Source organism: Scomber japonicus, chromosome 20, assembly GCF_027409825.1.
Source record: "Scomber japonicus isolate fScoJap1 chromosome 20, fScoJap1.pri, whole genome shotgun sequence".
In the NCBI taxonomy this organism is placed as follows: Eukaryota; Metazoa; Chordata; class Actinopteri; order Scombriformes; family Scombridae; genus Scomber; species Scomber japonicus.
Window position 1 is genome coordinate 6,402,998 of NC_070597.1, and position 239,754 is coordinate 6,642,751.

A 239,754-nucleotide genomic window follows, 5' to 3' on the forward strand; every position below is an offset into this window, starting at 1 on the left:
ACATAATAAATAGCTTTAATATTGAGACTTGCATCAATGTTTGGGCACTTGGCAGGTCCAACTTGTACGGTCTGGTTGGTAAATAAAATCCCTCCTGAAAGACAAAACAAAGTGAGGTTAAAACATGTGATTGATTATGAAAACTTATAATATATAATATATCATATAACAAAACATCCTAAAAGTTTTCAGTGGGTTACAAGTCGTACTCTTTTGCCATTCTGGATAAAAACAAAGGTTTTAAAGCTTGCCTAACTGAAATGTATGTAAAAATATCAGCGACCTTTTTTTTAATAAGCATGAAGGCAAGTTTTACATCTTTCATTATATCAAGGCTGGTGGCATGTTCAGAATAACCTATTAGGGAGCCTCAGGGCAAAAGCTTGTTACTGGGCCAATATTATACCCCTCTTTTATTATAATTTGTGTCAGTTAGTTTGAGTCTCTTTGACAAGGAGGAAAAAGGTTTAGAATAAAAAAAGAGACTACAGACTAAAAATAACTGTAATCATTGGACCTCACCCATCTATCCACTCTTCATCTCTATAAACTTTATTAGCACAATATCAACTAAAACAAAGTCTTAAAACAACATTTAGACATTTTAAAAAATCCCTAACCAATTTGCAATCCTTTAAATAATGAAAATGTGGGCACTGTGCCTGGTTGATAATCCTTTTTTGAGTGAATCATTTCAGCTGATACCCTTCCAAAGGACAGTATGTGCAAATTTCATAAAATTATCTCTGTTCATTTGCTGTACTTACTCTCTCCTGTGTGGTGCGCTGTTTTCACGACACAGCAGCCCTTCATCACACGGGCAAATCTGGTTTATGCTGAACGCCAGGCCGCCGTCAGGCACGTAGCAGCTCTCGCCACGGATCAGCCGTCTCTTGCACACCTGCTCGCCGTGATGTCGGGCGCAGCACATAGATGCCCCACAATCCCTGTCGACTTTACACCTGGCACCTGGATATCATGAATAAAAACATGTCAGATCGTCTTTAAAGTCTGTGTAAAGTAAGAATAAATATGTGTTCTGAGTTTGACATACCACAGAAAAGTGTGTTGTTAACCACCTTGACAAATTTGAATGATTAAAAAAATCAGCCTCTTTCTCTGCTATCAAACGCTGTGGGTGTGGCTTCCGAGTATGCTGAAACCCCGCCCCCTACCAAGTGTCACCTGTCAGTCAAAGTCACCACCTCTACCAGAAACATGGACACTACGTCTGAGAGCTTTCTGCTGCTAACTCAGCTGCTAGCTCGGCTGCTAGCTCAGCGGCTAACTCAGCTGCTAGCTCGGTGGCTAACTCGGCGGCTAGCTCGGTGGTTAACTCAGCTAACTGGCTAACTGTAGACTGTAGTAGTAGTGTGCACTAAATCTATTTATACCTCTACAGCAGCAGGGGCGGGTTTATAATTATTTAATGTGTTTAGAAGAAAATGTCTGAATTCACTTTAATCTTCAAACTATTTGTCGTAATAGTCTAAAAATGTGCCTTTTACTCCAGCCTCATCCCTGCAGAGACACTCCTCTTACCTTCTTGCCCATTGGGGATGCTGCGGTGGCATTTCCCAAACATGCAGCTGAGTCCGCGGACACACTGGGCGTCTCTCCGGCAGTAGTGGCCCTCCCCTCGTAGGGGCACGCAAAGACCAAAGTGGCGATCGCAGGAGAAACCTCGCCCACAGGCCCTGTCATGGTCGCACACAGCCTGAAGAGAAGAGTGGGATACATTAAAACTTTAGAAAGACTTTGTTTAAATAATGGCCACAATTAAAGTTGTAACTGCAGTTTCTTGTGCTTGGGCAAAAATATCGAAGTCACATTTTAAGTATTAGTAGAAAGAAGTAACATTGATTTAGGCTAAGTAACAACTTTTTTAGGCACATTTTGTGATGAACCGTGTTTTACTTTCATCTACAGTGGAAGGAAAGTAACAAAAACAGGGAATTTGGAAACTAAAAAGACTAACTTTGAAAGATATTGACTCAATTTGATAATTTGGGCAGCAGAAGCTTCATATTAGCTTCAAATAACCTTTAAAATACAGTTTTGCACAGAGGAAGGGCTGCGGATTTAGTCCCCCATCACTTACATTGAAAGTGCATAATGAAGGGATCTTATAATGAACAGTATGAACAGTATGGACATTTGGGCATCTGTCTGTTGTTTTAGGACAGACAGGTATATTTACTTCACAAAAATAGCATTTAGTACACATTAAAGTCTATTTCTCTGTCTGTTTTTGAGGATTAGATAAAGGTTTTAACGTATTCAAGAGAAGGATTATTTTTGTGCAGTATCCAGTATCTTACCGTGGCTGCTTTGGCGACAGGAACACTTTCTCTCAGTGCCTTTGCTCCTTCTTTGGGAGGACTGTGAGGCATGTTGAGCATCCAGGCCCATATATGAGCATCGGTCCAGGAGAAGCAGATACAGAGGCAGACTATCCACAGATTCCCCAACATCTCCCCACCACAAGTAAATAAAGTAATAAAAATGAGTCGAGGTGACTCACACAGAAAGGAAAGATGAGTCAACTGTTAATGACTCCACACCTAAACAACAATTTGTGGGTTTTTTGTGGTCGATCAAGATGGAAAATCCAAAGTTAGAAAGTCCCGGTTAATATGTAGAAAGTCAGGACTACAGGGATCCATGCAGTGAGTGATATTGTTTGGCTTCTCTTCCAGTGTCACTTTTATAGGTCAACAGGGCTTGACTCCCCCCCTCCACCAGGCTGTTTGTCCAAACAACAGGGTAGGAGGAGACAATTAGTTGTTAATGGATTAACTAAATTGCCCAGGTTGCCCCCTGCAGCCAGAAAATAGTGGCAAAATGACCAGTCGTGGAGCAGGGAGAAAGGGAAAGAGGGGAGGGGAGGGGATGGATGGACGTGATGGGCTGACAACAGCTTCACACAATAGAGCCAAGACAAGCACCACCTCTGTTTGGTTATCTCTGCCAGACAAACAAACGAGCAGGACAAAAGCAGACAAATACATGTCATGTTTCACTGCTCACTGAGTGACAGGTAAAGCCACAGTGGGACCTGGCCCCTCAAAACACTCCTGGCCCCGACCTCGACCGCCTCCCCCCCTACCCTATCCCACTTCAGACCCCATGCTGAGAGCAATTTGCAGAAGGGCACCCTGCAGACGACCCCATGATCTCATTAAATGTAATTACCATCAGCGATTAGTTCTCAGGGTGAGAAGGGGAGTGATTGGAGGGGAGACAAGTTGCTCTTGGGAAGCAAACATTCATTTTTGCACATTTTTTTTCCAGGCATTTCTGGTGGTGTCGTTTTACTTGCTAAAATAGGAATAAAACCACAAATCACACCAGCTATAATCCACTATAATAAAAAACAGAAGATTATAAGGGTTATTAAATTTCACACTTCAGATTCTGTATCTTGAAATGCGATGATTCTTTAAAGTAAAGCGATTTTTGACTATTAATATCAGTTGATCTATTGTAGGAGACTTTTCTCCAACAGTAGATCTTAAACTAGGGCCAATTACATATAACTATCAGAACTTTTTAGGGCGATAAATACAGTCACTAGTCAAAGAGATAGCATTGCTCAAAGGCCTGTTTTGGCTATGGCTAACCTCTGGTATCGTACTGCTGCTACTATCACAAAAGACAATTGTTCAGTTTTTTGTTGTATCTTACCATAATGAAATAGTTTTGTGATATAACAAGATAAAGTGGTATGTTATTATTACAAGAGAAGTTTCTTGTTAAAACTGAATAATTTCCTGACAACGAGAAGGGTATAGTTTCATTATAAAATTAAACTATAATGTTATAATGTGAAAAAGATCATGTTACAACACGAAACAACAACAGAGCTCATTTTTCTGTCATGGTGGCAGCAATACTTTGCCATACAACCTAAGAAAATCCTTTCTGGCAAAACAGCAGGACTCACAGCAGTGTTTAGATTTCAGCTTTTGCCCGAGCTCCAATGGAGCCTGTGATATTTATTTTTGGTACTAATTCATGCAGATACAGTTTCATATACAGCATATCCACAGAAAAACATAAACTACAGATGGAGGTTGTCTGACATAAATCTACAGGATGGGCCAAAGCTAAAAACAGCAGTAAATTCTGATTTGTTTTTTATTGTTGTCAGGCATAGATCCAATCCAATCAATTTAAAAATGCTCTGTGATCATATTTATCTAGTTCTCTCCCACAGCAACCAAGTCCTGGCTTAAAATTCTTGGATATCATAAGAGAGTAAGAATATGTCCACAGTAAACAAAAAAAGGCAAAGAAATCTCCATACACACAACTGTTTTAACATCATTTCAGAAATAATCTCCATCCATACTAACATGCCTGAAAGAAGTACCACTCCATATAGGACTGGTAGTGTTGTAAATCACTGCATATGTAGGCAATAGTAGCATCATAAAATGCTGAATTTAACTGCATAACATAGACAAAAAAGGTTACAATGCTAAATTAATCGCTGGTATTCATCGTTGTTTGTTTTCTTCTGGTAAAGTGTCACGTGATAGCGCATGACGAACCGGGGAAGGACCCGTCGTAACTGATAAGACCCAATCAGGAAGCAAATGTAAGTGTCAGTGTCATTATTTTAGGAGTTTGACATGGCAAAGTTATGGTTGGATATTCGGCTTTGTAAAACCTACACTACATCTTTTTCAAATAGTGTCTTAACCATCCAGTCTACTTTAAATTAGGATGTTCACACTGGAGGAGTGAGAGATAATCCCGCCAACAAAGTCTGTACTTTACTTTGTTTAACCATAATTTCTGTGTTAATTTAAACCCAAACTGTCTGAGCAGCTTTCCCCAACATTAACATTCACTGTTTCATTAACATTCAGTATTTTCACTCAGACCGAGATTCCTGGATAATTGTTAGTCATTTACATCTTCTCGGTGGCAGACAGTACAGATTGGTTGCGTAGATATTGCAGCTATCTCAACTCCAGGTACTTAAGTCCTTATCAAAACAGGCTAACACAGACTAATGACGTAATTGGCGGTCAATTAGAAGACACAATAGAAGCAACTGGATCAATTAGCAATATGTAAATAAGTATTGTGTCGTGATTATGCAGCCAGCTGAGCAGTTTTACTGTTCTGATATATGTGTATTTGGATGCATCATACACATTTCTTACAGTAGAGATTTACTGTTATAAGTGACAGAATGGAACCATAGTAAAATACAGAAATAGCTTGTTTGAGTCATACAGATTTATAAGTAAGATTCATAATAGTGGAAAGTTTGGAGAAACATTTAGACAAAATTTGTGATGATGATACATAATTTATGACTTCTCTTCACTCCCTAATGAGGTCGTTTTGGATTCCCAGCAGTGAATTTTGCAACCTACAACTCTCTTTTCTTTTCACATTTCTCCAAACATGTTTTCTTGTTCAACATCTGTACTTACAGCAAGACAAGACACCCCCCCCCCCCCAAACCCCTTTCATTTACCCAATGGCAATGGCAGATAACTGTCTCCACACAGTCCTACACATGCTCTCCCAGTGTTAATGACTCTGCTAATGATGTTGTGATGAATGTGGTCGCTGTCACAATCAACATAACTGTGGGTCTTGCAATTAGGAACCAACAAAAACTATGGGCAGGGTGATGTTTGTCCATTGTAATGGACCTTGACCCCCCACAGGGTGCTATGAATGGTGGAGGGCACGAAGAGTCTGCCTTCCCATCACCAAAAAAACATGTTCAGTGCTGGAATGGATAGATGATTGGCAATGAATCCCAGTGAGACAATGTGTATTCAGGGAGTTGGAGAACAATGAGGTGAATGTAGGGTTAAAAATGTAGGTTCAGTATTACGCTGCTAGGGTGTTGTTTTCTTGATACAGAAGACACCAGGTTCTTAGGCTAATGAATAATTATAGACAGGGGAGGGTGAAGGGATTACAGGCAGGTAGTGTTATGTTAATAGGGCTATTTGTTCTTGTGTTATGTGCCAGTATGCTTTTCTGAAGAGGAGGGTACGCTGTTAATGCACGCTGAAAGTTTGGTGGTGACAGAGGTATATTAATGAGCTTTACAGATTATGGGGGGATTCAAAAATACTCAGCTGCATTCACTTATTAATGCTGATATCATAAACAAAACAAGAGTCTTATTAATAATAGATGATGTATAACCTAAGAGTCTACAGTCATGCTAGCGGCTTATATGCTGATGCGAAACAGGTGTAATCTTTACCATGATCATCAGGTACAGCTGAAGCCAATGGGAATGTAATTCATTTTGCAAGTGTTTAGTATACTTAGTCCAAAAATATTGGATAAATAGAAATGTTTGCCCAGAAGATGGGGAAAAGTCTGGAGATCATCATCATTACAATTCATTCAATCCACACCATGAATATCTGTTCCCAACTTTATGGAAATCCATCAAAAAGTATTCAGGATATTTTAGTCAGGACCATAGACTGTAAAAAAAAATATGGATGTAGTCACCATGATGATGATGATGATGTTTGAAGCCTCGAGTTTAGCTATTTGATTATCCCCATCTTGGATCTGACTGTCACCGTCTTGGATTTTTAGAAGCAGAAGCGACCATATTTGGATGAGAGGGTGCAGCTAGCTAGCTTAGCACAGTGCATTTATATTTAACTGTGATAATGCTAATTACTGTCCTAGCAAAAAACAGGCCTAAAACTGGTAAAAACAAAATGTACTTACAAGAAAACTGAGCCAACTCCTTGGTTTCTTTTAGTCCAACCAAATGCTGAACAAGACTTTTTTAGGCGACAGTTTAGGCGACATAACTTTCACTGTGAATCTGGAGAATGTTGGTGCCATGGTAGCTGCTTACTGAGGTAATAAATCAATTGAGAAATACAGTAATTTATCATAGACTTCAATACAATCAGATTTCTTTATGCAACCAATTCAGTCACCCCCTGCTGGCCATTAGAAAGAATGCAGGTTTCGGGCACTTGCACACTGCCTTTTTCTTTTCAGACCTGGAGCAACCTGCTTGGACTGGACTGCAACCAACCAACAACCTTTGCCTTCGACTTAAAACAATCTTCATACAATATATCTATAGTCTCATGTAGGTGTTTTAATTACGTTGCTGCAAGTAGGGATACAAATTTAAATTTAGGAGTTGCTCAGTGTTGTCATTTTGCTGGTGTGTGGCTGCAGCTCTGAAATGCACCTGGCAATGCGAATGTCAAGAGTGTGAGCACACAGTGTTCTAACGTTTCTTTCCTAAATTAAAGTCACATTTTTAGAAAAACGAGGTGCTACCAATACCTTAGAGCCATTTTTAGTGTGTTGGTGGGCAGACATTCCTCACCACAGACAGAGCTCATTTAAGTGTAATGAAGTGTGAAATCATGCCAGTAAATGCAAACGCTCCGACACACTGAATATGCGCACGTTAAGAAATCTGTGACTGTTCTTATATTTCACTTTTAAGTAGCGTTATGGTTGTCTTCCAGTCTGGCTTTATGCACCTTAGCTGACATCCACCAGTCCACAAGAAGACCTTGATCTTTTTTTTTAATACTGTGATATTAAATCTGGACTGTAGGAGTGGGAGGACAGATACTTTGAATATTAAGATTAACTCTTTAATCCAATGTTGTGTTCTTACATTGCCATAAATGTGTTTTTTGATCTGTTCTCTATCGATATTCATGGGTAGATGTGGATAGATTCAAATGCATCAGTCTGTCTGATTTTTGTTCTTCCTTATGTTGGCTTTCATTTGAGTATTTGAAAGTTAAGGATGTTTGTGTGGCATATTGAAGAGAGGATTTTGTTTCTCAGTTTTCACTCTGTGCTTTTCCTCCAGCCTGTTTTTCCCTTCAGCTTCCCTCCACACCTGCCCTGCATTAGTCTCGTTAGCCCTGCCCTGCTCCCTGTTTCTTCCTCAACCTATCAGCTACTTTCCTGTTCTCCTGTTCCACCTGCACCTAATTCTCCTGTCAGTTTAGTTTGTATTTAAGTCTTGGTTTCCAGTTTGGTGTTGTTGGATCCTTTGTTCTGCATCCTGTTTTGCGCTGATCTTCCAGTTGTGTTTTGTCCATATAAGCCTTAAATAAAGAAGTTATTCTCCAGCCTCAGCCAGTCCGCAGTTTCTTGCATTTGGGTCCACCTGCTCCACTCCACCTAACAAGTTTGTTTATAGACAAAATGCATTTAAAAACCCTTTTTCGCTCATGTTTTTGCATGCATTTGTAGAATATCGCAAAATTTGATTGGTCTGTCTTTGATTTATCTGAGATGTCATTCATGTTTAATCCTGGATCTGCTATAACTCCTTATTTGTGTCTTAAACCAGCCAGTTCCAGACTGACTATATATATATATATATATGCAAAAACTATGATGATGGAACAAAAATGCCAGGAAAATATGCATATCCTCTATACACCTAGCTCTATTGGCATATTATATTAGTATTAGTAACCTATTATTACCCATGGTGTAAAGTAGTAGTGGCAAATAAAACATTAGAATCTACAAAATCATGCAAAATAAAATCTTATGCTGTTTAATATCAGATCTGAACAAAATTTGAATCAATATATCCTCACAAAATAAGCTGACTGTAGTCTGACTGTATTGGATAAGCCAACCAGTGACATGCTAGCAAGAAACAAACAAACATTAACACTGGTGGGTGAGAATAGCTTTCCCGAGCTTCCTTCCATTTTCTCTGTACAGAGCTGTTTACTCCCACAGGTATTTTGTTTTCAGGATTGTACATTATTCTAGGGAAGCATGTTAGCTCAGTCGCTAACAGGGCAATAAATACACATTCATTGTCCCATTGACTCTTGTCTCCTGTCTGTAAACCCTTTCTCTTTTGTGGAGTAGAGTTTTGAGGAAATAAGAGGGTTAAAGGTTAAACTCTTGTTCATTTGCCATAACCACCATCTTCCCCCAATCTTAACCGTACATCATTAGCCATAAACTGACATTGTAGACAAAATACATGTGGAAAACTTTAGCACTGGACATAATTTGTGATTTTAAGACTCATCCAATATTGATTGTTTTCTGGCAATAAAGTGGCAATAATCTGAGTGAACCAGAATACACTGAGACACTATATAAATCCCAGATGCAACCCTATAAATTCCTACATTGTCACAAAATTACATGCTATATTTATCCGCCGTTTCTCAGACGTATGTCACAGAAATGATGTTACAGTTGAAGTACTCCTTTGTTATCACAGTCAATAGTTGAGCTCTTATAACCCATCAGTCTGGAATGAATGGAGTAATGTCTACTTAAGTCATTAAGTGTGGATTGTCTCAAAAGTATGGTATCTTTATTGTTGGAGAGACAGATGGTAACACAGATAAAGTTAATGACACATAGTTATGTTCATTGTCAGTTTATTTTGTAACTGAGTCATTGCTGCTTTAGAGATTTAAACGTTGAAAGCTTCACTGTTTTGCTGCATTTTAAGTCAGAAAACGTTGAAAACAACTAAAAAAAAAAAAAAAAGGGATAATTTACGACAAAGCTTTTGAATTTGATGCATTTTGGACTGGACAAGTACACCATGTCTCCAGCTCAAACATTCACAAGGAAACCAGTACATGTAATGGCTTGTCAATTTCCAGTAATGGTAATCTTAAGTTTCGCTGACTTCACATCCGCCCTTTATGATTTCACATGGTGGCAGTAAGCCTCTTGAGACACATTTTTGAAAAGAACTTCTAGTGCTAACTTAAATGACGATAAAACATGTTCATTGTTTTGGGTCCATACTCAAGATAAATGCACTAACCTCATCATTAAATATAGTGTAACTAAACCTGTCTTTTATTTTAGCCTCAGAGGTTTAAACTGCATTTCTGGTAAGATTTAAATGTTCTCCATAACCTGTTTCCAATTGGAACAAGACAGAAAAGTGTGACTCCCACTATAATGGGAAACAGCCCTGTGTCTTCTTTGTGCCAGGTAAAAAAAAAAAAAAAAAAAAAAAGAAGTGATGGCAAGAGGAGAATCTGGAGCAAGGGTCACTGATGGCCAATAGTCACAAGTCAGGCCATTCCCAATTGTTATCATTTGAAAATCACAGCAAATGTTATCCATGGAAATCGGCCTGTCAGGTACACAGGATCACAGCAAAAAAAACATAATTTGTCAGGTGTGGTGGATTAGAGGGATTTCTTACCCACCTTTTTTCCCCTAATCTATCTTTCTTGACTCTTCAATCATGGTTTCGGTGTGACTGTGAAATCTCCTTGTACTTTTAGTTTTATGTATCATGTGGCCTTTTGGCAGTGCAACCCCCTAGATAATTAGTAGTCTCTACGGTGACATTTGACCACATTTTTCCTGTCCCAATTAAACCCCAATGACATTGCTATAATTAGATCAGTGCATCACTTGCCTTCAATTGTTTTGCTAATACTTCTTCTATCCAAAAATGGGTGACAAATTAAAGGAAAACCAACATCAAATGTCTTAAACCCCAATTGGACTGGATTTTGTCCCCCTAAGGGAGGCATGGTGACTTTATCACTACCTGGACTGGTCAATGATTTCCCGTTTGGAAGGCGTATGTGTGTAATTTTTCGCTCCCAACCCTATAATTATTCCAGCCACAATTACAGTTTTTTGGCAAGCTTGCTGGTCCTCCCGTGATTTAAATCCCATCTGGAGCAACATCCTTGAAATTCTAAGTGGATCTCCAGAGTTTTTTTTCGTCCCAAGAGCTTCTTTTTTTTTTAAAGTGAAATTTCACTTCTGTGTGAAGATTAATGAAGTTTACATATAATAGATAGATAGATGGAAACACCAATTTAAAAGGTCAATTTTGGAACCAATGTGATGACAAAAAAATTAAAGCCATTAGGAGAGCCTATAAAAGCTACAGAGGCCTTTAGAGCAAACATTTCTTACTCCTGACCAGGTGTCCAAACCACCTCAGCTGGATCCTTTCAATGGGAAGGAACAGCATATGAGTTCATAACCCTGTCTCTAAGGTTAAACCCAGACATTCCCCAGAGGAAACTAATCTCAGTCGCTTGTATCCGCGATCTCATCTTTTCAGTCACTACCCAATGTGACCACAGGTGAGGGTAGGAGCATAAACTGACAATCTAACTCAAATAAAACAGTGGACAATATAGTTAGACAGCAGTATGAGGAGATGAATTTGGACACAGCTTTGGAGTACATCCAGTACTGAGTGAGTGCAGGATGAGTCATCAAATATTTAAAACCATTTTACAGGAAGAGAAAAGACAGGGATTTTGATGTGAAAATACTGTTGGTTTTTTCACTTATATTTGGCATATAACAAAAGATAAACAAACAGTTAACATAGGGACACATAATTCAAACTGTGTAAATGCATTCTTCATTTTATTGGGGCTTTAAAATTGATTGAGTCATTTCTGGTGCTTTATGTTAGTGGATAGAAGAGTTTGCAAAAAGTGGCACAAAATGATTGACTTTCTGTTGCATTGCTGAAAGAGTAGCTGCTCAATCAAGATGTGTTTGCTGCCCCTAGTGGTCAATACATGTCAATTAATTTGGAACAGACAAGCCGTACCCTTTTATATTTACAAGACACAGGTGGTCCAAATCAACAACTAATGAAATTTCAAGGATTTCCCCTAACTTTCTGAAAAGTTCACAGCTGCGTTTCAAAACATCAACACTGTGAGTCAGCAGAAAATTTTGCAATGCTGTTGGAAGTAGTGAATGTACAACACATACGTGGACACAAGCTCAAACCGGACTGTTGAATTGACATATTTAGCTTGTCTTTGAACACATTTTCAATCAAAAACTCCCACTGGTGTCAAAAGTTTGACTAGCACATCTGTGTTGTTATCATAATGCCAAAACTCATTCAGAGTTTTGGCCTGATAATGGCATCTCATGAGCATGCAAGGAGCCCAGACGCATGAGGAAAACAACACCCACACACACACAGATGAAGCTAAAAGAAATTACAGGCAGGAATTATGATATTTAAATGGGGAAAATACTCCCCAAATGGAAATTATGGTAGTATTTGCTAAAGGCTATTAAACTGTTGGGCATTGTTTGGGCCTCTTTTATGTCCCTTCTTGTATTATTGTAGTTTGGATATAATCTGGTACAGAATTAAGTCTGATGCTGGGATTTTCTGACCTTCTGTGGAAGCACATTTTATCCTCCACAGCAGCTATGTAAGAATTTGACAAAGCCTGTTCCTTCTTTATAAAGAACAGCACGATCCCTTTCTCTGTCTCCTACCTGTATATCAATGAATGGACAAAAACAAGAGAAAAACTTCGGGGGAGCTCAAAACATATTTCATTGTTGCTTTTTGTGAAGAACTGCATGTATCTTAATTCGATACAGATACTTCATCATCCCGTCCCACTGGGAGATCCGGTGGTTCTGGTGGTTATATTCTGTATTTTTCGTATTGTCAACAAATCCAATGAAAGGAAAATCAAAACCAACACTGATTTTATCCCACAAACAAATATTGTCTTACGTAGCCAAAGCCTGATATAGATTATTCCTCTGAGCCATGGAGCTCCATTGTTGTGAAAAAAAGAGATTAAAAACACATCCATGATTCACACCGTTCCACTGCGTGACACGTTGCTTCATTACCATGAACACAAGCACAGTAGTTTATTTTAAATCAATCCCACATACACCATCTTGCTTTCATAAATACCAACAAATCTACCAAATTAAAACGACCAAATATGTTGTTGACCATGCACCCCTGAATGACAAATAGAATTTTTCAAAATAAAGAAAATATGTTTTATAATGTGACAACACTGTGGTTAAGGTCTGGTTAACTTCAGGCACCAAAACCACTTGGTTAGGGTTAGGGACACATGTGGTGTGTGTTACAATTAGGCTAGCTTTGTCGTAATGGCAACAATAATAACCTCAGGGTTAAGTTGTTTAATTTTTTTTCTCGGAAATTGGAAATTTCAACTGGAATGCCCCCTGAAGTCAGATTTCCGACTCGGAAGGTCGGAAGAACCTCACAATGCCCAACCTCAAAATCCAAGATGGCTGCCCCACGTATCCACAGTGTGAAAGCTGTAGTAATATCCTGTTTATTAGCACTTCTGTCTTATGTGTGTCTCATTAAATCAGTCGTACACACACTCAGCATTGTCCAACTTCCATCTGTGGACTGTTTGTAGGCACTAAATACAGCGAAATGTGTTTTTATCAACTCTTATTGCTATCAGTGGCTAACGTGGCAAGAACTGGTTTTCAGACTTCTTGAACTGGAATACTTCAAACGCGGGTGTGACATTATTCCCAGCTCTGACATCCGACCGCTGAGGTAAATGAAATACAGCATATGGATAGGAGACTTTACATAGTTACATAGTTTTTATAAACTCCCACTTGCAGCTGGCTTTGGGAGATGAACTGTGGTCTCTCTTTTTTTTTAGACACCTTTATTAAGCAGTAGACAGACAGGAAACATGGGAGAGAGAGGGGGGTTGACATGCAGCAAAGGACCTCCGATCAGGATTCGAACCGGGGTCAGCTGCGTATATGGCATGCGCTCTAACTACTCAACCACCTGCGCGTCCCTGAACTGTGGTATCTTGTGGCAAACTCCAAAGTTGGGTTAAGCCATCCAGCCAACCCAATCCACATCCACCACCTCTGAATAAGGAAATCTCATCTCAACTGTGCCTCTGCTCTGGGTCATAATTAATACGGCCACTAGGTGGCATCTGTCACTAGAGCTGTACCATGTGTCGTTTTTGGACGACTGACATTATAATCTACTATGTTATTTTGTTCTTGGGAGGACAGTCTCATAAATACTCAACATATTAATCTATGACTGAAAGTAGTCCCAAACAAGTGCAGCATTTATTCCTATTTAGGTAACTTTTGCTAAGCAAGTCAGTGCCCATCTGTTTGAGGACATTACCTTAAATGTAATATGAAAAAATTAAATTAAATTAAATTGCTGGGATCAATTATGCATCAACAACACTCCAAAGTATAGCCATCTGAATTAGAGATGATAAAACAAAAAATTCAAGAAGGTACACTTCTATATATATCAGCAGGAGGAATTCTTCAGCACAGATGTGAATAGAAATAAACCCTGACAACACGAACAGCTACTAAAACAGTCCTGTGTCTGAAGAATGACAGCTGAATTTTCAGTGTATCATTTCCTTTTCAGCTATGGAAAGAAACAAAATGTGTGTAATAAACCTGCATTCATTTGTAAGAAAAGAAAAAAAAGAAAAAAGTTGCATCAATACATGTAATATTTCTTTAAACAAAACGCACAGGAGGGTTTTCTCTATTAACCATTAAACTATCGCAGTTGTTTTGGTTCAACATGCTTCCACATGGGGGAGACATGCTCCTCCCAACTCCAACCCCCTTTCTTTTTTCCTTGTTTTTTGTTTGGAAGGAAAGAAAAAATGTAGAAATACATAAATATTTCCTCTTTGGGGAAGTGTTTCAAAAACCAAGAGAGCTGAGAGAGAAACAGAGACAAACAGAAGGAGAGAGACAAAGAGAGGAGAGGAGAGGCAGACAGAGGAGGGGGGGAGTGAGGAGAAAGGAGTGAGTTATTTCAAGGAACAGAAATAATGAGATTGGAGCAAAGTGAGAGCAAAAGGAAGACAACTCCTCACTCAGCAACACTTGAACTGTTTGTCAACTCTTCTGCTGCCATGGATCCGTCTGCCCAGAAGTTATTCTGAGGGCCAAACAAGGACGGAAAGCAGAGGAGAGAGACAGAGTGACAGAGGAGGGGAGAAAAGCTGCAAACCTTGGCTGAGGTGAGGAGGAGAAAGGTGAGGTGTGCGTGTGTGTGTGTGTGTGTGTGAGTGTGTTTGTGTGTGTGGGAGAGCGACGAAAGGCAGGGGAGTGGAGGAGTGAGAGGAGCCCCGTTCTTCCAGCAAAGCAAGAGGGGAAGAAGAGTGATAAAGAGTTGGGGACGGAGGGAGAAGAGTCAGCTGGACATGGGGCTTTGTGCTGTTCTCCTCATCTGTCTCTCCCAGGCTGAACTGGGGAGAGTCTGGGCTCAAGAGCATGAAGGTAAGCCCCCCCTTTCTCTTTTTTTCCTTCTTCTTCTTCTTCTTCTTCTTCAATGCAAACAGCAAAATTCATGCATGTACTCCAATATTCACACTGGGGTTTTTTTTTTGCCTGCCTTTCTTCGAAATAGTGTTGCAGAGAACAGCTTCCAGAAATCCGAATTCTTGGAAGGTTAAAAAGAAATATTATCTGACCTGAATTCCTTGCCACTAACTCGAGCACCAGGCAGGCTTGAGAATTGTTTTTGGGCACTTATTTTTTGGTAGAACTGCATTTATGTGGGAGTGAATGTGAGTGAGTCTAACAGGTCCCTTGACATGTCTCTCTGTCAGTGACAGGAAGCACATGAATTGTGTCGATCTGGATTAATTTAAGATAAAAAAGAAAAAAGAAAAGAAAAATCTGATTCTGATTTGAGAAACAAAATGTCTGGTGTTCATTTGCTTGAAAAATACAGATCATATGTTGCTTTTTAGCAGATAAATATTTGAGGTTAATCAGCCTTTCAATTATGACTTGCGCTTTTACTCCATCAAGCATGTTTAAACAAGTAGAAATGGGAGCAGCAGATGTATCTAGAATACATTTAGAAAGTTTCTTGTTGTTCTGTCATGATTTATCTCATCTCAAACTGTCTAAATCATCCCAAAATATTGTGCATTTGGTTGTTCGGCGCATCCCCTGTAAAGTACGTATGCTGTGTACACCTCTGTCTTCCTGTGTGTGTGTGTGTGTGTGTGTGTGTGTGTGTGTGTGTGTGTGTGTGTGTCTGTATGTGTGTATTTTTGTTCTCCTTGGAGATATATTATTTTTAGCCAGCCCCCGTTCTTCCGCTGCCGCTCCTCCTCCTCCTCCTCCTCCTCCACCGACAATCAGTGGTGCTCCAGTTTCTCTGGCCTCTCCTGTGGTCCCAGTTCCTCTGATCAGGACCCTAGCTCTGCAAAGGACACCCCAACACACAGTGTAGAGACCAGAGAGGCAGAACCACCCCCCCATCCCAACAACATAAGACGACAAAGTCCAGCAGAATGTCGGTGCTCATCTAAACGGTTTCGACACCTGGGATTCAGTTCCCATTTTCAGTTCCCATTTTCAGTACCCAGCCTCATGTTTGTTGAGAAGCATCTCTATTTTGGGCCCTTTTCTCCACAGCCAGCCTGATGATGTCAATGGAGTTACACCAAAAAGTAGCAAAGCTCCTCACTAAATAGGTGTTGCTGGAATCTTGGTGATGTTTAGACAACCTGCATTCGGTCTTTAAAATACATCTTGTGTGATCAGACCACATTTAGAGGTGGTCTGGACAGCATATGGCCACATTCTTTTAGCAGTGTGTATGTGAATGTGTCCCAGGCCATACTGAAGGACCGCCTAGTCAAGTGACGTCCTCTGTGCGCATATGTACCCATTTATGTGCCAAAGGCGTCATGTTAAAGTGCAAAGCAACAAGAAGACAAGAAGAACAGGCAAATACATTCTCTGGTGATATTTTACCATTTCTGGCAGACTAGGGAAGTGCATTGCTGCCTCCTGTTGGTTAAAAAGAACGACGCATTTGGTCTTTGTGAGTGAAAATGATGTGTGTGTTTATTTGATTAGAGCGGAGAAGTGAGATCCAGTCACAAGTGGTCACTCGAGACACACGTGGACACATTTGAATACCAGGTGTGAGATGACTTAGATCTGTCCATTTGTGGTCGGATCACCCAAGACGCATATTCATACCACGTGTGAACAGCGTCAAAGTCTCGCAACTGACTGCAGACCATACTGCATCTGGCTGAGGAACGGTTGTATAAAATAGGTTGGACGAATTTCACTGTCAAAGTTCACCAAACTTAACGTCTCAAAAGTTCCTTGCACACTAATTTAGCCTCAGTGAGGGAATCTACCGATTGTGAGTCCATTAAAATGAATGGTGTTATAAATACTGGTGTTTGGTTGGTGGCTAGTACATGTGTCTGCTTGTATGTAGGTTATCAAAATGGGAAATCCAGTCTATATGTGGAAGTTTCTTTTCAATAATGTCTGTAAATAAACCAGTTGGGTTGGAAAGCAGTTTATTCCTCCTGTTGTGCTCCAGTCAATTTTGACAAAAGTTGCATGGTTACCAAGGAGACAACAATCAACAAAATTAAAATAAGTTACTTTCCTTCTCAGCAAACCACTGGTGATGCTTTGCTCTGTGATGCTAGAAACTCTGGTCCCCCTCCCAAAGCATGACCTCTGATATTCAGCAGGTCCCCATCCATATTTCCCTATGTGGAGCTAAGCTGGCATGACTATGTCTATGTTCATGTCAAGAAGTGTCAGAAGAGGAATGGTTTTAAATTGGTTTTAAATTGCTGTATATGACTTCATAAAATACACCGAACATTGAACAGTTTTAATTTGTTTTACTTTATGACATATGTGAAAAACCAGATCATGGTGACAATTTAAGCAGTTTTCCAATGCTAAACCGCAATAGAAGATATACAGAGTGACACTGACAGATGTTGGCTTCTGTCTGAATTTAGAGGCTGCACTGATCAATAGTCTAGGTGGGCCTTAAGCTACAGACAAATGGCCTAGATGAGCTAAAAATGACACAACACCAATATTTTCACAACTATTTCTAGGTTGCCACGGAGAGATAGCTTCAGAGTTTTATTATTTTAGCCAAAGGAAACAACAAGTCATCTCATAGTGTCTCTCAAACTTAAAATCAGAGTGCATGTTGACTCTGAAAGGATTCGGTTAAGTTAGGAGCTACTGAACACTCATTTCTCTACTATAGTCTCCTATTGTGAAAATGATGAATACTACAACACTGAAACGCTGACACCATCTAAATGTCATTGGCATTACAATGGGAAAATCTGCTCCAAATGTAAACAAACAACAAAAAAACTGCTCCATGACGGCTCACACAGATCACACATTTTCTAAACTTTGAGCTTCAGCCACAACACCACCATTTTTTCACTGTCTTCTCAGGTGCTTATCAGCCCAGCTGCCAGTGTTTGTGATTGTGTGTTATGGTTACTGCTGTTCCTCAGAGCGTGAGGTGCCAAATGGATTCCACCCACAGCCATAAGCTCCAAACTGGTTTTTTAACACAGATCTCTCTTTTTAAAAATCTGACCACAATAAAACCACTGTGCTAAAATGTGATGACACACAGAGCAGGTTGTGATTACTTCTCCACTTGATGCTTTTGCCAGAAGACTGCAGGTGCTTTGCCGTTCCCTGTCCTGACACTGACTCTATGTATAATTGGCAACAGCACCCAAAACAGGACTGCTACAGGATCAAGGCCTTGTTTGTATCTTGAGATTGGATCATCCCTCTCTCCTTTACTGTGTTTGGACAGTACATAATGGCTCACTCTCTTCTGCTTATCTGTCTCTGGAGCAAAGATGTTGGCCCTTTGCTCTCTTCTTTTCTTGAACTGAAGATAATTCTCTTATCCTTTCCCACCCAACCAAGTAAATGCCCCTGTGCCCTCAGTGAATCCTCACCTCTGCTTGAACTTCAAAGTGTTGTGCATTTACCCAGAAAGAAATTATTTTCAGGGGAAACTTATTTTTCATCCCTGGACTTCATCCAGCTGAACAGACTGAAAGACAATCTGCTTGTGTCTTAGCTTCTGTCTCGCCTTCAAAAGCTGCTTTTGAGTGATAAAAAAGGGGCCTAATGTGTTTCTTAGATGTCCAACAACCAAAAAAAATGATCAATACAACCACAGATAAGGATAAATAGATTGGAATTTTGCTCAAGAAGCAAAAACAAGTAATGAAAGAAAGCCACAGAGCTGCTGTTTGCATCTGGAAGAAGACAAAGAGAGAGCAAGAGATCAGGGAAATGGGAAATAGGCATGGGAGACAGTAATGGGATGAATGAACAGAATCTGTATATCCACAGCAGGCTGTATATGGCTCAAAATACTGTGTCCTAGTTCGATATGACTCCCAACACCCACTAGATTTGTGGTTGCTGCAATGCAGACACATGTGAGGAGGCAGATACAGTGGACACTGCTGCCACGCAGGTGCCATCGCCCGCCTTGAAATAGCTGATGCATGTTTGTTTTATCGCACAAAACAAAATAAGCCCGTGTTTCATGTCCACACTCCTGGCACTGCAAGATATGTGGGATTAAACAGCAAGAAATCTGACATTGTGCAGATGCATTGACATTATCCTGGCAGTTGACAGAAATACTCTATATTTAGGAGGACACATGCATTCTTTGCTAACAGAGTGGGATGCAGAGGGTATATTTACACTTAAGCCGACTTCTATTCACAGGCAAATGTGCCACGTCTGTCATTTTAGTCAACTGATTTATGGGCCCTGTTTCAAAGTCATGATAATGTTTATCTGCACCAGTTTGCATGTTCCCTGGTGCTACCGAGCTATGCTTAACTCAATTCTTTAACTCTTTTTAGACTCTCTTCACTGGATATTAATGCAGGCCGGGTTGCAGACAGTCGGTCAGGGTTAGAGATCAGAGAGCAGAGAAAACAAGTTCTGCATGAAGTTTGTAGATGAAAAAGGGACTTTGAAAGTGTAAAGATAGACAAAAAATGCATGCACGATCATATAAGGTGATAGAGCCTCATCTGCCAGTTGAGTGTTCCTCCACCTCCACCTCCTCCTCAAAGCTCTTCCTCATCTCTTCCCCCTGCTGTTTGACGCCTCCTCAGCTGTTTAGTGATGTTGAGTGCTGCCAGTCTCACCCAATTAGGAGCCTCTTGTTCTTAAGCTGTGGAAATAGCTTCAACTGCACCGTACAACAAGATTCCTCATTAGAGCAGTCTCCCTTGTGAGTGTGATAACCTCCCTCCATTTCATTCTCTTGTCCCATTGTGTCTTTTAAGTGTCTTTCTCATAGTATTTTACATCTCTGAAAATAGATATTTCACTTGATTTGAAATGTATCTATGTTTTGATGGCCTGAAGTTGAGCATTTAGCAGCTAAATATTGAAATATTTCCTTCCAGCACTTTAATTTAGACCCACATTAAAGCATAAATTAAGTCAGGAGCTAATGTTCCTCACCTACTCATCTAATAAATACATGATATGGCTAAGACGAGTATGTGGACACCCAGATATTACAATTATATGTGATTGCTGAACAAATTAATCCAAAACTATGGGCTGTAATCTGCTGCCTGCGCTCTTCTGGGAAGGCTTTCCTCCTGATTTTGCAACCTGGCTGCAGATATTTGCTCTCATTCGGCCTTTACAGCATTTGTAAGGTCAGCAATGATTTTTTAGTAATAAGGCCTGGCTCGCGAGATGATCCAATAAAAAGTTCAACATGAAGTATGTGGACCAAAAGTGACCTATAAAGCGTAAAAGGAGAAGAAAAGTACACACACAATCATATAAGATATGACTGCACTAATGGATAGTAGCGGATCTGCCACTGGAGTGTTCTTCCTCCTCCACCTCCACCTCCTCCTCAAAGCTCTTCCTCATCTCTTCCCCCTGCTGTTTGACGCCTCCTCAGCTGTTTAGTGATGTTGAGTCCTGCCAATCTGACCCAATTAGGAGCCTCTTGTTCTTAAGCTGTGGAAATAGCTTCAACTGCACCGTACAACAAGATTCCTCATTAGAGCAGTCTCCCTTGTGAGTGTGATAACCTCTACATTTCATTCTCTTGTCCCATTTTTTTTTCTTTTAAGTCTTTCTCTAAGTCTGTCTTTACTTCACTGATGAATGAATTCCATTTGTTTTATTTGAAGCTGTACTGATGAATAATTTTATATTAACGATGGATCAAACGATGATGTGTAATGTAAGAAGGGCTGTAGTTTCCCTCAGCTCTATGTTTTAGAGTCTTTCAGCTCATTGTTTTGGTTTGATGGCATCAACTTTTACTGTTACTACTGTCTTGCAACTCTCGTCAACCCTGTTTTTAACAGCAGCTGTTTAAAGCACAAAAAAAGCTCTGATAAATCAACTGTAGTGTCAGAAAACAGACAAAATTACCAACTAGCAGGTTAAAAAGGTGAAACATGTAGAAGATAAATAGCCAGATATTTCCTTCATGAACAACTCATTCCTTTGGAAATTAGAAATTCATTCACAAATGAGCCAGCACTCAATTTAGACCCTCAATGACTAACATTCCTCACTTACTTTATCTAATATATACAGTATATATTAAAGTCATATGTGATTGGTAGACCCCTTAATCCAAAACTATGATCATTAGTCTGATGCTGTAACAACCTTAGTTCATCTGGTAAAGCTTTTCTCCTGATTTTGGAACCTGACTGTAGAGATTTGCTCCCATTCTGCCTCTGGAGCGTGAGTCAGGTCAGCTGTGATTTTAGGCAATAAGACCTTGTTCATTGACCTAAATCTCAAAGGTGATGGATGGGGTTGAGGTCAAGGCTCTGTGCAGGCCAGTCAAGTTATTCCACACCAAACACCTGTAAAAACTATTTCTTCATGGATGTACATTTGTACATGTGAGCATTTGAAACAGGACAGGATCAAGTACACAAAAGTGCATCGGTGTCCCAATAGATTGTATATAAAGATGGACGTAGCAAGGTGTGACGTCACCCATTAGTTTGCATTGTAGCTGGTTTAAAGCCCAGAGTTTTTAGCTTGGGATCAACACCATGTTTTCTGTTTGGGGCCAGGATTTCCAAATAAGGAGTGGAGGATATTGCCTTTCAATGCATCCCACTACCTCAGGCTGATGCTAACGCCAGTTTCCTGGGAACACCGAGCACGGCATACTTGGGCTGACATTAGCAACTTTAGCTCAACTGTGCTAAGAGGGCTGGTATAATAATAAAGTAACATCAAACTTACTGATATATTATGAGAGTAGTCAAACTCTGTGTTTTGATGCCCACAAAGCAGACAGCAAAGGTACTGTCAGTCTTAAAATCTTATAAACAATAATTTAAAAAATAACCACCGGCACACTTCAAAGTACAGTACTTCCACATTGGCTTCAGCCTCAAGCCGTGGTAGTTGCTGCTTAAGGCCATTTTGACCACAATTAAAAAAGAAAGAGGCAAAGAGGGAGCCTATATTTAAATCTGGCTCTTGCATTTCCTTCTCTCAAGGTATTCATAACATGCTGTCACTTAATAGCCCCATTCAGTGAACTAACAGCTCACATAAAATCCAGGCAGCAAACTGGATATAATCCCTGAAATTCAGTCGATTCTGCTGAGTTAGCAACTCTGCTGACCGAAAATGTGTTCAGGACAGTGAGTCATCAGTGTTCCCGCAAAATAGAAAGACATTCCTCAAAGGAAAGTGAAAAAATATAAACATCCTTCTATAATCTGTTGAGCAGATGATATAAAAACGTGAATACACACTTATTAGACACAAAGACATTACTTCGCCAAAATGTAAACTGGCACCAAATTAAGGTTGTATCATACTTCACAATTAGCTAATAACCAGCCAAAGTCCAGCCACAACACAAATGCCACATTATTAGTTTAAATTAAAGTAATTACAAAAGAAATCATGGCACTATTTCTGCATGTCACGTGAAAAGGAAATACTCTCATGTGTCCTTTGTTCCTAAATTTTGTGAGTTGCATTTTTTTTTTTCTGTCATCGTGTGAGTTATTGCTCCAAAACCTCTAACCATTTCATTTTCTGTGGACATGTCTGCCGGTTAATGATCCAAATTATAGTAAGCAATAAAGAACAGATGTGACCGCAGGGTTTAAAGGCAGAACTATTTCAATTCCTTATAAAAACAACATTTTATTATATTATTTTAGAGCTCCTTTCACACGTTCTCAAATCAAGGACAGAATTCAATTACGTTTTGTGTTACATCAAAAAGGCTGTTATTTGGAGAGAGAAAAAAAGATTGTTTTGCTTTATTTATTAAGGAAACTGACAGTGTTTATCCAATTGATGTTCAATAACACGAGACAAGGATTATACAACTGGATGAAGAAAACATGGCACTAAAAAAAAAGTGTCCTTACAGAGTTCAAGAGACATCTGTTAGCTGATGCAGTCGATCCTCCACTTGTGGACGTCTACAGGGTCCACATATGTGTGTTGACTCTGTTCAGTGACCATAGTGCCTGTCTTGTTCTAGATGCACTGAGCGGGACTTCTCTGCGGACAGATGGGGATCCGTCCGGTTTGCACAGAACCAGGAGGGACCAGCAGACTCTGCACAAACACAGAGGAGCCCGAGACACACAGGCTGAGGGAGCAGGAGCAGGAGGAGGAGGAGGAGTTGATATCAGCACCCTGCCTGATAACATGACCCGAATAGTGGTGAGATCTGAACTGTTGACCCTCTGCTAATCCCCATCTCCTTTAGCTGCTACACCTGTCAAGCTTTCCGTTCTCACGTGGCACATCTGCAGCTTACAATGTTAACAATGGCAGATTTATCACTTGACTTTAAACAACTGTGAAAATATGGTTTGTTGATTTCAGACTAAATCGGGCTTCTCATTTCAAGCTGGCAACAATCAGTTTTGCCAGCTGAAATGCCAACTGTTGCTTGTAGATTTTATCAGCTGTAGTTGACGTTAACTCTGTGAGTTGGTTGAAAACTGTCTCCAGCTGAGTCTCTGCATAAGGGTCATAAATATGCTTGTGCTAAATCATGCTAAAAGATGAAGGCTAAAACAACAGCAGGTCTCAATTAGCATCCTCGGTTCATGAATGTAGAAAACTTGTAAATAAAGGAGCAGCATTGTTTTTGTATTGTGGGGTATTTAGTTAAATCTGCACAGTATTATAAAAGAACCACTTCTTTTTGGGTGCTTACTTTAGAAAATGCAAACATAAAAGGTAATTTAAGCTATCTGAGTATGTGTTTCGTAATGTTGGTAACATGTTTGGCTGAAGTTCCTGGAGTGTAAACTTCTCCAACTCCACTAGAGAGCAGCACAGAGCAGCTAACGTTACCCTAAACTCAGACACAGTACCCTCCAGAGGAATGGGGATGTCATCTTCCTGCGTATACCCAGCTAGCTATTTTGTTACACATAAAAAAAGTAACAAGCTTGGATAAGATTGACACAGCTGCACAGGTTCTTCTGAAGCCAAGTTACAGAAATAACAATTCTTAAATTGACTCAGATTTACTCATGATTAGTGAAGGCAAAGGAAAACTAAATCCACCGTTCCCAACAAGAAATCAGCTAACATGAACACAATGTCATGAATGACGTCAAGCTTCCAGGTTATTAAGTGTAACCCACCCCCAAAAAAAGCAGGGTGTTTTAACCTGATAGATATGTTATTGTAATAATACTGAGCTGAAAGGTCAGCTGGGGTCATAATCTTTACTCTGCCAACCTAGAGAAGCTCAAGGTTTAGATGAAGAGGGAACATCACAACTTTGAGAGGCACAAAGTGGAGGTCAGTGTTTATTAAGTTCCTGTCAGGTGGATTTGTCCTGTGGCATTTTCCATTCATTACCTTCTGTGTGTGGGTATGTGATGAAGTTTTATTTGTGTCTTGTGTCCCAGACTCTTCTTTCACTTGAACCAGCCTCAGTAAAATTCAACCCAAATAAATTGTGTTGTACTTTTTTTTCTCCCCCCTTCCTGCTACATTGCAAATTGAAAACAGACGACGTCCTCGTCCTGCCAACTTACAGTGTTTGTTTAAGCGTGGTTGTGCGTGAGTATGTGCTCCTCGTGCATGTGAGTGTGTGTGTGTGTGCTCGTGAATGACTCACTTGGACAAGATCACAAGTAGCCCTGGTGTACGCCTGCTGTCTGTTTGTTGGGGTGGTCTGATCCCAATTTGAGGACCCTCCACCTCTTGCCCACTGGGAATCTCTTCAATAAATCAATCAGCTGTGAGGGGAAAGTGTGCGATTGTTTCCCATCTCCTCACCTAGAAATCCCACACCGCCCCCCTCTAGAAAACACAGGCTGGTGTCAGGCAGTGGAGATGGGAGAAAAAAGTGGGTCACTTGCTGTATATGGAGCAGCCGGAGAGGCGCTGCATTTATCTGCTCCACTTTCTGAGCCCACTCTAAACCCCAGAACCATTGCTCTCTGTCACCTTGAACTATGGCATACATTAATAATGCCATCAAGACTGGAGATACATACAAAGACACAAGCCAAACAGTGTATAATGTGTAAACAGCTCCCCCAAGTGGGCTGTACAGATAGAAATAGGAAATGTGTCATGGTTCCCAACCTTTAAGACAAAGGAGGCCTTTTTATAGGCTGTATGTCTATGAACAACAACAAAAGGCTGATTATCCACTCAACTTATCTCATTCGAATCAAGATTAGAAAAAAAGTATAAAAAAAGCCTTTACATTGAGATTGGGAACCACTGTCCAATCTTTTGTCTTACAGGACTAACTCTTTCATAATGCTATTGTTTAATCCTATGTAGACCATTTATGCAAGAAAATCGTTGCCATTTACCGTAACATGCCATTTCAACACTGCTCAGGAAAAAAAAAAAATCAGGTCAGGTTACTGGAACTGGAACTGGAACTTGCAATAACTTAAGAATCGTGTTGTGAAATTATATAAATTATGAAATAATGGATTTCAAGATACTTAACCTACTCTCAACTACCTCACCATGAATAATTCTTTCTGAAAACTTCACTTTCCTAACGAGTGGCCTCCTTCTCTCAGGAGGACTCCCAGAGGTACTACAGATGGCAGAGTTTTGGTCCAGAAGACGGAGAGACTGAAAACTTGTGGGTAGATCTGAACGCCCTGCACAAGAGCCAAGTCCGAATCCACGGCATACTGTCCAATACCCACCGACAGGCAGCAGTGAGAAGCGCACACACACACTTAACCATCCAATTTAACTCCCTGCAGTGTCTGATTTCTTCTATTCATCTTCTTCTTCTTCTCAGAGGGTGGCACTTTCTTTTGATTTCCCTTTTTATGGACACTACTTGAGACAAATTATTGTAGCAACTGGTGGTGAGTTTTACCCTACATTACTTCAATGCAACACTCATTTACCCTGCTCTTCAAAAACAGATCAGACCATCATTGTGCTGAAGGCAAGCAGAAGGAGGCTCAGTCCTACCCTGGGGAAATATTCAGGCTTACCAGGCTATAATATATCTAATTAGCCTAACTGTAAATGCCTCATTTTTTTATGACTTTAATTGCTGTTCATGTCCTAAATAGGTTTTTTTTTTTGTCCACCCAGAAGCAAATAATCAAGAGTTATTTGTTGATTCTTCATTTCTGTGATTGTTCCTCAAATTTTTTATTCTATGGGATAAAAATGATATTCACATGGACAATTAGTACAAGAAGAGTCTTTTTAAATCAAGCAATCATGGGTGATGTTTAAGACTTGACTTTATACCTCCTGATAAACATCCACAACCAGAAAGTATGGAATAAATCATTTGTAAACACCTTTACCTACGTTTCTGCTCTCTTCCCCCAGGGTTCATCTTCATGGGAGACATTACTCATCGAATGCTGACTGCCACGCAGTACATTGCTCCCCTCATGGCCAACTTTGACCCCAGTTTTTCAAAAAACTCAACAGTGAGGTACTCGGACAATGGTAAGTGGAAGCACCACAGTGACCTTTTTTTAATCCTATTTGGCAGCTCCGAGTTGTCTTTGACCAGCGTCTGTGTTCTGCCCCACTCAGGTAATCTGTTTGTGGTACAGTGGGACAAAGTGAGGCTAAAGGACAGAGAGGATGAAGGAGCTTTTACTTTCCAGACAGCCCTCCACAAGAATGGAACTATTGTTTTCAACTACAGGGATGTAAGTTGATTGATTTCAGTTAAACTGCTTTCATCAACATCTGTATTTTCCATTTGCAAGAGGAAACAATCCTAAGGTTGCATGTCGTATTAAAAACAAACTGTTCTTCTTTTTCAGATTCCTGTGCCAGTGGTGAGAATTAATTCCACCGAGCATCCAGTGAAAGTGGGTCTGTCTGATGCTTTCATGGCATACCTCACTTCTGTGCAGGTCTCAGGTCTGTTCTCTTAAAAAAAACAAATTGTAGTTTTCTTTTCAGATGCTTCAGATGTTTTTTTTTTGCACATGCAGCAATACTTAAAATTTAAAGTGCATGACAGAAATCTGAACTTAACAAGCTTTTAAATTGTCTTGAAGATCCAAAGCGGCGCACTATCTACGAGTATCATCGTGTTGAGATTGACACCACAAAGATCGTTACCAGATCTGCTTTTGAGTTCACGCCTCTGCCTAGTAAGTATTTATACAAACCACAATTCAAGCCTCATAGTTTAACCCCTGTACTTTAACCCCAGGATATTTTTGTGAATCTTCGGATTTCTCCAGCTTGTCTTCAACACACAACCTGCGATCTCTGCCTGACATCCAACTTGACAACCGGCTGTGGTTGGTGCAACACGCTTCAACGGTAACATAAAATCCTCACAGTGTATGAAAGATCTTGTTTTGAAGCCATAGAGAGCCTGGCTCCTCTCATTTTGCTCCCACTGAGTTTCAGATGTTCCGATGGGATCGACCGACATAGACAAGAATGGCTTGACTACAACTGTCCCGAAGAGGTGAGACATGAGCTATTTATACATGAGCAAGCTATTTCTATTGTTTCTTGAGTAATTCATGCAAGTGTTCATTCAGGCAAAAGGCACATGTGAGGACTACAATCCAGTATTACCTGAGGGATCTATGAGCTCCTTCAACAACTCTTCACCAGGTCCAACACCTTCTTCAGCAGTGCTCGAGGAACAGCCTGTCACGAGAGGTGAGTTTCTCCACAGCAGCCTCCATGGGAGTAGCAGATAGTGACCAGGTGGTTTCATGTCTGGAAAAAATTGAATCACTATCAATGGACTGTAACTTTAATTGAAAACAAAGTGATCTGGATTTAATTTTACCCAAAGATTAACAATATAAACAGAATTAGTTGTCCACACTGTTGCAGCAATCTTTCAATTTTGTTAATTTATGGTGTTTTCAAACTTGCATTGTTCAGTCTGGTTGAATCAGACTCTAGTTTATTGTCCCTCTTGGTGCAATTTGTTTAGAGCAGATCTCAACACAACAATCGTACTCAAGTCAGGTGTTGTCTTCCGACCTCAATCTGACCCAATTACAAGGCGTACTCTGCAAGTTTAAGCTAAACAGCTCCCGTAGCTTTGCAGACTGGGATCAACCCTGCAGGAAGAGCGCCAGGGTTGGAAGCCAATTTGACATAGCGGCTGAACTATGTAATTATAACATCACATGATACTTTTGGGCCCAAAAACACTTTTTCCCATAGACCTACACTGTGAAAGAGACATTTATAAATCAGGAGATAAATATTTTTTGAGCATAACAAACATGTGAAATGACTTGTTTTACTATCAGAATGTGATCCGTCCGGTTTGATCACATTTCAGAAGTCCAGTCCAGCATGATTAGATTGTTTTACCCCTATTCACGTTAGCAGAAGGGCTAAACCGGAAGTAGCCAGATCAGCCAACATTTTTTTCTTAATGCGCCTCAGAGTAGCTTTCACAGGAATGAACGGAGCCCCAGGTCAGACGCTGTATCTAGTTCTCTTTATGTGTGGATGAGTGAAAACCAACAGTTGCTGGCAGCTAGCCAGACAGAGAATCAAGGTCTGACCTGGACTAGCACAATGAAGAAGTACATTGTAATTTTGATAATGAGCAGATTGGACAGACTGGCCAATGAGAGGAGAGAGTTCTACCATTGGTTGCAGAGACACTTAGATTTTTCTCCGTGTGAAAAGAAACCAAACAACGATAGAAACACAAGAAGTTTACCAACTCAACTGATTCAAAACTGAACTAAAGTTATAAAAAAAAACCTTAGAGTAGAGGATAATTCTGGCTTATTAAAATATTTTATTTTACTTTTCATTTTCTTAGCTTCTTTGATGAGTACAATTTTATTATAACAGGTACGATGGCCAAAAATATGTTCCAATTTGCAATAAACTGGAATCATATTTTAGACTGTGACATTGATTTTTCATTGGTTGTCTGACTGACTGTTGAGATTTATTTTTACCTTGTGCATACAAATAATTTGTCTTTGAGCATGTGTACATTACTTTCTTTTTTGCACCGTTATTATCTCAGCAAACTACACATGCCTCAGTCTGTAGCTCAAAAGGTTAATGTTTTTTAAATCCCTTTTATTTGGGTGCAGAATTGTTTTAACACTAACAACAATCTGTTTTACTTCCTTTCAGATTTACAGACGGGTCCTCCGAACCACACAGGGATAACAGAGAACACGGCCATCATCACAGGAGTCGTGGCCGCCCTCATTCTGCTTGTAGCTCTGACCTTACTGGCGGTTTACTACATCAACACACACCCGACAGTGGCTCCACCGTTCTACCTCATGCAGGTGAGAAAAAAAAACACCTCTGCCTCCACCAAAAACACCTCAAGCATTATGTAGAGTAAACACCTTATTTTGAAAAATAGCCCACATGCACACTTGATGTCGGTCTTTAACCTTTACATACTGTTCAGAGTCAAATTTGACCCCTTTTTACATTTGAGAGGCGTAAAAACACTGTATACACATTTCTTTTAGGTGGACTTTCCTAATATGACCCAGAATATACCAAAACCCTAACCCTAACCCATCATATTTTTTATTTTTGGGCAGCTAATACACATTTTGTGTATGCAAATGTCCAAATTTGACCTGCGTTTATTTACAAAATTAAAAAATCACCATTCAAGCATGTCGTATTCTTCATATTCTATGAGATGTTCTCCTGTTCTCCTCTTTCTTTCCATAGTTAAACACTCTATTTGCTGTCTGAAAGCTTCATTAAGGATTAATCAAACATTTATTAATGATAGATGGGGAATTTGTGAATATGAATTGATGTAGAGACTAATTATGAGTCAGAATATGTCCAGTGTGTGAGGGTTAATGAATGACTGTCTGTTGTTTTGTAGCGACGCACCAATAACTACTGGCCCTCTATGAAGTTCCGCAACCAGGGCTGCCACTCCAGTTACGCTGAGGTCGAACTCGGAGGTCACGAAAAGGAAGGATTTATTGAAGCTGAGCAGTGCTGCTAAAGGGGGGGCCTGGATGTGCAGGACACAGTCAGAGAAAGAAAGGGCACCATCTTGTGGACTGTAGCAGTACTACAACAGGGGGTGGGGGGGGGGTGAATATGGACGATCAGGCCGACCATCATCACAGGATGTCTCTACTCCAACCTCGGCGGCTGGACAGTGTTTACTGTACCTGCTCTTGTAGCTCTTGCTGGCTTTTTCTCTGTGTCTCTTGCTCTCGTTGCCATCACACAGGAGATTTTGCGATATCATCTAAAAGGGGTTGGAGGGTCTAAGAGGAAGCCGACTGTACAGAGAATGATGAGAGTAAAAAAGTGTAACTGTACAAAAACCTATCAATGCAAGGGGGAGTCAGGGAATGAATCGAACTAGCCTTCATACTGCAAACCAATGTACAGCTCAACTTGTTTTTGTTTTTATCCTGTCTATGGAGTTTGTTTTGTTTTGTTTCACTAAAAAAGTTCATGTGAGCAATGACTGGTTCATAAAATGTCATATCTATGTGGACTTCACTACAACAGATATCTAGCTATATAACTGATAGTGATTATAATGATCATCCTGAATTCCTCTGGAGAAATACTGTTTGGATGAGTTTTAGAGACATCAAGTTATGAGAGTTTTCTTTGAACTTTCTTCTGTTTCAATGTCTTCTAATAAAAGCTGGTGGTGAGTGTTGATATATTATTCTGGTGCTTACTGCTTGGTACTGATGATTTTAGCCTACACTGAGTCTGCCTACTGTAGTTTGTCCTCATATTAGATTAATGCTACCGTATCACTGACATGAACCCTCCTGTTGTCCTCGAGTCAAGGAAGGAAGGGAGGGAGGAAGAAGGAAAAGAGGGAGGGAGGGAGGGAGGAAGAAGGGAGGAAGGAAAGGTGGGAGGAAAGAGGGAAGGAAGGAGGGAAAGAAAGAGAAGGAGGGAGGAAGGAGGAAAGAAATAGAGAAGGAGGCAAGGAAGGAAAGGAGGGAGGGAGGAAGGAAAAAAGGAAGGAAAGAAAGAGAAGGAGGGAGGAAGGAAGAAAGGAAAGGAGAGAGGAAAGAAAGAGAGAAGGAGGGAGGAAGGAGGAAAGAAAGAGAGAAGGAGGCAAGGAAGGAAAGGAGGGAGGGAGGAAGGAAAGAAGGAAGGAAGGAAGGGAGGAAAGAAGGAAGGAAAGAAAGAGAAGGAGGGAGGAAGGAAGGAAGGAAAGGAGAGAGGAAAGAAAGAGAAGGAGGGAGGGAGGAGGAAAGAAAGAGAGAAGGAGGCAAGGAAGGAAAGGAGGGAGGGAGGAAGGAAGGGAGGAAAGAAGGAAGAGACATCAAAACAGACGGGGTCAATTTGACCTGGGAGGACGACAGGAGGGTCAATCATTTAAGGGGAGAGATGACTTTCACTATCAGGTGAGTAAATTTAGTGTAAAATTAGTTTTATCTTCATGCTGATATTCATATTTGATAATCATACAGGAAGGTGATGTAAAAATACTTTTGTTTACACACCAGCATCGACTTTGACATTCAGACCAAGCTCAAATCAATCAATCCAATCAAATCAACCCTATAGGCTTACGATTTTATTATCCTTATTTGTGTGGCATCTATAATAGTTATTATATTTTTTTCTACCTAGCAAAATCAAGCATATAGATCAATTCAGCATAGTATAACGATTGATCTGTTGATTATTTTTTCATTTTCAATGTTTGGTCCATAAGAAAGTTGTAAAAAATGTCAATCACTGTTCCCCAAAGCCTTTAAGGTGACATCCCTAAATGTTTTCTATTGTCCTGACCAGCAGTCCACAACCCAAAGATAGAAAGATAAAAAAGAACAAAGAAAACTCAAGAAACCAGAAAATATTCACATTTGAGAAGCATGACAATAAGAATATTTTGTCTTAAAAAAAAATGCTTGGCAATCAATTTTCTGTGCATCCACTGATTGGTACAGCTCGACACTGATCCTTCATGAGTGATTGATCCCAACTCATCTAATGTCTCCCAGCAACCAGCCAAGCAGAGGCTGCAATCACAGAAAATCTATTTAACTACTATAACAACTAGACGACCATTGTTCCATGTAAACGACCAATAATGCCAAAAGTCCAATAGTGTACGCTAATTTGATCATTTTGTGACATTTAGTACAGGGCAACGTGTACGTGCTTTGACCCACAAGTTGCGTCAATTGCTGCCTTCCAGTAATGTCGGAAATTAAAAACCTCTCACATTAGGTAAGACACAACAAATCAGAAAGTAGCCTAAATATCCAAAGCAGCTTTTAAACATCCCCACTGTCTAAAGAGCTTGATAACTTATTTTACATTAGTAATTTAGAAATGTTTTCGAGTCGTATTTGTGCCACTCCTCTTCAAAGTGGGACTTTATGGTGTGTCCGTGAATGCAGCACGGATTGCAGCCAGGACAGCAAACCATGTTTTCTGAAATGTTTTTCTCCCGGTTATGACTCTACGATTATTTTGTCAAAATACAATAATTGTAAGCCTTTGGTACAATACTTTAACATCTCCCATCTGGCACTGCTGATGCCCAGTGTTTGTTTCAGCTTGAGCAGAAATTGTTAATATAAACATAGCCTACAGGCATGTTCGCTGCTTGTTATTAATACAATTGTGACCTCATACAACAATAAATATTAATAATAGCTTTCCCAAATGAATAATAATGAGAAATAGAGGTAATTTGAGGTAAATAGAAGTAGAGCAAACACTCGGTTGCTCTTAATTGGTCATAATTAGCATGGGGAGTGTAAAATAGCCCAATTAACTTAGCAAAGAATGAACAAACAACTTAACAAATTAATGTATGACTCTGTACTTACAGCTCGATGGACGTATACTATCAGGCAAGACAGAGGTGGTAGTCCATATCCATATTGGCGACATTAATTGACTTTAATTAAGACTAAAAAATAACTTCTAAACGGCGTCTTCTTGCACCAAACAAAAGTGGAGCATACCATTCTGAAACGGGGTAGGAATAGTCCATAATATATAAGTTTCTAACGAGCATTATAATACTGCAATACATAGGCCTAAATAAAGGGAGGAAAACATCATGATATATTTGTAAGCTCTGAGGCTAATAAATGTAAAGAGAAAAAGAAAAAATTAAGTCGTAATGTTGATTGTACGTCACAATTGTATTAAACGACAATTATTATAGTACTATACCAAAAAGAGGGGGCACCCGGATTTGAACCGGGGACCTCTTGATCTGCAGTCAAATGCTCTACCACTGAGCTATACCCCCGATGCGTTAAGCAAGGGAAATGTAGTGTATTTAAAGACGTTTCTAGGACGTGTAACATAAGCTCTGAGTTGATATATATGTTTGTTTGTTTAATTTGCACCACAAAACGGTAATTTATTTAAACAATAACATTTGGTTGCTGACGGAAGAAAATAAGACAAGATGGCAGATCCGGTTATCATTTTGTCCAGCAGATGGCGCCAAATACACTAATTTTAACACATACTGATGCCTCATTTATGGTCATCAAACCTTTACAACACACTATTTGTTCTGTTTACATCAAGGTGTATTCATTTTTTAATCCATTCTCATGAAATAATGTGTTGAAACTGTTTTCACCTCCTTTTCTGTTTTACTTTCATTTTTCTTAACAGTGTTTTAATGAAAATTAGAGTTTTGTTGCCATATGTGTCGAAAGAGCCCATCCTAAATGTATCAGTGTACGTTTTATATTATGGTAAAGTTACTTTTGCTGTTTTTAAATCTGATATATTCAGTGTAACTTGCTACTCCTTATAAGGTTATTACTGATTCGCGTTAATGCATTTGACGCTGCATTCAAGTACTCAACAGAAAACACGGAAATTGTAAATTTCTCTGGGATGAGTAGCCTAAGACATCTCAAAACTCAAAAGTAGACGTCTTTGATGTAGATTATTTTTACAAGCTCTATATGAGTAATAAAAAATAGGCAGAACTTACATTTACCCCCGTATATCAATAAGAATGAGCGATTTTTGCTCAAATATTTATTCTGGATTATTTTAAGCATTCAAAGTTGCAGTATAGTGCTCTACATGAATGTAACGAAACATGTAATACAAATCTACTGGTTTATATAATCTGCATGCAATTTACACGTCTGTCTAGTAACTTAGTGTCCACACAAAACAAGTTAAACTTTATATATCCTACGTTTCATGAATGCACCGTCAGGGTTTCGTGCTGCAGCTTGACTCCTCCTCGCCTTTAGGTCGCCTCTGTATATTAATTGAAATGCCTGCAGGCGAAGAAGAGGTCGGCTGATGTCAGTGGTGCTGTGATTGTGGTTCTGAATTTACTATCTTTTTTTTTTTTTGGACTGGATCAGTGAGTTTTTGTTTTGTTTTTTGGGGTGTGAGGAGTCCCTGCGCCATCATGAACCCGCCCTGTGGAAGATGCAGCAAACCAGTTTACCCAACAGAAAAAATAAACTGCCTTGATAAGGTAAGGTGATAAAACTTTGAGCCCACTCACTCAACAGATATCACCATGTACTATTCCAAAATTACACAAATAATAGCCTCCAATATATACACTATATAATCATATTCCTATGGGAAAAGTTTCAAATTTGAATGTTATACCTATTTTTAGAAGGTATGAGCTTATAAATTGTCCATAGCATTCTTCTTTTTAAAGAAATAACTCTCATTTGAGATCTTTTTCTCTACTTTTAACTTGCAAATCAGCAAATAGGATTAAAATAAATAGTTTAGAAGTTGTCAAAATGCTTTAAAAAGAACAAAGATGCTCATTACAAGATGGGCAGACTCTGTTATCTGATGATACTTCAATATCAACAATGTGTTTTTTATTTTTCATAAAGGTGCATACTTTATCTGCACATTTTATGAAATAGTGCCATACACCATGATGATGCTTTGATGCTTTACCTCTATATGAAATGATCTGGGTCATTATGTGGCTAGAAGAATAAACCACATCCGGTGGATAAACATCAGCCACACACCTCAAAAAATAAGTACAAAAGTTAGTGTGTGTGTGTGTGTGTGTGTGTGTGTGTGTGTGTGTGTGTGTGTGTGTGTGTGTGTCTGTGTGTGTGTCCCTCATTATCAGCTTGTTAAGATCTACTCTGATAATGTGACTATAAACAGATAAAGTCAAAGCTCCGATTACAGCAACAGCTTGGGTTAATTTAATCAACTTAATGACCAAATCAAGGCAAAATAACCTTATAAATAGAGCTGGATTACTTGTGTCTTTAAAACATTCTGATTTTTATCTGAGTCTTTGAATGTATCACAAATATCACACATAGTAAACCACATAGGAAACTAATTTTTATGCACAATTAATAGAAAATTGTTCAAATATTACTCACTTTTAGACAATCATGTTATGAAATGTGCATTAATTTGCATTGCTATGGCCCCTCTTTTTATTTTTGGGACACTATGTTGACCCTAGATGGCAACCAAACATATTTTTGGACCTTTAACCCAATTGAATAATCATGTAAACAGATCACTGTCTAAGCTGTGTTACAGTGAATGCACCACATGTTTTTAGTATGTGTCTGAATGTACAATATTCATTCACATGATGGCGTGTCATTCACTCCTAACAGCCTCTTACTGGCATTTGTTCAAGTGCGGAGATGGGAAAAACTGACCACGAGCACAGCTGTACTCTCATGTAGAGCTAGTAAAGGACATTTTCCCACTATTGTAGTTGCACTGAAGTCATCATCATCTGCATGTCTGAACAAACAGGCCTGTCAGGATGTTTTTATTTTGATGGATAGAACTTCATTTTGTTGTAATTAAGAAGTCATACTGACATTTTTTTCTCCCCCCCCCCCCCCCTCTCTCTCTCTCTCTGTCTCTCTCTCTCTCTCTCTCTCTCCCTCTCTGTCTCTCTCTCTCTCTCTCTCTCTCTCTGTCTCTCTCTCTCTGTCTCTCTCTCTCTCGCTCTGTCTCTCTCTCTCTCTGTCTCTCTCTCTCTCTCTCTGTCTCTGTCTCTCTCCCCTGTCTCTCTCTCTCTCTGTCTCCCTCTCTGTCTCTGTCTCCCTCTCTCTCTCTCTCTCTCTCTCTCTCTCTCTCTCTCTCTCTCTCCCTCTCTCTGTCTCTGTCTCTCTCTGTCTCTCTCTCCCCTGTCTCTCTCTCTCTCTCTCTCTCTCTCTCTCTCTCTCTCTCTCTCAATGTCTCTGTCTCTCTCTCTCTCTTTCTCTTTAGTACTGGCACAAAGGTTGTTTCAGCTGTGAGGTATGCAAGATGGCCCTGAGCATGAACAACTACAAAGGCTTTGAGAAGAGACCTTACTGCAGTATGTGAGTGTCGCTGATCATCCCGATGATTCAATGACTACATACCTCAAATCTAATTCATATGAAAGCATTTTTTGAACTATTAAATAGCAGCGTCCGTGACATCCAGGCTGCCAACAAGGAAGGTTAAAACATTCTGGAGATCACATTTAAACATTTCTTTCGTATTCGTGATATTCTTGTCATTTAACTGCAAGAAGAAGCAAAAGTTTTCATTCTTTGGAAACGACAGGAAGTAGACATTCATTTCTGAAAGCAGTGGAGGCAAACAGATGGTCAGTGGGAGCTGCAATGTGTAAAAGTGATGGAAAAAGAAAGTGTGAACAGACTGACTGAAATCATGTGATCTGAGAGTTTGCTTTTTTTAATTGCATAAAAAAATAATATATAACAGGTTTAACTCATGATAATACCATGAATACTGGGTGCTAGATACTTAAAAATAGTAAATAATGAAATATGAAAGAATAGGAAAACACTCTAAATTTGCTTTTGTGTGTAAATTAAAGAAGTCAGACATATCCCAGTCCAAAAAGATCGTTATTTGTATTTTATTCTCATTTATTTGCAGATAAGTCATGTTTTAATGATCAAAACTGATTGCATCATCAGATAATTAATCAATACTTCAATTCCAGTTGGTTAATTATAAGACAGCCACACATCCCAAGATTGAAAAATAAACCTATATAATAAGTTTGTAGTGGAAGAAATACTCCTCATAATAATTAAATAAAGGGGAAAAATACAAAGATTTGAATTATTAGATTATCACATGACGATTTGAAACCACTACCCCAAAGAAGAATATATTCATACTCAAAAAATCTTTAAATATACCCACTACTTTGCATCTCTAGAGTTTTATTTCTCTAGTTGTAGGAATCATCTAAAATACTACTTATAAGGTTATTATGGTGCCTGCTGCCTTCAGGTGCTCTGCAGAAAACCATAATTCATAAAACTTAAGTGTTATATCCAAGTATAACTGAAATCTAAAACAAATCTGTGATAATCTTTGTTAAAATAAAAATATCAGATCAAATTTAAACTTTTTGATAAAATAAGGATAAAAAATAGAAACTAAAGAGCTCAACAAGAGTGATAATAAAAGAGTCCAGAAGGTTGTGATTTTAAATTGTCACGTGACTAAAAAAAAAAAAAAGGGATACTGGGGGTCAACAGGGTCATTATTACCAAAATATTTACAAATGAGCATAAAAAAATAAATAAAATTCAGCCGACTGATACTGGACTGTACGGGCTGATGCCAATACCGATATTAGGGAGTAAATGTCAATATTCAGACATTTTATTTTATTATTTGCAATGATCCTTTAAATATTAAACACTTGTAACAAAGGTATGTAATGGATGCAAAATATTTTACAGTTTAACACTAACTTTTTTTTCTTTATATACATTTTATTATTATTAATTTGTTTTATTTTACTGACAGAAATGATCAATGCGCTGAAATTAAATTAAATTAAAATTATTATAAATAATTACATAATAGGAAAAACACAAATAGAACAAAAAAATATATAAAATTAAACTTGAATTAAGAAAAAATATCAAATATACATAAAGTGCTTCCTTTATCTTATAAATATAAAATATAAAAAATATATTGGCACATTTCGAATAACGATATATCTGGGATGGGCCAATATTGGCTTATAATTATCGGTCGAACTCCATTTTTATTTCCTTTATTTTACAATAACGAAATACTTTTGATTGCAGTGTATCATGATTAATAATCTACATTCTTTTGACCTCAAATAAGATCAGATGTTGCTTTAAATGATAAACATCAGGCTTTAAGTTAAGTGTAAATCACTATTTTTTCTAATATTGTTCTTCTTTTGTGTTTTCTTGCAGGCATTACCCCAAAACCTCCTTCACCATAGTGACCGACACCCCCGAGAACCTGCGTCTCAAACAACAGACCATGCTCAATAGCCAGGTCAGACACTCCGGAGATCCGTCTCCTCTCTCTCTCTCTCTTTCTGTCTCTCTCTCTCTCTCTCTCTCTCTCTCTCTCTCTCTCTGACTCTCACTCTCTCTAACTCTCACTCTCTCTCTTTCTCTCTCTCTCTCTCTCTCTCTCTCTCTCATTCCTGCTCAGTCTCTCTGGTTTTTACTGAGGTACGGCTCCTAATCACATTACGTCATTACGTTTCTGTGTATGTTTCCGTCTGTCACCGTCTCCTTCGCTCACCTCTCTTATCTGTCTCAGCAGGACACGACGATGATTCAATCAAATGAGACTAAAGATTAACTTGTGTGTGAAGATTTGAGTCTTTTTAAAATGAACACAAGGGAAATCTTTTATTCTAAGTTTCTTGACCATAAATTGGAAATTGCAAACTATTTTTTAAGATTAACCTTCCTGTCGTCATCCCGGGTCAAATTGACCCCGTCTGTTTTGACTGTTCCTTCCTTCCTTCCTTCCTTCCTTCCTTCCTTCCTCTTTCTTTAATTTTGTTCTTCCCTTCCTTCCATACTTCTTTCCTCACTTCCTTCCATCTTTCCTTGGTTCCTTTCCTTCCTTCCTTCTTACTCTTTTCCTTCCTCCCTCCCTTTCTTCCTTCCTCCTTTCCTCCCTCCCTTCCTCGCTCCCTTCCTTCCCTCCCTCCTTCCCTTCTTTCCTTCCTTCCCTCCTTCTCTCCTTACTTCCTTCCTCCCTCCCCTCCCTTCCTCCTTTGCTCCCTCCCTTCCTCCTTGCTCTTTTTCTTACTCCCTCCCTCCTTCCTTACTTCTTTCCTTCCTTCCTTCCTCCCTTCCTTTCTCCCTACCTTCCTTCCTCCCTCCCTCCCTCCCTCCCTTCCTTCCGCCCTTCCTTCCTTGACCTGAGGACAACAGGAGGGTTAGAACTAGTTTCTTTTGCCTCTCTCTTTAGCGTGTGAGGTGCTGGTTCATCTCAGTCTCCCTGGTTACCTTCACTGTGTCACTATATTTAAGCTTCTTAAGCTTAATCACACTGTTCTAACCTGATCAAAGGGGTTAGTCCTCCAAGTCGAGCAAAATTAAATTAAATAGATTATCCTTTCAGTTTGTAATAATGTTTAAGGATCCCCTTGTCACTTAGCATTTGGAGGCTAAAATTACCTTCGCCTGTCATTTTAAGGCTGCGTTTATCGACTTAAAATCAAATGCTATTAAAGTCAAAAGATAATAATTTGTGCAGAAAATTCAAAGTTTTTATAAGCATAGCAATCTGTACCTGTTAAATATAGAGAAACTACCAACCTAGAAGTCTCATATGTGCTGCATGGACTGCAGATTAGTACCGGGGCAGATGGATAAACTGCCTAAACGCCCCCTAAAACCAAAAAAATGTCATGTTTACATTTCTGTTAGTTTACAGATGAAACAAACAAGAGTACAGCATCATGAATCAGTCAGCTTTAAAGGCGCTGGTAGCCATATTTTTTTAACTTTTGGAAAGGGTCAGGCTAGCTGTTTGCCTTCGCTTCCAGTCTTTATGCTATGCTAAGCTAAGCAGCAGCTGCTAGAGCTCCTTTTTTAACACACAGACATCAGAGTGGAATCAATTTTCTCATCTAAGTATGAGGAAGGATGCAATTAACCCTCCTTCTGTCCTCTGGTCTGGTTTGATTGTTATAAAGCATAAGGTATAAGTTATGTGTTAGCTATTTTTTAGCAACTTACTACAGGTTTTACACATATTTTTGGAAATTATGGTCAAGAAGCCTCATTTAAATGCAAGTATACCTAATTTTTGAGCTAAAAAGGCAGAAATTGAGAATTATTTTAGCTAAATTTTAGATTAGAAGAAAATTATGATTTTCTTATGGATTATCATTGACTGGTAGATGTCAAATTTAAGTCATGATACTGTTTTGAAACCATTTCAATATAATTTCACGTTTTCCTCCTGGGTCAAAATATTGAACTATTCTTTTTTTTTTTAAATAGTCCAAATTATGTTTCACGTTTGACAAAGAATGTTAAGTTTTTGGATGATTAATTGTTCATAAAAGAAGTAGAGATTAATAACTGATAAAACTGAAGATAAGAGCTCACATGTTGGCATTGATTACTCCTGTTATAACACTGATTGGTTTATCAGAGCAACCAGCCAAGAAAAATAGGCCTAGTCCTGCAGAGCTACCCCCTAGTTTCTAGATTTTGTTTTCCCACAAATTAAACACTTTTTTTTAGCTTAATAGGTTTTGGAAAGGTGTTTTTGTTACATATGATCAAAGCCAGGCTAAGCTAAGCTAACCCGCTGCTGGTTTTAGCTTTATATTTAGCGTACATTTACATACGCTTAATAAATGGTAACTGATCATCTAACTCTTGGCCAAGAAGCAAATCAGTGTCTAACATTTTTTTAAATAAATAAAGGATATAATCGAATGCAGCTTTCCAAACAAATTCCTGCCGTCTCAAACTGACTCATTTGACATTTGTTCTCACTGCGCCAAAATCGGAGAGGATTACATGTGGAAGTAATATGAAGAATATTACATCCAGCTTGTGAGAGAGCAAACAGCTGCTGGCTGTGTTCGTGTTTAATGGACAGATATGAGAGCAGTGCAGATCTTTGAGTCTAACTCTCTGCAAGAAAGAAAAAAAGAGTATTTCCAAACTGTTTTCAACTATTTTTCTGTGTTTATCTGCGAACATGCACAAAGAAAACACACTTCCTGTTCATCATTAGCAAAATATGTAGTTGGAACCACAAACGAATCCAGTGTTTGTCATGAAACACAATGTAAAAACGTTAAAATAAGTGATATTTTAATGACTTTAAGCAGCTTTTATTGACTCTACAGTAAAGGTCTGAAACAAGCACCTGATGTAACCACAAAAACTAAGCGAGACTGGTTCCATTTTTGGTTAAAACCATTTTAAACAATCATATAACATAACATTGTTATTGAATTACATGACTGTTATGATAACATCATGATCAAATTTACACCCAAAGGCTGTTTCCTCCTCTCTGTCTCTCTCTCTCTCTCTCTCTCTCTCTCTCTCTCTCTCTCTCTCTCTCTCTGTCTCTGTCTCTGTCTCTCTCTCTCTCTCTCTCTCTGTCCTTTCCTCTCATCTCATCCAACCAACCCAGTTCATTGTTTATAACCATAAAAGTCTCGGCAGTCGGGCTCCCTCACTGAGACGGCATATTCCTCATAGCAAGAATGTGACTCATTTGTGTGTATGTGTGTGTGTGTGTGTGTGTGTGTATGTGTGTGTGTGTGTGTGTGTGTGTGTATGTGTGTGTGTGTGTGTGTGTATGTGTGTGTGTGTGTGTGGCAATCTGTGATTTACTTTCAAATAAACATTTAGCTTGTTCAGTTTCAACAAAGTGTTTTCCCGAGGCCTAATCTTCCTAAACAAGGGAATCAGACAGATTTGAGTTAAGTCTAATATATATATATGTGTTAATGTACAGATTTAGTAAAAGTGTGCATGCAACCAGATGACATCTAACCTTATAGTTTTGATGATTTAAAAAGAAAAAAGGCAATCCTTAAGCATCTTTCTTAAATCCTTTTTTTTTTGTCTTATTTCAAACGAGCGGTAAAAGTTTAAAGAGAGTTTCCTTAAATCCTGGTGAAATGACAATTCTCAGGCGCTCTATAAGGAGGACTTTGAAAAGAGCAAGGGGAAAGGTTTCAGCGTGGTGGCCGACACTCCAGAGATGCAGAGAGTGAAGAAGACCCAGGACCAGATCAGTCACGTATGTCCGGCTCGCCTCCGAAAACCCGCCGACCGTCAAAAAAACCCAAAATCTAACACCGAACCTCCGTTTCTTCATTCATGTTTCAAATCATAACAGTCATATCATAAAAGATTCATTATATCATGTCTTTCCAACCTCTACCTGTGTATGTGTATATGTGTCTGCATGCACTTCCCATGTAACATTGTGAGTCTCATATCATTCCTAAGTGTTTTAGATCTGATGCTGCATTCAGGTTATGTCAAATTTAATGTTGCTGACTGACTAATGACAAAAAAAAGAGCTTTTAGGTGCAGAGATGGCCGACTTTCGGGTCCAGACTCACATAAGGAATCATGAGCTGCAAGCAAATAAGAAAAATTAAGATTATACTACTCCAAATTACGTTCATTTTTTGAGGTATTTCTTGAATCTGTAGTTTTCCTTGTGAAAAAAAGTATTGCATTTACCACAGATTAATTGAACTGCTCGCAATTTATGTAACATGTAGGTTTTTAATTGAATTGCAAGTAGGCCTTACGTCATATTAGTTTAGGTTAGGTTACTTTTATTGGTCTCCACCAGGGAGAAATTTGTCTTGGAGACAGGGAAAAAAGTTGCAGCACATAATTGACATACAATAAAAAAAACAACAACATGCAATACAAACGTACAGGTAAAAAGTAAAAAGACAGTGGTGGAACAAACACAGACTGACTTGGACGATCCTATATGCATACAGTAACGCCATAAATATACATCCACACACCCCCCCCCCCCCCCAACCCTCCACCAAAGCATTCACACAAGCATTCGCATCACATCACCATCTCCACATCACCATGGCAACCTACCAAAACATTCATTCCATCATAAATATAGATTCACACATCCCAGCACTCCATCACAGACACTCACTCGCATACATCCGCACACTATCTGGAGTCACAAATACACAATTTCATTTCCATACACAAAACCATCACATGCATTTATTTCTGGCTGTTAAGAAGCTTTTGATTGATACAGGAACAAAGGAATGTTTGTATCGAAGGAAGTCTATGTCTCTTCCCAGAATTCAGAAGAGTATATTCATATTGAGCAGCCTAAAGCAAAAAAGGCTGAGAGTCAATGTCAGAGTGGAAATTATAACTTAAAAATATAAGTAACGTACATTTTTTACCCGACTAACAACAACATGTCATTCAGCTGGTCTCATGATATGCCGTGAATGCAGCTTGTTACTCGTTTAATTAACCCATTTTCCTCAAAAGTGAAGAAAAAAAAACATGCATGAAATTAAGATATAACTAATCTAATGACACTTCCCTCCTGTTGTGTCTTTGTCGGCAATTTTAAAGGAATAGTTTGACATTTATGTGCCTCAAAAAGAGATCAGAAGATATTTACCGCTCTTGTATCTGTTTGTTGAAATATGAAGCTGCAGCCAGTTGTTGATTAGCTTAGCGTAGCGTAGCACAAAGACAGGCACCTTTAAAGCTAATGAAAGCTGTTTTTTACACTTCAATTTTTGTGCAGATTAAACAAATTAGATGTAAAGTGTTAATTAGTTAGCATAAGAGGTGCTATTAGGTAGAGTTTGGTGCACTTGGATGGAGCCAGGCTAGCTATTTTACGCTAAGCTAAGCTAAGTAGCGGCTTCATATTTAATGGACACATCTGATACGCTAGTGCAATCGATCTTCTCATCTAACTCAATAAAGTGAATTTCCCCCAAAAAATGTCAAACTATTCCTTTTTAAATATAATTGATGTTAGTTTTTTGACATTTGAATGAATTGTACATTTCAGGCTCTTTACAAGGAGGACTTTGAAAAGAGCAAGGGGAAAGGTTTCAGTGTGGTGGTCGACACTCCGGAGATGCAGAGAGTGAAGAAGACGCAAGACCAGATCAGTAACGTAAGTCTCATCCCTCTGACAAACACAACACAAAAAATACACTAAATACATCTTAAAGCGGACATATGCACATTTATAGGTCTATATTTTTAATCTGATGCTCTACTCGAATATCTTTGCATGAATTTTTCTTATACTGGCTCTTCATGCAGCCCCTCAGTTCAGCTTCTGTCTGAAATAGCTCCTGTCTCTTTAAGGCCGCCCTCCTGATGAGCCCACTCTGCTCTGATTGGCCAATTCTCAGAAGCTTTTCATTGCTTTTCATTATATTTTCTCGTTCTTAACTCGAAATGTCCACAGCTGTCATGTCTGAGCCAGGTGGGGAGTTCTGGTCCTCTGAAATCAGGCCAACGCAGAAGTAACTTAGAACTGCATTCTATAAAAAGGCCACCAGGGGGCGACCGTCTCTATACAAGTCAATGGAGAATTCACCAACTTCTCACTTGATTTCTAACCTCAGTAAACGTTTTCAAAATGTGTTTATGGTCTCAATCGCTAGTTTAAAGCCTTCTTCAATGCAGTATGATGTTCATTTGGGACATTTTGGCCTCCCTGATTTTATATTTGACGATAAAGCAGGGTATGCATTAGGGCATGGCTACATCCTGATTGACAGGTTGATGGTCCTCGAGATCCAGCCCTCATAACCATAGCAACCTCCCCGCTCTGCCCATGGCTCCGCCTCATGCCCATATAAGTAGAATCCGTGTTTTATTTTTCCCAGCATGCACCTGAAATTTTCAAGATGGTGCTATCTAGATCCAAAACTATTGGCTTCCGAGCAGCAGTCCACAAACCAATGGGTGACGTCACGGATGTTACGTCCATTTCTTTTATACAGTCTATGTGTCTGAGCTGAAATATGAGAGCGGACGACGCAAACAACACATGGAAGGCAACCATACATACAAAGGTCTTATAGTTTTTTAAAATGTATCATGATTGATTCATTTATAAATCTTGATTGTGTAACGTTTTAAAGAGTGTTATATAAATAAAGTTATCATATTACTATTATTAGTAGTATTAGGCTGAAATGGATGACCGTTTATGGGCATGCGTGACGAGCTGATGATAGCTGCAAGGTAGAAAGAAAACGAAAGTGAAATTGAAATGAAAGGATGCATTCAGCTTACATTTTTAAACTTTTAGCATGTTTAACGTAGATATCAGACACTGCATTGATTAGATGCAGTATAGTAACCGTATACAAATAATACAAAACCTAAAAAAAAAGCATATGTCTCCTTTAAAATGAGTCTTTCACTGCCTCCAACAGTAAAAACCCAGAGGACACAGCAATTCATCAGTTTAGTGATACTACATCCTCACTTCTTTCCTTTTACTTGCTAAATTTCCCACTAATTTCTGCTGATAAAAGACACTCCTCATTAATATAAACTGAAACATCTTGAAGTTGTAAAATACTCCAAAACTGATGGAGCTTTTTTTTTTTTTATCTGTGAATGACAAAAACAAGCAGCAGGTCTAATGATATGAAATGAGCCATTACCGTTTCCTAACACACAACAGGAAAAAACATCATGGAGCAATAACAAAGATCTCAGATTCGTGCAGAAAGAAAAAAAAAAAAAAATCTGCAGACTTTCACGGCACGCAAAGCTGTGAAACGAGCTAGCGGAGAGAGAACAAACTGCTGCAGGCGGCAGCGGCGGCGGCATCGAGGAGGGATGTCAAGAGTATGAGCCTGCAGAAGCACATTTCAGACATTTCTCTCCGTCCGCTGAGGAGCAGATGCCCTATATGGTCAAAGTCTCTCAGCTGTGGACACAAAGTGAACATCCGCTCTCTACTACACACACACACACACACACACTGGTACACACATGCATACCACACTAAAACACACACACACACACACACACACACACACACACACACACACACACACACACACATACACACATTGAAACTTTCCCTTTTTTCTCTCATGAGAGCACAGTAGCAGAAAGGAATGACGGGTGATAAGCTGCATGTCAAAAGGGCAAAATCTAGCTTATTTTTTTCCTTGCTATTTTCTTTCTTTATTTCTTCTTTCCCTCATTTTGGTTTCTTGGTTTTGCCTTTTTTTAGTCCCTCTCTGTCTCTCTCCTCCTCTCTTTTTCCCACCGAGTCCTCTTTTCTGTTTGCTCCTCCTGGGGTCTGTTGAGGACAACGGCACACAAGGGGGGCTGCTGCTGTTTCTCTTCTCTTAATCGACATCCTTTTTCCTCTTCTAGCCTCTAACAGTTGAGAGCTTTTGGTTAAATTTACAGTGCATGTGTCCTCCTCCTCCTTCTCTTCCTCCTCCTCCTCCTCCTCCTCCTCCCTGTATGTGTGCCCCCTCCCCTGCTGGGCTGACTATGCACAAGCAGCTCAAGCAGCTCAAGTATTATTTCAATGAAAAGCAGAGTACAAGAAGTGTAATGAGTGTAAGAGAATGGAAAGCAATGCAATTTGGTTTTAAGAATATTTGAACAGCAATTGTGTCAATATAATATATATAAGTGCCAAAACAGCATGTTCTGTTTTAAACCAGGAGGAGAAAAAGCTATTATGAGGAGTATAATTAGATAAATAAATAAATATGAATGAATGTGGCTATAGGAGAAAAACATGAGTACAAATTCACAATGGAAAAAGTTTCACACATGACAGTGAATGGCATAAAAAGCTGTAAACAAGCTCAGCCTGTGTAATTATTCTAATCATAAATACTCATGTAGTACTCAAGAAGTGAATGAAAAAACCTTTATTTTAGCTATTTATTGGATGATTATCAAATTGAAGGAGGCAGATACATTACATATTTGATTGTTAAAGAAATCTTACAACTTTTGGTCTCATGTATGTATTTTCTATTTAAAAAAATTTAAAGGAGCACTTTAGTGATTTAGCACAAGATCCAGGCAGAAACACTGTCATGAATTTCCTGTAATGTAACTTTATATAATTTTTAACCCCCCTTTTAGACCCCTCCTGCCTCCTAAATGCCCTCGTTCAAACCCCACACCACAGGCTTTCTGTTGTGTAAAATCAGCGGAGTGCTCCTTTAAAACATGTACAAGGACTTCAGCTGTCAGAGCTTTGGTCTCTAACTTGTTTTTTGTACCTGAGATATATATCAGTCCTCATCAGCTCTCAGCACCTCCTAAAATGGTGAGGAGAGAGAGAGAGAAAACCTGTTTAGGGAGTCAAATTTGGGGAAGTAGCGCCCTCATGTGGTTTTCTTTAAAATATGTGTGTGCAGATTAAGTACCATGAAGAGTTTGAGAAGAGCAAGGTTCGAAGTGATGCACCTCCTCCTGAAAATAGAAGTAAGTCACATCCTTATCGCCACACATATCTCACACAGACACATTCCTCGAAAATTACAGTATTTATCCTAATAGATATATATTTATGTGCATGTTTTTGTTTGCAGACTATGAAGATCAACCACCCAACGCTGTACAATACAATCAGCCAGCCGGTCAAATTCGCCCTCCTGTTGCAGCACCGCCCAGTGGAGGGGTAAGACTGATAAACTATATATTTAAAAAACTATATGGACAGTCATGTGAGATTGTTAAATGCCTAATTTTTAAAAAAACAACAACAAACATAAGCATTAATCTGCAGCTATAACAGCCTCAACTCTTCTGAGAAAGCTTCCCATTAAAATTAAAATTAAAAGAGCGTTAATTAGAGAGGTGGACGCTGATTTTGGGTTTTTAAACACCAAACTTAAAGGTTCATTTCTTTATGTTTCTTGGTTTTAGGCAGAGGTGTACTGCTCTTAAACTGGTAACACAAATTATTGGCCATATTTGGTTGTGTTTAGTGTTGTTAGGCTTCCTGATTGATAGATAGACTGTAGATGTGTAATTTTCATTTTGGCCTCAATTTATTTATTTTTTTGTCATTTTTTTTGTACATTTACAGACAAGTAGTATAGCTTTACCTTTTTGTAATACCAAAACTGTGAGTGTACTTGTGTATATATGTGTGTGTGTTTATTCATTTGTGTTTATTCTAGGGCTGCAACTTACCATTATTTTTATTATTGATACATTTTTTTAATTGATTGAATAGTCGTTTTGTCTATAAAATGTCAAAAAATAATGGGAAAATGTCCTTTATATATTCTTACAGCTCAAGCTGACAGTCTAAAACCCAAAGATATTCAGTTTACCTGCACAGACTTCATAGAAAACAACATTATATTTAAATATATACACACATCAGCTCTGCCACATTATCAGTTTTTGTTGACATTGTCATAAAGGTGATATTTTGACTACTGGGTGTTGTTGGTGCACCCTCATGTGTGTTAGTGGGGTGGACAAAATATTATGAACATGTTTTAACCACTTATCGCACGCTGTTCCGTCAACGGGACGGGACGGATGTTAGGAGGTAGCCACAAGTTCTTCTGAATGTTTTAAACACCAACCCTTAAACATATATATTCATGCCGTACATTGTTGGAAATCTTAGATTCTCCCGATTCATTCAAGACCACTCACGACTTATATGGTTGCTCACAGCCGTAATAGTATTAGCGATTAGCTCGGCTAGCCCCTGAGCTAAGTAAGAAAAGCTATAATGCCTACATACCTTCAAAGTCTTCCCTTTATCCACAACGTTCATCTTATGACTCAGCACTTTCTGTACAGCTCGCCAAATATCCATTCTTGTAAAATATGAAATCCGTTTCCATAAAACCGAAATACTTTCCTCAATATGTCAACATGTATTTAGTCCAACACGTAACGTAATAACACAAATAACAAACCACATATGGTCCGTTTACGTCATTTCCTGACCTGCACGTCCATCTCAGAGTACACGTGACTAGATGTTTACGACCGTGAGCCTCTTCTGCTTCTGACGACACCACACACAAGCCAATCGGTGTTTAGGATTAGGCAGTACATGTCTCCAAAGCCAATGAGGACATGTGACCGACAACAATGACGACATGGCTTTGATTGACTGCTGTTCCAGCCTATGGAAATATTCGGTGAAATGAAGTTGATAACCTTTTAGCCAATAGTCAGAGGTTTCCAACGGTGTATGACACTAAGCTATTAAGTTTGACTGTCCATAAACAAACTCCAAGCGTAACCGGCGTGCGCCCTGTGCGTAAAAGAGTTGAACCATATATCATTACGCACACGGCATTTTGGTACACGGTTGGTTCTTCTTCAACTTAACATATAACTTATACCAAAATAAACAGATAGATAGATAGATATGTCCAAACAAAAAAATATGGTTATATGTAATAATAATAATAATAATAATAATAATAATAATAATAATATGGCGTCAGCTTTCATTAGAGACCAAGATTTTGATTGTAGGCAAAGGGGATGTGAAGTTGTAGGTGTTTGATTGCGGTTATACAGCTTTGGTAACCAAGTGTCCATTTGGAGTCTCCAAAAAGGACCTGAGGAAAACGCATGGACATACCTGTTGAAAAATAATTCTGAAAAATTCATCTTTTGGTCTTTTGACTCCAAATTTGGACTGCATGAAGCCAAGACCTGTGGCTGTGGCCTCATTGTGTCTATATCCCGCTGAGAGGTCCCTGAATGTCTGTACACATGTCATTGTAAAGGCAAACCTATGGGCGAGTAAACAACCCCATCATTGTAACCTCTGCCACTCTTTGTCAGTAAGTCACAGAATCACACAGACACATTTTACAAGAATCCTGAGAGTGTTTCCTTTCCAATGATACCAGACACATCTCTGAGTCTCAAACTATGTGGGATCTGTGCTGCTCACAACTTGGGCATGTCGTTTAGGCTAACAGCATAAAAAACAGGGGCGTGTGTTAAGTGGTTAATGTTTAAATTAAATGTACACCGCCACCACTCACTCTGACCTCAGTAATAAACATTGCACAGGTGTTCCTTATAAAGAGCTCTGTGAGTGTATATGTTTCATGAGTGTGTTTATGCATCCAGTAGAGAAATTCAATGTAAATGAATCTGTGAATTACAACATGCTTTTTATATTACGTGCCACTGAATTTGTGTTTCCTGTGTGTGTGTGTGTGTGTGTCTCCACTCACTCAGAGGCGTTTCCAGGCCCTGTACAGCTACACAGCGGCAGAGGGAGATGAAGTCTCTCTGCAGGAGGGCGATCTGATCTTGGATGTGGAGCCGATAGACGAGGGATGGGTGTTCGGATGCAACCAGCGCACGGGGCAGCGGGGGATGCTTCCTGCCAACTACGTCCGACCTGTGTGAAAGCAAACAGCTGTCACCAACTACAATAAAGCTTCTTCTATAATTTAACCTTCTGCAAACTAAAAACAAAAGCTATTTAACCTTCCTGTCGTCCTCCCGGGTCAAATTGACCCTGTCTGTTTTGACTGTTCCTTCTTTCCTTCCTTCCATCTGTCCTTCCTCCCTCCCTCCTCTCTTTCTTTCCTTCCTCTCTCTTTCCTCCCTTCCTTCTTCCCTTTGTTCCTCCCTCCTGTCCTTCCTTCCTTCCTCCCTTCCTTCCCTCCTTCTTCCGTCCTCCCTTCCTTCCTCCTTTCCCCCTCATTTCCTTCTACCTCCCTTCCTTCACTCGAGGACAACAGGAGGGTTTAAAAAAAAAAAAAAAAAAAACATCCCTGCCTGGTTCTGCTTGTCAGAAGCTACTAAAATAAGTAAATTAGAAAGTGATAGAAGTCTTAAGTGGGAAGAATAATACTGAAGGTACTGAAACGTATATATGTGTCATAGAAACTCATAAGAGAGCAAGACGGAGGAAATGCATTCAAAAAGCCAGCAAAGGTAACAAATAAAGCTACATTATATTTAATTACACATAAATCTACTTAACACACTTTAATTTGTCTTTCTCAGGTAATGCTTTCTGTTGGCAGCCCTGAGTTTAGTATCCAGTCACTGTTTAATGTCTGCAACCGAAGAACTCTGCTTGTAAAGCCCATAAAACTATTATATTATAGTAAGAAAAGAGACAAATCATTTAACTCATTTGATTAAATAAAAGTTTGATATTTAACTGCACATAATTGTTTTGGGGTTTTTTTATTCACCAAATATGATTGATTGGCTCCTACTGCACTCATGCTTAGTGGAAATAATAAAAACACCACAGTGCTGAATACAACAATATCTTTATTCAAAAAAACAGATTGCACATCATCAAAATCACTACATGGAGTAAAAGTGTAACTGATCACAAAATAGTTGTTTAAAATAAGACCGAAAAAAACTTTATTTACAAATCATGTTTTAAGTTAAAATTAAGCTTTAGCACCATGTTTTTTTTAAATCCTTATAAAGACATTAACATATTCCCAACACAAAAAAAGGGGGGGGGGGGGCGTGGGGGTTGGGGTTGTAATAAATGAGTGGCTCAGAATCACTTTTTAAAAACACATGAGTCCTCTTTAAGCTGTGGGAACGCTCGTCAAAGCGGAGAAAAAGGCCACTCTCTTGTCAACTTTGTGCCGCAGTTTAGACGGCAGCCAGTCCAGCTGTTTCCCCAACAGCTCCGGGTTTCCTCCTATGAAGTCCTCGCATAGTCTGGAGAGAAAAGAAAAAACATTCAGCCCCAAAAACTACTTCTATTTCTGAAGTTTCTAAAGTGAATAAGCACATTTTAAAAAAATCGGTCAAAGCAGCTGTTGCCAAGTACTTGCTCATACATGAATGTTCGATGTCTTTAAATTCAATTCAATTAAACTCAAGAGTACAGTCTAGTCCTGCTCTATGTGAAAAGTGACTTGAGAACTTTTGTTGTGATTTGGTGCTTTAAGAAAAAAAAAAAAAAAGGCTACACTCTATTTATAAAGCATTTTTCCAAAGCCAAAAACGTAACTGAGGCTCAACACAAATTAAAATCACTTGGTTGTTGAAACATCAGAAAACTGAAGAATCTTAGAGCATAAACTGATGTTTTCATATGTCTTGGATAAACTCTCCTAAACCCCAAAATATCTCAAGTTACTGTTATGGAAAAGCAGCAAATTCTCACATTTTAAAACTTTTTTTGAAACTTTTTTTTTTTTTGGCGTTTGTGCTTGAACAATAATTTAAAAAGACTAATTCATAGTTGCAGATTAATTGATTGATGAATCATTGCAGCTCTAAATGTAACCTTGATTATCTTACTATTGCTAATGGGAGATCACATTCACACTAACATTATAGGATGAGGAGAATTTAACTGAGCTCAAAAAAAAGTTATCAAAACAAAAATGTACCAAACTTCATCAGCTGGTCAGAAACTGGACTCTTTTATCATCAAGTCTTCTGTCACTGAACTAAATCCAACTTCAACATTTTCATCTCAACTTAAATTCTGACTATTTCACATAAACACGCTGCAGCTTTTGACCCCGTCCAAACATAACAACAAAGTAAAGCTCATTAGCATAACAGCACGTCCTCTGTTGTCACACTGGCCCAATGGGGAGCTGTGCGGCTCAGAGCCAGAGGAGAGTATAAATAGTAGCGAGTGTTTAAAGAGTCTCTGTGGACTTTGTGAAAGTTGCTTAATCATGTGAAATGCACAAAACACGTAAATCATACTGCCGGTGTAGATAAAGCACATAGTGGGAAACTAGAAATCCATGTGAACAACAAGTAACACAACAGACGGTACAATAGCAACTCTGTTCCTCACTAAAGCTAAAACGTCACAAAACAGGAATTCAGAGCTGACAGTTTGATATTATTCATCGTACCTGAAGAGGGAGTACGGCTGAGTCTGAAACATGAACACGTCTTTGCAGTGATCCTGCGATGGAGCTCTCATAACAGCCACCTGATGAGAAAGAGGATTGAGAAGAGGATAGACTGTAATCACAAAGATAAATGAAGAAATTTGGGTGTTTTTTTCTACATTTAAAAGTTTTATCCTTTTAAAATGATAGGAAAAGTTATTTTTAGGCCTTGTCGTGGGTTGAAAATAGCAAAAAGTGATGACCTCATGATGGCGCCAGATGTTCTGTTGGACCCAAGTGGATTAGAGTTAGGGTTATTTTGATAGATAGACATACTGTAGATGTGTAATTTTGATTTTAGCTTCAATTTATCATATTTACATTTACAGACAAGTAGTATAGCTGTACCTTTTTTGTAATACCAAAACTGAGTGTACTTGTGTGTATTTATGTGTGTGTGTTTATTCATTTGTGTTTGTTCTAGGGCTGCAACTTATTTTCATTATTGATACATTTACGTGTCATTTTAATTGATTGAATAGTCATTTTGTCTATAAAATGTCTTAAAATAATGGGAAAATGTCCTTTATATATTCTTACAGCTCAAGCTGACAGTCTAAAACCCAAATATATTCAGTCTACCAGCACAGACTTCATAGAAAACAATATCATCATATTTAAGGAGTTGGTACCAGCAAAATTTGGAAAGAGGATAGACTGTAATCAGAAAGATGATTGATGAAATTTGGGTGTCTTTTTCTACATTTAAAGTTTTATCCTTTTAAAAATGATCGGAAAAGTTATTTTTAGGGCTTGTTGTGGTTTGAAAATAGCAAAAAATGAGTGAAAATAACCTTAACTCTAATCCACTTGGGTCCAACAGAACATCTGGCGCCATCATGAGGTCAAAATGTGTCCAATACTTCAGTTTGTGATCAAATACTTTCAATTTAATGACAATCTCGTCAGTCTCAGTTGTTGTTGTACAGTCCAGCCTCACAAAGCTGCAAGGCATCTATGAGCTCTTGTTTATGTCCAGCAGTAATAAGGTCTCTTATTTGTTGTGTTCTTGTGTAAAATCGTCACATTGCAGCACTAGTGCACGTCACACTTTGAGTCCTTAAACCACTTAAGCTTTCTTAATGCAACCGTTTCACTGAATCACTGGTCTATAATTAGCTCACTTGACATTTACGTAGCTTTAATTAGCATTAGCAGAAGGAATGAGGGGATTATCCTGCACATTTTACTCACTGAAAAAGGCAATGCAGCGGAGCTATAAATAAAATCTACTTTATTTTGAAATATTAAGCAACAGCAGAAAATCTGATAAAAATGACTTTGCAAAACAAGTTCTCTCATCACGTACCGAGTCCATGCGGATGCAGAAGCTGCTGCTTCCCCCAAATACAACAACATCATTGTCACTTCCCAGACAGGCGGAGTGACACACCCTGCGGGAGGTAAACAGATTTACAAGAACAGTACAAAGCAAGCTGTGATTGTAGCTTCATACACAATAGAGACAGACATTAAAAAGACAAATACATCTGATTGACAAGAGCCGTGACACTGTATAATCATCTAATTATACTTCAAAAGTCAAATGAACTACCTGGGCTTGTCCTTGTGTGGGTGTATCATCTTGGTCCACTCTTTCTTGAGCGTGTTAAACTGCCAAGCGTCATCTAGAAGAAAAGAGGTTTGTGATAAAATACAGATGAACACACTTTGGGAAATCTCACAACTGAGCAATGATGATATTTATTTTTAGACATGCATTCAAGATATATTTTAAAATTGTGTGCACTGTTCATAAAAGGCATATGATTAAATCTAGAAATAAAGCACTTAGACTTACTCAGAGTGTTCCCGTCTGTGCCCAGACCTCCATATATGAAGAGTGAGTGATCAGATATGGACGTCATGGTGTGCATGGAGCGTCCCAGAGGTGTACAGGAAGCGGGGGTCTCGCTGGTGGAGAGATCAATGCAGTTAGTAATTAAAAAGAAATGAAACACAGCTGCTGGATATGATGTGTGTGTGTGTGAGACAGAGTAAAGAAAGTTTTACAATTTAGTCCAGGTCCAAGTTTCCAGGTCTAAGCAGAACAAGTCTAGCTCAGCATTTTCCTGAAAAACAAAATCAGTCGTCCAATAAGCAAATAAGTAGAGTAGACTGCTACCACTTTATAAAAAGGCACTAAATTGTCAAAAGTATTGGCGTATTATTATTCTGGAGAAGCTTTCTATGATATCACTTCTTCATGGGAATATTTGTAAGGTCAGCCACTGATGTTGAACGATACAGCCGTGCTGACAATCTGTGCTAAAGTTCATCTCAGAGGTGTTGGATGTGACTGTGACGTTCTTCCTCACCAAATTCAAAGAAAAGCATGTCTTTAGAAACCTGGCTTTGTGCATGGGAGGAGGGAGGGGGCTTTGTCGCGTCACAACAGGAACAGAATATTAAAACAGGAAAAGGCTTTCCCAAAACTATTGCTTCAAATATGGAAGCACACTATTGTCTAAAACGTGACTGTATGCAACGGTAAGATTTCCCTTAATTGAAAACTATGCAGGTCAAAACATGACAAACAGGCGGAGTGTCCACCTATTTCTGAACATGTGCAGAGGTTAGCTCACCCCGCCACCGGAGATGTAACCTTTGTTCCCCAGGAGGGTGCTGGCGTGGCAGCCTCTGGGAGGAGGAGCAGGACCCTGGTCAAAAACAACAAAAAAACACTCATGCAGTCATCATATGAAGAGTCTCAGGTCATATTTTACCTGCACCTGCATTAAGGCTCCAGGGCTGACAAAGTCAATGTATCGGTCGATCCACCAGTTTGGTTCCACATGAAAATATTTCAATTACAGGATGGATTGCCATGAAAGTTTGTACTGACATTCATGATCTCCAGAGGATGAATGCTACTCTCTTTGGTTATAACTTGACTTTTCTAGTAGCACCACCTCCACATATAAAATTGTGTTTTTTCAATATTTTAAAAACCAAAACACCTGCAAACCGACGACTTCTGTTAGCCTCAGCTGTGCTTAGTTTAGTTCTTAGCTAATATGACCTGTTTCATATTAGCATGTTAGCATTTGCTGCATTCCATTTAAGTTGGAGATGGGAATGACGTGACACTCAAGCTTGAATCATTCCAGGTCAAGAAGTCAGAAAACCCCATTCTAGCCAGGTTGTGTATTGAAAGCGGCACATTTTGCTGTTTTCTACTAGCATACGCCCTCAGATAGAAGTTGGACGGTGCTGTGTGTAGGACTGATTTAATGAGGCACAAATAACAGAAGTGGTAAGTAGACAGAAGTGCAAATAAAAACAGGATATTACAACAACTTTCACACTGTTGATGCATGGGACAGCCATCTTAGATTTTGAGGTTGGGGCCTTCCAAGTCAAAAAAACCTGACTTCAGGGGGCATTCCCATTGAAATTTCCAACTGGGATATCAGAAACCCCGACATCCGAGTACAAATGGAACACACCAATTGTCACACTGAGCATTGACATTAGCATTTAGCTTAAAGCTCTGCTGCAAATAGCACCTAGAATAGTAAAGCCTCATCATGTTGCTCTACTCACCTGAGTCTCTGGAGTGCTCCACGTAGATGTATGAATGTCATAAACGTGGACTTCGTTGTTCCAACCCCAGAACCTAAATAACGTGTTTCCAATTGTGGCCTGAATGGAAAGATTAAAGTATCAAAACAAGATGTTATTATAGCTTACAGACTAAAACCAATGAGTGACATTGTTTGGTTGATTTTGCTCAAAAAGATACTCATAAGACGATAAAAGGAAACAGGTTTCTTAGATATTTGTCACATTTATGAGGTTATTCTGCTTCCTAAAATACGCTGCTGTGCTGCATTACGATCATTATTTACCCAGGACATCTCTTCGACGACGAAATTTGACGACCCTGTGTTTCGTACCTCCCCCATGGTCTTACATCCATATCCACCGAAGTAGATTAATCTGTGGAAAAAGGAACAAAATACTCTCACCGTCAATTTACACATGAAACTATACACAACTTTAATATAAAGCACTAAGAAAAATCAGTGAAGAGGAGAAGATCTATGGCTGCAACTAAGGATTTTTTTCCATTATCAACTCATCTGTTGATCTACTTTCTTGATATGTTGATTAGTCTTTTGGTCTATAAAGTGTCAGAAAGTGGTGGAAAAATGTCAATCACTGTTTCCCAAAGCCTGATACGTAACCTAAAATGTCAAGATATTAATTTTATTATCATAGAAAAACTAAAGAAACCAGAAATTATTCACATTAAGAAGCCAGAACCGCAGAGTTTTAGCACTTTTTCCTTTAAATAATAACTCAATCACCAGAATAGTTCCACATTGTTTTTCTATTGCAGCTCTAATCTCTTAAAAAAAAAAAGTCTGAAATTCCATGACAATTTTTGGGGTTTTAAAGGGCTGCCATTCATCCTGCAGAGCTGTGAATGTGTAATTAAGATACAAAATTGGCAAAAAAAAAAAAAGCTTTAAAAGTCTAGTGGAACAACACTTTGCAGAAATATAATATTCATAAGTATGTTTTAATTAGTGTGAACACAAAAATCACTGTGTTTTTTGCCCTAGAATTCGCCCTTTATATCTACAAAGGGAGCGGGTCCTCTTCCACGGAGACCGCCATGTTTCTACGGCAGCCCAGAACAGACAAACCAAACACTGACTCTACAGAGGGTCTTATGCATTTTTCACAAGATTCACAGGCACCGTAGTTTCTCCTACATACTTGGACAGAGAGGCGAAGTGTATTCAGTTGGATGCAATTTGCAACTTCACCACTAGAGGCCACTATATCTTACACACTGATCCTTTAAAATTACTCAGGTGGAGCTCGTTTCCAGTTGTTGACATGCTCTTCTTCATGGGCCGTTTGTGTTTCGTCATGTGATCTTCCACAGAAAGGACTGACCTGTTTCTGTGAACCCAGCAGGAGTGTTTGTCTCGTGGTGACGGGGTGCTTCCGTTGGTGTCAGTCAGTTTCTTCCACGAGCAGTTTGGCTCTTTGAGGTCGACGGTAAACATCTGCAGAGAGCAAAGACAAATAAGATTATAGAGGAAAAGAAGCTTCATTTTTAAAATCATACAATAAGCATTAGAAAAACCAGAAAATCCTTTTTTCTAGACTTTCCTTTATAAAATCATATTGAGACCTCGAGAAGAAAAGGATGCATTGGTTTGATCCTGTCTCTTATTCATCTCTGAATTACGACCAGATAATCAAGACATAGGTCATATTTAGTGTTCTGTTTGTTCATAATCTGTTGCTTTTTTTGGTCAACACCTTGAGGGTTGAATAATTTACAAAAAACAAACACTGCCTTCACTTTCAAAACATGTTTACTAGGATTCATCTTCGTTCCCTTTGTGCCTTGCAGGTTAATTGTTCAATATGTGGAAGTTGAATAAAAATTAAAAAAAAAAAAAAACACGGTCAGATTGTGATGTATAGACTCGCTCTTGATATTTGGGGGGAAGTATTATATTCACACCAGTAAATTCTCAAACACCAGTGTATTCAAATCCACGTTTAATCTATCAGCTAATTTGCTGTAGCTCTAAACCAATGAACACAATTCACAGCAATCTATTCAATAGTCAGGAGGTATTTCAGGAAGTGTTTAAGTTGTGACTCTTATTCATGTAGCTTCAAATAACATTATCTTTCTTAAAACTGCCTTTTTTCCTCATTTTGGTTCACCTCTTAGAAATTGAATTGTCATTTCCAGCTAACGTCTTTAATTTGATTATAAATTCAGGATCACAGCTTCAGTTAAAAATCCTTCTATCTCAAAAGAATAATAATGATAAATTCAGCTTTGTCACTCTAATGTAATGATAACAAACTCGAGGATTTTTTTTACTCACTTGGTTGGTCCAACCGAGGGGGCCACATCCTGCAAAGATGAAGAGTGTACCGTTCAGATGAGAGCCGCAGAAGCCTGATAAGTCTGGTGGGATGTCACCGGTGATCTCCCTCCGCTCCCTGACGCACAGAGACACACACACACACACACACACAATGTAAAAGAGAGGACAAAGCAAACTGAATGCTTCTAAATGTTAAATATTTTCTCAATACTCTCAACTGAAGTGAACAAGAAACTACAAAATGTTCCCCTTCCTTTAACTGTAGTCGTATTTCTTTATCAAGTTCTTTTTAATCACTGTCTTTTATTTTAAAGAGTTAACTTTATCAAACATGCTCTAGGCGTACATGTCCGTGGCCTACATGTCAAGGTAACACAGTGTTCATCTCAGCTGATAAAAAACAGCCTGTTTTCTATATCTCACCATGTCCCGCTGTCTAAATCACAGAGCCATATCTCATCGCTGGGCAGGATGACATCAACTCCAGCGACTACCTGTTGCCGAGGAAACAAAAGAGGAGATAAAGGGTTTTTGTAAGTCATGTATGAAAAACAAAAGTGTATTTCTGACTTTATCTTGCAAGTGAAACTCAGAATGCCACCATTGTTTGGCTACAGAGTGACATAATTTCACTTTAAACACTGCTACAGTGAGTATGAAACATAAACAGAGGCGGACTTTATACCATTAGACAACTTAAACAACTACAGCTATAGATTTATTATGATGTTTAGATGTGATAATACTAAATTATGTTACTACTCTAACTCATTATACACCTAAATAACATACAAAACGACCATCAAAAGCATTTAAATACTGTATATGTGTAACTGTATACTGGAGATTCAGATTTTACTTGCAAGATATAACCAATAAAATATTATAAATTAAAACAATCCAGCTTTATATAAGAATTAAGCCCCATGTTGAACCAATGCTAAGTGAATTTAAGTGCTGATACGTCTGTCACTCTTCACTATTAAGTAAAAATTGAAATGCAGGACTTTTTACAGTAATTTTATTGTGTGATATTAAAAGTTTTACCTCAGAAAAAGTTTTAAGTGCTTCTTCTACATCTGCTAATACCAACATTACCAGTTAAAAGGGTGAAAATAAAGTAAGATGGGCCTAAAATCACTAAATCATGCCCCCCAAAAAAGAAAAATAAAGTCAAAATTCCCAGATTTTGTGATTGTAAACTGTATACATTTGAATTGTGGACAAAACAAGACATTTGAAGATGTTATTTTGGACTTTGGACCAAACTAGTGATCAATTAAAATCAAGAAGATAGTTTAAAATCATGAAAATCATCATAAATTACTCCTAAGAATAGTCTGATGTAGTGAAAACTGTAGATGGATTTTGTTACCATAGCAACAATTAAGATGCAACAAGATCCAACAGTCAATTTTCTGCAGTTAAGAGAAACAGACAAAGTAGACCCTGCAACTTTCATTTTTATCAATATTAGTTGCTTGGTACTTGGAAAGTGGTGAAAAAATGTTCTTGCCATCATTTTCCAGAGCCTGAGGTGAAATCCTCAAATATCTTTCTTTGTTCTCAACACAAAAGATATTCAGTTTCTGTCACAGAGAACTTAACCAAACCAGAAAATATTCACACTTGAGAAGCTGAACTTGTTCCTTTCTTCTTTTCAGGGTCAAATTTAGGTGATTTCGGGGCCTCAGGCAAACTCCCATTGTGCTTAGTATCACCCTTTACTCTAATTGAAAATGTGTATTAGTAGCATTTAACAATCCACAACCCAAATATAATCAATTTGAATCATAGTAGACTAAAAAAAGAAAAAAATATTCATAGTTGAGAAGCTGGAATCAGATAATTTGGACATTTAATTGAATAATTGGCAGCTAATCGATGAATTTGGCTGTAAAAGGAGGATTTAAAAAAAAAAAAAAAAAAAAAAAAAGCTTGTTTATCTGTTGACGTGGATACACCTGCTCAGGTAAACTCACACCGTCATTTTTTCTTACCTGGAAACCTCCCCAGACATGCAGCGTGTTGTTATCTATGAAGGCAGTGTGGCTGCTCCTCTCCAGCCGGCTCACCGGTGCGTCTCTGTCCGCAGCAGCATCCATCCCTTAAAAAAAAAAAAAAAAAAGAAGCCCAACCAAACTCTCTCTTCCTCTCTCTTCCCCCCCTTGTGTGGCAACCAACTCACATAGGCTATAAAAACAAACTCCAATGTTTAGCAGAGAGGATTGCTCACACAGGAATGCTGCGGACTCAGGAGAAACAGAGACCTGCTGATCTGCTTCTGCGGCTGCTGCTGAGAGGAGAAAAGCCGAATGGATTGGAGCATTTGCGAAACGTGTTTTTCAGGCTTGCTGTCCTTACTTTACTCCTCCCATCAGCATGATCCCTTGTTGTTATGCAAGTTTAGTCCAGCAGCAAACCACGGAGGCGGAAAAAAACACACTTATAGCTCTTTAAACGCTCTTTTTAATTCAAGTATAAATGCATATATTCAGCAATTGAACCATTATGATGATATGACATATTTATTAATTATTTTTGACAGTTTTTACATATTATTTTTTTTTAGTTTACATCTAATAAAGTGATGCACAACAAGGCCAATATGCTCAAAATTAACATAAATATACATTTTTGGCTCATTAAAACACAATTGAACCTGATTGCATCATTTTAATCAGGTGAGTCAGGTGCATTAAATGAAATGCTGACGTCATTAGGTGATTAGTTGCACCTGTGCTTCATTTAAAGTGTCCATCAGGAGCGAAGCAATGACAGACAGCAGACTTTAGGCTCATTTGAGAGAGAGAAAAATGGACAGTAGCAGCAGGAAATGAGAAAAAAGCTGCAATCAAGTAGGGCGGTTTCCAGCAGAAATATTTACATCCTGTTAGATCTGATGCTGATTTAAAAAAAAAAATGTTATCAGTTCAAACTACTCAAGCTTGTAGTTTAGTATAGATCTCAGGTCTTCAGCATGTAACAGACCCCATAAACTGGCATAAATTAGAGCACGGACCCCCATATAATAGGATTTTTGCTTTGACATGTTTTATTAAAGGAAGTGTATGAATCCCATGACCAATAATAGCCATAAATTGTGTGATTGTGTTACTTATAGATGCAATTATAGGGAAATTAACATTCTACAATAAAGTGTTAAGTTCTCTATTCATTAATCAAACTGTATCATGACACTTTTTGTACTTTTGGAGCAATTCAAGTCCAAAGTGATGCCTTCTTTCCAGCTGTTTGCAGAGCTTCCTCGGTGTCATGTGACCAGAAAAAACTTCCAGACATCTCACTCTGCAGGTTTCAAACCCTCAAGCACATATTATACCTTCTCTCTCTGTCAAAATGTGAATATAGTAGTTGTTGTCACACTCTCATTGGCTGTAATACAAGCTGCAGGTATGAAACTTACACAGTTCCTCTTCCTTCAAACATATTTTACATGTAATATGATGATTAGTTTTAGTTTTAGGCAAATCATTTTTTCCCCTCTCCAACAAAATATGAATGTGTGCTCTGTGTGTTGCTTTATGTTTATCATGAATCATCATTCAGTGTGAATCCAGCGACCTGTTAACCCTCCTGTTGTCCTCAGGTCAAGGAAGGAAGGAAGGAAGGGAGGGAGGAAGGAAGAAAGGAGGGAAGGAATGAGGAAGAAAATGAGTAAGGAGAGAAGGAAGGAAGGAAGGAGGGAGGAAGGAAATGAGTAAGGAGGGAGGGAGAGAAGGAAGGCAGGAAGGAAGGAAGGAAGTGAGGAAAGAAGGAAGGGATGAAGGAAAGGTGGAAGGAGGGAGGGAGGGAGGAAAAGAGGAAGGAAGTAAGGAGAGAAGGAAGGAAGGAAGGAAGGAAGGAGGAGGAGGGAGCAAAGAAAGAGGGAAGATGGGGAAGAACGAAGAAAAAATTAAAGAAAGAGGGAGGAAGGAAGGAAGGAACAGAGATGGAGTCAATTTGACCCGGGAGGATAACAGGAGGGTTAATATCATAACATTGTCAAGAGCTGCAAACCCTTATTTTTCTATTCAAAGTCTAAATATCAAAGTCTGATCTTGCTTTCAGTTTGTTGTGTCACATGTCAGATCAGTGCACAGCAAAGCTTCCTTATAAACATTTCAGCTGTCACTTTACTTTTACTGCCTAAATGTTTGCACAGGACTGTGTCTACAAAGAGCATCTCAGTCTATATAGTCATATCACCTTGGCCCACATTTGTCCTCCTGGGTCAAAATTGACTTTTTATAAAGCATAAGGTATAAATTATCACCTAATTCTGTGTTAGACCTTTTTAGCCAACTCCATTCCAACTTATTACCACAGGTTTTACACTTTTCAATAGGCTTCATTTAAAGAAACTACACCTCATGTTTGAGTTGAGAACAGGAGGGATATTTGTTGTGATCATGCTGCAACTGATGGTGATCTCTCTCTGTTGTAAATGGCCAACTTATTGCACAATTTGCATGTACTGTAAGTCTTCTCTTTCACACAGTTCTGACAGTAATAATAATAATTTTCTTTACATAGCACTTTTCAGAAAAGCTTTATAAAGTGCTTCAGGGTGGAAATCGCCTTCTAATAGTCAATAGTCCTGTTATTATTCTTCCATTTATCTTGAATATGTTTTCCTTAATGTATAATTTTTTAATGCTAACTGTAAATGTGCTAAATGAGGTGGTGGGACCTGAGGCAAAAACTACTGTATTATACATTAAATTAAGATTACATGGCAGCTTGCTGTTAGTATTTTGTTGCAAAAAGGCATGAACATTCACAGTATTCAAGTGTATTTTACAAAAAAATGGTACATTACTGTATTAAAATTTCACATCAGGCCTGAAATTAAAGTTTATTTTCATTAGTAGTTATTAAAAGTAAGGTACTGACTGACTGACTGATTAAAACCGTCCTCTGCTCTTATGTCTCTTTAAGTTTCTCAGGAGCTGATTAGTGTCAGATTACTGTGTGTGACTTTCACTGTTTGTCCTCCTTACTCATGGCTGCTTGGCTTGAAGTGCAAAACCTGTGGTGTAAAACACACAATGACGATATCAGCTGAGAGAGAACAACGCTGAAGAGAAAATCAACCAATACAGAAATAACTTGTGATCAATAATTGGCAGCTTTTTTAGTCTAAAAGTGCCTCAAACTCTCTAAATATTTTCATTTTACTTCTGTTATTCACTACTGCACTTCTTTTAATAGATGCATTTTACTTGATTATATATCATTGTTATTATATTCCATTGTTTTTATTTCCTTCCTCTTTGTTTCTTGCTCTTTTTTAACATTGCTCTCCTTTAATGTGAAGCACTTGGTGTATGTAATTTATTTTAGTTGTAAAGCATTTATTGTATGAAAGGTGCTATACAAATAAAGTTATTATTATTAGGGAAGAAGGGAGGAAGGAAGGAAGGAAGGAAGGAAGGAAGGACAGAGGAAAGAAGGAAGGGAGGAAGGTAGGAAGGAGAGAAGGAAGGAAAGAAGGACAGAGGAAAGAAGGAAGGGAGGAAGGAAGGAAGGAAGGAAGGAAGGAAGGAAGGGAGGAAGGTAGGGGGGAGGGAGGAAAGGAAGGAGAGAAGGAAGGAAGGAAGGAAGGAAGAAAGGAAGGAAAGAAGGAAAGAAGGACAGAGGAAAGAAGGAAGGGAGGAAGGTAGGGGGAGGGAGGAAAGGAAGGAGAGAAGGAAGGAAGGAAGGAAGGGGATAGAGGAAGGAAAGAAAGAGAATGAGGGAGGGAGTAAGGAAAGGAAGGAGGGAAGAAAGGAAAGAAAGAAGGACAGAGGAAAGAAGGAAGGGAGGAAAGGAAGGAAGAAAGGGGGGATGGAGGAAGGAAAGAAAGAGAGAATGAGGGAGGGAGTAAGGAAAGGAAGGAAGGAAAGAAGGAACAGTCAAAACAGACGACAGGAAGTTTAACAAAACGAGAACAAAGTGTATCACTCTGACATTTATTCCATGACGGTAATTTAAACATCATACATAACAAATGAGATGACGATTTAAAAAAAAAAAAAAAAAAAGAAAAGTACAAACTAGGAGAACAACAGTACTACCGTATTGTGGACTCGCCACTAGCAAGTGATATGTTCTGAATATGTCAAACAGACTTGATAGTAAACTTCCACTGACTTTTCTTCATCTCAAAAATCTATTACACTATTTCAACTCTGCATTAAATATTCAAGAAAAAAAAAATCGTCAGTAATGCAGGTTTTATTTGTTTAGGGGTGTGACTCTCCGTGTGTGCAAGAAGACATTAAAGCTAAGAGACGTAGCTGAAATATCAATTTAACAGTCATCGCTAAGTGCAAATACGCAAAAAACATGTTTAGACTCCAATCATTTTTTCTCATTTCCACAAACATGATTTTGCCACACATTTATATATATATATATGTATTTTTTTTTATTATTATAATTATCAAAGTCTCCCCTCTGAGAAGAGTTTCTAAGCTTAATAAAAACTCCACTTTAATAATATTTTAAGAGAAACATTCCACAAAGTCTTCTTGGCAACTGTTTTTATCTTTATATTTAAGATCTAATGCAGCAACGTGATTTAAATCTGTATTTATAGCAATGAACAAAAAAAAACAGCCTTTTTTTTTGCCCCTTTAATTAGTAACACACCTCAGGTCAAGGAAGGAAGGAAGGGAGGGAGGAAGGAAGAAAGGAGGGAAGGAATGAGGAAGAAAAGGAGTATGGAGGGAGGGAGAGAAGGAAAGGAGGAAGGAAAGAAGGAAGAAAGGATGGAAGGAAGGAATGAGGAAGGAAATGAGTAAGGAGGGAGGGCGAGAAGGAAGGCAGGAAGGAAGGAAGTGAGGAAAGAAGGAAGGGATGAAGGAAAGGTGCAAGGAGGGAGGGATGGACGAAAAGAGGAAGGAAGGAAGGAAGGAAGGAAATGAGTAAGGAGGGAGGGAGAGAAGGAAGGAAGGAAGTGAGGAAAGAAGGATGGAAAGGTGGAAGGAAGGTAGAAAGGAAGGAAGTGAGGAAGGAAGGAAGGATGGATGGATGGATGGATGTAAAGGTGGAAGGAAGGTAGAAAGGAAGGAAGGAAGTGAGGAAAGAAGGAAGGGTGGAAGGAAAAGAGGAAGGAAGGATGGATGGAAAGGTGGAAGGAAGGTAGAAAGGAAGGAAAGAAGGAAGGAAGGAAGGAAGGAAGGGAGGAAGTGAGGAAAGAAGGAATAAATTAGTGACACACCAAGAGGAAAATAGTGTAAAGCTTCAAACTAAAAAGGCACAATCAAAATCTGTTAATTAGAACATTTCAAGTGCTGTTGTCATTATTTTATCTTTATATATATATATTTATTTCTTCTTCTTCTTCTTCTTTTTTTCATGTACAGTACCCAAACCTCACTGTGGCTGTGTTTGTACAAAATGAGAACAAATGCAAAGTATATATTTTTACTGTTGAGCATTTTCTGGTAAACATGATGTTGTTTTTTTAAAAGGACATTGCAAGGTGACGTGAATGAGACAAACAACAAGTTTAAAAAAAAACAACCCACAATGTAAAAAAAAAAGAAAGAAGTTGGATAAGTTTCTTGGCAGCGAACCGTCACTGTTATCCACCGTTATCCACCGTTAGCCACCGTTAGCCACAGTTAGCCACCGATAGCAACTGTTAGCCACAGTTAGCCACTGTTAGCCAACGTTAGCCAACGTTAGCCACTGTTAGCCACCGTTAGCCACCGTTTCCTTCTTCCGATGCCGTGGCGGAGCTGAATGAGGATTCAGAGAGGTATTAAAGTCACTGAACAGCACCGTGTCAATAAATGAGGCTCAGTTTGCCTCTGTGGTAGTGCAAGAGAGTCTAGCTACTGTTGCACTCTTGCCCTTCTTCTTTTTCATTGTTTTGTGTGTGTGTGTGTGTGTGTGTGTGTGTGTGTGTGTGTGTGTGTGTGTGTGTGTGTGTGTGTGTGTCTCAGTTCGGGGCAGGCAAATGGCGCTCATAATTGCACTTGAGGTTACTTCATTTGAAAGCTAGATTTCATTTTTTCCTTTCCATCCATCAGCAATCTTTTAAGCTTCCTGGGAGAGTTGGTTTGACACAGCGCCGCCCTGCTGGTTACAGTAAATCCTGCAGATCCCTCTCCAGGTATTTCCTCATTCGTAGACAGCGTGGACAAGAGTCTTCCGCAGCTTTGCAGGCCAGATGAAACACAGCTTTACAATCTTTACACCTGGATGATGGGAAAAAGAAGAAAAAAGCATGTTAAACTTAAAGAGAAAATATTTAAAAAACAACTACAAATGCGTCCTGTAGACCAGGGGTACAATCCTGAGTTGGAAAAACAGACGAGGACGACGAAGGCAATGTGCAGAAGGAAAGAAGCAGATTGTTCACAAGGCAACACAAACATCAGCAAACATATCAAACCAATCACAGACACTCAAACAGTTGGAGAACAGCTGGTGTGAGAAAAAAAAAGCCTGTTTGAACACATTTAGTTGAACAGTAATGAGGTGATAAGGAAACATGAGGAGAGAGACAGGCTGTGTTCGAAACCGCATACTACATACTACATACTACACACTAAAGGACCAGATTGTAATCAGACCATTTACACTGTAGTAAACTACACGATAACCCACAATGCATTTGGTTCCTACCTGAGCTGAAATCATCAGGCTGAAGCTGATTTCATTTTAGCTCTAACTCTGTAAATAAACCACTTTATCCACATATCTAACCTTTTTAGGAAGAAAGTAAAGTAACCCTAGATCCACAATGTGACGCTTATGTGTCCAAATAACACCTGTTTAAAGTTTTGATCCTGCGAATTTGGAGTTAGCCATAGCGAGTAACGCACTTCCTGTTATTTTCACAAAATAAAACACCCGTTACCTTTTATTATTAAGAAAACCATAACGATAGAATTGGTGCTTTTATTTTGAAAACAGGAAGCGAACATACCCTCGCTGTAGCTAACTTGAAACCACCGAGGTGGTGATCTGTGACTTTTATATTTTGGGTTTTTTTCAGAAGTTGCGTTGCATCTTGGGTAATGTGAGTGTGAGTAGTCAGCTCTTGATGCATACTCTGCATTTCTGGAGAATCTAGTAAACCATCCAGGAACTTCTCACATACTCTAAATCACATACTACGCAGTTGAAACACACTACATACTTCAAATGACGTCAGAGTTAGTACGAGTAGTAGGAAAGTATGAGGTTTCTAACAGACCCACAGTCGGAGAGAGCTCACCTGGTGGTGCTGTCGAACTGGAAAGGGAAGATGATGTCATCAGCGTGGCAGATCTGGCAGATGAAGCCGCGCTGCGTGCACAGATCACACTGGAACACATGTTTGGAGGCGTACTGCACAAATGTGTTCAGGTAGGTTGCATATTCGCCCTCTGCTATCTGAGAAATAAAGAAAACAAAGAAACACACATTAAGTTTTAAAAGTAGCAGACGACTGATGTAATAACTTACAACTCGATCAACTCACTTGTCGTAAATCCATGACGCTGTAAAGATGGCTCGACTCCAACAGGTACGTTCGCTGCTGCATTCTGCAAGAGAATTAAAAAATGTCTATAAAAATATAAAAGGTAAAATGTAAAATACACACACATGAGTAAAGAAGATACTGAGATCAGAGGTGTAAATTAAATCATTAAAAAAAACTCCTATATATAAATATATAATATCAACTGGAATAATAAATAGTAGCTTAAAATAACGTCTGACTTCAGGAGATTTGGAAAGTAAAGAAAGTAAGTACAGAAAGTAAAAGTAAAGTAAGGAAGTAAAGTAAGTAAAGTAAGTAAAGAAAGTAAAGAAAGTAAAGAAAGTAAAGTAAGTAAGTAAAGTAAGTACAGAAAGTAAAGTAAGTAAGTAAAGTAAGTAAAGTAAGTAAAGAAAGTAAAGTAAGTAAAGAAAGTAAAGTAAGTAAGTAAAGTAAAGAAAGTAACGTAAGTAAGTAAAGTAAAGAAAGTAAAATAAGGAAGTAAAGTAAGTATATAAGTATCTATATCTATCTATCTATATCTCTCTATACACACTTGGCTTGGAGCTTCTTGCAGGTTCCGCTGCGGCAGGTCAGCAGATAGTCGCCCAGCAGACGTAATCTCTGCCTCAAGCTGTGAGCCTGACACATCGACTCAGAGTGCTTCTCCAACTCAGGGTTCAACTGCTCCAGGTTCAACAAAGGCTCCTGCTCCACCTGAGCCAGCAGCCACAGGGCCTTCTTAGATACCTGGACACACACACACATACACACACACACACACACACACACACATACACACACACACACACACATTAATACACCTTTGAAAACCTCAAATCTGAACACACGTATAGTTAAAAAGTGATTTGTTTATTCATGTGATCGACCCACCTCTCGCTGTCTGAGGTCCCAGTTGTGCACCATGCGTGAAGGTATGATGGTAGTGTCGCCATGGTGACAGGACTCGCAGTAGTACCGGCCCGAGAACTCGCATAGCCTGGCTCTGCTCCGGGACGGTCCGATCAGCTGAGGGCAGCCTGCATGGGACACGGAAAAAAAGAAGAAAGGGGTCACAAACAAACGCCAGTCCTGACTCTTTAACCCTCCTTTTGTTCTTGACTCAAGGAAGGAAGGGAGGAAAGAAGGAAGGAAGGAAGGTAGGATGGAGGGAGGGAGGAAAGAAGCAAGGAAGGAGGGAGGAAAGAAGGAAGGAAGGAAGGTAGGAGGGAGGGAGGGAGGGAGGAAAAAAAGAAGGAAGGAAGGAAGGTAGGAGGGAGGGAGGAAAGAAGCACGGAAGGAGGGAGAGAGGGAGGGAGGGAGGAAAGAAAGAAGGGAGGGAGGAAAGAAGCAAGGAAGGAGGGTGGGAGGAAAGAAGCAAGGAAGGAGGGAGAGAGGGAGGGAGAAAAGAAAAGAAGAAGGGAGGAAGGAAGGAAGGAAAGAAGGACAGAGGAAAGAAGGAAGGGAGGAAGGTAGGGGGAGGAAAGAAAGAGAAGGAGGGAGGGAGGAAGGAAAAGAAGGACAGAAGGAAGGAAGGAAGAAAGGGGGATGGAGGAAGGAAAGAAAGACAATGAGGGAGGGAGTAAGGAAAGGATGGAAGGAAGGAGGGAAGGAAAGAAGGAACAGAACTAAACACTACCTGCACACTTGAAGTTCTGAGTGTCGAGCCCTTTCTCAGAGGGAACGGTGCACAGGTGAACCAGGAGTGACCCGTCTTCCTTCAGTCTGTGCTGCACCAGTCTGTGGAGGTTCCCCGTCACCCCTTGCAGACGTGCAGACGCGGGCGTCTCCTCGGCGCCTCCATCCTCTCCGCTGTCCAGGTACGAATCCAAAGCTCCTCGTATCAGACTCCTCCATGAGCGAGCCTCGTCCGCGTTCTCCGCCCGCAGTCTGAGCGTCTCCTTGACGGTGAGGAGTTTAAAAAACGCCGGCCCTCCTACAGAAACATCTGGAACAACATCACGAATTTCCTCTATGGAGTGAGATACCCGCTGCAGCTTTCTTCCCTCTTGTACCCGAAAACCTTTTAGCGCCTCCAAGGAGAGCGAGAACACGAGAGGAACCCACGTCCGAGCTTCGGGATCTGTCGATAAATACAACACGGCTTCTTTGATGGCGTCTGTTTCTACATCAGTGGTCCGAGTCCAGTTGAATTCCTGTGGAGGGGGCGGCGTCTCCTGCCCTCTTCCTGTCCCTGCGTCGGAGGATAAGATGCCTCGCTCGGGGCTGGAGGGGGCGGAGGATGCGGAGGATAATGTACGATCGTCCACTCCGTTCTCGTTGGTGGGTTGCAGGACTTCCCACTGCTCATCAATGCGAGACACCGGCCGGCATTTGTTCACCGCCTCCACGATCCGGTCCACCCAGTCCTCCGCTTCGTCGTGGTTGGCCGCCCGGAGGTGGAGTCGTTTCCCGGGGAAGAACAACTCGAAGCGGCCTTCGGATGTGGTGATGCGCACGTCCTCGCATCGCACCAGAGAGCAGTTGTCGCAGCACGTCCGCTCCTCCGCGTTGAGGTAGAGGCGGAACTCGAAGGGAGACAGTTCGCAGTAATGGTCGCGCCACAATCCCATCGCTCCTCGACGCTCCAGGTGGCCGAGCTTCAGCAAGCCTCGGAACGGGTTGAACTGCCCTGATGGACAAAAAGACGGACACAGAGAGAGGAAGAAGAGATTCAACATAAGCTATTTCATGTATTTCCATTTTGTGAATGTCAAAATTAGATAATCCTTTATTGGTCCCATGATGGAGAACTTCACAGCATTACAGGAGCAAAGTGGAGAGCAAATATAGAAATAGCATCAATAAAAAAATGAAGAACAAAAAATAATAAGCAAGTAAACAAGTCTAAATTGCTTCACGACTGTCTGAAACCACAAAACAAACACGATAAATCAGAATAAATGACATTTAAAAAGGAAGAAGTAGTGTAAAGTAGTAAAATGAAACTATTTTTTACCATTCTTAACACCAGTTTTGAATTAAAAAAATGACAGATATATTCATTTTGTAAGTTTAGTTCAGGTAATCTGTCAGCAGGAAAGTGGAGAACAAAAATAGAGAGAGCTATAATTAAAAAATAATAATAATGATAAATAAATAATAATAATGAGTAAGTAAAATAAGTCAAAATTGCTGACAATGTCTGAAGCCACAAGACAAACATGATAAATCAAAAATAAACAACATTTAAAAAGGAAGCAGTAGTGGAAAGTAGTAAAATTAAGGCCACAATTAACTATTTATATCACTATTAATATCAGTTTTGAATAAAAAATTGACAGATTTCTCTAAATATGCTGTTATAAATCAGTTTTTGTTCTTTCTTTAACTTAAAAATTACTTTTAGGGAACTGTGGAGACGCCAATGATTAAAGTCAAAATACAAATAATTAAATTCAATATTTAGAGATATGAAATATAAGTAACTTAAGTGGCGGTAGTTTTCCTGATTTAGTATTCCTAATAAACATTTTACATATACACTTGTTGCCTCACTTGACATTTAAATGAAACTATATAAACTATAAACTATCGATCCAAAGTCCAAACATTTCCCTTTCATAATAATAATAATAATAAAAAAGTCAAGTTTCTAATTTCGTCTCTCCTTATTTTCCCTCCCTCTGCGTCACTTTCTACCTTTCGATAAGCCGAGGTCTGGACTTTCCTCTGATGTCATGCAAGAGATAAAATTTTATTACATTTGAGTGCATTAACAGGTCACGCCTCAATAAATGATGTCACAACGTGTGTTTTCCAGTCTAACAGCGCTCATTCCTGCACGGACAAGCAAACGGGTGACTCAGTACACATTCCTGCCTGCAGGCGGAGTCACGCTGTCCTGCTCGTCTACAGCTGGTTGTTTTAACACACAGAGGAAAAACCAGGCAGGAGAAGGTAACCATGGAAACAATGCAGCTTTTAAACTTTTAAGAAAATTAGGATTTGTTTATTTTTTTATGAGGAAGGAAGGAAATATGTTTTAATCAAATAAACAGTGTGTTCTGGTGAGTTATATGGGGGGGGGGCTTTATGTAAAAGACACAATAAATAAAGTTTAACCTTTGTGTCGTCGCCTTCTTTCCTCCTTTCCTTCTCTCTTTCCTCCTTTCCTTCTTTCATCCCTCTTTCTTCCTTCGTCATTCTGTCCTTCCTTCCTCCCTCCCTCCCCTTCTTCCTTCTTTCCCTCCCTCCCCTTCTTCCTTCTTTCCATCCCTCTGTCCTACCTTCCTTCTTTCCTCTGCCCTTCCTTTCCTTCCTCCCTTCCTTCTTTCCTTTCCTCCTTTCTTTCCTCCTGTCCCTCCCTTCCTTCCACCCTCCATCCTTTCCTTCATTCCCCGCTTCCTCTTTTCCTTTTTCCCTCCCTCCCTCCCTCCTTTCTTCTTCCTTCCTTCTATCCTTCCTTCCATCTTCCTCCCTTCATGGCTGCTAGCTGTCAATAGATCTCATGTGCAGAACCAAACCAACAATGAATTAATCCACTTTTTAAGTATTGTGTTTGTATCATAATCTTATTCCTCTGTGACCCCTAGGCATCCATTGTTCCTAAATCCCAAACCCCATTAAGAACATTACATATTCCTTCATTATGAAGCTTTACGGGCAAATGAGTTTGTTTAGAAACGGCTCCAAAACAAATAACAGCGACCATGTTTTTAGTCTCTGGAGAGAAATTCCTTGTGCGGCCGACGCCACCAAAACTACCAACAACTTTCAAATCAATTCATTAAACTTTATTTATATCTTTAAAATTAAAACCTGAAGAGTTCGGTTTAGAACCTGCTCTATGTGTAAAGTGGCTTGACATGACTCTGTTGTGATTTGGTGCTATACAAATAAAGATTGATTGATTGGTGATTGATTGAATACCTGTCTGTCTGCGATGGACGACGCTGGGAGGTGACTGGGAGACTTTGGGCTCAGGTGTGGGAGCGGAGGGAAGAAACTCTTCCTGGTCGGAAACCTCATCCAGACGTGGTTTGTAGATGTCGTCCTCCGAGATCCAGGAATGGTGGTGCTGCAATATTAATAACAACAGGGAGAGGTTGCTTTATCTAGCATGAAAGAATAATAATATGAAGGAAAGTTACAGATCAGAAGTGCACTGAATGAGCAGACCACAGCTTGTGAAAGACTACTTCCTGTTTTTTGGGGTTGATAGCATGAGAACCATGTGATACCACAAATAAGGATTTATTTCTCTGTGAAGGGTCAAACAGTTGAAATTTAATCACACATCATCAAGCCGTCATGTCGCAACCTCAGTGAGTCCAACATTTTTATGTGACATTTCCCGGAGCTAACCCTGCTCGTGTCGCAAATCACATCCTTCCCTCTGTGTAGTACACTGTGTACACTACATACTTACTTACTTGTGTAGTGCGCCTATTTCGACAGGTTAGCGTTGTCCCAGATCAAACACAGCTGTTGTGCAGTTACCTAGCTATTACCAAATCATTACAGACTGCTAAATCAACCCAATAAACCTATTAATGCAGGGGATGATCCATGTGGGCCGCATCATTAAAAAGAGGAAAGGAAGGAAGGAAAGATGGAAGGAAGGAAGGACAGATGAAAGGGAGGAAGGAAGGAAGGAAGGAAGGAAGGGAGGGAGGATGGAATAAAGGAAAATAAGACAGGAAGGAAGGACGGAAAAAGGTAAAGAAGACAGGAAAGAGATGGAAGGGAGAGAGGGAGGAGGAAGGAAGGAAGGAAGGAAGGAAGGACGGAAAAAGGACAAGAAGAAAGGAAAGCGAGATGGAGGGAAGGAAGAGTTCATTTTTTTGGTTTTATGTGGAAAAAACTACATAAAAAACACTATAATGGTCCAATGATTCATAAGACAGGAGAAACTATTTCAACAAATGATATTAAATGTGGAGAATGATTATTTTTGACATTTTGGATGAATATGTGTTGAATATATTTTCTTCTTTTTCTGTTAAATTAATCCAATTTTAAGTTGAAATAAGATTTTTTTTACTGATCTCAGATGTAAAAATAGTACTGAGGCTAAACTAAAGCTAACATTGTGCTTTATTTTAAACACACAGACACAGACTCATTTGTTCTAATACAGTCGGACTAATGTGACCATTTGTCAGAAGCACAGTTTTGTCATTTGATAAACTTTGCCTTCATTTTCCAGCCTGAAAAAGTTCCTATTTGTCACTTCCTCTGTGCGATTACACAAATAGTCACTCAGGAGCAAATACTGGATATTTCCCCATTCTGTAAAATCCTCATCACCTATTACTGCTGTAGGATTTTCTATATTGACACGAAGAAAGGAACAAACACAGTAAAATAGCGACCGTTTTGGTGTCAAAAGGACTTCCGTCTCTATACAAGTCAATGGAGAATTCACCAACTTCTCACTTGATTTCTAACCTCAATAAACGTTTTCAAAATGTGTTTATGGTCTCAATCGCTAGTTTAAAGCCTTCTTCAATGCAGTATGATGTTCATTTGGGACATTTTGGCCTCCCTGATTTTATATGTGACGACAAAGCAGGGTATGCATTAGGGCGTGGCTACGTCCTGATTGACAGGTTGATTGACCAATGTCCTCGAGATCCAGCCCTCGTAACCTATCACAATCTCCACACTCCGCCCATGGCTCCGCCGTGTTTTTATTTTTCCCAGCATGCACCTGAAAATTTCAAGATGGCGCTGCCTAGATCCGAAACTATTGGCTTCCGAGCAGCAGTCCACAAACCGATGGGTGACGTCACGGATGTTACGTCCATTTCTTTTATACAGTCTATGCCTCTGAGCTGAAATATGAGAGCGAACGACGCAAACAACACATGGAAGGCAACCATACATACTGTACAAAGGTCTTATAGTTTTTTTAAATGTTTCATGATTGATTCATTTATAAATCTTGATTGTGTAACATTTTAAAGAGTATTATATAAATAAAGTTATTATATTACTATTATTAGTAGTATTAGGCTGGAATGGATGGGTTAGGGCCTGCCTAGATTGGAAACTATTGGCTTCCGAGCAGCAGTCCACAAACTAATGGGTGACGTCATGGATGTTACATCCATTTCTTTTATACAGTCTATGATAGCAATAGAAAGCCATTCGTCAGCAAATAAACTTACTGATAGTGAATCTGAGGACAGTTTCCTGCTCAGCACGCTGGTGGAGCGAAGTGTGACCGGGCGTACTGAAGTCTTCTCCAAGCTCTCTGCTTCCTTCTCCTCCTGAATGAGCTCACTACTCTCCTCTGTACGTGTCGTTTGTACTCTCTCTGCAGGCTCCACAAGCTCCGACTGTGCATCAATCTCCGACAAGGCGTTATTGCAGTCTTCAGAGGGCGACTGGTTAATATGGTTCTCGTGGTGGAGCGGTGGAAAGGCGGATGTTGATGTTGGCGGTGGCTCCGGATCAGAAAGCGGCTCAGGTTCTCGTGGCGGCTCTGAGAATTCTTGCGATGGCGTCTGGGCCTCGCTGTCGGAGCCGATGAAAACGGCCGTCTCAGATAACTGATCGGGACCCGTGCTGGAGACGAAGGAGTCCTCACGCATGGAGTCCTGACTGCAGTGACCGCTCTCCCGATAGTCAGTCAGCGAACTGCAGAGACGAAGATGAGTTATGAGATACTGAACATTTGATAGTGAGCTTAGAATAAAGTGGAATATATTAATAAAACAGAAAGGAAGGAAGGAAGGAACAGTCAAAACAGACGGGAGGACGACACAAGGGTTAAGTCAAGGAATTATTCTGATAAATACACAATTTGATATCTTTTTCAACTAATCCTAGGAAAGAAAACACAACCAAAATGTCTTAAATTTGTCTATTTATCCTCTCTGACTTCCCATAAACCTTAAATCTCAAACTGGAGCACTTGCTGCATTCATTAGGGACTATTTTCAGTGGTGGAGTGATACACATTCGATGCTTTAGTGAGTATTTACAGCAGCAGGAAGGTGTACATGGGATTAACTCAAAATAAACTAGAGTGGCTGTCGTCATGGTAACAAAGGAACACAGAGTATAGGTTTTGGATACACAGACTTTTCTTGTTAATTCAATGAGTAGGATTTGATCTCTGACATTCACAAAGTAACACCTAGAGGCCAAACTTACTCTTTCTGTGCCCTCTTGGTGCTGTTATTCAGGTGCATGTCCAGGTCACATGACGACCACTGCTCCCCCGTCGGGCTGCGAGGGTCTTGCCCCTGCAGGAGGCTGTCGGAGCTCAAACTGGAGGAGAGCTGAGATGAGCCTGTAGTGTCCAGACTCAAGTTAGAGGAGTTGAGTGCAGTCCGACCCCCTTGTAACGCACTTGAATCCCTCGCCGTCAGCACCGTACACACTCTCTGCATATCCTGAGCGTCCGATGAGCTCGACGACTGAGATACTGTATCCCATGATTCTTTGTATGTGGATTTAGAGGGGGGGTGGTCTCCTCCGCCATTGAGGGGCAAGTCGAGCACATCTGCCTGATACAAGGGGCAGAGTCCGGCGAGGGCCAGAGGCGTGTTGGTCCACTCGTTGAGGACGGCGGACTTGTAAGAAAGGCTGAAGGTGAGCGAGGCGAGACCCTGGAGGTAGCTGAGCAGAACCTCTCGTTCCTCTGCGTTCAGGAGCAAGGCGTCCGGCTGATAATGAGCTCGTAGCTTGGAGTTCTCCCGAAACAAGGAGACCAGGTAGCACTCCAGCAGGCCGTGGTTGAGGGCCAGGCGGAGCCACGCACGGCAGCGACCCACGTCCGTACCCACGAAGCTGATCTTCTCCAGCTCTGTGATCACATCGCTGTGGATTTAACAGAGAGCGTGAGCGAGAGGATGATTTTCACCAAATAATACAACTTATGGCACATCGTTTTTTATGTTCAAATTTTAAAAAATGAATAAAAGTAAATGATAAAAATAAAGAAAATAAAACATAAACAATAATAATAATAATACAAATAAAATAATACAATTTGTGGCACACTCTTTTATGTTAACATTTAAAAAAAATAAATAAATAATGATAATAATAAAGAAAAATAAATAGGAGAAAAAGTTTACTAAAAGTAAAGTAAAAATAAAGTTTATTATTATAACAAAAATAAACAGAATAACACACATTGCCTCCAAAATCATCCACATCAGAAACAATCACACATCACTTAAAACATACTTAACTGAGACTTTCCTGATTCTAGTTAAGTTGCTTTTATCTCCTTTAAATACGGTTTATCGCTACATTTAAATGTTTTTCATTCATCAAAATATTTTTATTTGTTCTCTTTTATAAACTTTTTTTTAATGATTCCTGTATTTTGCTGCCTTGTGAAGCACATTGTAACTTTGGATTTTGAGAAGTGCTCTATACATTAAGTGTATTAGTGTTATTATTATCATCACACCTCCTACACATCACCGCTTCACACTACTGATGTCAATTCAACACGCTTTGGCGGAAGTTTTGTCTCTGAATATGATAGAGGAACTAGAACTAGCAAATATGTTGTACATGCACGTAAATGTTTTTAGATACAGATAGGGGAGTGAATGATGTGTTAATGTGTATCTTATGGCGTGGTTATCTGTGTGTTTCTGAGTATAAACTTTATTTATATCGCTTTTATAAAGGTTAGTTCAAAGCTGATTGACAAGCTGATAATAAGACAGAACAACAGCAAGAACAACAAAAAGAAAAGGAAAAAAGGATGAAAAGGATGAAGAAATGAAAACAAAGAGCAAAAAAATAACTAAATAAATAAATAAATAAATAAGAGAAAATAAAAATAAGAGAGAATAAGAGAAAAAAGTTTTATTATAGAGCAAAAAAATAGGTTGTAATAGATTAAAAGGACAAAACAAATGTAAAATTAAATAAAAGCTAGAATAAAAACGAGATTAAAGAGGCCAAAGAAACAAAAAGAAGACTCATTACAAATTTCTCCCCGACTCACCGGTGGGTGACGGTCTTGAGGAGGTTCCAGAAGAACGGCTGAGGAAGGGGTCCTCTGTCTCCTTTCCTGCTCCGACCCCCGGCCTCAGTGCGGATGAACTTGCTCTTGATCCCGTGGATGAAGATGGCCTCCAGGGCGGAGCAGAGGAGGTTAGCGTCTCCATCTTCGCTGGTTACCACGGCGTCCGACGTCACGTAGCGCTTCTGCAGGGCCTTGAGTGACTGAGCTAACTTGTCTTTGATCTGCGTGACGACAGAGTGACAGAAATATTAGTTAGAAAGTTTCCTCGTGTTCATTAACCCTCCTATCGTCCTTCCTTCCTTCTGTCCTTCCTTCCCCCTCACTCCTTCTTTCCTTCCCTTCTTCCTTCCCTCCCTCCTTCCTTCTTTCCTTCATTCCCTCCTCCTTTCCTTCCTTACTTCCCCTTTTCTTTCCTTCCTTCTTCCTCTCTTCCTTCCTTCCTTCCTTCCTCCCTCCTTTCCTTCATTTTTCCTTCCTTCCCTCCCTCCTCCTTTCCTTCCTTCCTTCCCCCTCTTTCCTTCCTTCCTCCCTTCTTTCCTTCCTTCCTCCCTCCTTTCCTTCCTTCCTTCCTCCTTTCTTTCCTTCCTTCCACCCTTCTTTCTTTCCTTCCTCCCTCCTTTCCTTCATTCCTTCCTTTCTTTCCTTCTTCCTCCCTTCTTCCTCCCTTCTTCCTTCCTTCCCCCTTTCTTTCCTTCCTCCCTCCCTCCTTTCTTTCTTTCCTTCCTTCCTTCCTTCCTCCTTTCCTTTCCTTCCTTCGTCCTCCCTTCCTTCCTTCCCCCTTTCTTTCCTTCCTTCCTCCCTCTTTCCTTCCTTCTTTCCTTGACTCTAGGACAACAGGAGGGTTCATCTGTTGGGACACATTTTCATTCGCAGCTGAGAAATAGAGCTGGGACATTTTCCGCATTCCAGTCTACAGTGTGTGACGAGAAAATTGATACCCAAAGAGAGAGAGAGAGAGTGAGGGAGAGGGGGAGAGAGAGAGAGAGAGAGAGAGAGGACATGTAGTTGTGAAACATGGAGTGTAGATTACCTGCTGTCACATGACACCTACGGTCAGCTGACACATACACAGAGCGAGGGAACATAAACAAACAACCAGCCGAGTACATTATGTAACAGACTGAAGAGGAGAAACAACACAGAGCTGATCCAGGTGTTTCACCTTTCTGCTGCGCCTGACTGGGACAAAAACATGTGGAGGGCCACTTCATCCCCTGCTTTCTAACCATCGTCAGTCACTCACATGAACTCAGCTTATAAACAGCACACTGCCTAAAAAACTACACTGTTTAAAACACAGTAAGTAGTTATAGATAGTGTCACAACGAGGGCTCGACCAATACTGGATATTTGGGACTGATGTTGATACTGATATTAACCTTCGTGTCGCCCTCCCTGGTCAAATTGACCCTGTCTGTTTTGACTGTTCCTTCTTTCCTTCCTTCCTCCCTCCCTCCCCCCTTCCTTCCTTCTTTCTTCCTCCTTTCCTCCCTTCCATCCTTCCTTCCTCCTTTCCTGTGTATTTATGTATAAATCATATGAACATAAACACATACTGTATATTTTTGTAATAATTCCTCAAAGGTGGTTTTCAATTGCTTGTGACAAAGGTATGTAATGGAGGCCATGATATTATACAGTTTAACAAACTTTACATATAAATAAAGAAATCATTATAATTAACTATGAATAAAAAAACTACAGAACAAAAAAAAACCCTGCCATATATTAAACTTCAATGAAGAACAAAGGGTCACATTTACATAAAATGCATTTAAAAATATATATATCGTCACATATCATTTAACCTATCCACCGATCAATAGATATACTGATATAGCTGTAAAAGTCAATATCGGGCCAATAACTTCGGCTGTACAGTAAATGCCATTAAATATGAATCATGCAAAGTCTGCACTCTCATTATTACATTATTATTCTGCTTTTGCTTTCTGTATCTGGTCTCGCCCTTTTTACACCCTTACATACTGTTCATTATAGAGCTGTGAAAACATCTGAGGCACATTTATTTTAGCCGGACTTCTCCAAACGTGACACAGAATATGCAAAAATGTAATAAAATGCATAATTGTTTCAGTTTGTGTGTATGGTTGTGCAGATGATACAACTTTTTGTGCATGCAAATGTTTAAATTTGACCTGAGTCTATTATAAAAAAATTCAAAAATCATATTGTAGTTTTCATATTCAATAAAAATGTTCTCCTGAACCATAAAAACTTGATTGTGAATGTCTTTTTTTTCCATAAATAAACATATAACACTCTCTTACAGCGTTATTAAGGGTTAATCAAACATTTACCATCATTAATACTAATAAATTAACAGCCAGATGAACAGCATGTAAGGGTTTAAAGCATTATAATGTCTCGTTAACCTCTTTCGAAACCACACTTAAAATAAGACACACAGACAGACAGTTACATCACACGCTAATTAAACGTCACCTGACAGCAGGAGTCCATCTGAGCAGCCTGTAAAAAAAAAAAGCTCGCTCGACCCTGACAGCTTCACGAGTGGCACCACCAGTGTCAGTAGAAGAGAAGAAGAGGAGTCAAAACATTCACATGATCTCAGTGGTGTGGTGTGGTAATACCTGTTTGACATCTTTAGCCTCTTGTGGCGTATCTGGCATCTGTGTGGCTAGCATGGCAGCTCACGGGAAAACGTCTACTCCCACATGGCAAGCTGCAACACACACACACACACACATAAAAAGACTTACTCCAAGCTGTTAACATTTATCTCTACTGAGCCCTGCCGCCCTATAAAAGCATTTGACATTAAACCCAGACATGTGATAATAAGGAAACAGTTTTTTTCCACTCCTTCTTCCTCACATCATATTACTTACCCGTCTCTTTTTTAGTCTCAAAGCTATCATTACAGTTCCCATCACGAGATTCGTAATACTGTGTGACATATCTGCAATTTCATGGTGAGCGTTTTCCAGTGAGTAACCACTTTGTATGTGGAGTCATGTGACGACGCTGTCTTTTTTTTTCAGGGAAGTGGCCACAAAAAAGCTACTTCCTCAATCAAAACAGCACAGTGAGATCAAATCAGGAGCCAGATAACACCAATCCCAGACATGTTGGCTCGAAAACACCACTACTGCCAAAGATACTGATAAGCATATAGGTGTGATTTACTGTAAGATCAAGGGTTGGGAAGGTAATAGGTAATAGGTTACAGATTACTAGTTAATCTATGTAATAAGTCATGTAACTAGTTCAATAGCTTCATCAAAGCAATGTAACTTATACATATGTATACATTTGTTTTCAGCTGTTAGGGTAAGTGTTCCCATTAAGCACCAAAATCTAAGTTCAGCTGTTTCCATGGATACTGACATGATATACAGCTTCTTATAAAGCAAGATGTATCTCTCATTTGAACATGTATTCATTACTTCATGTAGATTTTGGGGATCAAAAGTCAAAAGTCAAACGTCTGGAATGAGCTTAATTGGTACTGTGATACCATCTAAGCCCATGTGTACCCCAAATAAGGTCCAAATCATTATTCACACACAAAATATATAAAAAAAACAGCATTATATGTATTCAGTAACACGTTAAATACTACAAAAATGAGCAAAATATTGACTTCAGATGTAACCCCCTTTATGATCATCAACATTATCATAAGTAACTTTACGTTAATTAAACATTTTTTGTCAGTAATGATCTTTACAAGTTATATAAATGTAGCCTACTCTTACCCGCTGATTTTGGGCGTGTTTAAACCTTCAGTCTCTACATTAAAACGTCAAAAACGTGGTTAAATTAAACACACAGTAAAGAAAACAAGCTGTAGAAAGTGGAAGTTATGCTGCAGGTTTGTTATAAAACACATTAAAAGCATTAAAACAACATAGCTTAGCTTTCCTTACCGAAACCATTTAAAATATCCAAAAGACAGCCTCGTATTTAAACTCAAATAATGTTACGTTAAAGGGAAAAGTTAATCCGTACAGTCGCTTTCCATCTCTGCTGGTAAAAAGTCCAAAAAAATGTAGATAAATTAGATAAATTTAGGATTAAGTTGTTTTGTTTTCAGCGAGTAGAGCTGCTGGCTGCAGACTGATGCACCGTTGCATTATGGGAGCCTGACTGACACCGATGATGCATTCACTGACCCTTAAAGAAATCAAGTAAATATGATACACCGGCGCATTCACATGTCATACGTACAAATTGAACCAATTCCCTGTATTTTATTCATACATTTAGGGACTATGGTGATATAAAATCCAGGAAATAATAAAGTTGGTCATAATTAAAGTATAGTAGCCCCTACCTAGAGTAGTACAATGTGGACTGGGTGATCTCAGAGAGGGCAAAGTCTCTTTAAAATATAGTTTCATAATTCTTAAAGCTTTAATCTGTTTTCGAAAATGCAATAAAGGCAGATTTCACTGTTGTTGTTTTTTTCATATGTAGACCACTTTTATTATTAATTAGTATTAGTATATGACTACATTACAAAGTAGCCTGTTTCAGTATGTATCCAACAAGAGAAACACTTCAGACGTGAAAATACTGCTCCTAATGACTGTCCTTCTTTTTTATTCATGTTCATATTATATACACATCATACATACATACCGAGTAAAGTAAAAAGTAAAGTAGCCAATAAACATATTAAGTAAGATTATGTCTAATCAAAAACACTCAAGTGAGGGACAAACAGGGGCTTGATGTATTATACAGACCTTACTATTATAAGAAGTATAAACTACATTGAAATTGTAGAGGTAGTAATAGCAGTGGTGGTCGTAATTGGAATTTACGAGCGACACTCAAAGGCAACGGGGTTTCTGAGGCATGCTGATGTTGTTGTTTCCCTTTACTAACATGTGAGGACTTTGTGTTCCCTGTCTTGTCCCAGCAGAACTTCTGCTGTCAGGGTGACAACTAGCACAGCTCAGAAAAGTTTTTAACATACTCCACAGCTTGTAAATTAAAGCAGTCACACTCCACACTTACTGTATATGTTTATTTGAAAAGGTGAACTGAAAATGAAAGTTTATATACAATCTAATGATGTTATAGGAAGGCCAACCTCTTATTTTGATATACTATTGTAATGAGAGAAAATGCAGGGAAAAAAAGGAAAAGACTAATGACTGATGATTGAATGTCTATATACTTTATTCTAGGTTAGTTTTAATAAGTTGAGTCTCAGCAACAGGCCTGTAGGAAGGCAGCACTGTGGCTCTGCTCCCCCTAGTGGTAGAAGTGGTGTAGACCTTCGTACAGGTTGGAGTGGACCTTATTATAGCTTGATCTGCATTGTGTGGTTACATTAATGTGCTGCAGGGGAGATTCTAGGATCAGACCTTTAGAGGTGCTCAGTTCCTAATGGGAATATGACACACAATGACCTGCAAGTGTTCAAACCTCCTACTAAATGACTCACAACAATAAATATTAATACCTAGTAGAGTGGTCCACTGTAGTGTATAATAATAATACAAATAATGGTTCAGAATAAACAATCACAGATTTCTACACAGGACTCTAAGATACTTAATGAACCCTGAAGGAAAGATTATATATTAATGACAGAACTATCCAAAGTACATTAAAGCTGTTAAAATAAAACTATTTGAACCTGTTTGTCCCATCTCTAACAGACAGACTCACAATAATAATTTAAGTTGTATAAAATCATTTTTAGAAGAAAACAACCCATGAATTATTTATTTATTTTGAGGGGTGCTGAGTTCAAATTAAGAGGTGCTTGAGCCTAAAAAGGGTCTGTGTGTGTGTGTGTGTGTGTGTGTGTGTGTGGCATTACTCTAATTCACTTTTGTGTGCAGGGTCATAGAGTGGCAGGTTGTTCTTCTGTAGGGATTTGGACTATTTTAATAAATATATGATATATTACTTAATGTTCTCTTGCCTCTGACCCAGACGGGGTTAACAAAGGTGGTGGCAGAATTGCATTACTTTAAATACATCTTTAATAATAATTAAGATGCATTATTATGAGGCAGTTATTATTTGTACTACAGTCAAAAAAGTTTTTAATGTTTATTTGATTCCATTTCTTGCAGCTGCATTTTGCTGACTCACTGAACCATGACTAGCGAGTCCTGTTCATCACTAAAACAAAGGTTAAACTTCATGAGGAGGAGTCACTTAAATTATAAGTCAAGCTGTTTCTGTTCTGAGTCAGCATAAGACAGACTGAAGAGTATCTACACGAGAGGGTTGAGAAACTTCTGTAACGCAAGTAAAGACATATTTCTTTGTTTGTTTACTGTAATGTATAAACTTAATTACTGCATTACAGATACATGCAATGTGATAACACACAGCACTGATAATGCTGTTTGTCCTTAAGTTACCTTTTTTTCTTTTTGATATATATATAAATTGTGTTTAATATGGTTTTTATTTCAATATGTGAAATTGTAAGATTCATGATGTATCAGTATGTTAATCTAATTGTTGTCATATTCTATTTTTCAACCTTATATGTAAATATTTTAAGACTTATTACTATGTTTGTCCTTGTGTGGTTTTCTGTAATGGAGTGTAGTAAAATAGTCACATAAAAGATTAATTAAGGGTTAATTAATTAAACCCTGCACCATCCTGAGGGAACCATAACCTATCTATCTATCTATCTATCTATCTATAACTCCTATAAAACAACATAAAACACCTCTTCAAGTATATAGTGTTAACTTACAGACTCAACCCCCTGACTACCCAGTTGTTATTCCAAATTATATAAAAAAAAGAATAAACTTTCTTTTTTTTTTAAAATCTGATATATTGCTTAAAAATGTTGTAAACAAGTATTACATCATGTTTGACTAATCCTACTAAAGGACAGCAAGCGTAGATTAAAGTAATGGTCAATTACACCTTTAATTCGAGACATCAAAAAAAAAAAAGTACAGTACAAGTAAAAGTACAGTACCATAAATTATGAATGAAATTCGCAGGAATCCTTTCACTCCGGGAGTGATGTGTGCGCTCATTTTCACTGTAGTGGGAAAGTGAAGAGGCGTTATACTTCCACTTTCATTTTCTCTTTCCTCCTGCTGCTGCCCGCCGGAAGTATGCCCTGAGTGAGTCTGACTTATCCATGATCAATGAACCATTATTGTTATTATTAGCAGTATTATTATTATTCTACTTCATTATCATTATTATTATTATTAGGCTATTAGTAGGCTATAGTAGTAGTTGTTGCTGTATCAGTAGCCTATTTCTTTTGCATTGTTCTTATTCATTTTAATACATGCACTAATTAAAGACTGCAGATTTAAATAAAAAAAAAATTTTAAAAAAGAGGTGATTACTGTATCAAAAGTGTATTAAAAATGAAGCATTCCTGGTCCCCAAAAAAAAAGGAAACAATGTAAATAAAATGAATAAATGTGGGAAAAAAATCCCGGTGAAAACATTTTTAAAAAAGGCGACTCGGATTTTATTAAATATACGATACGATGGTAATAACTCGCATTTATGTTCATATTTTGGCCCCAAAATGATCCTTACAACTACAAGTATCTTTAAAAATGAATGAGCTGTGTTTGTTTCGTTGCGGCCTTTCCTTTATTCTCTCAGAAGTTTTTCGCACTTTACGTCATATTATCGGGATATAATTTAACATTTATTAGCTTATAAGACATAAAGTTATATATAAGAACAATCATGAAACACCAATTCAAATCCGAAATATATGATATTCCTGGTTTATTATGGTTTTTACGCTATGAAAGCCGCTGGGTTTTTCCTGGACTGGCACTGAACGAGTATGGAAACCGAAAAAACGGTGCGCAGCGCTGCTTTAAAAGAGAGTCTGCATGGCTTCTCAAACATTCAAACGGGATCTTCTGGAGATATATCAACCTGCTCTACTACAACAAAGGAGTTTATACCTTTACGAAAAAGCCAGCGAAGAAAATGATGAATATGATCTGCCTTACTTTCCTTGTGCTCAGCCTGTGCGGCGCAAACTCTTCACCGGTCTGCAAAGTGGATGTAGATGAGTTCAGGAATATGCTCAACGTATCTCATCACCTACTCAATACAATGGTAAGTGTGCTTTTTAAAATGTTTTCTTTAAACAATGTGGCTTATAGTGATTTAGTCTTCTTATTGCATTGACTTTACTTATTTAAGACATTTATTTAATATGTGCTGCATGTTATTAATTCCACTACACACAGCACATCTGAGCTTAAATGGTGCCACAGTGCCAATTAAGACTTTTTAAAGTCTTCATTACTAATAATGATGAATACATGGTCAACTGTCAGTATCGATGAAAAACACCTGAACTTAGATTTTGGTGATTAATGGGAACACTTAACCTAACACAGCTGAAAATATTGGTTAGAAAAAAGTAGAATCAAATGTAATAAGTAACATTATTTTGTTTAAGTGATTGAAATAGTTACATTACTCATTACATCTTAACCCTCCTGTTGTCCTCGAGTCAAGGAAGGAAAGGAGGAAGCAAGGAAGGGAAGGAGGGAGGAAGTGAGGGAGGGAGGAAGGAAGAAGGAAGGAGGGAGGGCGGAAGGAAGGGAGGAAAAGAAAGGAAGGAGGGAGGAAGGAAGAAGGAAGGAGGGAGGGCGGAAGGAAGGAAAGAAGGTAAGACGGAGGGAGGAAAGAAAGAGAGAAGGAGGGAGGAAGGAAGGAAGGACGGAGGAAGGAAGGGAGGAAGGACAGAAGGAAGGGAGGAAGGAAGGAACAGTCAAAACAGACAGGGTTAGGGTTTGACCCGGGAGGACGACAGGAGGGTTAAACAGGTTTCAGATTAGTAGATATTACATTTACCCAACTCTGTTTATTGTGTGCTGCAGATTACTCATTCCACCGTAACCACCATGGATGATGAACTGGAGGAGGACTTCCCTCATGAGCTGTACCAGGAGGAGTTTAAAGAACCAGTAAGTCATCCTGAAATGAGAAAAGTGGGGTTTGAGAGTTTTTGAGGACTGTAGACCTGAATTCTTTCCTCAAAAGACCCAAAAAATCCTCGTCCTCCCGGGTCAAATTGACCCCGTCTGTTTTGACTGTTACTTCTTTCCTCCTTCCTTCCTTCCGTCTGTCCTTGCTCCCTCCCTCCTTCTCTCTTTCCTCCCTTCCTTATTTCCTTCCTCCATGCCCCTTTCTTCCTTCCTTATGTCCTTTGGTCCTTCTTTCCTTCCCTCTTTCCTTCCTTCCTCCCTCCTTCTCACTTTCTTTCCTCCCCATTCTTTCGGTTTTTCCTCCCTTCCTCTTTTCTTTTCTCCGTCCCTCCTTCCTTCTTTCCTCCCTCCCTCCCTCTTATCTTCCTCCCTTCCTTCTTTCCTATATCCTCTTCTTTTCCTTCCTCCCTTCCTTCTTTCCTTTCCTCCCTTCCTTCCATCCTCCCTTCCTCTTTTCATTTCCCCCTCCCGCCTTCCTTCCTTTCCTTCCTTCCTCCCTCCTTTCCTTCCTTGACTCGAGGACAACAGGAGGGTTAAAGTCACTTTTTATGAACAGCTGAACTAAAATATTTTTAGAAAGTAATGTAAAATATTTCCTCTTTTTTTTGGTTTATTCTGGGTCTCATGAAGATCAGCCATCAAAGAAAATGTTTTTTTTCTTCTCTCAAATGTAAAAAAGGGGTCAAATTAGACCCTGAACAGTATGTAAAGGTTAAACTAATTCCTTATTTATTTCTATGTGCATTGATTTTGCAAAATTATTAATAAGGACCCAAAAAACCTACTACTAATGTTTGCAATAGCCATACAATGCAGTAAAGTTCAGTTCAGTTCTGCACATGTAAAAAAATGTCTCTGGGTTTAATACATGATTTATTTTATTTCCTTTTCCAGGTTGAAAAGCGTGTTGTCTTCATCAAGCAGGTCCTGCATAAGGTCTCTAAGCTGCTGGAGAAGAATCACACCTCTGCACCATGGGATGAACAGAAAGTCCATAACTTTCACAACACACTGGAAAGGCTGGCTCATGAACTGAAACACTGTGTAAGTATACAAACCATGCAAGTGCTATTTAAAAGCCTATACTTGAGTTCAATTACATTAACAGGTAGATTTGTATTTTTTTAATAATATTTTTTTTTGCTTCTGATTCATGTAGAAAGGGAGCAACAACCATAACCTGACCATGCATTTCAAATCCCTCTCAGACCATATCACACAAAAGGTGAGTTACCTATCCCCATTTATTAACTTTGGTCTTAGATATGAGATACTGGGGTTGAACGCCTCCAGCATGTTTTAATAATAATAATAATACTAATAATCTTCTTCTGTCTGTAGGATCACAGCGCTGCAGTCTGGGAGGTCATCAGACAGGAAATCCGAACCCATCTATTCAACGTCGACCGGCTGGCTTCATCTCTAAAGACTAAGAACTGACAGAACGATTATTTATTTATTTATCTATTTACCTATTTATCTATTTAGTTAGTTAGTTGGTTATTTATTCATTTATTTATTTATTTATTTTCCCGGTCATTTATTTATTAAGATATTTATTAAGTTATTTATTAAATTGTCTGTGTATTTATTAGTTGAGTTGAGCTTAGTGAACATTTCATAGGTCCAGTCCACGTGCCGATGTGCCCTTGGGCGAGATATTCAAAACCAAAATTGCGCCCGTTGCCGACGGTGTGTGAATGGTTAATTTCCTCCTGATGAGCAGCTTGGCACCCTGCGTGGTATAGCTCCTGCCATCAGTGTATGAATGGATGTGTGTGAATGTATGAATGAGATATGTAATGTGAAAGTGCTTTGATTGCTCATAACGACCAGAAAAGCACAAAATACAGACTGATAACTTGACTTGATTATGTATGTTTCTATATGTATTTTTTTACCTTTTATATCTCATGTTATATAACCAATAAAAAGAATCATTTTGCCTTTAAATTGAAATGTTTCTGTTGCTTTTTTTGGTAAATTTGATTCCTGGACTAGATCTCCAGGAGTCTGTAAAGCTTTAGATGTACTCCACATCATTTGGGTCTATTTGATTTATTATTGTGGGAAATAAAAATATGAATATTGGAATAATAGTCACTATTCAATGAGGTATTTTGAAGTCAGCGTCTCTTTAATTCAGCAACATGAAGCACCTGTGTAAGAGAAGCTTTCCAGACTGGAGGGGAAACAGTACTTTTATTCTCCAGGCTGGTTCCGTCATGAGCGGTTATCTCTTCAAGGTTAAAAACTCCCATCTAAGCATATTTTATAACATATATTGGTCCAAACAGGAACTTTGAAGAGGGAGCTATGTGAGAAAATTACAGATAAGCACACTCTTGTCCTTGAGTCAAGGAAGGAAGGGAGGAAGGGAGGAAGAAGGAAGGAAGGGAGGAAGAAGGGAGGAAGGAGGGAAGGAAGGGAGGAAAGGAAAGGAAAGAAGAAAGGGAGGAAGGAAAGGAAGGATGGAGGAAATAAGGAAGGAAGGGAGCGAGGGAGAAAGGAAAAGAGGAAGGGAGGAAGGAAAGGAAGGAAGGAAGGAGGGAAGGAAAGAAGGAGGGAGGGAGCATCAGCATGATAGACCCCCCCCCCCCCCCCCCCCATGGAGTCCAGTGGTGGTGGTGGCTGATGACTTTGATCGATCTATCTCAGGCCAAATAACAACAAAGTCATCTTGAGGCTGAAACTGATCAGGCTGATGAAGTTGAAGTGATGCATTGAGGAATCTGAAGACTGGGTGGTGATGAGGAAGGTGGTGGGTCATGCAAAACAGCATCAAGAAAGCAACTGAGCAGAGAGGGAGAACATTTAAAAAGACAGCTGCAATATGATGAAGGTGTGTCACCGTGCTATTGGTTAGGCTTGACCAGCTGATGTGAACAGCTGATGTGTCAATTGATGCTCCAGAAATAACAGCAAGTAAGATATGAGCTTTGAAAAATCAGTATGATCTGTGAGAAGGATCAGAATGACGTGAGCATACAAAAAGGTGGTCTTCCTGTCTGAACTTTTGCTATAGCTTCATGTGTGTAATATTGTGTGAAATCTGACAAATTGCCTCAAGTGATGTCACTGGAGTCAGAAAATTGAAAAATCAGTAGGAGCTGTGAGAAGGATCAGAATGACGTGAGCATACAAAAAGGTGGTCTTCCTGTTTGAACTTTGGCTAAGCTTCATGTAGTGGAGGCAACATGTGAATACACACATAACAGTTGCTGCGGTTGTATGAATCAGCAACATACTTAGCATATAGATACCAAAAATTAAGTGTATAAACAGTTGGATGGGCTATAGCTTATAGCAGAAGAGGTTGCAGTCAAACACATATCATCTGTATGAGTGCTGTAATCAATGGATCTAGATTCAATAAACGTGTAATTGAGGAAACGTGACTGGAGAAAACAGAATTGTGATGCATAAGCGCGCGGGTGGTAGAGTGGTTAGGAGCACGAGCCATGTGAGCAGCGGACCCCGGTTCGAGACCCGGCCTGCGGACCTTTCATAGTCACACACCCCTTTCTCTCCCGCAATTTCCTGTCTCTCTAATACATAAAATAAAATAACGCCAGAAAAAAACAAAAATAATATATATATAAATAAAACTAAAAAGTTCGGGGGACATGCCAAGGGGCCCCTGGATGTACCCCTAGATGTATGCAGCCCTGATCAGTGGGATATATTAGGCAGCAAGTGGTCAGTCAGTTCTTGAGGAAGAAAAAAATGGGCAGAAGTTACCTGAGTGACTTTGACAAGTGCCAAATTATGATGGTTATAGAGGACGGGGGGAGACAGAGCATCTCCAAAACTGCAGGTGTTGTGGGGCGTTTCCAGTTTGAAGTGGAGTCATGGTATCACAGAAGAGTTACTGCAACACAAACTGCTGAAAAACGTTCATTCAGGCTATAATTGACGTGTCAGAAAACCCAAATCACAGGTGGTTTCTGTTTTTAAATTAGTATTTTTGATTTGTGGTATGTGTGGTATATTTGTGCTATATTTTTCCTAAGCTTAAACGACATGTGAGTCATATTAAGTTATTAATAATGCAGCACTGTATAAGCAGCTATAGGCTACGTGGTGAAAGCGGCAGCGATCATGAATGAGCGTCAGTTTCATTTTCTCTTTGTCGGACTTTCCCGTTCACTGCGCTGGAAGGAGGTGTTGCATCATGCCTGCTTTATCAATGGAAGATTATTAGTCTGTTATCCGTCCACACTGAAATTATGATGCAATCCCAACACTTTTTGTTTTTTCTTCTTTTTTTTATTGCATTTTTCCGTCGCACCTAGGCGATGACGTAACTGAAAAAGAAAAGCAAAAACACTGTAAAATAATAAAAAATTGTGAACAAAAATATTTATGTATATAACCTAAAAATAATTACTATGACAGGAAGGTAAAAAAAATGTTGAGTGACAACACATTTATAGACCCATAGACCTAATTTATAATATCCATATGTATCCCACCTTTGATGTTAATATGCTGTAATTTATAATTTTATTTAACTTTTTTTTTTATTGTTTCTCAATTATATATGTTGTTACTCGTTTTAGAAAGTGATATATAATTAAAGGTTTTGAAAAATCTCAATTATAGTCCTCTAGAATTGTGCCATAATTTCCAATATAGGCTATATCTAATACTGAGCTATGCCAATATTATCAATAGTAAAAAAATAAAAATAAAAAGTTTGATTTGAAGTTTTATTTTGAAGGTATTCTAAAACATGCAGTGTCTTTCATATTAGGCCAATCCTATATAGCAGATTGATTTTAGGCTATTTAATACGTCGCTAATGTTTTGTTTTTTAACTTTGCTGTGATTTTTTATTTTTATTGATTCAGGGTCAATCAATAAATTCAAATATGAAAGCCTCATTTCGACTTTTCAAACGCGTGAAGCCCGCGCAGGTCGTGTCCAGAGTTTCCCATACAGGTGTTTGGAAACAGAAAAAAGGCGCGCGCTGCTCATATAAAGCGAGGCGCTGCAGGTGTGATCAGACAGTCACAACACTTCACCTGGACTATAGGAGACATCTGAATCTGCTCTACTCTACAGAAGTTTATACCTTTTATTTTTTGGAATAATAATAATAATGACGATGATGAACAGGATCCTCTTTGCTTGCCTGCTGCTCAGCTTGTTCAGCGGAGGCTCCTCACTGAGCTGCAGATGGTTGGATCATAAATTCAGACAGTACAATGAGAAGTGTTTGGAGCTGCTGGATGCGATGGTAAGTTTGCTGGTTTCAAATATGGCTTACACTAGTTTAGTATATTAGTCTTCTTATTGGACTCACTTTACTTAACCTTCCTGTCGTCCTCCCGGGTCAAATTGGCCCTGTCTGTTTTGACTGTTCCTTCTTTCCTTTCTTTTCCCTTTCTTACTTCCTTCCTTTTTTCCTCCTTCCCTCCTTCCTTCCTCCCTCCTTTTCTTCCTTCCCACCTTCCTTACTCCCTCCTTTCCTTCCTTCCTTCCTTCCCTCCCTCCTTCCCTCCTTTCCTTCCTCCCTTTCTTTCCTTCCTTTCCTTCCTTCCTCCCTTCTTTCTTTCTTTCCTTCCTTCCTCCCTTTCTTCCTTCCTTCATTCCTCTGTCCTCCCTTCTTTCCCCCCTTCTTTCCTTTCCTTCCTTCCCTCCCTCCTTCCTGCCTTCCTTCCTCCCACCTTTCCTTCCTTCCTTCTTCCTCCCTCCTTCCCTTCCTTCTTCCTCCTTTCCATCCTTGACTTGAGGACAACAGGAGGGTTAATTAAGACATTTGTTTATTAACAGTGTTGTGGAGAGTAACTAGATTTTGCTCAGGGGGGTTTTTTCCTCACTTTTAAAAAATATTTAACATGTTACTAAATATATATATTGCTGTTTTTAATTATTTGATATTAATATTTTTTAAATATTTAGTAAATAAATCATGATGTGGGCTTATTTGGAGCACACGTGGGCTTAATTGGAGTCACTGTACCAATTAAACTAACTTTATTCATCAAATATCTTTATTTTATATTCCAAAAATCAAATCAAATGAGAGATAAATGTTGCTTTATAAGAGAGATAATAGTCAGTATCCATGAAAAACACATGAACTTAGATTTTGGGATTTTGTGACATTACTTATTATATTTTAAATAGAGTAACTAGTAATCTGTTGCCTATTACATTTCCAAAGTAACCTTCCCAACCCTGTTTATTGTGTGCAGCAGGTTAATAATTCCACTAAACCCAGTGAGGATGATGAACTGGATGTGGACTTCCCTCATGATCTGTACAACCAGACCTCCAAAGCATCAGTAAGTCATCCTGAAATGAGATCAATGTCTGTCCTGAGAAAAGTGGAGTCACTGTCAGCTGTCCAACAAAAAAAAAAAAGTGACACGAATTGTAATATGTGCCTATTTTTTTTCCCCCCCTCCTTCCAGACTCGGCATCGTCTTGTCTTCATCGTGCAGGTCCTGAAGGAAGTCTTTAAGCTGTTGGAGAAGAATCACAGCTTGGCATCATGGGAGGAGCAGTCAGTGGAAAACTTCCTCAATCTTGTGATTAGGCAGACTCATGAACTGAGACACTGTGTAAGTATACAGACCGAGAAGTACTTCCTAAAATCCCCCTAGAGTAAAATTAGATTAGCAGTTTTAATGAATGAATTAATATAATTTTTGCTTCTGATTCATGCAGATTGGGAGCCACATCCACAAGTGGAAAAATGATGACCTGGCCAAATATTTCCATACTCTTTCAAACCATATCACGAAAATGGTGAGTTATCTTTCCCCATTCATTCACTGTGGTTGGACGCCTCCAGCATGTTTTAATAATAATAATAATACTAATAATAATAATCTTCTGTCTGTAGGGCCACAGTGCTGAAGTCTGGGAGCTGATCAGAGAGGAAATCCAACTGCATTTATTCAGAGTCCACCAGCTGGCTTCATCTCTAATGACCAACAACTGAAATCTGTCTCTGTGTTAAATTATTTCTTTACATGTAGTTTATTTATTTATTTTCCTATTTAATTATTTATTACTGTATTTATTTGTCGGTTTATTTATTGACTTGTTGGTATATTTATTAGTTGAATGGTTGTATGTTGATTATTTAAGTTTGAGCAAAATGAAATTGATTTTTACATTTTTTTTTTTACATGTTATAGGCCTATATCTCATGTTATAGCCACAAAGAAAGTCAAAAGGAAGTATTTTTGAATTTTGATTTTATTTAAAAATTGATTTGATGATGTTTTAGATCAATATTTGATCATAATGCGGTATGCTTACACTGACAGCAGATAGAAGAGTAAATGTAAGGCTGGATTACTAACCGGGAAATGAAGGTGTAAAAGTGAAGAAGGATCAAATGATTGGTTTGATCATTTTAATCCAAGATTGGTTATAATAAGATTTTTCCTTTTAACTGTGTCTAACTATCATTAGGAGGCTCTTCTTCTACCTTGTATTATGGGTAGAAGCTCTCAGTCTTGGGTGTGTGGGCCAAAGTAAGGCGTCAAACGTTTGTGTCTTCTTGTAAATATGTTGTTTTTTATTTGTAATTTATATGAAACTTCAATAAAAAAAATTATTTAAATTAAAAAAAGCAAGGTGTCAAGAAATCCTATGTCCTATGGCTCTGACTCTGGGGATGCATGACCAGTGTAAGATGTATTTATATGCAAATATATGTTCTCATGGTCATTTTCTATCGGGTAAAATGATATTAACTGATTATCTGATATCTGATCAATCACAGCTGATGTCTTTGTTCCCTTAGACACTTTAATATTTTAGACTTGCTCTTTGCTTGTTGAGATGAGCTGAAGTCACTGTGTGTGTGTGCCGTCTCCTTATTGTACAAAAATAATTGTTTAATCTGTTTAAGCAGTGTTTTGTGTATTATTTTATACTCATGTTTTCAGACAACGGCAAGAGCCCAGGGGCCCCAGACACTTAAAGGCCCTAAAAAGCCCAGACCACATCATTTGGTTCAACATCATTTGATTAATCATGATTTTGTTATAAATTTTGTATATATAAATAATATTAACCATGAACCTGGAAGAGGGAATCTAGTTTTTACACCTGAAACGTTTTAATTTTTTTTTATTATTCTTAGGTCAAGGTATTATTCCAGGCTGCAACACACAGTTATTTTCATAATAAATGAAGGTCTCACAATTAGTTACTTGGTTAATTTTTTCAGTGTATAAAATGTCAGAAAAGCTTGGGCATTTTTGCTAAAAATATTTAACAAATTAAACAAGTCATCAAAATTGCCCCCCTCCAGTCAAAAGTGTGTTTTTCTTCTTTTTCCCTCTCAGATGTTTGATTTTCTCTGTGCAGAAAGATGTACGAGCAGAGTTTGACACTAGATGGCGTTGTTTAAACATTAATCTGCTGAAGGAGGAAATGCTTTTTTTTCTTCCGACACCACACAGTCACTTTAACAGCACACGCCTGATGAACACGCACACGCTTGCTCAGATTAACCCATCTGATCACACACAACAACATATATAATTATTTAAACATGTTTACACATAAACGCAGATGAAACTATAGCAAACAACAAAGTACATCCAATCCAGTCCACAATCAAAACTCATCTTACTGCCTTGAATCTAAATCAACATCATAGTCATTATCGTCACAAGTCAACACTCATATCAGACTGATGTGCAGAGCCGCGCGCGCATACACACACACACACACACACACACACACACACACACACACACACACACACACACAGCTGTGCAGTTAAATGAAAGGTAAGCAACACAACAGGCCTACTCCAGCCATACCACAGAAAATGACATGTAGGTTATGAAAAAAAACTGACTTACGTTAGTGGTCCTTGAGCTTCCCTAAAACCAGTCTGCGTCGCTCATTTTGCTGGATGAATTCCTTTGCAACAGCAGTCATGTCCACCTGTGCCAGAACATCCAGGTGTATGTGGCTGCACATCAAGTCATTAACCCTTCTCTGTGTCATAGTTGAACGCAGGTAAGGATACGGTGAAGTGTTGAGAAAGATCTTTCTGTAGTGACTGGGATCTTGAAAAACAGTTTCAACAGTTTGTGCACTTCTTTGGCCACAGGGACAGCATTCATGGCTTCACTTATAAGCCTTACTGATGTGTTTTTACACTTAGTTTGAATCCCTGATGTCTTTATGGTGTCTGGCTCAACTGTGCACTTCTGTCTCTTCATTTTCGCAGGTAATGCAGCCAGTGGTTTGGCAGGTTCCCGCCTTTAGCTCGCGACGCTCACATATGACGTAGTTGATAATCAATCAATCAATCAATCAATCTTTATTTGTATAGCGCCAAATCACAACAAAGTTATCTCAAGGCACTTTACACATAGAGTAGGTCTAAACCGAACTCTTCAGGTTTTAACTTTAAAGAGACCCAACATTCCCACATGAGACACAGTGGCGAGAAAAAACTCCCTTTTAACAGGAAGAAACCTCAGAACCAGACTCAGAAGTGGGCGGACATCTGCCTCGACTGGTTGGGGTTGAGAGGAGAGAAAGGAAGGATAGAGGAGAGAGGCACCGTGAAAATCAACAATGTAGCCAGAAGGTCCGGGACTGGAATCCGTCATCCGGACGTCTACAGGCCCAGATTACCTGTAAGACCAGAAAGCAGAGCCAGAAACCAGGAACCAGAAAGACAACTCCGGGGAAGAAGTTTAGGTTATTGAATACATTAATAGAACATAAGTGTTAATGAATATAGATGGATAGATAGAGAGAGAGAGAGGGAGGAGGAGAGAGAGGCCCAGTGATAAACAATACACACTAATTTCAAATCAAAATGCAGCAGTCAGTGGGAGTTTTTATCGTCCGCAGTTGGTGAGAGTGAGAGAGTGAGTGAAGGTGTGTGGTGACTAGTATTGTTTGGCTCGTAAAACCACAGATACAATTTAGGCTTTTATTCATAGGCTATAAAATAGTTTGTCAGAGTACACAAGTTACACGGGCCGTGGCCCCCCTACTAAAACACACATTGTAATCAACACCGCACCTTGCTGGACAAACATGAAAAAGGAGATGATCTCACATTTAGCATCTCGATCATTTACTTATTAATATTCATGCCTAAAACGGACACAAAGTACTCATTAGCATTTTCCAGTAATTTATGTGAAGTAATCTGGATGTTACGCACTAATGCTGCATTTATTAGAGGACAAATATCAGTGAAAGCAGGACCAGTAGAATTTAAAATAATTTTATAGTGAGGTCGTCTTTGATCTCTGCAGTCATAAATATGTAGCGTCCACCTCTGAGGATCTCTCTATTCTGATTATTCTGATTAAAACATATTAATAATACAACTGTACTCTATTGTGCAATTCTGTCAATGTGACAATACAACTGAATCTTGAGCTTTGAAATTCAAATATCCAAACATGGACAAAGCAAAACAAGTACAATTAATACAAGCTGTTTAAAGAAATCTCCCTTCTCTGATCAGCAGGCAGAGGCCATGATCCAGCTGTTAGATACTGATGGAGATGAAGACTTTTTTTTTTAATAAAGTTTTGCACTCTTTACTGCACTGGCGTATAGTCGCCACTAGGGGTCAGCAGTTTATAACTCTACATTAAACACACACTTTACAAAGCTGGATCCTATCCCTTTGTATCATGAATAGAAATGTAAACAGCTGCTTTCTATGTTATGTCTGATGCCTGAATAGCTTGTCCACCTGGTTTTTTTAAAGGTTGATAGCAGCAGAAAAAGCTGCAAATGTACTATAATCGTAATGTAAACACAACCTGCAGCTGTGTTATATGTTAAGATAGTTGGAGAAGTGCAACAGTTTGAACCTGTTTTTTTTTTTAAGTGGTGGTTTAGTCTTTAAGTAAACTTAAAATGTCCAGTAGTGGAAATTGTGTAATGGACTTGCAAGAGAATTTAATTTATTAATCCTGAAAGCCAGTGGCGGAAGAAGTATTTATATACTTTAAGTACCAAGACAGCAAAGTAAAAATACTCCATTACAAGTAAAAGTCCTGCGTTGAGATCCTACTAAAGTAAAAGTACACACTGGAAGTATTATGAGCTCGATGCAGTTAAAGTGTTACAGTAAAAGTAGTGGTTTGGTCCCTCTGATATATTATTATATATGACATCATTAGATTATTAATAGTGAAGCATCAGTGTTAGAGCAGCATGTTACTGTTGTAGCTGCTGGAGGTGGAGCTAGTTTACACTACTTTATATACAGTTAGCTAGTTTAGTCCAGCGGTTCCCAACCTTGGGGTGGGGCCCCTCCAAAGGGTCACCAGATATGAGGTGGTGAGATGATTAATGGGAGAGGAAAGTACCTCAAAATCAGTTCTTGTGTTAATGTACTTTCACCACTGCTGAAATCTAACATTTCAGTTTCCACATCATCCACCGGGAGCTTCAAGCATATTTGAGCTGTTTGTTTTGCACTGACAGCTTCACACTTTGCAAATTTTTCACTCATCTTACAAATTGATCATTTGTTCTCATCCCGACACGCATCTGCTCGTACTCTGGCCTGAGAAAAGGCCTTGTCTTGCAGGCTGGAGGCTCCATACTACCAACTGCAGCATGTAATTGTAACATCCTGCTGCCAGACATTTTGGCAGCGTTGCAAACCCTGACTCATGGCTTCGGTAACTCCCTAATGCAGCCCCCACCCTGACCACGCCACATCCACACATCTGGGCTCTATGTCTATATCCCTTCCCCACCTCACAGAGTCCTCAGACGTGGTTATGATGGTAAAGAAACTCAGGAGTTCATCTATGCACCAAAGTGCCACTATGGAGTGTGAAAGATAAGAGAGGCTCTGCATACCAGATGTACCCTCCCCTAAAGCCCCAAAGGCATAAAGAAACTGTCTGACCCCCAACTACTTAAATCAGAGGTAAACTGAAGAGGAGAATTATAGCCTACATAAAACATAATACCACTTATGCAAGAGTACAACAAAATAAGAGAATTAGATGTGGACTCTTAAAGATTAGAGCTCTGTCATGTAAAGCTGTATTAATAAATCATTTAATTTTAGACAATCATATTGATTTATTTTGTCTTACTGAAACTTGGCTGTGTCATGGAGAATATATCAGCTAAATGAATCCACTCCCATCACTCATATTAATACTCACAGTCCTTTAGACATTATCGGAGCCCATATGAGTGTTAAAGTCAGCTAATATTATTACTTTGTCCATACTAAGGACTGAATTTGAAAAACTCCAGGCATGCCTTAAAGACATAAACACCTGGATGACCTGCAATTTTCTTTTACTTAACTGAGGAAAAACTGCAGTTATTGTGCTTGGAAACACATTATCTACTGATGTAGCCACTCTGGATCAAGATATGTCCTTTAACTTCCAAAAATCAGGTAGAAAGATGATGATGCAGAAAAACTAATCCATGCATTTGTTACTTCTAGGGAGGATTATTGTGATTCATTATTATTAGGTTGCCCTAACAAGACTCTAAAGACTCTCCAGCTGGTCCAGAATGCAGCTGCACGCGTACTTATAAAAACTAGAAAGAGAGATCGTATTACTCCCATTTTAGCTTTGCTGCATTGGCTTCCCGTAAAGTCCAGAATAGAATATAAAATCCTTCTTCTCACTTTCAAAGCTCTTAATGGTCAGACGCAATCATATCTTAAAGAGCTCATACCTTATAAACCTACCAGAACACTAAGCTCCCAGCATGCAGGCTCACTTGTGGTTCCTATATCTCCAAAAGTAGAGTGGGAGGTAGAACTATTAGTTTTATCAGGCGCCTCAATTGTGTAACCATCTGCCAGATTTGGTAAGGGTGGCAGACACCCTCTCTACGTTTATAGGAGTAGGCTTAAAACTTTACTTTTTGATAAAGCTTATAGGTAGGAGTTGGTGGGTCTGTTAGAAGCTTTTTGTCCTCGCTTATATCTCACAGATTCCCGTAGAGGCCTGTCCTGCAATCAATGCATTCTGTCATATTTCTTTTACTATTATTGTTGTTGTTACTGTGCCGTTGTGTGTAACTCCTCTCTCTCTCTCAAGGCAGATGGCAGACACCCACTTAAGAGTCCAGATCTACTTGAGGTTTCTTCCTGTTAAAAGGGAGTTTTTCCTCACCGCTGTCGCCAAGTGCTTGTTCATGATGGGGGGAATGTTGGGTCTCTTTAATCCTCCTGTTGTGCTTGAGTCAAGGAAGGAAGGGAGGGAAGAAGGAAGGAAAGGAGGGAGGAAGGAAGGGAGGAAAGGAAAGGAAAGAAGGAGGGGAAGGGAGGAGGGAGGGAGAAAGGACAAGAGGAAGGGAGAGAAGGGAGGAAAGGAAGGGAGGAAGGAAAGAGAGAAGAAGGGAGGGAGGAAGGAAAGAAAGAAGAACAGAGGAAAGAAGGAAGGGAGGAAGGAGGGAGGAAAGAAAGAGAGAAGCAGGAAGGGAGGAAGGTAAGAAGGAAGGGAGGAAAGAGAGAGGAAGGAAAGAAGGAACAGTCAAAACAGATGGGGTCAATTTGACCCGGGAGGATGACAGGAAGGTTAAATAAAATTAAACAGTACGGTCTAGATCTGCTCTATTTGAAAAGTGCCTTGAGATAACCTTTGTTGTGGTTTGGCGCTATATAAATAAAAATGGAATTGAATTGAATCCTCTTCTAGGCTGTGGCTCAAGAAATAAGGGAGTATGAGGTCTTTTAGGTATCGGTGCAGTTTTCCAGAAGAGATAAGAAAAATATTTGTGGAGAAGTGATATATTTGAAGTTGTGCGTGGTTACTTTAGTTGTTGGCAGCTGTGTGTCAAAAATGAATGATTAACGCTTGATCTGAGTGTGTTGGTCTGCTAAAATTACAGAGGAGGCAATAGCTCACACCTGCTACCTGACTACATGTTTTCACTAAAAGCACCACTCTGGTTTAAAACAGACATAACAAATTCAATGATGATGGTCTTCAACTTTTGTAACACCTGTGTTCCTGTTTCCTATTGGACTTTTTTTCCAAAAGAGTTTTACTGACATTTTATTTTAGGAGCCATGATTTTCTTATAATTTGTTGCAAGTTTCCAGACAGAACTTGCATATTTTGGCACTAAAGAAAATGGAAATAAAGAGAGAGCCTTGAGCCAGTTGAGGATTACAAAGAGTGGATGATTTCCAGAACAACTGCTCCATTTTAACCCCAATGAATATTCATCCATTATCAATTATTCTTGTTATTATCCACATATCTTGAATTGTATGCTTCACTGTAGTTTCAAAAGTTTCATATATTCTGCACACTTAACCACTTCTTTCTTTCAGTTATATAGTTACATATCAGTTCCTTTCTAGGAAATTATACAAAACTCTGGCTTCTGTAAGTTTTAGCAGAGAACCAAGAAATAATCACAAACCAGCAGAGATAAAATCACAGTTACCTTTTATGCAGATTTTAAAAAGGTCAAAATCAAGAGTCAGAAATTGCACTATAAAGGTTTCCCCTTTTCCCCCTTTACATTTTGTAAATAAAAATACAATCCAGCCGACTGGATCACTTAAATCTGAATGTATCAATTCAGTATTATACAAAAAGTTTTAAATACACACATACAGAATATTCCCTGATTTGTAGTCTTTGGTTTCTTCCCTCCATCATAGACCTACAGTATGCCGTTGTTGCTAGTAATGCACTAAAGATATTATATTATAGATTTAATTGTACAGACAGTAAATCCGTGTTATTGAGGGTGTTAGTCAAGTTTTAGGTGAGTGGTGACAATAAATCCCCAGAACTTCGACCCTTCATTGTTGTGGCTCAGAGAGGAGTCCAGGTGTGGTGGCTGAAACTAGTAGATTCCTTTAGACGAGTCCTCGGCGACCGTCCCAAAAATCCAAACAGAGAGAAAAAGGCGGCTGATGTCCTCGTTTGTGTTGTTGTTGTTGTTGTGGAAACGTCCTGATTCGCCTCACGATGTATTAATCCAAACTACTGATTCACAGTAAAAAGGCACTGAAAGTTTAGCTGAGCCCACACAGTGTTGTGTTCATCACAGTGTGGCATCATATATAACATAAAAGTAAAAAGTACACTTGTGTGCTTTAAATGAAAATAATTGGGATGCAACAACAAAGACAAAATAAGTTAAGTCTCTTAAACTAAATACACTTTCAAATATTTGCCCCAGTGAACTTTTTCTTTGTAACCTTCCACAGTTAAACACACACAGACACAGAATAGACGGACTCAAAGAGAGAAAATAGTCTGAGTAAATGTCAGAATAGAACATGGCCACTGCCAGCAGTGCTCTGACCGTCTATTTAGGGCGGGGAGACAGGATATTTTAAGCAAGTGGCCCACTCAATTGCAGTCTTGTCCCTTGTCAGCAAGGCTCTATTATACAGTGACAAGAAACTACACTTCAACTCAGCCTGAGACTGATTGTATGATACACGCTAAAGTAATCCCAGTAAACATGTTCATGGTGATTTGCGGGTCAAAACAAGTTAAAAACTGGGCTAAATTTGGATAATGGGTAACTCTTCCCTCAGCTGGACTTCATAGCTGATCTTTGAACCAGATGCTAATCCTAGTATGCACACAATGATAATAAAAGGGTGATTTCCTATATTTTTCCTACTGTCAACAAAAGCTCATGTTTGGATCTAACCAACAATGAATGGATCTACTAACAAGTAGCTACTGTTAGTAAACTGTGCTGTAGACCTCTCTCTGTTGTTGTCCAAAAACTATTAAAAACAGGTCTATGAGCCACATCGCTGCACTGGGTGAGATGTTCCTTCATTGTGAAGAGTTTGGTCACTTTAGTGTGTTCAGAAATCCCTCCAAAGACCAATAACTGTGATCACATTTTCAGTCTCCAGAGAGTAGTTCTGTGTAAGGCAGAGGCCATATTTACAATATATTATGCTGTATATTGTCAATTTCTTTAAAAACTTCTGGAAAGTCAAGATGTTGTGATATATAGCACAATAAAGTAGTGAAGGGTGGTGTCAGCTTTACACAGAACTACTCTGCAGAGACTGAAAATGTGATTGTTATTAATCTTTGGAGCCATTTACAAACAAAATTAACGTGACCGTAATCTTTGTTATGAAGGAACATGTCACCCAGTGTAGCGATGTAGCTCACTGACATGATTTTAAATCATTATTGGAGAACAATAGAGGTCTACTCCACAGACGAATAAGACATATCAGGCTTTGAATACACACATGATACTTGTATGTATTTGTTGACAATAAGAAAAACACAGAAGATCACCATCCATATCATTTAACTAGCAGGTAAGATGTGTGTGTGTGTTTGTGTTGGCATGCTAACATTCACAAATTAGCACTAAATACCAGAGGCAGAGGGGAATGTCATTAGATTTGGTCATAAAAGTGAAAAAAAAGTAATTAGGATACATCATCTGGGAACTGTGAAAGTCTGTACAACAGTTTGTGTCATTCTGTCTGGTACATGATGAAACATTTCACTAGATAAGTGAAAACCTGTTAAGATTTATCCTCTGGGGACGTAGCACACGACCACGCTGCTACAGTAACTAAAATCTTTTCAACTATATTTAACCTGGACCTATTCTGACCCACAAATCACCAAAAAATGTTGTGGAGCTAGATAGAAACCATTAAAAAAAACAAAAAGTTTGATAAATAAAACTAAATCTGCGCCCTGAACAATCATAGCAGCTGTCAGTTAAAAAAAAATCCTTGTTTCCTTCATGAAAAGAAAACCTCTGCTACTGCTTTTTGTTTTGTTTTGCTCAAGTCAGAGAGTCGCGAACAGTCATTTTAAAAGGGAGGCCAGAAGGATTGTCCTCTTTTGAACTTCCCGTCTCCTCCCGTCTGTGCTGGTAACATGTGCTGATTAGACAAGCTGAGTTCATTTCTGGTCCATGTCAATTCACTTGTGCATGTAGAGCTGTATGAGCCCCGCCTGGTGCAGCTGCTGCCACAGATTCATTTCCATTCGCAGGTCGTGGTTGATGAAGAAGCCCACTGAGTGAAATTTCCTGTCGTAGTAGTGGTCAGAGTAGTTCTTATAGTCTGGGGTCATGAAGCCGTATGCGCTCACCTTCATTAGGACAGGAAGCACAGAAACCAGTCAAAAAACCCATAAAAAAAGCATTAAGAACTGTTGGCATCTTAAAGATAGAGTTTGGGTTACAAGTTTGGGTGAGTCATGTTTTGACTTGACCCACTCAGCCTGAATCATTTCGTTCTTATTTCTATTCCACTGTATGCAGGGTGGTGAAAAACAGGTTTTAATCTGAAAGAGTCTGTAGATGATCCGATAAAATCATCAAATAGCGGGAACGGCAAAGACCAACTTCATATTTCCTGAGTATACTTTTACAGAAGCTGTGGTTTGAATGAGATGAGTCACTATCAGCTACTCATTGAGGCTATACGCAGAATCAGACACGCAGCTAGCTCATGCTCCTACAAGGCCAGCAGCAAAGAGTCAAAACATTCTCATGCTATCAGACAAGTGCAACCTTGTCCCACAGTAGGTTAAAAAAACAGTGTACAGTGTAGTAATGGTGAGTTTTACCTTGTCACAAGTGTGCATTGCAGCCAACAGCATCGCAGCACCCGTTGACGGACGGTAAATGTTCTTATATTTGGTTTTCAGAGCATGAGATCGAAGGAATCTGCATGAAAACAAAAATAAATATGTAGCATCAGTGGTTTCAGGGTCAAGGTTTTTTCTAGTCTAATTTACTTTTAGAAATGCAAGTTCCTCTCTCTCTCTCTCTCTCTCTCTCTCTCTCTCTCTCTCTCTCTCTCTCTCTCTCTCTCTCTCTCTCTCTCTCTCTCTCTCTCTCTCTCTCTCTCTCTCTCTCTCTCTCTCTCTCTCTCTCTCTCTCTCTCTCTCTCTCACCTGTTTCTGAGGTAACGGATGAAATCAGGATGGTACATTTTCAACTTCTGTGCCGACACGTCCTTTCCAAAGTACCTGGTTGGGCTGTGGAGAAAATGTGATATTACTACAAAGATTGCACACATAAGTTCCAAAAAAAGTAAAAGAAAATAAGAGCTGATTTTAAATGTTCACACGCTGAAGTTTGCACCTGCCTCTAAATAACCACAAGCAGAGCGATGCATCAAAAGAATATGGAAGTGGTTAAGACAGTGAGGTTTGATGTTTTTACTCAAGCAACAGGACTAATTGCAGAGCTTCAGGCTGATCTGATCTGTATGAGCACATAAAATGAGTAAATCATTAAAAGCACTAAACACCTGTCTCTACTTTTGCTGTAACTCTGGTTAAAAGCCAGTTTGGTTGGAAGAAGACAAATCACATGCAGAAGTAGCAAAACATGCATGTGGAGAAATTTTAGCTTCCAGTTACTGGCAGTATGTCACCCAGTCACCATGTGCAGACAATTAAGAGTCAGATTCTGAAGAAGAGGCTTGTATGAATGATCTGAACCAGACCACATTCAGTACTGTGGAAAAGTTTTAGGGTCAGGGTCAGGGATGTTAAGATTCTTCTCCATAATGCAAAGGCCCAAATTTATTCTGCAGCATGACAGTGACCTCAAACATCCAGCCAGAGTCATTTAATTTTGCACCTTTTATATTGCATATTGCACTTATAGATTGTTAATGTTGTATTTAAGTTGTTTTTTCTTTTTTTTTAATTGTCTTAAATGTTGTTATTGCTCAGGGAGTGCTATCTAAATTTCGTTATATTGTTGTCTGACCCTCAATATAATGACAGTAAAGCTACTAATCGAATCTAATCTAAAAACTGTTCGTGGTATTAGTTTTAAAAGTATCCTCACTTTACTTTTAGTGCCTAAAACATTTGCACAGTACTTTATATATACACATTTACACAGTGGTGAAAGAAGTACTCAGATACATAAGTGGGAAGACAAAACTGTATAATTAAAAAGAGTCAAAGTATATTAGTACGATCATTTGGGTCAAAATTGAAATCACTATTATTAAAACGATTTTTTTTAAACTTTAGAAACATGCTGCATTTCTTCTCCATTCGGTTTAATTCATTTTCTCTCCTATCTGCCGCTTAACGCAACACACAGCAGAATTAGTGCTGAGCTGGTTACCATGACGATAGTTCACACATCACTTCCTGGCTTTTAATAATTAGTCAGTAAACTCAGCATTATCTGATGCAGGCTGGAAACTCTGCACTTTTATTTACAGTTAAAACATTTCGCCGTGTGTTTCAGCTTCTGTCAAACTAACGGAGCTGCGGCGACTTCCGGTCTAAGCTTTTCAAAATAAAACCTTTGTCATTGAGCGCTTCCGATTTTATTAGTTTTGAGATCGTTTGGCCCCTAAATCGTAATCACGATCAAATTTCAATTAATTGGGCAGCCTTAACTAAGAGTATGAAAAGTTATACTTGTTGTGCAGAAGTGTCACTTTCAGAGTGCTATATGAATGGATATTATTATTAGTGTATTTATTATCACATTTGTATCATCTGATAACTCAACACTGTTGCATAGCTGTAGTTAATTGTGTAACAATATGAAATCGGGCTTTAATTACAGATTAACTATGGACCTTTTCTGACATGAAGCATTCCTGTGTGTTTTCAGCTTAATCCGTAATAAATTAAGTTACACCACATCACATATAAACAGGTCACATATACTGGAGCTGTTACATTTTGGTTGTTGATGTGAACATTTTTCCGAAGTAGGAAAACTGTTTATTACGAAAAGTCTTATGTACGAACGTGGCGGGAAATGTTGTAAGTTGATGAGAACCTAATGTTACTTCATACTGTTGAAAAACACTTCATATTTCATAAAGGTGGTTATCTAGACTTGCAAAGTGATTTATATCTGCTGTACAGCTGTCAGATAAATGTAGTGGAGTAAAAGGAAAAACAAGTAGCATAAAACTTAAATAAAGTACAAATTATACACCAGGTCTTTAGTAAATGTAGTATTTTGTAAAGTAAGTACATTATTTTACACCACTGCATATACACTACCATTAATAAGAATTAAAACATCTGGAAAAAACATCAAACTTGACTATAAACTACAAGAGAAATGTACAATCTGAAGCAGATTGATAAACACTGACAGAAGTTAAAGAGCAAGAGGAACATTATCAAGAGTCGAACTGCATCATCGTTATGCCTCTTACTCTTTGCCTCGCTCTTTGCCTCTATCCACCAGAGTGTGTGTCGCTGCAGCCTTCATCAGCAGGTAATCACGGTCGTGATCAGGCAGAAAGACGTATCGTGTTTCCTGTTGGAGAGCAGCACAGTTTATATAAATATGTGAATGCAGGATTGGGAAGGTTACAGATTACTAGTTACTCTATTTAAAATGTAATAAGTAATGTAATGTAAATATAAAAAAATATTGATTTTAACCTTCCTCTCGTCCTCCCGGGTCAAATTGATCCCGTCTGTTTTGACTGTTCCTTCTTTCTTTCTTTCCTTCCTTCCTTCCTTCCTCCCTCCTTCTCTTTCTTTCCTTCCTTACTTCCTTCCGTCCTTCCTCCTTCCTTCTATCCTTCCTCCCTCCCTCCCTCCTTCTCTCTCTTTCCTCCCACCTACCTTCCTCCCTTCCTTCTTTCCTCCTCTCTTTCCTCCCACCTACCTTCCTCCCTTCCTTCTTTCCTCTGTCCTTCTTTCTTTCCTTCCTCCCTTTCTCTTTTCCTTTCTCCCCCCTCCCTCCCTTCATTATTTCCTCCATCCTTCCTTTCCTTCCTCCCTTTCTTCTTTCCTTTCCTCCCTTCCTTCCCTCCTTTCTATCCTTCCTTGACTCGAGGACAACAGGAGGGTTAAAGAATTAAAAACATCAATATATGTATTCAGTAACATGTTAAATATTAAAAAATGAGGAAAAAACCTCAAAGGAGTAAAATCTCAAAGGTCTGACTTCAGATGTAACCTCCTTTATAATCATCAACACTTTCATAAGCAACTGTAATTTAATCATATAATGCTGTTAGATGTAACTAGTTACTCTCCAACACTGTGCAAGTGAACAAACAGATATAAACAACCCATGCAACAACCTTATCAACCAACAACAGAGCAGGCGGCTGTTTGTGGGCTTGCATACGTGATGTGACATAAGTTAGATGGGGAAATAGGCGTAACCACCAGCAGAGCGTTTTAGAGCAGGCTGCAGCTCTGACTTCACTTTCTAATGACAGAAAATCTCAAGAAGCATGTAACTCCCTCAGACATCATGCTGACCTTAGTCACAGGGGGTCCTTTATACCCGACGCCTGCGTAGCTCCTCATTGAGTTCATCAGTGTGTTGGTGGAGAATGTGTAGTGGGTGGTCCGAGACCCCACGTCCTGCTCGAAGCCATTTATGATCGCCCCGTTGGTCCTGAGGAGCACAAGTGTTCACACAATCACTGATTAAAACACACACAAGCACAAAGACATGCATGGACACGTAGATACACAAGAGTTTAGTTAAATTATGATTTATTCCATCAAACAGTCTCTGCTCCGACGCACCGGACTGAGACCAGCGTGGGCAGAGGTATGACAGAAGCAGCTGTTCAGCCCCAAACCAGCTGAAAATGTAACCTCCAAGTAGCTTCATATTGTTCTATGAATTTAACCATTTACACTCCCTACTTTTATTTAAGGATCCGACACCGACAGCACTGATATCACTTCTTATCAAGACTTGATTAAACTAGTATCAAGTTTATGGACCTTCACCTTTGTCAGTCCAACGCATAAGGATGTAACTTTGGGTTGAGAAGTGGGGAGGAGGAGTAAATAGTAGTAGTAGTATTAGCATTAGTATTAGTAGTATTAGTAGTAGTAGTAGTATTAGTATTAGTAGTAGTACTATTAGTATAAGTAGTAGTAGCAGTAGTATTAGTTGCAGTAGCAGTACTAGCAGTAGAAGTAGTAGTAGTAGTGGCAGTAGTAGTAGTAGTAGTAGTAGTAGTAGTAGTAGTAGTACTAGCAGTAGTAGTATTAGTATAAGTAGTAGTAGAATCAAAATATTCTCAACTCAAGATTTTAACTATTTGCTCTCCCTGGTTTTACTGAAGCACCCAGCAGTGCCCCAAAGACAGATTTAAGAATTTAGTGGTAATACATTTTGTTAAATGTAGGGGCATGGCAACATATGACTATTATATGTGTAATTATATATAAAGATTTTGGGGCGTTATAATAAAATACTGTACTGTCTTTTTAAATGACATGATGTTTGATGTACTGTTGATGACAGCACAGGGTAGGAAACGACCTCCTTTTTTCTTAGTGACTTTAGCATAATTATAGAGAATTATAAAATGTCTGTTGCTCAGCACATTTGCACATTTTTTTAGGGGTGGGTGGGGAGTGTGCCAACTTTTTTTGTGTGTTTTGAACAAACAACAGATGGCTTTGGTTGTCAGGATAGTTTATGATCTAGAGAGGAAACTCTTAGGATTAGTAGGATTGCTTCACAAAGCCAGAGTCAGAGTCTACCTGAAGACGTAATGATGACTGTCGATCTCCTTCCCTTTCTTTGAGTCCTTCAGTATCCCTCCGTTCCCCACCACAGCACAGCGGATACACTGAGACCCGTTGCTGAGTTGCTTCCAGTCGTCTAACATCTGCCAGTTCGCAGACGTGTTGAGCACAGTGAGAGTTTCCACCAGTGCTATTAAAACACACACACACACACACACACACACACATAGAGAAACAAAATTAATCTGGATGTGATTAATTTAACACAGTCTTAAAAAAGATCCTTGAATCATGAGAGAAAGATTTATGTGTTTCACCCACTAATTGTTTTTGTGCCTGTCATGTAATGTAATCGCCCACAGGTTCGCCCACAGGTTCAGTTATTTGTGATTGGTCTTAAATTAAAAAAAGAAAAAAATCACCCTGAGGCTTCATGTGTGGGCTCACAGACAGGAAGCTGCTATTATCTTAACATGATAAGCATCTTAACTCGGATAAAGCACATATTTCCTCAATCAAATTATCATCTGATTATGGAAAGCTAATTTTAGCTAACACCGGTACACCATCAGCTATGGAGGATCATCAGCATCTATACAACATGTCTATTACTGTTATTACATAAAAAGACATTATAAATATTAAACCCTAATCATAATGCTTCCACCATGAACGCCATGTCAGCAGGATATCGAAAAAACTACATTACATTTAATTATATTTCTGTATTTTCTCATGAATACTTTATTGGTCCCTCAAGCATATAAAAGCAAACACAGTTCATTTACACACATAACCACAGTGTTAGAATTTAGTGTTTTTAAGAAAGTTTAATTATTTGGAACAATGTTTTTATGGTTACACCACATGGACATTTTTGCCATATGCTGAGTCCACAAAATTTTATCCCCTAAATTTGCCTAAACCACATGGACATAAAAACCCATACACACACACACCATACCGAAATTAAAGGGTAAGGTTTGGTTTATGTTGATCACTTTGACTCAACGACAGAGTGCAAAGTCCGACAAATCCTCCAAATTAAGCAACCAAAGACGTGGTTTGACCATGTGACTCTGTCTCTGTCACAATAATGATGATTCACGACGTGACAATACCGTTGGTTAGGTTTAAGCCCAAAAAACCACTTGGTTAGGTTTAAGGGAATAAGGATCATGGAAGAAATATGTGTTGTTGTTCAATGTTACTACGCACTTAAAATTAGGGCCGCTTCTGTTGTCATGGCAACAGTAATAACCACAGGGGTTAATGCTAGGATTGTGGGGTTTTTTTTTGAAAGGTGTGAAGCAGAGTTTTTTTTTTAAAAAGGTGTGAATCAGAGGGTTTTTTTTTAGGAGCTATTCAACTACCTGAGCAGTAGCAGTTCTGATGAAGTATAGAAGTGGCTCCTTAAGGGGGGGTCAAGAGGGCCCCCGAGGCCCACTAAAGGGTTAATCCGGCCCTGATTTAGAAGATTGTGAGGTTTTTACAAGTGCTTTCAAGACTCGTTTCAACTTAAGCCGCCAAAATACTCAGTTACTTACTATTGTAATCGATCCCTCCCCAGCCGTGTGCTCCTGGGTACTTCTTCAGGCGTTCGTGCTGTTCACGAGTACTGTGATTGGCCCACTGTAGGACCGGAATATTCTTCAGAAAACGCCCACCGAAGTCTGTCTTTGCAATTGTATTTCGGATACCGTCCGGGCAGTCCTGAGAGGAGCAGATAAACACAGCCTCGTCGTTATCAAACCCACCAAGCAGGAAGTTTTATCTTCACACACACACACACACACACACACACACACACACACACACACACACACAACATACACTTATGATGATTACACTGCCAGCATCATAAATTCCACTTGACAGGTTACATAGCCTCAATATTAACCTCAAGACTCTCACTGGAGGCAATTATCTTGTAATTACACAGCTATAAAATAGAACAGCACTGACATGGGGGAATGATGCTAAAGGTTTGATCTAACCACAGAAACATCCATTATGATCATTACATGGGCACACTTTTATGATTTATACGACTCAAAACCGCAGTGAGCAGGTAGACGAGGACCAATGCATGAAAAGGTTTCTACAGGTGCAAAAAAACTAAACTTTATCTCATTAATTGTGTTTTTTTGCCCCAGGTTCTCTGCGGACTTCATTATCGATTGAGTCTGTGTGCACTCCTCTCTTCTTATAGCTCAGAGCTTAAAATGTGGTTAATCAAGCTCAGAGTTTCACTTTGCATGCTTCATTCATTCAGAAATGCATCAGAAAATCACATGAAACTGCTTCCAATTGATGATTTGGATGTATTTTAATATCCTATCATGTTTTTATTATAGCTCTCTTCTATCCTTTGCTTTTTTTCCTCCTTCAGTGAATCATCATCTGATGAGGCAACAAAAACATCAGTGTTGATGACACATGTTTAGGGAGTTGAGGGGAAGATGGAGAAATAGAGTCAAGCTCCAGGAGACATGACTCTATTTTCTGTTGCGTATTTACTGAGAGGACAGACCCGCCCAAGTGTGGGAGTCGCCAAAGGACTTCATGACAAACCTACAAGAAAAAAAATCTAAAAGAAATGTTGATGCTCGAAGATTATGTGACACATGTAAGAAGTTTACAATGAATCTATCTTTATTTTTGTATAGTTTATTAATTATTTAGCCATTTAAATGTCCAAAACTAGTAAAAAAATAAAAGTCTGTCACAAGCTCTCAGAGTTAAAGTGATGACAATTCAATTTGCTTGTTTTGATGGAGTGAGTCAAACTTATACATTTAAAAAAATAGAGAAAAACTGAAATTTAAGCTGCAGATTTTTTTTACACTATTGCATGATAAATTAGTTCAAATATTGAAATTTCGTATTTTGCTAATCTTGGATTTGCTTTCTGGCTTTAAGATGAGAAGATTGATATCACACTGTGGATCCGTCAACAGCTAGTTAGCCTAGCTTAGCATAAAGACTGGAAACAGAGGGAAACAGTTAGCCTGGCTCTGAAGCTCACTAACCAACACATTATGAAAAACCATAGTGTTAAATTACAATTTGTCATTTTATGGTGTGTTATGTACTGCACTATTTCTTGTCCAGACACAACTAATGGATTTTTAAAAATGTTGTGTACATAGCCTATTTCCTGTATTTTCTGTTTAGATGCTGGTGGCCAAAGACTTTTGCACAGTACTATATATTAAAAAGAGAAAAGCAATCATTCAAGTAGTTAATTTCTTGCATGATGAAATGCTGAAACACATTTTAGGTCTTCTTCCTCTTTATTGTGACAAAATCTCATGATCATGTTATGTGTTAGGGGGCTTTAATTGTATGTTAATTGGTTAATTGATTCATGGCTTCATCACAGCACAGATGAGGAGGTGGGACTCACTGTTTGTGGAGGGTGATCTTCCTTCATGTAACTGTCTCCGATGAAGGGAGGATCTGTTGGTCCGCGTGCCTTTGCGGGCTCCGGAGGTTCCGGAGGTTTCGGTGGTTTCGGTGCGGGGCCCTTGGTGATGGTCCCGGTTTTGGCTTTATCCACACCATCAGACTTCGAGCTAGAGTTTGACACATCCAGCACTTTTTCCTCTGCTGGTTTCTCTCCAGCAACTATATCTGAGTCTTTATGAGTCTTTAATTTTGGAGTGTGTGTGGTGGCACGTGTGTGTTTAGGCGGAGCTGTTCCTGGGTAGGGGGTTAAGGTAGGGGGCGGATGGGTCTGCTGCTGGTCACTGTTGATCTGTCTGTTGAGAGGCTCCTCAGAGTCTCGTGAGTCGCTGTGGAGGACAGAACAACATTTGGTATTTAGCCCAGGAGGTCACTGCTGGACATGAATCATCTGAAACCCTTCGTCTCTGTCAACATGCCCTCATGTGGTGACCTGAACTCTCTTAAAGGAACAGGTCGACATTTAAGGAAATTGGATTATTTCCTGTATGTCTTCTTGTGGCTCCCATCTAAGAACCTTTTGTTTTTATGCATCAGTTTTTGTCACATCTACACGGTCGCTCATAAAGTTGGAATAATATATTTTTTACTGTGATGTAAGTGCATATATTCTCAAAATGGTGTTGATCAATCTCATTGCACCTGGTCAAAGATGATTACTGATGTGTATGAAGAGAAAATAAAAAGAGAAATGTGTCTGAAAACAAAATTATTCCAACTTTATAAGCAACCATGTCATTATTCAGCAAGGACAGATAAGCATATTACCCAAATTGTTGACTTGTTCCTTTAAAAAAAGGCTCAGTTATGGTACAAGCTTTTTCTAAATGATTTATTATGTACCTTCCACCTTGAAAGAATCTGTTTTATACTCTGTAAACATAGCAGACATCCTTCAGAGTGAACCTGAGTACACGTGCAGAATTTTGCACATTGCTATTTACTGTATATTTTTAAATATGCAGGTTGCAGCTCATTGAACACGACAACAGTAGGTTTCATCTGACTCATGTAGACAATGGCCACACCAACTGTAATCACATTGTTTGACGTGATAGATAACTGATCTACCATTGTACTAATTGTAAAATTATATTATACAATTACAATTAATAAAATTATTATTATAAATAAATTGTATGTTTTAACCCTCCTGTCAAATTGACCCCATCTCTTTTGACTGTTCCTTCGTTCCTTCGTTCCTTCCTTACTTCCTCCTTTCCTTCATCCCTTCCTTCTCTCCTTACTCCCTTCCTTCCTCCCTCTTTTCCTCCATCCCTCCCTCCTTACTCCCTTCCTTCTTCCCTTCTTTCCTTCCTTCCTTCTCTCCTTCCTTCTTTTCCTCCATCCCTCTCTCCTTACTCCCCCCATCCATCCCTCCTTACTCCCTCCTTCTTTCCTCCCTCCCTTCCTTCCTTCCTTCCTTCCATCCTCCCTCTCTCCTCCCTTCCTTCTTTCCTTCCTTCCTTTCTCCCTTGACCTGAGGACAACAGGAGGGTTAATGTTTCTCAAATCACATGTTTTTCTGTTTTATGTAAAGCACATTGAGCTGCCATTGTGTCTGAAATGTGCTATATAAATAAAACTGCCTTGCCTTGCCTTGCCTTGCCTTGCCTTTATTACTTGTACACACCTCACAATGTCAGTTGTATTAAATATGCAGGTAGACAATAGCCACACCAACTGTAATGACATTGTTTGACGTGACAGATGACTGATCTACCATTGTACTAATGTCCTCTGTTTTTTATCGCTTGTACACACCTTGTACCTGCTACTTTAGATAATCCACAGCGCAGAGTGTCTCACCAGTTTAACACGTTTTCAAGGTGACAGCTCATAAGATAAAAGGTCATAGTGTAAATATGGATCATCCTCAGCAAATAAAAACTATGTGCATGATCAGATAACACACACATCATGTCCTGTTTCCACACACAACGATCCACTGATAAGAAAATGAGACAATCTGAAGTCTATGGAGAAAATCAAGTTAATTAAAGACTCAGTTTCACACTGCAAAAACTTGTAAAAGTGAACACAAGTGCTGAATAAAAGGGAGTAGGCTGCATTCTTTCGGAGCTATTTATAGGCTTTAACAGTCGTGCTGCAGTTAGGACGATAACTGTGACTTCCCATGAGAGACTTCTGCTCTGTTATTGGGTTTTTTTTGTCGCCTTCCTCGTTGGATTAGAAAAAAAAAACACAATGTCACATATTTCCACCTTGCAAAATCTGAAATGTGACAGTTAGATCTTCACAAGGGCTGTGATTAAATGTTATTTTTTTTTTATTATCGCTTAATCTGTTTGGTTAGTTGTGCTTTTCCCCAGACATAGTCCTGTTGTGAGCATGTCTAAGTGTTTTATAAGTTAAAACATTATAGCCCTATAAACTCCTTATTCCTTATTTGCATCCTGTCATACATGAAGACCAGCAGATTGTTCATTTTACACGCTGGAGGATACAAGGCCTTCAGTCTCAGGTAATCATGGCGCTCCCTTCCTTTATCATTGGCTCAGTGTCATTATCCTGAAGCACCAGATGCTGCTGATGCTCCTCTTAGCAGGGAGTAAACCTCATAAAGCTCGGTGAAAAGGTCATAAATGTAATAAAGCTGCTGAATTATTGCGTAACTGGTACTTGTTAAAGATCCAAGGTTCAGTTTGCAAAAGATGACAAGAAACTCTGGTGCTGTCTCTGTTTTATAGCTCGTCTTAAAGTACTTCGGATTAAAGTAAAATTAAATTACATTAATTAAATTCTGTCGCTCATATTGTCCTCCTGCCAGTTTCTACAATACTATTCTTCTAACTCCTATGTGAGGCTTTTAAATGTTTGATATTATTATTAAATGGACTTTGAGTAAATATTTTATTAGTCAGACCATGTTTATGTTGTCATGGAGACGCCACTGTCAGTTAAATCTGCTCTTAATCACAGCGGATTTGATGAATGCATAATCGAATGCACGGTGTATTTGCTTTAAAGTGGCATATCAATAATAGATGGATAAGACTAATCTGGGGTCAGACTAATAGCTGGTGTGTTGTCATGTTTTCTTGATTGTGTTGTTTTTCCTAATTTAAATAATTAAATGAAAAAATAAATAATAAGATGAAAATGAAAATGAAATAAATACTATATTTTGTGTCGTCCTCTCGGGTCAAATTGACCCCGTCTGTTTTGACTTTTCCTTCCTTCCTTCCTTCCTTCCTTCCTCCCTTCCTTCCTTCCCTCTTCCCTTAATTTTTCCTTCCTTCTTCCCCTCCTCCCCTCTTTCTTTGCTCCCTCCTCCTTCCATCCTTCCTTCCTCCTGTCATTCCTCCATCCCTCCTTAGTCCTTTCCTTCCTTCCTTCTCTCCTTACTCCTTTCCTCTTTTCCTCCTTCCACCTTTCTTTCTTTCCTTCCTTCCTTCCTTCCTTCTCTCCTTCCTTCCTTGACCTGAGGACAACAGGAGGGTGAAGTATAAAGTATTTTGTGATGATAATTATTATGATAAAAAATCTCTCATACTGTCTACACTGTAATATAGAGACTATTAGAGCTTGTGTGTGTTCATGCTGTTGCCCCTAACATTAAACCACTGTGCTCCCTCACGACAGCTATCACACTCACCTCTTAAGAGTTATATAAAAAAAGGTCAAAGGTCATCAACAGCACACACTGATGTCTAAAGCCTTGCTATTCGAGTTGCTAAGATATTTACCATGCTTAGCTGAGCTCAGAGTTAACAACCATGACACGAGGGTCACAGAACAGGTTGGGCTTTAAAAGTTCCTCATACAAACAGGTTCCTCTTACAAAAGGTATTATTCACCTTTACTGCTCGATTGAACTTCAACACAGCTTAACGTCAGAGACACTTGTTCCTCCCGAGGGATTTTAACGTTCAACTCGATGCTTTTCTTTGTAATGTTTTGTGATTGTTTTAAGTCGTGTGGCTGTGATGATTGTTTTTGGATGAGTGAACCGTCTTATTGTAATTCTGGGTGTGTGCTGACAAAAGAGACGTTGATCTCAGTCAGATTACCTGAATAAATGAAGCTTAAAAGGATAGGTTTGCAGTTTTTCAGGTCTGTCTTCAAACAGCAATCAGGTGTCCATGTGAGCAGTGGAAGAGGTTTTTTCTTGCTGTAATCATTCCTCCTGTTCATACTGACTATTAAAAAAGATCCTCTTCATTGTAAGTGATGGAGGCCAAAATCCACAGTGTGTCCAAGCAGTCATTTAAAAGTTAATGTGAAGCTTATATGAGGCTTCAGCAGTCTGATTTAGTCATATGAAAAATGGATATCTGAGACATTTACAATCTTTTTAGCATCAAATTCCCTCTTTGTGGTTCCCTGTGTAGTAACAAAAAGAGGGAATTTAGCACTAAAAAGACTGTAATGTTGAAATATATCTACTTAATTTGACTCATTTGGACGACTGAAGCTTCATCTTAAGCTTCAGATAAACTCTTAAATACATTTCTGCACAGGTGGAGGACTGTGGGTTTGGCCCTCATCATTAACATTACGTGCATTATGAAGGGATTTACTTATAGCCCGTATGAACAGGAGGAATGACTCCAGCAAGAAAAACCGGTTTCATTGTTCAGTTAAGCTCCTGATTGATTTAGACTGTTTCACTTAAAAACACCAGCACTGCCAGCAAAGGAAAGGTCAAGATAATGCCAACAAGGCTCATTTCTATTGTTTTTCCTTTGGGGGATGCGGGCGGGATGTGCGGGGGAGAGAGAGGAGAGCAAGAAGGCAGATCTGACATGGCAAGAACGACACAAACACTTTAACCAAAACCATAATATACAATACTGTCAACATCTAGCAATCTTTACCTCAGTGATTCATTGCATAATGCCTAGCCTTGCTTTCCACACAGATAATAAAATTAACTTAAATCAGTATATCAACATTACTCCACCACCCCTTCAGAAGATTATACACAAGTCAGGGCTTGTACATATAATTAAAACGATTAAGCCACATAAATACTAAACCAAGAAAATAAAATAAAGAAAGACACCCTATTATCAGACGTAATATCCTACCCTAAATAACATCTGAAACAATCCTTAAGTGCCTTCTTGAAACCTCCCAAGCTGCTCATGATTTGAAGGTTTCCCTGCAATCTAGTCCACAGATTAAATGTCATGTACTGAAACGTTTTCTTCCTCAGGTTACACTTTAACCTGGGAGTATAGATGACATGTGTTTTTAGGTTTTTGAGGTATTTAAGTAGCATGCACAACCTGATCTGAGAGACTCTTCCCTGTACTTTAAGGCTATAACCACAGCTTTCAATATGAGAAGGAAGGTGAAAGTGGGGGGTCTCATGGGGAGATTTTAACAGTATAAAGTTAGATCATTGAATCAGAAGCAGCAGGCATAGTTGAAATAAGGCTGGATAAGAGGCTCCTGCTATGGGCTCATGTTGCTTTCTTGTCCAGAAATGTCGAAATTCTGACTATGAAGTGTTTTCTTTGACCTGACCTGGGGAAGCACCTTTTCAGCCTGGCCCAATCCTGATTTACGACTATTGCAACACACACACACACACACACACACACACACACACACACACACACACACACACACACCAACACTGACTCCCTAGCTGCAAGTGCAAGTCCCCAAAAACAACATTCATTTCATCTTTAACCCAGATACTATCATTTTTTTTCTTCTGCACTCAGCGTAATTTCAACTACAACTTTATGGCCTTTTTTTTATATCTCTATTTAAAAGTAGGAAAAGTGGTCAAAGTACACTCCTTTGGCATAAACCCCACAATCTATAAAACCCAAGACTGGGAATTTATCCCAAGAACATGTTCTACCTACTTCTTATCTTTCACTTAAGAGCTCACTTGTCTGACTTTTAAGTTGTGCAATAAACAACATGATCAACTGTATCACATGACTTCTGTAGATCTAACATTTCCATACCACAAACATACCCTTTGTTTATTCATACAGACTGACATTCATACATTCATCTTCTCAATGATCTTAAGTGGAGATAGAAATAGGCGCATATAGTGTCCAATATAAAGTTTACTCCTTTTTTTTTTTCTAGTTTAAGATCATGGATAAAAGTCTTACTTAACCTTTTTATATCGGGCAATTAACTACAATTGGAAACTTCCGTAAACATCCAAAGTAGCCTCCCCGTGTCTTTCAGTGAGGTTGTAGAACCATGTGGATTCTTATATAGAGACTTTTTGGGATTTTTTTTTACCCTAAACCAGCGGGAAACCATATATGGTAATTTTATTTACCTTTATTTGCAATATAAAAACAAAGAAAGGTCATGTAATATCCCCCAATAACTCTCTCGGGTTGTACATTTGAATTTCCAAGTATTTCAATAAGAGCTCCATAAAAGGTTAATAGACAGATTTAGACTTGATGGTAATGATTTGAGTCACATCTCTTAGCTGGAATATTATAAAAACCATCAGCTCGAACCTTTCTACTGAGAGTAATGGGCATGACTCTCCTCTTTCACCTTTAACAAGCCTTCTGGGAACTAACAAACAATAATAATAATAATAATAATAATAATAATAATAATGATGATAAGACTTATCTGTTGTAACCCTGTTGTTAATGTTTAAACTGATATTACTGGAACCGAGCTGCTTGAGAGATTTCCACAGAACACCTGACTCATGTCTTTAAATGATTGGTTTTGGTGTTATCCGTTAATCTTCTCGTTTCATTAATTATTTATTATTTATTTCTCATCTCAACAACCCTCCAAACATATCTAACCCCTCTTAATAAGACCAGTCTGTTTATATTATAGCCTTTAAAAACATTATATTTAACCTTCGGGTCGTCCTCCCCAGTCAAATTGACCCCGTCTGTTTTGACTGTTCCTTCTTTCCTCCCTTCTGTCCTTCCGTCTGTCCTCCCTACTTCTTCTCTCTTTCTTTCCTTTCTTCCTTCCTCCCTCCTTCCTTTTTTCCTTCCGCCCTCCCTCCTTCTTTCCTCTGTCCTTCTTTCCTTCCTTCCTCCCTTCCTCTTTTCCTTTCTCCCTCCCTCTCTCCTTCCTTTTTTCCTCCTCCATCCTACCTTCCTTCCTTCTTTCTTTCCTTCCTTCTTCCCTGCTTCTTTCCTTCACTCCTTGTTTCCTCTTTCTTTCTTTCTTTCTTTCTTTCTTTCTTTCTTTCTTTCTTTCTTTCTTTCTTTCTTTCTTTCTTTCCTCCCTACCTCTTTTCCTTTCTACCTCCCACCTTCCTTCTTTCCTTCCTTCCCTTCCTTCCTCCTTTCCTTCCTTCTTCCTCCCTTCCTTGACTCGAGGACAACAGGAGGGTTAAAAGAAGACCATGGTTTAATCCATTTACTCAAATGGACGGCTCATTTTTCTTTATCTTCCTTGTACAGAAAACAGAGGAACGGTCACCACTACGCCACTATTTGCTATCATAGCCTCGTCAGACGTTGAAACAAGCCCAATGACAGTTTTAAGTGGAAGAAAAAAACACATGTTGGTTCGTTAATCAGTTGAAGACCCAACAGGCGACAGAAATTAATCAATACAGCCTTGTTCCCTGAGAGATCTGTCTGCCTAATGTCAGCATGAAATGTCGTCACACTTCATACAAACCTTTTCTAAAATTAAACCTATTCTTTAAAGCATTTCCTCCTTTTGTGTCCATTTTAAGTGTTTGCTTCCATTGCTCGCATTTGTTCCTTGATGTTTGAATATTAACACACACTTATTCTGTCATGTTTACTTCAGTGTGCGATGTCTCCTGAGGTTATCTGGTAGTTTCAACCTGCGTCTCACCCATAGACTGTATATAAGAAGGTCTCACCTGGGACTGATGCTCCTAGGTAACTGAGGCCACTGCTGCAGCCCACCACCCCGCCCCCGCCTCTCTCTCTCTGCTCCTAACCCTTCAGGCACTAATTTTTACTTCCCATACTTTACATATTTGCGGTCAGGTTTAATTGAATTTGCATTTAATATATTACCTATTGTTCAACTTCAACATGGTGTGTCTGCCTTTTACTGAAGCCACTTGAGCCGGGTTATAACACATTTAACATTAAAAAAAAAAAAAAAAGCTCATTTAATTTCCAAAAATGTAAAAGGGAACAGAAGTGAAAACACAAAAGGCTTTTACATCTAAAAAGCTTCGGAGTCTTGATGCTACAGCAGGATAGTGAAGAGCTTATTTTTCCTCAGATTAAAGAGCTTTTTAAAAAAATGAAAGAATCTGAGAGCTCCAAACAAACATCCGAAACACCAGCCATCTTTTCCATTTAGTCCCCCCCCCCCAGACAGACACACACACACACACACACACATACACACACACACACACACACACACACACACACTTACTGCATCTTATCTGGCTTTTAAACCTGGAGCACAGCCCGTTATAACAAAGCTTATATTTCACATAGGCTACGTGTGTGTGTGTGTATGAGACCACCTCCAGTGAAATAACTCCAAGGGTTTTTTTTTTTTTTTTTCATTAGTGCAGCCGGAGCGCTGTGTGGCTCCTTTGTTAAAACCACAATGATACAACTAGAGGGGGGAATAAGTGGCGGTTACAAAAAAACCCATGGAACTTTTCATACCGCTCGTGATCCCAGCGTTTAACCCTTTTAGCCCTTTCCCATTTTACACCTCAATCCTGCCTCGCCTCTTCATCTCTGATCTGTGATTTAGGCACTTTGAAATAACATATGGATGCTATAAATCATGCTGTTGGCACTTTTGATCTTGAATCTGACTCTGAAGGTGTTTAAATTCATATCAGATGAACAAACTCAGGACATTTGTGTATCTGTTTTTTTTTTGTTTTTTTTTAAATGTCTGTATCTGCACTGCACTGACAACCTGAATTTCTCTCTTTGGGATAATAAAGTTGACTTTGACTTATGTTTTATGACAGTTCCCAAATGTTAGGCCAGCAGAGTTTAAAGAAAGGTTTGTGTCATATGGGAATAAATGTAATTACTAGTTTCCAGCCTATAAAATCTGTTCACATTAAAGTCTAACAGTGAAATCTAGTATCCAGTGTTTGACCCATACTAGGGACTAAAAGTCAGGATATGTCAGCTTCTTCTGCTTTAATTATAACTTTGAAATCTTTCTCCCCAACTCTGCAATTATACAACTGGCTTGAGTTGTTTGGCGACTTTAACGCTCAGCTCTCTACCCTCCAACTCTCACGAGGTGAAGACGACGTGACAAAAAAACTATAAGGAAGTTTATGTTTGTTTTTGGCACATACTGACTCATAATGGGAACTAAGAATCAGATTTATTTGTCTTCCCAAAAAATGAGACAGCAGGATGACACTTTTAAACACAGTGGCCATAAATCACATTTACTGTCAGATCAGATGGTCTCTCTGCTGCAGCTGGTTTCATTTCTAGCTTGTTTCAGCGGTTTATTGCCTTCAATCTGGTCGTCAAGCAGGTGAAACACATGGTCAGCTGGATTTAGTTCATGTGACTTACTAACCCAATAAATCTTCTTATTCAGGATCTGTCTCTCAGCTGCATTGTTCTAAAATTATGGAAATGCTTACATGTCTTACACAGTTCACTAAATCAACGGTAAACACGCACAAGTGAAATTTAAAAAAGCAGAACTTAACCCTCGTGGGTCTTTCTTTCTTTTGTCAGAGAGTAAAAATAATTGAAAACAATACTGTCGTCAAGGGCAACAATGCAGTCAAGGAAGTTAACCTTTGTGTCGTCCTCCCGGGTCAAATTGACCCCATCTTTTTTGACTGTTCCTTCTTTCCTCCCTTCCTTCTGTCTGTCCTTCCTCCCTCCTTTTCTCTTTCTTTCCTCCCCCTTCCTTCTTTCCTCTATCCTTCTTTCCTCCCTCCCTCCTACCTTCCTTCCTCCCTCCATTCCTTCCTTCTTCCTCTCTTCATCCTTCTTTTCTCCCTCCCTCCTAACTTCTCTCCTTCCTTTCCTTTCCTTTCCTCCCTTCCTTCCACCCTTCTTTCCTTCCTTCTTCCTCCCTTCCTTAATCATTTTATCCTTAACAAACTCCGATTTATAATATTTAAGCCGGCATACAAAAACACTTGTTCAAATTGTGTGTTAACTCACCTCCACAACACCAGCGAGAAGTTATGAAAATGTTTCAGAGGCGAGATGGACCAGGTCATAGAACTCTCCAGGTTCACACACAGGATGTAGAGGAACACGGAGCTTGCGGTCAACCCACCCAGCACCAGCTTCTTCTGGTGCCCCATCCCCATCACTCACGGAGCTCGTGACCCCGGCCGGCACGGCGGTGCGTGTGCTTCAGGCCCTGCCCTCCGCTCTGCCTGAAGGAACATGAGGAGGGCAGGCGAGGATGCTCTCTCGCTCAGGACAGTCTTTTTTTTCTTCTTTCTGCTCTCTTCTGGTCAAGCCACAGGAGAGGAGGGGATGGGAGAGGAGGGTGGGGTGTCAGTGATGGTGATGGTGATGGTGTGGGATTTAATTAGCCCTCAGCAGCAAGACTCTGGGCTCCACTCACTCTGGACTTCTCTCAACACCGCTACACAAGAGAGAGAAAGAGAAAGGGTGGCAAAGACAGAGAGAGAAAATTGGAACGAGGTCAAAGACTCAAGAGGGGGGCAGGATGGAAAGGAGGGGGGGAAACTTTATCTTTAAGCATCAACACAGTCCCGAATAATCCCTTTTTAATGAAACTTTTTGCTCATGCCTTCTTTCACAAAGTGCAGGATTTTCATATCCTTTTACATTCTCCTCTCGTTTCTTTTCTGCTCTCTTTTATTGTACAGCAACTCCTGTTCTTACAAGACACAAAAGAGGACACACACACACACAACCTAAAAACAACTGTGTGTAAGGGTCACAATACGCTATTTGAGTGGAACAGAACAGGCCACATTTCCTTCCACACTTCCTGAGTGGACAAAAGTGAAAATTGGCCAGCTGCATCGGACGTGTGTCAAATAAACCCAGGAAGCTCAGTAACCTTGTTTTTAAAGAAAACGCCTTCTCATTGGCCCCGTTGTGGTTTAAGTGAACTTTCTTGAGTCTCTAGAGGTCTCTCCAGAAGTTGAAGTTGAAGACATTAGCATACACTAAGAGCACCACCCATCTCCCACTTCTCACTCCTTTGTAAAAGCAGAGTAATAAACATAGCTTGGGTTGAAAAAAAAAAAGAGCCAAAGCTTCCCCTCTCTCTCTTTCTCTCTCTTGCTCTCTCTCTCTCTCTACGCTTCTCTTCCTCGAAGTGCTTTTCTTAAGTGTGGTCAAAGGAGTAACTGCTTCATAACCGGTTGATGAGAAAAAAGAATAACAGCACTGATGACAACGTGAGCGATACAGTTTCCCAGGCTTGTGTACTGTAGGTTCTCCTGGCTGAGGCTAAATGGGGAATGGAAAGAATGTGTTGCAGTGATCCGGTGATAAACGCAGCTCTCATGTCTCTGATAACAGAACATAACAGGAAAACTGTATTTTTTCACCCCACACACACACACACATATAAAAAAAGAACTTTAAATAAATGTCTTAAAAGTGATAAAACATTATCTAAGTATACCTAATGTAAAGTGAAGAGCAGAAATAAGAGGTTGATGTATATATACAGAGCACACATACGCATCAGATTGTGACATGACTCATTGTATCTTCCTTTTTACTCAAGAGTGACTCTCTCGTCTCTGCCTGTCTCTGATTCTGCTACACAAACACAGAAACAGAAACCTCCCTTTATATGTGACACAAAAACATCAGATAAAGAAGAAAATGAATTGTCCTCTCACCACTAGCCAGGTCCTCTGTGTGTATCCCATGGTAGCAAAATCTTTCTCCTCATGGTAATCACACTCCAGACAATATTCCTCCTAAGTTAGAAAGAGCTCTGTGCTGCTCATCTAGTGTGGAGTGACTGCACTGCCAGCCTCGGCACTGTATGGGCGGGACCATTGTGAAATGAGCAACAGCTGCTGGCAATTGGTCAACCCCCTCAACTCTACAGCATGAGGAGGGGAGGGGAAAAGAGGAGGAGGAGGGTGGTGAGAGCGGTGAGAGGGGAGGGGGGGGGGGGGGAGTCCACTGCAAGGCTGCAATAAAGTTAGACATGAGCAGACAGAGCTAAGGATCTCTGCTATGCTCACAATGTGTGAAGACCCTGAATCACAACACACTGAATGACAGACAGGAGGTAGCAGCAGCAGCAGCAGCAGGAAGTGGTGGTGGAGGTGGAGGAACACACACACACGGACGCACATGGACGCGCACACACACACACACACACACAAAGAGACCGAAACTGTCACAAGCAGCAGCACGCAGGCTGGACTCTCACCACACAGCTGACAGCTTTACAAGAAATACAAAAAGAGGAAGACGATTCACTCCAGAGTCATTTACACCATCCATCCATCCATCCTTCCATCCATCCATTCATCCCTCCATTCTTCCAGCAGCCTAGTCAGCTGGGCCCTCAAAGCCAAATGAGTCAATAATCCTCTCGTCTCTCCGGGGTCGGTTTTTGCTGTGTGTGTGAAAAGAAAAAGGAAATAACGCTGAAAGGGGAGACACGTTTCAGTACGCACCACCGGTTGCTTTGGCAGTCAGGAGGAAGTGAGCAAGCTTGAGGGCAATGAAGAAGAAGAAGAAGAAGTAGGAGAAGTAGGAGAGGAAAGGAAAGGAGAGAAAAAAATAAAGTGGGCGAAGCAAAAAGAGAAAGAAGAAAGAAGTGGGTCAAGCTCTGGACATTTTGTTCCAGATGTATGGGCTGAAACATCCCCGAGGATGCTTCCAAGTTTGTCTTCATAAAGGCACGAGGAGGAGGGGAGGGGAGGAGGCAATTAGAGAGCTATTACTGCAAAAAAAAAACATTTACTTCCACTTCCAAGACTTTGAATGTGCTGAAATGTTAGTCAACAGCTCAACTACAGTTATAAATTATTTGGATATGAAATCATTTTGCTGCAGGACATTGAACAGATGTGATTGATGATGTCTTCTTCTTCTTCTCCCAAGTCAGGAGTTATGGTCTGTGGGAGGGAAGAAGGGATGATGGGAAGCTAGGAAGAAGGAGGAGGTGAAGGGGGGTCAGAAACAAGCAAACAATTGTCTGTGTTTTACCACCACGAACAGAAACGAAGGACACAGTGTAGCTTCCAGTCTTTCTTTGTATTTTTTTTTTTATTATTATTTTTCTCTTTTCGCTGATGAATCAGTCACCATGTATTTTTTTTTTTACATGTATCAGTCTTTCACAGTTTTTCAAAGCGTCACCTTGAAATGACAATAATAAAAACTAGACTAAAACAAAAAGGTAAAGAAGAAGACGGTGCGTTCAAAAAAAAGAGCTACGTGTTCGGGCACAGAGGGGGGGGGGGGGGGGGGGTTACACATGAAGAGACGCAACAAAAAAATATAAAACAATAAAAAAAACAAAAAGACAACGGGGATGATTCGTATTCAAATTACAAATGGAAAAAAAAAAGAGGGGGGGGGGGCCTTATGCTTGTGTGAGAGCGTATCTGACACCACGAGGGTCATCCCAGGTCAAAATGGGAGGAGAACGGTGGCACACACACATACACTCACTCACACACACACACACACACATACACACACAAACACACACACACGCACACACAAAGGCAAGGCTCATTGGCACTTGTAGGACGGGCATGCGCGAGGAATGCCAACTCACATCCCTACTCTCTCTCTCTCTCCGGTTGGAGGCCAGCAGCCCCGTCTGCTGTGCCAACACCAGCAGAGCAGCACAAGGCAGCGAGCGAAACCGTGGCGCTCCCGAGGCCTTCAGACCGACCCTCCGAACCAAAATCATCGTGACTCACTCTGAATCGCCATGGGTGACCGTGAAACCCCCCGAGTGACACGTGACACATCTTCTATCTAAAGTTGGACTACAGTTGGTTTATTCTATATATTAAAAAAAAGGAGGTTGGAAATGAATTTTTATAACATTTTGGTTTAATGGTTACCGTGACAATCAGTTTGCTTTAATGCCTCTGAGGTCAAGACACCGCGTCGACTACTATAAACCCTACTTTTACCGCTACGTTACACTTCATATGAACCCTTTTACATCGTGGCTCGGACATCTTTCGTGTCAGAAAAACCTGACGTACTGTATTTAGACCATTTCAAAATGGCGTAGTTATAAAGCCTCGGCGCTGCGTTTCATCAGCTCCGCCGAGGGACAGTTTAGTGTTCTTGCGAAAAAAAAGGAACGACACTTCAATGTGTCGACTAGCTCCGTGAAATTACTTCAAACCCTTGACCTGTGTGTGGACCGGTAACACCACGAAAGGTCAGGAACGAGTGCTGAATTGGGAAAATAAATACAGAAGAAAAAAAAAAAGGAGAAACAGAATAAATATCTTCTGAAGCGTTGGGACCTTTCTTTAAAAATAAAAAAAAAACAAAAATCACATCAGTGTGGTTTTTCACATCATGTTGCACCTAAATAACAGGCTTTAACTTCCTGGTTTTAGAGTTTAGAGTCTTGTTTCAGCCCCCCCAGCACCCCCTCCCCACTAACTCACGCTATGGACCCTTCACACTGAAATCTTATCCACAAAGACTTTCTTGTGTCTGTGAGAGGGGGGGCTTCCACGCATCTTCATTCATTAAGGGTTAACAAATTAGAAAAGATAGGGGAGAGGGGGGGGGTGAGGGGTGGAGAGAAAAGGGGGGGGGGGGTGATGGCTCCCTGCCCTTGGCTCCAGGGCCTTTTCTCCCCCCCCACCCCGTTGAGTTTTGATGCATTTTTGTCACAGTGCTTCCTCTGAATCCGACCTGGCAAAAACCTATATGGCTTTTAACATACCTCTGGTCACATGAGGCGGTCCTGGCATGTGTGTGTGTCCCGTCGGACCCTCCTACCTACCACTCAGCTCTGTCCCAAGCTCTGCTTTCGTAATCCTATAAACATTTTCTATGCGCATTCCTTCTTCCTTCAACCCCCCCCCCCCCCCACTCCCTTCCTTCTCCTCTTCTTCTTTCTTCCTTCCTACTTTCAAAGTCACTCTGCAATCATCTGTCTCTTTTACCTCAAACATCTCATTTTTTCTTCACTCGTGTTCCTGTTAATCTGTCTACACATCCTATCGACCCTTCTAACAACATCCTAAACACACTCTATAGCTTTTAGCCTCTGACCGACTACATTACCTCTAACCTCTTTGTTAGATGCTGATTTTTTTTTGGTTAAAAGACTCACACGATAAAACTGTTGAGAGCTGCTGTGGCGAGGGAGAGTCTATAGATCCTCTAATTAGCGTTCGCCTCGAGGGGGGGGCACTGGGACAAAAACACATGACTCAACACAAGAATAAAAGGAGGGGGGGGGGGGGGGGGGGGGGCACTGGGAGGTCCAGTTGGCAGAGCTCAGAGTGGAGGGCTGATGCTGACTGATCTGAGTCCTAGGGTGTAAGTGGTCCACCCTCCTCCACCCACCCTCCCTCCTCCAACTTTACACCAGCGCAGGCCCGGGCTGGTTTCAGAAACATCTGGAACTGTTCTCTGTGGCAGCTCTGTGGGGAACATGGAGGCATTCCTGCTCCCACAGACTGCAGAGACAGGGGGGAGGGAAGAGAGAGAGAGACAGAGAAAGAGAGGGGGGGGTGTACAGTCACAAGAAAAAACTGCAGCAAATCGTCCTTTTAAAAAATAAAAAAAAAGGGAAGAATGAGAAGTCCATCCATCCACCGTCTTTTGATCTAGTGCCACCAGGTCTATGGCATTTAAAATTAAGGAAGTTCCAACACAACGCGTTCCTTTAGACCTGGATGTTGGGGGGGAGGGGGGCTACACAGTTCATCGCCACCCCCCCTTTTGTGTTTGTCAAGTGAGGTAGGACAAGGATCAGTCACTTGTTCAACCCTCTGAAGTTCCACAGGTTCAGTCTTGCTGGAAGGAGCAACAACATCCCATAAAGGAGGAGCAGACCTCAGGTGTGTGTGTGTGTGGGGGGGGGCTTGAGCCACACAAACAGATGGAGCCCGGAGCCGGAGAGGAGGAGGAGGAAAGGGGTGCGGGAGGGGAGTCAGTTTGGCCTTCCCTGTCACTCACTTCTCCAGCAGCTGCTTCCTCTGCTGCTCCCACAGCGCCTCCAGGTGATCCGCCCTCTTCAGAGCGGCCTATCAGAGGAGAGGACCATGTTTGTTACGCTGTCAATCATCTCATCTCCCCCCTGACTGCGTTTTCTTGTTAGCGATGCTCTGACAGAAAAGACCCTGTGTGTGTGTCTCTCTTACCTCGTGTTGCTTTCGGAGATTGTTGACGGTTTCTTCCTTCTTCAAGATGGCCGACTTCACTCTGGAGATTAACACAAAAAAAAAAAAAACGATGTTAAGAAGGAACACTTTCTTATCAAAAAAAAAAAAATCTCAACTTCTGATTAATTTATTCAGGTTTTGGTTTTTATGACCTCTGATTTATTAATAACAGCTGCTTCCATACAGGCCTTATAACACCTTTCAGTTTATGTATGGGTCAGTGATAAATAAGTGTTGGCAAGATGAGCAATTCAAAAATATTTTAAATTGTATTAAAAGCAGCGTCTGTTTTATTAATTTGGTTTTATGTCATTTGAACTTACAATTGATAGGTACAATTTAATTATTTGGTAGTTTTTATTTTCTAATTTTAACCCCTTTAAAATTTGACTACACCATATGGACACAAAAAAACCCCATCATTGACTGAAAAGCAAACAGGATGTTATTTTACACTACACAGAAATGGATGCAGGTGAGTGGTGACCTACACAGCTGTGTTTATCTAAATGCATCCTGTGGAAACACTAATGGAGGACTGAGGCTGCTGCACTAATGATGTGCTGCTTTCATTATGTAGCCAGTGTAGATAAGATGTTACAGAGAAGCTTAAAAAGGTATTAACTGATTCTTCTCCTCGACTCAAGTCTTTTATTTTCTCGGTATTATAACGGATTATTTTAAACCTCAGAACTCGACCCCATTCGACGCCTTTGTGGAAAACACCTTGGGAACGCTGACTGAGCAAATCCCCGCAGTCAGGTTTCATCTAGTGGAGAATCTTCCCAGGAGAGTGGAGGCTGTTAAGGCAGCAGCAGAGTTTTACTGGAAATGACATGTTCAGCTGTCCACATGCTTCTGGCCATGTAGTACTGACTGGTGCAACACAAGCTGCTAAAGTCAAAGCCTCCAGCTCAGTTTGAGACAGATGTTGACAATCAGGTTATCTTCAGGATGCCTCTACTCATATTTCTCTTCTTTTAGACACCCAGTGGAGCGCTAAAGTTTCCACCTTTTATTAGTTTCCTCCTGCTATTCATTTTGAACTGTGTGCTCATATACCGCGTTGATGAGGATATGTTTGCATGAGGGCCAGTTCCAACAATAAATGTTTGTACATCGGCTGACGTAAATCCAGGAAGGGACTTTCTTTAGACACACAGAGGCCTTTTATCTGGTGAGCTACAGATAGCTTTGTTAAGTTTTAGTCAAATAACGTCCACGCATGCCAACTAGTCACCTCGGTTGATCAGAATTTGTGGAATGCAGAAGTACTGGACTAGGATGCCCAGTTTCCATGTGTCTGTTTGGCCTGTTGCTTAGACCAAAAGTACAGCCTGGGTAAGTGTGCCGCATCTTCCATTACAACCGCACGAGCACTGTGGTTTCACTTACTCTTTAATATTAAAGTGTTTCAAACTCAGGAAACTTGGTGAAGGATGGAAAGCAGAAACAGAACTTTTTTTTTTTTTTTTAAAGTGTTATTCAGATCGACATCACTCTTTCCTTTTCCCTCTTACCGTTGGTGAACTTCAGCCAGCTCCTCCTCCTTCTCCCTGGTGACCCTCTCCACCTCGAGTCGTAGCCTCGCTCGTACTTCTGACACCTCCACCTTCATCCTGCGGTTCTCCTCCTCCGTCAGCACCAGCCGGTCCGCAAACTCCTGCCTGATCACCTCTGCCAGGCTGCGGCGCTCATCCGCCAGCTTGTCCCTGGTCTGAGAAGACGAGTCGGACAAATTCAGACTGGATTCTGTCTAAATGTATTTGATATTGTACTTCCCAAATCACACAGATGTCTAAAAAGCCTGGGATGGTAAAAATCTAAAATGCCTGAACAAGTGATTTGCTCCTTACTTGTGTGACATCTTCAATCTCCTGTTCTTTCTGTCTCAGAAGGCCCTGCACTCTGATCAGCTCTCCCTCCATCTCCATCTGCTGCTTCCTCAAGTCTTGCTGTTTCTCCACCGCCGTCCTCTCCGAGCGCTCCAGCTCCCTCAGCTCGGCCTCGTACTTTTCCCTCACTCGCTTCACCCTGAGGAGCAGAGTGCATTACAGGTTGGTGTTGATGCAAACTTGTGTAACATGTGGCGAAACACAGAGGAAATATTGTCCAACCAGGATTTTGCAAAAGGAAAAAGATTTTAAATTATTTACAGGTGTTGGACAGAGATAGAAATGTGTGCAACGCTGAGGAGCTCCCCCTAGTGGTTGCATTTATATAGCACTTTACAATGATTCTGCTGGTCATTCACCCATTCACAAACACACACTCACACACACACACACATAGGAGCAATTTGGGGTTCAGTGTCCTACCCAAGGAAACTTCAACATACAGTCTGGAAGCTTCTGATCTAACCACCTATCTTCTGTTGAGTGAACGACCCTCCTGAACCCCAGCAGCCTGAATTTGTGCCAAATTCTTTGCATTAAATGTGTTAAAGGGAAACCACGAGAGCTGGGGACAACTGTGCTGTCCTTCAACACAAAAACACACACACACACAAACACACACCTGTTGTCAGCCGCCCTCTCACACTCCTCTTTGTCCTTGCTGGTCTCCTCCTCCAGCGTCCAGATGGCGAGCTCGATCTCTTTGTCGCGTTCTCGTCGCAGGCCTTCTTTGAGCTCTCGCTCGCGGCTCAGCAGCCACGCTTCCTGCAGACACACAAATAAACACGCTTATTACTTATTTTTTTATCTAAGATTTATTCGGCGAGGACAGTACACATCAATCAACATTTTAACCGGAGAGTTTTCATCTTTAGTCACCGGGCAGATCAACAACTTAGCTAAGCACAATAAAAAAATAAAAAAAGAGAGAAAAGAAAGAAAAAACGATATCAAAATTAACATTACATTTAGAACTATAAACAGCATGTCATTAATACAAACAGTGAGTAAGTCCACTGTCTACAATAGAGTCTAAAGGTGATGGACAGAAGCTGTAGATTTAGGTATGGGTGGAGCTCTGGCCTACTGTATCCTGGCTGCTTTCTGACACTTAAACACACATATGTTAGTGATACAACACACCCAGATCCCATTACTTCCTCAATGATTAATCCTTTAGTTCCTGGATCACTGACATTCTCAAACAATAAATTCAAGTAGAGTTGGATGGAAAACCCCCTCTGCTGCAACACAGAGATGCAAATTCACCACCAGCATACAGTACTGTGTTGTTCTTTTACACTGACAGTTGAGTTTCACTTCTCCTTTTTAAAAAAGCTGCGGTGGTAATGTTAGATATCCGTGTAAGCCTAAAAGTACGGTGGCCGGGAGGTTCAAACCAAGATTACAATAATTTGTCATTTTGGTTTGAACCTCACGGCCACCGTATAAAAGGCCCCACGAGCACAACACACAATATTTACAGGAAATTCAAGCATTTGTAAAACTGAAGAAAAGAAGGGAGTGTTTAGAGCAAATACAGCTCAAATAGTATGAATCACAGCATGTCAAACAAACCTCTTTCTTCTTGTAGTTTTCCTCCCATGTTTGCTTTTCAATATCCAAACGTTCTTGTAAGGCCTTCATCTCCGCCTAGTTAAACAAATAATCAAGTTAATTTTTTGCCTTTGATTTTGCAGAGGTAAAGATATTAGATATTAGACAGACTTCTGAGACAGCTTCTGTTGTTAAAGGCCGTTCATGCTCATCACCTGGTGTCTCCTCTCCTGTTCCTCTCTGGTCTTGTCCAGCTCCACTCTGAGGGTTCGCCCAGCCAGGGAGCTGTTCTCCTCCAGCTGCCGCCGTAGATCCTCCAGCTCAGCGCGCTGCCTGCAACGGAAATGCAACAAGAGCTTTGACGGAAAGGATCACACAAAATATACAGCTCACACAGCATCTGTAAAAACACAGTTGATCCTCAGAGACTACTGAACACCCAGGGTTTCTGGGCCGCAAAGCTGCAGTTGTAACACAAATGTTGACGGCATGGGAAACACATTGAGTCTCCTCTATTTAGTATTTTTTCTTCAGGCAGGAGAAAGAGGTCATCGTCACCACTGTGGAATGAAATATCACTGAAGAAAATATGAAATGCTGCTATGGTTGGGGTTTAGCCATGCATGTAAAATCAATTATGTCCCACTAATCAGTACGCATCGAAATACGCACAAAAGATTTGCTCCATCGCTGCATTTCATCATATTAATGTTTTACCCTTCGTTCACACTGCCTCAGGCTGTTTTTTTAAACTTTTAATGGCATTTAACTGTGTATGCTGGTCTTCTGTCTTCTAAAAGGTCACTTGTTTAATAGATGAGCGGCTCTCACGACATTTCTTCAGGAGAAAAGTCTAGAGTTTCAAGCACAGACAGACACTACGAAAGGGAATTATCTGAATTTCTGAAGGTTAGTAAAATAAAAAAAATAAACTCTTCTTCTACTCTGTAACACACATTTCTTCCTGGACAGTGATTCAAGGTTGCTCATGGGCAACTCGACAGTGTGCCAGCATTACCTAACTAGACTGTAAACTAACATATAACACTGGTCTTGACCACCCAGAGGATTTTCCTCATTTCATGCTGAGTCAGCTTCTCATTCTGTGGAACTGAAGTGACGACAAACGGCTGGAAACATTTTTTTGCTCCACAGTCGTACCCACGGATGTCTCTGCTGTACGTCTTCAGATTTTGACTGTAAAGAGAGAGAGTGAGAGAGAGAGACAGACGTGACCTTTGACCTTACCTCGCAGCCAACTGGGCCAGCCTCTCCTTCTCATCGGCCACTTCCTTGTAGAGACGCCTCCTCTGCTGCTGCAGCGACAACTCCTCCTCCTGAAGCTGCTTCTCGTATCTGACACACAAACACACACACATACACATGAATGAACATAACGCTCATTAATTCTACTGGTGTATTTCCGCAGATGGAACAAGGTTGTTTCTCATCTAGCAAGGATGAAGGTTGAATTAATCTCTTTCTCGCTTTGCAGTACAGGCAGTAGGAGGATGTTGAATAAACTAGTGAGACTGAAGGCCATCACTCTCCCTCTCTCTCTTTCATATGCTAATGTGTAAAGTGTTCTGCAGGCTGTTTGGTTTAAATCAGATTTTTTACCTTAAAGCTGCCTCCTCCTTCTGTTGTTTCTTTCAGCTTCAAACTGAATGTTTGATTTATTTAAAGGGCGATAGTCTTATAGCCAGTTATGAGTGTGGCTCTCTGTATTTATTTCAGCATTTCTTGTATCAAAGCAGCAAAGCAAGAAAAAGAAATACAGAAACGACTATAGTTGGTGACTGTGGCCTACCTCTGTTTTGCTAGCTCCCTCTCTCTCTGACACTGCTCCTCCTTCTCCCTCTCCAGCTGTTGTCGGAGCTCTTCACACTGGTGGACGTAGCGCTGGGCCGCCCGGTCGTCCGACTGCAGCAGCTCGGCCTCGTGAAGCGTCCGTAGCTTCTTCAGCTCCTGCTTGTGCTTCGAGATGAGCTTCTGGATCTCGGGCTCGAGACCTGAGGGAGGATGAGAGGGAAGAAAGACAGTTCATGTGTGGGTGTAGTTTGTGATTTTTCAAGGAATCAGGTCATCACAGACAGGAAAAAAGGGAAAAACTCAGTGTCAGCAAAATGTATAAATAAATAAAAGTAACTGTAATCTGTTACAATTACCAAGAAAAAATGTGTCATTAAATTACAGTTACTGATGAAAATGTTGATGATTACAAAGGAGATTACATCTGAAGTCCAGTCAAATGTAATAAGTTACATTACTTTGATGAAGTAATTGACATAGTTACATTACTTATTACATTTTAAATAGAGTAACTAGTAATCTGTAACCTATTACGTTTCCAAAGTAACCTTCCCAACTCTGGCAGCTCGTTGCTGGAGGGTCAGAGGTCTTACAGAATCAATATGAGCTGTGAAAAGAAGCTGAAGCTGTGTATCTATCTCCCAACTTTCTGATATCTGTCTTCCGAGAGACGTGTAAGACAACTTAAAGTCTTTCTATATCAATTCTTCTGTACGTTTGATAAGAAAGCATAATGCAGAAAATGCAAAAAATCTTTTTAAGCGTTTTGTTTCCATTGTGTATCTTAAAAGGCACACAAAGACAATACTAAACCATTTGCATAAGGACTTTGATATATTAAGCTGTATTCATAGGTATGTATTGAGGTGTAAATGTGTGTTTGTTCTGCCAAATCATAACAAAGGGAAAAGCAATTCGATTTAAATCTAAATTTGAATTTTAAACTAAGTAAGTACAGGTCATAACTGCATTGAGTAGAGGCCACCAAAGGCTGATAACATGCCATTTTACTACAGAGGCCTGTAATCGAGAGCCGACCTCTAATCAATGTGGAATTTAACATCCTTCACCTGATCTTAATAGAGCTTCAGTAAAGATGTTTTAATCACTGATTTACCTTTGACGGTGATCTCTTTGATCTTCTTGGTTTTCTCGTCGATCCATTTCTCCCGGCGGATTTTCTCCGTGGCGCTCATTAGCTCTTTTAACTTTTTGATCTCCTGTGGGTGGAGAGGGTAAGAGGGTAAATTATGGTGGCAGGTTGACTTTTTTTACACTGTGACAAATTCAAGGCATGTGTTTGTCACAAGATCAAATAGTTCATTGAGAAACACCACAAAGGTATTGAGGAAGAGGAGAGTTGAAACAAATTCTGGGCATGACAACTGACTTACTAACATAAAGCTTCGTATCTAAAAACTAGAGATGGATGAGTGAAACTGAAATGAAAAAGACCGTGGAGACTCACATGCAGACAGACTGCCCCAGAGAAGTTTGTGTGGGACAAACAAACGAAAGGAAAACAATGAAATGGTGGAAATGAGAAAAGATGATCGTGCCAAAGATGAACCAGTTAGAGGAAAATAAAAGTTACCTCACACAAGGGACCCAGAATTTGCCACACCTACAGCCAGGAAACAACGGACAGACACACGGATACCAGGACAGAGAAAGACAGTGAAGAAGAAGGAGGAGAAGGAAAAGAAGGAGAGACAGAGGGAGAAGAGAGAGAGAGAGAAGACAGTTAAACAAAAGCAGCACCGCAAGGAAGCAAGATAACACGAGATGATCACACGAGATGCAGAGCAGAAGCAGAGAAGAAGTTTTTTGGGTTTTTTTGCTGTGAAAAATTCCAAGTGTGCACGTGATCTCGGACATTAAACGATAAATATCTGCTGAGACTCGAGTTTTTCCTGCTCGTTGGTAAAACCTCGGCTACCTCACCATTTCATGCTGCTCCTGCATTTGTGCAATCTTCTTGGTGTACTTCTGGTCCACCTGCTTCAGCTCTCCCACCACTCCTTCACAGCGCTCACTCAGAGCCTTTTTATCATTGATCAGCTGAAGGGAAAGAGAGAGAACACATTTTATACCGCAGGGAAAGAAAGGAAGAATCATTCTGATGTTTTTGTGGGTAGTTTACAGCTGGGATTAGATTGTTGTGTATCTACCTGATCGATGAATGCTAGGTGTCTCTGAATGGTGGCTTCATATTGTTCCTTCTGGAGCTGGAAGTTTCTGTTCAGCTCCTTCTCGGTCTCCTTCACGTGCCTGATTGTAAGCTCCCTCTGCTGGGCCTAATCAACAAGAGACACACCTGAGCTTTAGGTACAGTCACCTACAGCAGCCGCTAGGCTCAAAAGACATTGCTCTATATTAAAATGTTCTCCAGTATGTGCGCGCCTCCTCACCAGAGCGGTCTGCAGCATGTTGACGGTGCGTTTCTTCTCCTCCAGTTCCAGCTTGATTCTCATCATGGAGCCGGTGATTTCGGCTGCGGTGGCCGACGCGTGCTCGATTCCGACCAGCTCCTCCTCTGACAACACAGCCTGAGAACACAAAGATCCAGTCTATATAAATCACTTTTTTCATTCTGTGATTAATCAAGTAATCCAACAGCAACAGGATTAATGTATTTGCATATTTAGTGTTGTTTTCTGGGATGGGACCCAAATCTGATCATCAAAACAGAAAAGCGGAGTTTTTCTTTACTAAATCAGAGTTTTTTTTTAGTTTTGGGATATTTTACAGTATGTGCTCCAGACCCGCACCTCTCTGTGTGATCCTGAGGTGACTGAGCGCGGTCTCTCCTGTTCAGACTTCTCCATCTCGTCCAGGAAGCTCATGATGCTCTGCAGCTTGGCCTCAGAGAGCAGGGCGCCCCCGTCTGGCAGGGCAGGGTGGTGAATCAGCTGGCCATGGCGCTCCAGGTTGTCGGTGGTCAAAGAGGTGGAGTCCCCGTCCTTTAAAGAGACACGGTGGGAATGAAGATTACAGTCACAGCATCATTAAAATAATGTTTCTTTCTAGACACTAAATAAAGAGGATTCTGATGGATGCTTTAGATTATAATCATACTACGGTCAAGCAAGGGGCCCAAACCTCATCGATCCATGCATATTTTTCTTTTTGATAGCACTTTGGCTCCGACAGCCTCTCTGGCTCCTCCTCTAACAGCTTCAGGGTGTCCAGCAGCTCGTTGAGGGTGGTTTTGGACTGAGTCCTGCTGGACAAAGCTCCCTGCCGCTGGTCCTCCACACTAACCGACCTCTGAAGAATTTCCTGGAAAACGGAGATAACAAACATGCTTATAATGTGACAAGGCACGAGAGGCTGCTATAAACATTTTCACACTAGCAGATGAAATATTCAATCAATCAATCAATCAATCTTTATTTGTATAGCGCCAAATCACAACAAAGTCATCTCAAGGTACTTTACACATACAGCAGGTTCTAAACCGAACTCTTCAGGTTTTAATTTTAAAGAGACCCAACATTCCCACATGAGCAAGCACTTGGCAACAGTGGCAAGAAAAAAACTCCCTTTTAACAGGAAGAAACCTCAGGCAGAACCAGACTCAGAGTGGACGGCCATCTGCCTCGACCGATATTGATCGTTGAAGTGCAACTAGAAGTGTTCAATCATTTACCTGTGAACACTGGGAACCTCTGCGATTGGACAAAGCTGGAGAAACGGCTCTGAAGCTGGAGAGATCTAAATCGGACACGACATTCAGATTGGAGTCTGTAGAAAGAAAATACCAGTACAGTTATTACAAGCTTCTCTGATATATTATCCTCTACATGTGGATGTTTTTGGTGTTCAGTAAGTCTTTCTGCTTACCTGTGTTCTTAGCTTTAACGTCTGTCGGAGACATCGGGCTGTTATTGCTCGGTGACGCTGGACTCCTGTTGGAGGGAGAAATCCTGGGTGGCTTCTTGCGCCCTGCAGCACCAGTCTGCCTGAAGTTTTCCACCTCCACCTCAGTTGCACGCTGGGCTCTTTTCTGCTGCAGCTCCTGTGACGAGCCACCAGAGGGAGACATTAGATAATGAATAAGTGTGAACCGTCACATCTCAATTATCTCCAGTGTGATAAGGTTTGATGATTACTCCAGAAACGTTGCTGGAGGAGGGTTTATTGTGAAGTGCGTAAATGAGATGTGTTCACCTGGGTGGCGGCGAGTCTGGACAAACGAGCTTTCTCTTTACGAATCGATTTCCTGTCGCTTTCCTGATGTTGCTCCAGGCAAATTTCTTCCTCTGCTCTGTCATTCGGCTCCTACAAGTTAAAAAAAAAAAAAGGGAGAAGGTTTGTAAAATTGTAGGAGAAAGAGGAGGTGGAGAATGAAATGAGCTGTGAAGAAAGTGAGGTACAGTTTACCTGGGAGCACTGAGAGCCTCTGTGATTAGACAAAGCTGGAGAAACGGCTCTAAAGCTGAATTCACCCACGTCGGCCATAACATTCAGATTGGAGTCTGTGGAAGCACAAAACCACACACTTATTACAGGATCTTAATACCATATCCAGGAAATATCACTTCCTTTACCAACCTTAAGTGGATGCACACTTGTATTTGGTCTCAGTATTATTGACTGCTGTGCATTGTTTCAGCACCTAATAATCCTTCACATTTATGGATCTTTATATCAAACTGGATTTCCTGGATTGTATATCATGTCTCACTCATATCTGAAGCAACACGTCCCCCTGGTAGAGTTGCTGCTTTGAACACCTGCTTAAACTGCGCAGTGTGAGTGAGTTTAGTATCAATATACAACATTTATCGTTGTTCCAAACCTGCTTCACTCAAAAGGATGAGCGAAAAGGGGTGCCAGGAGGACGCTGTATCATTTCACCGCAGAGATAATGGAGCATATTTTAATAACACTGTTGCACTCGGTCAGTGTTATGGGTCCCCTGTTTGTCATTCTGACGGCTGCGATGCTACAGGGTAACCAGGCTACCTCGGCTAAAGCTGGCTAGCATACGATCCATGAGCATGCTACAGCTGAATGGGTCCGGGTGGAACTTGCGCTCTACAGTTATTGTTCCCACACGTCTGAGTGAGAGGTTATTAAAGTATTTTGACAGTAACTGTTTGGTTCACAGAGCGTATTCTTCATACGACTGCATGCATCAAGTAGGAAAATGAATACATGTACCATTATAACCCTGCTATCCATAATTTCTTAATAGTCCAGATATGAAAAGGAAACTATTCAGCGGCCCATAAAATGAGCATGGATGATTGCAAATAAATGATGATGATGATAAAAACAAACCAAACCTGTGTTCTTAGCTTTGACGTCTGTCGGAGACATCGGGCTGTTATTGCTCGGTGATGCCGGACTCCTGTTGGTGGGAGAAATCCTGGGTGGCTTCTTGCGCCCTGCAGCACCGGTCTGCCTCATGTTTTCCACCTCCACCTCGGCTGCACGCTGCACTTCTGCAACCCGCTGGGCTCTTTTCTGCTGCAGCTCCTGTGACACGCCACCAGAGGGAGACATTAGATCATTTAGTGTTGTGGACAATCATACTCCAGTGAAAGCATCCATGGAGAAGCCAAATTAAAATGTTTAAATTGTGATGTTACTGCTAAGTATTAGTCATAAACTACCATATAAGCTCAAAGTGAATGATCTAATAATGTAGATTCATTTACGCATGTCAGCTACTTAGGCATAACTTGCCATCTCAACACACAGGTGACAATGCGGTTGTTTATTTGATGCCACCTTCATGATAAACTTAACACTTTTTGGTCCCATTAGTGGTGAGGATATGACCAATCATCAGTTCAGATAAATAGCAGAGTATCTAATTAAGGAGGTTGGCACCTGTATGGCAGCAAGGCGGGCCAATCGAGCTTTCTCTTCACGAATCCTTTTCCTGTCGTCGTCTTTCTTCTGCTGCTGCTGCTCCAGGCGACTGTCCTCCGCTGTTCTCTCCTCCCACTCCTACAAGGGGGCGAAGACACACAAAGTGTTAATGCTACAGCAGGAGAGAGAGAGAGAGAGAGAGAGAGAGAGAGAGAGAGAGAGAGAGAGAGAGAGAGAGAGAGAGAGAGAGAGAGAGAGAGAGAGAGAGAGAGAGAGAGAGAGAGAGAGAGAGAGAGAGAGAGAGAGAGAGAGAGAGAGAGATTACTTCCATTCTCCATGGAAGGATGGGAACAGATGATACCTTTCTTTTACTGGCGAGGATGCGTTTGAGCGTTGTGTGGTTGGTTTGTTGTCTTTTGGCATGTTGTCTGTACCAGCGCTGGATGGTGACTGCTGCTTGGTTCACCTGCTGAATAAACCTTTGAATACACAAGAGGTGCATTTATGAGTCGATTATCGTGAATAATACAGTTAACAACACACAGTCTGTTCAGCAGGGTATCTGTATATTTTTTAAGAACAAATTGAATGGCTTTTAAGACATTTTAATACCTCTTTAAGGAAAAAATGAGACATATAATAATGCAAAAGCAGGATTTTACTGTTGTAGTGTAGTGTAATGGAGCTCATTTTGAAGTAATTTATATAGGATTGCAACTAATGATTAGTTTCATAAACTGAACAAATCAAAGTTAATGCCTTAACTCCTACAATTACTGACATTTTAAGATATTTTTAAACCTTGAGTATCAATAACTAAGTCTTTTTAAGGATTTTCGGGGACCGTGTTCAGTGCGTCTGACCTCTCAGCCTCCTCCTCGGTGACCTCTCTCCTTCGTGTCAGGACGGGGCTGCCGCGCTGGGCCGACACGGGACTCTTATTGTTGGAGGTGGAAGAAGCTGAAGAGAAGTTCTTCTGGGACTTTGTGACGGAGCCGTTCTCCAGTGATACCTCGTCATTTGCTGTGGCCTTCAGGATGTTACTGAAAGAAAAATGGTATTTAAAACTCAAATACTTTGGAACATCTGGTGGACATCTTTGACAATTGGAAATTTCAAATTCAAGTATTCAGTTTGTCCTACAGAATGTAAATTTTGGCCCCTTGTGACATAAATCACCCAATTCATTTAGCAGGATGATAATCATACAAAAATACAGGTGTATAAATAACATAAATCACATAAATAATTAATATAATAATGAAAAAACAAAATGGAATATGTCATGCTCTATTTTAGTCTAGCTTTTTGTTTTCTTTCTCTTCTTCTCTTTTTCTGTACTGTGACTTATTTATTTATATTTATTATTTATTATAATTGGGTTCTTTTTTCTTTTTAATTGTATGTTTTACTGTTCAATTGTACTTTTTTCCTTTTTATTATAATTGGGATTTATTTTTTTCATTGTATGTTTTTTTGCTTTCAATTCTTACTGTTAAATCCTCTGATATTTTATTTTTATGTAAAGCACACTGAGTTGCTCCTGTGTATGAAATGCGCTATATAAATAAAGCTGCCATGCCTTGCCTTGCCTTGCTAACAATAACTGTTTTCACTTAAAAGCTAATTATGGTTTAGCCCTATTGAAAACCAAACAAAAGTCGCTGAAACCTTACCAGGCCAGCGTTTATTTTAATTTCAGAACATACTTAAAAGATGGCTTCTGGTTGGAGCTCTTCGGCGTGAGCGGCTTCTCAGAGTAGTTGTTGTGTAAGATAGTAGTAACAGAGTTGCCGACAGCTCCCTTGTTGCTCCTAGGGGGAAAAAAAAGCATAAAGCACAATAAGTCTTTCCAGCTAACAGTTCTGCTTCTATAAACAAGCCAAAACTCATATGTTGGCACCTGTGCGGACTGTCAAATCAGCCAACGCCAAACATTTTCGCGTCACCCTCCCTCGAGGCATTACAGTAACTGATATGGGCTTTGACACACATTCTGCACAACTGAACCCACACAGATTTTTGACAGTTTTCATGGAAGAAAGAGTCTCAGTGTGTGGGTGGAATTCCTCAAGGCGGTATCAGATCAGCAGGTATGAAACAAGAGACGCATGTCGAGATCCAGAATGCAGCAGAGTGAGTAGTCAGCCGAGCCGGCGACAACCTGGACTATTGTGTTTGTGTGTGTGTGTGTGTGTGTGTACTGTATGTGGACGTGTGAGTGACGCTGCCCACCTGTTGTTGGCAGTGAAAGTGGCAGCCAGAGCGATGCCAGGCTCTCTCTTCTTCATGCTGGTGGGTGAGTCAACGCTGCCGGTGCTGCGAGAGCTGGAGTGCAGAGGGAAAGCTCTGGGCTGATCATCCTTAAACAAAAGAGACACTTACACTTAACAATATTGAGGATAATAGTTGATTTTTGGGAGCACTTTTCAAACACTCTTGTCTTGAAATCATTTTCCAGGATTTTTCCAGGACATGCTACAGTATGAGAGTCAAGTAAATTGTATTCTGTCGTACTTCATTATTTTCTTTTTATTATTTTTTCTTTTTTTGAGTTTTTATCTTTTGTTCTTTATCTTGCATTATTTTATCTGTACATATTTTATTGCACATTTTTAATTTATTTCCTACATTGTTTTAGTTTTTCAAATCAAACTGTAAAACACTTTGAATTGCATTTGATTTGTTTTTAAAGGTGCTATATAAGGAATATTTGACTGATTGGTAGCTGTGATGCTAATTTAAATGTCATGTTTCCCACTGATTTATGCTAACAACATTAGCAATAAGAACCCTTCCAAAACTGTTTGCATTGTCTCACAAGGCAGAGAGAAGGAGAGGGAGGAGAAATCATTTTCCAGGACATTTTACTTTGTTCTCTCATTTTTCAGGTTTTCCAGGAATGTGTGAGAACTCTGAGTACGGCGGCTTAAAGACTCACAATCTGATCTGCAGTAATAAGTGACATCCTTAAAACTTTTCCCTTTTGGACATAAGTAAATCTGTCTTTAATTTCCCATACTAGATTCACCTTTTAGCTTCTGCATAGTTTTTAAAATGCTCATAAATGACTCATCTACAATCCAAAGCCATGACAAATGAACAAATGTTAAGTCTGTGGTTGATGGTAAATACCAGGATGTTCCACGTAGTTCTGTCCGGTGAGGCTTTGCTGAGGCTGGCCAGCTTCTTACGTCCATCGGAGCTGCTGTCAAAGAGGGCCAAGTAGTCCTCGCTCTGGTCCTGACTGCTAAACACACACACAAGCCACAAATTAATACCATTGTTTCATGTGGAACAGCAAAGTACTACACATTTGACCATTAAACCAAATAATCACTGGTGCTGACAGAAAACAAGTGGAATAAAACCCAAACTATCTCTCTGGATTAATGCCACTGAAAGAAGGTGAGACTGTATCATATTTATTTCTGTAATTTGGGTGACCCAACTCTTAAAAAGCTGATGGAAGGTGGAAGGGGGAAAAAAAAAAAAGCACACTCTGGGCTCAAATTTTACGCAATAGGGGCTTAACGGTGCACGACACACAATTAAACAACTCGACACAAAGCGGGGACCTCGAGTCACAGATTTTAGTGGCAGCTTTTGTGATTAAATGTTGTAATGACAGCTGCAGAGAATGGGACGGGTCTCATCCCCTTCTCCTCCTCTTATCCTAGCCCTAACCCTAACCCCCCACCCCATCTAGAGCGCTGGAATTCAGTCCGTGGCAGCTGACCGTCTGCCGTGTGGGGGAACTCCGTTATGGATTCCATGTAAATGCACGCATGCATATGTTGATCCCGATGGCCCGTCAGTCATCCTTCAAATAGCATCACACACACACACACACACACACACACACACACACACACACACACACACACACAGACATACACATACACAGGCACCTCCATCATGAGGCACAGATGTAGGTTGACCTCCATGTCTGGCCTGGCCTCTGTGCTGGTATCTGTGCTGCAGCCTGTCTGTGCTGTGCAGGGGTGTTTCTGTCTGGTGTAAGTATATAAATGAGCGTGTGTGTGTGTGTGTGTGTGTGTGTGTGTGTGTTTTCGGTGGGGAGGAGGCAGGGGGTCGAAGCCAGCTGGCTCAATGAAAAGCAATCTGACAACACTATTCAGGCAGCACATTCCTCCACTTCTTGCTTTTTAGAGGAGGGTGATGCATGGTGAGGAGGAGGAAGGAGTGGAGAAAGGGGTGGAGAGTGACCCAATGACTGCCTTTAAAGACTCTGAGAGGTGGAGGATGTGTGCATAGATGTGGGGTGAGGAGGGAGGTGGGGGGGTTGGGTCTTTAGAAAGTCTTTAAATTTAAAGCCCCTCTGCTCTGCATCCTCAGAGGCAGTGAGGGGAGGTGGGGTGGGTGGTGGTGGTGGCAGCTGCCGGACAATAGAACCAGAGCATGCACACACACACTTCTCCTTTCACTGGCTCCTGGTTTGGAGGGGGGGGGGGGGTAACCTGACCCCCGAGGTTGCAGCCCTCCCCCTTCTAACCTGGGGACAAAAGCATTTTCCTACACCCCACGACCCCAGCACCAGCCGCCCGGCTTCCCTCCTCTCTTTAACATGCAGTAGTTGGCGCGCCACAATTTCCATTGTCCGAGCCGCCGAAGCTCCAGGGCTGCCAGCTGTTGCTCGCTGAAGAGAGGGGCTCTGGTTTAAAGAGCCGAAACTCTGTGTACGCCGGCGGAGGCACAGAGATTCTCCCTGGTAACACAAACGCTGCTTCGAGACTGTCATAAACGCACACATTCTTTTCTGTCATCTCCAAAAACATGCCCTTCATACTTCAGTAGGATGTAGGTTAAATTACCGAGAAGGTCATTTGATAATCTAACTTGAGAGCTGAGGAGTGAGTTTTGCCTGCAGCTTTACTGAGTGCATGTATCAGCACATACTGTACTGTATGCAGTTTAGTGCGTCAAAGTCAGTGATTAGGAATGAAGAAAATAGGTCTGAAGCAGAGAGATATCACAACAGAGAGGGATACTGTTATAAAAACACTGCAGACGGGTAACACTTGAGAAGGCAGTGAAATACTGATGAAAGACACTTATTCTGGTAATAGTTTAATGGTTTTGAGTCCTATTTTAAGCAGAAATGTCACAATTCTCAGATTCTAGCTTCTCAAATGTGAATATTTTCTGGTTTATTTAGTCTTCCATGATTGTAAACTGAACATGTTTGTGTTAGTTGGAACAAAATGAGACATTTGAGGACATCATCTCAGGCTTTGGGAAGCTTTGGATCAACACTTTCCTTCCAATTTTGGGCATTTCGTGTACCAAAGCTTATATGAGGCTTCAGCAGTCTGAGTTAGTCATATCAAGTGGATATCTGCCACATTTACAGTCTTTTTTAGCATTAAATTCCCTTTTAAAACACAGCAGACGGGTAAAACCACTAAAATACTGCTGAAAGACGCTTGTACATTTGCTAAAGTATAAATTGTGAGGAGCTGCAGCGATTATGAGAATAGTTTAAATGTTTTGAGTCGAAATTCTCAGATTCTAGCTTCTCAAATATGAATATTTTCTGGTTTATTTAGTCTAAGATGATTGTAAACTTAATATATTTGTCTTGGTTAGAAGAAAAGACAATTGAGGACGTCACCTCAGGTTTTCGGAAGCAGGGATCAACACCTTTCTTTCAATTTTGGGCATTTCACAGACCAAGCGACAAGGATCAAGACAATAATTGTGTGTATGTGCACCTTATGTGCTGTGCCAAGTGTGTGTCTTACCTTAGGCTGATGTTGGCCTGCTGGTTAACCTGCGTGGTGCTGTTTGATCGCCTCAGGTTCTTAATGGAGCGGGAGCTACCGAAGCTGGCGTCGCTCTGTGGAGACAACAGGTTTGTTAAGGAGTTGGGTAACAGCTGGATATCATGGGGACGCGCTGACACAATCACACCAGACAATTGTTGCATTACTCACCAGGGTGTTGCGTTTCCCCCTGCTCTCGCTTGCCACCGACACAGACACCGACCGAGAGAAGTACTTCCCAGGCGACGCGCTGCTGGGTCTTTTGGACATAGAGAGCTGGGAGCCTGACAAGCTGAGGTCCAGGGCATCTCCGGAGACACCTGTCGGGATGGATGAGGGGCTGCGTGTTGTATGCATCCTTTGACAGCCTGAAATATAGAAAAAAAGAAGATGAAAGTGTGTTGCTTCACTGTGCTGAATGTTGTACGAGCAGAGTTTGAGACACTCGGAGACTCTTCTCGTGTGCTGGAGGGGGAAAGTTTCTCTGTGCTCACTGAAAATCTTTTAGCAGCAGACTAGCGAACTTAATTTGTGGCATCTTCAAACCAATTTGGGAGCTAATCTCGGTCCAGTGTTCAATTTACATCAGTGTGATGAGGAGACATGAAGCCTCCAGAGCACAAACGCTCAGAATGAACTTTTAATGACTAACTGGACTTATTTTTTTGTAGAAAAAACATAGCCTTATTATTAAGGCTGTGTATCAGTACTCCACACCTTTAAGGCAGGGGTGTCAAACATAAGGCCCGCAGGCCAGAACCGCCCTAAAAGAGTCCGCTTCAGAGGTGTTCGTTTTTGCACCCTGATCCATATATTAAACAATGAGCAAAAATATTGTCAATCAGCATCTTGTGTGCAAAATAATCTGTTTGTCTTAAGACGTCTCAGGCTGTTCATCTGCTTTGTAAACAGATTGTTTATTATAGTAAGTAAGTTATAGTAGTTATAGTAACAGTGAAGTTATAATATATATTATTTATAGGTTATGATGCAATGGGTTTACTCATCTGGCATCTTGAGATCATATTGGGCTGTGTGTGGTCCTTGAACTAAAATGAGTTTGACAGATAGACCAAACTAAATCGATACCATGTAGTATCGAAACGTCTCCCGTCAAACGATACCTGCTATCGATCCTTTTTGCGCCCAGAGCTAGAAAATATAACTACTTGTATGGACTCGCTCACAGCCGATCAACACAAGCGTTCTTCGTCTTTAATAAATATTAATCATTTGAAGACTTTCAAAATATATTTGTGTAAAAATTGAATCATTTAGATGTGGAGGATTAATTCAATGCATCTATTCACATGATGGGTATCAGATGAAGTGCTCAGTTTTTATCAGTATCACTTTAATGCTACTTGGATTGGTACTGGTGTCATCATTTTTTAACCCTAACATACATTTGAAAGCAGTAAAAGCACTCAGAGACACTAAAGACACTAACCCTAAACCTTCTTACTTTAAGCCTGAAATGTGATGACTTCTCCTTAAAACATCTGAGTGCAGCTGATACATTATTATTTTTGAGAGTTTTTGACTCATACTTCAAAAAAATCTGTTTCATTCATCACATTTAATATAGTTATAATATTAATAGTAATAATAATAAAATGTATTTATAAAGCACCTTTCATACAAGGCATGTAGCTCAAAATGCTTTACAGAAAAAAATACAATAAACAACAGCAAATGAAACAGAGTAAAAAACAGAGATTCAGTAAAATTAGGCAAATTAAAAAAATAAAGACATAAACTACTCTCAGCTCTCTGAAAGCTTCATGAAGAATTGATCTCACTGCGGTAAAGATAAGTGGTAATTTTAGTTAACTGGAATTTTTATTGTAGAAAAACAAAACAAAAACAATATACTATGTATTATTATTGTTCCTGGCAGACTATAACTTATATATCTTACCACATGTCTGGATGGGATCTTTAAATATATTTAAAAAAGGCACAATAGACCACACATGCTACGTCCCCTGGGATTCAGCGGGTTCAAACCACAGCAAGGGAGGAAGTAACCGCCACTTTCCCCCCCCCCCTCCTGACTGTTTGTCTCCAGGGTAACCAACAACAAAAAGCCACAAACTACAGTATATTTACAACAGCTGAGACGTCCTGACAACCCAGGAGAGAGAGAGAGAGAGAGAGAGAGAGAGAGAGAGAGAGAGAGAGAGAGAGAGAGAGAGAGAAAGGGAAAGAGAAAGAGAGCAGTATGTATGAGTAGCTACCAGTATTTAAGAGTTGTTAGGCCTGCTTTTACAGCCAAACATTTGTTATATAAGCTATGAAAACCAAGCTGGTTAATTGGTAAACAACAGTCAGGTGCTCATATTAACACTGAAAGAGTTTTTCTTCCCCCTCGCTGTTCATACTGGCTACTAAAAGATCCTTTTTTGGTTTGTTTCTTTGCTGTTTTCTTCACTGTCTTTGTCAATTTCCATTTAATCCACAGTGTTGCCTCCCTTCCTTTGGGTTAATGCCCATTTCTCCAACTTTTCTTACAGTCTCACCTGTGATTCCTCGACTATCTCTATCCAGGGTCAGCTTTACCCTATTTCCATGTTAAAGCCCTTTTTTTAACAAGCCATTATTCACACCAGATATTCATCCCTTTTTTCTGTACAGCACCATTTGAAAAGAATTACAAACGTAAATCAGAGAAATATCTGCATATTCTTTTCATTGCAGTTTCCCAGGATCTAAAATGTGCTTTTAATGTAAGTGATAGGGGGGCTATAATCCACAGTGTGTCCATACAGTTGTTTAAAAGTAGATGTGAAGCTTATATGACGCTTCAGCAGTCTGATTTAGTCATATCAATATGGATATCTGACACATTTACAGTCCAATTCTCTCTTTGTGTTTCCCTGTTGAGCTGTGGTGGAAGTATAGTGACAAAAAGAGGGACGTAGACACTAGAAAAAAGACAGAAAATACTGTCCATAATCAAAATATATTCTCTTATATATCACACAAGATCATAAAAGAACAAGAAAAGCTTCAAATTGAACCTGGAGACAAGATAAAGGGACTAAAAATGATTCATTTATCTGTAAAATGTTGCTTATTAATGTTCTGTTGATGGAAAAACCTGTGACAAATCATTTCATCTCTATGTGTGTGTATCTTTATCTTCCTGCTCATGCATTTCAGCTCTGTATAGGTGAAATAAATGCATTTAAAAGTAGATGTGAAGCTTATATAAGGCTTCAGCAGTCTTGAGTTAGTCATATCAAGTAGATAGCTGACACATTTACAGTCTTTGTGTTTCCCTGTTGAGCTGTGGTGGAAGAATAGTAACAAAAGAGGGATTTAAAACACTGTAACACTGAATGATATCTACTTGATTTGATCTGTGGATTGTACATGCATTATGAATGGATCTTTAAATGGTCAGTATGAACATGAGAAATAATTACAGAAAGAAAAAAACAGGTTTCAGTCTTCATATGAGCTTCTGGCTGTTGTTTTAAGACTTAGCTCTCCTTTAAAAAAAAACTGTGACAGGTGTAATTACATTGCTCAGTTAAGTTATCTTCTTCTTATGACAAAAACATCCCCCCAGGGTTCCCATGCATTTTTACCAGTGAATTTTCAAAACTATTACATAATATTTTACCCCATGTCATGAGTGCATTTTGCAATTACATTACAGAGCAAGTGTTTGGCCCCATATCACAAATGAGAAGATATTAAAAAGCTTAAAGTATAGAAGTTGTATATTCATATTAAATTAATCTACTGATTTTTGACAGGGTTAAAGTGTGTGTGTGTGTGTGTGTGTGTGTGTGTGTGTGTGTGGGGGGGGGGGGGGGTCCTGGTTTATGCAGCCTGTCTTGTTATCTTTGATATCAGATTGGTCCATCCCTAATTCAAAACTTTTCCAAACCATTCCCAGGCCTGGAAAACAGTGTTTCTAATTTCATAACTTTTCCAGGAATTTCATGACCCTAACCCTAACCCTAACACCCCCCTCCTCCCCCCAATAAAAAACAAAAGAATGACAGCTATAATAATAAATATGATGATTAAGCATGAAAGAAATGCACAGCTGTCGTTCAAGCTATTAGTGCACAACATGATTATACTTGTGAGCTACTTATAGAAAAGCTCAGATGTTAATAAAAACTACATAAAAGTAAAAGTTGCACCAAATTTGATGCACATCTGCACGTTTCTGCAACGCAACGTCATTAGGATATGACACGATAATGCATATTTACACTCATTTATTCATCATATTTTTTCAGCAGTCACACGAAGACAACGTTTATATAGCTTAGTCGTGATATAAGCTGGCTTTAAAGGGAGATATTTGGTTGTTTGTAAGGTAGAAATCTTGTAAAATGGAGCATTTCTAGCTATAGCATCAAACACCCCCAAGTCCATTTAGCTGCTTAGCAACGGAGTTAGCTTTAAATACTCACTTTAAAAGCTGGATGGTAACATTGTTGAGAAACTCCTAGAAGTATCCAAGGTTGTGTTTTAATCCTCCTCCCCCAAAAAACAAGACAGGACACCAAACAGCGCTCCGTGTGCTCAGTGAAAGTGACTCCGGACGAATAACACAGGGATCCAAATAACGCGTAACATCTTCACTGTGGCAACAACACGGAGGCAGAGGCCCCGCCCCCCTACGTACCTGATTGGAGGAGAGTTTAAAGCTGTCTCCGTATGCGCGCATCTGATTGGCTGAGCTGAGGTGTCTGTCTAACGTGCAGAATCCAGGAGGCGTGCCTCAGCAAAAAAACAACCACAGTTTGGTTGACTTTGCAGAAGAGAGAGGGCAGAGGGATGAGAAAATTACATTTTTCCACCATCATCATCATCATTATCAACATCATCATCATCATCATCATGCGAACCCGTACAAACAGACTCAAACACAGCTTCTTTCCCATGGCGGTGAAGAGACTGCTGCAGGAACCATGAATATACTGCAATAATTACCACGCACAGTATTTTTTACCTGCACTTTAACTTTGATCTTGTTTTTTGTTGTTGTTGTTACCTGATTTTTATACATATTTTTAGATACGTTGTTTTCATGTTGTTCATGGTTTCATACATATTTATTTATATTTATATTTATATTTATATTTATACTGATTGTAGCTGCTCCAATGATTGCTGCCAAACGAAATCTCATTGTATCTCGCTGTGCAATGACAATAAAGCTTCTTCTTCTTATCATCATCGTCGTCATCATCATCATCATCATCATCATCATCATCAGTGTTGGAAAATGAAAACTCTTTACATTAAAAAGTAAAGAGTAGCCTATATCAACATGAGGTTAAATCAGTCACCATACATCATCAACATAACTGCAAGTTTATAGAGTACTGCTGTGAAAATATACTTATGCATGTGCAATATAGTGTTGGATTGAATCAAAATTAGTTTTTTTTTGTTATTTCTCTAGTTTTATTGTTTTTAATATCAGCACTTTTTTCGGCACTATTTTTTGAGCCATTGCTACAAGATTTCATTTGGATGTGCAGTGTATAGTGTATAATCTGAATGACAAATACAATCTTATCTTAAATATTCTGTTAATAGCCATTTCAACATACTTTAAATAATCACCTTCAAAGATATTAATAGATTTAACACATTTCTGGTTCAATTTTGATTCAATATTTAAAATATTTAAAACGTTTATAAGATGTGTTTTTTGTTCTTCTTCTTTGGAGGAGAGTGATGCTGTATATTGGTGAGGACCTGTGGATTTGGTGATTTGTGGCCACAGATAAATATCCACACATGCATTCAAGCATATGTATATTTTTACTTTATTGACTATATTACTGATGACTACATGTATCACTGATTTGAGACACTGAAGGACAAAATGTGTGTAACACGACCTTAGAGTAATAAAAGCAGTGAGTCATTTTATACTGATATAATCTGTGTCTTTTGTTTATTGAACAACTGTGACTGTGGTAAAGTGTATCTGTCAGTTGTTTACCGAAAAGGATCAGATGTTTATGTTTAAGGAATTCTTATCAGAATATCACAATCCTGTACACCAGTGGACCAAATCTGGCCCTGCAGCCAAAACCTTTGGCCCTGAGGAAAATGGTAGTTTTCACTTTCGTAGTTTACGTCAGCTGTAATAGTAACTTTAAAAAATTACTATTACAGCTGCAATCTGGAAGGGCAACACAGAGGAAACACTTTCATACTTAAGTAATTTTTGCCTTATTAGGCTCATATAAATTGCTCTATTTATATTGCTCCTCACTTACTAATGGGGGAATTACACTTGCTGATACAGTCAAAGAAACAGTTTCATCTATCAGTTATTTCTTAAATTAATTAATAGAAATAAAAAATAATTGTAAAAATTGAGACCTGTGTTTTCATCACACCTATTAAATGATGGTTGCTCGACTGTCTTTGATACTCTACTGTTGTCTTGTTGAGACAGAGATATTATCCATCAAACTTCACCACAAGGATTACACAGGGGGAATCTGATCCTTTGTTGAGGATAAAAACTATTAATAAGTGTATAAGGGAAATGATCCAGAGGGGCTCAATTAGTAAACCTGCTTCTGCATTTGTTTGAAATAAACTGTATATTGATATAGACCAGAAAATACATGGTTATTGCACAAATATTGCACAGGTGTTATCCAGTTCAGTTATTGTAAAATATTGGTTAAATGATGATGAAACTACTCATGTTTTTTGGGACTGTACCTTTAGTCAGACATTTTGGTACGACCTTAATCTTTCTTAAAACTCAATATTAGATACTTGACTCAAAATTGATTTGAACTGCAAATATAACCATATTTTTTTTTTAAACCAGAGCTTTGGAAAAACATGGTAAAAAACATTCCAGTCCATTCATATGTATTTATTCATTTATTTATTTATTGATCCCTGACATTAATTTCTGATTGTATAAAATAAGCTTCAGCTTTATTTATTTCACAAGCCTGTGATTATCTATTAGTTAAACAATATTAAAATTCAAGTCATAATTTGAACATTTACAATATTTACATCAGAGGAAGGCACATTTAATCAGAATATGCCCTATGACATGGAATGATTCATTATAGACAGTCAATTGTAATCCAGATATCCGAAAACAAACATCAATAATAACACAAATAAGTTGCATAAAAGAAAAAATATCAGCTATAAATCAGCTCTCTGCAGAAATCATCTATCTTCTTTTGAACTCCACAGCTGTCCTCCACACATCAGCCCCGTGTGCCACTAGGATCTCCTCCGGTAACGTCTCCAGCTCCAGCAGAGGTGGAAGATCCTTCTGCTCCAAATGGATCTCCAAGGTGGACCTGATACTAGACACAGCAGGAAGGGGAGGCATGAAGAAAACAACTGTTAGCTCTGCACCCATTGTCTTCTCCTCAAGCATTTCTATTCACTTCTCTGCCCAGCTGCTGCTTCAATAGAAGTGACCTGTGGCTGAGGGGGATACAACTTAAGCTGCTTTCCCTTGACAGATGGCTGCCTGGAGGGGTCACGCTCTGGTCCTGGAAGTCAAAGGACTCCAAATCCCAGGGGGGCGGCTCTGGGTGAGACCTCCACACTTTTCTGTGATTAAGGCTGTCTAGAATCAATGGATTCCTTCAGACAAGTGTGGTAAACTTTGAAGTAACAATAGACACACTTCTTTCATTCATAAACTTACAAAAAAAAAATGCTTATTTCGGAAAACACCCTTAGGGCAAAACTGTTTTGGGAGATTATTTACCATTTGGTGCGTTACCTCCCACAGAAACTCACAAATGGTCAAATATTTGTCACTATAGGGGAGAATACAGATGGTTTGTGCTTACTCCCAGTGAGGTTGGTAACCGTCGTCTGGCATGGTGGCGCTCGTCTTCAGCAGCAGAATTTCATGCAGCTCCAAACAGAAAGCGTCAACATCTGTGGCACGGAGGAAAACCTTCAGCCCCTTCTTTCCTTCCTCTGACAGCTTCTGCTGGAACTTTGGGGGCAGTCGCCGAAACGGGTCCTGAAACATGATCATGAATTGTATACTTAAAAAAAAGTCTGTATAAACCACTGGATCACTACTCTTATAGCTCAGGTTTTTTTGATTGTGATTCAAATAGTTAAAATATAGTGGCATTTGTGGCAGAAAGTGCAGTAAGTGAGTTAAATTAAGTTTTTATTGGGGTCAAACTCTGGGCGCCTGCCGTGTCACACAGCACACTTTCAACGGATTACAGCCCAGAAATGTAGCTCACTGTGGTGTTTGGGGTCAGTGTGGCAGCGAGCAGGGGTCACGAGTGAATAATGGCACAAATAAAAAAAATGATGTGGTCACCATGGGTGGAGTTTCTTTAATGCCTTCAAAGGGAACACTATAGTTGTTTTGACCCCAGAATAATGAAAAATAAGGAAATACAGTGTTATAATTCACATCCTGTAAAATCTTATGATTTTACTAATACTTACTTGCTTTCTGTCCAGCATAAGCTCAGATTTCCAACAAGTTAGGAGCTGCCAGGTGGATATGCTGTGTTCTAGTTTGCACCCAGTAAGACCCTAAAATGAAAATGAAACAGGCAAGTTTTAAGTGTTTCCAAAGTGAACATTAAGAAGTCTTTACTGGGGAATTTTGTGAAGGAGAAAAATATGGTGTAACAGTACATTGCTCACAAATAGAGATCAACATAATCACATTCTTTGCATGACTATGTTGTAAGGGAAATAGCTGTGGGTTTAGAGGTTTGTACCTTGGCTACAGTGCTAGAAATCTGTTCCCGCATCTGTAGAGAATCAGTGAGGTAGGGCAAGAGTTGACCGTGAGGATCCCCGCCCGTCTTGCCGAGGAAACGTAGGCCAATCTCCACCACGTGCACAGCATCACAAACATCCGTGTATGAGCGCAGCACAGTTCTCATGGCGCTGCTCACCGAACCCTTCAGCGGTTCCTACAGTACGACACACAGGACAGAGACGCTGTCAAAAGGCCAACGAGAGGAGCGTGCAGGAAGGAATTTGACCTCTAACAAAGTGGCCTCTCAAAAATCCTACAGGGGGAAACTACTGTGAACATTCTTCAGCTTGCATTAGTCAGTTCCAGATGAAGCGTGGTGGGTACCGTAAAGATCATAAGTAACTGAAAGGGTCTTACCTGATCAATCTTTCCTCTGACCTCACTTAGGATCACAGAGAAATCCTGAAGATGTCTGTTCAAGAACCTCGAGGTGTCCTAGTTTTGATACAAGTGGATTAAAGTGCTGATTAGCAGTTTGTTTGATATTATCTGGTGCTTGGATACAGTGGTGTGACTAGTTTAGATCTTTACCGCTTGGATAATTGGTTTTCCAGCCATGAATCGTCGGACCAGCTGGGTTTGGATTCCTGGCAGGTCGTAGCTTCTGTCGGTCTCCCCGCCTTTCTTCAGGGTGTAGTGGCAGTGGGCTAAAACCAGAGGTAGCAGCTCTCTTTCTGGGTGGCACTGAATCAGCTGGGTTTCTGATATCCTCTCCAAAGGAACATTGTACTCACTGGGGAAATAAAACAGGAGAACGTCCAAGATCGGCCGTGTTAAAAGTAGGTTTAGGGCTATTTTCAGACAGAAAACAGCACTGCATGAAATAAATCCAAGGGGCAATGATGGTATGAATGTGTTAATAATAATAATAATGATACAGTCTATTTATATGGGGCTTATAAAAGCACTTAAAGATGGTTTACATGGACAAATGAATTGGCAAAAGATGTTATACAGAACAAGAACAGTGTTAGAAGTAGGAAATAAATGCAGTAAAATAGTTTTAAAAGACTCTTTTAACCCTCCTGTTGTCCTTGAGTCAAGGAAGGAAGGGAGGAAGAAGGAAGGAAAGGAGGGAGGAAGGAAGGAAGGAAGGAAGAAGGAAGGAAAGAAGGGAGAAAGGAAGGAAGGGAGGAAAGGAAAGGAAAGGAAAGGAAAGGAAAGAAAAGGAAGGTAGGAGGGCTGGAGGAAAGAAGAAAGGAGGGAGGGAGAAAGGAAAAGAGGAAGGAAGGAAAGAAGGACAGAGGAAAGAAGGAAGGTAATGGGGAGGAAAGAAAGAGAGAAGGAGGAAGAAGGAAGGGAGGAAGGAGAGAAGGAAAGGGGGAAGGAAGGAGGGAAGGAAAGAAGGAGGGAGGGAGGAAGGAAGGAAGGACAGAAGAAGGAAGAAAGGGGGATGGAGGAAGGAAAGAAGGAAGGGAGGAAAGAGAGGAAGACTGTGGAAAAGCATTACAGAGGTTCGAAGGCTGTGTCACCCTAGCGTCTGTGTTTGGCCCTTTTGGAAAAGGAAAGGAGGTTAGAATCGGCTGTGAATAGGTTTCCTACAGGGCCGTGGTGGTGATGGAAAAGGCCAGTGTGGGAGGAGGAAACCATGCTGTGTTGAGCCTTGCAAGGGATGAGGAGGATTTTGAATCAGATGCATTGGAGGATAGGGAGCCAGCGAAGGTTGCACAGAATGGGGGGTGATGTGTTTATGAGAGTCAGACAGAGGGAGTGAGGAGGCTGGCAGCAGAGTTTAGGACCTATTGGAGCTTATGGAGAAGCTTTGAGAGTCTGCTGAAGAGGATACTGCTGCTGTAGTCGAGTCTCATGTGTAGTTGTGCTGCTACAGCTACATGTGAGGACATGAAATATGAAGCAGGAAGCTGAGTTTAAGTAAAACATCCATCAGCTTGAAGGTTTACCAGATGCTAAAACACTACTTAGGGGTTTATAACAGTATGAGACAGGATCTTATCAAGGTAGGTGACAATCATTTTAACTTCTGTCTCAACGATTGGAAGCAAAAGTAGAGTCAACATCACAAAGTTACCTACCTGGAGAATGTGATTGCATGTATTTGTGTGGCTAATAAAGTGTGTGGATGAGGTTGTGTTGATTTTTAAATACCACATATTCAATTTAATTTAATATTTGCTTCACAATCATACTGCTTTTTTATTATCATTAAATCTTTTCTGCCTGGATAAGAAGTGTAAAATTGATGTATTTACTAACCCACTAAAAAAATGATTAATTCACTGACATGTTTTTGCTAAAATCATCATTTTCCCCTCATGAGTAGATGAACTTACTCGCTGCTGTAGCTGGCAGAAGTGACTTGTTGTGCTGACTGAAACACAGTCTATAAAAAACAGCTGTGTGCAGTTCAACCGACTGTCAAAAACAATCTCACTTTAAATTTAGGTGAGTAATGTCTCCCAGCCGCTTGCAATCTGATACACAAACATTTATTCCTTCAGCATATTTAAGACTCATAAATTAAATTTGACTTGTAATAACTTCTAAAAGCTTTTTTGAGGAAACTGAAGCTTTTTAACCTTTCTGTCGTCCTCCCAGGTCAAATTGACCCCGTCTGTTTTAACTGCTCCTTCTTTCCTCCCTTCCTCCCTCCCTCCCTCCCTCCCTCCCTTCCTTCCTTCGTTCCTTCTGTCTGTCCTTCCTTCCTCCCTCCTTCTTTCCTTCCCTCCTTATCTTTCTTTCTTCCCCCCTACCTTCCTCTTTCTTCTTTCCTCTGTCCTTCTTTCCTTCCTTCCTCCCTCCTCCTACCTTCCTTCCTTCTTTCCTTTCCTCCCTTCCTTCCTTCATCCCTCCTTTCCTTCCTCCCTTCCTTCTTTCCTTTCCTCCCTTCCTTCCTCCTTTCGTTCCTCCCTCCTTCTTTCCTTCCCTCCTTCTCTTTCTTTCTTCCCCCCTACCTTCCTCCCTTTCTTCTTTCCTCTGTCCTTCTTTCCTTCCTTCCTCCCTCCCTCCCTCCCTCCCTTCCTTCCTCCCTCTTTTCCTTCCTTCTTCCTCTGTTCCATCCTACCACCCTCCCTTCCATCCTTCCTTCTTCCCTCCCTTCCTTCCTTGACTTGAGGACAACAGGAGGGTTAAGACCTGCAGATATCTTGTAATAATATTTTTTTCATATAACTACGGATACAATATTATTAAATGTTCTCATATTTTTACAAGTGGTATTAAATAGAAGGATCTAAGGAGAAGATAGAAGAGTAAAAGAAAGAGAAGGAAAAATAGAGGGCACAACGGTCTCATTAAATTGACTGACCTGTCCTCCTGGCGGCTCACTTTCCTGGCCTCTCTCACCACGCTGTTGTGAGTCTCCGTCAGGAAGTCAACCAGATCTCGGAGACACGACCCCGGTCCGTGTCGGCTCGGTGTCAGAAACTCCCCCGAGCTCTCGGTTGTTACCTCTTTCTTACCCAAATCTGTTGCTATAATTACATACACAGACACACAGACAGGTAGGGGAGCAGGCAAGAGGAAGTTATTTAGTGAAGGATTAAAATCAGAGGCAAGTTGGGGCTTCATTCATTCGGCAATAATTTGTTGAGACATATTCATTAAGGTGAAATAATGTGAAATGATCCCTCTATTAAAAAACACATTAGCAACAAGCAGTGACAGCTTTATGTCCTCAATGCATGTCTTGTCTGTTCGTGTGAATCCATCCACTGTATTATGTTTCTATCTCGTCTTGTATTACCTGTTTTGAATGGAAACTAATACTGAACATACACACATTTAAGTTAAATATTAATGGAGACAGTTTACTTACATTTGTTTGCCACCTCTGCTCTGAGGCAGTTCCACACCTTGATGAAATTCTTCACTCTCTCCTCCAGCAGCTTCTTCTGATAGCCTAACAAAGATCACCAGAGAGTTTACATAAAGGGTTCTGTGTGTGTGTGTGTGTGTGTGTGTGTGTGTGTGTGTGTGTGTGTGTGTGTGTGTGTGTGTGTGTGTGCGTGCGTGCGTGTGTGTGTGTGTGTGATTGCTAAAGTAGGTTTTTAGCATGTTGATGTACCTGCTGGTATCTGCTGTAACATCTGTGCGATAGTTGGAGGCGTGGAGTCTGACGTCGGAGGAAAGACCCTGAGCAGGTCCGACTGTAACGCCGCTAGCTCTGGCAGGTGATGTAACTGCCTCAAACAGTGAATCTGAGACAAACACATAAAACAGTATAAACACAAAATCTTCAGGCAACATTTTATTTCAAGTCTGCCTATTTTAAGTATATAAGCTATGAACATAATAAATAGTTTCTAATACACCATAATGAAGTTATAAGAAGATATACGAATATTTGAAGTGTTAATTCAGCACTTTTAACTTCTAACAAGACATATTTTAAGACATATTTTGTATTATTACAACTGTGATTGACCATATTGTCATTCATTATGGTTAATCACAACGATGTGTTATGAGGAAGCTTAGTGTATTTTAGCACAAAATTGACCATAAATTTAACATTTTAACATATCTTTTCTCTGTTAAGCACTTTGGCTGATATTCTTCATCATACTCTATAATAAATTAAATTTGATTTGACATTTCTGCCTAACTAGTGTTCCCAGTGTTCTGTCTTTGACTTGTTTCACATGTTATCTCAAACACCATTAAACTCCAGTGACATCTGGTGTAATATTAGGCCTTGGGGCAAGGACAAATTAAATTAAAATATTATAATTACCTTGTTTTGTCTACAGATCAACTAGCAATGCTGTGAACTGTGATAGCACTTCAGTTATAGGTGGCGCTACAGTAACATGATGCATTTAAATGTCCATAATTCAGTGGTGAAATGAGTCTGACTCTGTTATTGTAATCCTGAAACAGCATTAAAGTTCATCAGCCTACCAGTATTAGATCTGGATGCAGATTTAAAGTTTCTAAACATTTTCTGTTATAAAACAACCTATTACAAAGGCTGTACAGACTTAATGAGGGTTGGCATTAACTGATCGCTGCACTTGCTCTCTGCTCTCACTCTAAACTGGGCTTTCAGTAGCTGTTCAACCCTCTAAGATGAATCTGTAATCCTCTTCTGACACCATCAGATAATCTGTTTGGACTGACAGTCCTCACTATTTGTCAGATCAGGATTTAAAACCTGTCAAATCTGGTGCACATCAGTCCGATTATCCTCTACTGTGCTTTCTTTGTCAGAAAAAGGTTTTTACATGCTATTGATGAGGATGGGTACCTTATTAAGAAACAAGTCCAGCAGTGACAAAGAGCTCCATCCCTGTGCTTCTCCCACCAACTGAGAGAAGCGCTCCACTGTCATCGTTTGGGGAAGAGTCCAGAAGGAGGAGCGATGTGTCGGGCTGTCAGAGCGGAGGGACAGCATGGCGGTGGGATCCCCGGAGATGACAGTCATCAGGGGGCTTCCAGCAACTCCATCATCAGCAGCAATTGCTTCCTGACCTTCAGCCAAAATGCGTCTGGGTGCCTGTTTTTAAAACATGACTATTAGTGACATCACATACAGGCTTTTATACAATCAGTTGACTCCTTTTAAATGTATTGCATCCTTTACTTTAATTATTGGATTGATGGTAGAATCACAGACGAGCTTCTCCCACTGCTTCCGTCCTTCTATGGTGGACAAATCAGGTCTGGCACCTCGGGAAACTTTGTTAATAGTAAGCAGAGTTATAGTAAGTGTAAACTGTAAGTCACAGTTTTGTTTAGATGAACAATAAAACTTGAATCTCACCTGTATTGAATTCTGTGCAGGTGTTGAGAATCAGATGAACTGTAACTGCTGTGTTGTCCATATTCTGGTCCAGAGCCTTCCCCAACACATCCATGTCCTTCTCGAGGTGTTTCCATAGAAAGCTGAAAACATCTAAAGAGGGCCTGGGGTGGATCATGTCACTGACTCCCTTCAACAAACAATAAACACAGGAGTTTTATTACACAGTCTCATCTTTACAATACTGTTTATATGTAAACGCTTTCTGTGGTTCAGATTCATTTGATGTCTCACTCTGTCATTCCCAGCAGCGCCTTGAAGCATGGCCAGGTGTGTGAGCAGCCGCAGGACGCAGGACTGAACGTATGTCATCTGTCTTTCAGGGGCATCAGACCTCTGACGGGCCTCTCCTAATATGTGCCCTGTCCAGATTTCATCTCTGAAACACATGGAAGGACACGGATTAGATTAAACACACATTAGTGACTGAGAAAATTGTGTCACACAGTTGGTTGATTGAACTTGTCAATACCTCTGTCCTCTGTGCCGAGTAAACCCCTGAACTGGGTTGTACTTTTCTCCACCAATTGGACTTCCACAGTCTGGACATCTTGATCTGACCACTGGTTTACCACACTATAAATACAGAAGCATATAATTAATTGACTATTCTCAATGTTTGCTGTCGAGGAATGCTTGAATAAAAATAAAAAAGCTCATACCCCTCCAACAAAGCACAGATGTCCTTTAGCACAATCTGCAAATGATTTAAAAGACACACAGTTCATATATGTTGATTTCCTACTCATGGATGATAAAACTTATGAAACCTTATGAAAAATAACCTTAGCATATTAGCTACTTACAGTATGCTTGCAGTCTATCCTCTTTAGTCAGCCACTGTCTGGCTTCATTTGTGTGATCTTCTGGCATGGTTGGCAGGAAGTAGTTCTTGGATAAAAAAGAAAAAGTAAGCTGAGTTAATTAATGGAAAATATAGTTATATAAAGTCTGAGTAGATTATATCACTTTAAAAAAATGAATCTAAAAAAAAAGATTATAGTTTTAAATAGCTGAAACATGTCTCAGCTGATCTGTCTTCACTGTCTACTCGATTTCCTGAACTGTGCTTGTAGCAAAATGGTCGTGATTACTGTAAACTGAGGTGGTCAATGTCTTTTGAGTGCACTGGGACAAAAAAATGTGGTAGAAACATAAACAATGAGGCTTAAAGGGGTACTGCAGTTATTTAGTTTTGCACTTCCATAAAGTTGGGGGAGAGATTAAGAAAAGAACAATGGAGTACATGACAGCCCAATTGGAGTTTTCTAAAAAGATGGCCTCCAATGATATTGTACCTGAGATTATGAGAGCCTGAACTAAAGAATATGGATTGTGTACTTTTGAAAATCTGCCAGCCAAATCTTTAGAGTCATGAAAGAAAAGCAAAAGGTATGACACAACAAGTCTTACTGTAACATTTTGAGGCTGGAAAGCTATGTGGTGGAGAGGAAGCAGTAGAGTATTTCCACTGAGGAGCACTGAGTTGAGATGGACCAGTAGCTCCAGGAGGGTTTGTCTCTGGCCTGACAGATTCGGGTTGATGCAGAGGCTTGATCGTGGCCCGCCGATATGATTTGAAAGAAGTGACGTGCAGAAATCCCTGAACTCCTTTGATTTGACGTTTTTCAGGAACTCTTCCAGTCTTGTTCTTTCCTGTAAGTTCATGTAGAGTCACATGTCAACATCAGAAAGTAAATCTCTTTACATTAGACATCAAGTATAGTGCTCGTACCTGTGCTGTCGGATGGATGTTGGTATCAGGTGATTTGTAGCGGCAGGTGATCTGTCTGAACACGGCCAGAGCCAGGAGGCTGATCTGAGAACCGCTCAGCTTCTACAGAGGAAATATAAAACAATGGAGACAAACAAGAGCAATACAGAGAAAATATAAGAGACTGACACTGAGAAGTTTAATTTTACAAACTAATCTGATGAGGTTTGGGAAAATGGAATCAACATTTCTTGTTTTATAGCTGTTACCTCAACAACCACTTTTTATTTCCCTTTAACTGTAAACATAATGGCAGCAACTAATGATTAGTTTCATTATGGATTAATCTACCAATCACTTTCTTGTCTAGTCGTTTGATCTATAAAAAGTGGAAAATGTTGATCACTGTTTCCCAAAGTCCAAGATGCAACCAAAAATGAGGACAGAGGACTATCCAAACCAGACAACTTTGACATCTGAGAAGCTGGAATCATTTTTTTTCTAGAAGATTAGTCAAAAATGAATAATTGATTGTCAAAATAGTTGGCTATTGATTGATTGACTGACTAATCGTTGCAGTTCTAGCTAACATTGTGAAGATGTAAAGAAACAAATGCAACCCCTAAATGTAACTTTAACCCTAACATACTCACATACTCATTCATTGATTCATTGATGTAAACTAAATCAACTTAAAAATATTTAGCTCTAGAGTCTCTGACCTTTACTTCTGTCAAGAGGTTGTTCTTTCTGTCCAACAGAAATTGGACCATGGCGTCTCTCAGAGCTCGGTAAGACGCCCCACAGCAGAGGAACTGGTCCATCTTGGTTGGAGTCATCCTCTTTTAGAGACAAAAAGGAACCATGGAGAGTCCATACCAGGTGTAAATGTAAAGACATGACATTATCCAGATAATATATCCAGAAACAGATCACATGATAATACCAGGTGCAAATGGGGTAAAGTCAATAAAGTCTAACGATGACAAAGAGAAAACATTCCTGTCACAACAAGACAGTGTCAAATATTTCAACAAATCTCTACCTGAAGTCGAAAGAGGTCTGGTGGAAAGACCCATCTCCAGGTGGGGATGTTCATCAGGGACAGTATGCAGTCCATACCGGAGACTCTGTCGAGGGCTCGCAGCAGGTAAACCCGAATCCAGTCATCACCACAATATTCACACACCGCTTTCACCTCCTGCAGGTACTGATTAGCTTCCACCTCCCCAAGTCTGCCAGCCTTTCCTGCAGAGACAACAAACAATCCCAAAAATAGTTTTCTATGGATCAACCAATCGATTAACCCTCCTGTTGTCCTCGAGTCAAGGAAGGAAGGGAGGAAGAAGGAAGGAAAGGAAGGAAGGGAGGGAGGAAGAAAGGAAAGGAGGAAGGAAAGGAGGGAGGAAAGGAAAGAAGGAAGGAAAGGAGGGAGGGAGGAAGGAAGGGAGGAAGAAAGAAGGAAGGAAAGGAGGGAGAAAGGAAGGAAGGAAAGAAATGAGGGAGGAAGGGAGGAAGGGAGGAGGGAGGAAGGAAGGAAAGAAGGAAGATAATGGGGAGGAAAGAAAGAGACAAGGAAGGAAAGAAGGAAGGAAGGAAGGAAGGAAGGAAGGAAGGAAGGAAGGAAGGAAGGAAAGAAGGAAGGAAAGAGGGAAAGAAGGAGGGAAGGAGGGAAGGAGGAAGGAAGGAACAGTCAAAAGGACAACAGGAGGGTTAATCATTGCAGCTCTACACTACATTGTTTTATACTAGCAGGAAATGATGCAAATGAAATCAAAATATGACTTCAGAGCAAAAAGACAGCAAAATGCTGGGCATGGGCATTTTTTAGTTCAGCATTACACACCTTCAGCCGCGTTCTTCAACAGCCGTGCAGCCGTGGTCAGACAGATCCTCAGCCTGGCTGTGCTGAGCAGGAACTCTGCCGGGTCTGCTTGCCTGTCTGGAGTCTGTTTCCTGGCCATCCTGCTCAGGAATCGCATTTCTGCCTGCCGCTGCTCTTCTCTGTTCTGCTCCACTTCTCTCGCATCAGAGGACATCAGAGAGTCCTGAGAAAGATGTATTAAACATGTGGAGATGCTTTTATTTCTGGCAGCAATAACATCAGTTTGTTTGGAATAAATAGCCAAAATGAGGACTACAATAAATAATGGATAAGATTGTCTAGTTCTGATCTCTGGTAAAGACTGGTTCAGATACAGATGAACAATTTAAAGATAATAATGTCACAACAGAAAGTACAAAGAAATGTGAAGCTGGTGCATTTTTACCTGGAAACAGTTGACAAACAGCAGGTAGAGTTCAGTGTGGTCTTCTATCTGTAGAAGGTTCTCCTTCAGGTTCTTCAGGTAGATCTGAATGTGAGCCTTTGCCTGGTCAAAACTGACAGATACACACTGTGGTTAACTAACACGCAGTTTCTAGAAAATCTGTAGTTGTTGCTTACTTTGAAGATTCAGACTTAATATTTAAAACATCAGATAAGAACCATAAAATATGTTTTTGGAATACTGAAATCTTGAATCCTCAACTTGTCCATTTATTAGGATCTCAGAGAAGCAGCGTTGCTTGTTTTATTTTAAAGGGAAGATTCACACTTTTATACAGTGTATAAAAGTCAAGTGGCCATTGAGACCAATCAAGCACATTAGGAAGTGGTCTTTCAATGTCTTTTAAATAGAAATGTTATATTTTCCACCTGCACCATTTTATATCCTTAGTACTTTGACTTCATATACTTCAACTAGGACTTTTACTTGAGGAGTATGTTTCTATCTTTTACTTGAGTAAGGGGTTTGAGCACTTCCTCCACCTGTGGTCATCAGATCATTCCCTCACCTGTACTGCAGCAGGAGTTTTGGCAGCACAGAGCGAACCACCGGACTGTTGTCCACACACTGCAGGAAAGGAGACAGCTGTCTGGTCCTGTACACATCTCCTGCATCATTCAAGAGAATCAGCTGGTGAACAACTCATGATCAAAGCATCATATACGATCTGATTATTAATAACTGAACACTCTCTGTCTCACTGACCATTAGCAGAGACGAGTAGGGAGAAGAGCAGCTCCACCACTCCCTCTCCTGGACGTTGCCCCTCTGACAGACAGAACCTGGACACCACCTCCAGGAAGAAGGAGTTACAGCAGCTCCTGACCTCCGCTTGCTGCTGAAGTGCTGCCCTAAAATGTGAAACGCAAAGTTTTACTATAGAGGGAAACAGCACATTTTATCAGTACTTACACAAAAAGTCTCATTGCATTTCTATATTTACGAAAAATCTTCTTTTTTTTTACTCACTTGATGGTTGGAGAAACAGCCGGCTTAAAGTTTGGTGGCAGCTGTGTCCTGCATGTGGGACAACTATGTCTCTGTGACTGAATACAGCGCTGGAGACATGGCAGACAGAGGATGTGCTTGCAGGGGAGGACGGACGGCTCTGTGAGCTCCGACAGGCAAACTGGGCAGGACATGCCAAACCTTCAGAGAGAAAAATATCATCAGGGAGATGAGTTAATTAACTATGAGATTAGATAAAATGTGTACACATGTAATTTTAAAGTGCTTAAAGTCATTTTTATTTGATCATTTTGTTCATTATTACTATATCTATATATAAATGATCTGTAAATCCATTGCCTAAAACATTTACAGTATGGTGACATGACAACTTTCTGATGAGTCATTCAAGAGACATTTGAATTCATTATGATGCACATTTTTCAGTTTATTGCATTGAACGCAGATGTTTGCATAAAATGGTAAAAAGTCTTATAAATATTCAAAGCAGAATCTAACCTGAGATCTCTGCTGATACACTCATCGTGGTAAGAGTTCAGGATGCGGATCAGCTGCCGCAATGTGTCCACGCTCCTCACATCAGGCGACTCCTGCATCAGCTGTTAGAAAATGAGAGAAAAGGTATCTGATAAACATGTTTTGTTTTTCACCTGTTGTCCATCGTTAAGGAGTTTATAACTGTTTTTCTTACACAGCACATGTAATATAATATAAATAGTAGTATTGTTTAGGCTGTTATCTGGTAGCTTAGTTGATCATGAGACAAGACGTGTCAAGATCTGAGAAGTTTACCACGTCAGCTAAATAAGCTATATAGGTCAAGGACCTATATAGCAGTCATATCAAGTTGAAAAGAGTCTAAATCCATTATACTTACGTTCAGGTGAAGATTGCAGTGTGTTAAAGCCAGCTCTTTCATTTTAGAGTCATCCTCTTTAACTTTTAAAATGATGTGCTGGATGAAAGATGCAACAACCAGCATCCCATGCCACAGTGACCTGAAAGTGAAAAAGAGGTTGTAAATAAACCTAAAAAAAGAAAAAAATCTGTTTTTTTCTAACAGTATATCTTGGTAGAGTCACCTGATGGAGTCCAGATGTTGCAGACAGCCAGCACTGCACAGAGCACTGTATTTCTGACCAAACGCTCTGTCCAGACACGGCTGCAGGAACTCCACTCTGCTCACAAATGACTCACACTCATGCAGAGAAGTCACAGTCAGAAGTTTGGTCTGCTCGACACAGATACCCAGAGCTGAAATGTCGTCCATCTGCCAAAAATATAATATATTTCTTTTTTTTTTCATCGCAAAATGTTTAAAATACTCTACATTGACAAAAAAAACTATATCTATTAAAATTGGGTTCAATTACATTGAACGACAGACTCAGGCTGACATTAGGCGCCCATGTTTTCTTGGTTTTCCAATTGCATTTCTGTATTATTAAGTGTTAAGTCGAACATGTGGAAACTTCAGGAAGATCCCAATTTTTAAGTTGTAATCGACAACTTTGAACTTCAAAGTTTGAAGTTATTGTGAAAAATATTTCGAAAATCGTAATTACAGTAACACTGAAATGACTTGAACATATCCTATCATGAAGTAAACACACTTGGTCATACTGTAGTGTCTCTGCCTTTTGTACCAATAAATCCAAACCACTTAATAAATGCAATTGTCATTGAGACATTTTGATGTATAAAATGAAGGCACAGTAAGTTATTCTTACCATTTCCAGAGTCTCTGTCTTTGGTCCCTGTCGAAAGACATCATCAGCCAGCTCGGGCTGCAGCAGAAATATGTGGCAGAGTGTGTCCAGTCTGAGCTCAAAATGTTTGGCAGAAGCCATTATCCAAGCAGGAGAGAGCTCAGGGTCTGCTCCCATGGACCTCTGAAGCTCAGACACGCAGCCCAGCATGGCCCTGGTGAGAACCTGCATGTGACAGATGAGTCAAAAGTCAAAAGACTATTTAGCTGTTTGCAAATTCCTTTTAACCTACCAATATGTAATTTATAATGTCTTTACCCTTAGTTCATCCTTTGATTTGATCTTCAAAGAAAGCAGCAGAAAGTCTTGGAGATAGTGGTGGCCATACTCCAATCGCTCTGTGTCTGAGAGGCTCTGGAAGTGGATGGCCAGCCTGCTGTTGTTGAAGGTGCTCACAAACTGAAGAATCCTCTCTGTGCTTCCATCTTTTGTTACTGAGGAAAAGTTCAAAGAGCCAGAAAAAATTAAGTAACCATGTATGCTTCAAGGTCTATCACTTAAATCATGTTTAAATGGTTGGTTTTAATTAATATAATAAAATGAACAGAGATCGAAGATTGAAGACAAACCTGGCATAAATTCAGATTCTTCCCACAGGTTTTCAAGGTGCATTTTGATGTGCCAGCTGAATGGAGCAGCACTTGGTTGTTGTTCACCGTCCAACATGAAGAAGTGCTGCACAGGCACTTCCTGATCTGCCACACTAGATATTATGAGAAGAAAATGATGCAACCTTTTAATTATGTTCACTTGGTGAGTTATACAATATACAAAAGAAGTAAGAGACACTACCTTGTGTTTTGGTGAGGTGCTAGGTCTAAAATCTGTGAATCTGCGAAGATGTCCAACCACAGCTTAACCCGGCCCTCGCTGAGCCTGTCATCAGAGAGCTGGTCCAGATTGGCGTACCTGTCCATAACTTCCAACATGCTGGCCAAGATCGGAGTCACAGTGGACTGAAGAAAGCGCCACAGGGTGTGTCTGCCAGACAAAGAAAACACAAGATAGGAAACTTGCATAAAGGATGTACAATTCAGGAAAACCTTCAGAGTTTTGAAAACTACATCTTGGTCCTGATCGGCATCAAAATACACATAGTGATAGACAATTATGAGATACATGCACCACATTTTCTTTATTCAGTGAGGTACAATAGTTCATGAAAGAGTAAAAAGTTCAAAAATGCCATAGCTGTATTCAGACGTTTAGATTTCAATAAAAGCTGTCAAACAATTTTTCAGATATCTTGCCAAATAACAAAAAACAAACAAACAGACTATTCAATTTAAAACATTCTCAACTATGAATTTAAAAGTTTACTCATTACATCCAAAGGAGATCTTACCTCAGAGTTCCCCCCTCTTGTAGAGCCTGGCGTTTCTTGGCTTCTTTGCTCATCCACTCCTTGGGAGAGTCCTTCATCTTTTCATTCTGTGCCGAGGCCTCTGCCAGTCTACTCAACAATACCCTCTGAAAGTGACCTTTAACAAAGTTTAAAGTTCCATCAGAAACTAATAAAGATGCAACAACACAGAAGGAATTAGCTTCACTTGCAGCAAGCATCAGAGACAGATCAATCAATATAAGATGACGATATTCACCTCCTAAGTGCTTTTGATCAGTTCCCAGAAGAGTCAGAAGGATTTGCATCCGCTGCATGCTTCGTGACATCATGTTGTCGGGGTCCCGCAGCAAACCCACTGCTTTTTGGATGCATGATCTCACTAAAGATAGGCTGCAGAGGTGGGCTTTTCCTGCCTATATGCAAATGTAAGTATAGAGTTTAAGTATTTTTTTTAATCAAATATTTTAAGAAACGGAAATTTGGAAAGAACATGTTTATTTACCGTCAAATTTCTGTCGTCTTCAGAGTCTTCTCTTTCCCCTTCTGTCTCTGTGTGGTTTTCTGTTGAAAATCAAGAAATAGTCTTTATTTTATGTACAAATCATATTAAACCACTTTCATTCCTGTCTAACACACTTGTTAATGCTCAGAAAATGCACAGTTACTACCTGACAGTGCAGGCTTGAGTAGGCTGCTAATGAGAGTTCCACGGAAAACCAACAAGTTCAGGCTCATGTCATCTGAATCCCTCAGGTCATCAATGTGCACTGAGTTCCAAACTCCTTTCATGTGAAAGAACAAACATGGATTTAATCTATTTGTATAAGACAGTGAACAGACGCATTACAATGTTGAGTATATTCCAATGAACACTAACCTCCTTGGAAACCAATGTACTGCGATTGACTAGGGATCCTGGAAACCTTCACAATGAAGATCACCCAACATGTCTGTTCTTCTCGTGACATCAGGTAATTCATGGTGCAGTACCTAGAGGCAGATGGAATTACAAATATATCTGAAACAGCTGTAGTCACATTTATGTAGTCACAGTTAAGGAGGACCTCGACATTGAGCCCTACTTTGCTGATGCTATGAGCTCGTCATTGCACTGGGGTTCCTCAAGGTCCATCTGGATTATCAGAAGGTGAAGAGAGTGTCCAGCATCTTGAAGGAAGCCCCTGACACAAAAGAGGCAGTAAGAGAAAGATTAAAAGACAATAAATGATATTAAAACTGTGCTGTTATTACTTGTATGATTAGTTTACCGTATCTTGCTGCAGAAGGAGACCTCAGTGTCAAACTGGTGTAGTGAGAGCAGGAGGATCTTGTCGGTGTGAAGTCCTAGAGTATGAGCTACTACTCTGACATCTGATTTGGTCAACAAGCTGGAGAATGTAGTGATCTGTGTAAAACCACAAAGTGTATAATAAAGTCAACAATTTCTGATGATAATAAAGGAATTATGAAAATTTAAGCTTCAGCTGTGGTTTGTGGCACACCTCTAGAAACCTGCTGGAGTCCTGATGCTTGTGTTGGTAATCTTCTAGGAAATCTCGGAGCGAGTGGTGATGTTGTTGCTCAAAGTAGAATGTTTGGAGTTTCCGCCTTTCTTGGTTTTCTAAATCTGAGTATTTAAGCCTCAGCACAGCGTCAGGGGTGGCACAGTTCAACAAGAGAACTTTGGCTAATTCTAAGACTTGTTTTTCCTCATTTTCCTCAGTTGATCCAACATCAGTTTCTGTCTCCATCTTTTCTTCGCTCTCAGACACCACTTTATTCTCATCATCACGTGACTCTGTGGATTCATCATCTGCCTTTTCCATTGGCACAATTTCTTGCTCTTTTCCAGCTATCTCTACATCCATTGCATCACCCTGCTGGTCATCCTCCTTGACAGTTACCTCTTCATGTATGTTAAAACTTGACTCAAGTGTTCCCTGTGGTTCATCTTTTTCATCCAGTTGATCCTGTTCTACAGCACTGTCTTCGACTTCTTGCATGCTTTCTCTTTCTAGAGCTTGCAAGAGAGCACTTGCACAGGCGTCACCATGGAAGCCAATGAAAATATCAGACTCCCTGAAATCCTCTGAAGCCTCACCCAAGAATTCCTTCACCCACTCCCTCAGTTTGTGGAGAATCCTGTGTTGCCATGGTTCCAGATCTGTGCTTCGATCCACCCTGTGTTTTTCAAGCCTGTTGATGAGGGGCACTGGAAAGTGCTCATAGACCTTTTTCTGGTCCTCCACTACCACCAGTCTGAAGTTTGTATGGACACGACATTTGACTCTGTGGGAGCCAAGACCAAGATCAACATATTGCTGCTTACTGAGGTAAACATAGTACTGGTTCAAGGCATCGTAGAGGCTTTCATAAAGATTCTGCATGTTGAGGAGGATGACAGTACGCCCAGTCTCCATGCATGTTTTCACCCGGTTCACATTACGGCAGATTTGGGCATATTCCTGGTCCTTTGGGAATCCCGAGCCAAAGATAATTTCTGGGGGTTGATAGTCTCCTTTGGCAAAGATTTGTTGCTGAAGGATATGAAGAGCTGCATTGTTGGTGGTCAGCAAAAGGAGGTAACGGTTCTCCTGTTTGGCATCATGATCAAGATTCTTCTTCACCATTTGTAAGGTGCTTGGTCTGGGAATTTCCAAAAGGTTTTGGATAACTTCTTGGAAAAATGTGACGGGGTCAAAATCCTCTGGTTGTCCACTGAAGTTACGCAAGATTGCCTCTACCAACTGCCCACCATCCGGCTCTTGCTGTGAGGATTTCACTATGGCAAAAATCATTTTGACTAAGCTGTAATAATCCCTTAGACCAAAGAACTGATTATTTGAGGTCTTGTCACAGATAGCCAAGAAGGCCTTTGCCAAAGATGGGAAGAGGTGTATGATCTTCAGGAGAATTGGGTTGGAGGATGCACAAATTCCCTTGGCAGTTTCCACAAGTTCATTCTCACTGGGATCCCATCTGGACACAAATATTCCTCTGTTCATCTTCGCTGGGTCAAGAGCCCAGTTGGAGATGCCAACAAAACCAACCTTCATGTGTGGGTCTGGCTTGTCATTGTCAATGCAACCATCCTCCAAGAGAGGATGCAGAGTCTTCAGAGGCATCTGGGGAGAATCTTCTGCTAGTCCTATCTCATCAAGCACCACCACTGATACATACTCATCCATGTTTTTGTCCTTCTGAAATCGGGCACAGTTCCTGAAGGTTCCTATGATGCCCTCGGGACTTGAGTGAGGACTGCACTGGAAGGAGACCATATGGACTTGCTTGAGCTCCTTGAATAGTTCACAGTGGGAGTTCTGGCCCTGCATGGCATCAGCAACCACTGTTTTAGCAAGGGACTTGGAGCTACCTGGCTTGCCAACCAGAAAGAGTGGGATCCTGAGCTCAATGCACACCACCATGAGAAACACGTTCTCTTTAAGGGCAACATTTTTTGCAATGGTCTCCCTTGTCTGTACGTTCTTAAGGAAGAAGTCTTGACATGAAGAAATTTCTTCCTGCAATGCCGCTGAAGAGCGGAATGGGTCTGGAAAGAACCGGCAAATTCCAGAGAGGTACTCCTCTTTGGCCACCAGAGACGGGTAGTAGCAGACTCCGACTGCAAGAATCAAGCACTTCAGTGTTTTCTCAACCTCATCAAGATGAGAGCGGTTTTTGAAAAGGACCTTGCTATGCTGGTAAAACCAAACTAGCACTTTCATAGATCTCTCCACGTCTCTGAGACTAACAAAACTGCACTCATCTTCTCGAGCCCGCATGTACCTCTGAGAGGCTGCCAGAACATTGGAAATTATATTCTTGCAGACCACTGGCAAATTATGGATGTCAACATTTTTCTGAACAATCTGTTTGATGTAGGAAAGTTCAGTTGAATCACTCAGCTGACCAAAGTCCCACACCAAGGAAGCCATGCTTGGAGGTAGAGGATGAACTCTGTACACCAGCTGTCTCAGAGGTACTTTGCCAAGGCGGTCTGTTGTTTCATTTGCCTTCACTCTGTAGCCTAATCCTGCACGTTCCAAACGTTCAACCATCTCAGGTGAATGCTTCCTGTAAGGATTGCAAGCAGCTATTATTTTCAAGCCGCTGTCTGTCTTCAGAGGGGACCCTTTCACTGATCGGTCACACATGATTTCTTTGATGGCAAAAATGGCCTCTGTGGTGTTGGCCTCGTCAAAGAACAAAATGGTGTCTACTTCGTGCAGTGCACGATTACTCTCAGCAAGCATCTCTGCCTCCCTCACCTTTCTGTAGATCATCTCTGCTGTAGTTCCACCATGAACCTTGACAAGTACCATGTTCTCGATTGTTCTTTGATCCCTCTGCAGAGCACAAAGGAAACGGACCAATCGTGTTTTTCCACAGCCGGTCTCTCCCATGATGACAACTGGAATTCCACACCGGAATCTCATGTGTATGGCCAACATCTTCATCACATTGTCAGCAGTCAGCTCATATGTTGGGTCTGGATCAAAATCAATTTTCTTTGCACCAACAACACAGGAAATCTTTCTGATTTTATCTTGCCGGGCCAACTGATCAAAGTCCTCTCTGAGAGAGATCGCGTTCCTACGCAAACCTTGAAAAAGTTCTTCTGACATCACATTTGCTATCAGGATTTGTGAGGGACTGTGAGGATCTACTGCATTGAGTGTGTTCCCATGTTTCATCACGTTAAAGCCAAGGAAAGACATTGAGAATCTATCCGCATTGAAGAAGATGTATGGATGAGACTCATTTTCCCAGTGCTTACGAATTGTCAGACGGTTAAGAAGGTCATCCTCCAGATTGTTATCAATGTGCAGCATGGGACTTTCATCTGATGTGTTGAGAGATGGTGACGCAAAATCTTTTGCCATCAGAATCATGAACTTCACAATGAAAGTCTTGAAGCCGGGCAGCTGGTCAGCCAGAACTTCTGGATCACAAAAAACTGAGTTCTCACAGTCTTTCAGTTGCACATTGAGGAACCAGGAGAAGTTCTTCAGCTCGGCCCAAGATGGATCTTCCATTCCACAGTATTCCAGAAAGTGTCTGAGACAATCAAAGTGATTCCCAATGTGTTCCTCCTGATACTTAAAATGATCCAGATTCTGGTGGTTCTTGTAGAGCTTTAAGTACTGATAGGGTCTTTGAATCCCCTCACTGCAAAACTCCTGCTCATCAATGAGTGGATCAATGTGTTGTTTCAACACCCGTGGACTGGCTAGAACTTCTCTTGGTGGTTTACATTGGATGGTAGGCAGTATGTCAAGAAGTCCGAGCTTTGTCTGTGTGAGCAAATCGAACACACAAATGCAAAGCATTAATTAGATGTATTTTAGTCTGGGGCAATTTTTGCAAATCGACTTTACATTCACAAGGAACAAAACTCCTTAATTTCAAAACTTAAAAGCTCCCTAACCCTTTCATATTCTGATTAAGGTGGAATATTTAAAAAAATAAGTAACTTCATCAGCAAAACAACTACATTTAATCCTTTTAGGATTTAGGATTAAAGTTGATAAAATATGTAATGTTTTAGAACAAATATAGCAAATTAAGAGACATTTAATCCATTTAATATAAAAATGTAGGAGACCTTGAGTGGGTATAAGTGTGTACATAGTCTTAGGGCATTTTTCAGCCTTTTCAAGGAATGCATGTTTGTAATTGTGATTTGGTTTGGCTTTTCTAATGCATGGTCACTAATGGGCAATGCAGATTTGTCAGATTTTTTCCACTTATTTTTACATGCTAATAGTGATGGGTGATTTAGAATATGACTATATGCTGCTAGATACAAGCTGCTACAATACATACAACAATACAGCAGTTAAAAAAATATATTTCTGACCAATGCTGACTATGATGTGAAAAAGACATTGCTACCTGCTTCGGCTGGTTTTGAGGGGATGTGCCTGTTCTCTGGACCTCAACTGTGATCAAATGAGCTAGATTTCTTCTCCACAGAAAGCCGTGACTGTCGCTCACACAGCCCAGAATTAACAAATGGAAAAGCAGTTCCTCCAGACCTGAACGAACCTAACAAGTTAGAGAAGGGAAAAATGAGACACTCTGAAGTACAACCAACAGATAAAGCTAGAAATAAATGCATGTGTACTTACTCCAGCGGTGTCAATGTGCAAGAGAACAGGGTCCTGCTCTCTCAAGGATGCCAGTCTGTCTGTTAGAGTCTTAATCAAAGCGTCTATATCAACACTTGGCTCAATCAGTGTAATCCTTATGTGTTTTGCACTGTGAGATCTCTGCTGGAACTTCTCAAACAGTCGATCTACATAAAGAGACTTCCCTATTTACAGAAAAAAGAAAGATGGTATAAATTATTGTATTAATGATCTTGATTGTATCTTGTCTCTATTTTATGAATATTTGAATAGTAGCACAGCAAATAGCCTTACCCACTGCAGGGCGTACAGATGAAACCATCCACACTGAAAGCCCATGTGGCGAGACCGGTGTAGGGTTTTGTGGGAGCAGGTTTTGTGCAAAGTGGTGGTTTAGATATTTCCTGGCAATCTCTGCTGTTACAGTCACACCAGCCTGTACTTTGTAATTGCTGAAGGAAGAAGGCACGTATCTGTGCTGGTGCACAACTGAACTGACTATTACCAAACGATAACGTGGGTTGGCACTTCTCTGAAGAAGCTCGAAGTGCCCCCACAAGGCTTCACTGACATCATATCCCAGCAGCCCTGGATTGACGAGGGAATATATCTTCTGGCATCTGGAGCCTTGGCCTAGAGCTCGACGGAGGAAGATCTCCACCTCCTCTTCTGATGTTTCCTCTCTGCAGACTAGAACCTCATCAGCAGATGGCAGAGGCTGCTCTGGACTCTGCATGTAGTACGACAGGGTGGTGGTAAACACTTCTGCACTGGGACAAAGCACAAGATTGGGTCTTCCCTCCTGCAGAACTGATGGAAGGTTCCTTATCATATGTTGCTGGTTCATGTCTGCGAGGCATGAGAGGAAATGGGCCAGAGTTGAGATGTCCAAGTACTCAGTGAGGTACTGTGACATGTCCTCCTTGAATCGTCTCCAGAGACTCTCAAGACTCTCCACATTGTGGCTCCCTACACTCTGAGCATCTTCCAATTCATCGTCCATTGACGTTATACTTGCTGTATTATTGTAAGCTGCTCTGATATCAGCTAGAGTGCACTGGGGCTTTATGGGAAACAGTAAATGCCATAACTGTGGAGGAACTGAGGTCTGAGACTGTTGACACACTTTGTGTATCCAATGACACAGGTACACCATCTGCTCAGAGGTGTAGTGGTTCAGCAAGTTGAATTTGGAGCGCATCTCACTGATAAAGGAGCGCCACTCTTTCTGACAGTCCTCCATGGAGTGAGCAAGCTTTTGCAGCTGCTCGGTCACCTCACCGCTGTACTCCATCTCTTGACTCATCAGGGATAAGAAGATGACTCTGATACATGGCTGCTGTTTTGGGCGACACTGGACCTGAGCATGCCATTTCCTGAAGAGTATGTTGCCAGATATTTGCATCTGAAGAAGGATAGTGCCAAGTCTCTGAACTCCTTCAAAAACCTACAGTGCATGAAGACAAGAGTGTAGAGATTTAAACAGTTAATCTAGAAAGAAAACCAAAACAACATGACTACATATATCAGAAGTAGACCAACCCAGAGCTAAAAGAAAAGTTAATGTCAATTGTTGTTTGGTATCTACTGTGTGTCTAAACAGGTAATTGTTTGGTGACAATGTAAGAAAATATCTGCCAATACTTTAAACTACTGTAACTTGATCTCATATGTGTCTTTTTACACGTCTAAACAGGTACATTGGATTCTGTCCTGTTCAATCACAACAATGACAATCTCATTAAAGTTATAGTAAACCTACACCGCTGTGCTGATTTCATAACTTTCTGTATGCCCTGTTATTTTTGTTGTAGTGTGACAATTATTACAAAAAAACTTCCACTTGCATAAAGTTACACACCATAGCTTTAAATTCATAACAGTCTTTTATAAAAAAACACTGACCTCTGTGAACCTGTTGACTTGTTCTCTGCCGTGCTCCCCTTTGGACGACATGAGCATGAGTTTGTTCTGCAGCTCCAGCAGCTCTTCTAGTCTGTAGCTTTTCTCCTCTTTGCCCCGTCTCACTGTCACCTTTATCATGTTTTGTAGACATCTCTGCAAACAAATGAACGTCTCTAAAAAACATCTTAAAATTTTGGTATGTTTTTATTATCTTTGGCATATTGTTAAATGGAATATTGCCCTTGTACCTTCTCTGTCTTTTCATCAGACCATCCAATGTGATAAACTCCATGAGCATTAATGGATGAAGCCAGGGAGAGAGAGGATTGCTCCACAGAACCGTGGGTCTCCTTCAGTCCTTGCAGCCAGTTCAGCAATCGATTAGACTCTCTCTGGAAAGCAAAACCAGCAGCATTAGTGTCACTTTGCCACAGAAACAAGGATTGATATATTGGCTATAAATAAGACGGAAGTAAATACCAGTTTGTCCGGTAGTTTCTCGTCTCTATTTTGGGTCTCCCACACCTGCTTAGCACAATTCATGAACTCCTCAAAGCCAGCTCGAGGGGAGAGGGAGTAGAGCAGTGGGGCATAGCCCATCACTGCGTCATGAAAACAGGCGACCTGGTCAATCTCTGTGTCGTTCTCTCCAGCAGATATAGAAGCCAAGTCAACATAAACCTTCACATCACTCATATCTGTTCAGAGGAAAAAACAAAGTTAGTGGGCAGGCGATTTTTTGAAAGACTTTAAAGAAAAAAGCAGCTGATTAAAGCTAATTGTGTTTTTCATGTAAGTCACTTACTTTTAAGGTTCTTTCTGACCCAGTAGACGAGATGTTGGCTCTCCAGAAAAACTTCCAGACAGGCAGTGTTCTGTTTGGTGACTGTGGAGAGCTCCTGTTTGGCACGTAACAGGTCGTCAGTGAGGGACCCCAAGTTCCTCTGCTTAAATGTGTCTTCTTCCTGTTAAATAGTCATGCATATAATACAAGAATTAAGAAAAACCTGCTGGATAGATTTAAAAAATCAATCTTTTTTTCTTGGGTACTCTTCCACACACACCTCCATACACTCAAACATATCCTGTTAGTCACATACACTTACAAAAACCCCAGTTGGTCAGCACCATAATAAAGTAATTCACCTCCATTACTTCCCTCTCACATATAGTAATTCTTAGAGGCAAGAATCACACACACAAAATCCAAACACTGTACGTGTAACTCCTAGCAATTTTAACTGAGCAACATTTTGATCTGCCAGTGACTTTGCCTGATGAGGAGCTAGCAAGCTACTAGTACAGTGTGTGGATCGTTTGTGTGATTCTTGTTTGTCCCGTGTTTACCATCAAATGCCAAGTTTCACCTTACTAATACTTACTAATATGTGTCCCGTCTTATGTCAGAATAGAAGAGTTATGATTTCTCTCAGCTCATCCACTAATAAATACAACTGAATTTCATTGTAAATACATTTAATTAAATGTCAGATCAACTTACCAGTTGGCTGAGAGTGTTAATTTGTGTGAAGTTCCCATGAAGCTTCATCTTTTCAGCGATTTTAAGCATGGCACTGGCTGCAGCTGCTGCCTCATGGAGCTGTCGATACTCCTGGATCTGAGCAAGTCTCTGCTCTACCCAGTTCTGCTGAGGTTTGATCCCTGAAATCTCACTAAACATCTCAGACATCAGACTCAGCTCTCTCTTCATCAGATTCCCATCTCCCTGGTCGCCCGACTTCGATACAACCTCATCGAGCTGCGTGAAAGTGATATCTGCATTTTCAATGCTGACACCAAGCTGAAGAAAATCTGCCAGCAGTGGAGTCCAGATGTTGTCGCAGATCTGTTTTAGGGTTACTGTGACAGGAGTTGACAAGGTTGCCAAATCTTCAGCTCTCTTGACCCAGGAGGACAGAATCAGGTTGCTGTTATGCAGCTTGTCCATCTGGCTGGCCATTTTCAAGACATTCATGCTGGTGTTATTCCAGAGGACCTGTGAAGGACCCGTCTTCGTCAACTTCCCATCTTTATCAAAGGACTGAACAAGCACCAGTTTGTTCAGGCCCACAGTCTGCAGGTCTGCACTGTGCTGCTGCTCGAGCGTCGACATCTCAGGAACTATTCAAATGAAGGACAAAGAAAACAATGTTTAAAGCCACAAATACCAAACCAAACTCTTTTCTAAAGTTTTCCCCAATTTTACATTATTCAAGTTCTAGTTATAGTCACCTGTGATGCTTTCTGTAACCTTTGCTATCATCTTGAACAGTGTGTCCATTTGCTGTTTCCTCTGCTGGAAAGATTTCAAATCCTTCCCTCTCTGGTCCAGAACAGCCTCTGCACTCACAGGAATGGACTCAGATTTGTTGTTTTTCTTGTCTGTGGAAAACATTACACAGATAAAATCATGTTAAGTGTTTATCACAGAAGGCTGTTTGTGACGTTAATGCTTGTGAAGGTACGTACACTGTTGATAAAGTTTCTTAAACTGCTCTTTGTGTTTCAGGCAGGTCTGCAGGTGTCCTAGAGGCACGTCTCCTTGAAGCAGAGACACCACCAGAGACTTCAGAGCAGTCACACATCTGTGGACAACCTCCGAGGCAGTGTCGTCCGCCTGGATTGACTTCCACTCCCCTGGGCCAAAACAATGACATTTAGACCATTGCACACAAAAGCGCTGAATAAATTACTTAAAGTAACTGAGAAATAAAAACAAAAGTACAAAACAAAGTACCGTGAGACAGTAGGTGGTTGATGGCAGATTGTGGATCAAGCAGCTGGTCTACAGAGTTGTCACCGAATCGTGCTGCTGACTCAACAACAACAGCAGACACGACAGAAACAGGGAGATCTTTCTCTTTAGAGGTGAGAGTCCGCATGAGGTCCCCCTCCTTCTTCCTCTAAAGATATGAACATATGAGGTGTGATCACTCACTCTGTCAAATACTGGGGTTTAATTCTTACAGGAATGCAGCTTAAGAACATTTGGAAAAGGGAATTTCATGAAAGGAGATACATGCTGTCAAAGTGCCCCATGAACTGTGTGAATTAATGGTGCATGAATCAAGTAAAGTCAAAAGATTAGATGAGGGGTTTTTCCACAAGTCCCAGAGACAAAATTGAGACAACTTCTTTTTTTAGACTACATTTCTTTACCAAAACTCTGCCAAATTAGCTATTAGCATAGACAGCTGTCATTGGATTAGTTTGATGCTGAAGAAAACTCAAAATGTGTTGATATTCAGGCAAGTTCTGGAGTTAGAAGGAGCATGTGTTTTTTGTGATAAAAGATGGACATCAGAGTATTATAAGTAATATAAGTAATAAAGTATATTTTTCTTTCCTTTCTTGTGAAATGGAAAACTTGAAATTCAATAAATATACTTAGATTTTCACCAGTAAGGTCATCTCAAGGCAAAAGTTGCACATTATAGCTTTAGGAAAATGGATTTCCTCTCTTTCATCTTCCTCTTGTGATTAAGGATGCACTATGAGCCAATTATAATCCAATGATTAATAATATGTAATGTACCTCACAGATTTTCTTGATTGCAGACTGACACAGCTCGTTGAAACAGGTCTGTACATCCTCGTGGCTTTTCTTTATGGCTGCGGAGGATGCCTCAAGGCAGCAGACCAGAACTCTGTCCTCCTCACCTGCCTGCAAAGAAAAACACAAACCAGCAGATCACTTTGCTGTAAAAATGATGCATGCAGGAGAACTTCAGAAGATCAGATGTCATACAAAAGTAAGAAAAATATCACCTACCTTGGATATCCTCTTCTTCAGGTCTTTTTTCAGGCTCAGTTGCCACTGAGAGGAAACTTCTTCAATAGAGCATTCAACCTTAAGCAGCGCGTCCCACATCTGCAACATGCAGTATTTATTATCACAAACAAAGGTAATTTGTATTATTGAGAGGATTGATACCACTGTCATATCTGAGAGTATTATCAATCGTCTCATTTAAACTAAAAGATGAGAATCTGCGCTACACTAACATACTGTATTAAGCTGCATTTTGTCTGTTATTTACCTCAATTTCTTTTGGATAGCTGACTTTTGATGCTGTCAGAATCGGTTTTAGCAGCAATCCATCTCTCCACGCGCTGATTCGCTTCTGCACGTCATATAGCGAACTCAATAACTTCTGCTTTGATGCGTCAAACTCATCTGGGGACTAAGAAGCACAAAACAATACAGTGAATTAAACTTACCATTCTATAATGCCACAGTCAAATGACAGAGAAGATTTATACCTCTTTTCTGATTGCAGCATCAACAATCTCTGCCATTTTCAGCACTAGCTGGTAGGACAGGACTGCAGCGTCGTAACACTGCACGAGTCGCACAATTGAGCATGTATTCTTTGCCAAAATGACACTGCTCATGAAGGCTTGCTTCATATGTCCAGATTCAATCATTCTGTGGACACAAAGCAAACATTAAAGTGTGCACAAAGTGAATCAGTGGGATTTTTAAGTATATTTCAGGTGTGATTACCTGTCCTTATCTTTGTCCACCTTCCGCAGTATGTAGTCCAGTGTTTTAGGAATATGCTGCATGCAGAACAAATAAAAAGGATTAAAAATGATCCTTATAAAGATTCAAAATGTTCTTTTGAGTTTTAAATGTTTGTCATTTGTAGATGTTTCTACCTTTACAATCTCCTCTGCTCTGTTGTTATCACACAGCTCTTCACATTTTCGGAGCCTGTACATCAGACTCTGGATCAGGTACTCTGCAGGTATCCCTGTCAGGTCTGAGAACTCAGAAAGATCCCCGAACGCAACCAGAGATAACCAGCCAGTCAGAAGCAGAGGCGTCTCTTTAGCCAAAGGTAAGCGTGACTTGATCAAAGACAGAATTATCCTGTAAAAAAAAATATTTTAGTGTATTTCAACATAAAAGAGATCCCCATTTCAGGAAAAGAAAGTTATGGTTGCTTTGACTCACCTTCTTTTTTCAGGGTGGGACTGAATATTCTCTCTGAACCTGAAGAAGCGGGCACCTTTTAGTCCTGACCAGTTCTCTTCTTCAACACTTGGACCCACTTTCTTTGCATCAGCTTCTGGCTGTCTGAGTTTGAAGAGCAGAGGAATGAGCAAGACGAGCTCAGATACCATCTGCTGCGCACAGTGATTCATCAGAGCCAACACAGTGCTGAAGGGGAGAAAGAGAGTGATATAAAGATGCGGTTTATGAAAAGGTCAGTACCTCGGACAAATACTCCTGTTATTATTCTGAACAATTCTGCTTCTATTACTAAACAGGGCTATAGTTACCAGTGAGGAAACCCAGTTCATCACCTCTGTATTGTGTTTGGGAATGTGGGACTTTTAACCTACATCTACATTCTACATACATGTAGCATGAAACAGTGAAGCTTTTGCTAAACTTACTATGGTAGATTTTGGAAATGACTGAGTGAGCCCTCCAGGCTTTTCTTGTCCATTGCGGCCTCTGAGGACACCAGGTAACAAAGATCTTCCCAGCCTCTTATTCCAAGGTTGATCTTACAATTTCTGGTAACCATGAAAACAGACAAGCCCAGAAGAAGAGGATCGGTGTCTCTGCAGCTGCCTGCAGGGAATTTCTCCTTCAGCTCTCCTTTTAAGATGTGAATCAAATTCTCTGAAATCAGCTCCAATACCTGTAAATAAAAAGATTTGGTTACTGAAGGAATACTGAGGGTAATATAATGTTTTGAAATCTACTTTTCTTATTGCACCAACCTTGACCATGGGAGGACGTGAGTGGTCTAGGTATTCAATTGTTGTGTGTGCATTACAAAGACTCTTCATGTAATGCCCCAAGTTGTCACACAAGCTTTTGGTGCTCTCTTTCTCAGACGGAGACCATTTCTGGAAGATTCTGTTCAGCAGAGTTATCGCTGACGCCTGCCAGGCGTCTGAAATCTCTACACCTTTTGGAGTCCTAAAGTTGAAAATGTGCAAAAGATTTTGCATCGCAGAACCACCTTCGTCACGACTAATGAAGCCTTCATAAAGATGCAACTCTAGATGCAACACAGAGAGGTACTGGATCAGTTCATGTGAAAAGACACAAACCTACAACGGAGTGCTGACATGCTGAAGTTTGTGTGCCTTACCTTTAATGTTGGAGTCCAGTGGAATTTCAACATATCTTGTGGCAGATCCTGATAACTCTTTGATTCGTTGCTTTACACCATACCAATATGTAATCCAGATACCTCTGTGCAACTTGCTTTCTTCAATGGAAAAACTTGCTTCTACCAGGTAGCCTCCCTGCTGTTGGCCACTAAACATAAAATAATAAACATTTGTTATAATAATAATTTTACTGTAGCTGAAAAATTCACTTCAATCAGTAAAAATCAGGACAGTGATAAATCATAAATATTCTAACTACAATTCCCTAACTGCTCATCTGATATGAATGTTAACACCCTCAAATTAAACCATTCAGCCCATCTTTTCATTTTTATCATGATGCTCTTTGACTGTTCTGCATATTCAATCATATAAACATAATTAATACTTACACAAAATGTGTCATAGTAAGTGGGTAATACTGTTCCTCACAATACAGAACAAGTGTGTCTAATTCTTGGTTGAATTTGAACTTCTTGTCCAGCACAGCATAGATGTGAAAGGTGAACATGGGGACAGAAGGCGGAGGTCTCACTGGGCTTCGTTCACTGTGGAGACAAAATATGTTTAAAATATGCTTAAAATATGCTCAACATGAAGGATTAACCTCAATATTTAATGTAACCGTTATCATTATCTCACCCTTACCGTGTGCTTTGGGATGCTTTTGTGGTTTTATCTGCTGTTTTATCATCGGACATCGTAGACTGCTTCTCACTTTTCCCCTTTTCAGACGCAGCTGTAGCGTAAGACTTTGCTGTAGAATCTTTTTCAGCTTTAGAGTCTGCAGGATCACCTGAGACTCCTGCAGAGGGAGTCTCCTCTTTAGATTTAGCTTTTTTATTCTGTTTCTCTTTCTGCTCCACAGCCGACTCTGATGACTTTGTATCTGGATCGTTATTTTGAGCATCCTGCAGCTGGGTATCTGGTGTGGCTTGATCTTGTTGTGGTTTCGTCTCTGCAGCTTCGTTTTTCTCCGGTGGGACGGCAGCTTTAGCATCATCTTGGACCACCGGGTTTCCGTTACTGTCATCACGTGGCTGAGTTTGACCATGTTGAGATTTTTCACTGCTGTCGTCTTCTTTTGGCACTAGAAAATCAGAAGCTTCTGTTTGTGTTTCCTTGGTACACTGAACAACAACTGGAGTCTGTGTGACTTGGTCTGTACCTGAACGTTTCTTTGTCTGAGTCTGCGCTTGTACCATTTTAGCACGTTTGTGGTGTTGGCTTCTACTGGGTTTGTCTTCTGAGGGGTTCGTCTCTTTTTCGGCTTCAGTTTTGGCGTCCTCATGTTGGGTTTCTAGTGGTGCACTTTCCTCAGTCTGGCTGCCTCTAGTCTCCACAACCTCCATCTTCTCCTTGTCCACACCTCCTTTTAGGTTTGCTGCTTTATTCTTTTTTCTTCTTTCATTTCTCCTTTTCCTCCTCTCTTTCTCTTTAGCTTTCCTGATGGGATCGTCTGGTCTTTGATCCTGAAACACACACGACTTAAATCTGTCACTGTGGACCACATATCTGTTTTTTTTCTTGCTGTAACCATTCCTCCTGTTCATACTGATCATTAGAAGATCCCTTCATAATGCACTTACAATGTAAGTGATGGAGGACAAAATCCACACAGTCCTCCTTCTGTATAAAAATATATTTAATAGTTTATCTGAAGCTAATATGTAGCTTCAGCCATCCAAATGAGTCAAATTAAGTAGATACCTTTCAACATTATAGTCTTTTTATGCCAAAGTTCCTCTTTTTGGTTTCGTTTCTGTCAGAGTCTCATTCGAATAAGAAACTTATGCTACGTTCAGGTGCTCACTTTCGATATCCGCAAAAATCAAACAAACAGCTTTGTCATGGTCTGTCAGCAGTGGTGGTATATTTATTTAAATGCATTTATATATATTTAAGCATATTTAGTCAAAGTACTGCACTTAAATACAATTTTGAGGCACTTTATTGGAGTATTTCCATTTGATGCTACTTTATAGTCCCACTGCACTACATTTCAGAGGGAGATATTGTACTTTCTACTCCACTACAGTTATTTGACAAATTTAGTTACTTTTTAAAATGATTATTTGACACAATAGATAATATAACAAGCTTTTAAAATACAAGTCCAAGTCCAAAAACTGAGCGCAGATTTGTTTGTCAGTCCATGAAAAGTGAAAAAAGTGAAAGTGTATGGAAAATCCTACAGTGCATAAGGATTCTTTAATGCAGGACTTTTCCTCTTTTTGTTACTATACTTCTACCACAGCTCAACAGGGAAACACAAAGAGGGAATGTGATGCTAAAAAGACTGTAAATGTGGCAGATATCCACTTGACATGACAAATTAATTCATGTAAGCTTCACATCAACTTTTATATGCATTTTTGCACTAGATGACTGTGTGGACAAACTGTGCACTTTGGCCTTCATCACTTACACTGAAAGCACATTTGAAGGAGATCTATTAATATATTAATATAAATATGAACAGGAGGAATGATTACAGTAAGGAAAACCTCTTTCACGGTTCATATGGACACCTGACTGCTGTTTTAAGACACCTGAAACACTGTGAACTCATCCTTTAATTCCTACCTCATTTCTTTTTCTGGCTCTTTTGGTTGCAACATCCTCTGTTTCCTTGGTTTCCACCTGGGATCCAGAGGCAATGTGGTGGTTTCCCTCCTCCTCCATCTGAAGGGACTCGTTCTCCAGGGGAGTCCCTGTTCCCCGGCTCTCTATCAGTGTCTGAATATAAAATCATATGCTGTTATATCTTTCATGTCTAATCATCTCTGTAAGACTTACTATTCAAGTTAAGTCAGTTGGATTACAACATAAAAGGGAGTGGAAAAATGTGAAATGCTGCCATGGGTAGTTTCCTGGTTAGACTGTTTGTCTTCCTGAAGGACTTTGTACAATCATATTCAGTCATAAATGTAAAGTTATCTCACATGCTGCAGGCTACAATAGCCGACAACCACCATAAACACCATTAGGGCTGCAGCTAATAATTATTACCATCACCAGTTAAATGATTCATTGTTTAGTTTATAAAATGCCAGAAAATAGTGCAAAGTGCTCTTCACTGTTTCCCAGAGTTGACATCTGGATGGTTTGTTTACTGGAGGATATTTAATTTGCATTTGGTATAAAACAGAGACAAATGACGACTTAATATTTTAACACGATGAAGTCCAATAGGGCAAACAATGCAGATACAAATACTGAATCAAACGTTATAAAACTATGACAAAGTCATAAAGTTCAATATAAAATCATATGAACAGCATTTAAAACCGACTGTACTTAAATAAATAAGGAAACGATACGGATCAGCTGTTTTAATCTGCACCAAACGTACTGTACAAGTGATGAAGTGCATTTAAGAAGAACATAATTAGATGTTTTATACTATATATTTCCTTACCTGTTCTGCAGTTTTCACCTTCGTACAGTCAGGTTACACTTCTGTCAGTATGACTTCTTAAAATCTTGATCATCTGTTTGGAAACCTGCTGTACCCTCCCACATATTTAGGAACCGTCAACAAAGCTTATCTACTTTAGATATTTTACTTTCTTTCACGCAACATAAATTTAGATTTTCTTTATGCAAAATTGTTCATGTGTACATTATGACTCTTTATAATGTTATTTTATAGTCTGTAGGTGAGTTTCTGAATATGTTTTAAGGTTTTCCAGTTATAGTTTTATAAATAATTTGTACACAGTCCCTAAATGAAAGCCTCTGTTTTGGTTTCGTTTCTGTCAGAGTCTCATCGAATAAGAAACTTATGCTGCGTTCAGGTGCTCACTTTCGATATCCGCAAAAATCAAACAAACAGCTTTGTCATGGTCTATCAGCAGTGGTGATATATTTATTTAAATGCATTTATATATATTTAAGCATATTTACTCAAAGTACTGCACTTAAAATTTTGAGGCACTTTATTGGAGTATTTCCATTTGATGCTGCTGTAGCCTTTAGTCTGACTACATTTCAGAGGGAGATATTGTACTTTCTACTCCACTACAGTTATTTGACAAATTTAGTTACTTTTTTAAAATATTATTTGACACAATAGATAATACAACAAGCTTTTAAAATACAACTCCAAGTCCAAAAACTGAGCGCAGATTTGTTTGTCCCTGAAAAGTGAAAAAAGTGAAAGTGTGGAAAATCCTACAGTGCAAAGTGATTCTTTAATGCAGGACTTTTACTTTTATTAAGTATTACATATTATATATTTTTTTTAAATAATAAAAATCTGTATTTCACATGTGTATGATGCCAGAAGTAAAGTAAGAAAGTAATTTACTCAAGTATTGTGCTTTTGTGATAGCAAATGATGTACAGTAGACCAGACTTTGACATAGTTTAGAGTTTAATAAAATGTTGAAAATGCACATTATGGCAAAATAAATGTGTATACATTTGATACAAATACACAATAAAAATACCAAATAGCCAAAACAAGTTATTATTCTTATTCTAACATGACAAATAATAAAGAAAATAAAAATAATTATAATATCATATTAATAACCATAATTATTCTGTGATTTCTGCTGCTGCTGAAAGCTTCATTGTCATGATGCAAAAAGCTGTTTTCCATACCCGGATGAATTTATTGAATCTTATGATATCTTCAGGTAAAACATGACAGAGGACGGTATGATAATGATAAGATCCAGTCACACAAGTGAGTTCCTGAAGTCAGAATTTGTCGCAGTGGAGCCATCTGGTGGTAAATAAGGGCATAACAGCACAACTCGTTATTATTCATTTTGGTGTTATTGATATTGTGACAGTTAAATCTGGCAGGTGAAGTCCACAGAGAAGCTGAATTATCTATTTTATGATGTGACAACTTTCATAAAACAGAATATTATTGAATCTCTGCAGTCTTGAACATGATAATAAAACGGTATCTGAAATCTTCCTTATCTTCAGTTCACTCTTCAGTCCTATGGTCCTGCAGATTTCACGATTTTCCGAATGACGACCCTGTTTCTTCGAGGTCGACGTCCTGCATCAGTCGCAGCAGCCTCCACCTCTCCTGGCAGCAGGACAGAGGAGGGTCTGGGTTCAGCTCTTGGAGGTGTAGGCTTCCTCCCTGATCGCACATCGTCTGCAAACGCCTCCACCCCGTCAAACTTGGTGGTGAGTTCAGCGAGACGCTCCTTCAGGGCGTTGAACTCCTTGTAGAGATCTCCCAGAGCGTCTGATAGAGGCTGGATCCTGAGAGATGGGTTAAAGGAAATACTCCTCTCACTCAAAGCAGTCTAAATGAGAGTACAATAACTTAACATGAGATTATGGTTAAAAGATGAGTGTAGGACGTTTCCTCACCGTCCGTAGTCAGGCAGCACAGTGCTGTGGTCATGAAGGAGCAGATCTTTGACCTGAGTCATGATGGCATATTTCCAGTTGTCTAAAACCAGTGTGAGGTTGGCACATGCCTTGGTGTTCACTCTCTCTGCTGCAGGTGAGTACAAACAGAAAACAGAGCAGGTAAAATATCAGTAAAGGTGCTGTGAATGATTTTCTTTTTAAAATGAACAGCCAAGAAGAGAAACATCTTTGCAATTGAGATTATTATTAATTCACGATTTAAATGACTAATGAGCAATAAATGGTCTTCAGTGATGGAATAATCACTCAATTCAATGTCAATAACTGTAAAATCAGACATGCATTTTGATTGTTAATTTAAAGTAAATTTAAATATCCAAAGTTTAGAAAAAGCCGGTTAGATTTCAGTTTTGTTTTTTTTTGTTAATATTTTTATTAGGAGGTAAGGCACATTAGAACAGGAACCAATGTTATAATTATATTGAGTATCACATCACATCCGCATCACTATTGAATATATAAGTTTCGATAGAATGGGAATACTGTGCATCATGATGAATGAAGAGCAAGACATACAGGCTGCCTCCTAGGATGTTTTCTTATTTTAAATTTGTGACCCAATAGGAACATGATTGGGCAACAAACAAACAATGTGCAAGTCAAAAGAAGAAGAATAAATAAATAAGTAAGTAACTGAGGATTCTTGTATGTTATAAGTGAATAAGTGTTTAAGCTACAGGGTATAAACAAAAATACAAGGGAAGCCAAAAGACAGGAGAAGACAAGAGAAAAAAACAAACAAACAAATAATAAATAAATAAATAATAATAATGATAAAGATAAAGATAAGGAGAAAAAGAAAGAGAGGGGGTGGGGTCCATCAATCAGGAGGCAGAGACTGAAGAGAGTGAAAGAATGTTAAAAAGGGAAGCCACTTGTTATAAAATTTGTCAGAGTTACCTTTCACTAAAGGAGGAGAAAAGAAGACAAGAAGATGGAAAGTCAGAGGAAAGGAAAGAGGGGAAAGAGGAACTGAGTTATAATTCTGAATTTGAATATAAAATCTAAATCTGTGAAGTTACCAGTAGCTCTATGGTGGTTATGTAACCTAGATTGATGTCTAAAAAAGATAAGCATAGATAGATGTAAAAAGTTTCTTACCTGCAAATCACCAAATCAGTGCTTACTTAGATTTTAAAGTATTTGCAGGGCAGAAAGTGTCTGGGTTGATAATGAGATGAATTTAAAATGTTTTAAAAATCTAAATAACATAAAACATTTGATAAAACATCAATTTAATGACCATCTCGAAGTATATTTACAATCCTATTAAGATTGAAATACACTGAAATGCTGTTGAAACAATGGTTATACACAACTTTGATGTCTAGAAAACTTTCACTTTTCCAGTTGCAACCTTGATGTCTAATGTTTTATTATTATTATCTTGATATTTGCAATATTCCCCTCTGAAATGTGGTAAAGAAAAAGTAGAAAATCTCCCAAAAAAAATGGAAATATACAAAATATTTAAAGTTCTCGAGTAAATGTTCTTTCTGACCTTCATCCCACTCTGGTCTCTGGGTTATCTTCTGTTTCTGAGCAGCACACACAGTCAATGAGAAGATGAACATAACTCCAGCAGTCTTCATCCTGACACCTTCACACACAAATACACATCTTCAATCAGTACCTTTTCTTTTTAATGTACTGTCTTTAAAATGTACAAATGAATCGTTCCCTAGCAACAAAATCAAACCAACCTGCAGAGAACAGCCGATGAGGACAAAGCTGCCACTTTCCTTTTGAACAGATTAGTATGTGCAGAGGAGGGGAGGGTCTCCGGGTCTCCAGGCTCCACTCCCTTCCGAGGCATCGTATATCATAATGACTTCAGTTGGATCACAGTCAAACGAGAACCTGCTGAAACCTTTGAGATCGTTGAAATAGCAACAGATGAGTGTTTCAAAATGCACTCGGACGTTTAATGAGGCGCGACATTTACACACACAGAGGAGAAGAGAAGAAGGAAAAAAAATGAAAATGTATACGCTGAGTGAGAATGTGAGTCTTCTGGGACTTTCAGTAAAAGGTGTTTGATGTTTTACGGTCACGTCCGAACTTAAACATTCCTGCTTTTCATCTGTTGTCCATCTGCAGGCCAGAGGAGGCCGGCCGTCGTCTATGGCGATGAGACTAATACTGCAAAAAAGGGGAAATCTTAAACAACTAATGTTGTCAAGCACCACATGTAGATTATTAGACTTGTTTCAAGCTAACTGGTCTTTATTTATCTTAATGAGGTATTTAGGCTGAAAAGTGAGTTGTACTGTTAACGTGCCCCAATATACTGGTTAACCCTCGTGTCGTCCTCCCGGGTCAAATTGACCCCATCTCTTTTGACTGTTCCTTCCTTCCTTCCTTCCTTCCTTCCTCTTTTCCTCCTTTCTTACTCCTTTCCTTCCTTCCTTCCTTCTTTCCTTCCTTCCTTCTTTCCTTCCTCTTTTCCCCCCTCCCTCCCTCCTTTCCTTCCTCCTGTCATTCATTCTTCACTTCCTTCCTCCTTTCCTTCCTCCATTCCTTCTTCTTCACTTCCTTCCTTCCTCTTTTCCTCCTTACTCCTTACTCCTTTCCTTCCTTCTGTCCTTCCTTGACCTGAGGACAACAGGAGGGTTAAGGTCAGATAGTGTTAGTAGTGGGAAGATTTTAATGCTAATTCCAACAAAACTTACTAAGCTATTTTTGTTAACCACATTGATTTGCTCAAAATGATCAAATGAGGTTTTGCAGTACACTGAGTGGACTGCACATGTTCCAGTAGCTTGTAAAAAATCTATTACAGTTCATACAGTGATGAACTAAATTAAACCAGCGGAAACCCTCAGTATATCCTGGAGACTAGAGTACACAGAGGGAAGTTTGGTTAGGGTTCAACTGTATAACACTGTATTTCTGTGCAGAAGCTCGTTCAGACTTGGAGAAAACATGTTGACCCAGATCTGGAGGAATTCTAAATCTCCACTTGATGTTGATGTATCTGCTGGTTGACACATGAAGATGAAAACCAGGCTGGATTCCAGTCTGATGAGACAATTGTCCACTTCTAAAGAATCTAAATATACTGTAAGGCCAAAAGCATATGGACACCTCATCATTACACTTAATCATGAGTGTTGGGATGTTTCAGTCCAAAGCCAGAGACACTCATTTACTTTAATTGATCCGTTAATCACTGTAGTTCTGAACCATTTATTTACAGACATGGATTTGTGAATGGGGGCCTTGTCATGTTGAAACAGGACCAACATTCATGTTGGTCAGACAAATGATATAAAACTGTTTTCATAGGTTTTATAGATCAAACTAGTGATCATAAAACTAATCTGAACAATATCTGATCATTAAATTCATCATTAGTTGCAGACAGGGGCGTTGCTAGGGATTTATGGCTCCATGAAAACATCACATTGGGCTTCACCACCACATGTAAGCAAACCTCTACTTATGAGGGTTTGCAACTCTATTAAATAAATAATATCTGTTAAATATAACACTGTGTAGACATGCATTCAACATTATATTAAAGCACAAGTTTAATTGTAAGTTAAATATTCTATTAATGTCTATTAATTAAGTTAATTCATTAAAAAAGACGTAGAATCGTCCTAAGTTTTCACCCTCTTATGGCGCCCCTGGTTGCAGCCTCGGTATGCTGTATAATTCAAAAAGGATGATTGAACAGCCTTTGAACAAAAGTGGCAGGTGTCCAAATACTTTCGGCCATGTAGTCTAAAGTTTCCTGATCTGTGATTATTAATTAAGTTCCCTCTGCATTGTGAAACGAGAACTCGAAACTTGAACTCTAAATTTTAAGTTACAACACATTTGCTTCTATTCAATCAAGCCAAACGCCCCAAAACAAATCAATTCATCCGAAGCAGCAGCAATTCTTTGTATTTTTTATTTTATTTATTTTTGTTTCAAATCCAGGTCAACAGCATAATACAACTTTCAGGGGTCCCCAAGTTGTTCTCCGTGGAAATCGAGGACCTGCTGTGACTCCAAGAGCATGCTTGCTCAGCAAACGGGCCCCTGGATCAATACAAAAGGAAAAAAAAAAAAAAAAGGTTGCTGCCATCCATTTTAGCATGACATCATTGCTCTCAAAAAAAAAAAAAAAAAAAAAAAAAAAAAATCACACAAGGGGCAAAAAGATATCACCGGGCAAAAAAAAAGAACCAAACTCCTTTCTCCAAAGCATTTTCAATTTCAGCTACAACTAAAAATATATTCTCACTTCATCAATGGAATTACTGTCAAGCTCTTACAAAGAAGCACACGTCTCATAAATAGTAAATCTGCAGCCCCGCTCTTAACTGAAGAGGCCCGTTTCCCCCCCAACGACCCCCCCAACAACGACCCCAGTTTAACCCGACAGTATTTAGTGATTCTATCAGTTTTCCTGAACATCCTTTTAAGCCAAAAAAAAAAAAACCCAAAAAACTAAAACCCCCAAAAAACCCATGAAACTATTAAATGTAACAGTGCACAAAGTTATGAGGTGTTGATGAGAAGTTTGAGAGTCTGTCAGTGGTAAATACATCCAGGACGTGGATTAAAAAGAAATTGGATATATCAGTCAGGATGGGAAATGTGTTGTTTTTTTCTAGAAATGTCCAAATGTGTTAAATAAGCCAAGTTTTTTTTTTTTTTAAATGAGTAATAGAAATATTATAAATGCATTCAAGTCATGCAAGGTCATTTTGGTCACAAACCTCAGACAATATTAGGATTATGTTATTTTTTTAGGATCTTTGAGATGCTCTGTTAAGCTTTTATATGTAGACTAGAGGTGATGTCACCAAAAACAACCTTCATACTTTGCATCTTACGGTCTTTTAAAAACACGGCTGGACTTATACTGCTCGTTAGAAACATTAGGAGCATTTAAGGTGGAGTGGCTCCAGATGTTACTGATGTGAAACCAGAACTGAACTTTCATGACTTAAATTATCTCACAAGTTTTGGTCCCGATATTTAATCTCACGAGAGAAGAAACCAAAAGAAACTAAAAAAAAAAAAAAGGGAGAAAAAGAAGAAATAAAAAGTTAAAATAACCACTTTTAACCCGACATCCTGACATGCTCACTACTGATTGTAATAAAGGGTTAGTTCACCCAAACCAAAAACCAAAAAAAAAAAAAATGTACACCTACACTAGTTGTATCTACTCAAGTTTTTAACCCATTACTTTCTGTTGGCAGCTAGATCTTTAAATGATGTTTTTTTCAACATTGTGAGCACCACAAATTAAACTCCACACACCTCCATCGGACTGAGGTGGAGGCAGAAATGTAAATGTAAGAGACACATAAACTACAACTAGAGGTAAGTGAGAATCTTCTGGTGATTTTCTTTCTTTCTTTTTTTTTTTTTTTAAAAAGGTAATTTTGGGTGAACTGACCCTTTAAAAAGTGGCCTGTTTGCCTTTCTAGTGCTTTAAGAGGAGATTTAAGTGCTTTTCACATTGTTTTCAGGCTCAGACCCCCTCCACATTTATTATTTTATTTATTTTAAGTAGAGAAATCATCAATCTGAGCTAGATGTCAAACCACTCCTGATGGAAGAAGTTTTTTTGTTTTTTTTTTGCTTTGACGACTCGATGCTCACTTTAAGGATGTTGATTTCGGCCTGCCTGCAGATTTACAGCGCAGACGTTAAAATGAGACAAGCGAGATGTTTGGCATCTTTTCTTCCCTGTGGTGACCTGTGACCCCCCAACTTTTTGCACTCTGAGCAGCAAAGTCTTTGAAGGCTGATGAAAAAAAAAAAAAAAAAACACACACACCCCCGGGCCCATAAGTGGAGAAAAACGTTGGTCATGGTCTGGCTCCTTGGGGTCATGGGGCGGTGCCAGAAAGAAACCAAAGAAGAAGAAGAAACCACCACAGGGGTGAAGGAGCGACAAAGAGAGGGGAAAAAAGTGGTGAGCACCAGTTGTTTCTAGAAGCACCTCACGACTAATACAGTGCGAGTTAGTTATGATGATTATTACTGATGGTGTCCTGGAGGAGGAGGAGGGGGGAGGGGGGGCGTGAGGACAGGGGGAGGGGGGTGGGTGGGGGGTGTTTTATCAGAGGAACCAAACATACAGCTGATAGAATAAGCTACATATTGTGCCTGCTCAAGTTCAAACCACCAAAAATCCGAAAGAGCTACAGTTCAAAAAAACGAAGCAGCGAAAGACGTTTAGGAAACACTTGTTTAGAAATCGATGGAACGGTCACTCCCAAAAAAAAAAAAAAAAAAAAAAGTTGATAACGGCCGGCAGCACATGTGTTTTTTTACGGTTGAGACGTTGTTTAATACTGAAAATATAAATTCAAGTGGAAATTACTCCAGAGATTTTAATGTTTTCAGGTCTGGGATTTGACCGATGATTGTACTTTAAAAGGAGGGGAGGGGGTTTAGGGTTTAGGATTTGGGGGGGGGAGGGGCTTGTCAAAGAGACCTATAAAAACCTGACTGAGCAAAGTCCGAGCTGAAGAATCTAAACTTTTTAAGGTATCGCTACGATCAGATTGTTTTTTTTAAAAAAAGAAGAAGAAGAAGAAAAAAAAAAAGCTGAATTAAATAACAGTATCATTCCTCAAATGTATTTATACACAGCAAGATTTCCAGAAGACGTTGTGAGAGTGAGAGGGGGGCACTGATGTGAGAGAACATCCAAACACTCGAGTCTTTGCTGTTGTCCTGAGTCACAGCAGGATTTATTTGAGCCATGAGAGGCGGGTGATTATTCGGGGGGTAGGGTGGGGTAGGTGGGTAGGTTGAAAGGAGGGAAAAAGGGGGCCTCAGCCAAAAAAAGTGCTTTACCTATAACGTACCCCCCCCCCCCCCTCTCCAGCCACTCACATCAGCTGCTGCGAGGAGGGATACATTAAAAAAAAAAAGAGAAGAAGAAACACAGTCTGGTTTTGCTTTATTTACTGGATTCGATGTAAACGAGTGCATCCTTCTGCGCGTCACAGCAGCCCGTAAGATGGGGGAGGGGACAGAGGCTTCAAAAGTGAGGCGAATAAAGAAGAAAAAGAAAAAAAAACAAAACCCACCCCCAAAAAACGGGCATCCGAATCTGGCAGCTGTTCCAGGTGCTGTGATGTCATTGGCGGGTTAAGAGAAGGGCTGGGCCGGATCAGATTAGAGGAGGAGGAGAGGGGGGGAGTTTGGAGGAAAAGCAGCGGAGCGGTGGAGGTGGAGGTGGGAGGTGGGCGCGAGGTGGCGGGGGGAGGAAGGGAGGGGGGGAAGGGGAGGAGGGGGGGGGGGGGGTTTAACTGCGGGGCAGGCTGCACATTTCACAGTGCTCTGTGCCAGGCTGGTTCATGAAGGTGCAGTGGACGCAGGACCACATGGCTGAGGAGGAGGCGGGGGCAGAGGGGCCGCCCATCGCCCCGTAACCCAGAGAGCTGGAGGGCTGCCCGCCAACCGTACCTGGAGGGACAGGAGAGGGAAACATATCAGGACTGCAACTAATGATTGGTTGAATTACTGATCTTTTTTTTTAATTAACTGATTCATCATTTCATTTTAAAAATGCGACAAATGCAAATCAAGCTCCAAAAACTAAAAAAACTATAATTTACATGTAGAGCTGCAACTAAAAAATATTTTTGGCATTGAATTTTCTGTCAATATTTTTCTTGATTAGCTGAGCTCATTTGATCCATAAAATGTCAGTTCACAATTCAGATATAAGATATTTAAGTACTAAGTATCACAGAGGACTAAGAAAACCACTAGTATTGACATTTAAAAAGCTGGAACAAGAGTTTTTTCTTTGCCCATCAGAGTCCCAGAAACCAAAGTGACGGCTTCAGATTGCTTGTTTTCATCGACCCAATTAGGTTAGAAAATATAACTGATATAAATAAAATCTAATTAAAGGGCTACCAGAGCAAACTAGATGAGCAAACATGATTAAAACATTGCACAACTTGCAGGACTGTCATCATAAAGCATGTTTAAAAAGTGTGGGTCAACCTGTATAAGAAGCTAATGTAGCCCGCTATCTACACTTTGTGCACACTGTTATGACTCAATTTTTACAATGTGGATGTTTCTACAGGTTATGTAAAAACTAAACAAAATGTGATTTATTGCTGAGATCTACGATGAAAGATCACAAACCCACATTAGTATATGAAACGGAGTAGAGCAGCAAATCCTCACTTTTAAGATGCTGAAACCATATATAATATTCAACATTTGTTTCTTATAAAAAAAGTAGATTATTAAAATTGTTATTACCAATCCCTACAATCAAAAATCATCAAAATTAGGATATGAAACACAAAGTAGAAGAGCAAATCTTCACTTTTGAGATGCTGAAACCAGCTATTTCACATTTGATTGATTAAAATGGTCATAATTGTATCACCTAACTGTTTTATCTCTACAGATCCGATACATTTGAGCACAAACTGAACTGAGATCAGACCAGGTAAAAGCAGAGACTTACTGCACAGCTGCTCGATTGTAGCCCACTGCTCCGACTTCTTCCAGGTCTGCGCCAGATCCTCGTTAGAAGTCTTCACTGCGTCTAGTAGCAGCCCGATGCTGTCCTGTAAAAACAAAACACACACACACATTGATGTAGGGCATTGATGTAAACTGACATTTAGAAACTCTAATCGACTTAATCTTGCAATCTTGCTCATGTCAATTAATGGTGGTGTTCACTGTTGCCATGACAGCAAAGGTTGCATATCTTTAAGGATTTTTTACAACTTGTCTCCAGTGATCATTTGAACCCAAACCATGATCTTTACATAGTTCTAATCAAGTAAACTAGACATTAACCACAGCTTCACACCTTAAAACAGACAAGTCAAACTCATTTTCATTCAAGGGCCGGATCATTAAAAAGATGGAAGGAAAGAAGGAAGAAAGGAAATAAGAAGGGAAGGAAGTAAAGACAGGCAAAAGGAAGGAAAAGAGCACTAGATGGCGAGTGGGCCGGATCGCACCCCTCGGTGGGCCGCATCTGGCCCGCCAGCCGCACGTAAAACATCATTATTTTCAAAACAAAAGAAACTGAGAAAATACATAACTGTTCATGAAGGGTGGAGATAATGGTTCAGATAATGGTTCAGATGGTTATTATTTAAACACGTGTTTCTATCAAAGACGCTGCGTTGTCATGCGAGGCCACGAGCCAGTTAGAAAAAAAAAGAAATCTCCTCGGCTTGAACAAAGAGTCACACTGAGTGAAAACATCCTGACGTCAGTAACCGCTTCCAGACCGGAGAGGAATGTGCTTATATTCTAACCTTTCGTCTTGCATTACAAACGGAAAACAAATGAGACAGCAGAAGAAGAAAAAAAAAAAAAGGTTGGAGAGGTTACAGCGTCTCGACTTACGCTCAGAGGCATGACTTCATTGGTGACGAGGAAGAGGAGCAGATGGAAGTCTGACACGATGTCCAGGAATGCCGTGGAGGTGCACTGGGACAGGTACGTCGCTAAACTGTGGAAATCCTGCAGACACACACACAGAGACAGACAGACACACACACACACAGACACACACACACAGACACAGACACACACACAGACACACACACACACACAGACACAGACACAGACACACACACACACACACACACACACACACACACACACACACACACACACACACACACACACACACACACACACACACACACACACACGAGAAATACAGATGTTACAACTTCCTCTGACCTGTGGAGGCGATGGGTTTGGAAAGAGAGACTCTAATTTTCTTAATATGTGACCCACCGATGTTATTATAGTTGTTAAATGTTCATTACTTTTTATTTTTATTTAGTTTAGTTTGAGTTAGTTTAACAAGTAGATTAAATGGTTTTATTTAATTTTAGTTTTCCACGTATTAGAAGAAGTCAAACTGAGCAGGAAACAGTAAAAAAGGAGAAAATGAAACAACAAAAATTAAGTTTGGTTAGTTTTACATTCTTCATTTTACTTTTTATTTATTTTTCATTTTTAAAAATACTATAATTTTTATTTCAGTTCAGTTAAATTATATAATAGTTTTTCACTGCTAGTTTTAGTTTTAGTTAACTATAATAACCCACCACTCTGTCTAATTCTGTGTGCTTTTATATTTCTTTTTCCTTTTTCTAGTGTTTTTTCCCCTGTTTGCTTTGAACATAGATTACTCTCTCACATGCTCTCTTTTTTCCCCTTTCATCTTTCTTGTCATATTGTATTTTTGTGTAATATTGTGGTATTATATAGCTGTAATGTTTATTTTTCTCTGTGTTCATTGTGGAGCCCAAGAAGAGAAGCTGTGGATCCTAATAAACTAAATAAAAACTTGAATGTCAGTGAGTCTCATGTAGAGATGCACCAAACCAATAACCAATACTGGTCCAATACTAACTCAAATAGCTAGTTCGGGTATCATTTTAATACATAATAAAAGTAATAATTCAAGTATTGTATGTATTTGTTACATTTTGTTTTACGAAGTTAGGAAAGCAACATTTAAGCTTGATTTTGCCTCAAATATAAAACAATGATCCTAGTCTCTTCCACACAGCTTAATAATTAAACACTGGATCAGATCTGTGCTCGTTATCAGCTCAGGTAAGTCCAGGTCTCGGTATCAGGACTGTGGTGCATTCATAGTCTTGTGGCTGCTGTAAATATGAGCTTTCTTTGCTGTATAAATGCTCGATAATTACACCATTCAGATGATCTCAGTTGTCCAAAACATTTGATGATTATTTGGAACAGAAACAAGCTGGAACCATAAATGTTGGAAAATGATTACAGAGATTATTCACGATGAAAATAGTTGCAGATGTTGAGCATGTTCTGCCGATCTAATAATCCATGAATCATCTCAGCTCTAAAGTGAGAAAAAACAGATTTTTACAGTGTGCTTTATTATAGGACCCTATGATTTCCGCCATCACGGAATCGCGGAATTGGCCGATTAAAACAGAATTTATTTTTAACGAGGAATTTGACATCATTTGACTGAAATGCTGTTTTCGTGTGGAAGAGGAACGTATGTCTGGGGGGAAAACTGCACGGAGGGAAGCAAATCTGGGTGGCACAACAAGCACCCCCCTCCATACACTGAGCCCATCCCCCTTCAAAACAATGTAAGCATGGCGAAGCAGCTGGCCATCACGGCTCTGTCTTCGTCTGCGAAAAAACTTCGAAAACTCGAGACTAACCCCTCAGTACAGAGCTGAGCAGTTCCCCAAGGACTTCTATGTGTCAGGTGAACTGTTGTTTTTATTAGTAAAATAAGAGTAAAAGGTAAAAAAACAGGATTCACTCAAATTAAAACGGGAAAAATGGAATTTAGGGCCCTAGTATTAGGTAGGAAGCTCATTTACTGACCCACATTTTGCTGATTTGAGTTACAACAATGTACGATAACTATTGAGATTTGTCTGAAGGCCTGGAGATTTTTATTTTATTTTTTATTTCACTGTCTGCTTCAATATTTATTTGCAACAGTTACTAATGTGTCAAACTGGGCCACGTTACTGTTATGTGTAAGAGATTATGCCAGATCCTGTTCTGTTTAGTTGAAGTATTGATATTTCCCGAGTGTACATGAATGCATCTTGAGAGACGCTGAGTTTGAGTTAAAACAATGTACAACAACTATTGAGTTTAGTTTGAAGGCCTGGAGATTTTTATTTTTACTTAATTACGGCAAATATTTGACTAAGCAGCCAGTCTTTGTGCCAAGCTAGGCCCAACACAAAGAGGAATAATTCCCAAACTCAATTTTTCTAAATTAACTAAATCATTCAACAAAAGCAAATGTATTACTTAATATTGGCGCTCTTTGGGGTCATTATTTAATCTCTTCATCGTGAGGTGGGTTAGATCATCAGGACTTTATCTCTAAATGACTCACTTGTGTCTCTCCAAAGATTTCACGATTCTCGATGGGGAAGCGTTGTGTGGAGCAGAAGGTGTACTGAGGGTCCTTTGGAAAAGTGGTGGTTATCTGTGAGAGAGAAACACAAGGCAATGTCAGCACATTGTATTAAAAACAGATGCTAAAAATTAAATCAAAACAACTGAAACACACACATGTGCTAATATGTTGTACTCACATCTATGATAAGGTACTCCACAGGAAGAGGTCGGGCTAGAAACGTGACGTCATTCCCAAATTTGTCTTTGTCCTTTTGAATGGAAAAAAAAGAGGAATATGGAGTTAGACTTGTGCCAAATGAAACAAACTAAACTTCTTAAATGTCAAACAAAAAGAACATTAAACTAATTTAAAAAATAAAACTTGTAACTTGCAATCAAATAATTAATTAATACTATGTTTGTTTCCTTAAACTTAATATCACTGTTAGCTTGTCTGTGTTATGCTAGTGGGAGGTACAGAGAGAGCTACAGGTGTGTTCAGGGTTGAAGTCAGACAGTTGGACACAGTGGTTGCGGCTGTCTGATCGGCCAGTCGTCGGTCAGGGCCGATCAATCGGTGCCTCCCTAGTGTAAAGCTCCTTTTATATGAAAGTATGCAGTCTACAAAGTCATAAAAAATGTGGTTTCTTATTTTATATTAAAAGTGGTGCAGGGTAGTTAGCAGATTAAAAAGAAAAATCTTGCAACAGTTAATAATGTGTCAAACTGGGCCACATCAATGCGTGTTATAAAAAACAGAGTACTGATATTTCCGAGTGTTTTCCTGAGTGTACATGAACGCATCTTGAGAGCTAGCTGAGTGTGTGTGTGTGTGTGTCTGTTCTTCTCCTATGCAACTAGTCGGACACACTAGTTAACTTTATGTTAGGCTTTTGTTATTTTGGTGTTGGCTACGGCTCACAGTAGCCTGTGTTATAATCAGATATAAAGTCTGTTAGCTCGCCAGCTACCTACACGTAACTTCCGGGGCACTGAGCCTACTGAGTCAAAAACTAATTAGCCAATGGGCATGTTCTCCTAAAAAAAAAAGCCTGCCCACCTGAGAGGTTTGTGCCAAAAGTCCAAACAAAAAAGAGAGAGAGTGAGAGAGAGAGAGAGAGAGAGAGAGAGTGAGAGAGAGAGAGAGAGAGAGAGAGTGAGAGAGAGAGAGACAGAGAGAGAGAGAGAGAGACAGAGACAGAGACAGAGACAGAGAGAGAGAGAGAGAGAGAGAGAGAGAGAGAGAGAGAGAGAGCAAAGCCAAAAGTCTGAGCTAAAATAATGCATTATTAAAAGAGTAAAAGGCCAATATTTTACACTATTTGATATTTTACATTAAGAAGATTTTGTTTGTTTCATTTGGCACAAATCTAACTCCACAGAAGAAAAAGAGGGAGATCAAAATCCAAGAAAAATCTCAACATCTGGATAAAAAAATGACTCATAATAGCAAGTCCCCCAAAAGCACAGAAAGTATCAGGAAGTCATTAAATCATGTGTAATCATTCATGTGTATTCTCAAAACAAACATAAACCACAAACCACCAGCAGCAGCACCAGCACCAGCAGCAGGTCACATTTTATAAGACAGGTTTGCTGCTCCACGCATGAAGCCTCACCTTGAAGAAGACGTCTGGTACGTACTGCTCGGAGCACGACTCTTTAACGTAGCCCAGCTCGGGAGCGTCTTTGCAGGGCAGTAGGCACTCGTCTCTCACCAGAGCCATGCACTGATTGGACACCTGGTATCCCTCAAAGTGCACCTGGTTATCTGGACCGCCTGCAAGCACAGAGACGGAGAAGAGACAGATGTGTTCATTTCGTTGGCGGGAGAATAAATTCAGTCATCGAGATACTTTTAACGTCTGACTGAATCGTAGCTGTTCAGTTGGATTATGTGAAGTCTGCTTAAATTAAAAACAGTCACACTGCTCAGAAGACACTCATGATGCTTATTACATCATACATTTAAAAATAACTACTAATACACATCATATATTAAGTCAGCACATGATCCAGTAACTACATACTTCATCTCATATGAAGAAGTTATCTCAGCACAACTGGTTTCAGGAGCTCTTTTAAATGCAACGCAACTAGATCAGGGGTGTCAAACATGCGGCCTGAGGGCCAGATGCGGCCCGCCGAGGGGTGCAATCCGGCCCACTTGCCATCTAGTGCTCTTTCCTTCCTTCCTTTTTTGCTTTCTTCGTTCCTTCCTTCCTTTCTTCCTTCCATCTGTCCTTCCTACCTTCCTTTTTTCCTTTCTTCGTTCCTTTATTCCTTTCTTCCTTCTGTCCTTCCTTCCATCTGTCCTTCCTTTCTTCCTTCCTTTATTCCTTTCTTCCTTCTGTCCTTCCTTTCTTCCTTCTGTCCTTCCTTCCATCTGTCCTTCCTTTCTTCGTTCCTTTATTCCTTTCTTCCTTCTGTCCTTCCTTCCATCTGCCCTTCCTCCCTTCCTTCCTTCTGTCTGTCCGTCCTTCACTATCTCTCTTTCCTACCTTTCTTCCCTCCTTCCTTTTGCCTGTCTTTCCTTCCTTCCTTATTTCCTTCTTTCCTTCCATCTTTTTAATGATCGGCCCACATGAGATCAACTTGGTCTGTATGTAGCCCTTGAATGAAAATGAGTTTGACGCCAATGAACTAGATCAATCAATCAAACTGGAGACTTTCATACTCCTTAAAGCTTTAATATCTGATTGACTTTATGACTTTTGTGCTTTTTAAAATGTATTTATTATTGATTATGGCTGTCAGTAGTTAGATAGTAGTAAGATATTCCTTTATTAGTCCCACAATGCATTATTATAGCAGCAAAATGGACAGTAAAAATAGATAAGCAGCAATAAGAAGAATGAAGAATAATAAATAAGAAGTACAAAAAAAAAAATAAAATAATGATGATGTTATTTACAAGAGTAATATTGGTATTGAGTGATAATATACCACAGATGATTTTGTTATTGCACAGATTAAAGTGAAAGAAAATGGATACGTATATTATATGTATATTACACAGTTGAATTGAAATTAGTAGTAAACATGAAATACTAATATTGCACAGTATTGGACATTTGTTGGTTCTGTGCTCTTTTGAACACATATTTAACATTAAAACAGTTATTATCTATTACTTCTATGATTTCAACATTATTAAACTCCCAATATCTGTGTCAGTGTGGTTTTCTGAGTATCTCTTATTATCTAAATCCTCTTCAGCTCTCCATATGAAACTGATCTGCCAACAGACTGCTGAGGATTTACTAAAGGGAAAGTAAAAACAGATGGATCCCCCCCCCACTCCCCCCGGCTGGCATCAGACATTTACCTATGATGCCAGTTTCAGCTGCCATTTATTCATTAATTCAAATCACTGTTGTGTTTTATGCTTTTGTTTCTAAGTATATGAGGAAGTCTTGTGGGTTTTTAAATGAAGGGAAGTGTAAACAGCTGGCATGGATCCCACAAGGCTGAACAAAAGAGCGTCTGTCTCGTATTAAACTGCTCCGCTGGCTTCACAACTACGATATAAACCATTTACATACTTTACCAGACATTTAAAGTAAATTCACTTTAATGTAACAACTGCGATTAGATGGTCAATAAGAGATGAAGCCACTGAATATCATGTGACTTACAGTTAAAACAAAGCTCAGGAATATTTCAATTTTCCAACATGAGCTGTTGTTTTTGACAGATGATCACCAAATAATAATGAATCAGTGTCATCTGTGAGATTTAGAGAAATGTGGTAATGTAGTTCTCAGTCCATAAAACAACTGACAGAAAAGTAATCAATCATTCATTCATCCAAACTCTGATTCCAGCTTCTCAAATGTGAGTATTATATATCTTCTCTTATAGAAAACTGAATAACTTTGGGTTGATGGAAACAAACAAACCAAAAAAGACCATTGTGGATTTGGGAAACAGACATTTTTGGACATTTAATAGACCAACTACTCAATTAATTGAGAAAATAATCTAGATTAATTGCTGTAATTGTGGCTTTTGAAGGCATATTTCTATCGTTAAAACTTCACACTCACTATCAAATTTAGGGCTTCAGTGCAGGAAATCAAAAACGCACTAAATAATATCAGCTAAATATTAACAAAGTATTAATTAGAAACATAACACAAGCCTGTATCAATATCAATATAATCACCCTGAGGCCGGAGAAGTAGTTAAATATTATCTTCTTATCTGCCTCCAAGTGAACAAAAACATACCTGTTGCCACCACAGTCACGAATTTGGAGCCAAACTGTCCGTCTCGAGACAGTCTGCAGGGGTTTGATTGCTGATTCTGGAAGTATCCGGCTGTGATGCACTCCTCTGCGCTCAGGTAGTGTGATTCCTAACAGAAGGAAGGACAATTATCAAAAAAACATGCAGACGCAGTGTGTTAAATCTGATGAACGGAAGCGGCATCCTCACATTATTTCTCGTGTAGCGGACGGTGCCTATCCTCATGTCCTCGGAGAGCAGGTCAGTGAAGATCCACCCCACCTGGAAAAAAAGAAAAAGGAGACAAAACTGATCAACCAACCTGTAAATCATCTTAACCCTCCTGTTGTCCTCAAGTCAAGGCAGGAAGGGAGGAAGAAAGAAGGAAAGGAAGGACAGGAGGAAAGGAAAGAAGCAAGGGAGGAAGGAAGGAAGGGTGGGAGTAAGAAGGAACGAAAGGAGGGAGGAAGGGAGGAAGGAAGGAAGAAAGAAGGAAAGGAAAGGAGGGAGGAAGGGAGGAAGTGTGTTTCATGTTGGAGCTGGCACTTAAAAGACAGAATCACTGCAGCCTGTAACATTTTTTCTGCACCATTTTTTCAAATGATGCACGTCAGGCCATATATTTAAGTTTTGTTTTTTTTTAAATGTATTTATTATCCTTAGTTCTTATCTGTTTCCTGCCTCACCTGCACTGCTGTAACATGTCAATTTCCCTTCTGGGCATCAATAATCTTATACATCAATTCCTGCACCGAAGGCTTCAATGTTTAGACCACATTTAATGGAAAAATATGAATCTGCGTTAAGCCTCGGGTCTTACATTTTTATGTCTGTCACACTGCTGGAGTTGCAAACTGTCAGTATTCAGTATAAAAAATAATCAAGGTAAAAAAAACAAAACACCTTATCAAGGTCACTGTGAAATGCAAACTGTGTGCCAAATCAAAGCCGACCTACCTTGCGCAGGCCCAGTTTGGCAGCGATTTCATCCACAGCTGCAGCTTTGGGATCCTCCAACATTTCCAGACTGTTCTGAGAGGCGTTCTGAAACACAGCGGTGACAATATTCAATAAAAACTAAAAGAACTAGTACACAGGTTTAATAAGCACTTTACAACAATATTACAGTACAATTAAAAAAACACTGAAAGCATGTTGATATAAATATTTAGAAGGAGTCTCTGACCTGTGGGGGTTCGTAGATGGCAGCCACCTCGGCTCTGATGCCCAGAGGGATGTCTTTGTGCTCGGTGTACCTGCCGTACAAGTAGCCCATCCTCTGACTTCCTGTCTTCCTCCAGAAGTCCAGGAAGCGGTCAGCGATGGTGTGGTTCTCAAACATGATGTTGTCCACGTGTCTGTATTTCTGGAAAACGAACCAAAAAAATAAAAAGTTTAAATTTATGCATGTCTTCAGATTTGATAAAAAAAAAAAAAACACTTTGGATCCAGCACATACCTGTCTGTTTAGTGTGATGGCGCTCGGCTGGCACTTGGTGCAGATCCCCTCTGGCCAGGGAGGGTGTCCTTCACAGCCCGACTTGATCTTACAGCTAATGTTCTCCAGAGCTGCAAACTTCCCTCTGCGGGAGGTGAAAGCAGCGTTAAAATCTGACTTAATGGATCGTGGTTATTTTCCACCGATGAGATTTTTTTATTTTTTATTTTTTTAAACGACTACTGGTGGAGATTCTTACTTATCAGCTCCCCCGGTCAGCTTGCGAATGTATGCGTGGAATGACATGTGCTTGACTGGTGGGTCGAGGTGATTCAGGTAGTCTTCGTCAAAAGGCTGGAAATTAAAAAAAAAATCAAGTCTTATATCAGAGGTGCTTTTATTTTGAATGTTAGAAACTAAAAACGTGAAGTGAAGTGTCTTACCTCTAACGGTACACAGTGCACGCATTTGCCGAGAGCACCATGGTGACATCTGCAACAAGAGAAAGACCATTTAAACATCCTCTATCTGTATTTAACTCTCCTGTTGTCCTCGAGTCAAGAAAGGAAGGAAAGGAGGAAGGAAGGAAAGGAGGAAGGAGGGGAGGAAGAAGGAAGGAAAGGAGGGAGGGAGGAAGGAAAGGAGGGAGGCAGGAAGAAGGAAGGAAAGGAGGGAGGATGGAAGGAAGGGAGGAAGGGAGGAAGGGAGGAAGAAGGATGGAAAGGAGGGAGAGAAGAGGGAAGAAGGAAGGAAAGGAGGGAGGGATGGAAGGGAGGAAGAAGGAAGGAAAGGAGGGATGGAAGGGAGGAAGGAAGAAGGAAGGAAAGGAGGGATGGAAGGGAGGAAGAAGGAAGGAAAAGAGGGAGGGAGGAAGTAAGGACGGAGAGAGAAAACAAGGGAGGAGGGAGGGAGAAAGGAAAAGAGGAAGGGAGGAAGGAAGGAAAGAAGGACAGAGGAAAGGAGGAAGGAAAGGAAGGAAGGAGGGAGGGAGAAAGGAAAGAAGGACGGAAGAAAGGGAAGAAAGAAGGAACAGTCAAAACAGACGACAGGAAGGTTAATTACAATCGTTGGTGTAAACAACAAAACGTGTGAGTCTCTGTCTTACAGCTGTGGATCTTTGTTCCTGTAGATCTTTCCATCCTGCTTGGTCAGATACTGATCTATCTCATCCTCTTGGACCTGGGGTGCTGAGAAGGACCGAGGGATCAGGAAGGTCGATGAGGAGGATGAAGAGGATGAGATGGATGGTAGCGACGAAGATGAATGTGGGGTGGCCGTGTCCATTACTTCCCCGGAGGAGGTCGAGGATCCTGAAGGGAACAGATACAACATGTCGCCATGCCTACAAGAAAACCCAGACAGGCACAAGATGGTTAAAGCTTCACGGGAATATTTGTTAAAGAATGAAGCAGGTGGCAAAAAAACACAAAGACTACATTAACATACAGTCAGATATGTATTAATACTCACTTCACTCCCTTTTAATCTATGTGGAACAATTAAGAGCAATATAAATGCAAGAAACTTTATTAAATAATCTAAAATGTAAGAATATGATTTTCTAATAAATGCAGTTTTCAGTCACGGTGCGTTCACATGCACTTAAGACTAGCTGGGTACTATGGAAACGCTCTGTATCCAGGTTACTGTAAATGCACTTATGCAGGAGATCAATAACCAACCTGCAACCTTATTTGGAAGCATGTGGCTCATGGACTTTGACTTCATTAGTGACCGACGGCGTGAAAGTGTCTGAATTTAACAATGAAATGTTCAGCGATGGTAATCTGACTTATACAGCCTTCTACAGGCTTTTCTGTATTAGTTCAAATTAGACTTGGGTAGTTTTAAACATGAAGGTTGCATCACTGTGTGCGTATAGACTTCTCCTTTCTTACAGTCTGCAGTGTTTTGTTGTGTGTATGTGTATTTGTAAAAAGCCGATCAAGGAATCCAGTTATGCTTTTACATGGCTGAGAGAGTTCTCCAGTCTCCAGGAGAAACCTACCAAAGTAAATCTCCTACGCTAATTACAGAAACCAGGTTCCTTATTGACATAACAGTTAAGAAATCAGCTTTCTGGAGGAAGCTGACTATAACACCATTATGTTAACACAGTAACAAAGCTGTCCCACAAAACAACTTTATTGATCAACACGGTTTGCTTTTACTCACTTGATCTTAAGCAGGCTGAGGGCTTTGTTCTGAGAAAGGATCTCTCCGGTCTTGTTGCGGTTCAGGTAAATAGAAAAGCCGTTGGAATTGAATCCAAACTCTTTGGCCACCTGTGAGACACATGGGAGAGACAATTTATGAGCATAATAGTCTGGGATTATCACTACCTATAAATGGGTCAGTGATAAATGAGGGTTGGCAAAATGAACAATTCATAAAAATATGTTAAAAATAGTTTTAAAAGCAGCATCAGGTTTGATAAAATGTACATTATGTATTTTTAGTGGTTTTAAGTAATTTGAAATAACATCTGCACCATTGTTTTAACCAAAAGTCAGACTGAATGCTCTTGATGAAATGTCAAACGGTGTAACCATAAAAGAATGATAAATATTTAATATCTTATCCACCTAAAGGGTATTTAAGTGGACTTATACTAATAATTACTTCATTTTAAAACATCAAATAAAAAGAAAGATGAGAAAAGGCATTTTGTCAATATTGAGCAGGACATATCCTAAAAACAACCATTTTTTTCTATTGCTAAAACTTGATTATATTTATTCCATATTTTAGTTCCCATTTATTTTCCTGTATATAATCAGATTTACATCATGTCACTGACTCAAATATCTTCAGAATCAACTGGGGGATAATTCAGATCAACATGTGCCAGTGAAGAAAAGCTTTGTGTGTGGAGGGCGTCCTGCTCGTCCTGCTCTTTAAAAGATCTCCAATCACGCAGTCAAAGCAGATTAAGCAAAGATCCTCTTGGCACGAGAGAAGATCCTGAGCACCTCATGAGGTCGTCGCAGGTTGAGCCAAAATAAGCTATGAAGAGCACCGAGGTGGTTGGAAAGAGTATCCACTGGCATTTATTTTATATCACCACAGCACATATCAGGTAGAGAGTCAGTCTGGTGCTGAAGCTCTGAGCACTATGATTATCTTAGCATTAAATCTGATTTCCTAATAACACTTAATACAGAATAAATACCTAAGAACCATGTCTCTAGTTTTTGATTCATAATTTAATAGTCTTTTTATGTTACTGTGCTTGTTTCATGGTTTTTTTGTAGATTCTGTGATTCCACTTTAGTAAAAAAGCCATAAAATCTCAGGCTTAAAAAGTTGTTATTTAGGGTGTTTCAATTATTTTTTAATGTCAAAATGATTCAAATTTGCCCTGAACAGTGTGTAAGGCCTTAAGTGACTGTAAAACTAAACAAGTCATGCATTGAAATCGTTCTTTTTCCCCTCCTCGAGCCACATATAAAGAGCACATATATACTAAATCACTTTGCACTGGCATTTATTTTATATCACCACAGCACATATCAGGTAGAGAGTCAGTCTGGTGCAGCATTCAATCTAATTTCCTAATAACACTTAATACAGAATAAATAGGTAAGAACCATCTCACTAGCTTTTGATTCATAATTTAATAGTCTTTTTATGTTAGTCTCAGGCTTAAAAAGTTGCTATATAGGGTGTTTCAATTGTTTTTTAATGTCAAAATGGTTCAAATTTGCCCTGAACAGTGTCATGTATCGAAATCATTCTTTTTCCCCCCCCCTCGAGCCACACATAAGATCATACCCATATATACTAAAATCGCTATGCGCTGGGTGAAACTGTACGGGACAGAACATCATTTGAGCTCCTTTGATTCTGCCTCGGCTGCAGAAATATAACCTGCAGCTCTCAGACTGTCTGCCGCTGCTCACCCGTTGGTTGGGTTTTTCTATTCCGCATCAGCCGGGACTGGAATGAACAATATTCTCTCCATTGATCTCCGAGGCTACATCATCCTGCTTCTACATAGACACATGAATTTTTAATGGAGGCGCTGCTGCAATGCTCCTCTCTGTCTGTGACTGGCCGGCTGGAACGAGGCTCTAATTTTAGGGATTTTTTTTCCCAAAATCCCATATGTGATTGAAATGTAATTATTACTATCTATTAATATGCTTTTGTGTGGAAAGAGAACAAAACTGAGGCATACCTCTCTGTGGGCTGTAAACCATAACCTATAAAGCAGCTGTGATGAGAAGAATATTAAGTATAACATCTACTACTCTCCCTTTAAACACACAGATTTTACCGGAAAGCCACATGTCAATAATAAACACCAGCAGAGCACGGCAGGACTGATCTGCTACAGCCTTCACAGCCTCATACATAAATGAACACTGAGCAGGCGAAAGCAAAACCCAGAGAGACATGATTGTTATTTAAGATAACAATGTGTCCCTCAGTGTTTGTCCTGCTGTAGACACATTTAAAAAAAGGAAAGATTCAACTTTTTTTAAAGTCTGTCTTAAAACAACAAACATGTACCCATATGAAGACTAACAGAGGTTTAACTTGCTGTAATGTTTAACAGTAGATGTGAAGCTTATATGAGGCTTCAGCAGTTTGATTTAGTCATATCAAGTGGATATCTGACACATTTACAGTCTTTTTAGCATCAAATCCTCTCTCTTTGTGTTTCCCTGTTGAGCTGTGGTGGAAGTACAGTAACAAAAAGAGGAACTTTGGCACTAAAAACACTGTAATGATTAAAGATATCTACCTGATTTGACTCATTTGGACGGCTGAAGCTTCATATTAGCTTCAGAAGGAATGGATTTTTATCTCCCATCACTTCCATTGTAAGTGCATTATGGAGGGATCTTCTAATGGTCAGTATGAACAGGAGGAATGATTACAGCAAGAACAATATGATTTAATGTTCATTTGGGCTCCTGACTGTTAGTTTAAGACAGCCTGAAAAATTGTGAACCTGTCCTTTAAAGCTGTGGTGTACATGTTGTGTACCCTTGCAGAAACTAACCAAAGACTTCAGGATTTGAAGAAGTCAGCATGAAAAATAACAGAGATGCGTGACTCCTGCTGACTTCAAAAGATGTTAATTTTTACACTTTGTACCTTCTTCAAAAAAGCAGCAGCAGTCTCCCTCTTGGTGGAAGCAATTTTCTTCATCCCATCTGGGGACTGTACCCTGACGATCTAAAAAAAGACGACAAAAAAAAAAGAAGATGTCAGAGTACGAAGTTACCACTTCAAACAGATCTATTGTTAGCTACACACAAACAAAAATAACACTGGGCTAATAAAAGTTTCAGCACCTGTCAGCAAAGTAACATTCACTCAAGTACTTTACTTAGATACAATTTTGAAGTACTTCTACTTTATTGTAGTATTTCCATAGGGAGGGAGATATAGTACTTTCTACTCCACTACATTTATTTGACAGCTTTAGTTACTTTTCAGGTGAAGATTTGACACAATGGATAATATAACAAGCCTTTAAAATACAACACATTGTTAAAGCAGTGTGTAGCCGAGCTCACATATCAGATGTCTACGAGTTGTTAACAGCCCCACCAAATAGTGATTTTTCCCTCTAAACTTCTCACATGGCTTCATTGCAATAAATGTCGAAACTGAAAACAGATTTGTGTATCAGAACTTTGTTTTTTTTCTTTCCTCTCCCATTAAATCCACTCACCGCCCCTCACATTTATCTGCTGACCCTTTGGAGGGGCCCCACCCGTAGGTTGGGAACCACTGGACTAAACTAGCTAACTGTACATAAAGTAGTGTAAACTAGCTAACTGTATATAAAGTAGTATAAACTAGCTAACTGTATATAAAGTAGTGTACACTAGCTAACTGTATATAAAGTAGTGTAAACTAGCTAACTGTATATAAAGTAGTGTAAACTAGCTAACTGTATATAAAGTAGTATAAACTAGCTAACTGTATATAAAGTAGTGTAAACTAGCTAACTGTATATAAAGTAGTATAAACTAGCTAACTGTATATAAAGTAGTGTAAACTAGCTAACTGTATATAAAGTAGTATAAACTAGCTAACTGTATATAAAGTAGTGTAAACTAGCTAACTGTATATAAAGTAGTATAAACTAGCTAACTGTATATAAAGTAGTATAAACTAGCTAACTGTATATAAAGCAGTGTAAACTAGCTCCACCTCCAGCAGCTACAACAGTAACATGCTGCTCTAACACTGATGCTTCACTATTAATAATCTAATGATGTCATATATAATAATATCACTACTTTTACTGTAATACTGCATACTACATCACTCATAATACTGCAGTACTTTTACTGTAATACTGCATACTACATCACTCATAATACTGCAGTACTTTACTGTAATACTTTAACTACATCACTCATAATACTTATGTACTTTTACTGTAATGCTTTAACAACATATCTCATAATACTTTACTTGCATAATGTTTTGCATGCAGGACCTTTACATGTAAGATTACTGTATTGTCATGTATTGCTAAAGTGAAGGATCTGGATACTTCTTCCACCACTGCCTGTCAGTCTAAACACAGGAGCTGCTCCCCCCCTGTGTGTGTCGGTGTCAGGACATTATGACAGCGATGACAGTGCAAAACATGTCATATCAACATAACCCCTCCCTCCCTCCCCCTTTAAAATACATTAATATGACTTTATAGCATTTAGATTTAGACTGTGAACTTAGCAGCAAATACATGTCAGTCAACAAAAACAATGTCACTTTTTTTTTATGAATCGACAACCTTTACAATTCATCTTCAATATTCTAGCTTATGTTTAACCACTGAGATGAGGAAAAGGAGTAATCAAGACATCGTTATCCCTGAATGTAGCTCTGTTATTAGCTGATAAATGTATGTTTTTATTCGGATGTCGTCAGCTGAGATGAGCCGGTGTTATGCTCTAACTGGTGACCGTGTTATCTGGTGACTCTAACATAGAAATCACTTTATAGTTGAATCACTTTTCATCTGTGTTTAAATATCTAAAGTATCTTAATCATGTATGTAAGTTCAATTGTGTTCATAAAGCTCATTCGCCCCCTCGTAACGTATCCTAAATTGTGAGAAAGTCACCAGATAAAACGGTCACCAGTTAGAGCGTAACACCGGTTAGCAGGCCCATGCTAACGTTAGCTCCGCGGCTAATTCTGCTGCCTCATCACTCCGGACTAACAGGCTAACCGATGCTAGCCGCTGTTAGCATCAACCACAACCAGCCCATAATACTCACAATGTTATCCGCCATGTTGCTCGAGGGGGGTGAGCGCTCCCGGTAGATATATATATAACAGCCTTGTTGGGAGACAGACCTCGTTAAAAAAAAACAACAACACAAAGTTCACGAAGCGTTTTCTGTCTGTTTCATCCCACAGAAACTCAAACACCGGGTGTAGCAAACATTAGTGTCCGATCGCCTCCCATCGGTCCCGCACTGAAACGACCCCGACTGAAACAAGATGTGTTGAGTTCCACCGTCCTGTTTTTACTTACAGTGGTGGTCAGTGTTGGGGGATTAACTAGCTATATGTAACAGCATTACGTAATTTGATTATACAAATACGTGTAAATGTAACTGTAATCTGTTACAGTTACTTAAAATGTTGATGGCAGGGTTATTATTGTTTTGAAATTTCCATTAGTTTTTTTTTTTTATTTAGTTTTTCAGTTTGCTTTTTGTGATGAAAAAGTTACATTTTCTGAAAGACTGCTGAGTTTAATAAACAATGAATGCCTGAATACTGGCAGGTCACATTGTTAATCAATGTGGAAATCACCATATTTATTCTCCATTTATGAAATCCAGGTTGACTGTATATGTGAGTATGTATTCTCGTGTGCGTGTGACTGTATATGCAGATATAGCGTTTATGTATCTCAATTTCAAGATCAAAATAAAGATCAATCAAGCTGTCAATGTCAATCTACTGGATCATAATCAGAAGCACAATTTTAATGAGAATGAATAAAACACAGTTTTTATTTTCCTCTTTTTATGATTTATTTTTATTCCTCGTCCTGTAGAGAGGACAACGCTCCATTACACAGTGCAATCATTCATTGGAAAGATCAGCTTTATATCATCAGTTCAAAAAGATAAAGCCAAGATAATACAAATTATAATGCAAATCTAAATGCAACTCATGGTATGAATCATTGATCTTACACGTACAACACACTGGTACAAGTTTAATTGTGGAGGTTAACACTGTCTAAACATGAAGAGAATGGAGGATAAATGACGATGGAGAGGACAACGGAGATGATGATGAAATGAGAAACACTGAATGGACGGATGGATGGATGAAGGCAGGACAACGAGGAAAAAAAAGAAGGAAAACTCTACCAGAAAACAACAAATGAGAGCTAAGATGATGAGCTTAAAAACACAAATAAAAACACTCAGGGAAAAGTGTGACAGTACATATTTTTCATAAACATTATTATTATAATTGTAAAAGACATACAAATGAGAAGAGATGTCAAGCTAGTGTTAGCACAAGCTAACACAATGATGGAAGACACTGTACCTCCTTGGTTAAGTCAATTTGGGCAGATGTTTAAATTATTGTTTTTACCATAAAAGCTCAAACTGAACTGAAATTATCCCTGAAAACTTATATCCTGATAGAGATGGGTAAGGTAAGGTCATAACAGAGTGAAAGGAGGGATATTAAAGTTAACACTCAGCAATCTCTCTACAGAATTCAGGTTTTTTATGTTATAGATTCGGCGTTGATGGAAAAAGCCTCTCAAAAGTGGCGAAAACAGACACCGAAGCACGTGAAATGGGAACCCACCCACTTCACGGGTTTGTCACTTGAACTCAATTTTGAGGCTTCCTCGCTTGCGTAAGTTTCGTGTGTGTTGTCCGTGAGAAGGATAGAAAAGTGAAAGGAAAGTAGGAATGCATCTGAGAAGAGAGAGAGCGAGAGTGAGAGTAGAGGAGGATGCAGTGCTGATCTAGTGAAGATCAAATCAACAGATGCTAAACAGGAGCAGATGTTATGTGTGTGTGAGCAGCAGAATCAGAAGAAGAAGAAGACTCTAAAAGAGGACAGAAAGTTGTTGTTTTGTTTTTTTTTTTAGATCTTTTTTCTCTTTTTCCATTTTTTGTGTTCGTTACAGTTTGTTGCAGTAGGTGGTTTAGAGTAATTCCGTTTCAATCTACGAGTCGGCTCCTGAGGCAGATGATTTGAAGTGCGTGGCCGGTTATCCTCAGGAGATTGCAGGGACATTGCAGGGAAGTCTCAGATGATACCATACTTGGCCAGCTCATTCAGCTCCAGGTGGTTAAAGGCCTCCCATGGGCAAATGACAGTGATGTCTATAAAAAAACAAAAAGAAAACACAAAGATGTGATGTTGATCAGACCTCTGAAAGTAACAGCAACTGATTTACTGAGCATTTTAAACACATCATGTATCTTACCAGTGCCTAAGCCCTCCATTCCTGGGATATCATCACCAAATCTGCAAACAAAAAGATGATTACACACCATATCTTCTTATAATTTATACAAATCTGATGATAAATTGTGCATCCCTCAACACGTACCCCTGGATTCCCTTCTTGGGAGGCTTGCTCTTGAACTGACGGGTCTGCCTCTGCTTGAACTTAACGGGTCCCTTGCGTGGGCAGCGGGGGCCTCCGGTGACACGGGTGGCCGACTTGGACCCAGGTTTGGGCGCGTCAAGATTCATTTCGAGTAGTTACGGTACCTGTGTTCTTTGAAGTATAGTCGTCCTGATGATATCTGTTCATTTTGGAAATGAGAGCGAAAAAGTCAGGCGATGCCACAATAGACCAAGATATCACTTAAAAAAAAAGAGCCATTTTGACCTGTTTAGACACTGAACAATTACCGAAGATGCTTTATTACACTGTTAATTGTATGTAACAGATAGCATGCAGCCTCTGTCACCTCTGTCTGACATTAAAGGCATTAATCCTCTTACTGATCTGACGAGTCCCAGGCAGGATATTTCACAGTAATTGAATGTCTGAGATGGACTACCTGTGCACCAATGCTCTGCAAGGATTACCCAATTTCCCATAATCCCTGGCTCAAGTTAATAAGCAGCCCTCTCTCTCTGTTTCAAGTCGACCGTCGACATGTAATCCTGTTAGAACAAGGACAGCGATCCGGTCACTGTACCCCCGATGACAATGACAGTCCTCATCAAGTCTAATGTGGTTTTAGTGGTTTGATAATGATATAAATAATAATCTATAACAACCAACAAAGTTAATCCACGCAAAAGATTTTGTATGTGTGGAGTGTACAGTATAGCTTTTGTATCAAGTTACATATTGTAAAATGTAACTCACTTATGAAATATGCTCTATATTTTATATTTGCACCATCCTAAAGCATCAACATAACAATCATAAGGATGAGAATTCAACATCCACCCTTTAAGATATCAACGGATACAGTATGTGTACTCTGTTGCTTATGATTATATAGATCATATTTAAAAGATGAGAACTCTGTAGAAAAACACATCAATATTTCTCAAAATATGGGAAAAAAGCTGTTGATATCTACACCAAAACTCAACAATTACGCTGAAGTATGATATAAAAATTAAATAATAACAGCTCTGATCATGAAGTAAACCTAACACCTGACTGATAAACCTTCCACAAATGTACAAAGGAACAAAATTGTCTTCTGCTAACTTCACCATTTTTGAATATTTTTCCTGAGTCCTTTACCTAATGTCAAACAAACCTCAAAACCACTGAAGGATATTCAGGATATTTGCACCGTAGTCACTCTAAGCATCATATCAACAGATCCATCATGTTGTAGGTCTACAAGTGTCCCAGCCTGTCATCACTACACTATTGTTTGAAGCCTGACGGAGGTTATAGTGACAGAACTATCTTTTTAGAATAACCTGTGCTTTATTTTTAACTGAAGATAACAAGTAGTATCTTATTTTCATATGTTAAATTAAAATATGACCAGCTATAGAAGATCTCTTGAGTTCTAAATCTCTTTTTGAAGAGAGTTAAAATGGCAAACAAATGGTGGCACAATTTTTATCTTCACTTCTTTATCAAATTTTTCCTCTTCCATCATCTCAATCAAAGTAAAATAACCTCAAAGTTCTCAGAGTAATACATTTAACATCCATAAGATGCACTGACTACCATGCATCTCCAAAGTAGTCACATCAATCATCTCAAAAATCTCTAATATCTCAATAATAACGCTGTTCGTGGTGGTGGTGGTGATGTCTATCAGTGCGTCTACTCACCGGCTGATTGGGTGAAGAACAGCCAGACGAGCGCAGCAGCACTGGTCTGTCCAGTTGTTATATGCTAGAATTGCTGTGAAGGCCAGTCGGGGCTTAGGGTCTCTCTTATATGCTGAGCCCTGCAGAAGATTACTAGCGCGCCGCCTCCCTGTTGTCAACAGTTCACATGTTTACGTTTGGGTCAAAGAGGGTGAGTGTGTAAGGAGGACCAAACTCAATCTTCTGTATTTGTATTATGGATGAAACACATGTATATCTATATGAAATGAAGGATTTGAGTTGTTTGCTATGATCTTGTTGAAGTATCCAAAGCATGACATAAGAAGACTTATTGTGCTGTATGTCTTCAGAAAGTAAAAAAAAACAGGGTAGAGGTTTCTGGCACAACTTCACTTACTTCCAAAGTGCATGAAAAGTCCAGAAAGTGAAGAACCTCAAATCTCCAGCAACATTTGTAGTATCAAACACCTTTATTATGATATATTAATATTATTAAGATTTGCTCACAGGAGGGGTCATGGTTGTTGACGGATACATTAACACTTATATCTCCTTACAACTTAATTATGAACATTTATTAACTCTTTATATACTGATTATGAATGCTAAATAGGAGGACTTTAAGTTAAGAGTTACACATTTTAATCATGTCATTCACCTGACAATCCGAATCAACCCAATTTCTGCATTTGACTTGTGATCAGCAGGAGTTTTCATTCTTTGCAGCCTGTCATGATGCAAAGTGACATACAGTACTGAAATGGTTAAATCAGTATTTTTTCCATCATGTCATGGTGAGCAGGTTCGCTGCACTGTATAAGATAAGTGAAACCCCTCATGTGTAATCCCCTGTATAGTCCAGGTCAAAGAATAACTCTGTATGCTGTGAGTCTGCCCAGGATTTACAATGCTTCACTGTCACCAGACTGATGCTGACTCAGTCATGGAGATCAGGGTCATTATCACCTCAGAAACTGGACCTGTGAGACATCCAGGCAGCAGACACTCACCTGACTGAAAGACGTCACGCTACCATGGCAGAACAGACATGACACATCAGGTTTATTGTCTGTGTGACATCTTAAATTAACGAAATTTCAATTTAGCACATTTAAAATGTCAAAATGGACATTTACAGAGTTCATATTGGACTTATTTACGTATATTATTTGTGTTTACATTTAAATATTTAGTTATTTTTGATCTTTTTATGCACTTTACATACATCACCCCCTCAACACTATAACTTGCATGTTACCAGAGGTGGAAAGTAATGAATTACATTTACTCCGTTACTGTGATTGAGTAGTTTTTTGTGTACTTGTACTTTTTAAAGTAGTTTTAAAAATCTGTAATTTTACTTTTACTTATACGGAAGAGGATTAGGGCCACTGTGGGAAAAAAAGTGAGTTCTGACTTTTTTCTCAAAATTCTGACTTTGAACTCCGAATTCTTTAAAGTCAAAATTTTGAGAAAAAAAGTCAGAACTCACTTTTTTCCCACAGTGGCCCTAATCCTCTTCCATATATTTAAGTATGTTTTGTGTGAAGTATTGTATTTCGCTCCATTTGAAATCACATCCTTTACTGAGTAAAAAAATGTTGTTGTTTTTTAAAGCAAAGGGGATCGTACAGCATCATTAACCAGCACAATACAATAACTTAACATTCATAAATTATTGCAGCCTGTGACAAACTGGCAGCTAGCTCTCATAGTGGCATATAAACTCTAACAGAACACAACAAACTCACACATTTATGGACGCACACTAAAATAAATAAAAGCCTCTAAAAAGTGGCGAAAACAGACGCCGAAGCACATGAAATGGGAACCCATCCACTTCTCGGGTTTGTCACTTAAACTCAATTTTGAGGCTGCCTTGTTTGATCTAGTGAAGATCAAATCAACAGATGCTAAATGTGAGCAGATGTTATGTGTGTGTGAACAGCAGAATCAGAAGAAGAAGAAGACTCTAGTAAAAGAGGACAGAAAGTTGTTGTTTTTTTTAGATCTTTTTTCTCTTTTTCCATTTTTAGTGTTCGTTACAGTTTGTTGTAGAAGTTGGTTCGGAGTAGTTCCGTTTAAAGGTACAAGTCGGATCCTTAGGCATATGTTTTGGCCTGTTATCCTCAGGAGATTGCAGGGACATTTCAGGGAAGGCTCAGATGATACCATACTTGGCCAGCTCATTCAGCTCCAGGTGGTTAAAGGCCTCCCATGGGCAAATGACGGTGATGTCTGTAAAAAAACAAAAAGAAAAGACAAAGATGTGATGTTGATCAGGCCTCTGAAAGTAACAGCAACTGATTTACTGTGCATTTTAAACACATCATGTATCTTACCAGTGCCTAAGCCCTCCATTCCTGGGATATCATCACCAAATCTGCAAACAAAAAGATGATTACACACCATATCTTGTACAAATCTGATGATAAATTGTGCATCTCTCAACACGTACCCCTGGATTCCCTTCTTGGGAGGCTTGCTCTTGAACTGACGGGTCTGCCTCTGCTTGAACTTAGGGGGTCCCTTGCGTGGGGTGGAGGGGCCTCCGGTGACACGGGTGGCCGACTTGAACCCAGGTTTGGGCGGCTCAAGGTTCATTTTGAAGAGTTATGTTACCTATGTGCAGGCTATTGGCTTTCAAGACACTTCTTTGAAGTGTAGTCGTCCTGATGATATCTGTTCATTTTGGAAATGACAGTGAAAAAGTCAGGTGATGCCACAAAAGCCCAAGATATCACTACATTTTTTTTTACCTGTTTAGACACTAAACTATTACTGAAAATGCTTTATTACACTGTTAATTGTATGTAACAGATAGCATGCAACCTCTGTCACCTCTGTCTGACATTAAAGGCATTAATCCTCTTACTGATCTGACGAGTCCCAGCCAGGATTTACGATGATATTTCACAGTAATTGAATGCCTGAGATGGACTACCTGTGTACCATGCTCTACAAGGATTTCCCATAATCCCTGGCTCAAGTTAATAAGCAGCCCTCTCTCTCTGTTTCAAGTCGACCGTCCACATGTAATCCTGTTAGAACAAGGACAGCAACGCAGATATGCTGAGGTTGCTCTGAGGGTCTAAAGGATCAATCCGGCTCCGTACCCCCAATGAAAATGGCAGTCCTGATCAAGTGTTATCTAATAATGTGGTTTTAGTGGTTTGATAATGTAAATATAGTTAATCCACACAAAAGATTCTGTATGTGTGGAGTGTACAGTAGCTTTATATCAAGTAACATGTAAATCAGAAAGATGTCAACCATTTCACCTGTTTAAAGCTCTTAATCACAAATATGTTAAAAAGTTCTATAGTTGATATTTGCACCATCCTAAAGCATCAACATAACATACATAAGGATGAACATCAACACCCATCATTTAAGATATCAACGGATACAGTATGTGTTGTACTACTGCTTGTGATTATAGAGATAATATTTAATATTTGAGAACTCATTGCTATCTACACCAAAGCTCAACAATGACACTGAAGTATCATAAAAATTAGAATAAATAATGACAACCAGCTCTTGTTGGAGATTTTAATTATGCAGCCGATACATCAATGGAGAGAGTAGAGAGGAGTCCAGGATATCTTCCATTCAAAAGATTTATTTACTTGATGAAGGAGAAGTGAATGAATGATCAGTGCACGTTATGTTCTGATGCTTCCTTTAATTCAGATAATGCCACAGGTTGAGCCATACCCAAATATGGGCAGATCCAACACATCTACAATATACAGAATTTAGTCTACTGGTCTATAGACAAAACATTGCTGGGATGACACTCAGGACCTTTGTCCTCCATCCATATCAAACCTCTGACTCTAGTTACCTCTACTCCATTCAAGGAAAACAGTCAAACACATATCTGACCTCGGCTGCTATAGCAACACTATCAGAATGCCTCCTGTTTTCCCCAAAAGGAGCAGACTCACTGCTTGGCACTATCTTAAGGGGAGACAGTGTCTAAACCCAACATTTGGTGAGGCCTTGCTATGACCCCAAAGCCTAGTTTGACACAGTGCATGATGCATAATGATGGAAAATTCCCAAACAGCTCTGATCATGAAGTAAACAGCTGCCTGATAAACCTTCCACAAATGTACAAAGGAACAAAATTGTCTTCTGCTAACTTCACCATTTTTGAATATTTTTCCTGAGTCCTTTACCTAATGTCAAACTAATCTCAAAACCACTGAAGGATATTTGCACTCTAAGCATCATATCAACAGATCCATCATGTTGTAGGTCAATTTAGGTTGTAGGTCTACAAGTGTCCCAGCCTGTCATCACCACACTATTGTTTGAACCCTGACCTCTTCACCACATTTCTTCCTCTTGCATCATTTCAATCAAAGTAAAATAACTTCAAAGCTCTCAGAGTAATAGATGTAACATCCATAAGATGCACTGACTACCATGCACCTCTAAAGTAGTCACATCAATCATCTCAAAGCTGTCACAGTGGTTTCTAACACTACATTAAATCTCTAATACCTCAATAATAACACTGTTTGTGGTACAGTAGTGGTGGTGATGTCTATCGATGCCCTACTCACCGACTGCTTGGGTGAAGAACAGCCAGAAGAGGGCAGCAACACCGGTCTGTCACAGTTCTTCTATGTTAGGATTGCTGTGAAGACCAGTCGGGGCTTAGGGTCCCTCTTATATGCTGAGCCCCCCGAGAAGATTACCAGTGCACCGCCCCCCTGTTGTCAACAGTTCACATGTTTGAGTTTGGGTCTTAGAGAGTGAACCTCAAATCTCCAGTAACACTTTATTATGATGACCCTAATGAAGGCCACAAGCCGAAAACATGTCGGTCCAGAAAGTTCAAGAAAATACCAAACAGTGCTAATCAAACCAATGATCTGAGATGATCAGATTACACAGTGTGATATTTGTTGATGCAGATTAAGGTTGGAGCAGGAAGCTTCCAGAAAGGCCTCCTTACCCACTCCTTCTTTGTTACACAATCACCATCTGCTTCAGGCAAAACCCCAACTCACCCCCGTGCAAAAGTCCATTCAATCACCTTAATGTACGTTTCAGTGTCACTGCAGTTCATCCTGGACACATGACTGCAACAGAAATACTGTTAATCAGGACTTCCTGTTAGTTAGAAACCTTTAGTTAAAGGGGCACTTCATTGACTTAGCTTTTTAGTTTCCAGTTGAAAGTGACAGACAATTAAATTTCTGTAGCTATGACAGCAATTAAATGACTTTTAGATCTCCAAAATCTCCAGATCCTACAATTCCCATTAATGCAATGTGAGAATGTATCTGTTTCAAACTCCACATCTCTAATTTGTAAGGCAGGTTTTTTTAGTTTAGAGACTCGACTTACTATATAGTGCACCATATAACTGTACACCAATGTCAATACAGTATATATATACATTCTACAATATATAGGCAGGTACACTACTTTCTCCAGAAGGTGTTACAGGTGTGAAAATGATAGTTGCGTTAGTCTACAGCTGTCAGTGATGGTGCAAATGGAGAAGTGAATAAGTGAACAATTGAGTGATTTCAGCCAAAGAAGAGTGGAAACAAATATATCCAGAATCAGAAAAAAAGGCGATGGGAACTTGTCTTGAAGTGTGTCTGAGGTCTTATGGTGAAGTCTAGAAGCTGTAATATTTATTGCGTTGTTGATGATCTGAGAAAGTTTTATTTTGTTTTTTTACAGAGAGAAAGAAAGTTGTACCAGGATGTGATGCTGAGTGTGAGCAGCTGTGTTACAGACCAGTGATAGTTCAATATACTTTACACACCCTAAAACAAAGTGTTTACATTGAACATAAACAAAAGTGTCCATGAAGTGATTATTGCATCAGGTAGCACTTCTGAGGTTTTGGAGTGTGTCCATTGAATCTTGAATTAGTCTTTGACTTGTGGGTTCATATAAATTGAGTTAGGTTTTTGAATAAATGCTTGCAGCCTGTGAAGCATAACAGATGCTAATATTCAAGTGAAATATTTTATTCTCCCTCAGCCATCATTACAGTTGAAGTTCAGAAGGGGCTTTTGATCATATCACATGATCTTCATTAGCAGATATTACCCGGTTGTCATGGTGCTGTACATTCTTACAGAGGACTTCAAAGCTCAAATGATTAGCCAATTGAATTAACAATTAATTAAATATTTGCTCACAGGAGGAGTTATGGCTGTTGACGAATACACTTATATCTCCTTACAACTTAATTATGAAACATTTATTAACTGTTTATATACTGATTAATCACTTCAATCAACCCGGATGTGCTGGATAAACACACAATGACGATGAAATGAACTCATTAGGAGGATCAGACATTATTTTATCTTCATGAGAGTGAGACAGTTTTGTGTTACTCTGGCGCTCCCTACTGGCTCCGACTCATGCTGAGAAGATACCAACAAAAAGAGATAAACACAGTTTTGTTCGTGTCATACAAGACAACATTTATTTAACAAATAGCTCTTCAAAATAAAATTGAACTACACAATTTAAATAAACTCTTTAAATACAATGAAACAAGTAAAAGTAAAGACATTAAATATACTTTAACCACTTCAATTCAAGCTTCAAACTGATTTATAAAAAAATAAAATGTGCAAATCGCCTTTGCGACTAAAAGAAAGTGACAATGAATCAATGAAGAATATAAATGAGACTTGAAAGAAGTAATTATCTGATATTGAAACTGAAGCAATGATCAATCTGGCACTAATGTAGAGCTGCAATGATTAGTCAATGATCAATTAGTTGATTGGAAATTGACCGACAGCTACTTTAATAATAAATACTTTCAGTCATTCTTAAAGCCAAAAATACAAAAGAAAGGAGGGTTTAGCTCATTAAAAAGGAGGATTTGCTCGTCTCTCTCTATTTCAGCATCATTTTAAACTGAATATCTGAGTTTTGGACTGTTAGGTTAGTTGAACACAAAGAGACATCTGAAGAGGTCACACTGGCCTCTGAGGAACTGAAATGAACATTTTTTTAAACTACATTTTGAGATTTCATATACTATGTTCCAGTTTCTCAGACAGAGATTAAAACTAGTCCTGGACTGAATGTGAAAATATCCATTAAGAACAAGTGTAGTCCTTGTCTAAGAAATAATCAGCCCATAATGTCGGAAGATTCATCAGCAGTGAAAATAATCGTTGCAGCTCTACGACAATTCAAGCATTTCTCAGGTGTAACAGGTTGGGCTGAAACTGAAAGGATAGTCACGGTTTCACACAATGTACTGTAAGTCATTTCAATCATTTTACTCACAACATTAATTACTGAGAATTGGGAATGTGGTGATTTTTAAAAACTTTTTTTTGTTGACAGATTGCTGAAATGTTCTATAGACATGAACAGTGTGAACCAAAAAGGAGGAGGAGAAGGTGAAAATGTGGAGATGAAATGGATAAGGAGGAGTGCCTTATATAAAAGTGCTCAACAAGTGCAATAAGTAAGATTTGGCCACCTGCTTTTAACAAATAAGGGGCAGCACATCACAAAAATGCAGCTGAGATGACCAGCTGGCCCGGCCAGTGGTTGCAGCAGCAGCATCTCCAACATTTATGGAAGTAAATTTCCATATTGAAGTTGTTTGGTTAAGCTGATCACTTAATGGGAACCTAAATGATTACTTTCTCACCTTAAAGATATTAAAACTTAATAAAGTGACATATTACCTGTCAGACAGTGATACGTTTAGCAGCTTTAAGCCTGGCTCAAACATACTGTTGCTGCTGAGGTGGCTCAGGGCTGCTACCACTAATACTCCGTCTTCCTCTCATGTTAGACTGAGGGCAGATTGGACGCTACAGTGACTTGCTAACCTCTTGAGGTATAAAGTGGTATTATGAGACAGGGAAAGCCTAAGTGTGCTAACTTCAGATATCAGTGCAACACAATACATAGACATCTTAAACATAACATCAAAACTATCATTTCTTCATATTCCGTTGATACTTGTTGATTTTAATTCTGCCAAATCTTACATGCACCTTTAAACTGAGTCGGTGAAGGTTTCTTCCATAAAAACACTCATTAACACTTATTCCATGTCAACGTATCAGTCACGTCTTCTTCATGAGTCTAATCTCCATCTTCAGGTACGTTTTAAGGTTCTCATCAAGAACGTTCTCCTCGATAGCGGCGAGCGCACGGTCGCCTCCGTCGTGGTAGTACGCCAACAGCTGCTCTGCATGTTCAATCCACACGCAGTTATGACAGCCGCTCATGCAGCAGTGTGTGGGAGCGGGTGGTGGTCCTTCCTCAGGGGACCAAGCAGAGGTGCTGCGAGAGGGCTGCGTGTCAGTGCATTCAGAAGAGTCTGTTAATGTGGGAGGAGACGGAGACTGTGGTCCAGAAGACAGGCTGCGAACTGTCCCGCTGTGCAGACTTCTACTCCACAACTGCTGAGGGCCATGATGTGTCCTCATGTGCAGCAGGGAGAGGATGCACAGCTGAAAAACAGAAGAACAATGTGGTGGTTATATTTGGGTCAGTGACAAATAAGGGTTGGCAAGATGAGCGATTCAAAAAGATCTTTAAAAATTGTCTAAAAAGCAGCATGAGGTTTGTTAAAAATTTGTTATATGCCATTTAAAATGACATTTACACCATTTCTTTTTTAGCCTAAAGTAAGACTGAATGCTCCTGAAGATGTCAAATGGTGTAACCACAAAATAATGATAAATATTACATATTTTATCAACCTACAGTGTATTTAATTGTATTTGTACAAATACATACTTTTAAGAACAAATTACAAATTTATCTGGTTCCAGCTTCTTAAGTGTGAATATTTTCTGGTGTATTTAAATCTCTGTGACAATAAACTTAATATATTTGGGGTTTTATAACACTAAATCGATTAATAGAGAAAAAAATCGTCAGACAAACTAATAATGAAAATAACACTTAGTCGCAGCCTTAGTTTAGCACATGGTTAATAAACAGAGGCACAGATTGGGACTTAGAAACAATAATGACTCTAAGCTAAAAGTTATGATGCCCTGATACTTAATAAAGTCACACATTTACGGTTTGTGGGTTAATGTAGTTGGAAGGATGTGATTTCTTCTCTGGCCTCAAGCTAACTTTTCTAATTTCTAACAACACGTAGCTCAGTCTCAGAAAGGAAATTAAACACACCATCGACCCTTTCTACTGTAACAACATCCATTATGCGCATTTCCTTCTGAATAAACCAACACAGATGAATAAAGTAAAGGTCACATCAAATTAACCCACGTTTCTTATTTTAGCAGCTACACTAAAGATAGCTAAGCTACCAACCTTTTGTAAGGACACCGACGACCTCAGCGCACAAACACACGAATACAGCATCGTCGGTACAAACTGTAAGCTTAATTAAGTGTCTAAATAATTCATATTTATCGAGCTTTGCCGGTTGACAAATATAGTTTCTCCCTCCAGGGGTAAAATCCAGAGCTTGCTACCAAGTTACATCACTTCATATTCTCCTGAACTGTGACCTTGGTTTGGGGCTGTAAACAAAGGCGCTGATTGGCCAAGAGGATATACTGTGGCCAATCAACGATGACCGTTCTGTATTTCAACCAATGGAAGTGTAGAACAGCTTGTGGGCGGGACTAAAGGAGACAGGCTGCACTTACAGCCTCTGTCCGGCAGGTGTCAGTGTTTTACATGTAAAGACGCAATAAAATGGTTCAATGAGGTAATACAGAGAAACAGAGACACACCTCTTTTTAGATGTATTATTAACTTTTATCCATATTTTTTATAATAGTATATTTGCGTATGTATTTATAAATGTCCTAATACATTACAATGTATTGCAGTCAGGCTTTTAAGAGGTACTAATGACCACATTACACCAATCCTTGCTGCCCTTCACTGGTTACCTGTGAGTTTTACAATTTATTTTAACATTTCACTGCTTGTTTTTAAAGCAGTAAATGAAAGGTAAGACTCGTGCCTATATCTGTGTATTGCTAACTCAGATCTTCCAGCAAGGCCCTACTGATGGTTCCTATATCTCAACATGCCACCCTCAGCTGTGGAACTCCCTGCCTGGAGATCTCTTATTATTATTGTCATGTTTTCATGTAGTTGATGATGTGTCACTGTACAAGCCCAGCTAATTGCTCTGACTTGTACTATTTACAGCTGAGTGACTGCATGTGCCTAGTCAGTGTAATTTCTGTTGCTTAGACTGAGCAACACAATTTCTGTTCAGCTGCAAAGATCAGCACTTTGATGTGACTTACTAATTACATGTTTACAAGTGAAATTCTGGGCTTTTTTGTTGTGCTCTCACACATTTTTTGTTAAATGTGACTATGAGAAAAAGGCTATGATACAGTATGTCCCTTTTCATCAAAAATATTTGTCTTATCTCCTGTTACTTGCCATGTTTTCATCTTGTGTGTTGGTGATACCGTGATCAGAAGTACTAGAGGACAGAGGTGTGGCTTTGAGTCACACTGAACTGATCACCTGGAGTTGAGTCACAAATCTGATGACTTTATACAATGTGACCAAAATCAAAACTTCACTTCGCCCTTTGACCTGGAAAGACGTGATATTTTCCTTTAAGCTCAAACATAAAAAATATAAAAATTATACTGCCGCAGCCATTCACACTGCATGAGCAGGAAGGAAAGTTAATTGTTTTGCCTACCAGTAGACAAAACAAAAGATGGTACCTCGGATTATCGCATTAAATGTTGCGTGATGTGATGTGAAAAAAAAAGGATGGAAACATGCAAAACACACACTACACTACACACAGACACACTCGCAAACTACACACTATTGTAACTGTGTCACAGGAAATACACACTCAGGCAGGAATGTGGGTCCATCAGTACATTATTGTTAAGACACTGTTAACTTTTTAATTAAAAATGTGTTAAATTCAGAGAAGCGTGTAAGTAGAGTTCTTAGAGCCCTGAAATACAACGTTTAACCAGTAACTTGCAAAACAATGGCTTTGTCCCACGTCTGGTAGAAATTGATCTCCCAGTGTCTCATAGTACATCTGTAAGGTGGCTGGAGACATATTTAGATTACATAATATAAGAAAAACCTGTTGAAACATTTCCTTGAGGTACATTCACTGACTTATTTTGAACATGTTTCACAGCGCTCAAAGAGCATTACAACCACAGGAAAGCAGATTTGGTCAAAGAAACAGCTCTTTTATGGTCATGAGTGAAAGTAAACCCTCTTTTGATAGTGTTTCTTTGTGTGACTGTGGTTTAACCCCATGCCTACCATATCCTGCCACTTATTTGACCCATTCACTGAAGCATGAGGAGATGTGTGTGTGTTTTTAGTAAGGACGACAAGCAGTTTGAGACTGAGGTCCCCACAGACCTCAGTGTTTGCAATCCACATCCATGGTAACCTGGTGTGGAAACAGCAGCTGCTGGGCCTGGCATGAGATACCAGGTGTGTGGTGGGGCATGTTATCTCACCAGAGGCCTGGATCACAATATGACTTTATCCCAAGGAGAGGCTCTCCCACAGTCATAGTCATGCTTCATCGAAACTCAGACCTTTATTCAAACACATGAAGCTAACCACACTTAAAAGGCTGCTGATATTCTTCTGTAAGAACATTTGGATGGCAAACAGACTATAGAAGGTATTTGTGTGCACAGATAGTTGAATGTACACAGACATCCGTTTTAATATGAACAATGATTCAGACATTCAGACTATTATCCAGTGGGTTAATCATTGTCATAATAAAGTCCATTCCACGGAGGGTTTTGTTATCGAGAGGTGTGTCTGCTAGTTCGCATTACATCCTAAATAGAGCGACATCATAATATTATAAAGCTGTATGGATGGTTCAGCCCTGTTGAACTCAAATGACCAGCTGATAATAGTGTTTAGAGTGACATATCTCATATCAGATCAACTGTGATGTGACTATGTGTGCAGACCGTAGCATTACATTATATACCAGTGGATCTGTTTTTTGTTATCGATAGCAATTGTACATAACTAGATAGATAAAGAGACAGTTAAGTTGCCGTAAAACCAGAACCGAGCTGAAAGACAATGAATCATTCTGTCGAACTGAGGGCAACCACAGAGTCTTTGTAGGTTTGCCACTATGAACGATGCCTTTAACATTAAACTTCCTCGTTTAAACCCCAGTTAATATAGAGTAGAAATATAACATTGACGCAGTGCAACAAGCGGTAAATGCAACATTTACATATTACCACATAAAGTTGATATGGTGATGTGTTAGCTAATAATTACCCTTTGCTTGACCACCTGATGACTACAAGTCCAATCTTCACTCTCTTTTAGCTCTGTTCCTGCTCTCTACCAACTCCTGAGAAAAAACATCTGGCTCTTTAGCTGCTAAATACTTCACTTTATTCACCAAATAGTCTCTATCTTTGTCTGTCTGCCATTTGGTACTGAGCAGGTAGCGTACAGTGGTTTTATCAGGTTTATTTTTTTTTACTGTAAATTGCCACCAGCTGTGGCTGGGAATGACGTGGGTGAGAGCGTTTAGATAAAACCAAAAGTGGTAAAGTTGCAGGCTGCAAAACAATGAGCAGAAAAATGCAAAAATGCTCTGATCAACTGCAGAGTCAGGGGATATTTTTAAAAAATCTGAGTTCAAATTATACATAAACATTTAATTAGTTGTTACTAATACTACAAAAAATAAAATGGGAACACCACTGATTATACACCCCACCATTTCAATCAGGAGAGACCAGAGAATGAAGTAAAATAATGTTTATTATGCAGATGATATGTTGCTTGGACTCTGCAGGGAGAATTTTTGAATCGAAGAACGTAAGTCCCGAGCATCAGCATGATAGATCCCCCCCATGGTGTCCAGACACTGGTGGTGGTGGCTGATGACATCGATCAATCAATCTCACAACAAACCAAATCACAACAAAGTCATCTTGAGGCTGAAACTGATCGGGCTGATGAAGTTGAAGTGATGCATTGAGGAATCTGAAGACTGGGTGGTGATGGGGAGGGGGTGGGTCGAACGAAACAACATCAAAAAACTAAGATGTGAGCATACAAAAAGGTTGTCTTCCTGTCTGAACTTTCGCTAGCTAGCTTCATGTGTGTAATATTGTGTGAAATCTGATAAATTGCCTCAAGTGATGTCACTGGAGTCAGCGTCGGTTAAGGACTATGAGTTAAGGTTACCTGGCCTCTGTAGCCCACTCATCTCTCATCTCCAGGCTACATTAGCTACTACTAATATGACACACCCAAAAACTGTCTGCAGTCATTGTGGGTAAAGTAGGTGCTGATTTTGAAGTTGTGAGTCTGATATAGGAGTGCAATGATCATTCTGTAAAGTACCTTTTTAAGTTTTCAATGCAAGACTTATACTTTTACACTATGATATTGCTACGTAACTAAAGGATGTTAATACTTCCTCCAATAACTGTTTGTATGTGTATAGGATATAACAAGTTGCACTACAGAAGGTTGACATTGATTTCTTTCACATTGTATCAAAAAGAGTCTAGTTTCACCTACATTGTGATTTAATATAACTCATAGTTAGATGAACTCAGTGTTCAGTGTCAGCTTGTGCAGGTCAGCTCAGAGTGTCTTAAGTATGTAAAGTATGCGCTGAGGGGTCCATTTTCTCCAAGACTGCCACTAGCCTCTCCTCACAAACAGCCAACTGCCCCTCCCCACAACCCTTGAGCCCCACTGCTGGATTAGGTTTCTCTCAACACCTTTTCCCTTGGAAATCCTGGATCCTGGACCCTGCTTTACCTCCGGCAGGCATTTCCTGAGGGGCCCGTTTTCCTTTGCAGATTGAGGCAAACGCAGATTAAGTCGGGCACATGACAAATACTTAAAGAAAACGCAGAAGGGGAGGAGGCTATTTTTGATACAGTTTTATGGTTTTGAAATGTTTCACATGACCCAGTGGTTCCCAAAGTGACTCCCATGGTTTCTCAGGGAATTCTTGAAGGCCTCGTAAAGATAAGCTGCAGACATCTGCATAAAAATAATGTTGTATTCATAAAGAAGGTGATTTTGCTCATTTTAAATTCATACTGCTTTCAAATTCAATATCACCAGCAAGATTATTGAAGACTCCTCTCAAGGACTTTAGATATCACAGAGCCAGAAATGTATAATCTAACTCTCTACAACACACACACACACACACACACACACACACACACACACACACACACATAACAGCAGTAGCCACGTTATATCAATGAATCTGCTGCACCCTTTGCATATGGACAAGCTGTCTCACACCATTTGCAGTACTTTTTAATTGCACTATTGTTGTTGTGCAATGGAAAACAACACAAAAAAGAAAAAAGGAGAAAAAAAGCTGTTGCTAGGTGCTGCAGGTTGCTAAGCAAAGGTTGCTGTGGGACTTACGGAACAGAATGCTTTTGATCGACATCATCATCAAGCGTCTACACTGCTGGAAAAAAGTTAATAGCGTAACCCCACCACTGCCAAGTACACAAATACACAAACCATAAACGTGGCAACCATGTTTACCTCCTCGTTATTGTTTCTTTGTTCTGCTTTTGGCGCGTCGCCTCTGTGATGTCATGGTCAGTGTCCGGTGGGTCCTATCCGGGTCCTACTCTGCTATGGAGACACAACAGCCTAGAGGGCCGATTGAGAGGACGTTCCTGTAGAGGTCCTGCCTCTTAAATTTTACTAGGGACTTCCTTAGTGAAAACGGGGTTACTGTTCTTCTTTTACTGGCCATTAAGCGGAAAAATCGAAGATTAGCAAAAACGATACCCTTACTCACTTAATTTTATAGCTGAGTGTCCGGATATCGAAGGTGTGTTATCATAAAAATGTCCTAATTTGTCGTGAAAACAAGTACACACACACACACACTTCATGGTTAAGCTTCCTCACTGATAATCCTGGTGAAACCCTGCATGCACAAAAGCACAAAAGCATTGGCAGTATGTTTAACAACCTGTAGAAAGATTTTCCTGGAATGCAACGCAAACAAAGATAAAAAAAGGAATTTTAGAAATGCATCATTGCAAAATAACAGTGGTACGTGCTAATAATCAAATATGTAGTTTCTGATCTGAAATCAAAGGTCATGTTTTCCCTGTTGGAGTGTTTAGCGGACAGCTGTGCAGAGTTGGGTTGTCTGAACTATAATGTACCTCTGATATGGTAGCAGTGCCTGAATTAGGAAGTATTTTCTAGCCACAGCTGTGTCAACAGTCTGGGCAAACAGCTTCCCTCAATTCCTCCAAAACAGAGAAAAATGCCAACAAGGTTTTTCTGTTCTCTTCATATGACACCTCAGACTTTACTGAAATGCCGTGTTTCTGATAACGAAGTGTGTTTTCCATTTGTGGATGTGCAAGGATGAGCTCAGAGTCCGACAGCCTGTGTTACAAAGGTAACGGGGAGGTGTTTTGGTGCTCAGGTGTCCTTCCTCAAGGTCTTCCTGGCCAACTCACAGCACCAGCTTTGTTCCAAGTGCACAAAGACCACACTGTTCATTTACCCCGAGCATACGGCCGCTGTGCCACTGCTCCAAAATGACAGGTCAATGACACACCTCAAATGGTAACTTGTCAGAATTGGCAGGAACATGTTTGCATATGTGTAAAGAAGCTGAAACAGGAGACTGGATGGAGTTAACTAAAACAATAAACAAAATTGACTGACATTATATAATTAAAAAAAGATCAGGTTGTTACCAAAAATAATAAAAACTCTGGATAGATAGATACCAAGCTAGTTAGGACCAGATAGATAGATAGATAGATTATTTTACCCAAGATGTCACTGGATAAATGCCATGGGTTGTGAGATTATAAATTAGCAAGAAAAGCAGAAATACTATAATTGTGATATGTGTCCATTACTAAATTATGTTGTTTGTTCAAACTTTGCTTTAACAGTATTTAACTTGTGGATTACTGTTTAATTTGTCTATAAAATACATATAAATCACTGATGGGCTGCATTCAGAAATCAGGCCCCATGTTAAAGCAATGCAAGGGGGCATGCTGTTTAGGTACTTAGGTAGCTGTTTAGGCATTTTATCTTTGCTTCCAACGATTGCAAGGTAAACAGCTGAAACACAGCACCTTGCCGGATGATGTCATGTGAACCAAGCTCAAGTGTTTTGGCAGGCGACCCTGTGTTGTTTTGGCACCTCCACTCATCAACGCAATGGACCTCAGATGACTGTTGAACGCTGCAGACAGACGGCACACTATTGTTTGGTGGTAAATGGCTTGTAAATGTTATTTGTGGGACTGAGTGACTCAAAGTGACTGGACTGTGTGCGTGAGAAGAGGTCCATTGTGGAGGCGCCACATGTTTATATTAAAATATGTGTAAACAGTTGTTAATAAAAGGATGTGTGTGATCAAACTGTTGAGTCTACATTATGTGCTAAGGGAACTCTCAGTGGCAACGAGACTTGCTTGAGGTCCCTTTTGGTCAAAATATTATAATAATGCACCCTCAAAAGGGAAATGCTATATTTCTGTAGACATCTTAACCCCAAAGTGTTATGTTTTTTAGGAGGTTCAACTAAACATAGGCTCTGTAGTTAAAACACAAGTGTTGCATTAGTTAACATTGGATGTTTATGAACATTTAGGAACCGAACTGTTTGGTCAATCACCTCACTCTGAGTTTACCCTGAATACAGTTCAGGTCAAGCTGCTGGTAAATCATTCTTTATCTTGTTGGCGAGGTCACATGAAGGTTGAGTAACAGCAAATGAAGGGGCCCACATGCACAGTGGATTTCTGTCATGTTAAGTAAAGGCACACTGACCAATCAATGGCCCTGAATGTTAACACCGCGGTCACTTAACACCTTCATCACTCAAACCTTTGGCACAGTCCACTTGCTCTGTATAGTAGCAGCAGGATGTAAAGCTGTTAATAAACAACAGACTGGTTTACTGTCTGGAATGATTAAATCATTTTAACAAGATGTGCATCACAAGAAAGAATTTGTAATTATATTGTATATTATATTTTAAACATGCTTACAACAAAGCAGAACCAGAACAGTCGAGGGTGAATGTGTACCTTGGCCTCCAAATATGAACTCATCGATGGTTTAGAGCTCGGCTGCAGTTTGCTGAGGCGTGGGGGCGAGACCAGTAGGATTTGGATGATGATGGAGGGGCTGCTCACTGGGAGGGAGGAGGGGGTTATTTTGGACGGACAGAGGTGCTTTGACTTGGATAGGGAGTGCCAGGGCTCTGGGCCCAGGTTTGGCTGGTTTCTGCCAACCATGCTGGCCTGTGCTTATCAGTCAGTGCCCTACTGGGAAAAATAAAAAGCAAAGTGTCGCAATGGAAAATTTTAATTTTAACCTCTCATTTTACTTGCTTTGACTCAGAGTAGGTTTAGAAGCAGTTTTACTTTGAGTAGTTTTAAACTGCACTAATCTTTATTTTTATATCAACAATGGATCAATTGACTATATATAATGTGAAAGGGGTCGCTTGTAGTGATGAATTATCAGCTGATTCTGCAGTTCCCCATAGCTCTACAGGGTGGTTTTTTGCCCTTCTTCGATATATATATTTTTACTGCCCATAACTTTACTTTTTTAGTTCAGTCTCATTTCTTTCGTCATCCTCACTTCAACACCAGCAGGCAGTTGTTTTTAAAGCTCTAAAAACCCACTTGCTCAGCACCAACTGGCAGCTGCTCACATAGCGACTAGCTGGTGAACATAGTGAGGCATTTAGCAGCCCAAGAGCCAGATGTTTTCCTCAGGTGTTGATATAGAGCAACGTGAGTCCTCCTTCTCAGATTGTTATATTTGAAACATTTGATCAATTCTGGTCTCACAGGTAATCTGGGCCTGTAGACGTCCGGATGACAGATTCCAGTCCCGGACCTTCTAGCTTCATTGTTGATTTTCATTGTGCTTCTCCCCTCTATCCTTCCTTTCTCTCCTCTCTCTCCTCTCAACCCTAACCGGTCGAGGCAGATGTTCTCCCACTCTGAGTCTGGTTCTGAGGTTACTTCCTGTTAAAAGGGAGTTTTTTTCTTGCCACTGTTGCTCATGTGGGAATGTTGGGTCTCTTTACAGTTAAAACCTGAAGAGTTTGGTTTAGAACCTGCTCTATGTGTAAAGTGCCTGTAAAGAGATAACTCTGTTGTGATTTGGCGCTATACATTGATTGAGATTGAGGAGGAATTCAAATCCGGTTTCCAGTGATCATATAATGACATCGGAGCTATTTCCATGACAACTGAGCAAGATGTAGTTGAAAGTTCAGATCATGTTCATCATCATCATCTCGTAACTCCAGTGATATAATATATGTACTGTATCTACTGTGCACAGTGAGTACTTTCTTTACTTTTTAGACTTGACTACATTTTGATGATGCATACTTAGATGTACTTGAGCACATTTTCAATGCAATACTTGTAGTTTAATATTTTTACAGTGTGGTACTGCAATTTATACTCAAGCATAGCATAATATGTGAATATGTCCCCAGCTATTGGCAAACTGTACATGCATTAAAATTAACCAGGGAGTGTGTTTGAATTGGTTATCTACCGTTCCAATGCAGTACCTGGAAATGTCCCTCTTGATAATAAATGACACTGGCTTTCATACTGTGTAAACATCCTCTGCTGTACATGATGTCCTCTGTGCTGAGATAATCTGCATTTATGGTTATTAAAGGATCCATTACAGCTCTCTCATGTCATGTTGTTCAGTAGCGCATTAACACTTCACTGCAATTTATGTCCTGGCTTTGTTTGTGTGTGTTTGTGTGTGTGTGTGTTTGTCCAATCAGTTAGTGAGACACAAACAGCTCACAGCTCACTGCTCTAGATACCTGCGCTATCAGCAGGATGGAGAAGCTGCCTCATAGCACCAATTAGCTCACAGCAAGATTCCTCTCTCGGTCTCCTGATGTTTCTGTTCCAGGAAGCTTTGCTGCCTTCCATATTCCCCTGGACACAAAGTCTCATCACTCTGGAGTAATATCAAACAACACACGGTCTCATCGCTCTATAGTAATATCAAACAATACACAGGCTTTAACAGGCGCAGGTTTAGTCTAGTCTTAAGAATAACAGACTCCAGCATTTTCTATGGCTCCATCAAACAGTATGGAGCATTTGGCATCAAGAGAAGGAATTCATACAGTAGTAATCTAAACATCCAAAAATAAAGACCTGTTTTGACCCTGCAAACTTTACGTCACCTTTAAACATAATAAATTGAGGAGCAATTGTAACTTGACATTATCACACAAGTGGAGAGATCCTTCCACTGGACACAAAAGGTGAAAAAAGACAAAGCATTATTGTTGCATACTCCATTCATCTTCTCACATGTCTTATCTGTTCTGCAGCAGTAGTATTTTTTTTTTTTTTTTGGTAGAATTTATGCTGCTCCGTCTATCATGTGAAAGTGATAAAAGCACATGTGATAATAGGGCCTGCTGAGCTTTAAATAGGCCTGATGATGTAGCCCTGTTTCACCTCTTCAGGAGACTTGGAGGTTATCAGGCCACAGCAGTTGGATAGGTTATAAATCACGGTTTCAGCTTCTTGACCAGAGCCGAGTGTTACCACAGCAGCAAGCAGCCCGAGCCACTTTAATACAGACACATGAAACATGAGCATGCAGGGGGGGAGTTGGAGAGAGATCTGTGGGTTTGCACGGTCCGATGGATCCATGTCAGAAGATTGCATAAGAGTTGGCGACAACTAATAATAGTAACTGCTGGTAATTGTGATAACTTGAGTAAAAATGTGTCTGTAAATGGCTCAAATAAAACAATATCAAATACTTTGCTGGTCATTACATCGTATAATGTTATTTTATCAGAAAATTGTAACCTCAAAAAGATAATGCCTCTTGTGTGTTTGTGTAGTCTGACTTCTTTCCAGGTCTCTACGGCACAGAGAAGGTTTTGTGCAGCTTTTGGCAACACCAGGAAGTTATTTGACGTCGTCTCTGATTCACAGCCCAAAACACATTTACACTTTGCCTGACACTTTTTATATTACACTTTTTACTGCACGTTTATTTAATGTTATACTTTATATTATATTACACTTTTAGTTGACTGTGGTTTTGCATATTGTAATTCTATTACTGGTACTTTTGTGGACTTGTTAAGCACTTTGTTGAGAAAACACATTTTAATATCTCTTAGTTTTTCTCCATCTTTTTTTCTTTTTGTATGAAGTCTGTCTATCATAAATATAATAACACCAACTACCATTACAGCTTGAATTGCACTATTAAAAGAATAGTTTTGTAGCATTTTGAGAAATAGGCTTAATTGCTTTTGTTGAGTTTTCTCCTACAGTAAGATGAGAAGTTTGATACCACTGTGCTTTGAGTATGGAGCTTGAATCAGGAGGTGATTAGCCTAGCTTAGCATAAAGACTGGAAGCAGGGGTAAACAGCTAGCATGGCTATGTCTACAGTTTAAAAAATATGTCTATAAACATGCACTAAAGCTTTCTAATTTACATGTTTTATCTTGTTTATCGGTGATTAGCCTAACAGCTAGCATGGCTACGTCTACAGTTTAATAAACATGCACTAAAACTTTTTAATTTACATGATTGATCTTATTTATTGGAGGCCTTGTGTGCTGTAACTTGATGAACAATAGTTTGCTTGTCAGACTCCGGGAAGTCACTCCACCTGGCTGACCTAGTTTACCTGCAATTCTTATTTATTTATTTATTTATTCCTGTTTGTTCCTGTATCCATCATACAAACAATATACACTGTGTTAATCAGTGACCTTTTATAGGTGTTAGAAGGTAGCCAGGAGCTGTTTCCCTTTGCTTCAAGTCCTTATACTAAGCTAAGCTAAGCTAAGCTAATCTTCTCATCTAAAGAAAGGGCACAACTTCACATTTCCCAACATGCTAAACTATTTCTTTGAACTCCTTATAATGCTTACATGCCTATTATTGTTGGTTCAGTTAAATATGTTAGCAATTAAGTGATAGTTTTAGTTTTTAATCACATTTTAAACCATATTTGTCGTACATTTTAAGAGTTGTGGTTGCATTCGAACATCTTTTATATTTCTACATCATGTAAAAACAAAGCTGCTATTTATACACTAGTATCTTTTTCTTCAATCTGCTCTCAGATGGCTCTTATATGTGAAACGGTGTCTTTGAAAGGCTGTGAGTTATAGGCCTGGACCTTGGGGGTGGTGGTGGCTGTCAGCTGACATTTCAACAGCTGAGATGACTCACAGATGGTGATCTCTGCTGAGCAAACAGACACACTGTGGAGACGGTTTGATGGTGAGAACCTGGATACAGATACGTCTCATCTAATTGATATATTTTTACTTTCCCCTTCAGCGCTGGAGAATATAGCCGTCTAAATACAGAACGCTGCAGTGTTTTCTCCCTCCAACGGGGAGATACCGAAGACAATTTGGCATTGAGGGGAGCAGATCAATTATTTCTGTCTCCTCTTATGACCTTGATGAATTCAGCTGTCTAATGTCTGCGGGGCAGGATCGATAAATCTGTTTGCAAGAGTTGATGAACATGATTGAATTTGTGCGCCTGCTGTTATTCTTCTCACGTCACATTGGACCTACAACTTGTAACCAAACAGCAGTGTGTCCTGCAATAACTACAGTCAAGCCCACAAAAATCATACTATTGATGACACAAATTAATATTTATTTACATTCAACAAATCCAGTGGCTGTGGTTTCTATGAATAAATGTCATACATTAACATAAAGGTGTTATATAGACATCCTCTTTTTTAAGAAGCTTTCCACCATCCTCAATCTCTATGATGTTTCCTTCATTTGTCTTTCTAAAAAGCTGAAACATAATAATGGTAAATTATTGTCTACGTATTTAGACATAATCTGCATCTACTGCTCTGTACTGGACAGTTAAGTTTAAGCACCTTGTAAAATGAAACAATGGCGGAGTTAGGTCTCATGCTATGCTGTAAATTCTGCAAAGAGGAAAAGATTGTCAGATAGCAGAATAAAATATAATCACTGTAATGCATTCAACTTGAAAATGTAATGTTGACGAAAACATCTAAAAGTCGCTTTTGGAGAGAAGCAGCTCTCAGTTAATGAACAGAGATTATAGAATACTACTAACCTGTGGGATATTGAGCTTGAACGTTAATTCTTGAACTTTTTAGCAGACGTTTCTATGCAAACTTCAAAAGTGGAAGAAACCTGGACAGTAGAAATTGAGTCAAGAGTAAATTAAATTCCACTAGACATTCACACAACACTACAAAAAGGCAAACTCACTGTATTGTATAGGTGAATATATTGAGGTGTAAATGATTGACATAGCCCTTAACCACATGTTTAGTTTTTACTCAGTTTTGTCCAGTAAAATAGCGGATGCATGTTCATCTTAAATTACAACAAAATACAAATATCATGTTCCAGTTTTTCAGAAAAAAAACCCATAAAAGTAACCTTTTAATGAGAAATTACACTGACCTCTGTAAGCTCACAACAAAGCCTTCCAGGATTTACGATTTCTTTCCTCATGAATGTTTGATGTGTAGAAATTA

At 39.7% G+C, this 239,754-nt stretch overlaps 14 protein-coding genes and 1 non-coding gene across 17 annotated transcripts; 3 read left to right on the forward strand and 12 right to left on the reverse strand.

The window, feature by feature from the left end:
• Nucleotides 1–763: 763 nt before the first annotated feature.
• Nucleotides 764–2,474, reverse strand: LOC128381913 (dickkopf-related protein 3-like). Its single transcript, XM_053341951.1, has 3 exons — nt 2,322–2,474; nt 1,543–1,717; nt 764–969 (listed from the first exon to the last, which is right to left on the reverse strand). The coding sequence occupies exons 1-3, from the start codon at nt 2,472–2,474 to the stop codon at nt 764–766; spliced, it is 534 nt and encodes a 177-aa protein (XP_053197926.1).
• A 12,428-nt stretch (nt 2,475–14,902) lies between these two features.
• Nucleotides 14,903–30,509, forward strand: LOC128381910 (plexin domain-containing protein 1-like). Of its 2 annotated transcripts, none has more exons than XM_053341947.1 (13): nt 14,903–15,081; nt 23,171–23,355; nt 25,704–25,847; nt 25,934–26,003; nt 26,485–26,607; nt 26,698–26,816; nt 26,934–27,033; nt 27,174–27,269; nt 27,363–27,444; nt 27,535–27,595; nt 27,672–27,795; nt 29,257–29,417; nt 29,984–30,509. In XM_053341947.1, exons 1-13 carry the CDS (start codon nt 15,006–15,008, stop codon nt 30,107–30,109), a joined length of 1,467 nt encoding a protein of 488 aa, XP_053197922.1. In that variant the 5' UTR covers nt 14,903–15,005; the 3' UTR covers nt 30,110–30,509. The 2 variants fall into 2 exon arrangements, with proteins under 2 accessions (XP_053197922.1, XP_053197923.1); XM_053341948.1 differs by having other exon boundaries at nt 25,707–25,847.
• A 2,783-nt stretch (nt 30,510–33,292) lies between these two features.
• Nucleotides 33,293–33,364, reverse strand: trnac-gca (transfer RNA cysteine (anticodon GCA)). Its single transcript has one exon. It is a non-coding gene; the product is annotated as a tRNA-Cys (tRNA).
• A 1,029-nt stretch (nt 33,365–34,393) lies between these two features.
• On the forward strand, nt 34,394–50,359 carry LOC128381912 (LIM zinc-binding domain-containing Nebulette-like). The gene is made up of 8 exons (XM_053341950.1): nt 34,394–34,573; nt 36,325–36,419; nt 38,304–38,388; nt 42,028–42,135; nt 43,930–44,037; nt 47,288–47,354; nt 47,462–47,550; nt 50,106–50,359. The coding sequence occupies exons 1-8, from the start codon at nt 34,505–34,507 to the stop codon at nt 50,277–50,279; spliced, it is 795 nt and encodes a 264-aa protein (XP_053197925.1). The 5' UTR covers nt 34,394–34,504; the 3' UTR covers nt 50,280–50,359.
• A 1,077-nt stretch (nt 50,360–51,436) lies between these two features.
• Nucleotides 51,437–60,749, reverse strand: LOC128381911 (kelch domain-containing protein 1-like). Its single transcript, XM_053341949.1, has 13 exons — nt 60,645–60,749; nt 59,068–59,138; nt 58,642–58,759; nt 57,686–57,798; nt 56,626–56,716; nt 56,321–56,419; nt 55,360–55,434; nt 54,788–54,846; nt 54,576–54,688; nt 54,330–54,402; nt 54,084–54,168; nt 52,736–52,815; nt 51,437–51,572 (listed from the first exon to the last, which is right to left on the reverse strand). The coding sequence occupies exons 1-13, from the start codon at nt 60,747–60,749 to the stop codon at nt 51,437–51,439; spliced, it is 1,218 nt and encodes a 405-aa protein (XP_053197924.1).
• Nucleotides 60,750–66,701: 5,952 nt separating this feature from the next.
• Nucleotides 66,702–82,142, reverse strand: plekhm1 (pleckstrin homology domain containing, family M (with RUN domain) member 1). Its single transcript, XM_053341953.1, has 12 exons — nt 81,968–82,142; nt 80,669–80,760; nt 78,033–78,274; nt 76,214–76,882; nt 75,223–75,694; nt 72,980–73,127; nt 69,747–70,739; nt 69,002–69,147; nt 68,664–68,857; nt 68,108–68,171; nt 67,862–68,019; nt 66,702–66,836 (listed from the first exon to the last, which is right to left on the reverse strand). The coding sequence occupies exons 2-12, from the start codon at nt 80,720–80,722 to the stop codon at nt 66,722–66,724; spliced, it is 3,255 nt and encodes a 1,084-aa protein (XP_053197928.1). The 5' UTR covers nt 80,723–80,760; nt 81,968–82,142; the 3' UTR covers nt 66,702–66,721.
• Nucleotides 82,143–92,126: 9,984 nt separating this feature from the next.
• LOC128381876 (interferon a3-like) lies at nt 92,127–93,971 on the forward strand. Its single transcript, XM_053341898.1, has 5 exons — nt 92,127–92,258; nt 93,223–93,309; nt 93,439–93,588; nt 93,695–93,775; nt 93,873–93,971. Exons 1-5 carry the CDS (start codon nt 92,127–92,129, stop codon nt 93,969–93,971), a joined length of 549 nt encoding a protein of 182 aa, XP_053197873.1.
• A 9,024-nt stretch (nt 93,972–102,995) lies between these two features.
• On the reverse strand, nt 102,996–124,809 carry st6galnac (ST6 (alpha-N-acetyl-neuraminyl-2,3-beta-galactosyl-1,3)-N-acetylgalactosaminide alpha-2,6-sialyltransferase). The gene is made up of 10 exons (XM_053341946.1): nt 124,688–124,809; nt 123,012–123,447; nt 112,856–113,243; nt 110,994–111,159; nt 109,462–109,636; nt 108,214–108,352; nt 107,148–107,251; nt 104,893–104,976; nt 104,563–104,662; nt 102,996–104,082 (listed from the first exon to the last, which is right to left on the reverse strand). The coding sequence occupies exons 2-10, from the start codon at nt 123,161–123,163 to the stop codon at nt 103,912–103,914; spliced, it is 1,479 nt and encodes a 492-aa protein (XP_053197921.1). The 5' UTR covers nt 123,164–123,447; nt 124,688–124,809; the 3' UTR covers nt 102,996–103,911.
• A 3,745-nt stretch (nt 124,810–128,554) lies between these two features.
• Nucleotides 128,555–150,638, reverse strand: cep131 (centrosomal protein 131). 2 transcript variants are annotated; one of them, XM_053341944.1, is made up of 29 exons: nt 150,503–150,638; nt 146,235–146,431; nt 146,043–146,137; nt 143,413–143,524; nt 142,513–142,640; nt 141,987–142,091; nt 141,141–141,320; nt 140,639–140,756; nt 140,296–140,415; nt 139,746–139,938; nt 138,838–138,932; nt 138,625–138,735; nt 138,298–138,472; nt 138,104–138,198; nt 137,554–137,733; nt 137,223–137,414; nt 136,863–137,000; nt 136,623–136,748; nt 136,396–136,512; nt 135,569–135,671; nt 134,450–134,651; nt 133,888–133,995; nt 132,855–132,972; nt 132,661–132,735; nt 131,705–131,847; nt 131,044–131,221; nt 130,708–130,904; nt 129,167–129,227; nt 128,555–129,049 (listed from the first exon to the last, which is right to left on the reverse strand). In XM_053341944.1, exons 2-29 carry the CDS (start codon nt 146,418–146,420, stop codon nt 128,978–128,980), a joined length of 3,723 nt encoding a protein of 1,240 aa, XP_053197919.1. In that variant the 5' UTR covers nt 146,421–146,431; nt 150,503–150,638; the 3' UTR covers nt 128,555–128,977. The 2 variants fall into 2 exon arrangements, with proteins under 2 accessions (XP_053197919.1, XP_053197920.1); XM_053341945.1 differs by lacking the exons at nt 138,625–138,735; nt 138,838–138,932 and having other exon boundaries at nt 138,298–138,430; nt 139,879–139,938; nt 143,413–143,527.
• Nucleotides 150,639–152,963: 2,325 nt separating this feature from the next.
• Nucleotides 152,964–182,679, reverse strand: rnf213b (ring finger protein 213b). Its single transcript, XM_053341952.1, is given in 59 exon segments — nt 152,964–153,400; nt 153,899–154,077; nt 154,524–154,613; nt 154,805–155,002; nt 155,206–155,283; nt 155,380–155,581; nt 158,114–158,279; nt 158,624–158,707; nt 158,873–159,005; nt 160,055–160,303; nt 160,391–160,485; nt 160,571–160,739; nt 160,844–160,988; nt 161,082–161,185; nt 161,272–161,306; nt 161,416–161,500; nt 162,023–162,265; nt 162,345–162,446; nt 163,046–163,165; nt 163,369–163,571; nt 164,170–164,371; nt 164,594–164,705; nt 165,162–165,261; nt 165,359–165,504; nt 165,623–165,802; nt 166,121–166,221; nt 166,500–166,620; nt 166,705–166,892; nt 167,353–167,556; nt 167,650–167,825; nt 167,961–168,094; nt 168,184–168,372; nt 168,737–168,872; nt 168,993–169,149; nt 169,373–169,518; nt 169,614–169,726; nt 169,819–169,917; nt 170,005–170,141; nt 170,239–174,030; nt 174,632–174,784; nt 174,868–175,052; nt 175,162–176,314; nt 176,773–176,925; nt 177,021–177,164; nt 177,253–177,470; nt 177,578–177,737; nt 178,274–178,893; nt 179,005–179,154; nt 179,242–179,409; nt 179,510–179,675; nt 180,308–180,436; nt 180,545–180,643; nt 180,813–180,956; nt 181,036–181,201; nt 181,280–181,335; nt 181,435–181,648; nt 181,733–181,939; nt 182,179–182,429; nt 182,512–182,679. Coding segments are annotated over 59 exon segments (13,857 nt in total). The 5' UTR covers nt 182,581–182,679; the 3' UTR covers nt 152,964–153,261.
• Nucleotides 182,680–183,298: 619 nt separating this feature from the next.
• Nucleotides 183,299–186,375, reverse strand: LOC128381878 (myb-like protein X). Its single transcript, XM_053341899.1, has 5 exons — nt 186,332–186,375; nt 185,497–185,649; nt 184,079–184,382; nt 183,559–184,000; nt 183,299–183,458 (listed from the first exon to the last, which is right to left on the reverse strand). The coding sequence occupies exons 2-5, from the start codon at nt 185,593–185,595 to the stop codon at nt 183,299–183,301; spliced, it is 1,005 nt and encodes a 334-aa protein (XP_053197874.1). The 5' UTR covers nt 185,596–185,649; nt 186,332–186,375.
• Nucleotides 186,376–194,598: 8,223 nt separating this feature from the next.
• On the reverse strand, nt 194,599–213,280 carry nploc4 (NPL4 homolog, ubiquitin recognition factor). Its single transcript, XM_053340822.1, has 17 exons — nt 213,135–213,280; nt 210,985–211,065; nt 208,054–208,163; nt 206,984–207,220; nt 206,322–206,370; nt 206,138–206,232; nt 205,900–206,023; nt 205,627–205,806; nt 205,398–205,484; nt 204,651–204,722; nt 204,444–204,570; nt 201,831–201,991; nt 200,409–200,480; nt 200,207–200,299; nt 197,680–197,796; nt 196,778–196,880; nt 194,599–195,750 (listed from the first exon to the last, which is right to left on the reverse strand). Exons 1-17 carry the CDS (start codon nt 213,147–213,149, stop codon nt 195,590–195,592), a joined length of 1,884 nt encoding a protein of 627 aa, XP_053196797.1. The 5' UTR covers nt 213,150–213,280; the 3' UTR covers nt 194,599–195,589.
• Nucleotides 213,281–214,849: 1,569 nt separating this feature from the next.
• On the reverse strand, nt 214,850–215,604 carry LOC128380934 (retinal rod rhodopsin-sensitive cGMP 3',5'-cyclic phosphodiesterase subunit gamma-like). The gene is made up of 3 exons (XM_053340826.1): nt 215,459–215,604; nt 215,333–215,373; nt 214,850–215,228 (listed from the first exon to the last, which is right to left on the reverse strand). The coding sequence occupies exons 1-3, from the start codon at nt 215,602–215,604 to the stop codon at nt 215,152–215,154; spliced, it is 264 nt and encodes an 87-aa protein (XP_053196801.1). The 3' UTR covers nt 214,850–215,151.
• Nucleotides 215,605–219,331: 3,727 nt separating this feature from the next.
• On the reverse strand, nt 219,332–219,774 carry LOC128380935 (retinal rod rhodopsin-sensitive cGMP 3',5'-cyclic phosphodiesterase subunit gamma). The gene is made up of 3 exons (XM_053340827.1): nt 219,629–219,774; nt 219,513–219,553; nt 219,332–219,408 (listed from the first exon to the last, which is right to left on the reverse strand). Exons 1-3 carry the CDS (start codon nt 219,772–219,774, stop codon nt 219,332–219,334), a joined length of 264 nt encoding a protein of 87 aa, XP_053196802.1.
• Nucleotides 219,775–224,830: 5,056 nt separating this feature from the next.
• oxld1 (oxidoreductase-like domain containing 1) lies at nt 224,831–226,626 on the reverse strand. The gene is made up of 2 exons (XM_053340825.1): nt 226,486–226,626; nt 224,831–225,650 (listed from the first exon to the last, which is right to left on the reverse strand). Exons 1-2 carry the CDS (start codon nt 226,534–226,536, stop codon nt 225,261–225,263), a joined length of 441 nt encoding a protein of 146 aa, XP_053196800.1. The 5' UTR covers nt 226,537–226,626; the 3' UTR covers nt 224,831–225,260.
• Between the last annotated feature and the right edge of the window lie 13,128 nt (nt 226,627–239,754).

Excerpts from the sequence above, each read along its gene's own strand:
- LOC128381913 (XM_053341951.1), bottom strand. The coding sequence starts at position 2,474 with ATGTTGGGGAATCTGTGGATAGTCTGCCTCTGTATCTGCTTCTCCTGG. Across the intron at positions 1,718-2,321 it reads CTGTCGCCAAAGCAGCCACG|GCTGTGTGCGACCATGACAG; the intron begins GTAAGATACTGG and ends TCTTCTCTTCAG. Across the intron at positions 970-1,542 it reads CATCCCCAATGGGCAAGAAG|GTGCCAGGTGTAAAGTCGAC; the intron begins GTAAGAGGAGTG and ends CATGATATCCAG.
- LOC128381910 (XM_053341947.1), top strand. The coding sequence starts at position 15,006 with ATGGGGCTTTGTGCTGTTCTCCTCATCTGTCTCTCCCAGGCTGAACTG. Across the intron at positions 15,082-23,170 it reads CTGGGCTCAAGAGCATGAAG|ATGCACTGAGCGGGACTTCT; the intron begins GTAAGCCCCCCC and ends GTCTTGTTCTAG. Across the intron at positions 27,034-27,173 it reads CACTTCTGTGCAGGTCTCAG|ATCCAAAGCGGCGCACTATC; the intron begins GTCTGTTCTCTT and ends ATTGTCTTGAAG.
- LOC128381912 (XM_053341950.1), top strand. The coding sequence starts at position 34,505 with ATGAACCCGCCCTGTGGAAGATGCAGCAAACCAGTTTACCCAACAGAA. Across the intron at positions 34,574-36,324 it reads AAATAAACTGCCTTGATAAG|TACTGGCACAAAGGTTGTTT; the intron begins GTAAGGTGATAA and ends CTTTCTCTTTAG. Across the intron at positions 36,420-38,303 it reads AAGAGACCTTACTGCAGTAT|GCATTACCCCAAAACCTCCT; the intron begins GTGAGTGTCGCT and ends GTTTTCTTGCAG.
- LOC128381911 (XM_053341949.1), bottom strand. The coding sequence starts at position 60,749 with ATGGATGCTGCTGCGGACAGAGACGCACCGGTGAGCCGGCTGGAGAGG. Across the intron at positions 54,403-54,575 it reads CACAGACGGGAACACTCTGA|ATGACGCTTGGCAGTTTAAC; the intron begins GTAAGTCTAAGT and ends CTTTTCTTCTAG. Across the intron at positions 52,816-54,083 it reads TCTGCATCCGCATGGACTCG|GTGGCTGTTATGAGAGCTCC; the intron begins GTACGTGATGAG and ends CTTTCTCATCAG.
- plekhm1 (XM_053341953.1), bottom strand. The coding sequence starts at position 80,722 with ATGCTAGCCACACAGATGCCAGATACGCCACAAGAGGCTAAAGATGTC. Across the intron at positions 76,883-78,032 it reads CTCAAGACCGTCACCCACCG|CGATGTGATCACAGAGCTGG; the intron begins GTGAGTCGGGGA and ends TTAAATCCACAG. Across the intron at positions 68,858-69,001 it reads GGGACCTCAGACAGCGAGAG|GTATCTAAGAAGGCCCTGTG; the intron begins GTGGGTCGATCA and ends GTGTGTGTCCAG.
- LOC128381876 (XM_053341898.1), top strand. The coding sequence starts at position 92,127 with ATGATGAACAGGATCCTCTTTGCTTGCCTGCTGCTCAGCTTGTTCAGC. Across the intron at positions 92,259-93,222 it reads TGGAGCTGCTGGATGCGATG|GTTAATAATTCCACTAAACC; the intron begins GTAAGTTTGCTG and ends TGTGTGCAGCAG. Across the intron at positions 93,310-93,438 it reads ACCAGACCTCCAAAGCATCA|ACTCGGCATCGTCTTGTCTT; the intron begins GTAAGTCATCCT and ends CCCTCCTTCCAG.
- st6galnac (XM_053341946.1), bottom strand. The coding sequence starts at position 123,163 with ATGGGGATGGGGCACCAGAAGAAGCTGGTGCTGGGTGGGTTGACCGCA. Across the intron at positions 113,244-123,011 it reads TTCTCGCTGGTGTTGTGGAG|CGACTCACGAGACTCTGAGG; the intron begins GTGAGTTAACAC and ends TGTCCTCCACAG. Across the intron at positions 109,637-110,993 it reads GGGAGGGATCGATTACAATA|CACTGGTGGAAACTCTCACT; the intron begins GTAAGTAACTGA and ends GTGTTTTAATAG.
- cep131 (XM_053341944.1), bottom strand. The coding sequence starts at position 146,420 with ATGCATACAACACGCAGCCCCTCATCCATCCCGACAGGTGTCTCCGGA. Across the intron at positions 140,416-140,638 it reads TCCTCGCCAGTAAAAGAAAG|GAGTGGGAGGAGAGAACAGC; the intron begins GTATCATCTGTT and ends GCCCCCTTGTAG. Across the intron at positions 133,996-134,449 it reads AGGGAGCTAGCAAAACAGAG|ATACGAGAAGCAGCTTCAGG; the intron begins GTAGGCCACAGT and ends TTTGTGTGTCAG.
- LOC128381878 (XM_053341899.1), bottom strand. The coding sequence starts at position 185,595 with ATGGAGGAGGAGGGAAACCACCACATTGCCTCTGGATCCCAGGTGGAA. Across the intron at positions 184,383-185,496 it reads GAGCCAGAAAAAGAAATGAG|GATCAAAGACCAGACGATCC; the intron begins GTAGGAATTAAA and ends TGTGTGTTTCAG. Across the intron at positions 184,001-184,078 it reads TCAGACAAAGAAACGTTCAG|TGCCAAAAGAAGACGACAGC; the intron begins GTACAGACCAAG and ends CTGATTTTCTAG.
- nploc4 (XM_053340822.1), bottom strand. Across the intron at positions 205,807-205,899 it reads CCATCACACTAAACAGACAG|AAATACAGACACGTGGACAA; the intron begins GTATGTGCTGGA and ends TTCGTTTTCCAG. Across the intron at positions 204,723-205,397 it reads CCAAACTGGGCCTGCGCAAG|GTGGGGTGGATCTTCACTGA; the intron begins GTAGGTCGGCTT and ends CTTTTTTTCCAG.
- LOC128380934 (XM_053340826.1), bottom strand. The coding sequence starts at position 215,604 with ATGAATCTTGACGCGCCCAAACCTGGGTCCAAGTCGGCCACCCGTGTC. Across the intron at positions 215,374-215,458 it reads CCCAAGAAGGGAATCCAGGG|ATTTGGTGATGATATCCCAG; the intron begins GTACGTGTTGAG and ends TTTTGTTTGCAG. Across the intron at positions 215,229-215,332 it reads AATGGAGGGCTTAGGCACTG|ACATCACTGTCATTTGCCCA; the intron begins GTAAGATACATG and ends GTTTTTTTATAG.
- LOC128380935 (XM_053340827.1), bottom strand. The coding sequence starts at position 219,774 with ATGAACCTTGAGCCGCCCAAACCTGGGTTCAAGTCGGCCACCCGTGTC. Across the intron at positions 219,554-219,628 it reads CCCAAGAAGGGAATCCAGGG|ATTTGGTGATGATATCCCAG; the intron begins GTACGTGTTGAG and ends TTTTGTTTGCAG. Across the intron at positions 219,409-219,512 it reads AATGGAGGGCTTAGGCACTG|ACATCACCGTCATTTGCCCA; the intron begins GTAAGATACATG and ends GTTTTTTTACAG.
- oxld1 (XM_053340825.1), bottom strand. The coding sequence starts at position 226,536 with ATGCTGTATTCGTGTGTTTGTGCGCTGAGGTCGTCGGTGTCCTTACAA. Across the intron at positions 225,651-226,485 it reads CGTCGGTGTCCTTACAAAAG|CTGTGCATCCTCTCCCTGCT; the intron begins GTTGGTAGCTTA and ends TCTGTTTTTCAG.